The sequence below is a fragment of the Symphalangus syndactylus genome, chromosome 12 (genome assembly GCF_028878055.3).
Source record: "Symphalangus syndactylus isolate Jambi chromosome 12, NHGRI_mSymSyn1-v2.1_pri, whole genome shotgun sequence".
In the NCBI taxonomy this organism is placed as follows: Eukaryota; Metazoa; Chordata; class Mammalia; order Primates; family Hylobatidae; genus Symphalangus; species Symphalangus syndactylus.
In genome coordinates, this window is record NC_072441.2 from 142,372,968 (window position 1) to 142,600,431 (window position 227,464).

At 42.6% G+C, this 227,464-nt stretch overlaps 4 protein-coding genes and 1 long non-coding RNA gene across 26 annotated transcripts; 3 read left to right on the top strand and 2 right to left on the bottom strand.

The window, feature by feature from the left end:
- Positions 1–44,042: 44,042 nt before the first annotated feature.
- ZMYM1 (zinc finger MYM-type containing 1) lies at positions 44,043–84,424 on the bottom strand. Of its 11 annotated transcripts, none has more exons than XM_055254690.2 (11): positions 84,342–84,424; positions 69,731–69,852; positions 69,086–69,255; positions 67,292–67,364; positions 65,613–65,862; positions 58,345–58,519; positions 58,045–58,257; positions 52,149–52,302; positions 50,691–50,828; positions 50,479–50,522; positions 44,043–49,586 (listed from the first exon to the last, which is right to left on the bottom strand). In XM_055254690.2, exons 2-11 carry the CDS (start codon positions 69,807–69,809, stop codon positions 47,304–47,306), a joined length of 3,579 nt encoding a protein of 1,192 aa, XP_055110665.1. In that variant the 5' UTR covers positions 69,810–69,852; positions 84,342–84,424; the 3' UTR covers positions 44,043–47,303. The 11 variants fall into 11 exon arrangements, with proteins under 11 accessions (XP_055110665.1, XP_063483954.1, XP_055110666.1 ...); XM_063627884.1 differs by lacking the exon at positions 69,731–69,852 and having other exon boundaries at positions 44,043–44,454; positions 49,382–49,586; positions 84,342–84,400; XM_055254691.2 differs by having other exon boundaries at positions 50,691–50,792; positions 84,342–84,386.
- A 935-nt stretch (positions 84,425–85,359) lies between these two features.
- On the bottom strand, positions 85,360–130,736 carry LOC134734597 (uncharacterized). The gene is made up of 3 exons (XR_010117732.1): positions 130,687–130,736; positions 91,577–91,672; positions 85,360–85,402 (listed from the first exon to the last, which is right to left on the bottom strand). It is a non-coding gene; the product is annotated as an uncharacterized lncRNA (long non-coding RNA).
- Positions 130,737–131,814: 1,078 nt separating this feature from the next.
- Positions 131,815–190,385, top strand: ZMYM6 (zinc finger MYM-type containing 6). Of its 12 annotated transcripts, none has more exons than XR_010117718.1 (17): positions 131,863–132,020; positions 133,126–133,292; positions 144,681–144,765; positions 145,554–145,803; positions 149,987–150,161; positions 150,263–150,454; positions 152,663–152,813; positions 153,229–153,344; positions 154,198–154,476; positions 154,636–154,786; positions 156,616–156,788; positions 158,443–158,590; positions 160,259–160,399; positions 161,515–161,552; positions 173,249–173,402; positions 186,978–187,207; positions 187,358–189,043. XR_010117718.1 is itself a non-coding variant. In XM_063627875.1 (17 exons), the coding sequence occupies exons 3-17, from the start codon at positions 133,200–133,202 to the stop codon at positions 178,539–178,541; spliced, it is 3,978 nt and encodes a 1,325-aa protein (XP_063483945.1). In that variant the 5' UTR covers positions 132,121–132,204; positions 132,497–132,571; positions 133,126–133,199; the 3' UTR covers positions 178,542–178,663. The 12 variants fall into 12 exon arrangements, 11 of the variants coding, with proteins under 11 accessions (XP_055110638.1, XP_063483947.1, XP_055110645.1 ...); XM_063627875.1 differs by lacking the exons at positions 131,863–132,020; positions 186,978–187,207; positions 187,358–189,043 and adding exons at positions 132,121–132,204; positions 132,497–132,571; positions 176,710–178,663; XM_055254663.2 differs by lacking the exons at positions 186,978–187,207; positions 187,358–189,043 and adding an exon at positions 176,710–178,663 and having other exon boundaries at positions 131,815–132,020.
- On the top strand, positions 179,559–183,621 carry TMEM35B (transmembrane protein 35B). The gene is made up of 3 exons (XM_055254673.2): positions 179,559–180,442; positions 181,677–181,857; positions 183,034–183,621. The coding sequence occupies exons 1-3, from the start codon at positions 180,338–180,340 to the stop codon at positions 183,207–183,209; spliced, it is 462 nt and encodes a 153-aa protein (XP_055110648.1). The 5' UTR covers positions 179,559–180,337; the 3' UTR covers positions 183,210–183,621.
- Positions 187,408–189,043, top strand: LOC129468846 (G-protein coupled receptor 20-like). The gene has a single exon (XM_055254672.2). It carries the CDS (start codon positions 187,408–187,410, stop codon positions 188,236–188,238), a length of 831 nt encoding a protein of 276 aa, XP_055110647.1. The 3' UTR covers positions 188,239–189,043.
- Positions 190,386–227,464: the final 37,079 nt, after the last annotated feature.

Genomic DNA, 227,464 nt, shown 5'->3' on the forward strand with positions numbered 1-227,464 from the left:
TGACACAATACCTGACCCAGGTGTTCTAAAACAATAGTCTTTAAGGGTGGAGAAGCCTAGAACTTAAAACATGGCAAAGTCCACATTTTAACAAAATAGTGGGCACATAATGTTTTGTATCTAAAACAGGTTTAGTTCTAAACAGACTTGAAGAAACAGCACTATTGAAATAACTAAAGGATTCAGAGGAAAAGAAGTTGTGGAAAGAAGACACATAATTGGGGAAATATTCCATAATAACATTGTTAACATGGTAGTACTTCACAAACTAGGCTAGATTCAGCATAATCCTAGCCGATTTCTTGAAATTGATAAACTGATTGTAAAATTCACAGAATTGTAAGAAACCCAGAATAGCCAAAACAATCTTGGAAACAAATCTTGAACAAAGTTGAATTCACACTTCTGATTTCAAAACTTACTACAAAGCAATGGTAATCAAGGCTGTTGTACTAGCACAAGCATAGACATAGAGTAATAGAATTGAGAGTCCAGAAATAAATGCTCACGCATATGGCCAGCTGATTTTCAACAAGGGTACCAAAATCGTCCGATGGAGAAATAATGGTCTTTTCAACAAGTGGTGCTGGGAAACTAGGTAGCCACGTGTAAAAAAAGTTAGACCCCACCTCACACCATATACAAAAATTAAAAAATGGATTGAATCCCTAAATATGAGAACGAAAACTATAAATATTTGCAAATCATGCAGCTGATAAGGGACTTGTATGTAGAACATATAAAGAATACTTAGGACCGGCTGGGCATGGTGGCTGATGCCTATAATCCCAGCTGAGGCAGGAGGATCACTTGAGGCCAGGAATTCAAGACCATCCTGCACAGCATGGCAAGACTCTGACTCTACAAAAAATTTTAAAATAAGGTGGGTGTGGTGGCACCTGCCTGTAGTCCCAGCTATTCAGGAGGCTGAGGTGAGATCACTTGAGCCCAGAAGGCTGAGGCTGCAGTGAGCTGTAATGGCACCACTGCACTCCAGCCTGGGTGACAGAGCAAGACCTTGTCTCAAAAAAATGAAAAAAATAATATTTAATAAACACACTTAAGACATAGGCACTGATGCCTGTAATCCCAGCACTTTGAGAGGCCAAGGCAGGCAGATAACTTGAGGCCAGGTGTTCGAGACCAGCCTGGCTAACATAGTGAAACCCTGACTCTACTAAAAATACAAAAAATTAGCCGGATGTGGTGGCTGGTACCTGTAATCCCAGCTACTCGGGAGGCTGAGGCAGGAGAATCGGTTGAATCCAGGAGGAGGAGGTTGTAGTGCACTCCAGCCTGGGCGACAGAGCAAGACTGTCTCAAAAAGAAAAAGGCAAAGAAGGTGAATAGATATTTCTCAAGGAAGATTAGTAAGTGGCTAATAAGCACATGAAAAGATGCTACACATTATTAGTCATGAGGGAAATCCAATCAAAACCACTTTACACTCACTAGAAAGGCTAGAATCAAGGCCAGGCTTGGTGGCTCACGCGTGTAAAACCAGGACTTTGGGAGGTCAGGGCGGGTGGGTCACTTGAGGTCAGGAGTTCGAGACCAGCCTGGCCAACATGGTGAAACTCCGTCCCTACTGAAAATACAAAATTAGCCAGGTGTGGTGGTGCATGCCTGTAATCCCAGCTACTTGGGAGGCTGGGGCAGGAGAATCATTTGAACCTGGGAGGCGGAGTTTGCAGTGAGCCGAGATCACGCCACTGCCCTCCAGCCTGGGTGACAGAGTGAGACTCCGTCTTGGGCAGGGGAGGTGGGGGGCAGAAACGGGAACCCTCATACGTCACTGGTGGAAATGTAAACTGGTGCAGCCATGTTGGAAAACAGTCTCACAATTCGGCATAGAGTCACCAAGTGACCCAGCAATTCCAATGCCCAAGAGAAACGAAAACATATTTGCTCAATAACTTGTATGCAGATGTTTATACCAGCATTAATAATAGCCAAAAGGGCTAGGTTTGGTGGCTCACGTCGGTAATCCTAGTACTTTGGGAGGCCAAGGCGGGAGAGTCCCCCAAGTATCGGGAACCACAGGCATGCACCACCATGCCTGGCTAATTTTTTTATTTTGTAGACATAGGTCTCACTATGCTGCCCAGGCTGGTCTCGAACTCCTGGGCTCCAGTTATCCTCCTGCCTCAGCCTCCCAAAGTGTTGGGATTACAGGTGGGAGCCACCACACCTGGCCCTTTTACATTTCCTTTTTTTTTCTTTTTTTTGAGACCAAATCTCGCTCTGTTGCCCAGGCTGGAGTGCAGTGGTGTGATCTCGGCTCACTGCAACCTCCACCTCCCAGGTTCAAGCGATTCTCCTGCCTCAGCCTCCCGAGTAGCTGGGACTACAGGCGTGTGTCACCACGCCCGGCTAATTTTTGTAATTTTAGTAGAGACAGGGTTTCACCGTATTGGTCAGGCTGGTCTCAAACTCCTGACCTCAGGTGATCCACCTGCCTTGGCCTCCCAAAGTGCTGGGATCACAGGCGTGAGCCACCGCTGGTGGCCTCCTTTTATATTTCGTAAATGTCTTTAACTTCAGCATTTTTTGTATCTGCCAGCACAGTTTGAATTCAGTGTCTCAGTTTATATAATCCCAATGGACTCTACCAGTATCCCTTATCCCAGTCTTCCTGCCTTTTCTCTCTCTCTGTTGACAAATAAAAATTATATATATTTATAGCACGCAACATGATGTTTTGAAATATGTATACATTGTGGAATGGCAAATTGAGCTAATTAGCATATGCATCACCTCACATATCATTTGTATGAGAACAATTAACATTCATCGTCTTAGCGATCTGCAAGTATGCAACACATTGTTATCAACTGTGGTCACCGTGGTGTACAACAGTAGAACTCTTGAGTGTATTCCTCTTAACTGAAATTTTGTTATCTCCCCAATCTTCCTTCTCACCCTCCATCCCCTGGTAACCACCATGACACTCTCTGCTTCTATGAGTTTGACTTTTTTAGATTCCACATATGAATGAGATCATGAGATATTTGTATTTCTGTGCCTAGCTTATTTCGCCCAGGTAATGTCCTCCAAGTTCATCTGTGTTATCAAAGATGACAGAATTTCCTTCTTTTTTTTTTTTTTTTTTTTGAGACGGAGTCTCACTCTGTCGCCCAGGCTGGAGTGCAGTGGCGCGATCTCGGCTCACTGCAAGCTCCGGCTCCCGGGTTCACGCCATTCTCCTGCCTCAGCCTCCCGAGTAGCTGGGACTACAGGCGCCCGCCAACACACCCGGCTAATTTTTTTGTATTTTTAGTAGAGACGGGGTTTCACCGTGTTAGCCAGGATGGTCTCGATCTCCTGACCTCGTGATCCGCCCGCCTCGGCCTCCCAAAGTGCTGGGATTACAGGCTTGAGCCACCGCGCCCGGCCAGAATTTCCTTCTTTTAAAGGCTGAATAGTACCCCACTGTGTATGTATCTTACATTTTCTTTATCTGTTCATCCATCAATGGACACTTGGATTGATTCCATAGCTGCCTTCACTCCTGCACCTTTTGCTCATGACATAATTTCCTTCCTAAAACACTCACCTGATCATTTCTCTTCGGCTTGGAATCACTTCCTCTTGTACAACAAAGTTCAAACTCCTTATCAGGTCACACAAATCTGGTTCTTTAGTTCGTCTTGCATTATGCCATTAAAACTATGCTCTATGTAGGCTGGGCGCGGTGGCTCACGCTTGTAATCCCAGCATTTTGGGAGGCCGAGGCGGGTGGATCATGAGGTCAGGAGATCGAGACCACGGTGAAACTCCGTCTCTACTAAAAATACAAAAAATTAGCCAGGCGTGGTGGCGGGCGCCTGTAGTCCCAGCTACTTGGGAGGCTGAGGCAGGAGAATGGCGTGAACCCGAGAGGCGGAGCTTGCAGTGAGCCGAGGTCGCGCCACTGCACTCCAGCCTGGGCGACAGAGTGAGACTCCGTCTCAAAAAAAAAAAACTATGCTCTATGTAAACCAAACTCTCTCTTTTTTTTGAAACAGAGTCTCGCTCTGTCACCCAGGCTGGAGTGCAGTGGTGCGATCTTGGCTCACTGCAACCTGCACCTCCCAGATTCAAGAGATTCTTTTGCATCAGCCTCCAGAGTGGCTTGGACTACAGGCGTGCACCACCACATCTGGCTAATTTTTGTATTTTTAGTAGAACGGGGTGTCACCATATTGGCCAGGCTGGTTTCAAACTCCTGACCTGGTGATCCGCCCACCTCAGCCTCCCAAAGTGCTGGGATTACAGGCATGAACCACCGCGCCCGGCCCACACTCTCTCTTTCCCGCAATGTATCTTGGGTTTTCTTCCCCTTTGCCTTTGTACATATTGCTCCAGCTTTACCCTTCATTTGTCAGACTGGCAAAATTTTTCTAGGGTACTTCTGTTATAGCAAATGCCAACTTTTTTCTTCTTTTTTTAAATTGTAAATTGACAACTTATAATTGTATAGACTTATGGGTTCTGTGAAGAGGATGTTGTGTGGGGAAAACATTTATGGGGTACAAAATGCTGTTACAATTTATGAATGCAATGTGAAATAATTACGTCAAGCTAGTTAACATATCCGTCACCTCAAATACTAAACATTTTTTTATGGCAAGAACACTTGAAATTTACTTAGCAATTTTGAAATTTACAGCACTCTATTATTAACTATATTCACCAGGCTGTGCAATAGAACGCATAAAAAGAGAAAATATTCTCCCTATTTGAAATTGTATACCCTTTGGGCCAGGCACGGTGACTCATGCCTGTAATCCCAGCACTTTGGGAAGCTGAGGTGGGTGGATCACTTGAGGTCAGGAGTTCAAGACCAGACTGGCCAACATGGTGAAACCCCATCTGTACTAAAAGTACAAACACACAAAAAAATTAGCTGGATGTGGTGGTGCATGCCTGTACAATGCCTGTAGTCCCAGCTACTCGGGAGGCTGAAGCAGGAGAATCACTTGAACCTGTGAGGTGGAGATTGCAGTGAGCCAAGATCGTGCCACTGCACTCCAGCCTGGATGACAGAGCAAGACTGTCTCTCAAAAAGAAAGAAAGAAACAAACAAAAAACCCAAGAAATTGTATACCCTTTGACCATCACCTCCCCACTTCCCCCATCCTCCAGCTTCTGTCACTACTGTTCTACTCTCTGCTTCTATAAGTTCATTTTTTAAATTCCACATATAAATGAGAACATGTGGTATTTGTCTTTCTGGGCCTGACTTATTTCACTTAGCATAATGTTCTCCAATTCCATCAATGTTATCACAAATGTCAGAATTTCTCTTTTTCTTTTCGTTTGAGATACAGTCTCACTCTGTCGCCCAGGCTGGAGTGCAGTGGCGTGATCTTCGCTCTCTGAAACTTCTGCCTCCTGGGTTCAAGCGATTCTCCTGCCTTAGCCTCTGAATAGCTGGGATTACAGGCGTGCACCACCATGCCTGGCTAATTTTTTTACTTTTATTTTTTTGAGATGGAGTCTCGCTCTGTCACCCAGGCTGGAGTGCAGTGGTGCGTGATCTCGGCTCACTGCAAGTTCTGCCTCCCGAGTTCATGCCATTCTCCTACCTCAGCCTCCCAAGTAGCTGGGACTACAGGCGCCCGCCACCACGCCCAGCTAATTTTTTTGTATTTTTAGTAGACACGGGGTTTCACCGTGTTAGCCAGGATGGTCTCCATCTCCTGACCTCGTGATCTGCCCGCCTCGGCCACCCAAAGTGCTGGGATTACAGGTGTGACCCACTGCGCCTGGCCTAATTTTTGTACTTTTAGTAAAGACAGGGTTTCGCCATGTTGCCCAGGCTGGTCTCAAACTCCTGGCCTTAAGTGATCTGCCCACTTTGGCCTCCCAAAGCGTTGGAATTACAGGCACGAGCCACTGCACCCAGCCAGAATTTCCTTTTTCTTTCTTGGAGACAGAGTCTTGCTCTGTTGTCCAGGCTGGAGTGCAGTGGTGTGATCTTGGTTCACTGCAACCTCCACCTCACAGGTTCAAGCCATTCTCCTGGCTAAGCCTCTCGAGTAGCTGGGACTACAGGCGCACACCACCATGCCAGGCTAATTTTTTGTATTTTAGTAGAAACAGGGTTTCACTGTGTTGCCCAGGCTAGTCTTGAACTCCCGAGCTCAGGCAATCCACCCACCTCGGCTCCCAAAGCACTAGGATTACAGGAGTGAGCCACCGCTCCCGGCCCAGAATTTCCTTTTTTTTTTTGAGATGGAGTCTCACTCTGTTGCCCAGGCTGGAGTGCAGTGGCACAATCTCAGCTCACTGCAACCTCCACCTCCCAGGTTCACACCATTCTCCTGCCTCAGCCTCCCGAGTATCTGGGACTACAGGTGCCCACCACCACGCCTGGCTAATTTTTTGTATTTTCAGTAGAGACAGGGTTTTAACTGTGTTAGCCAGGATGGTCTTGATTTCCTGACCTCGTGATCCACCCACCTCGGCCTCCCAAAGTGCTGGGATTACAGGCATGAGCCACCGCGCCCGGCCCAGAATTTCCCTTTTTTTAAAGGTTGAATAGTATTCCATTATGTATATGCACTACAATTTTTTTAATCCATTCATCTGTTGATGGGCAGAGCTTGAATCCATAACTTGGCTACTGTGAATAGTGCTGCAATGAACACAGGAGTGCAGATATCCCTTTAACAAACTGATTTCAAGTCTTTTGCATTAATACCCAGAAGTGGGATTTCTGGATCATATGATAATTCTATTTTTAGTTTGGATTTTTTTTTCTTTAATCTCTATACTGTTTTCCTTTTTTTTTTTTGAGATGGAATCTCGCTCTGTTGCCAGGCTGGAGTGGAATGGCACGATCTCGGCTCACTGCAACCTCTGACTCCCTGGTTCAAGCGATTTTCCTGCCTCAGCCTCCCAAGTAGCTGGGATTACAGGCACACCCAACTAATTTTTGTGTTTTTAGTAGAGACGGGGTTTCACCATGTTGGCTGGGATGGTCTCGATCTCCTGACCTCTTGATCTGCCCACTGCAGCCTCTGAAAGTGCTAGGATTACAGGCATGAGCACTGTATCAGATCATATCTCATTGTAGTTTTAATTTGCATTTCTCTAATGATTAGCAATGCTAAGCATTTTTTTATTATCTGTTAGCCATTTGCATGTCTTTTTTTTTTTTTTTTTCTTTTTGAGACGGAGTCTTGCTTTGTCGCCCAGGCTGGAGTGCAGTGGCACAATCTCGGCTCACTGCAAGCTCTGCCTCCCGGATTCACACCATTCTCCTGCCTCAGCCTCCCGAGTAGCTGGGACTACAGGCACCCGCCACCACACCCGGCTAATTTTTGTATTTTTAGTTGAGACAGGGTTTCACCATGTTGGTCAGGCTGGTCTCGAACTCCTGACCTCAGGTGATCCACCTGCCTCAGCCTCCCAAAGTGCTGGGATTATAGGCATGAGCCATTGTGCCTGGCCTTATTTTTATTTTTCTTTAAAAAATATATTTATATTTTTAAATCCATTTATTATATGGTTATATTAATATATATTACTATATTATGTTTATAAAACTAAACAATATTGCATTCTTTTTTCTTTTTTGACTTAGAACTTTAACTTTTTAACTTTTTTTTTTGTTGTTTGAGAGGGAGTCTTGCTTTGTTGCCCAGGCTGGAGTGCAGTGGCATGATCTCGGCTCACTGCAACCCCTGTCTCCTGGGTTCAAGTGATTCTCCTGCCTCAGCCTCTGTAGTAGCTAGGATTAGAGGTGCATGCCACCACGGCCGGCTAATTTTTGTATTTTTAGTAGAGACGGGATTTTGCCATGTTGGCCATGCTGGTCTTGAACTCCTGACCTCAAATGATCCTCCCACCTCAGCCTCCCAAAGTACTGGGATTATAGGTGTGAGCCACCATGCCCGACCTTTTTTTTTTTTTTTCCTATTAGCTGATTTTTTTCTACTGCTAGGGTTGACATTTTCCTGCTCCTTGACATGTCTAATAATTTTTGACTAGATGCCGGACATTGTGAATATTATGTTGCGAATGTCTTACTTTTAAGAGTGATTAGTTTTGTTTTGGCAGGCAGTTAGACTAGATAGAGCAAGTCTGGAGTGACTTTTTCTCTAGTACTTCCACTGGATGTCTTGAGTGTGTAACAAGATTCTTCTATTCTGAATAGTCAGAATGTGAATGTCTCCCCAGCCCTTGTAAGCTCTAGGAATTGTTCAACATAAAACTCTCTAGTTGTTGTTCCTTTTTCAATAGTTGTTTTTTCTCTGACCTTGTGGAGTCTTGTTCTATACGTGCACAACTTAGTATTCTGCCAATAACTCCAAATAAATTTTATGCAGATTCTTTTTCTGTATAGCTCCCTTCTTTCTAGTATTTTGTTCCACAAGTTCCAGCTGCTTCAGCCTTATCAAACTCCAATCTCTGGCTGGGCTCAGTGGCTCATGCCTGTAATCCCAGCACTTTGGGAGGCTGAGGTGGGTGGATCACCTGAGGTCAGGAATTTGAAACCAGTCTGACCAACATGGTGAAACTCCATCTCTACTAAAAATACAAAAATTAGCCGAGTGTGCTGGCATGTGCCTGTAATCCAAGCTACTCAGGAGGCTGAGGCAGGAGAATCACTTGAACCTGGAAGGCGTAGGTTGCAGTGAGCTGAGATTGTGTTGCCACTGCAGTCCAGCCTGGGCAACTGGAGACTCTGTCTAAAAAAAAAAAAAAAAAAAAAGAAACTCCAAACTCTGTCTCCTCAATGCAGCAAGAACTCCACGCTCTTATTTGGGTCCTCTTCTCTACACCACGGATCAGATAAAGCTTCCAGGCAGATAGCATGTGACAATCATGAGTTTTACTCTTTCACCCAGGCTGGAGTGCCTATAGGTGCTTGCTTCATTTACTACCCTTTTTTCAGGAATCACAATCCTGTATAGCCTATTTTGCAATGTGTTATGGACTGAATTGTGTCCCCCAAAAATCCAATTGAAGTCTTAACCCCTAGTGTATCTCGGAATGTGACTATATTTGTAGATAGGGCCTTTCAAGAAATAATTAAGGTAAAATGAAGGCATACGGGTGAGGCCTTACTCCATTATGGCTAATATCTTTATGAGAAAAGGAAGAATCACCAGGGATGAGTGGACAACGTGAGGACACACAGCAAGTAGACAGCCCTCTGCAAGCCAAGGAGAAAGACCTCAGCAGAAATTGAACCCGCCAACACTGCCATCTTGATCTTCTACCCTCAAGAACTGTGAGAAAATACATTTCTGGCTTTTTTTTTTTTTTTTTTTTCTGAAATGGAGTTTCACTCTTTTGCCTAGGCTGGAGTGCAATGGCACGATCTCAGCTCACTGCAACGTCTGCCTCCCAGGTTCAAGCGATTCTCCTGCCTCAGACTCCTGAGTAGCTGGGATTACAGGCGCCTGCCACCATGCCCAGCTAATTTTTGTATTTTTAATAGAGACAGGGTTTCACCATGTTGGCCAGGCTGGTCTCGAACTCAAGTGATCTGACTCCTCCTCGGCCTCCCAAAGTGCTGGGATTACAGGCGTGAGCCACTGCGCCCGGCCTATTTCTGTTTTTTTTGTTTTTGTTTTTTTTTTTTGAGATGGAGTCTCACTCTGTTGCCCAGGCTGGAGTGCAGTGGCATGATCTTAGCTCAGTGCAAGCTCCGCCTCCCAGGTTCATGCCACTCTCCTGCCTCAGCCTCCCAAGTAGCTGGGACTACAGGTGCTCACCACCACACCCAGCTAATTTTTTGTATTTTTAGTAGAGACGGGGTTTTACCGTGTTAGCCAGGATGGTCTCGATCTCCTGACCTTGTGATCCACCCGCCTCAGCCTCCCAAAGTGCTGGGATTACAGGCGTGAGCCACCGCTCCTGGCCCCTATTTGTGTTTTTTAAGCCACTAGTCTGGTATTTTGTTATGGCAGCTCTAGCAAACACATATACCATGTATGAACAGCAGTTGTTTCGTATACTTCATGCAGTTTTCTAGTTGTTTACAGCACTAACGGAAATCTGGTACCAGTTTTCTGTCTGAGCTGGAAGCTGAATACAACAGATTTGTTTTAACAGAGACAGAACAAGTTGGAAAAAGTTATAAATAGTCACACGAATTTCCATTTTACACAGGAAAACATAACGAACATTTTAAAAAACAGCTTAAATGAAGTAATTGATATACAATAAACTGCACATATTTGAAGTACAAACTTGATAAAGTTTGACATATGTATACACCAATGAGATCATTACCACTGTCAATCTAAATAAGAAAGAGAGAGAGGCTCTCTAAAAGAAAAAGAGATTTATTCAGGAGTTACGCATTGCAATGGGAATATGTGTGCCACAGTAAACTATGTATAGGTATTGAGTAGGTAAAGAAAGACAAAGGTTTTGGCCGGACCCGGTGGCTCATGCCTGCAATCCCAGCACTTTGGGAGACTGAGGTGGGTGGATTACCTGAGGCCAGGAGTTTGAGACTAGCCTGGTCAACATGGCAAAAACCCGTCTCTACTAAAAATACAAAAATTAGCTGGGGATGGTGGTGCATGTCTGTAATCCCAGCTACTGGGGAGAATCAAATCCAGGAGGCAGAGGTTGCAGTGAGCCAAGATCACACCACTGCACTCCAGCCTGGGTGACAGAGCAAGACTCTGTCTCAAAAAAAAAAGAAAAGAAAAAGAAGAAAGACAGACAGAGGAGAAAGGTTTTCAAAGGAAAAAATGAAGAGGATTACATCATTGTTTTGAAATGATATCCTTGGCTATAAAAATCCTTAACAAGGGTGTTGCCTGGCTGAGGTTGGACAGGCAGTTGCTTGGTAGATGTCTTTGCAGATGAATTTTTTGTGTAAGTTGGTGATGGCTTTTGTGCAAGGTTGTGTTTTTTCAAGTCTTTTGTGATAGCTTTTGTTATCAGACATACAAGCCTTCCCTGGCTCTATTTTTTTTTTACTAGTGACTTCTAGTGTTAAATCTCAATTCTAACAACTTTCACATTACAATCAAGATAAAATGGCTGCCACCCCCAAAACTTTCCTTGTGTCCCTTAGCAATCCTTGACTCCTGTACCTATATACATCATCCCTCCTTTCCCTCTACCAATCTACGGGCAACCACTGATCTGCTTACTCACCACTATAGGTTAGTTTCCATTTTCCAGAATTTTATATGAATAGAATCCTTTGACATGTTGTGTGTGTGTGTGTGTGTGTGTGTGTGTGTGTGTGTGTGTGTGTGTGATGGAGTCTCCCTTTATTGCCCAGGCTGGAATGCAATGGCGCGATCTCAGCTCACTGCAACCTCTGCCTCCCGGGTTCAAGCAATTCTCTGCCTCAGCCCCCTGAGTAGCTGGGATTACAGACACCAGCCACCATGCCCAGCTAATTTTTGTATTTTTAATAGAGATGGGGTTCCACCATCTTAGCCAGGCTGATCTTGAACTCCTGACCTCATGATCCAGCCACCTTGGCCTCCCAAAGTGCTGGGATTACAAGCGTGAGCTGCTGCGCCCAGCCTCTTTTTTTATTTGGTTTCTTTTACTCAGCATTAATTATTTTGAGAGTCATACACATTGTTAGGTGTATCAGTAGTTTGTTGGGTTCTTTTCTGAGACAGAGTCTCGCTCTATTACCCAGGCTGGAGTGCAGTGGCATGATCACAGCTCACTGCAGCCTTGACCTCCCAGGCTCAGGTGATCCTCCCACCTCAGCCTCCCAAGTAGCTGAGACCACAGGTGCTCACTACCATATCTGGCAAATTTAAAAAAAATTTTTGCAGGCCAGGTGCGGTGGTTCACCCCTGTAATCCCAGCCCGTGGGAGGCTGAGGCAGGGCCGATCACAAGGCCAGGAGTTTGAGACCATCCTGGCCAACATAGTAAAACCCTGTCTTTACTAAAAATACAAAAAAAAAAAAAAAAAAAAAAATTAGCTGGGAATGGTGGCGCACGCCTGTAGTCCCAGCTACTTGGGAGGCTGAGGCAGGCGAACTGCTTGAACCCAGGAGGCAGAGGTTGCAGTGAGCTGAAACCGCATCACTGCACTCCAGCCTGCGCAACGGGTGAGTGTCTCAAATTTTTTTTTTTTTTTTTTTTTTTTTTTTAGCAGAGATGAGGTCTTCCCATGTTGCCCAGGCTGGTCTGGAACTCCTGAGCTCAAGCAATGTTCCTGCCTCAGCCTCCCAAAGTTCTAGGATTACAGGTGTGAACCACCATGCCTATCAGTAGTTTGTTTCTTTATTTCTTTTCTCTTTTCCTTGTTTTTTATTTTTTTTTTGAGATGGAGTCTCCCTCTGTTGCCCAGGCTGGAGCGCAGTGGCGCAATCTCAGCTCGCTGCAATCTCTGCCTCCCGGGTTCAAATGATTCTCCTGTCTCAGCCTCCCGAGTAGCTGGGATTACAGGAGCCCACCACACCTGGCTAATTTTTGTTTCTTTAGTAGGGACAGCGTTTCACCATGTTGCCCAGGCTAGTCTCGCACTCTTGGCCTCAAGTGACCCACCCGCCTCAGTCTCCTAAAGTTTTTGTATATATGCAATACAATGTATTATAATAATTTTCCTTTTTTTCTTTGAGACCGAGTCTCACCCTGTCACCCAGGCTGGAGTGCAGTGGGGTGATCTGAGCTCACTGTAACCTCCACCTCCTGGGTTCAAGTGATTCTTGTGCCTCGGCCTCCCAAGTAGCTGGGATTACAGGCGCCTGCCACCACACCAGGCTAATTTTTGGTATTTTTAGTAGAGATGGGCTTTCACCATATTGTTCAGGCTGGTCTCAAACTCCTGACCTCGTGATCCACCCGTCTCAGTCTCCCAAAGTGCAGGGATTATAGACATGAGCCACCACGCCCGGCGGTCTTTTTAAATTTTAAATTTGGTGATGTCCAAAATTTAAACACTGGTTATACTATTCAACATGATATTAAATTTCAATACTGAAAAGCTCTATAAAAGAAAGAATCTATACTTAATAGTCACGTTCTATCTAATGCTTTTTTTTCTCCTAGTGACAATAAAGCTTTTTTAAAGCTCTGACCATAGATCTTGAAGTTTCTGGTTCTGACTGTTGATCTCTGCTCACTGCAACCACAACCTCCCGGGGGCAAGCAATTCTCCTACGTCATCCTCCCAAGTAACTTGGACTACAGAGGTGTGCACCGCCACCTCTGGCTAATTTCTGTATTTTTAGTAGACATGGGGTTTCGCCATGTTGCCCAGGCTGGTCTTGAACTCCTGAACTCAAGTGACCTGCCCTCCTGGGTCTCCCAAAGTACTCATGCTCCCAAAGGCATGAGCCACCGCGCCCGGCCTTGATTGTAAAATTACCTTTCATTAGGCACACTGCTTATTACAGAACTGGACTTTTCAGCTCATCCATACTGTGGATTACCGAGCAAATTTCATCTAGCAGGTCACCACCTTCTACCAAGAAAATTTGCCCAAGCTGCTCAGAATGAAACAGAATTCCAAAGTCTGTGACCTATTTCTTCTTTTCTGTGTATGTAGTTCTTAGAGCATTAGGTGTAATTTTCTACATTTCCATATTCCTGAATTAATGTCACTTTATAGAATAATATGTTACTTCTGCTTTCAAACTTCTTAGATTTCCTCATAAAGACCTTTTAATTGAGTTTATAGATTCTAAAATTCTAGAAGCTTCAATTTTCTTCAAGGCTAAATAATGTGACTAGCTACTTGAAAGAACATCTGAAGGCCAGGTGTGGTGGCTCACGCCTGTAATCCCAGCACTTTGGGAGGCTGAGGTGGGCAGATCACAAGGTCAGGAGTTCGAGACCAGCCTGGCCAATATGGTGAAACCCTGTCTCTAGTCAGGAAATTGAGACCATCCTGGCTAACACGGTGAAACCTCGTCTCTACTGAAAATACAAAAAAAAAAAAAAAAAAATTTAGCCGGGCGTGGTGGCACATGCCTGTAATCCCAGCTACTTGGGGGGCTGAGACCAGATAATAGCTTGAACTTGGGAGATGGAGGTTGCAGTGAGCTGAGATGGTGCCACTTCACTGCAGCCTGAGTGATGGAGGGAGATTCCATCTCAAAAAAAAAAAAAAAAAAATAGTATAGAAGATTCTATTATGCCTCGTTCCTGTAGACAACTACTATTTAAACATCATTCATTATTTAACAAAGACCAGACCAGGTCGTTTTCAAAGCCTCAAGAAAAAGAAAGTTACTTTTTTTTTGAGACAGAGTTTGGCTCTTGTCTCCCAGGCTAGAGTGCAGCCACACGATCTCAGCTCACCGTAGACTCCGCCTCCTGGGTTAAAGCGATTCTCGTGCTTCAACCTCCCAAGTAGCTGGGACTACAATCGTGCACCACCACACCTGGCAAATTAGTTTGTATTTTTAGTAGAGAGGGGATTTCACCCTGTTGGCAGGCTGGTCTTGAACTCCTGACCTCAGGTGATCCACCCGCCTCAGCCTCCCAAAGTGCTGGGATTACAGGCATGAGCCACTGCGCCTGGCCAGAAAGTTAATATTATAATACTATGTGGGAAGTTATTTCTATTTTATTATATTTATTTTAGAGATGGGGTCTCACTCTGTCGCCCAGGCTGGAGTGCAGTGGCATGACCATGGCTCATTGCAGCCTCAACCTCCCAGGCTCAGGTGATCCTCCCATCTCAGCCTCCCGGGTAGCTGGAACCACAGGTGTGTGCTACTATGCCCAGCTAATTTTTAATTTTGTTTTGTAGAGACAGGGTCTTGCCATGTTGGCCAGGCTGGTCTCTAACTCCTGGGCTCAAGCAATCCTCCCACCTTGGCTTCCCGAAGTGCCAGGATGACAGGCCTGAGCCACTGCACCCAGTTGCTGTTTCTTTTGAAAAAAAAAAAAAAAAAAAAAAAAACTGTATGTGTGCCAGATGTGTATATTGATTTTTCCAAAACCCCTGGCCATGATTACCTTAGAGAATTTTATTGCTGTCTCCTGTAGGTAAGGACACTTTGATGTGGTAACGTCTTCACTAGAGTCACACAATGAATTTGTGAAGAGGATCCATGAGCTCTGCTCATGCTAAGATGTTTGAAGATCTGGTGTAGTTTGGGTCTTTAGTATCCTATGGTAGACTCTAGAAATTCTAAGAATAGCATATGTATTCAGGGGTTAATAAATAGGAATAGTTTTTAAATGTTCTTGATCAGAACAAGAAAATAACAGTTTATGTCACCCCTCAATAAACCTATCCAATAATTTTTTTTTCTCTACTTGCTTGGTTGTATAAGGTTTCATATATTTAATATTGGCATTAAATATGGAGTATTTTAGTACAACTAGATATAAAAGTTGTTTCCCCCTATTTTTTTAAAGAAAATTAAATATGGCTTTGTTCTTAAATATGCTGGAAACATATTACTTGCAATAACATTTTGTTTCAGTCTCAAGAAATTGAACAGATAGGAGAAATTTTAAAAAAGATTTTTGATGTTTTTTTTTTTTTTTTGAGATGGAGTCTCGCTCTGTTGCCCAGGCTGTAGTGCAGTGGTGAGATCTTGGCTCACTGCAACCTCCACCTCGCAGGTTCAAACAATTCTCCCTGCCTCAGTCTCCCGAGTAGCTGGGATTACAGGCGCCTGCCACCATGCCTGGGTAATTTTTGTATTTTTTAGTGGAGATGGGGTTTTGCCATGTTGGCCAGGCTGGTCTTGAACTCTCGACATCAGGTGATCTTCCTGCCTTGGCCTCCCAAAGTGCTGGGATTACAGGCATGAGCCACCACGCCTGGCCGTTGTGCTTCTTTTATAGTATTTAAGAATTATGATTAGTCTTAAAAGTACTTAGCTTGCTTTCCTTATCCAGGAACCTACTTTTCTCTCAGACTAGCCACTTTGGTCAGTCTCCTTTTTCTGTTTTGTACCAGTAAAATTTTTGTGCCCTTTGATTTGTTTTTGCCTTCAAAGCCCACGATTAATTCTGTAAGAATATCCTGAGTGATGAGGAAACTTTGCCCTTCGAGGGTAGGTAAAGTTACCTGGAATCTTCTCTGATGAATAAAATACACAGTTGATTGTTACCATGTGACAAATACCGTGCTAAGCACTTGATGCGCATTATCTAAATTTATCTCTGCGGTCGGGCGCAGTGGCTCATGCCTGTAAACCCAGCACTTTGGGAGGCCGAGGCAGGTGGGTCACCTGAGGTCAGGAGTTTGAGACCAGCATGGCCAACATGGCAAAACCCCCTCTCTACTGAAAATACAAAACTTAGCCTGTGTGATGGTGGGTGCCTGTAGTCTGAGCTACTCGGGAGGCTGAGGCACGAGAATCGCTTGAACCCAGGAGGCAGAGGTTGCAGCGAACCGAGATTGTGTCACTGCACTCCAATCTGGTGACAGAGCGAGACTCCATCTCAAAAAAACAAACAAACAAAAAAAGTTGCTCAGGCTCAAAGTACAAAATGATGGAACTGAGATTTGAAGCAGTGTGGAATGACTCCAGAACCTGTGCTTTTAATCACTTTTACAGTCTTGCTCCATCCACTTACGAGGCTCACTTGAGTGCAGCTTTGATCTCTGTGTGGAAATTCTCATGTACTTATCATCATCCCACATCAAACAAAGGCTATAGGGGTATCTCTTTTCCTGCTTCGGGGGTGCTGCTTGCCATTTTGGAGGCACAACCTGTGTGGGGGAATTAATATCCCTGGGGAATTCTCAGTGGGAATTGGGGGGTAAATGCCCCAACCTCCCTGCTCTTCAGCAGGACGGTCCAAAGTACTGTCTACATGGTTCCTTAGGGAGTCCCTGTAAGATCGAGCCCCAGTTGTTCTTTGCATGGTGACCACTTAAGTAACACCCTTTATTGGATTTTTTTCCCCTTTCTTGTTTCAATCGTATTCTCCACTCCTTCACTTCCACTTCCTGGGGTCACTTCCCAAATAAACCACCACAACCATGTCTTTGTCTCAGGCTCTGCCTTTAGCGAAAAAATACCTAAGAAATCTATGAATTCTGCCTCTAAGAAATGAGACTTAAAAAGTAATTGAACATAAATATAAAAACAAGAATATGGAACAAGATGTTCTAATATAGATGTTCTTATATTACTTGTCAGTTGTTCTTGAAATATTATATCTGAGCCTCTACGGAATTCCTAGTGTCTGTGAGTCACTAATTCTACCAACATTTATTGAGGGATATGTGATACACAATAAAATGCATATATTTGAACTGTATAATTTGATACTTTTTATTTTTTTAGAGACAGGGTCTCACTTTATTACCCAGGTTGGAGTGCAGTGGTGCAAAGGTAGCTCACTGCTGCCTTGACTTCCTAGGCCTGAGAGATCCTCCTTGGCTCAGCCTCTTGAGTAGCTGGGACTATAGGCATGTGCCACTACGCAGCTTGTTGCCCAAGCTGGAGTGCAGTGGTGTGATCTTGGTTCACCACAACCTCTGCCTCCCGGGTTCAAGCGATTCTCCTGCTTCAGCCTCCTGAGTAGCTGGGACTACAGGCACACATTACCATGCCTGGCTAATTTTTATATTTATTTATTTTTTGAGATGGAGTCTCGCTCTGTTGCCCAGGCTGGAGTGCAGTGGCACGATCTCGGCTCACTGCACACTCCGCCACCCGGGTTCACTCCATTCTTCTGCCTCAGCCTCCTGAGTAGCTGGGACTACAGGCGCACACCACCACGCCTGGCTAATTTTTTTGTATTTTTAATAGAGACAGGGTTTCACCGTGTCAGCCAGGATGGTCTCGATCTCCTGACCTCGTGATCCACCCGCCTCGGCCTCCCAAAGTGCTGGGATTACAGGCATGAGCCACGGCACCCAGCCCATGCCTGGATAATTTTTATAGTTTTAGTACAGACGGGGTTTCATCATGTTGACCAGGTGGGTCTCAAACTCCTGACCTCAAATGATCTGCCCACCTTAGCCTCCCAAAATGCTGAGATTACAGGCATGAGCCACCGAGCCCGGCTTATATAGCTAATTAAAAAAATTTTTTTTTGTAGAGACGGGGGGGTCTCCCTATGTTGCCCAGGCTGGTCTCAAACTTCTGGCTTCAAGTGATTACCCCGCCTACAGCCTCACAAATCACTGGGATTGCAGACATGAGGCACCGCACCTGGCCATCCGCAGAGTTTTTTTAACTCTTGTCCACATGGAGCCTCCAGGAATTTGTTAATTAAGTTCAAAGTGCCCCTACCACTACTGGCTTCAGCTGCAGGCTTCTCATCCTGGGCTTCCGCCCCCAGTAGGCTGTGTTTTTCTATATCGGCTCATTTGTCTCTCCAGTTTGAGGGGTAGCAATTTGTCCTGTGACCTCAATTTTCTTACGGCTTTAAGAAGAGTTATTGCTTTTCAGTTTTCTCAGCTTTTTCTTGTGGTGAGGAAAGAAATGATGACTTTGTAGGGGAACCAGAGATCACCTCCAGCCCCTCTTTAGCTATTATGTGGGCTCTTTGGCTGGATCTGGAAACCAAATTGATACCAGACAGATTAACAAGATAAAAGCACACAAATTGTATTGGTTTTACCTGTGCATGGCGATCTTCACAGGACAGTGAAGTCTGAACAAGTGGTCAAAGCAAGATGCAACATGCGTTTATACTTTTTTTTTTTTTTTTTTTTAAGACAGAGTCTCTCTCTGTTGCCCCAGCTGGAGGGCAGTGGACCGATCTTGGCTCATTGCAACCTCTGTCTCCCAGTTCATGCAATTCTCCTGCCTTAGCCTCCCAAGTAGCTGGGACTACAGGCGGCCATCACCACACCTGGCTAATTTTTGTACTTTAAGTAGAGATGGGGTTTCACCATGTTGGCCAGGCTAGTCTCAAGCTCCTGACCTCAAGTGATCTTCCTGCCTCGGCCTCCCAAAGTGCTGGGATTACAGGCATGAGCCACCGTGTCTGGCTGCGTTTATACTTTTTAGACAAAGGATGATGAATTTGAGAAGAAATGACAGGACAAAGAAAATCTGGTGAGGGGCAGTAAATTTCTAGGGGAGTCATTAGGCGATGTAGGGGAGGGTGTAAAACTAATAGAAGACAAGAGTTACCTGGTTAAGTATGTTTATTCGGGTCCATGGCAGCCCCCCAGTGTGTCTCTGATAATGAGGGCTATTTTCTCACCCTGGTATGGGGAGGGTACTCCTCCTAGAGGAATCCTTATGGCTTGCTGCCTGCTGGAAGGCACAGGTTAGCTAGTTTTTCCTGAAACTACAATTTTGCCAACATTTTGTTTTGTTTTTGTTTTCAGACAGTCTCCCTCTGTCGCCCAGGCTGAAGTGTAGTGGTTTAATCTTGGCTCACTGCAACCTCCACCTCCCGGGGTTCAAGCAATTCTCGTGCCTCAGCCACCCAAGCAGCTGGGATTATAGGTGTGCGCCACCATGCGCAGCTAAATTTTGTACTTTTTGTAGAGTCAGGGTTTCACCATGTTGGCCAGGCTGGTCTCGAACCCCTGGCTTAGCCCACCTCTGCTTCCCAAAGTGTTGGGATTGCAGACGTGAGTCACTACCTCTGGCCTCGCCAATGTTTTTAGCTAGAAATAATCAATATACCAATCCAGCATCTTTTGGGACCGCACGTCCTTCACTCCTTCAACATCAAGGTCTTTAAATTTGTACCAAACGTCCAGGTATCTGCAGAGGGCCTCCCTCAAATACTCAGCAGAGTGCTGATCAGTGCATATGTATGAGAGAAACTTCCTGAAGTTGAGATAAAACCATTAGAATGGATTGGAGAACAGTGCCTGGCACTCATACACGACTGGGAATAGTGCCTGTTCTCACCAGCTAGACTAGAGAAACTCATAATTCACCAGGCACTGGGAAAATACTCAGGTAGGGCTTGCTTCATCTAATTAGCCCCAGCTCGAGCACTACTTCAGACCTGCTGGACAAATGACAAAAGTAGTAACAAAAATGATCAAACTGTTTCCACGTAAGTTAACTGAATCCCAGAACAAAGAACAAGAAGTTGTGTAAGAATAGAAAATAGGCTGGGCGCGGTGGCTCACGCCTGTAATCCCAGCACTTTGGGAGGCCGAGGCGGGTGGATCACGAGGTCAGGAGATCGAGACCACGGTGAAACCCCGTCTCTACTAAAAATACAAAAAATTAGCCGGGCGCGGTGGTGGGTGCCTGTAGTCCCAGCTACTCCGGAGGCTGAGGCAGGAGAATGGCGTGAACCCAGGAGGCAGAGCTTGCAGTGAGCCAAGATCGCACCACTGCACTCCAGCCTGGGCGACAGAGCGAGACTCCGTCTCAAAAAAAAACAAAAAAAACCTTATAATTGATAATTGAAGGTATTCTCCGTAACACTATAACACTCCAATACCACTTTGTTGTCAGTGTAAACAAGGGCATATCCCGAAAGCACTGAGGCCTTCCTATCAAAAATCCTTAACCCAGCAATCCATGGATGGCCCAGATGCATTCAATCTGTAGCAGCAACTGCTTTGCTAACAACAACAACAAAAATAAAAAAAAAAAAAAAACTTTTAGAGGAAACCTCATTGTGAGCATACCTCACCAGTTCAGAAGTATCCTTGCTGGGCACGGTGGCTCACACCTGTAATCCCAGCACTTTGGGAGGCTGAGGCGGGTGGATCATGAGGTCAGGAGTTTGAGACCAGCCTGGCCAAGATGGTGAAACCCTGTCTCTACTAAAAATACAAAAATTAGCCCAGCGTGGTGGCGCATGCCTGTAGTCCCAGCTACTTGGGAGGCTGAGGCAGGAGAATTGCTCAAACCTGGGAGGCAGAGGTTGCGGTGAGCCGAGATTGTGCCATTGCACTCCAGCCTGGGCAACAAGAGCAAAACTCCATCTAAAAAAAAGTATCCTAAGGAAAAAAAAAAAAGAAAAAAAAGGGGGAGGTGGAATTTATATAAAAAGAGTATTATATGGTAAATTCTTGTCCTGAAATAAGTTGACTGGTTGTTTAAAGAAAGAAATATTTGTAATAAGTCAGAAAGTTGAGGCATGTCAAAGAATTGTCTGTGAAAGTCATGAAAGAGAAAAATGTTATAAAAAAGAATTTATGCAAAAAATGTTGTATAATTTAAAAGTAGGCCTCCTGAATGTAAAACTATTAAAAAAAAAACTGTTTATGTGCAAGGTGTATAAGAAAAGTAAAATATACCTTTGGTAAAAGGATTATAAGGAGGCATAAGAATGTACATTTTTACCTACATTAAAAAAAGAAAATTATTGTTTTGAAGATTTAAGCAAGTTTTAAAACATTAATTGTAAAGAAAACTCTGTGTGTTAACATATTAGCTAAAGTTAAAGAAGTATCATCCAGTTTTTCTGTGAACTGGACATTAAAGTAAAAGCATGACAGGTTTTTCTTAAAGCACCAACCAGCTCTTTAGCAAAAGGAGAACACTACTACTCCTGCTGCCCTCCTCTCCCCACCTTGCCTAGTTCACAGGACAGGAGGAGAGAAAAAGCAAAAAGTTGGAAAAAAACAAAAGTAAGATAAATAGCCAGACAACCTTGGCACCACCACCCAGCCCTACGAGTTAAAAAAGTAATAATAATAACATCAACCCGACCTAAACTACTTGTGTTATCTGTAAATTCCAGACACTGTATGAAAAAAAGCATTGTAAAATTTTTGTTCTGTTAGCTGATGCATGTAGCCCCCAGTCAATTTTCCCACACTTGCTTGATGTATCACCACCCTTTCAAGTGGACCCTTTAAAGTTGTAAGCCTTTAAAAAGGCCAAGAATTTCTTTTTTGGGGAGCTTGGCTCCTAAGACGTGAGTCTGCCGATGCTCCCAGCCGAATAAAAACCTCTTCCATCTTTAATCCAGTGTCTGAGGAGTTTTGTCTGCGGCTCATCCTGTTACATTTCTTGGTTCCCTGACCAGGAAGCGAGGTGATTAAAGGATGGTCGAGGCAGCCCCTTAGTCAGCTTATGCCTGCCCTGTAGAGCATCCCTGCTGGGGACTCTGGCCAGCTTGAGCGATGTGGATCCTCAGAGCGCTCCCAGGTAGGCATTTGCCCAGGTGGAACTCCTCATCAGAGCAGTGCACAGCAGGCTCCCGCGGAGGATCAACGCAGTGGCTGAACACCAGGAAGGAACTGGCACTTTAAGTCCGGACATCTGAAACTTGGTAAGACTGGTCTTTGGAACTTGCCCACTCGAGTAGAAGTGTAGCCTGATCACCCACGGCGTGCCTGTACCGGCACTTTGGTTTTTGTTTTTGACTTGAGTTGAATTGCTTGATACTTTGGTTTTAGTTTTGATTTTGACTTGACCTGAATTGCTTGATAAACAGGCGTGCCTTTATTGGCACTTTGGTTTTGGTTCTGATTTTGACTTGGCTTAAATTGCTTGATGAACAGGTGTGCCTTTAACAACACTTTGGTTTTAGTTTTCATTTTGATTTAGTGTGAGTTAGACGAGTGAGTGACCTTTTACCCTTTCCTTCTTGTAGTGTGAATGTTGTTTTGTCTCAAGAGAAAAATAGGTCAGACACAAAGTAAGCCTACTCCACTAAGAACTGTGTTAAAAATTTTTTTTCAAAAAGAAAAATAAAGTCATCAAATCATCAAAACTTATTCCACTAAAATGCATGTTACAGAACCTTAAGAAGGGTTTTGCAGGAGATTATAGAGTTAAGTTAACCCCTAGAGGTTAAGAACTCTGTGTAAATTAGAATTGCCCTCGTTTGGTGTTGGATGGCCCATGGAAGGAACTATAGACAGGGAACAATTGGCCATGTATTTAAGGTGGTGACAGGGGTCGGAGGACAGCCAGTGTACCTAGATCAAATTACTTTATATTGACTCATGGTTAAATATAATATAGACAAAATTGGCATAAATTTAGCCCTGTTTAACAGCTTATTGCAAAAAAAGACAAATGTAAAAGTAAGAGCAGGTTCGCCAGCAGACATGGAGTTAAAAAGGGAGTCCCAGAAACAGCAAGAGAAGCCAGTTTTGTGGGAGCTGCCAGAGATAATAGAAATTCTTTCTCCATATGTCTCAGCCTATCCCCCTTTACTGAGGCCAACAGCCCCCTCAGAAATGAGATTCAGGAGCTAACACGCCCCAGGTCTCACCTCGAGGGGAGGATCCGAGCCTCGAGAGGCAAAGGAAGAAAGGATAGTCAAGTGGGCCCTCTCAGATCTGGTCTTGCTCGAGCTATGCAAATATCTCTCAGGGAGACGTGAGGACCTGTCTATTACAATGACCAGGCCCACATCCGGGGCAGGGGGGGAAACAGACTTTCATCTATCAGCCCTTTTTTTTTTTTTTTTTTTTTTTTCTTGAGACAGAGTCTCGCTCTGTCCCCCAGGCTGGAGTGCAGTGGCGCATCTCGGCTCACTGCAAGCTCCGCCTCCCGGGTTCACGCCATTCTCCTGCCTCAGCCTCCCCAGTAGCTGGGACTACAGGCACCCACCAACATGCCCGGCTAATTTTTTTTTTTGTATTTTTTAGTAGAGACGGGGTTTCACCGTGTTAGCTAGGATGGTCTCGATCTCCTGACCTCGTGATCCGCCCGCCTCGGCCTCCCAAAGTGTTGGGATTACAGGCTTGAGCCACCGCGCCCGGCCATATCAGCCCTTTTCAACCATTGATCTACTAAACTGGAAATACCCTGAACCCTCCACCTTGCTCCTGGCAGCTAGAGCCCTGTCGAGCATAACTGTGTCGAGGTGTTGGACTCAAGTTTACTCTAGCAGGCCTGACCTCCAGGACCAGCCTTGGGCATCAGTAAACTGGGAGCTATACGTGGACGGGAACAGCTTCATCAACCCACAAGGAGAGAGATGTGCAGAATATGCGGTGGTAACCCTGGACACTGTCGTTAAGCTGAGCTCATTGCTTTAATTCAGGCCTTAGAACTCAGTGAAGGCTGTAAACATTTACACTGACTATCGGTATGCCTGTTTTTTAACCCTCCAAGTGCATGAAAAATTTTATTAAAAAAAGAGCCTGTTACTCTAGGAAAAAGGAGAAAAAAGACCCAGAGAATGCAACTCAGCTTCAGCGTTTGCAGAGGTACTGAGAAGCACTTCTGCAGAGGCTAAGAGTTGGTAGAAAAAAAGCAAGTAATATAAAAAAGATTTCAGAAATGCTTCAAGGAGCTGACAAGAGCCTAAGTCAATTTTATAAGAGACTCTATAACGCATTCTGGCTTTACACCCCATTTAACCCTGAGGCTGCTGAAAATCAGTATAGTGATACTTCCTTTGTAAAGCAAGCCCAGGGTAACATCAGGCAGAAGCTGCAGGCATGAATACCACCTAGTCTATAAAAGTGGCCAACAAATATGTTAACTGTGACCAAGGAACAAAACTGGGAAAGAGCAAAAGAAAAAAAAAACACTAAGAGTAAGTGTGAAAAAGAGAATCAGAAGGAAACAGGAGAGACAGACTGCAGTGCACAGGGGCAGGGCCTGTGCTGTTGCCCGGCCCCACCAGCTGGCCGTAGGTGTATGAGAACTCAGAAAAAAAAAAAAAAAGTAAATTAAAGACTTAAGAAAAAAACCCAATCTGTTAGCAACAGCTCTTATAAAAAGAAAAATTAGCAATGTGAGAGGACGTGGACGTGGATGTAGACGTGAAAGAAGTCAAGTTAGGCAAGGATTCAAGAGCCGGACAAGGCTGGAGAGAGATTAATGTGTGAGATGCAAAAAGAAAGGACACTAAAAGGGTAAATGTTCAAAAGGCAATAAAGGAAATGGCGAAGGCCACAAGACAAAGAGGGCCAAGGGCTGCCGCACCTTGGAGGAACCAAATACTGACCTGATCAGGCTGACAGGAACTAAAGAATGTAAAGACTAGGGCAGACTAGGCACCTTCTCATCAGGCTCCTAGGAGCCCACAGTCACATTAAAAGTTAAAAGCAGCAGATTCTGCTGTATCTGGATTCCAATTTCTCACTGAAGGCTAAGCACTAGATAGAGTTACAAAGCAGAGGGTGGAAGAACCCCTCCTCTAAGAAACTTAAACAGGGAAAGAGCCATACCTTGTGAAAACTTGCTTATACACTCTACAGAACTGCCCCGTGCTGGAGGCTGTCGGTACATGCTAGTTCTTGTTTGCACCTTTTCAGGGTAAGTTAAAGTTTTCCCCACCAGGACAAAAAAAAGTACAGGAAGTAACTAAAGTACTGTTAAAAGACATCCCCAAGTTTAGACTACTTCTAACTTTACAGTCAGACAATAGGCCAGCATTTGTAGCTGAAATAGTACAAGATTTAACAAGACTGTTAAAAATAAAATAGAAGTTAAACACAGCCTATCAGCCACAAAGTTCAAGAAAAGGTGGAATGTGTGAACTGGACACTTAACCAGCTACTGAAAAAAATATTGCCAGGAAATTCATGTAAGATAAAATCAGGTTTTTGCCTATGGTCCTCCTCTGAGTCAGGTGCACCCCCACCAAACAAACTAGGTATTTGCCCTATAAGATTTTGTTTGGTCAGCCACCCTCAAATCATAGGTCAAATTAAAGATGACCTCCAGAGACTAAAGGAATTAACCTTAAAAAAGCAAATGCAGGCTTTAAAAATAGCCATACAAAGTGTTCATAATTAAATAAATAAAAATGCCTATAAGCCTGATACCCCTTTAAATCTAGTGACTGTTTAAAGTAAAAAAGTAAAAATCTAATTTTTCTAGGACCCATATAGGATGGGCCTATACTGTAACCTTGTCTACTCCCACTGCTGTTAAAGTTGCAGGTGTTGCATCTTGGATCCATCACAGTCAGCTAATACTGGCAGCTCAGCACAAGTGGACCAGCCAGCAGGACGCAGATCATCCAACCCGGCTGATCCTGAGACGAGAAGAAGCTGCTGCTGAGGACGACAGCCCTGCTCTGGTCACTCCAGAGGCTGACCAGTCTACGCACGGCTGAAGTTTGAGACGACAACAAGCCCTGCTCTAGTCACACACCAGCAGCTGACTAGTCTACGCATGGCCGAAGCTTGAGGACTCATCAAGCAAGTAAATGTAGTTAAAAATCTTAAGACTAATAGTTTTCCTGTAATACTGTTTTCCTATTGTTCGGTCATTGTATTCAACCTTTTTCCCAGGTAAGGACCTCTTTTGTCCTTGCTGGAGACGAATATGCTGTACATTGTTCTGTTGTTGTTACCTCCCATAACCAGGCTAGAAGAAACACCTATATAAGGTGTCCCCACTGCGCACATAGTACTTAGGAAACCCAGACCTGTTCAGCCCAGTAACAATTCCGAGTCTTTCAGTCATTCTTTTTTTTTTTTTTTTTTTGAGACGGAGTCTTTCTCTGTCGCCCAGGCTGGAGTGCAATGGCGTGATCTTGGCTCACCGCAACCTCCACCTCCTGGGTTCACGCCATTCTCCTGCCTCAGCCTCCCAAGTAGCTGGGACCACAGACGCCCACCAACACGCCCGGCTAATTTTTTGTATTTTTTAGTAGAGACGGGGTTTCACCGTGTTAGCCAGGATGGTCTCGATCTCCTGACCTTGTGATCCGCCTACCTCGGCCTCCCAAAGTGCTGGGATTACAGGCTTGAGCCACCGCCCCCGGCCTCAGTCATTCTTTAAACATATAAACCAGAAGTTACCAGAACCTCCTCCTTTAGCAAAAACAGAAAAAAACTATTTGCTCAGTTGGCTGAAAACACTGCTAGCTGCCTAGATGTTTCTTCATGTTATGTTTATAAAAAGGCTAACATAAGAGACCAATGGCCTTGAGAAGCAAAAGAGTTAATGCCTCAAGATAACTTTAACTCTTTCCCCAAACAGACGCCACAAGTTCAAGAATCTGGCTCTCAAAACTTCTATTATTAAAAAATACTGTGTTACTCACTAGGAAAAAGCTATAAGACCCAGTAAAGCCGGGTGCGGTGGCTCACGCTTGTAATCCCAGCACTTTGGGAGGCCGAGGCGGGCGGATCATGAGGTCAGGAGATCGAGACCACGGTGAAACCCCGTCTCTACTAAAAATACAAAAAATTAGCCGGGCGTGGTGGTGGGCGCCTGTAGTCCCAGCTACTGGGAGAGGCTGAGGCAGGAGAATGGCGTGAACCCGGGAGGCGGAGCTTGCAGTGAGCCGAGACTGCACCACTGCACTCCAGCCTGGGCGACAGAGCGAGACTCCATCTCCAAAAAAAAAAAAAAAAAAAAAAAAAAAGACCCAGTAAAAAAAACTAACCTGCTTAAGACATGACAAAGTTGGTATATGTGCATATGCAGGTTTAACACAGGTTTGATCCTAGGTCTTCATTTAGAACATAGTTTCCAGCTGTAAGAAAATTTGAAACCCTCATTGTAAGTGTATTACTAGTAATAGGAACTTGCTTGCCACTCCCCTGTATATTATACTTGCTCCTTCAAATGATAAAAGGTTTTGTAGCTACCATCGTTCATCAGAAAACTTCAACACAAGTGTATTACATAAAACACTATCACTCTGTCTCACAAAAAGACTCAAAAAGTAAAAATAAAAGTGAGAACTCCCACTGACTAGTGAAAATTCTCAAAGGGGGAGATAAGGAAGGAGAACACTACTACTCCTGCTGCCCTCCTCTCCCCACCTTGCCTAGTTCACAAGACAGGAGGAGAGAAAAAGCAAAAAGTTGGAAAAAAAACAAAAGTAAGATAAATAGCCAGACAACCTTGGCACAACCACCCGGCCCTAGGAGTTAAAAAAAGTACCAGCACTTTGGGAGGCCGAGGCGGGCGGATCACGAGGTCAGGAGATCGAGACCACGGTGAAACCCCGTCTCTACTAAAAATACAAAAAATTAGCCGGGCGAGCCGGGCGCGGTGGCTCACGCTTGTAATCCCAGCACTTTGGGAGGCCGAGGCGGGCGGATCACGAGGTCAGGATATCGAGACCACGGTGAAACCCCGTCTCTACTAAAAAAATACAAAAAATTAGCCGGGCGCGGTGGCGGGCGCCTGTAGTCCCAGCTACTCGGAGGCTGAGGCAGGAGAATGGCGTGAACCCAGGAGGCGGAGCTTGCAGTGAGCCGAGATTGCGCCACTGCACTCCAGCCCGGGCGACAGAGCAAGACTCTGTCTCAAAAAAAAAAAAAAAAAAAAAAAAAAAAAATTAGCCGGGCGCGGTGGCGGGCGCCTGTAGTCCCAGCTACTCGGAGAGGCTGAGGCAGGAGAATGGCGTGAACCCGGGAGGCGGAGCTTGCAGTGAGCCGAGATCGCGCCACTGCACTCTAGCTTGGGCGACAGAGCGAGACTCCGTCTCAAAAAAAAAAAAAGTAATAACAACAACATCAACCCCTGACCTAAACTACTTGTGTTATCTGTAAATTCCAGACACTGTATGAAAAAAAGCATTGTAAAACTTTTTGTTCTGTTAGCTGATGCATGTAGCCCCCAGTCACGTTTCCCACGCTTGCTTGATGTATCATGACCCTTTCACCGGACCCCTTAAAGTTGCAAGCCTTTAAAAAGGCCAAGAATTTCTTTTTTGGGGAGCTCAGCTCTTAAGACATGAGTCTGCCAATGCTCCCGGCCGAATAAAAACCTCTTCCTTCTTTAATCCAGTGTCTGAGGAGTTTTGTCTGAGGCTTGTCCTGATACAATAAAAGGTTAAAAAGAGTCTATAAAATCTTACCTTATGGTCAAACATTAAAAATTAGATAAATATTTCTACAAGGTTTTATTAAAATTAAGTTTAACATTAATAACACCCTAATATAAAAATAAAATTTGGCTTATCTGGTATAAAAATCATACGAGAAGCACTGTTAAGTGTAAAATGGTATTTGGCTTTCTTTGGTTTAAAAACTAATAAAAATAGGTGATAAAGGAAATTTCTCAGTAAAAAGGCACCAAGGACTGTAAAGTCCACTGCCAAGGTCCCCACATTTGGTCCTTAAACAAAAGGTCAATTTCTTTTCTTTTTTTTTTTGAGACGTAGTTTCCCTCTTGTTGCCCAGGCTGGAGTGCAATGGTGCGATCTCAGCTTACCGCAACTTCCGCCTCCCGGGTTCAAGCAATTCTCCTGCCTCAGCCTCCTGAATAGCTGAGATTACAGACATGCACCACTACGCCTGGCTAATTTTGTATCTTTAGTAGAGATGGGGTTTCTCCATGTTGAGGCTGGTCTCGAACTCCTGACCTCAGGTGATCCGCCCACCTCAGCCTCCTAAAGTGCTGGGATTACAGGCATGAGCCACCGCACCCAGCCCCAAAAAGGTCAATTTCTTAAAAATTATATACTTGGTTTATCTTCCACTTTCCTTTCTCTCAAAAACTAAAAGTCTTTTAGCACATGTATCACTCCTTGAATTTCTGGTAAACCAGCACCAGCCTGAAGATCACGTTCTCATCAAAGGGTGGAAAGAAGAAAAACTCGAGCCAGCCTGGGAAGGACCCTACCTTGTGCTGCTAACCACTGAGACTGCTGTTCGTACAGCAAAAAAAAAAAAAAAGGATGGACTCATCACACCCAAGTCCCAAGTCAAGAAAGTGCCACCCCTCCAGAGTCATGGGCCATAGTCCCAGGGGAAAACCCTACGAAACTAAGGCTAAGAAAAATTTAACTCTTTTCATCTATTCTATTACTCTTTCTTCTTTCCTCATTCTATTGCTGACCATCTAGTTATTAACATAACCAAGTCAATTTTGCCTCAAACTATTGCATCTAATGCTTGCCTTGTTATAATCTGTGAGGACTTGCCAAGTCAAAGACAGCTTTCTACTTCAGAAAGGTACTTCTGTCCCTCCTGACTCTCCTCAGACTGGGCATTAGTAAACTAGGACCATTTAATCTGGGGAGATTTCTATAAAGACCCCAGTGCCAACCAGGAGTCTTGCCCCCCGATGTAGAGCTTTCATGCCATAGTTGGTCCAATATTCTGTGGACCACTAAAGAGCAAGGATGGACTGCCCCAACTGGTTTTTATAATTTCCTAAAACCATACATTCATTTCATAGAGGATCATAGAAGTTAAAGACTTAAAACAAACTTTAGTAATTAAGACAGGATACCAAGATGCAAATGCCTGGTTAAAATAGATCCAATATTCCATCTGCATATTAAACAAAAGCAATTGTTATGCTTGTCCACATGGCAGGCCAGAGGCCCAGATTGTCCCCTTTCCACTAAGGTGGTCCTCCAGTTAACCAGGTGTGGCCTGCATGGTAGCTCTTTTCCAGGATTCTACAGCCTGGAGTAATAAGTCATGCCAAGCTCTCTCTGCTATATCCCAAAGTCTGGCACCCTGCGGGTCAGCCCCCGAGGGCCATCCAGGCTCCATCTCCCAACACTAAGTTTGCTTCGTGTCTCTCACGACAGGGAGGAAACTTAGCATTCCTTGGAGACCTGAAAGGATGCAGTGAGCTTAAGAATTTTCAAGAACTTATCAGTCAGACCTTGTTCATCCCCGAGCAGATGTGTGGTGGTATTGTGGTGGACCTTTACTGGGCACTCTGCCGAATAACTGGAGTGGCACTTGTAAACTTTAGTCCAATTGGCTATCCCTTTCACCCTGACATTTCATCAACCAGAAGGAAAAAAATAAAACATTGTAAAGCGAGAGAAGCCCCTTATGGGTCTTTTGACTCTCACGTCTATTTAGATACAACTGGAGTCCCATGGGGAATACCAGATCAATTTAAAGCTTGAAATCAAATAGCTGCAAGATTTGAGTCAATATTTTGGTAGGTGACAGTTAATAAAAATGCAGATTAGATAAACTACATCTATTACAACCAACAGCAATGAGCTTTTCATGAGTTTAAAAAAAAACTCATGTCAGCTCCAGCCCTGAGGCTACCTGACCTAACAAAACTCTTTACCCTCTATGTGTCAGAAAAAGAAAAAATGGCAGAGTTTTAACTCAAACTGTGGGGCCCTGGCCAAGGCCAGTGGCCTATCTCTCAAAACAACTAGACAAGGTTTCCAAAGGCTGGCCCCCAGGTCTAAGGGCCCCAGCAGCAATGGCCCTGTTAGCACGAAGCACAAGAAGCAGATAAACTAACCATTAGGCAAAACCTGAATATAAAGACCCCCCATGCTGTGGTAACTTTAATGACTACCAAAGGACATCATTGGTTAACAAATGCTAGATTAACCAAGTACCAAAGCTTGCCATGGGAAAATCCCCACATAATCATTGAAGTTTGCAACACCCTAAGCCCCACCACTTTGCTCCCAGTATCAGAGAGCCCAGTTGAACATAACTGTGTAGAGGTGTTGGACTCAGTTTATTCTAGCAGGCCCAACCTCAGAGATCATCCTTAAACATCAGTAGACTGTGAGCGGTACGTGGACGGGAGCAGCTTCGCCAACCCCTGCAAAGTGACTCTGAAGACAACGACGAGCCCTGCTCCAGTCACACCCGGAAGCTGACTGGTCCACGCACGACCGAAGCATGAGAAAACTCATCGCGGGACTCATTTTCCTGAAAATTTGGACTTTTACAGTAAGGACTTCAACTGACCTTCCTCAGACTGAGGACTGTTCTCAGTGTATACATCAAGTCACTGAGGTAGGACAAAAGGTTGCTACAGTCCTATTATATTATGGTTATTATAAGTGTACTGGAACACTGAAAAGAACCTGTTTGTATAATGTTATTCTGTACAAGGTATGTAGCCCAGGAAATGACCAACCTGATGTATGTTATGACCCATCTGAGCCTCCCATGACCAGAGTTTTTAAAATAAGATTAAAGACTGAGGACTGGCGGGGGCTCATAAATGATACGAGTAAAGTGTTAGGCAAAACAGAAGAAAAAGGGGTGCCCACACAAGTCACCTTAAAGTTTGATGCCTGTGCTTTCATTAATAGTCATAAGTTAGGAATAAGGTGTGGTTCTCTTAATTAGAAAAGAGGCTATATGGCAGAAAATAAGTACATCTGTCATAAATTAGGACTGTGTGGAAATAAATGTAAATACTGGTCTTGTGTCATTTAGGCCACTTAGATTAAAAAAAAAAATGAAAAGGATCCAGTCCACCTTCAGAAAGGAAAAAATGGCCCTTCCTGTACTAAGGGACAGTGTAACTGTCAGGCCTCTGAGCCCAAGCTAAGCCATCATATCCCCTGTGACCTGCACGTACACATCCAGATGGCCGGTTCCTGCCTTAACTGATGACATCCCACCACAAAAGAAATGAAAATGGCCTGTTCCTGCCTTAACTGATGACATTATCTTGTGAAATTCCTTCTCCTGGCTCATCCTGGCTCAAAAGCTCCCCTACTGAGCACCTTGTGACCCCCACTCCTGCCTGCCAGAGAACAACCCCCCTTTGTAATTTTCCTTTACCTACCCAAATCCTATAAAACGGCCCCACCCCTATCTCCCTTCGCTCTCTTTTCGGACTCAGCCCGCCTGCACCCAGGTGATTAAAAGCTTTATTGCTCACACAAAGCCTGTTTGGTGGTCTCTTCACACAGATGCGCATGAAATTTGGTGCCGTGACTCGGATCAGGGGACCTCCCTTGGGAAATTAATCCCCTGTCCTCCTGCTCTTTGCTCTGTGAAAAAGATCCACCTAAGACCTTGGGTCCTCAGACCCACCAGCCCAAGGAACAGCTCACCAATTTTAAATCAGGTAAGCGGCCTCTTCTTACTCTCTTCTCCAACCTCTCTCACTGTCCCTCAACCACTTTCTCCTTTCAATCTTGGCATCAGCCTTCAATCTCTCCCTTCTCTTAATTTCAATTCCTTTCATTTTCTGGTAGAGACAAAGGAGACACGTTTTATCCGTGGACCCAAAACTCTGACACTGGTCACGGACTCGGGAAGGCAGGCTTCCCTTGGTGTTTAATCATTGCAGGGACGCTTCTCTGATTATTCACACACATTTCAGAGGTGTCTGACCATGCGGGGACACCTGCCTTGGTCCTTCACCCTTAGTGGCAAGTACTGCTTTTCTGGGGGGCAAGGACCCCCCAACTCCTTCTCTCCATGTCTCTACCCCTTCTCCACTTTTCTGGGAGGCAAGAACTCCCCAACTCCTTATCTCTGCACCCCAATCCTTATTTCCATGCCCCGACCTCTTATCTCTGTGCCCCAACCCCTTATATCCACGCCTCGACCCCTTATTTCCGCACCCCGACCCCTTTCCCGCTTTTCTGGAGGGTAAGAACCCCCGAACCCCTGCCCTGTGTGTCTCTACTCTCTCTTTTCTCTGGGCTTGCCTCCTTCACTGTGGGCAAACTTCCACCCTCCATTCCTCCCTCTTCTCCCTTAGCCTGTGTTCTCAAGAACTTAAAACCTCTTCAACTCACACCTGACCTAAAACTTAAATGCCTTGTTTTCTTCTACAATGCTGTTTGACCCCAATACAAACTTGACAGTAGTTCCAAATAGCCAGAAAATGGCACTTTTGATTTTTCCATCCTACAAGATCTAGATAATTCTTATCATAAAGTGGGCATACAGTCTGAGGTGCCTGACGTCCAGGCATTCTTTTACACATTGTTCCCTCCCTATTCTCTGTTCCCAATGTGACTTATCCCAAATCCTCCTTCTTTCCCTCCCGCCTGTCCCCTCAGTCCCAACCCCAAGCATCGCTGAGTCTTTCTAATCTTCCTTTTCTACAGACTCATCTGACCTCTCCCCTCCTCACCAGGCCGAGCCAGGTCCCAATTCTCCCTCAGCCTCTGCTCCCCCATCCTATAATCCTTTTATCACCTCCCCTCCTCACACCTGGTCCAGCTTACCGTTTCATTCCTCGACTAGCCTTTTCCCACCTGCCCTGCAATTTCCTCTTTAAAAGGTGGCTGGAGCTAAAGGCATAGTCAAGGTTAATTCTCCTTTTTCTTTATCCAACCTCTCCCCAAATCAGTTAGCGTTTAGGCTCTTTTTCATCAAATATTAAAAACCCAGCCCAGTTCATGGCTCGTTTGGCAGCAACCCTGAGACGCTTTACAGCCCTAGACCCTAAAAGGTCAAAAGGCCATCTTATTCTCAATATACATTTTATTACCCAATCTGCTCCCGACTTTAAATAAAGCTCCAAAAATTAAATTCCGGCCCTCGAACCCCACAACAGGACTTAACCTTGCCTCAAGGTGTACAATAATAGAAAAAAGTTGCAATTCCTTGCCTCCACTGTGAGACAAACCCCAGCCACATCTCCAGCACACAAGAACTTCCAAATGCCTGAACCACAGCAGCCAGGCATTCCTCCAGAACCTCCTCCCCCAGGAGAATGCTACAAGTGCTGGAAATCTGGCCACTGGGCCAGGATTCCTCCTAAGCCGCATCCCATCTGTGTGGGACCCCATTGAAAATCAGACTGTTCAACTCACCTGGCAGCCACTCCCAGAGCCCCTGGAACTCTGGCCCAAGGCTCTCTGACTGACTCCTTCCCAGATCTTGGCTTAGCGGCTGAAGACTGACACTGCTGGATTGCCTCAGAAGCCCCCTAAACAAGCACGGACGCCGAGCTTCAGGTAACTCTCACAGTGGAGGTAAATCCGTCCCCTTCTTAATCAATATGGAAGCTACCCACTCCACATTACCTTCTTTTCAAAGGCCTGTTTCCCTTGCCTCCGTAACTGTTGTGGGTATTGACGGCCAGGCTTCTAAACCTCTTAAAACTCCCCAACTCTAGTGCCAACTTGGACAATACTCTTTTAAGCACTCTTTTTTAGTTATCCCCACCTGCCCAGTTCCCTTATTAGGTCGAGACACTTTAACTAAATTACCTGCTTCCCTGACTATTCCTAGGCTACAGCCACACCTCATTGCCACCTTTTCCCCTAGTTCAAAGCCTCCTTCACATCCTCCCCTTGTATCTCCCCACCTTAACCCACAAGTATAAGACACCTCTACTCCCTCCTTAGCAACTGATCAGGCACCCCTTACCATCCCATTAAAACCTAATCACGCTTACGTTGCTCAATGCCAATATCCCATCCCACAGCACGCTTTAAAAGGATTAAAGCCTGTTATCACTTGCCTGCTATAGCATGGGCTTCTAAAACCTATAAACTCTCCTTACAATTCCCCCGTTTTACCTGTCCAAAAACTGGACAAGTATTACAGATTAGTTCAGGATCTGCACCTTATCAACCAAATTGTTTTGCCTATCCACCCTGTGGTGCCCAACCCGTACACTCTTTTTTTTCCTCAATACCTTCCTCCACAACTCACTATTCCATTCTTGATCTTAAAGACGCTTTTTTCACTATTCCCCTACAACCCTCGTCCCAGCCTGTCTTCGCTTTCACTTGGACTGACCTTGACACCCATCAGGCTCAGCAAATTACATGGGCTGTACTGCCGCAAGTCCTCACAGACAGCCCCCATTACTTCAGTCAAGCCCAAATTTCTTCCTCATCTGTTACCTATCTTGGCATAATTCTCATAAAAACGCACGTGCTCTCCCTGCTGATCGTGTCCAACTGATCTCTCAAACCCCAAGCCCTTCCACAAAACAACAACTCCTTTCCTTCCGGGGCATGGTTGGATACTTTCGCCTTTGGACACCTGGTTTTGCCATCCTAACAAAACCATTATATAAACTCACAAAAGGAAACATAGCTGACCCCATAGATCCTAAATCCTTTCCCCACTCCTCTTTCCATTCCTTGAAGACAGCTTTAGAGACTGCCCCCACCCTAGCTCTCCCTGACTCATCCCAACCCTTTTCATTACACACAGCTGAAGTGCAGGGCTGTGCAGTTGGAATTCTTACACAAGGACCAGGATTGCATCCTGTAGCCTTTTTGTCCAAACAACTTGACCTTACTGTTTTAGGCTGGCCATCATGTCTCCGTGCAGTGGCTCCTGCCGCCCTAATACTTTTAGAGGCCCTTAAAATCACAAACTATGCTCAACTCATTCTCTACAGTTCTCATAACTTCCAAAATCTATTTTATTCCTCACACCTGACACATATACTTTCTGCTCCCCCGGCTCCTTCAGCTGTAGTCACTCTTTGTTGAGCCTCCCACAATTACCATTGTTCCTGGCCCGGACTTCAATCCGGCCTCCCACATTATTCTGGATACCACACCTGACCTTCATGACGGTATCTCTCTGATCCACCTGACATTCACCCCATTTCCCCATATTTCCTTGTTTCCTGTTCCTCACCCTGATCACATTTAGTTTATTGATGGCAGTTCCACCAGGCCTAATCGCCACTCACCAGCAAAGGCAGGCTATGCTGTAGTATCTTCCACATCTATCATTGAGGCTACCGCTCTGCCCCCCTCCACTACCTCTCAGCAAGCCAAACTAGTTGGCTTAACTCAAGCCCACACTCTTGCAAAAGGACTACGTGTCAATATCTATACTGATTCTAAATATGCCTTTCATATTCTGCACCACCATGCGGTCATATGGGCTGAAAGAGGTTTCCTCACTACGCAAGGGTCCTCCATCATTAATGCCTCTTTAATAAAAACTCTGCTCAAGGCGCTTTACTTCCAAAGGAAGCTGGAGTCATTCACTGCAAGGGCCATCAAAAAGCATCAGATCCCACTGCTCTAGACAACGCTTATGCTGATAAGGTGGCTAGACAAGCAGCTAGCTCTCCAACTTCTGTCCCTCACGTCCAGTTTTTCTCCTTCACATCGGTCACTCCCACCTACTCCCTGGCTGAAACTTCCACAAATCAATCTCTTCCCACACAAGGCAAATGGTTCTTAGACCAAGGAAAGTATCTCCTTCCAGCCTCACAGGCCCATTCTATTCTGTCGCCATTTCATAACCGCTTCCATGTAGGTTACGAGCCACTAGCCCGTCTCTTAGAACCTCTCATTTCCTTTCCATCCTGGAAATCTATCCTCAAGGAAATCACTTCTCAGTGTTCCATTTGCTATTCTACTACCCCTCAGGGATTGTTCAGGCCTCCTCCCTTTCCTACACATCAAGCTTGGGGATTTGCCCCTGCCCAGGACTGGCAAATTGTCTTTACTCACATGCCCCAAGTCAGAAAACTAAAATACATCTTAGTCTGGGTAGACACTTTCACTGGATGGGTAGAGGCCTTTCCTACAGGGTCTAAGAAGGCCACCGCAGTCATTTCTTCCCTTCTGTCAGACATAATTCCTCGGTTTGGCCTTCCCACCTCTACACAGTCTGATAGCAGACCGGCCTTTATTAGTCAAATCAGCCAAGCATTTTTTCAGGCTCTTAGTATTCAGTGAAACGTTTATATCCCTTACCGTCTTCAGTCTTCAGGAAAGGTAGAACGGACTAATGGTCTTTTAAAAACACACCTCACCAAGCTCAGCCACCAACTTAAAAAGGACTGGACAATACTTTTACCACTTTCCCTTGTCAGAATTCAGGCCTGTCCTTGGAATGCTACAGGGTACAGCCCATTTGAGCTCCTGTATAGACGCTCCTTTTTATTAAGCCCCAGTCTCATTCCAGACACCAGACCAACTTAGACTGTGCCCCCAAAAACTTGTCATCCCTGCTATCTTCTGTCTAGTCATACTCCTATTCACTGTTCTCAACTACTCATACATGCCCTGCTCTTGTTCACACTGCCAGTTTACACTGTTTCTCCAAGCCATCACAGCTGATATCTCCTGGTGCTATCCCCAAACTGCCACTCTTAACTCTTGAAGTAAATAAATAATCTTTGCTGGCAGGACTATGCTGAATTTCTTAGGCACTCTAATTAGATGTCCTGGGTTCTCCCAATTCTTAGACCTTTAATACCTGTTTTTCTCCTTCTCTTATTCCGCTTAGTTTTTCAATTAATACAAAACTGTATCCAGGCCATCACCAATAATTCTAAATGACAAATGTTTCTTCTAACAGTCCCACAATATCACCCCTTACCACAAAATCTTCCTTCAGCTTAATCTCTCCCACTCTAGGTTCCCACACTGCCCCTAATCCTGCTCGAAGCAGCCCTGAGAAACATCGCCCATTATCTCTCCATACCATCCCCCAAAATTTTCGCCGTCCCAACACTTTACCACTATCATATTACAGGGGATATGATGGCTTAGCTTGGGCTCAGAGGCCTGACAGTTACAAGTTGTCTTAAAAATAATCACTAATAAAACCAGCAGAGCCTTGACTATTCTGGCCCGGCAAGAAACCCAGAAGAGAAATGCTATCTATCAAAATAGATTAGCTCTCGACTACTTGCTAGCAGCTGAAGGAGAGGTCTGTAGGAAATTTAACCTTACTAATTGCTGCCTACACATAGATAATCAAAGGCAAGTAGTTGAAGACATAGAGATATGACCAAAAAAAACTATTAACCTCTAATTCTATACCCAGCAAAAATATCTTTCAAAACAAAATGCAGGCCATTTGCAGTGGCTCATGCCTGTAATCCTAGCACTTTGGGAGGCCAAGGCGGGCAGATAACCTGAGGTCAGGAGTTCAAGACCAGCCTGGTCAATATGGCAAAACTCTGTCTCTACTAAAAATACAAAAAGTAGCTGAGCGTGGTAGCTCATGATTGTAATCCTAGTTACTCAGGAGGCTGAGGCAGGAGGATTGCTTGAACCTGGGAGGCGGAGGTTGCAGTGAGCTGAGATCACGCCACTGCACTGCAGCCTGGTGACAGAGTGGGACTCTGTCTCAAAAAAAAAAAAAATTAGCCCAGCATGGTGGCACATGCCTATAGTCCCAGCTACTTGGGAGGCTGAGGCAGGAGGATCACTTGAGCCCAGGAAATGGAGGTTGCAGTGAGCTGAGATTGAGCCACTGCACTCCAGCCTGGGCAGCAGAGTGAGACTGTCTCAATTAAAAAAAAAAAAAGTAACTATGAGGGTTAACATAAAAGACTATTTAAAAAAAATATTTACATGTCTTTAAAACATAATTGCTTAAAGCAAAAAAAATGAGTTATGGGAGTTATAACATATGTAGAAGTATTGTATGATGAGCTCAAAAGTTGGGACGGCAGAAGTAGAAGTATATTGGTACAGGATTCTCATCCTATACGTGAAGTAGTGTAATATCAATTGAAGGTGAATATGTATATTACATACCTGAAAGCAACCACTTATAAAACAAACAAACAAAATGAAGTGTTATACTAATGATAAGTCAAGAAAGGAGATAAATATATTTATTTATTTATTTATTTATTTATTTTTGGAGATAGAGTCTTGCTCTGTCGCTAGGCTGGAGTGCAGTGCTACAATCTCAGCTCACTGCAACCTCCATCTCCCGGGTTCAAGTGATTCTCCTGCCTCAGCCTCCCGAGTAGCTGGGACTAAAGGCACATGCCACCACGCCCAGCTAATTTTTTGTATTTTTAGTAGAGATGGGGTTTCACCACGTTGGCCAGGATGGTCTTGATCTCTTGACCTCGTGATCCATCTGCCTCAGCCTCTGAAAGTGCTGGGATTACAGGCTTGAGCCATCATGCCCGGCCAGAAAGGAGATAAATATATTTTTAAATAATTATTCCAAAGAAGCAAAAAAAAAAAAAAAAAAAAAAAAGAGACAAGGGAACAAAGACAGATCGGTCAAATAGAAAACAAATAGTAAAATGGTAGATTTGAGCCAGGTGCGGTGGCTCATGCCTGTAATCTTAGCACTTTGGGAGGCTGAGGCGGGCAGATCACCTGAGGTCAGGAGTTCAAGACCCGACTGGCCAACATGGTGAAACTCCATCTCTACTAAACAACCACAAAATTAGCTGGGAGTTGTGGTGCATGCCTGTAATCCCAGCTACTCAGGAGGCTGAGGCAGAAGTTGCAGTGAGCCGAGACCACACCATTGCACTCCAGCTTGGGCGATAAGAGTGAAACTCTGTCTCAAAAAAAAAAAAAGATGGTAGATTTGAACCTGATCATATTAATAACCACATTTTTTTTTGGGACAGCGTCTTGCTCTGTCACCCAGGCTGGAGTGCAGTGACACAATCTTGGCTCACTGTAGCCTTGACCTCCCAAGCTCAAGCAACCCTCCCACCTCAGCCTCCCAAGTAGGTGGGACTACAGTGCATGCCACCACACCCAGATAATTTTTTGCTTATTTTTTTGCAGAGACGAGATCTCACTATGTTGCCTAGGACAGTCTTGAACTCCTGAGCTCAAGGGATCTGCCCACCTTGGCCTCCTGAAGTCCTGGGATTACATGCATGAGCCACCACGCCTGGCCACATTAGATGTAAATGGTCTAAATGCTCCAATGAAAAACCAAAGATTGTCAGATCATACTGAATAAAAAAAGGACCCAATCATATGCCACCTACATGAAGGCCACCTTAAATATAAAAGTAGACATAAATTAAAATAGGCTTATATTTTGATAATATAATAATTAGGTGTGTACCCTTATGATAGGGTACAGTGACTCATACCTATAATCCCAGCGTTTTCGGAGGCCAAGGTGAGAGGATTACTTGAGGCCAGGATTTTGAGGCGAGCCTACGCAACACAGTGAGACCCTGTCTGTACAAAAATTTAAAAATTAGCCAGGCATGGTGGCACATGCCTATAGACCTAGATAGGAGGCTGAGAAGGGAGGATCACTTGAGTCCAGAAGGTTGAGGCTGCAGTGAGCCATGATCATGCCTCAGCCTGGGTGACAGAGCAAGACCCTATCTCCAAATAATAATAATGTTGGCTGGGCGCAGTGGCTCACGCCTGTTATCCCAGCATTTGGGAGGCTGAGGCGGGTGGGTGGATCACCTGAGGTCAGGAGTTCGAGACCAACCTAGCCAACACGGTGAAACCCCATCTCTACTAAAAATACAAAATTTAGCTGGGTGTGATGGCGGGTGCCTGTAATCCCAGCTACTCGGGAGGCTGAGGCAGGAGAATCGCTTGAACCAGGGAGGTGGAGGTTGCAGGGAGCCAAGATTGTGCCACTGCACTCCAGCGTGGGCGACAGAATGAGACTCCGTCTCAAAAAACAAACAAACAAAAAGACATACCTGTTCTAAACACTGCACACTTAATAAAGATTCAAAATACACAAAGCCAAAACTGCTAGAACTGCAGGAAAAATAGAGAAGTTCATAATTAAGGTTGGAGATTTCAGTATCCCTTCATAATCAATATACATTTAAATAACTCATAAAGGAGGAATCAAAAGGGAAATTAGAATTTTTTAATTTTTTGAGATGGAGAAATGGCCAATTTAAAAAAAATTAATTTTTTATGGTTAAATATTACTTTTATGTTTTAATTAATGAATTAATTTTTTAAAAATTGAGATAGAGTCTTGCTCTGTCACCCAGGCTGGAGTGCAGTGGCGTGATCTTGGCTCACTGCCAAACTCTGCTGCTGGGTTCAAGCGATTTTCGTGCCTCAGCCTCCGGAGTATCTGGGATTACAGGTGCACGCCACCAGGCCTGGCTAATTTTTTTTATTTTTAGTAGACAAGGGTTTCGCCCTGTTGGCCAGGCTGGTCTCAAACTCCTGACCTTGGGTGATCCGCCCGCCTCGGCCTCCCAAAGTGCTGGGATTACAGGCATGAGCCATCATGCCTAGATACTTTTATTTTTCTACCTATTTTGGTTTAGGACAGATGCCTCTGACTTGAACAGACCATCAGAGATGTGTAACATTTATAGAAAACCACTCAGAGAGCTCCCTTAGGAAACAACACAAGTTTCTGCTTTCCCACCACCCATGCTTCTGGGCCTGTGCTCGCAGAGAAGTCCTCTGTTATCAGGCTGGCTTCGTTAAGTCAGTCCCAGCATCTTTGAAGGCATATTGATGCTGAAATGGAAATGGTTTCAGTGCAATCTCTTCCAGTTTCATAGATGAAGCCCTAGGACAGAAGTAAACTTTCCTATTTACAGTAGGTCCTTGAATAATGTTTTGTTCAATGTCATTTGATTATAACATTGATGAGAAAAAAATCTGACTCCTGGCCGGGCCACTGTCCGTTTGCATGTTCTCCCCATGTTGGCGTGGGTTTTCTCCAGGTACTCCCACATCACAAAGTTGTGCATGTTTGGTTAGTTCGCATGTGCAAATGGTCCCAGTCTGAGTGTGAGCGTGTGTATGAGTAAGCCCTGCGATGGGATGGCTTCCTGTCCAGCGTTGGTTCCTGCTTTGCACTCTACGCTGCCAGGATAAGCTCTGGCCACTCATGACCCGACCCTGCACTGCTTATTCATTTCTGTGATGTTTATCCAGACTTTGTTCAAACTCGTCTCTCCAGATTCAATCTTCTCAAGTTGTTTTTGCTTGCTGAATAGTTCTTCATTAAGTTTGGGGATTTCCTGGAATGAGCTTTTCTGATTAGATTCCATTGTTCGAAATTTTTTCTTGAGGGCATCCAGATCCTCCTTGAGAGCAACCTGCATCCGCACCAAGCCAACACAGGCCACAACACAGGCAGCGAGGATGACAAAACCACAGAGCGGATAGCAGATCTTGCAGCATTGTCAATAGCCTCCCTTGGCAAAGCGAGAGCGATTTCCAACCACACCGAATTCCTCTTCCTCCTTGGAAATGGACTCAGAGTCTGAGTCAGGAGGCTCAGGGCGAAGCAGGCGGTGCTTGGGCTTCTTTCTCCGGCTGTCCCCAGCCAAACCAATCAATACATTGAACTCTTTGGGCATTTTCATCTTCTTGTGTGGGGTGAGTGGAGCCCCGACTCCTGAGCTGCCAGGTGCGCACCCGACGCCCAATTCTCTTCTTGCCTTGGAGCTGCCTTCCAGTGTTGGGGATCCTGGGCCAGAGCCCCTTGGTCACTCTGCCAGGGACTGGAGATTGGAGCCCAGAGGAAGCTGGAACTCAGATGGGAGGGGGAAGTCACATAGAAATGGCCAAGGAGCTGATGACCCCAAGGATAAGGCCTAGCGCACAGAGCATTAGTAAAGAGGGTGGAAAGGGACCTTTATCTCCCAAAGGGCGAAAAAAGCCAAGTCAAAAATGAAGGATTCTCAGCCCTGATGAGTAGGCAATACTTCCAAGGGTGCTGCTCCAGGAGCTGGGGAAGGGCACACAAAATAGATGTTTTGGACCTCCGGGGCAGAATTCTCAATGAAGAGGGAAGAGAAACTTATTCTTTTTTTTTTGAGACGGAGTCTCTCTCTGTCGCCCAGGCTGGAGTGCAGTGGCACGATCTCGGCTCACTGCAAACTCCACCTCCCAGGTTCACACCATTCTACTGCCTCAGCCTCCTTAGTAGCTGCGACTACAGGCGCCTGCCACCACGCCCGGCTAATGTTTTTGTATTTTTAGTAAAGACGGGGTTTCACTGTGTTAGCCAGGATGGTCTCGATCTCCTGACCTCGTGATCCGCCCGTCTCAGCCTCCCAAAGTGCTGGGATTACAGGCCTGAGCTACCACACCTGGTTCCAATTTTTAAAATTTTATTTTTGGCCTACCATGCTTTCCAGTGAAAACATGTTGACTTGGGGGCTCTCCTATTCTTAATGCCATCAGATGTCCCATTGCCTTTCCTCCACAGCTTTCCACACAGATGTCCCAAGCAGATCTTATAGCTGCTTTTGAGTTTGTCACAATCTGATCATATTTTGGGATTGCGGAGATACCTTGTCACAAAGATTAGCAGTAGATGCTGTGCATGGATTTCTGCTTTAACTCTCCTAGTTGCTGTTTTCATGAAGAGATTTGGGGAGATTAACAAAAACGACACAACTATTTCTGACATCTACTTTTTTTTTTTTTCTGTGACAGAGTCTCACTCTGTCACCTAGGCTGGAGTGCAGTAGCACGATCTTGGCTCACTGCAACCTCTGCCTCTCAGGTTCAAGCGATTCCCGTCTCAGCCTCCCAAGTAGCTGGGAATACAGGTGTGCACCACCATGCCTGGCTCATTTTTTTGTATTTTTAGTAGGGATGGGGGGGTCTCACCATATTGGTCAGACTGGTCTTGAACTCGTGGCCTCAGGTGATCCACCTGCCTCAGCCTCCCAAAGTATTGGGATTACAGGTGTGAGCCACCACGCCTGGCCATCTATTTTTTAATGGACTTCTGGTAATCTTTTACTTAGGAATATTTATAAGTGATAATGGTTGTCTAAGAGGTAGTAGAGCATGGTGATTGATAGCATGGGCTTTGGAGTCAGACTACCTGGGTGCAAATCCAGTTTCACCCGTATTAGTTCTGTAATCTATAATGTCTGTTTTTTTAGTTTCCTCTGTAAAATAATAGGTTGTTGTGAGAACTAAATGAAATAATATATGTAAAACACTGAGGGAAGTACTAGGTTACTTAATAGGCTAATAGGCATTCAACAAAGATAGCTGTTATACTCAATGTAAGTTTATTTTTTACATTATTGGCTGTATAATAGACTACAAAGAATAGAAAACACTTCAAAATGAAAACAAGAACACCAACCTCTTGATTTTTTTTTGAGACAGAGTCTCGCTCTGTGGCCCAGGCTGGAGTGCGGTGGTGCGATCTTGGCTCACTGCAAGCTCCGCCTCCCGGGTTCACGCCATTCTCCTGCCTCAGCCTCCTGAGTAGCTGGGACTACAGGTGCCTGCCACTGCACCTGGCTAATTTTTTGTATTTTTAGTAGAGTCGGGGTTTCACCATGGTCTTGATCTCCTGACCTCGTGATCCGCCCACCTCGGCCTCCCAAAGTGCTGGGATTACAGGCGTGAGCCACCGCACCTGGCCCAACTTCTTGATTTTATGACAAGATAAAAACAGCTAGAAAATGATGAAAATGAAAAAAACACATGGTTGACCAAGCTGACTTTAGAGGAAAGTTCATAGCCTTAAGCATTTCCGTTAAAAGAATGAAAATATATGCAACAAACATTCAATACTAGAGTTAACTGTCTTCTATTTTCTTTTTTTTTTTTTTTTTTTGAGATGGAGTTTCACTCTTGTTGCCCAGGCTGGAGTGCAATGGCACGATCTTGGCTCATGGCAACCTCTGCCTCTTGGGTTCAAGTGATTCTCCTGCCTTAGCCTCCTGAGTAGCTGGAATTACAGGCACCCACCACCATGCCTGGCTCATTTTTATTTTTAGTAGAGATGGGGTTTCACCATGTTGGCCAGGCTGGTCTTGAACTCTTGACCTTGTGATCCGCCTGCCTTGGCTTCCCAAAGTGTTGGGATTATAGGCATGAGCCACCGTCCCCAGCCTATTTTCTCTCTTTTTTGAAATGGAGTTTCGTTCTTGTTGCCCAGACTAGAGTGCAATGGCGTGATCTCGGCTCACCGCAACCACAGCCTTTGGGGTTCAAGCTATTCTCCTGTCTCAGCCTCCCAAGTAGCTGGTATTACAGGCATGTGCCACCATGCCCAGCTAATTTTATATTTTTAGTAGAGATGGGGTTTATCCATGTTAGTCAGGCTGGTCTTGAACTCCTGACCTCAAGTGATCTGCCCGCCTCGGCCTCCCAAAGTGCTGTGATTACAGGTGTGAGCCACTGCGCCAGGCCTGTTTTCTCTTTTTTAAGGTGGAAATCAATTAATTAGGGCCGGGCATGGTGGCTTACGCCTGTAATCCCAGCACCTTGGGAGGCCAAGGTGGGTGGATCACCTCAGGTCAGGAGTTCGAGACCAGCCTGGCCAACATGGTGAAACCCCATCTCTACTAAAAATACAAAAAAATGAGCCAGGCGTGGTGGTGGGTGCCTGTAATCCCATATACTTGGGAAGCTGAGGCAGGAGAATCACTTGAACCCGGGAGGTGGAGGTTGCAGTGAGCCTATATCACATCACCGTACACTCCAGCCTGGGCAACAGAGCGAGACTCCATCTTAAAAAATGAAAGAAAGAAAGAAAGTAAAACAGGTATATAGAAGATACTGAGAATATTTTCTACAACTCTAGGCAAATACATTTGAAAGAAAGCCTCAATGACATGGATGTTCTCCTAGAAAAAGTACAAGTTATCAAAATTGATGAGAGGGAAAGGAGAAACAGCTGGAAAAAAGTGCCAGAGAAATAGTCTTTAAAAAAAAAAAAAAATTCCAGGCCTAGATATATACACCACTTAATTCTTTCAAATCTTTGAATATCACATTTTCTTTGTTATTTAAACTTTTCTGGCTGGGCATGGTGGCTCATGCCATAATCCCAGCACTTTGGGAGGCCCAGATGGGCAGATTACCTGAGGTCAGGAGTTCAAGACCAGCCTGGCCAACATGGTGAAACCCCATCTCTACTAAAAATACAAAAATTAGCCAGGTGTGGTGGCGTGTGCCTGTCATCCCAGCTACTTGGGAGGCTGAGGCAGGACAATCACTTGAACCTGGGAGGCGGAGGTTGCAGTGAGCCGAGATCATACCATTGCACTCCAGCCTGGGCAACAACAGCGAAACTCTGTCTCAAAACAAAAACAAAAAAAAACTTTTTTGAAGTATAAAGAAATAGTCTTTTCTTTGGAGGTTACTTAAATATAGTTATATTTTCATAATGTGGCTTAATAATTTATTGTGCCATCCAGCTGAGATGTATAAACCTAAAACACAGCAGTGATTTTAACGTTTAAACAGGACAGTTTACAAAAAAGGAAATACAAATGGCTCAAACAAATAAACAGATACCTAACTTTATTCTTGTTTGTTTGAAAGAGATAAGGTCTCACTCCATTGCCTAGACTCTGGAGCATAGTGGTGCAATCATGGCTCACTGCAGCCTCAAATTTCTGGGCTTAAGCAAACCTCCTGCCTCAGCCTCCCAAGTAGCTGGGACTTCAGGTATGCACCACCACACTTCGCTAATTAAAAAAAAAAAACTGTAGTGATGAGGTCTTACTATGCTGCCAACCTGATCTTGAACTCGTGGCCTCAAGTGATCTTCCTTCCTGCACAGGCCCTCAAAGTGCTGAGATTATAGGTTTGAACCACCATGGCCAGTCCCCAACCTTATTCTTAAGTGAATATACAAAATTCTACTGAGATTAAAATGCCATTTTTAAAGTAAGAGCTTGGGAAAGATCAAAACATTTGATAAAACTTACAAAGATTTAATAGGCACTCTCATGCACTGTGGGTGGGACTGTAAATTGGCACAATCCTTATAGATGGCAACTTGCCAATATCTATCAAAAGTAAAAATGCACATATCTTAACCTAGTAATTCTAACTTTAGATTTCCAGCTTACAGTAACTCACTCATGTGCAATGTGACCTATATAAAAGGTTATAAAATGAATCATTATTTATAATAGCAAAAGGTTAGAAAAAAATGTCAGCAGGGATTGCTCAAATATATTATGGTACATTCATACAATAACATCTGCAGTTATAGACCAAGAATCAAGGAACTCTTCATGTAACGACATGGGACAATCTCAAAAATATGTTACACAGATAAGACAATCTGAAGAACAGTATACACCGTACAATAACACTTAGGAAAAATATCTCTAGAGGGATATTTAAGGAAAAGATAACACTTTTTGGGAAGAGAAAATGAGTTCTAAAGGAGGGAAGGAGACTTCACTGTATATCATTCTGTGTCTTTTGAATTTTGAACAATTTTGAAATAAAAACATCCCAATGGAAATACAAGTCATTCAGGTAAGTTCAAATGAGCAAGTATTATATTTCTTTCATCTGACTGATAAACTTTTCCACAATTTCATTGAGTCTTTCAGGCTCCATTAGTTTATTTACCAATTCCTGCTCAACAGCCATTAGGGCTGGGCCAGCAAGCTTCTCTTGTCCCATGGTATTACATAAATATGTCTTAAGACGAGGCAGGGTAGAAAATGAGTTCTCAGTACTTGCTGAAGTAATTGGCCAAGACAAAGCAATATATAATAGCTTTGAGAGACAAGGAATATTACTGTGAAGACCATGCTGAATAAACAAACAGCCGAGACTGACGAAGTTTATGCAATTATCATCTATGACAAAGTTAAGCTTTGCATAATGTCGATAAAATCTAAGTTCTGGGATAATGTCCTCATCAAGTTTATAAAATTCCTGAACATGTTTTGCTGTTGTTTCATTTAATGGTTCATTCCATTTAAATAACAGTTCTGAAATTTGCTTTATTTTGCAATAATCAAACTCTGAAAAACATAACTTTAAATTTTGTAATATAGTATCTAATCCTTGGTAATAGATATTAATTTTATATTGTTCTTCTGTTGAAGTAGGAAAAAACATATTATCTGAATTGCCAAGATCTACTGATTTCTGAATTTTTCTTCTTTTCTGAAGAGAAGGTTTTTCAACTTTAAAACCTTTACAGGTTATTTTTTGACATATTTCCTCTGTTCCATCCCAGATTGTTTTAAAGTATATGTCATTTCTTTCAGATGATAAACATTCCAAAATTGCTTCTATTTTTGAAGACAAAGAAAAAATGTCTATGGTTTTATTTTGAAGCTCTTTGGAAAGAATTCCTGTAACACTCAGCACTCGATACAGGAATTTCAAACAAAAGACAAATTCAAATTTGGAAACCAATGTCAGCAAATGACTCAATTCATCAGCAAAACTTGTATTTGAAGAATGGCTTGCTATAACTTCCAATGTTTCAATAATCTCTGGAAGACTGTCAATCACAGACAGTAATGTACGATCATGGACTGTCCAACATGATTGTGATATATGTTTCTTGCATGTTTTGTTTTGACTTAGCCTACAAATGTTTCGAAAATTTGCCAACATTTCCCCAGACATACAAATAGTGTTGAACAAAGAACTGAGCGTTTTTAGAGCACTTCGGAGTTCCTTTACTTCTTTACAAAACCTAATTATTGATAAATCCAAAAAGTGTGCATAACAATGTATGTATAAAGCTCTTGGTTCTTCTTTCTTGAATTCTGCTGCTATTTTATTAAATTTTATCCTCAAATTAGTGGTGCTATCATAGGCCTGGCCATGTATTTTATCCATATCAACTCCAATTTGCTGCAGATAAGTTTTGATAGTCCTATGTAAGTAGGTCCCAGTCATCTCCTCAGTATCAACAAAACCCAAGAATCTTTCCTTAATTAAGATAGTCTTTGATGATTTTTGTGGGTATCTTACACAAATTGAAAGCTGTTCTTTCATGGCACTATTGGTTGTCTCATCACATATGATTGAAAACGCTGAGGAGTCATTGATCTCATTCACAATATCCTGCAACATTTCAGTCTTTATTATTTCAATAATATCACTTTGAATTTGTGTACTATTATAGAAGTCAACTTGTGAATTCATAAGTCGAAATGTTTCTTCTCCTTTATCTTTTGCTCTCATTTCTAACAATTCTAAAAAATTGCCTTTATTTACAGATGAAACCGACTGGTCGTTTCCTCTTAAGGGTAAACACTGCTTTCCAAGAAATAAAATATTTTCAATTATAAGCTTTAGGTACTTTTTATTTCCCTCAATCTGTTTCGAATGAATAGATAAATCGTCACTGACAGCTCCATCACAAAATTGGTATTCTCTCCAAAATTCCAATGACTTCAAATGCATTTCACTTTTTTCATGCTTTCTGAATTTTTCCAGGGTTTTTTTCCAATTAGAAGTTCCATGGGTTGCAAATGACTCTCTTCCACAGCTAAAATATTTTTGGCAGAACAACTGGCATGAATAACAGAATGCCACATCTTTTTTACTGTTTTCCAAACACTCAAAATCTGCACAACAAGATTTTTTAATACTTCGTGATTTACCTTTAACTTTTTGTACTTTGGATGTACATTTTGGGTGACATAGTTCATCACTTATTTTCATAGATTTCATATTGTCTTTTTGTACTTCTATACTGGAACCAATTGCATGCTGACTGAATACTGATGAAGATGGTGAAACGCTTGGCTGTTCCATACTACTACTAGCAACAGCACTACTGGGTTCACTAGGTGAACTCTTAGAAAGCTTTGGGAGAAAATGAGAAAAGAACATTTAACAGTTTTCAAAAATTAATTAAAATATCAAATATATCTACTCTAATAACATAGTAAAATAAATGGCTGAGTTACAGTATGAGCTCCACTAGGGGGAAACATTAACAATTACGTATAACTTATTTACTTGTAATCTAGATTCAGCATTAAATGTTTGAAGGACCCTTTGGTATGTAATTGTCATAAAAATAATTTTTATTGCTCAGATGACTCAAATTGTGTATTTTTTTAAAAGAAGAACCCAGAGGAAAAAAATACTTCTGTTTAAACAATCTACAAACACACACACACACAATATATATGAATATATTATATATATTAAATATATAAATATATATAACAAATGATATATAATATATTTATATTACATTATATATTATAATTTATATTTTTATAGTATATATATTTATATAGTATATATATTTTATATATTATATATATAGTATATATATATAATATATATATTATATATATACATATTATATATATATATATAATATATATATATATAAAATCTGGGCCAGGTGCGGTGGCTCATGCCTGTAATGCCAGCACTTTGGGAGGCCGAGGTGGGTGAATCACCCCAGCAGTTCGAGACCAGCTTGGCCAACATGGTGAAACCCCTTCTCTACTAAAAATACAAAAATTAACTGGGCATGGGAGCAGGTGCCAGTAATCCCAGCTACTCAGGAGGCTGAGGCAGGAGAATCGCTTGAACCCAGGAGGCAAAGGTTGCAGTGAGCTGAGATCATGCCACTGCACTTCAGCTTGGGTGGCAGAGCAAGACTCTGTCTCAAAAAAAAAAAAAAAAAAAACTGCTTATTAAAAAAAGTGGTAAAAAAAAAAGTTAAAATAAAACTTACATCCATAATGACATCTGCTGTTGCTGTTACTGAGGAAACTGTATCTGTTAAAATAGAGCATAAATTCAAGATCTTATATACTATAACCTATAAAATAGCATCATAAACTAATTGATTATTTCATATAAGAAACAGAAAATTTAGCATATAGACAGATTTATCAAGTATGACAAAACAATATTTACGTCAAATATCTTAACATCAACTTTTACCTTGTAAGACATCAGTGTTCATGATGGGCAAGGCAACATCGGTGTCTGCCAATGACACTATATTGCTTATAACTGGAGTCGTATCTTTCTTTGGAGAAAGCTCTGTTGAAGTATCATGCACCACAGAAACAACATTTACTGACAAAAATAAAAAGATTTCTTATAAACTAGGCAAAATCAATCATCAGAAAGTACTGTTTAGTAATACTGTTTCAAGAAATAATGCAAGCATCTAATAGCTTAAGGAATTGGTAGGTACTGAAGTAATTTTTATTAGGGCTTAGGAATAGCCAGGTTTTTTATTATCGTATTTATAATTACAACACTACACTGAAAATTTACACTTCTCCAACATTTTATGTCTTTTACCTTTGTACACAATTTCCCAGTCCTTTTAAAGAATTTGTTTAAAATTATGGGCAAATTTTTCTGTGAAATTACTCAGGAAGAAAAGAGATTCTGATACAATCTCCTAATGGGCATCTATTTCAAACTCTTCCAGGATTCATAAACCTTAACATCAATGGAGCGCTAGGTTGGTGTCCAAGCTATTATTGCAGAAATTTCTGTAACAAGCCAGTTTGTGTGACTTACAAATCCCAGAGGCATTAGTCACTCTACGGTCTATGTAAATAGCACCACTGGTCCTACATGAGGCTTTTTGATAGAATACTTAGTTGGCTCAGATTATTTGTGCTTTTTTATTATTGAGTCTTAAAGCATTTACAATCACCTCTATTTCATGTGAAAAATGTAATGAAAACTCTTGTTTTTACAAAGCAGGGCTAAGTAAAACATTCTATATTCTAATAAAAGCAGTCTTGTAAATGTATTAAACTCTATATTGATCAATTGCCTCCTATGTACCATGTTTTGCAGTAGGTGCTCAATATATATTGATGTAAACATACATATGTTCATTTACTATATAATCTAAAAAAAGACATGTATCTTTCAATTTTTATTATTATTATTTTTGAGATGGAGTCTCACTCTGTTGCCCAGACTGGAGTGCAATGGTGTGATCTCAGCTCACTGCAACCTCCACCACCCAGGTTCAAATGATTCTCCTGTCTCAGCCTCCTGAGTAGCTGGGACTACAGGGACCCATCAACACGCCCAGCTAATTTTTTTGTATTTTTAGTAGAGACGGGGTTTCGCCATGTTGGCCAGGCTGGTCTCAAACTCCTGACCTCAGGCGATCTGCCCACTTTGGCCTCCCAAAGTGCTGGGAATACAGGCATGAGCCACCGTGCTTGGCCTACAAATATTAAATCTCTGGTGGTAAAGTAGCCTTCCTTTTATACAAAAATACTGAAAAATAGTTCTTTGCAACAAGTTTAGATTGTTTTGACTTTTAAAAGTCAGTTTAATTTGAAAATGAATCAAGGTTATAAAGTCAAATAATATTATTTATTAATAATTACTGAACCCCTACAATTGCTAAACAAACATTACCTGAAGAAGATTCCATCTTAGCTTTGCTGTATGCAGAGAAACAATTAATAGAGCAGAAAAGCTCTGTCTTCCCCAAATCACTGGTAGTCTCAATCATTTCATCTGAGGGCTTCAATGGTTTGCAAGGAACAGATATAAGTGGTTTGGTAGGTTTCTGTTTAGAGATTAAAATAATATTCATATTCCTAGTATATGATATATTATTAATGAAGAAGAACCTATCTATTACCACTGCTTTTAGTTGGAATATTAAAAAGAATAACAACTAAGATAGTTTCTACATTTTCTTAAAAAAAAAGACACTACAGATTGCAATAACTAAAATAAAGAATATTGGCAAATTTGAAAATGATTTTTGTTATTTATCAGATATATTTAACAGCAATAATAATAATACATATGAAAGCAATAAGGCTGGTGCAGTGGCTCATGCCTGTAATCCCAGCACTTTGGGAGGCCGAAGCAGGCAGATCACCTGAGGTCAGGAGTTCGAGACCAGCCTGGCCAACATAGTGAAATCCCGTCTCTACTAAAAATACAAAAAATTAGCTAGGTGTGGTGGTTAGCGCCTGTAATCACAGTTACTCAGGAAACTGAGGCAGGAGAATCACTTGAACCTGGGTGGCAGAGGTTGCAGTGAGCTGAGATTGTGCCACTGCACTCCAGCCTGGGCAACAAGAGCAAAACTCCATTTCAAAGGAAAAAAAAAAAAGAAAGCAATGAAGAAAGTGGTCACAGAAGTTCATTTCAGGCAGTCAAAGCCTACTGGATAAACAAAGGCCTTATATAGTTATAGATCTGTCCTCAGTGGCAGCTTGGGAATTAACTTGGGAAGATGTCTACCGATGCTGAGGAGGAGCCAGGAAGGAGCGCTTAACATACCTTACAAGATACTGTGGGAATCACTGTTTTTCTAGGCTAACTTCATGCTAAAAATTACAAGCATATTGTAAGAAAGCACCATACAAGCAATAGAAAGTATAGAGTATTTTAAGTTCAGTAAGTAGTAACTGTGCAAAAGAAAGGATATAAACTTTGAAAGGCAGGCATTACTATAAAGATTATGCTCACCACCTATTCTTTCTAGTCAAACAGGAACCAATATTCCTGGATTTCAGAATATGTCAGAGCCTAGGCACAGTGGCTTACGCCTGTAATCTCAACTTTCAGAGGTTGAGGCGGGAGGATCACTTGAACCCAGGAGTTTGAGACCAGACTGGTAAAACAGTGATAACTCATCTCTAATAAATAAATAAATAAAAACAAAAAATTAGCCTAGTGTGGTGGCGTGCACCTGTAGTCCCATTTACTTGTAAGGCTGAGGTGGGAAGGATCACTTGAGCCCAGGAAGACAGAGGTTGTAGTGAGCCGAGATCATGCCATTGCACTCCAGCCTGGGTGACAGAGTAAGACTCTGTCTCAAAAAAAGAAAGAAAAAATAATACATCAGGCTGGGTGTGGTGGCTCTTGCCTGTAATCCCAGCACTTTGGGAGGCTGAGGCAGGAGGATTGCTTGAACACCTGAGGTTGGGCCTCCAGTGAGCTTTGCTCACACCACTGCACTCCAGCCTCCATCCTGGGTGGAAAAGCAAGACTCAGTCTAAAAAAAAAAAAAAAAAAATCACCGATGGAATAAAACTGCTTTTGGAGATGCAAAGTACACAGACAGGCTGGGCGCTGTGGCTCACACCTGTAATCCCAGCACTTTGGGAGGCTGAGGCGGGCAGATCATCTGAGGTCAGGAGTTCAAGACCAGCTTGGCCAACATGGTGGAACCCCGTCTCTACAAAAATACAAAAATTAGCTGGATATGGTGGTGTGCGCCTGTAACCCCAGCTACTTGGGAGGCTGAGATGGAAGAATTGCTTGAACCTGGGAGACGGAGGTTGTAGTGAGCTGAGATAGTGCCATTGCACACCAGCCTGGGCAACAGAGCAAGACTCCGTCTCAAAAAAACAAAAACAAAACAAAACCCACCAAAGTACAAAGACAAAAAAATACATATACGTTTTATTTTTCTGTGAGAGAACAGGATATTGGCAAAGGCACAACAAAACAAAAAGGATAATTTTGAAAATTTCTATTTTTATCCTTAGTATGAAAAACTTTTATATTTTGAGAAATCTTAACAATTCACTAATCTTTAACATTAAGCAACAATAGTGGCATAATTTATTTTTATTTATTTATTTATTTTTGAGACAGTCTTGCTCTGTTGTCCAGGCTGGAGTGCAATGGTATGATCTCGGCTCACTACAGCCTTTACCTTCCCCAGGTTCAAGCAATTCTCCTGCCTCAGCCTCCCGGGTAGCTGGGATTATAGGTGTGTGCCACCACCCAGCTAATTTCTGTATTTTTAGTAGAGATGGAGTTTCACCATGTTGGTCAGGTTGGTCTTGAACTCTTGACCTCAACTGATCCTCCCGTTCGACCTCCCAAAGTGCTGGGATTACAGGCGTGAGCCACCGTGCCTGGCCCAATAGTGGTATAATTTATAATTAAGTTAGTTTAATATTCATAAGGGAAGGCTAACTTAATATATTCTATTAACATATGGCCAAAATAATTACAATTACATCTAATAATCCACTTTTTTAAAATAAAAAGCTATCCCATTTTTAGATTCACATATTTGGACATTTTTCTAATTCTGGATTATAGTTCACTAACATTGTAGATTTACTCCATTATCACTGTCACATGATGTCTTACATTCAGATGCAAGGGGAAAGTGTTAGGTTGTGCTTGTTAACTAACTCGTTTACCCAAATCAGTCTTGCCCCATCACATAAGCTGAAAAACTGGGTACTCAATACAGGTTTTTTTTTTTTTTTTTTTTTTTGAGACGGAGTCTTACTCTGTCGCTCAGGCTGGAGTGCCGTGGCGCGATCTCGACTCACTGCAAGCTCCGCCTCCCGGGTTCACACCATTCTCCTGCCTTAGCCTCCTGAGTAGCTGGGACTACAGGCGCCCGCCACCACACCCCGCTAATTTTTTTTTTTTTTTTTTTGTATTTTTAGTAGAGACGGGGTTTCACCATGTTAGCCAGGATGGTCTCAATCTCCTGACCTTGTGATCCACCCGCCTCAGCCTCCCAAAGTGCTGGGATTACAGGCGTGAGCCACCGTGCCCGGCATACAGGCTTTTAAAAACAGAACAAGGCCGGCCGGGCGCGGTGGCTCACGCCTGTAATCCCAGCACTTTGGGATGCTGAGGCGGGTGGATCACGAGGTCAGGAGATCGAGACCATCCTGGCTAACATGGTGAAACCCCGTCTCTACTAAAAATACAAAAAATTAGCCAGATGTGGTGGCAGGTGCCTGTAGTCCCAGCTACTCCTGAGGCTGAGACAAGAGAATGGCGTGAACCCATGAGGCGGAGCTTGCAGTGAGCCGAGATTGCACCACTGCACTCCAGCCTGGGCGACAGAGCGAGACTCCGTCTCAAAAAACAAAACAAAACAAAAACAAAAACAAATAAAACAACCCAGAACAAGGCCTATTTATTGAGTGTCAAAAAGAAAGAAAGAAAAAAAAAGGAATATTATTTCCTGCCTTTGGGAGAAGTCTTCTGTGCTTTCCATTCTGGTCCCAAGGCAGGATACTCTCAAGATGGGGGCCATAGAAAAGATGTGAGTCATAAATGATCTATTTGAATTATGGCTTGTTTTGACTCCCATCTTCAACTGCCTTTTTTTTTTTTTTTTTTGAGACGGAGTCTCACTCTGTCGCCTAGTCTGGAATGCAATGGTGCCATCTCGGCTCACTGCAACCTCCGCCTCCCAGCTTCAAGAGATTTTCCTGCCTCAGCCTCCCAAGTAGTTGGGATTACAGGCGCCTGCCACCATGCTCAGCTAATTCTGGTATTCTTAGTAGAGGCGGGTTTTCGCCATGTTGGCCAGGCTGGTCTCCAACTCCTGACCTCAGGTGATCCGCCAGCCTCAGCCTCCCAAAGTGCTGGGATTATAGGCATGAGCCACCGCACCCGGACAACTGCTTGTTTTTAAGGAAGTCTGTATAGGGATAGAGTTGGTTCTCAAAACATGATATGAACAAGCAACATAACTAGGAAGTCCCACCTCATCTCATTTGCTCTTTCTCTGCTCTCAGAAGCACCCACCCAGAGCTTGCCTATCAGAAATAGGGACAAATAATACTAATCTCACTGGATTATTTCCTCCTATGACTGATTCAGAAAAAGCATGTGATATTTTTTGTTTGTTTTTTTAAAGACAGGTTCTTGCTGTGTTGCTCAGGCTGGTCCTGAACTCCTGGCTCAACTGAACCTCCCACCTTGGTCTCCCAAAGTGCTGAGATAACAGGTGTAAGCCACCATGCCTGGCCACGTGTGACATTCTTGATTCATCTTTGCATTGTTTGGTGTAAGAGTTAAACACGTGGAATTAAAAACAAAAACATGGGCCGGGCGCGGTGGCTCACGCTTGTAATCCCAGCACTTTGGGAGGCCGAGGCGGGCGGATCACGAGGTCAGGAAATCGAGACCACGGTGAAACCCCGTCTCTACTAAAAATACAAAAAATTAGCCGGGCGTGGTGGCGGGCGCCTGTGGTCCCAGCTACTCGGAGAGGCTGAGGCAGGAGAATGGCGTGAACCCGGGAGGCGGAGCTTGCAGTGAGCCGAGATCGCGCCACCGCACTCCAGCCTGGGTGACAGAGCGAGACTCCGTCTCAAAAACAAAACAAAACAAAAAAAAAACAAACAAAAACATGGCTAGGCTCACATCTGTAATCCCAGCACCTTAGGAGACCAAGGCAGGAGGATCAGCTGAGTTCAGGAGTTTTAAGACAAGCTTGGGCAACATAGTAAGAGCTTGTCTCTACGAAAAAATTAAAAATTAGCCAGGTGTGGTGGCATGTGCCTGTAGTTCCAGCTACTGAGGACGCTGAGGTGGGAGGATCACTTGAGCTAAGGAGGTCAAGGCTACAGTGAACCATGATTGCCACTGCACTCCAAGCTGGCTGACAAAGACCTTGTCTCAAAAAAATCAAAATAAACAAACAAAAAAAATAGCTGGGCATGGTGGCTCACGCCTGTAATCCCAGCTCCTTGGGAGGCTGAGGCAGGAGAATTGCTTGAACCTGGGAGGCAGAGGATGCAGTGAGCCAAGATTGTGCCACTGCACTCCAGCCTGGGCAAGACAGCGAGACTCCGTCTCACAAAAAATAAATAAGGCCGGGTGTGGTGGTTCATGCCTGTAATCCCAGCACTTTGGGAGGCCAAGGCGGGCAGATCACGAGGTCAGGAGATCAAGACCATCCTGGCTAACACAGTGAAACCCCGTCTCTACTTAAAATACAAAAAATTAGCCAGGCGTGGTGGTGGCGGGTGCCTGTAGTCCCAGCTACTCGGGAGGCCGAGGCAGGAGAATGGCGTGAACCTGGGAGGCAGAACTTGCAGTAAGCCGAGATTGCGCCACTGCAATCCAGCCTGGGTGACAGAGGAAGACTCCGTCTCACCAAAAAAAAAAAAAAAAAAAAAAAAAAAAAAAAAAAAAAAAAAAAAAAAAAAGAAATAAAATAAAATAAAATAAAATAAATAAATAAAAATAAAAACAAAAATACTTTTGTGTTTGGGTTTTATTGACCAGCAGACTATTGTTATTTTTGCTATACTTATATCTAGTTTATAAACCCGCTCCAGCCTGCTTGCCTTTTCTTTAAGGTGAGATAATCAATCTGAGATTATTTAGGAAAATCTCCATATAGCATTTATCATGAATTCTTATGCAAGAAGAAACTGTAAAAAGCCTTCTATTTCATCTTCATCAACTTACCAACATTATACCAAAGGGTACCAAAAACTAATTCCCACATTTTCCTAGAGTGAAACCATTCATAGGCCAGTTAATAGAAGAAACAATAGGTCTTTATTCATACCTGCTTATATGCTGTAATACTCTTTGAACTATTAAAGTAATGAGACTGTCCTTCCATCTGAAGTATGTGAGACAGACTAGAGCTGGTGTAACAGTAAGTGCCACAGTTCTCACAGCAGTTCATGATGAAGTTGTTAGCAGAGTGAAACTTTGAAAGGCAGGCATTACTGCAAAGATTATGTTTCACATTCTGGTATTTTACTTCGTACTGAATCTAAGATTTAATAAAAAGATTCAGTAAAAACTCTGATATTTAAGCAGAATCATCAGAATCCCTGTAAAGGTTATAATTGGAACTTACAATAGCAGTCTTCTGGCACATGCTGCACTTGGTCAAAATGCTATTAGTACATATGGTAACAAATGGTTTTCTTTTTTCTTCATATGATGAAAGACAAGATAGGCTGCAAAAAGTTTTGCAAGAGGTAGTGTCTTCCAGCTGGACACTGATCACATCCTTTGGATTTAAAACGTCTCTAAGAATAAATAACAAGGACACCATTAAACACTTTAAACACAATTATAACTTTTCTCTTTATAAATGAAATGACCTCTCAAAATAGAGTAAGAACATTAGCCTTGAAATGAGAAAACCTGAATTTGGTATCCAGTTCTGTCACATTTATACTCCCTAAATTTTAATTTTCTCATCTATACATTACAGAATATAAAGCACATCTAATAGTGCAGTTTTGTTTTTTTTAAGAGATAGGGTCTTGCTGTGTTGCTCAAGCTGGCCTCAAATTCCTGGGCTCAAGAGATTCTCCCACCTCAATCTCCCACGTAGCTAGGATTACAGGCACATAATCCTACCATGCCTGACTTTGAAGGTGTAGTTTTGGAGACTAGCCAGCCTGTATTATTAGGTGGTGCTAGTGAAAACCGAGGGATGATGAGAGATCACATATTCACACGAGCAACTCTAGAATCTACAGGACAGAGAATCTTAAAATATGGTCTTCAAATCCCTGGGGGAGTCCCCAAGATCAAAACTATTTTCATAATAAGATGTTATTTGCTTTTTCACTGTGTTGATGTTGCAAAGCTAATGGTAGGACCCTGCAATCCCACTCCTTGGTAAACACCAAAAAAACTGAAAACAGGTACTCAAACAAGCATACGTACATGCATATTCGTAACAGCACTATTCACAATGGTCAAAAGATGAGAACAGCCCAAATGTTCATCAGTAAGTGAATGAATGAATAAGCACATTGTGTTACATACATACAGTGGAATATTATTTGCCTATTAGCAAAAAGAAGAAAGTACTGATACATGTTACAACATGGGCAAACCTTGAAAATATCATGCTAAGGGAAAGAACCAGACACAAAAAGTCACTGCACTCTAGCCTGAAAAACAGAGTAATAATACCCTGTCACAAAAAAGTCATATATGGTTCCACTTACATGAGATATTCAGGATAGATAAAATCTACAGATATAATGCATACTGGTGGTTAACAGGTGCTGAGGGGAGAGGGAAATTGGGAGAAATTGCTTAGTGTTTAAGGTGTTTTACTTTGAAGTGATGGAAATGTTTTGGAACAAGATAGAGGTGATAGCCGGGCGCGGTGGCTCAAGCCTGTAATCCCAGCACTTTGGGAGGCTGAGGTGGGCGGATCCCGAGGTCAGGACCATCCTGGCTAACACGGTGAAACCCCGTCTCTACTAAAAATACAAAAAATTAGCCGGGCGTGTTGGTGGGCGCCTGTAGTCCCAGCTACTCGGGAGGCTGAGGCAGGAGAATGGCGTGAACCCGGGAGGCGGAGCTTGCAGTGAGCTGAGATCGCACCACTGCACTCCAGCCTGGGCGACAGAGCGAGACTCCGTCTCACAAAAAAAAAAAAAAAAAAAAAAGATAGAAGTGATAGTCACAGAACATTATGAATATACTAAATGTCAAGGAAATGGTTAAGTTCTTCGTATACAAATTTCACTTCAATGAATTTGGAAAAGAAAAAAAGCAATGGTGGGTAAAACCGTCAGAGCCTTAGCAGAAATCAAGGCAGTGGCACCAAAATGTACTAATATTCATGTTATTCCCTGCTATACGTTCACTGCCAAAAAAAATTCTTTTTAAAGTATCAGTTTCACTTCAGGAAGTACTCAATGAAACAGCGAAATATTTTAAATTATTTAAACTTCATCCTTAAGTACATTTAAAAAATATTCTGTCTTGGCCAAGTGGTAGGGTGAGAAAAAAAAATTCCGTGTGACAACATAGGACATAAGCATAAAGTACTTCTGCACACCAAAGGATGATGGTTGTCTCAAGGAAAAGCCCATATGGAAATGTTGAGTTATAAATGAATTAGCCACTTTTTTCAAGGAAAACATTTTTACTTGAAAGTACTGTAAACAGTTTACTGTAAATAAAGACAAACTATTATCCAGAAGTGGGTATCTGCAGATATTTTCTTGAAAATGAAAAAAATGAGACTATCACTTCAAGTAAAATGACTGACAGTACTTATCGCCAACAATAAAACTTTGGCTTTCAAGTGATAATTGGAATTTTGAAAAACTTGTATCTTCCAACTTCAACTTGATCGATACCCAAAACTTAAAAACTTTTCTGAGATTAGTGGTGATTTTTAAAATACTGCATAATAAAATATGAGAACATTTAGAAGATCTGCAGAACTCGGTGAACCAATATTTTCCAAATTACAATAGCATATTACAAAAATCATTCACGGGTAAAAGATCCATTCGAAGTACAAGATAGATTAATGAATTTTAACATAACAGAGTGCAAAAAGTTCACTGATCCACATGGTACAAAAAGTTTGATCCCACATTGCAACTAGCCTTTAAGAAACTACCACTTGATTTTCGGTTGTAGTATCAAAGAACGCCCACAACGATCTGAAAGGCTACTAAAACACTCCCCCCTTTTCCAATCACCTATTTGTGAGGCCAGATTTTCTTCAGACTTCAACCAAAACAACATTTTGCAATAAAGTGAAGGCAGAAACAGATACAAAAATCCAGCTAGATGTAAAGTGATTTGCAAAACTGATAAAACAATGATACTTATCAATTTTTAAAAATATGGGTATTTTTCATTCAAAATGTCATTTAATTTTTGATACAGTTAATATTCATAATCTACAAAACTAAAGCTCTTTGGGTGTTCAATAATTTTTAAGGGTACAAGAAGTCCTGAGACCAGAAAGTTTGAGAACTGCCACTACAGAAAATATCAATATACCTAATAGCGGGCACGGTGGCTCACACCTTTAATCTTGGGAGGCCAAGGTGGGCAGATCACTTGAGGTCAGGAGTTCGAGACCAGCCTGGCCAACATGGTGAAACCCCGTCTCTACTAAAAATATTTAAAAACATTAGTATTTTGTGATCAATGTTTTGGGAGTTATGAACACAACACTGTAAAATCACAGACCACAGAAGAATTAATTTGGGGGGCGGGTGGTTGTAAGAGGAGAGTGAGGAATGGTGTGGGAATAGACAAAAGGTAAAGATATTGGAGGCATACCTTTCAGACAGAATAAAGACACCAGCCAGATGGGAAGGGAGGAAGAAGAAACTACATCAGCAACGCATGGAAGTCTGAAAATGCTTCCTAGTTTTTATTGCTATCAGCATACTAGATTGCTGGCTTATAAGAATCCACTAAAGCTTTATAAAAAATTGAAAAATGAATGTTGGCCGGGCACGGTGGCTCACATGTGTAAGCCTAGCACTTTGGGAGGCTGAGGCAGGCAGATACCTGAGGTCAGGAGTTGGAGACCAGCCTGGCCAACATGGTGAAACCCCATCTCTACTAAAAATACAAAAATTAACCAGGCATGGTGATGGGCACCTGTAATCCCAGTTACTAGGGAGGCTGAGGCAGAAGAACCGCTTGAACCTGGGAGGCGGAGGTTGCAGTGAGCTGAGATCACGCTATTGAACTCCAGCCTGGGCAAAAGAGTGAGACTCCACCTCAAAAAAAAAAAAAAAAAAAAAAAAAAAAGAATGTTGGCTGGGTACCATGGCTCACGCCCATAATGCCAGCACTTTGGGAGGGCAAGCCAGGAGGATCACTTGAGCCCAGGAGTTCAAGACCAGCCTGGACAACATGGTGAAACCATCTCTACAAAAAAATACAAAAACTGGACAGGCAGAGTGGCATGTGCCTGCAATCCCAGCTACTCGGGAGGGTAAAGGTGGGAGTATTGCTTAAGCCCAGGTGGTCAAGGCTGCAGTAAGCCAAGACGGTGCCACTGCACTCCAACCTGGGTGACAGACAGGGACCTTGTCTCAAAAAAAAAAAAAAAAAAAAAAAAAAAGAAACGCCAACAAATTAGGAACAACTTTCCGATAAATAAACCTCAGTGCAGGGGCCTATTTTGGACTTTATTGATTGCATTCAGGATTCATGGTTGGTTCCAACTGAGACACTAAAGTGAAGAAATGACACTTCTTAAATACAAAGTTCCCAAGAACAAGTCACATCTTTTTTTTTTTGAGACAGGGTTTCACTCTGTTGCCCAGGCTGGAGTGCAGTCACACAATCTCAGCTCACTGCAACCTCCATCTCCTGGGTTCAAGCAATTCTCCTGCCTCAGTCACTGGTGTAGCTGGGTTTACAGGCACACACCACCAAGCCTGGCTAATTTTTATATTTTTAGTAGAGACAAGGATTTGCGGTGTTGGCTAGATTGGTCTTGAACTCATGACCTCCAGTGATTCTCCTGCCTTGGCCTCCCAAATTGCTGGGATTACAGGTGTGAACCACCTTGCTTGGCCCACAAATCGCATCTTTCTAATAAGATTTAAAATGTCATCTTCAAAGTGATCTTCCATTTGGTCCATGAAATAGAACAAAAAGTGCATTGACTCAAAACAGATATTAAATCATTCCTACAAAAGAAATCTTAAAAAGTAACTAAAAATCAGGCAGGGTGTGGTGGCTCATACCTATAATCCCAGCACTTTGGGAGGCCGAGGAAAGCAGATCACCTGAGGTCAGGAGTTCGAGACCAGCCTGGCCAACATGGCGAAACTGCATCTCTACTAAAAATAAAAAAACTAGCTGGGCGCAGTGGCACACGCCTGTAATCCCAGCTACTTCGGAGGCTGAGGCAGGAGAATTGCTTGAACCCAGGAGGTGGAGGTTGCAGTAAGCCGAGATTGCACCATTGCACTCTGGCCTGGATGACAGAGCGAGATGAGACTCCGTCTCAAACAAAAAACAAAACAAAACAAAACAAAACAAAACAAACAAAACTGAAAATCAGCATGGTGGCTCACACCTGTAATCTTGGCACTTTGGGAGACCAAGGCAGGAGGATCACTTGAACTCAGGAGTTTAAGATCGGCCTGGGAAACATAGTGAGACTCTGTCTCTGCAAAAATAAATAAATAACTGAAAATTATTTTCCGTTCAAGATAGTTTCACTGGAAGATAAAAAACCCCAGAAGACTAGCTAAAATTTATATAAAAGGCTAATTAATGTGGAATTTTTAAGTTTTGAAAAAAGCAGTCTACTCTGAATCACAGATGGCCTTTCCCAGCCTAAAATTTACTACCATCTTTCTACCCACTATAATATTTTTTTATAAAAAAATTTTATTCTAGAGGAAGTAAAACTTATCTCAGATTTTTACTCATATTGGATTTCCATGCCTAGGAGAACTTACACACTAAATCTTTCCTGCTTCAGCCTTTTTCAATCTGTCTGGGACATCTGCTGAAGATGTGTAGTGAGTCTCTAAGGTCCCTTCCAGTTTTATGATTCTGCAGGGAGAGAAAGCAGGCTGAAGAGAGTACTATATGGCCCATAGCAAAAAAGTAAAAAGACAAAAGACTAGTATAGTACTGAAGGGTTGAAAAGCAAAAGAGAATGGTAAGTAACGTTCCATGGAATAAGACCTGACGCAACAGATAATAACTGAGGCAGCAGCCAGAGGAGCTGAAGCAAACCCATCAAAAGGGTTTGTGAGTTTGTTAAGAGAATAATAATAGTTCACATTTATTGAGTTCTTATTACATGCTATTGTTCTGACCACTTAAATATACTATTTAATGCTCATAATTCTTTTTACCAAAAACAGATACGAATATTAAGTAACATACTAAGTAACAAAGAAGTTCTCAATACTGCTCCAACTTTGGCATGTATAGGAATCACATGGGGATAAATGCAGTTCTGAATCAGCAGGTCTGGGTAAGACCCCATTTCTTTTTTTTTCTTTTTGAGATGGAGTCTCACTCTGTCGCCCGGACTAGAGTGCAGTGGCCCGATCTCAGCTCACTGCAACTTTAGCTTCCCAGGTTCAAGCAATTCTCCTACTTCAGCCTCCCAAGTAGCTAGGATTACAGGTGCATGCCACAGTGCTCAGCTAATTTTTTTGTATTTTAGTAGAGACAGGGTTTCACTGTGTTGCCCAGGCTGGTCTCGAACTCCTGAGCTCAGGCAATCTGCCCACCTCGGCCTCCCTAAGTGCTAGGATAACAGGCGTGAGCCACCACACCCGGCCTGAGAAGGTGCATTTCTAACAAACTCTTGGGTGATGCTGATCTAGCAACTCAGGGATGAAACTTTGAGTAGTAAAATATAACTAAACAGAAGAAGCAAAATTCAAATTATGGCAACCTGAGTCCAAAACAAGTATTATTTGAAAGAAATTTGTTATATTTAGAAGCACTGTGGTTGCCTATGAATTTTCTTGTTCTGAACAAGAACATTTAAAAATTAGCATATCCTAAGTGCTAACAACCATAATTATACTGCCTTAGGACTCTCAAAGCCAAAATGACACTGATTCTTCACACATTCTCACACAAATTTTTAAAAGATTACATAGAGACATGTAGGTTTATCTATGGCCATCAATTTTTCAAAAGAATCACTTCATTTACCATTATAAAAGAAATATTATTCCACATCTTGGAAAATCCAAACTAACTGTCATAGGATTAATTTTTTAGTAGGTTGCTCCCTATACAGTTAAATAGAACAGAATGGATAAACAATAATCCCATTTACAGAGAATTTCAAATGAAAAGAGTAGGAAAAAAAGTTTTGGAAGTCTCTTAAAGGTGAAGAGAAACAGTACTTTTCACGTTAATTTCTGCAAAAAAAAATATTTCTAGAGAATCCATCAGAGGAACTAAAAGTAGAAAAAACTTCTTTTTACTAAACCAAGACGACATGTCTTCAAAAGAAATGAAAATGGCCAGGCGCAGTGACTCACACCTGTAATCCCAGCACTTTGGGAGGCCAAGGCGGGCGGATCACCTGAGGTCAAGAGTTCAAGACCAGCCTGGCCAACATGGTGAAACCCCATCTCTACTAAAAAATACAAAATTAGCCAGGCGTGGTGGTGCATGGCTATAATCCCAGCTACTTGGGAGGCTGAGGCAGGAGAATCGGTTGAACCCAGGAGGCAGAAGTTGCAGTGAGCCGAGATCGCACCACTGCACTCCAGCCTGGGCAACAAGAGTGAAACTCAGTCTCAAAAAGTAAAAAAGGAAAATGTAGAAATTACAACTAAGACTATGATCAAGAACAAGGTAGGGAAATAAAAGGGGGCATAATTTAGAATTATATACTTTGAGCAGTTTGAACAAGTTCTCTTAGAAGGAACTGGTGAACTGGCAGATGAAATGTATTCAGTGATGCATGGTATGGAGCAGAAAAGTTGAGCAGATCCTTTCCTCTGATAAGCAGTTTGCCCCTTCTGGAGAATTTTTTTACAACCAGCACAGGAAACCTGAATAGCTGTGGTTGAAACTGAAGGAAGCATTTTACTCATGCCAGATGATGCCAGAGAAAGCTGAATGCCTGCAGTCAACTGTGAAGCTATAAAAACACAAGAGGGAGAAAAAAAAATTGGTATTTACACAAAATTAAGTAGGCATTCTTTTATTTTCTTTTTTTCTTTTTTTAGAGACAGGGTCTTGCTCTGTTGCCCTCTTTTGCACTCTAGGCAGTGTAGTGATATGATCATGGCTCACTACAGCCTTGACATCCTGTACTCAAGTGACCCTCTCACCACCTGGTGTGGTGGCTCACGCCTGTAATCCCAGCACTTTGGGAGGCCGAGGCAGGTGGATCACCCGAGGTCAGGAGTTCAAGACCAGCTTGGCCAACATGGTGAAACCCCATCTCAATTAAAAATACAAAATTAGCCAGGTGTGGTGGCTAACGCCTGTAATCCCAGCATTTTGGGAGGCCAAGGTGGGTGGATCACGAGTTCAAGAGATTGAGGCCATCCTGGGCAACATGGTGAAACCCCGTCTCTACTAAAAATATAAAAATTAGCTGGGCATGGTGGCACACGCCTGTAGTCCCAGCTACTCGGGAGGCTGAGGCAGGAGAATCGCTTGAACCCGAGAGGTGGAGGCTGCAGTGAGGCAAGATCATGCACTGCCCTCCAGCCTGGCAACAGAGTGAGACTCTGTCTCAAAACAAACAAAATTATCTGGGTGTGGTGGTGCGTGCCTGTGATCCTAGTTACTTGGGAGGCTGAGGCAGGAGCACTGCTTGAACCTGGGCGGCAGAGGTTGCAGTGAGCCAAGATTGTGCCATTGCACTACAGCCTGGCCAACAAGAGTGGAAATTCCATCTCAAAAAAAAAAAAAAAAAAACCACCCGCCCCAGCCTCCCAAGTAGCTGGCACTATAGGCACGCACCACCACACCTGGTTTTTAAATTTTCTGTAGAGACGGGATCTCACTATGTTGCCCAGGCTGGTCTCAAACTCCTGCCCTCAAGCTGATCCTTCCACCTTGGCCTCCCAAAATGTTGGTATTACAGGTATGAGGCACCATGCCCAGCCTCTTTCATTTTCTTCTTTTTTTTTTTTTTTTAGATGGAGTCTCGCTCTGTTGCCCAGGCTGGAGTGCAGTGGTGCAATCTTGGCTCACCACAACCTCTGTCTCCCAGGTTCAAGCGAATCTTCTGCCTTAGCCTCCTGAGTAGCTGGGATTACAGGCAGGAGCCACCACGCCTGGCTAATTTTATATTTGTAGTAGAGACGGGGTTACACTATGTTGGCCAAACTGGTCTCGAACTCCTGACCTCAAGATCCGCCTGCCTTGGCCTCCCAAAGTGCTGGGATTACAGGTGTGAGCCACCGTGCAGGGCCTCTCTTCCATTTTCTTACAGGTTACTTCTCCTGGACTTAAAACCCAACACAAACAGAGCAATACTCAAAGGCATTAAAAAAGAATGAATCAGCTATCATATTGGTCTGAATAAACATAATTAACTTAAATAATTCTATTACCACTCTCTGAAAACACAGCGTTTATTTTCAGTTCATTCTCCTGAGTTCTGGACTGTTGCCTATGACAATACTCCTAAAAAGAAAAAAAAAAATTAAAAATAATGAATACAATGAATTTAAGACAACCAGTCATTCAACAGAAAATGATAAATTGTGGTCAGGTCTGGTCAATGAATTGTATAACTGAATTGAACCAAAATACACAGGTATGCACTACCCTTATGGTGCTCTTTGGCTGACAACACCAATCACCCAATACATTATTTTCTATGGTATCCAGGTGTGACATCAGAATCTTTGTCAACAAAATCCCTCCATTCACTATCAATAGGGAGCAGACATATTGAATTACAACTATTTTCCCTACTTGTTTTTTCTTTTTCTTTTTTTTTTTTGAGACAAGATCTCACTCTGTCACCCAGGCTGGAGTACAGTGACATGATCTCGTCTCACTATAACCTACTTCTGGGTTCAAGTGATTCTTGTGCCTCAGCCTCCCAAGTAGCTGGGACTACAGGCACATGCCTCCATGCCTGGCTAATTTTTTAATATTTAGTGGAGATGTTGCCCATGGTTTTGAACTCCTGGCCTCAAGTGATCTGCCTGTCTCACCCTCCCAAAATGCTGGGATTACAGGCATGAGCCACCACACCCAGCCTTCCCTGCTTGTTCTAATCATTAACAGCTAATTGTCTTCATAAAGACCTTAACCCCAGAAATTGTTAATTGGGCAGAATGATTCTTACAAAGGACAACTTTTTCAGAGCAGGAGGCAATTTCATAGCCACCATATCTAAACTTGATCTATGCCTGAATGTCCATGGCATGAAGAAGCAATAGATAGTTCCTAGATGAGTAACATTCCCCAGTGTTAACAACTCAATGGTAAGCATACCCTTATTTAATATTAATCTACTTTAGGCTATTTCTAAATAGAATACTGCAAATTTTTTTCTTTCATTAGAACTTTCAGCTGGTTCACAGTTCATATACAAACATTCCTTTTTTTTTTTTTTTTTTTTTTAAGAGATAGGGTCTCGCTTCGTTACCCAGGCTAGAGTGCAATGGCACAATCATAGCTCACTGCTTCCTTGAATTCCTGGGCTCAAGCGATCCTCCTGCTGTAACCTCTCAAGTAGCTGAGACTATAGGCATGCACCACTATGCCTGGCTAATTTTTGTATTTTTTATAGAGACAAGGTCTTGTCACCTGGTTGGTCTCAAACTCTTGGGCTCAAGTGATCCTCCCACCTTGGCCTCCCAAAGTTCTGGGATTACAGGTGTGAGCCACTGTGCCTGGCCACATATACAAACATTCTAAGGAATGTTTTCCCTACTTAAACAATACTCACAGCTCAAGTCAGTTCATCTTTTATAGGTTCTTTAGTGATATGTCTAAAAAAATTTTTTTTAATTTACATAAAAAATTAATTTAGATTAAAAAATGTAATTTGTATTGTTTCAAGTTAAGAAAAACAAAATGTGTTAATCTTCTCTGGAAGTAGAATCTGGCAAAAAAAAAAAAAGTGTTAACCTTAGCTAGGCCCACAACACCCCAAACAATCCTTTTACCTACGCAAAAACCCAATTCCAAACAGTCTAATCTTTCCTCAAATCATTTTCTTACATATACTTGTAATGGCACTTAACAACATATACCTTGTATTATTTAATTAACTGCTTTGGAGGAGATAAGGATTTGAGTTTTTCAATGAGTAATTTCAGCACCTTCGTAAGTAAAATGTATAGTTAAACGCTGCTCTAGAAATAATGGAAATAAGGGAAAATATTTACTTGAGCATTGTCGGGTTCTGTCTTAATTTCATCTAGCAGCCCCAGCTGTGATGCCACTGCCTTGTCACACTCACCACCTAACAGTGGTTCTTTCATTTTAGTATCTGATGCAAAGGAATTCTCCAGTTCCAAACTAATGGGTTTCTTCCTGAAGAACAGTTTCCAGATTCCTAAAATAAAATATTGATAAAGAGTTTGATTTTAAAATTAGTCCTTTTAAATATGGTAATTTTCTAGAACCACAAAAGGGTCTTTAGACAGCTTGGCATCAAGGTTCCTTCACTGTAAGAACACTGGCTTCTTTCCTTTCATCCATTATTCTTCAATATAGTTTTGCTCTATATTTCTCTGGTAGCTACTACCAACTCTGTGCCTTCTTCTGGAAATAGTCTCCTTTTTTGTTCCCCCAAGACTGAATGCAGCATAAAACCACCAAAACTAACAAGTGTATTTTTAACTTCTCAATAGTAGAAAATGTAAAGCTTTCGGCCAGGGTCGGTGGCTCACACCTGTAAACCCAGCACTTTGGGAGGCCGAGGTGGGCGGATCACTTGAGGTCAGGAGTTTGAGACCAGCCTGGCCAACATAGTGAAACCCCATCTCTACTAAAGATACAAAAATTAGCCGGGTTGTGGTGGCACATACCTGTAATCCCAGCTACTTGGGAGGCTGAGGCACGAGAATCGCTTGAACCTGGGAGGTGGAGGTCGCAGTGAATGGACATTGAGCCACTGCACTCCAGCCTGGGCGACAGAGTGAGATTGTGTCTCAACAAACAAACAAACAAACAAACAAACAAACAAAAAAGAAATGTAAAGCTTTCTATCTGAGGTTAACCCAATCTGTACTCACTACCCCTCTCTGCCCTCCAGTTATCCTTCTCATTTGCTTCTTCAGTTCCTCTTCCCCTCCTATTGATTACAGGATATAAGCACTTAAATACATTCTAGAATCTAAAGCTATCTGCCCTCTCTCTGACCACTCCTTTCCCCATTCTTGAAATTCCTTTCATTTTTCTTACTCCGAGGTCTCCTATTTCTCATTTTATCTCTTTGCCAGTATTTTTCACAAATACTTATTTTACCTGCTTCTAAAATGTTTGTGTTCCTCAAAAACACAATTCCCCAGTACTCTCCTTGCCTGCTCTATGATCTTGAACTGCTGGCTTTAAAAAACTAACAAAGTTGGCTGGGCACAGTGGCTCACGCCTGTAATCCCAACACTCTGGGAGGCTGAGGTGGGTGGAGCACGTGAGATCAGGAGTTTGAGACCAGTCTGGTCAACATGCTGAAATCCCATCTCTACTGAAAATACAAAAAATTAGGCTTGGTGCCGTGCACCAGTAATCCTAGCTACTCGGTAGGCTGAGGCAGAAGAATAGCTTGAACCTGGGAGGCAGAGGTTGCAGTGGGCCAAGATCGCGCCATTGCACTCCAGCCTGGGTGACAGAGCGAGACTCTGTCAAGAAAGAAAAGAAAAGAAAAGGAAAAGAAAGGAAAGAAAGAAAGAAAGAGAAAGAAAGAAAGAAAGAAAGAAAGGTAGGAAAGAAAGAAAAGAAAGAAAAAAGAAAAGAAAAGACAAGACCTGTTGGCCAGGCGCAGTGGTTCACGCCTGTAATCCCAGCACTTTGGGAGGCCAAGGCGGGTGGATCACCTGAGGTCAGGAGTTTGAGACTAGCCTGGTGAACAAGGCGAAATCCCGTCTCTACTAAAAATATATAAAAAAAATCAACCGGGTGTGGTTGTGTGTGCCTGTGATCTCAGCTACTCAGGAGGCTGAGGCAGCAGAATCACTTCAACCCAGGAGGCAGAGGCTGCAGTGAACTGAGATCACACCACTGCACTCCACCCGGGGCAACAGAGCGAGATTCTGTCTCAAACAAACAAAAAAACCAAGTCTTTGGCCAGGCGCAGTGGCTCATGCCTGTAATCCCAGCACTTTGGGAGGCTGAGGCAGGTGGATCACCTGAGGTGAGGAGTTCGAGACCAGCCTGGCCAACATGGCAAAACCCCGTCTCTACTAAAAATACAAAAATTAGCTGAGCATGGTGGCAGGCGCCTGTAATCCCAGCTACTCCGGAGGCTGAGGCAGGAGAATAACTTGAAAACGGCAGGCAGAGGTTGCAGTGAGCCAAGATTGTGCCATTGCACTCTAGCCTGGGAGACAGAGCGAGACTCCATCTCAAAAAACAAAACAAAACAAAACAAACAAAAACCAAGTCTTTTTCTCTTTTTTTTTTTGAGACAAGGTCTCATTCTGTCACTCAGGCAGTGGCACTATCTCAGTTCACTGCAGCCTCACCCTCCTGGGATCAAGCAATTCTCCCACCTTAGTCTCCCACGTAGCTGGGACCACAGGCATGTGCCACCATGCCCAGCTAATTTTTTTTTTTTTTTTTTTTTTTTGTAGAGAAGGTGTCTCACTATGTTGCCCAGACTGATCTCGAACTCCTGGGCTCAAGTGATCCTCTCACCTCAGCCTCCCAAAGTGCTCGAATGACAGGTGTCCATCTGCACCTGGCCTATGATCACAACCTCAGATTCAACTATCACCTATGGGCTGTTTTTCCCCAACATTCCTGAGCTGTGGCCCACATACCTAATTACCTATTAAATAGCTCCACTTGGCCGGGGCAGTGGCTCACGCCTGTAATCCCAGCACTTTGGGAGGCCAAGGCGGGTGGATCATGAGGTCAGGAGATCAAGATCATCTTGGCTAACACAGTGAAACCCCATCTCTACTAAAAATGCAAAAAAAATTATCCGGGCGTGGTGGCAGGCACCTGTAGTCCCAGCTACTGGGAGGCTGAGGCAGGAGAATGGCGTGAACCCGGGAGACGGAGCTTGCAGTGAGCCGAGATTGCGCCACTGCACTCCAGGCTGGGAGATTCCGTCTCAAAATAAATAAATAAATAAATAAATAAATATCTCCACTTGAATGTTCCACAGTTCCCTCAAACTCAAGGGATTTGAACTCTGGTCTCAAGCAATCCTCTTGCCTCAGTAAAACTACATTCTTTTATTACCCCAACAAACCTGCTTTATAGCTATTCCCTTTTTTGGTAAATAGCAGTATCATATACCTAATTTCCCATGCCAGAAATCTAGGATTAACCTGGAATTATTATTCTTCTCCCTAAATCTAATTATGAAATTAGATCAATCTACCTTTTAAGTCTTTTTTTTTTTTTTTTTTTGAGACAAGAGTTTTGCTCTCGTTGCCCAGGATGGAGTGCAATGGCGCGATCTCAGCTCACTGCAACCACAGCCTCCCGGGTTCAAGTGATTCTCCTGCCTCAGCCTCCCAAGTAGCTGGGATTACAGGCACGTGCCACCACGCCCGGCTAATTTTGTATTTTTAGTAGAGACAGGGTTTCTCCATGTCGGTCAGGCTGGTCTCGAACTCCTGACCTCAGGTGATCCGCCCGCCTCGGCATCCCAAAGTGCTGGAATTATAGGCGTGAGCCACCACACCCAGTCAAATAAATCTTAAGTCTATTTTCCCATCACACATGCCTGCCGGCTTCTCCTCACTATCCAAATCAATAGATTCCTTTTTGGTCAATCTTACAACTTTTGAGGAACCACGAAAGCAAGGTCTCTTTTTCTTTTTTCATTAAAGTTCTGGGGTGTATGTGCAGAATGTGCAGTTTTGTTCTATAGGTATACACATGCCATAATGGTTTGCTGCATCCATCAACCTGTCACCTATATTAGGTATAGCTTCTAATGCTATCCCTCCCAGCAAGGTCTCTTTTTCAAAGACAGATTGATTCCTTGTTTTCTCCTTTTTCCTTGACTGAGGCCTACTTTCCACTTATCTGGTAGCTGTTACCTCTGATTCTAAATCCTTTGGAACTCTTTCCCTTCCTGCCACCCTAGCTTAGCTTCAGAGTGCAAGTCTTCCTGTCTCCTAGATCCTTGAAAAAGAGACTTATAGGCCGGGCTCAGTGGCTCACGCCTGTAATCCTAGCACTTTGGGAGGCCGAGGCGGGCGGATCACGAGGTCCGGAGATCAAGACCATCCTGGCTAACATGGTGAAACCCCGTCTACTAAAAATACAAAAAAATTAGCCGGGCATGGTGGTGGGTGTCTGTAGTCCCAGATACTCTGGGAGGCTGAGGCAGGAGAATGGCATGAGCCCAGGAGGCGGAGCTTGCAGTAAGCCGAGGGGAAAAAAAAAAAAAGAGCCTTATATCGGGCACCTGTAGTCCCAGCTACTCGGGAGGCTGAGGCAGGAGAATGGTGTGAATCTATCTGGGAGGCAGAGCTTGCAGTGAGCCAAGATCACGCCACTGCACTCCAGCCTGGGTGACAGAACAAGGCTCCATCTCAAAAAAAAAAAAAAAAAAAAAAAAAGCCTTACAACTAATCATTATGGAGGGCAGAAGATAACTAACACAAATGTGGAGAAGTTGAAGTTGTTACAGGATCACTTAGAATAATGGGCTCCAAAAAAGAAAAAAAAACAAAAAAACCTCTTACAGGAGTAATTCCAGGACTATGGTTTTATTCTGGGTTAGTACATGAAAGACCCAAGTAATTCTGCCATTATTTTTTATTTCTGTGATTGGGGCTCAACCACCTTCCCTCATTTCCATCTTTAGCTCAGTTTTTGTTGAAAGTTCCTATCCCAATGCAGAAAGTTAAATAAGGCCTGCGTGTCAAGTGCAATAAATAGCTCATACAGCCTCTGTCCAGCCCATTTGAGCATTATACACAAGCAGTAAAGCAAAACTCACTAAAAATTAACTATTTGTCATTAGGTAGATTCCCTTCACCTGAAAGTACATATGCCATGCAAGTCTAAACACCAATTAAAAACAATGCACCGAGTTTTGTGCAGTGGCGGTATCACAGCCCATGAGGTTTATGTGAGGTACAATTATTGTTATTTGTAAGACAAAACAAAACAAAACAAAGTACCTATGAGCTTTGGCATCTTGCAACTCCTTCAAACGTGTCATCATACAAACATAAAAATAGTGGAGGCTGGGCGCAGTGGCTCATGCCTGAAATCCCAGCGCTCTGGGAGGCTGAGGTGCGTGGATCAGGAGGTCAGGAGTTTGAGACCAGCCTGGCCAACATAGTGAAACCCCATCTCCACTAAAAAATATAAAAAATTAGCCGGGCGTGGTGGTGGGTGCCTGTAATCCCAGCTACTCGGGAGGCTGAGACAGTAGAATCGCTTGAATCTGGGAGGCAAAAGTGTGAGACTCTGTCTCAAAAAAAAAAAAAAAAAAAAAAAAGCATCCTGAAAATTTCTGAGGCAAGGGAAAATGCTATGCAACATTTGTTTGGGTAACAAGAAGAGCAAAACATGTATTAGTGACAGATCCATTACTTTCTCATTACTTCCTTTTCCAACAAGATGCACATTAGAGTAAAATAAGTCCTACAGACTTCCTTTTAATATAGCCCTACTCATCTTTCCAAAGTAGGGCTAAATCATAGTATGAAAGAGTACAGGTATTAATAGTCAAAGGATGAATGTTGCACATCTTCCTGCTGGGCAATACTACTTGGCAGTAATATAAAATATATATACATATATATACATACACACATTTTGAGATAGAATCTCACTCTGTTGCCCAGGCTGGAGTGCAGCGGTACGATCATGGCTCACTGCAACCTCCACCTCCTGGGTTCAAGCGATTCTCCTGCCTCAGCATCCTGAGTAGCTGGGATTACAGGCACGCGCCACCACGCTCAGCTAATTTTTGTATTTTTAGTGGAGATGGGTTTTCACCATGTTGGCCAAGATGGTCTCAATCACCTGACCTTGTCATCCGCCCGCCTCGGCCACCCAAAATGTTGGGATTACAGACGTGAGCCACCGCGCCTGGCCATAAAATATTTTAATTTAAACCAAAGAGAGAAATATGATAAGAGCAGACAACAAAATTCACATTCATTTTTTTTTCTTGAGATGGAATCTCTCTCTGTTGCCCAGGCTGGAGTGCAGTGGCACAATCTCAGTTCACTGCAACCTCTGTCTCCCAGGTTCAACCAATTAACTGCCTCAGCCTCCTGAGTAGCTGGGATTATAGGCGCCAGCCAGCATGCCTGGCTAAGTTTTGTATTTTTAGTAGAGACCGGGTTTCACCATCTTGGCCAGGCTGGTCTTGAACTCCTGACCTCATGATCCACCGGCCTCAGCCTCCCAAAGTGCTGGGATTACAGGCATGAGCCACTGCACCCGGCCCATATTCATTCTTAAAGTAAAACACGAGATCACAAAGAAACTGCAGGTTTTGAGCTCAGGCGCGGTGGCTCATGCCTGTAATCCCAGTACTTTGGGAGGCCAGCGCGGGCTGATCACCTGAGGTTGGGAGTTCGAGACCAGCCTGACCAACATGGAGAAACCCCGTCTCTACTAAAAATACAAAAAATTAGCCGAGCATGGTGGTGCATGCCTGTAATCCCAGCTATTTGGGAGGCTGAGGCAAGAGAATCACTTGCACCCAGGAGGTAGAGGTTGAGCGAACTGAGATTGCGCCACTGCACTCTAGCCTGGGCAAGAACAGCGAAACTCCATCTCAAAAAAAAAAAAGAAAATGCAAGTTTCAAGAGTTATTTCCAGATACACATATAGACCTCCAGGGGATATCATCCAGATTCCTCCTGGAAAATTAGTACAATAGTATTTATATAACCCTGATGGTTTAAACTACTGTTAAAAAATGAATTTTTGGGCGGGCACAGTGGCTCACCTCTGTAATCTCAGCACTTTGGGAGCCTGAGGTGGGCAGATTACCTGAGTTCAGGAGTTTGAGACTAGCCTGGCCAACATGGTGAAACCCCTACTAAAAATACAAAAAATTAGTCAGCCGCGGTGGCACGCACCTGTAGTTCCAGCTCTTGGGAGGCTGAGACAGGAGAATCTCTTGACCTGGGAGGTGGAGGCTGCTGTGAGCGGAGATCGTGCCACTGCACTCCAGCCTGGGTGCGACAGAGCAAGACTCCATCTCAAAAAAAAAAAAAAAAAAAAAAGGCCGGGTGCGGTGGCTCACGCCTGTAATCCCAGCATTTTGGGAGGCTGAGGTGGGTGGATCACAGAGTCAGGAGTTCAAGATCAGCCTGGCCAAGATGGTGAAACCCCGTTTCTACTAAAAATACAAAAAAAATTAGCCGAATGTGGTGGTGAGCACCTGTAATCCTCTGCTGAGGCAGAGAATTGCTTAAACCCAGGAGGCGGAGGATGTGGTGAGCCAAGATCGGGCCACTGCACTCAAGCCTGGGTGACAGTGCGAAACTGCATCTCAAAAGAAGAAAAAATAATTTTGTAACTGAAAAAAAATTGCATGAGATTTCAATGAAATACGAGGCAGTTACAATAATGAAAGGAAACTGCATGACGATGAATAAGATTCACAGACATATAATCTCAAAACTAATTTATATAGAGACTTTTTTTTACTGCTACAGATTAAGTTATAATCTTGATTGGAGACAGAGTTGAACAAATTTAGCAACAGTCATTTTCTGCTTTTTATAAATAGCCCAGACTGTAGTCCCAGCTACTCAGGAGGCTGAGGTGGGAGGATCACCTGAACCTGGGAGGCAGAGGTTGCAGTGAGATACGATTGCACCGCCGCACTCCAGCCTGTGTGACAGAGTAAGATTCCATCTCAGAATAAATAAATAAAATAAACTAATAACCCAATATTGAAAATTTTGGGAAAAAACCTTAAAATTCTGTATACATTGAAAATTTTGGGAAAAAACCTTAAAATTCTGTATGAATATAAATATGACTTGAAGAAATGATTTTAAAAAGCCACATTATGAATGACAGTGATTTATATAATGAAATTCAAATGTTCTATATTTTCTGTGATAAAAATTTACCATGAGTAACCCAAATATAATGTTTAAACATAATACATAAAATTGAATTCTGTCATCATTGATAATTTGCTTACTTCCAGTCCTGAAAACCACAGCTTTACATGTATTTTTCTATTTGGTCATTACAAAGGTGTATTTGTCACAGCAGGAGGATGGAACTCATTTTATTCCACAATGTGTTAGCTTAATTTATAACTTTTAAATATTTAGACACAGAGTATGTGGGCTTCCATTCATACTCTTAGCAAGGACCCCACAAATGCTAGGGGCCAGTGTGAACCTAGCACTCCAACCATAAGTACATTTAAAAATTAGGCTGGGAATGAGGGGTACAGAATACTGATTTAACAAAAATAATTCCCTATTAGAGCTAGGTGGCTGGCATGTGCCACACCAAAGGCAGGAAAGGGCAGGCCCAGGAGAGCCCTAGGAATGACTGTTCAAGGAAGGAGGCTATATTGTCCCTGAAGCTGGAATGTAGTCAAGGAGGTGGTTTCAGGGTCAGCAAAGGACAGCTGCAGCCAAAGGGCGATCTACAACAACCACAGGAGAAAACACTACCCTCCTCTTTGGGCCAGAGGGAAAGGGAGACAGATGTCAAGGCAAAGAATCAGCTGCACCTTAACCTCCTCACTTTACTTGTCCTCATACTGCTTTCCTTCCTGCAAAAGTCATTTCTGCCTAATCAAATCCTATGCAGTTTGTAAACCAACTGAGCTCCAGATTTTAACAGACTAGCAAGAATTAAAAATAATATGGGGGCCAGGCGCAGTGGCTCACGCCTGTAATCCCAGCACTTTAGGAGGCCGAGGCAGGTGGATCACGAGGTGAGGAGATCGAGACCATCCTGGCTAACATGGTGAAACCCTGTCTCTATTAAAAATACAAAAAATTAGCCAGGTGTGGTGGTGGGCGCCTGTAGTCCCAGCTACTCGGGAGGCTGAGGCAGGAGAAAGGCGTGAACCCGGGAGGTGGAGCTTGCAGTGAGCTGAGACGGTGCCACTGCACTCCAGCCTGGGCGACAGAGCGAGACTCTGTCTTAAAAAAAAAAAAAAAAAAAATGGGGCCGGGCATGGTGGTTCACACCTGTAATGTAATCCCAGAACTTTGGGAGGCCAAGGCGGGTAAATCACCTGAGGTCAGGAGTTTGAGACCAGCCTGGCCAATATGGTGAAACCCTGTCTCTACTAAAAATACAAAAAAAATTAGCCAGGGCCAGGCACAGTGGCTCACACCTGTAATCCCAGCACTTTGGGAGGCCAAGGTGGGAGGATCACTTGAGGTCAGGAGTTCAAGACCAGCCTGGCCAACATGGTGAAACCCCATATTTACTATAAATACAAAAATTAGCAGGGCATGGTAGCACATGCCTGTATTCTCAGCTACTAGGGAGGCTGAGGCAGGAGAACTGCTTGAATCCAGGAGGCGGAGGTTGCAGTGAGCTGAGATCACGTCACTGCACGCCAGCCTGGGCGACAGAGCTAGACTCTGTCTCCAAAAGAAACCAAAACAAAACAAAACAAAAACAGATAAATCCAGGCATAACAGAGTAGCCTTTAGCATACTAAATCCTTTCACTGGAATTAATTACAAAATTTAACAGACTTTACTGGTAAGGGGCTTTCCATGACAAAATAGTGGAAACCCAAGCAGAAAACAGCAGGAGACAGAAGTACTGGATTCTAAAGTAGCTGGAACTCAAGAGGCACAATATGGGAGAGGAGGGAACCAGAGAAAAATAATATGCATACAAATCTCCCCTCCTCCAAGTCACTGGCGGACTCCTAAACTGCACATTTACAGAGTGAGACTTCAAAAACTTAACAGAACACAGCAGTTCAATGTCAAAGAGCTAATAAGATTATAGCAGCTATGCTGAGTTGAGAGTTGAAATTTAAGACCAGCAAGATAGAGGGGTTTTGGTAAAGACCTGGATTTCCGGTTGAGACTCAAGGAGGGCCTTGCCCTAGGAGTAATGGCCATGCCCCAGGAGGAAAAGAGACCACTTCCAAGAAGAAAGGACAAACTGAAATAGACCAGCCTTAACAAGGCCTATAATCAACCCTCAACAGGATCAATGTCATCTGCTACTACTATCCACGTGCCTAAGGGCAACCTTAGTCTGCTTTGAAGGAAGTACATCCGGATGCTAATAATGTTCATCCAAAATTTCCGGAATCCAGTAATAATTTATGGACTAAGAGGAATTTTTAAAATCCCAAAACTGACTGGAAAAAAAATGGTAATAGAAACAAACCCATAGGTGACTCAGATATTGTTCTTGTCAGGCAAGGACTTGGTTATGTTTGAGAAAACAGAGGAAAGATGGAGAAGTTCTGTAGTGACCTGGAATCCATCCAAAAAAAAAAAAAAAAAAAGAGTTAAATGGAAAATCTAGAATTGGAAAACACAGTGAGGAAATTAAGAATTCAATAGATGAATATCAAATTAGTGAAGAAGACAAGCTAGAAGGTAGACTGATGCACAGAGATAAAAGGATGGAACATTGAAATAATGTGCCATGTGGGATCTCTTATTCAGTTCTAGAATAAGAGAAAACAGACAATGCAAAAGAAGCAGTATTTGAAAGAAAATACCAGGCACGGTGGCTCACGCCTGTAATCCCAGAACTTTGGGAGGCCAAGGCAGGAGTTTGAGCCGAGGATTTCGAGACCAGCATAGGTGACATAGTGAGACCCTCATCTCTACAAAGAAATTAGAAAAATTAGCTGGGCATGGTGGTGGATGCCTGTAGCACAGGCTACATGGGAGGCTGAGGCTGGAGGATCACCTGAGCCCAGGAAAGAGTTCCAGGTTACAGTGAGCTATGATTGCACCACTGCACACCAGCCTGGGTGAAAGACTGAGAGTCTCGAAAAAAAAAAAAAAATAACAAAAAATACCCACAATTTTTTGGGACAATTTCCCAAAACTGAAGAAAAACATCAAACCACATGAATTCAAGCTCTGTGAATCACAAATAAGATATAAAGAAAAACGTTGAGTAGGCATGTCATAGTTACACTGGTGAAAACCAAAAAGAGAATCTTAAAAGCAGTAAGGTTGGGTGTGGTGATTCACACTTGTAATTTGAACATGTCGGGACGTAGAGGACAGAGGACTGCTTAGCCCAGGAGTTCGATGCCACCCCCTGGCAGCATAGTGAGACCCCCATCTCTAAAAACAATTAAAAGATTAGCTGGGTATGATGGTGTGCATCTGGAGTCCCAGCTACTCGGGAGGCCGAGGTGGTAAGACTGCTTAAGCCGGGAGGGTGAGGCTACAGTGAGCTGTGATCAAGCCACTGCACACCAGCCTGGGGGACAGAGTGAGACCCTGTCTCAAAAAAAAAAAAAAAAAAAAGAAAAGAAACAATGAAACCCTAGAAGCCAATGTAGTATCTTTAAAGTGCTGGGGAAAAAATCTACCTAAAATTTTATATTCAGTAAAAATATCCTTCAAGATTAAGAGCAAAATAAAGACATTTTCAGATAAATGAAAACACTGTAGAAATGCTACAGGAAATTCTTTTTTTTTGGAGATAGAGTTTTACTCTTGTTGCCCAGGCTGGAGTGCAATGGCACAATATTGGGTCACTGCAATCTCCACCTCCCGGGTTCAAGCAATTCTCCTGCCTCAGCCTCCTGAGAGTAGCTAGGATTACAGGCATGCGCTACCACTCCTGGCTAATTTTTTGTATCATTAGTAGAGACGGGGTTTCACCATGTTGGCCAGGCTGGTCTGGAACTCCTGACCCCAGGTGATCCACCCGCCTCGGCCTTCCAAAGTGCTGGGATTATGGGGGCGAGCCACCATGCCCGGCCACTGAAGGAAATTCTTTAAGCTAAAGTAAAATAGTAGATGGGAATTTAGCATAAAAGTTGGAAAGGAGGCCAGGCGTGGTGGCTCATGCCTGTAATCCCAACACTTTGGGAGGCTGAGGCAGGCGGATCACTTGAGGTCAGGAGTTCGTGACCAGCCTGGCCAACGTGGTGAAACCCCATCTCTACTAAAAATACAAAAATTAGCTGGGTATGGTGGTGCACACACCTGTAATCCCAGCTACTCGGGAGGCTGAGGCAGGAGAACTGCATGAACCCAGGAGGTGGAGGTTGCAGAGAGCCCAGATCGTGCCACTGTACTCCAGCCTGGGTGACAGCGCAAGACTCCATTTCAAAAAAAAAAAAAAAAAGTTGGAAAGGAAGAAAACTGTTTTTATTTGTAGACATGACTGCATATAGAAAACTCTAAGGAACCTCCCCCAACTCACCCCCCACAAAAGAAACTATTAGAATAAGTGAATTCAGCAGAATCATAGGATAATACAAGATCCGCATTTTAGAATTTTTCTTATCGCTTATCTTCAACATTGTAGTAGAAGTTCTAGTCAGATCAATAAAGCAAGAAAAAATAAAAGACAAACTTTGAAAAGGCAGTAAAATTGTTATTATTCATGGATGACACGATTCTATACAAAGAAAATTCAAAAGAATCTCCAAATTATTAAGCTTAGCAAGACATTCGAAAATAAATTTTGGCCAGGTGCAGTGGCTCACGCCTGTCATCCTAGCAATTTGGGAGGCAGAGGCGGGTGGATTACCTGAGGTCAGGAGTTCAAGACCAGCCTAACATGGTGAAACCCGTATCTACTAAAAATAAAAAAGAATTAGCTGGGCGTGGTGGTGGGCGCCTGTAATACCAGCTACTCAGGAGGCTGAAACAGGAGAATCACTTGAACCTGGGTGTCAGAGGCTGCAGTGAGCTGAGATTGTGCCACTGCATTCCAGCTTGGGTGACACAGTGCGACCCCGTCTCAAACAAAAAAAAAATCAATTTTATTTCTTTATACTAGAACAGAAAAATATAAAAATAACCATTTTCTGCAGCAACATAAATATCAAATATAGGAATAAATCTAATGAATGCTATTAAAGAACTCTACAGTGAAAACAAAACATTGCTGAGAGAAATTAAGGAAGATCTAAATAAATGCTCATTGATGGAGTCAATATTAAGTTAATTTTTCTCCTAATTAAGCTGTAGATGAAAATCCCAGCAGGGGTTTTTGTGGAATTTGCAAGGTAATTCTAATGTATATAGAATGTGCATAGAGCCTAGAATAACCAAGACAATCTCAAAAAAAAAAAAAAAGTTGGAAGGGCTTATTTTTTTTTTTATTATTATTATTTTTTTTTGAGACAGAGACTCACTCTATCACCCAGGCTGAAGTGCAGTGGCGTGATCTTAGCTCACTGCCACCTCTGCCGTCTGGGTTCAAGCGATTCTTCTGCCTCAGCCTCCCGAGTAGCTGGGATTACAGGCGCCTGCTACAGCGCCTGGCTAATTTTTGTATTTTTAGTAGAGACGGGGTTTCACCATCTTGGTCAGGCTGGTCTTGAACTCCTGACCTCGTGATCCACCCGCCTCGGCCTCCCAAAGTGCTGGGATTACAGGTGTGAGCCACCACGCCCGGCTTGGAAGGGCTTATAAAGCTACAGTAAATTAAGATAGTATGGTATGGACACAAGCAAAAACAAAACAGTCTGGAAGCAGATATACTCCTATCCCTTATTTCTTTGCATTATACCACTTCTTTATACGTTACACTTTGCTAAGATTTATTTTATTCGGCCGGGCACGGTGGCTCCTGTCTGCAATCCCAGCACTTTGAGAGGGTGGATCACCTGAGGTCGGAGTTCTAGACCAGCCTGGCCAACATGGTGAAACCCTTCTCTACTAAACAAAAATTAGCCAGGTGTGCTGTAATCCCAGCTACTTGGGAGGCCGAGGCAGGAGAATCACTTGAACTCGGGAGGTGGAGGTTGCAGTGAGCTGAGATCGTGCTACTGCACTCCAGTCTGGGCGACAAGAGTGAGATGCTGTCTCAAAAAAAAAAAAAAATTTTTATTCAACTGAGTTCTGCAAGGTCTTTTACTAGCCTGATGGGGTGGCTGGAGGCAGAAGGCTACATGCTTTTCAAACCAAACTAAAATGTCCATGGTTAATTCTGCAGGCAATGAGGAGCCTTCATTTCCGAAGTGCCTTGGTACGGGGTTACACTGATGAGTAGGATGTCCCAGCCAGTAAGTATATACAAGGTACTGAGAAGAAATGAAAAAAGAAGATGGTCAGTCTTCTGGGAGGTGAAATTTGAGCTGGGTTTTAAAGTGTCTACCAACCAATGATGGCGGATATTCCTGGTATAGAGACAGCATGTACAAAACCACAAATAGCCGGGCACAGTGGCTCAAGCCTGTAATCCCAGCACTTTGAGAGGCTGAAGCGGGTGGATTGCTTCAATTCAAGAGTTCGAGACCAGCCTAGGCAACATGGAGATAACCTGTCTCTACAAAAAATATAAAAATTAGCTGGGCATAGTGGGAAGCACCTGTTGTTCCAGCTACTCTGGAGCCTGAGGTGGGAGGATCGCTTAAGCTCGTAAGGATGAGACTGCTTGTGAGCCGTGATCGTGTCACTGCACTCAGCCTGGGCCAAAGAGCGAGACCCTGTCTCAAAAAAAAAAAAAAAAAAAAAGAAGCACAAATATATGGGAACTAGAAGGAGTGGGACTATCGTTGCAGATAAAGTACAAGTGCAAGAGTGCTAGTAGAAGGAACTAGAAAGCTGAAAAAGTAGACATGGGTCATGTCAGGAAGGTCCCTGATACCAAATACCTTAAAATTAATCTTGTAAATCAGCAGGGTTCAAACTGTGTTTTTTGGGTTCAGCAAACTTTTTTTTTTTTTGAGACGGGGTCTCGCTCTGGAGTGCAGTGGCACGATCTCGACTAAATGCAACCTCTGCCTCCCGGTTCAAGCGATTCTTCTGCCTCAGCCTCCTAAATAGCTGGGATTACAGGCGCCTGCCACCAAACCCAGCTAATTCTTGTACTTTTAGTAGAGACGAGGTTTTGCCATGTTGGCCAGGCTGGTCTCGAACTTCTGACCTCAAGTGATCCGCCCGCCTGGGCCTCCCAAAGTGTCGGGATTACAGGCGTGAGGCACCGCGCCCGGCCAGGAGTCAAACTTTTGAAAAATCACTGCTCGATGAAGGAGAACTACAGGTGTGATGGGGCCTCCGAAACGGAGGCTGCAGAGGGAGACCGAAGTCTGAAGGCCCAGTTACGACACAGGAGCAGGAGGCGGCGAGAATCGCTGGAAGCGGGGAGCAGTAACCCCCTGAATCTATGAGGACAAGGTTAAAGGAGGCGACAAACACAATCCAGGTCAGGGCCTGGCCCGGAGTTCCCGACCCCCATCTGGCGGAATCCGCACTCAAAGCTCCGTCTCTAAAACCCCGACCCGGCGCGTCATCCTCCCTCCGACCGACAGCAGAAACCCTGCCCCTTTCGAGTAAGGCGCAGGAGTAAAGACAGAAACCAGAGCCGCATGAGGAGGCTTACTAATTTCTCTCAGAGACGCCCGCCGCCCAAAGATCTCAAACAATCTTCGAAGCGAAACGGCCCCGCCGGCCCCGCCCCTCTCCCGTCGTGCTCTGCGGCTGAGCATGCGCAGGGCCGCTGGCCCAGGGTGGTCTCAACTCCTTGAGTTGGGAAGGGCGACTTTGGGATAGAAAAGGTGGGAGAAGGGGGAGGGGAAGAGTCCTTACGGCCCGCATAGGATTTTACCCTTGAAGTCGTCGCTGGCTGGCAGCCAAAGTACGACCCTTGACTCAGAGCTCAGGCAGGGCAGTTAGATTTCCTGGATTTGAGAGATGACTTTACTACTTTGTTTTTTTTTTTTTTTTTTGAGATGGAGTCTTGCTTTTTCACCCAGGCTGGAGTGCAGTAGCGCGATCTCGGCTCACTGCAAGCTCCGCCTCCTGGGTTCACGCCATTCTCCTGCCTCAGCCTCTCCCAGTAGCTGGGACTACAGGCGCCCGCCACCACGCCCGGCTAATTTTTTGTGTTTTTAGTAGAGACGGGGTTTCACCGTGGTCTCGATCTCCTGACCTCGTGATCCTCCCGCCTCGGCCTCCCAAAGTGCTGGGATTACAAGCGTGAGCCACCGCGCCCGGCCGACTTTACTACTTAATAGCTGTGTGCTAGTAAGCGATTTGACAACTTCTATAAATCTCAATTTCTTCGTCCTTGAAATGGGGATAATTGTAGTGGCTGCATCGTAGGTTTCTTTTTTTTTTTTTTTTTTTTGAGACGGAGTCTCGCTCTGTCGCCCAGGCTGGAGTGCAGTGGCGCGATCTCCGCTCACTGCAAGCTCCGCCTCCCGGGTTCACGCCATTCTCCTGCCTCAGCCTCTCCCAGTAGCTGGGACTACAGGCGTCCGCCACCACGCCCGGCTAATTTTTTTTGTATTTTTAGTAGAGACAGGGTTTCACCATGGTCTCGATCTCCTGACCTCGTGATCCACCCGCCTCGGCCTCCCAAAGTGCTGGGATTACAAGCGTGAGCCACCGCGCCCGGCCTGCATCGTAGGTTTCTAAAGATTAGGCAGGCTTCTGCAGAAGCTGGACTCAAAAAAAAAAAAAAAAAAGATAAGACAGGCAATGTTAGTAAAGTGCCAGTTGCAGAGTAAATTCCTAGTAAAAGGAAATTATCCTCAGAGGTAGGGAGGGAGTTCAGACTTCTTCCATTAGTACATTAAAATTAAAATGACCCCGGGCTGGGCGTGGTGGGTCACACCTATAATTCCAGCACTTTGGAAGGCCGAGGCGGGTGGACTGCTTGAGTTCAGGAGTTCAAGACCATCCTGACCAACATGGTGAAACCCCGTCTGTATTAAAAATACAGAAATTAGCCGGGCATGGAGGCGGGCGCCTGTAATCCCAGCTACTTGGGAGTCTGAGGCAGTAGTAATCGCTTGAAGCCAGGAGGCAGAGGTTGCAGTGAGCTGAGATTGTACCACTGCACTTCAGCCTGAGCGACAGAGAGAGACTGTGTCTCAGAAAGAAAAAAAAAAAAAATTAAAATAACCCCAAACTGCATGTCAAAAATAATTTTAAGTGTTTTTTAACAATACTTTCAACACCTAAAAAAGTATAGGACGAACTAACTGTGCTATTCCTAAGGGCATAAGAGGATTCTAAAATATATATATAAGGTTGAAGGATGAACTTATTATAATCATATTTGACAATTACTTTTTTTTTTTGTAGTGCTCTATTTATTTTCCCAAAATAAAATTTATAGCTTAACCCACATGCATATTTTAAAAATAAACATTTTTTTGTAACATCAATTGTAACATCAAGAAGAAATAAAAAGATAGTCATTTGCAATAAAATACTATACATTTTAATGTGTAAAAGTCTAGGCTAACTCTAAGATATAATGAACTATTCAGTTGCTTTTATATAGAGAGTGGCCATGAATGTAACTGCTACTAATGCAAATTTTTTTTTTTTTTTGAGATAGAGTCTGGCTCTGTCACCCAGGCTGGAGTGCAGTGACACAATCTCGGCTCACTGCAACCTCCACCTCCCGGGTTCAAGCAATTCTTCTGCCTCAGCCTCCCGAGTAGCTGGGACTACAGGCGCCCACCACCACGCCCAGCTAATTTTTTGTATTTTATTAGAGACGGGGTTTCACTGTGTTGTCCAGGCTGTTCTCAAACTCCTGAACTCAGACGATCCGCCCGCCTCGGTCTCTCAAAGTGCTAGGATTACAGGCATGAGCCACCGCGCCGGGCCTACAAATGCATTGATTTAGACGTCTTATATTTGACAATTACTTTTAAAGGAGATATTCTTTTTTTTTTTTTTTTTTTTTTTTTTTGAGACGGAGTCTCGCTCTTTCACCCAGGCTGGAGTACAGTGGCGCGATCTCGGCTCACTGCAGGCTCCGCCCCCCGGGGTTCACGCCATTCTCCTGCGTCAGCCTCTCGCGTAGCTGGGACTACAGGCGCCCGCGACCACGCCCGGCTAATTTTTTGTATTTTTAGTGGAGACGGGGTTTCACCGTGTTAGCCAGGATGGTCTCGATCTCCTGACCTCGTGATCCGCCCGCCTCGGCCTCCCAAAGTGCTGGGATTACAGGCGTGAGCCACCGCGCCCGGCCTTAAAGGAGATATTCTCAAAAATCTAAATTTGAGGACCTTGTGAAGGTGAGGTCCGGACCAAAAGGGCCTCCTGATCCTTGCTGCTATGGTCCTTAAATATCCTTTGGAATTAGCCTCAATTCTAATATAAACCCTTTGGTAATTTGAAATATTATATGAGTAACTGAAGTTAATTTCTCCAACATTTATTATTACCTTCTAATATTCATAATAATCTATTTAGACTGTTAGGATTAGAAAGGACCTTACTGAATGATCTCTCCTTTAATGCTCCCTTCCTACCAAAGGAAAAGCTGAGGGCAAGAGGATAAAGGTAATTTGCCCCAAGTTACACAGCAACTCAGTGACTGGGATTAGATTGGAACCCAGAAATGAGTCCTGGTTCAGTGGGCATCCAAAGGCAAGTGATGTCATTGTAACTGCCCTGTGGGTTCACCTTGCCGGCTACCTAAACAGAGTCCATTTATCAAGACAGGGAATTGCAATAGAGAAAGAGTAATTCACGCAGAGCCAGCTGTGCGGGAGACTGAAATTTTATTATTATTTAAATCAGTCTCCTGGAGCATTTGGGAATCAGAGTTTTTAAGGACAACTGGTGGGTGGGGGGAAGCCAGTGAGCCAGGAGTGCTGATTGGTTAGGTAGGAGATGAAATAATGGGAAGTTGAAGCTGTCTGTCCTCTTGCACTGAGTTAGTTCCCTGGTGGGGGCCACAATCAGATGAGCCTGTTTAGCGATCTGGGTAGTACCAGCTGATCCATCAAATGCAGGGTCTGCAAAATATCTCAAGCACTGATCTTAGGAGCTGTTTAGGGAGGGTCAGAATCTTGGCCTCCAGCTGCATGACTCCTAAACCATAATTTCTAATCTTGTGGCTAATTTGTTAATCTTATAAAGGCAGTCTAGTCCTCAGGCAAGGAGGAGGTTTGTTTTGGGAAGGGGCTGTTATTGTCTTTGTTTTAAACTATAAACTGAATTCCTCCCAAAGTTAGTTCAGCCTATGCCCAGGAAGGAACAAGGACAGTTTAAAGGTTAGAACCAAGATGGAGTCCATTAGGTTAGATCTCTTTCACGGTCTCAGTCACAATCTGGCAAAGGTGATTTCATCAGCATTACTAACTTCCTTGGGAGTTGAGTTGAAAAAATGGTAGGATTCATGATATCATAAAAAATTGTAAGGATGTGTGATAATTTTGAGATGTGATATTCCAACCACCCCCAGTGATAGATCTGAAAATTTGGCCCAATATTTCAAGCAGTAGATGTAGGTCACAAGTTGCATGCGTCTTTCTTGCCCTGAAGTCTCAATAGTTTATACTGGCTGAAAGATTAAGTCTTAAGGACTAAGAGGAGAGCTCTGGGAGATAGGAAGCTTGATTCATTCTTTTTCTTTTCTTTTTCTTTCTTTCTTTTTTTTTTTTTTTTGAGACAGAGTTTTGCTCTTGTCAACCCTGGCTGGAGTGCAATGGCGTGATCTTGGTGGCTCACTGCAACCTCTGCCTCCTAGGTTCAAGCGATTCTCCTGCTGCAGCCTCTCAAGTAGCTGGGACTACTGGCGTGCCCCACCGTGCCCAGCTAATTTTATATTTTTAGTAGAGATGGGGTTTCACCATGTTGGCCAGTCTGGTCTTGAACTCCTGACCTCAAGTGATCTGTCCACCTCAGCCTCCCCGTGTGCTGTGATTACAGGCGTGAGTCAACGTGCCTGGCTGATTCATTTGTTTTACTTTTTTTTTTCGAGATGGAGTTTCGCTCTTGTTGCCAGGCTGGAGTGCAATGGCGCAATCTTGGCTCACTGCAAACTTCACCTCCTTGGTTCAAGCGATTATCCTGCCTCAGCCTCCTGAGTAGTTGGGATTACAGGCATGCGCCACCATGCCCGACTAATTTTGTATTTTTAGTAGAGATGGGGTTTCTCCATGTTGATCAGGCTGGCCTCAAACTCCTGACCTCAGGTGATCCGCTCACCTCAGCCTCCCAAAGTACTGGGATTACAGGTGTGAGCCACCACATCCGGCCAGAAATCGAACCTTTTTTTACTGGGGGCACATGGGTAAAATCAATTTGCCAGTCCTGTCCTGGAAGGTGTCCCCTGACTTGATGGGTTGGGAAAGAAGGGGGTCTAGTGTTGCAGTGGGGTGAAGCTTTCTGGCAAATAGAGCGTTGATGGGGAATGGCTTTTAACTGTTCTTTTATATCTGCGGTTATGTGTATATGGGAACTTAAGAAATGTAGAGGGCAATGGCTAGTGTGGAAGAGGTTGTGAATGTCCCGTGAAAGAGTTGCTTTTTCAGGGTCAGGTAGGACTAATTTATTTTGTATGAACCAGTATGGGGGTTTGAATTGTGCCCCTGTCATGATTAGTTGTTGTATTTGGTGTTCTGGATAAAAGGAGGAGATATGTTGTATGAGGGGAAATAGGTATTGGGGAATTGGGTGATTGGTTGAGCACAATAGTCAGCCTCATAGTTCCCTAAGGAAATGTAGCTTTGGCCGGGCGCAGTGGCTCACGCTTGTAATCCCAGCACTTTGGGAGGCCGAGGCGGACGGATCACGAGGTCAGGAGATCGAGACCACGGTGAAACCCCGTCTCTACTAAAAATACAAAAAAAAAAAAAAAATTAGCCGGGCGTGGTGGCGGGCGCCTGTAGTCCCAGCTACTCGGAGAGGCTGAGGCAGGAGAATGGCGTGAACACGGGAGGCGGAGCTTGCAGTGAGCCGAGATTGCGCCACTGCACTCCAGCCTGGGCGACAGAGTGAGACTCCGTCTCAAAAAAAAAAAAAAAAAAAAAAAAAAAAAAAAAAAAAAAAGAAATGTAGCTTTTATCTGATTGATGTCTTTGCAATGGATAACTGCAACCTTTCCTGGAAGTAAAGCTGCCTTTAGTAGATGATGGATTGGTTTTCCATTAATGATAGTTGTTCCCTTAGCCGTGAGATAGCCCTGCTCGCTCCACATTTGGGCATTGGAGTGGATGATGTTATAGGCATATTTAGAATTGGTGTGTATATTAACTTGTGTGGTTTTTGCTAGGGTTAATGCTCTTATTAGGGCAACTAATTTCTGCGTTTTGGTAGGATGTGCTCAAAGGCAAGGGGGCAGCCTCTACAACTCTTCTAGGTGGGAGAGAGTGGGTGTCATCATGATATCCCTCAGTAATGGCATAGCCTCTTGGAGGGGAGGGTTTTTTGATGGCTGCCATCTATAAACCAATCCAGGGCTTCCTTTATGTGAGTGGAAGTAAGGCAGGAGAATCACTTGAACCCAGCAGGCAGAGGTTGCAATGAGCTGAGGTTGTGCCATTGCACTCCAGCCTGGGCAATAAGAGTGAAACTCTGACTCAAAAAAAACAAGAAACAACAAAAAACAAGACCCAACATATTGCTGCCTATAAGAGACTCACCTCACCATTAAAGACAAACATAAGCAAAGTGAAAGGATGGAAAAAGATTTTCTATGCAAACAGAAACCAAAAGTAAGCAGGAGTAGCCACACTTATATCAGATAAAATAGAACTTAAGTCAAAAAGTGTAAAAAGAGACAAGGTCATTATGTATGACAAGGGGGTCAATTTAACAAGAGGATATAACAATTATAAATATATATGTGCTACCATCCTGGCTAACACAGTGAAACCCCATCTCTACTAAAAATACAAAAAATTAGCTGGGCACGGTGGCGGATGCCCGTAGTCCCAGCTACTCAGGAGGTTGAGGCAGGAGAATGGCATGAACCCGGAGCTTGCAGTGAGCCGAGATCACGCCTCTGCACTCCAGCCTGGGCAACAGAGCGAGACGCTGTCTCAAAAAAATTAAAAAAAACAAAAATAAATAAATAGATATGTGCCCAACACCAGAGCACCCAAATATATAAAACAAATATTACTAGAGCTGTAGAGATAGACTGCATACAATAATAGTAGGGGACTTCAACACCCCACCCTCAAAAATGGATAGATCATTTAGCTAGAAAATCAACAAAGAGGGCCAGGCGCGGTGGCTCATGTCTGTAATCCCAGCACTTTGGGAGGCCGAGGCAGGAGGATCACAAGGTCAGGAGTTCAAGACCAGCCTGGCCAATATGGTGAAACCCCACCTCTACTAAAAATACAAAAATTAGCCGGGCATGGTGGCGCATGCCTGTAATCCCAGCTACTTGGGAGGCTGAGGCAGGAGAATCGCTTGAACCCAGGAGGTGGAGGTTGCAGTGAGCCAAGACCACACCACTGCACTCCAGCCTGGTGACAGAGTGAGACTCTGTCTCAAAAAAAAAAAAATCAACAAAGAAACATCAGACTTTAGCTACACCATGGACCAAATGACTTAACAGATATTTACAGAACATTCCATCCAACAGCTGCAGAATACACATTCTTCTCAACTGAACATTATCCATGATAGACCATATATTAGGCCACAAAACAAATCTCAGCAAATTTAAGAAGATAGAGATCATAGCAAGTATCTTTTTGGACCACATGGTATAAAACCAACAATAAGAAAAACTTCAGAAATCTTACACATATGTGGAAAGTAAACAAGATGATCCTGAATGACCAATTGGTCAATGAAGAAATTAAAGTGGAAACTAAAAAATTCCTTGAGGGCAGCCATGGTGGTTCATACCTGTAATTCCAGCAGTTTGAGAGGCTGAGGTAGGTGGATCACTTGAGGTCAGGAGTTTGAGACCAGGCTGGCCAATATGGTGAAAGCTCATCTCTACTAAAAATACAGAAAAAGATTAGCCGGGCATGATAGCGCACACTTGTAATCCCAGCTGAGGCAGGAGAATCGCTTGAACCTGGGAGGCGGAAGTTGCAGTGAGCCAAGATTGCACCACTGCACTCCAGGCTGGGGGACAGAGCGACAAACAACATGGAAACACATCATCACAAAATCATAGGGACACAGGAAAAGCAGTTTTAAGAGGGAAGTTCCTACCAAAAAATGGATCAAAAAAGAAGAATGATTTTCCTTCTTTCCTTCCTTCCTCCCTTCCTTCCTTCCTTTCTTCTTTCTTCCTTTCCTTTCCTTTTTTCTTTTCTTTATTTCTTTTCTTTCTTCTTTCCTTTCCTTTCCCTTTTTTTCTTTTTCTTTTTTTTTTTTTTTTGAGACGGAGTCTTGCTCTGTCGCCCAGGCTGGAGTGCAGTGGCGCAATCTCGGCTCACTGCAAACTCTGCCTCCCGGGTTCACGCCATTCTCCTGCCTCAGCCTCTCCGAGTAGCTGGGACTACAGGCGCCCGCCACCACGCCCGGCTAATTTTTTGTATTTTTAGTAGAGACGGGGTTTCACCGTGGTCTCGATCTCCTGACCTCGTGATCCGCCCACCTCGGCCTCCCAAAGTGCTGGGATTACAAGCGTGAGCCACCGCGCCCGGCCAACCTTTCCTTTTTTTTCTTTCCTTTCTTTCTTGTTTCACTCTATCACCTAGGCTGGAGTGAAGTGGTGTGATCATAGCTCACTGCAGCCTGGAACTCCTTTGCTCGAGCAATCTGCTTGCCTCAGCCTCCTGAGTAGCTGGGACTACAGGCCTGTGTTACCATACCTGGCTAAAAAAGAAGAAATGTTTCTCTTCTTCTCTTTTCTTTCTTTTCTTCTCTTCTCTTTTCCTTCCTTCCTTCCTTCCTTCCTTCCTTCCTTCCTTCCTTCCTTCCTTCCTTCCTCCTTTCCTTTCCTTTCCTTCTTTCTTTCTTTCCTTTTTTTTTTTTTTTTTGACAGAGATTCTGTCAAAAATTTTTTTTTTTGACAGGACACAGAAGATTCTCTTCTCTGTCCCTGTGTCTCTGTTACTGACCAGACTTATCTTGCTGGCTTATTTTTTTCCCCTGTTAGGGAAGCGGGAGCCTAGGGGAGTCAGAGTAATGCCATTTTAAGTTCAGCTCCATCTTGAAACTAACAAGGCACATTCCTTGCTGGTCACTACCCACAGTCATAAGATATTTGCAATTGAGGAAACAGCCTAAAGCTACCTACAAGGACACACTCCTACAACAATGGAAAGTCCAGATGTCCCTATATTCATTACAGTATATGTTTTCAAGATAATTATAGTTATGCTTTGATGTATTCACATACACTAAAATGTCAAGGATAGTTTTATTTAAATCAATAGAATAATAAACTTTGTCATGCTGTCAGCCCACCCACATGTAGGCACAGCTTCCTTTAGTCTTCACATAGATAAGACCCCTGTATAAGAAAAACTTAAAGACGATGCTTTCTTCTGCTTGCTTTCTGAGAACACTTTACTCTGTAATGGAGTAGCTTTCAATAAACTCTCTTTTCACTGCACTCTGCAACTTACCTTCAATTCCCTCCTGTTGGAGATCCAAGACCCTCCTCTCGGGGTCTAGATCAGATTCCTTTTTCCATAACACCTTCACATCAGTTTTCTCCCAGAAGTCCCTCAACAAACAGATTTCTTGGCCGTCCTACCAGTTAGTTAGGCCTTGGGGACATGTCTAGATCCTAGCCATGGGGACATGGTTAATCTGGTTTCTCTTCATTGTGAAAAATGCTTGTCATTGGAACTGATGTGAGGTTTCCTTGATATTTGGTTATAAAAATCTAGTCAATTACATAGTATTTTATAATGTACTATGTATTGTTAGAAACAAATGCTTGGTGCTGCAAAGAAGAATCAGCACTCCGGCAAAAAGCCTCCTCAGCAAAGCAATTTACTTCTGCAGAAGGGTGCCACTAGTGCTGGGCGTGGTTGCAAGGGCACACTGAGCGGGGTGGGGCAGGGGTTTTTATCCCTAACGCAGCAGCTCCTGTAGCTGTGTCCTTTCCTCGCTGGCTGAAGTTGGACGGCACAATCTAAGCTGACCTGATTGGCTACTGTTTAAAATTGAATAGGGCTAACTAGGCGGGAATGGAGAGGCTGTCTGTTACAGTTTTAGGGTGCAGTAAAGGTGGGAAGGATAGTTTCAGTGGGAACCAAGGAAGTAGATGTGAGTTATAGATTAGGACTGCCGGGAAAGCTGTTTACTGTAACTAGGGACAAGGAGGCACAAAGAACGAGGAAGTTAGGCTTGGAAAATCGAGACCAAAGAACAAGGAAGGTGAACAAGCTGACTCGTTGAAGAGGAACCCATAAAAGGTACATAGAAAAGGTTATTTCTTTCTTTTCCTAACCATCCCAGGCTGGGTTAACTCCTCTTCCCTCTGTGCTTCCAGAGCATCCCTTCTATAATATTCACCACACCATAGACTAATCATCTGTTTGGCTGTCTTCTCAGAAATTATACGTGCCACAGTATCCCAAATTCTTTCAATCAACCCCTCATTCCAGTTCCCTTAAGTGGTAAGACTCATCACTTCCCCTTCTTCCTAAGGAGTGGTAAAAGCAAAATGATCTACTTGGTGCCTTGTGACTCAGTATTTTTGATGGACTTTTTTTTTTTTTTTTTTTTTTTGAGACGGAGTCTCGCTCTGTCACCCAGGCTGGAGTGCAGTGGCGCAATCTCGGCTCACTGCAAGCTCCGCCTCCCGGGTTCACGCCATTCTCCTGCCTCAGCCTCTCCGAGTAGCTGGGACTACAGGCGCCTGCCACCACGCCCGGCTAATTTTTTTGTATTTTTAGTAGAGACGGGGTTTCACCGTGGTCTCGATCTCCTGACCTCGTGATCCGCCCGCCTCGGCCTCCCAAAGTGCTGGGATTACAAGCGTGAGCCACCGCGCCCGGCAATGGACTTTTTTTTTTTTTCATGTCCAAGGGGCTTTTGTGCATGGACAGGAATACTAACAGCTATTTTATCGTTTAATGCCCAATTTAGTAAAGTTATATTTCTAATACACAAAACATTGAAATCCTTTTTTTCTTGGCCATTAAACATGTAATAAATTTAATTTAATTATCTTAAACAATTTAAACTGCAGTTACAAAATTATTAGGTCTGATACATTTGAATACTTCAAATGCCTTAAACATTAGTAAAGCATGCACAAACGCAAAGATTACAAAATGACTATACATATTTAAGTCAATGCCATAGGTTAAATAGGCCTGCATTATTTTTGCATTTTTTATACCTATATTTACTTTGATATCATCTTAAAGTTTCAGTAATATTATTTTGGTTATTTTCTGGGATTTTTGGAAATCTTACCAAATCTAATAGAAAAATAAATACAATATTATACCACTTGAGATTACAGAACCTGTGGTAACAACTAATTCTTTCTTGGTGGGCTATAAGACATAGTTTTGCTGTTCAAGGTAATTTAGACAGGGCTGGGTGCAGTGGCTCACCCCTGTAATCCAAGGCAGGAAGATCTGTTGGGGTCAGGAGTTTGAGAACAGCCTGGGGAACATAGTAAGACCCCTGTCTCTCTAACAACTACAACAACAACAAAATAGCTTAGCTGGGCATAGTGGCATTCACCTGTTCTCCTAGCTAGCTGGGAGGCAGAGGTGGGAGGAACGCTTGAGCCCTGGAGTTACAGTGAGCTATGATGGTGCCACTGCCCTTCAGCCTGGATGACAGAGGGAGACCCTATCTCTTAAAAAAAAGATAATTTAAAAAAATATATATTTTTGAGACAGAGTCTTGCTCTGTTGCCGAGGCTGGAGTGCAGTGGCATGATCTTGGCTCACTGCAGCCTCCGCCTCCCAGGTTCAAGCAATTCTCCTGCCTCAGTCTCCCGAGTAGCTGGGACCACAGGCGTGTGCCACCACACCCGGCTAATTTTTGTATTTTTATTATTTATTTACTTATTATTATTGTTTTTTGAGACGGAGTCTTGCTCTGTCGCCCAGGCTGGAGTGCAGTGGCGCGATCTCACTCACTGCAAGCTCCGCCTCCCAGGTTCACGCCATTCGCCTGTCTCTGCCTCCTGAGTAGCTGGGACTACAGGCGCCCGCCACCATGCCTGGCTAATGTTTTCTGTATTTTTAGTAGAGACGGGGTTTCACTGTGTTAGCCAGGATGGTCTCATCTCCCGACCACGTGATCCACCCGCCTTGGCCTCCCAAAGTGCCGGGATTACAGGCGTGAGCCACCGTGCCCGGCCTTTGTATTTTCAGTAGAGACAAGGTTTCACCATTTTGGCCAGGCTGATCTCGAACTCCTGGCCTCAAGTGATCCACCTGCCTCAGCCTCCCAAAGTGCTGGGATTACAAGCATGAGCCACTGTGCTTGGCCTAAAAAGATAATTTAAAAAATTAAAGGTAATTTTTTTTTTTTTGAGACAGAGTCTCACTGCCATCACCCAGGCTGCAGTGCAGTGGCACAATTATGGCTCACTACAGGCTCGACCTCCCAGACTCAAGTGATCCTCCCACCTCAGCCTCCTGAGTAGCTGGGACTACAGGTGTGCAGTACCATGCCCAGCAAATTTTTTGTATTTTTTGTAGAGACAGAGTTTCACCATGTTGCCCAGGCTGGTCTCAAATTCCTAGGCTCCCAAAGTATTGGGATTACAGGCTTGAGTCAAAAAAATAAGAATAATTTACGTGGTTAATTTACAACTCTTTTTCATAATAAATTTTTATTATATTACAGAACTTGTAAGTCCCTATCTTTCTTAGGATTTAAATTTTTTTTTTTCTTTTAGAGATGGGGTCTTGCTTTGTTGCCCAAGCTGCAGTGCAGTGGCTATTCGTAGGCATGATCATAGTGCACTACACCCTGGAACTCCTGGGCTCAAGTGATCCTCCCACCTCAGCCTCCCAAGTAGCTGGGACTACAGGAACGTGCCACTGTGCCTGGCACATAGTTTTTAATTTCAAAAACTCAGTATCTATCCCAGATATTATGTAAGCTCTTAGATTTCCATCACCAGCAGTTTTTAATGAATTATCCTACCATTACATAACATTGACCAACTTAAAAGTTATAGATGTCTTATAATTTTATTATAACGAGTAGGGCCATTAAACTGTTTTATCTCTTGAGAGATAAAGAATTGATTCACCCATCTCATCCTTAGAATTGTCTGTCAAACTCTAGTTTTGCTTGTTTATTATTAATCTGGTGAGTGCTGACCAGCTTATACATTCCCCTTCTACCTGGTCATGATGATTTTATGAAACCATCAGTGCTGACAGGGCCTTCCTATGATTAGTACTTTTGAAAGGATAGTTTGGCTTATTACGTATTTTTTTTCATTTTTGCCTGCTTGCTCAGCCAAATACATAATATATACAGAAGTATAAGTAAATTATGTTTATATATATTTAAATCAATGTACCCTTTAACAAAGGAAAAATACTGAAAAAATAGGTGTACTTGTGCACATGCAAATAACTTATTATTAAACGTATCATATTGTATTCAGCCTTCTATTGTATTAAAACTAGTTTATTTCCTTTTCTCTTTTGAGTATTAGTATGAATGCGTAGTCTTTGTAGATTTGACTTACTTCAATTAACTCTAATTATGATGTTTTAAAATATAATTGTTATAACTTGCCAGTGGGTGCATCTTTAAGCTTTGTCCTTTTAGCTCTGTCCCTGACACCCTTGAAGCATCCTTTCTTTCTGCATACAACAGAATGTTCCAAAGCCATACTGCTTTATTTCCTGCCCCATGGAATCAGCTACTCTGTAAAGAGTTCCAGATTCTTTTGGTGGATAAAACTACTAAAGACCAAATTTAGGTTTTAGGGGTGTGCGTGAGTAAATGTTGGGCAAAAATGTTAGACCTGCCATTGGGTCTGTTTTAGTAGTGACAAACCTGGAAGAAAAAATCGTAAGGTTCTGACCTTGCAGTCCTGTTTCCATTAACGTTTGGTTACTGAATCACACTTTTCTTATAGTATGTGATTTTATTGGCCATTAATGCTTTCCCATACATTGACAAATATCATCCTTTTCTTTTAATTATTTGCTCTTCTGAAAGTGTAGGAGACCCTCAGGACTCAGGGAGGGCCGTTGCCCCTCAATAGAACTCTCTGGACACCTATATTTTTAAAAATTCTTGCATCTGAATAATAAACTACTACAGTTGAAAAAACCCTCAGAAACTTTCTCTTTTTTTGTTGAGACACAGTTTCACTCTGTCGCCCAGGCTGGAGTGCAGAGACGCCATCTGGGCTCACTGCAACCTCTGCCTCCTGGGTTCAAGTGAGTCTCGTGACTCAGCCTCCCAAGTAACGGGGACTACAGGTGCACGCCACCATGCCCAACTAATTTTTGTATTTTTAGTAGAGACAGGGTTTCATCATGTTGGCCAGGCTGGTCTTGAACTCCTGACCTCAGTGATCTGCATGCCTTGGCCTCCCAAAGTGTTGGGATTACAGACGTGAGCCACTGTACTGGGCCAGAAACTTTCTTTTCTTTTCTTATTTTTTATTTTATTTTATTTTATTTTTTTTTTTTGAGACGGAGTCTCGCTCTGTCACCCAGGCTGGAGTGCAGTGGCACAATCTCGGCTCACTGCAAGCTCTGCCTCCCGGGTTCACGCCATTCTCCTGCCTCAGCCTCTCCGAGTAGCTGGGACTACAGGCGCCCGCCACCACGCCCGGCTAATTTTTTGTATTTTTAGTAGAGACGGGGTTTCACCGTGGTCTCGATCTCCTGACCTCGTGATCCGCCCGCCTCGGCCTCCCAAAGTGCTGGGATTACAAGCGTGAGCCACCGCGCCTGGCTTCTTTTCTTTTTTCTTTTTTTTTTGGGACGAAATCTCACTCTGTCGCCCAGGCTGGAGTGCAATGGTGCGATCTTGGCTCACTGCAACCTCCACCTCCCGGGTTCAAGCAATTCTCCTGCCTCAGCCTCCTGAGTAGCTGGGATTACAGATGTGCACAAGCACACCTGGCTGATTTTTATATTTTTAGTAGAGACGGGTTTTCACCATGTTGGTCAGGCTGGTCTCGAACTCCTGACCTCGTGATCCACCCGCCTCGGCCTCCCAAAGTGCTGGGATTATAGGCGTGAGCCACCGTGCCTGGCTGAAACTTTCTTTTTTTAAATCCATGCAGATTACAGAGGTACTAGATATCTGTCATTTTGGGCTATCTAGCATCCATCTCTCCACCTATCTGTAAACACCTTCATCTCCCTTTTAGGGAAATTCTCCATTATGAGTGAGGGCAATTCTTCTGCTTTCCCTCTTAGTGCCACCTCTCACAGTGGAAGTAAAGAGGGACAGATCCTTCCTATATTTCTTTCCTGATACAACTAGTAGGTTAGCATGTGACCTAAACTTGTCCAATCAGGTGATCCTTCTCAGAACTTTGAACCTCGTTCACGTAATATTGTGATAGAGACCGTCAAATGTTCAGCAAACCCTATTTTCTTATCTTTTTGGGCATACAGATGGACTACATTTCTTTCTTTTTTTTCTTAGCTGTGGCCTTATGTCTTGAGTTCTAGACAATAGAATTTAAATAGAAGCTAGGTTCACTGGCTTGTGCCTGTAATCCCAGTTACTCAGGAGGCTGTGGTGGAAGGACTGCTTGAGGCCAGGAGTTCTAGACCAGCCTGGGCAACATGGTGAGACCCCATCTCTAAAAAAACATTTAAAAATTAGCCATTGGTTTGTGCTCGTGGTCCCAGATACTCGGGAGGCTAAAGTGGGAGAATTGCTTGAACCCGGGAGTCTGAGGCTGTGGTGAGCCAGGATCATGCCACTGCACTCTAGCCTGGGTGACAGAGCAAGACCCTGTCTCTTAAAACAAAACAAAAGAAAACACAACAAAACTTAGCTGAATGTGGTGGCACGTTCCTGTAGTCCCAGCTACTCTAGAGGCTGAGGCTGAAGAACCACTGGAGCCCAGGAATCTGAGGCTGCAGTGAGCTATGATGGCACCACTGCACTCCAACCTGGGTGATAAAATGAGGCCCTGTCTCTTAAAAAAAAAAAAAAAAAAAAAAGGCCTGACCTATTAAAACCGCCCACATTTGATCTTTGCCCTCTCTTTTCCTCTCCAAGAGAAGATGGAAGGAGTCTGGGTCCCTGAGTCACTGCCTGGAGGAGAGCTGCCAAGAAAGCTGCTAGACCAGAAGCACCCATGCTAGACTGTTGTGTGAGACAGAAATAAACTTCCGTTGTGTAAAACTGCTGTGATTTGGAAGGTTATTTTAGCATTTATTCTTACCCAGATTAAAAGACAGGATGTTTGGCATAAGGTTTATTTTAGCATTAGCAGTAATGCGGATCAAGCTGTTCTTACTGACAGATCTTGGGAGGTCCCTGGTTCTGTCTATTGTCTAAACCTTTTATCTTAGCTTCTCATCGTTCTGCAAGCCATCAGTATCCTTATTACACATTGCCCCTTTTTGGCTTAAAGTAACTGGACCCGGTTTCAGTTGCTACAACCAATAATTTAGATGTATTTATTAGATAAGAATTTAAGGCCTTAAATGGCAAGTGATTTGCCCAAGGGCACAACTGGTTAAGTGGCAGATTTAGGATTACAAACCTGTGCCTGGTATCTCCTGCTTCAGTGTACTTTCTACTGTACTACTGGGAGTTCAAAGGGAGCCCAATAATTTTTTTTTTTTTTTTTTTTTATTTGAGACGGAGTCTCGCTCTGTCGCCCAGGCTGGAGTGCAGTGGCGCAATCTCGGCTCACTGCAAGCTCCGCCTCCCAGGTTCACGCCATTCTCCTGCCTCAGCCTCTCTGAGTAGCTGGGACTACAGGCGCCCGCCACCGCGCCCGGCTAATTTTTTGTATTTTTTAGTAGAGACGGGGTTTCACCGTGGTCTCGATCTCCTGACCTCGTGATCCGCCCGCCTCGGCCTCCCAAAGTTCTGGGATTACAAGCGTGAGCCACCGCGCTCAGCCGGGGAGCCCAATAATTAACACTCCTCTTCCCCACTCACTTCTAAACCAATTGAGAAATAAGAGACAATAGAAATGGCAAATAAAAGATAGTATCACCTTCATTACTGGAAAAAGCTAGTTTGGAGGGTAGAACCTCCTCACATGACAGGTCTGCTCCTGTGAGATTTAAGGCAGAAAAGAGCAAAGAATAACTGGTGTTCTCTGTCAACAACTTGGTTCTAAGTAGGAAGAAAAGAAGAAGAGGCTGGACTGCACACAATGAGTTTCTCCTTTCAAAGTTTCCATTTAGAGAAGTCACTACCTCAACTGGGTAAGAATGAGAGGGTGGACAGGAGTCAGGACTAGAATGCGAATAATTACCCTTTACATTAAAAAAAATGGGAAATAAGGCTGGGCGCAGTGGCTCACGCCTGTAATCTCAGCACTTTGGGAGGCCGAGACGGGCAGATCACGAGGTCAAGAGTTCGAGGCCAGCCTGGCCAACATGGTGAAACCCCATCTCTACTAAAAATGCAAAAAAATTAGCCAGGAATGGTGACGTGTGCTTGTAGTCCCAGCTACTCGGGAGGCTAAGGCAGGAGGATCACTTGAACCTGGGAGGTGGAGGTTGCAGTGAGCTGAGATTGTGCCACTGCACTCCAGCCTGGGTGACAGAGTGAGACTCCATCTCAAAAAATAAATAAATAAATAAAAATAAAAGGGAAATAAGATGTCTATATTTCTTTTTTTTTTTTTTTGAGACGGAGTCTCACTCTGTCACCCAGGCTGGAGTGCAATGTCTCAATCCTGGCTCACTGCAACCTCTGCCTCCCAGGTTCACGCCATTCTCCTGCCTCAGCCTCCCAAGTGGCTGGGACTACAGGCGCCCACCACCACGCCTGGCTAATTTTTTGTATTTTTACTAGAGACAGAGTTTTACCGTGTTAGCCAGGATAGTCTCGATCTCCTGACCTCGTGAGCCACCCACCTTGACCTCCCAAAGTGCTGGGATTACAGGCATGAGCCACCGCGCCTGGCCAAGATGTCCATATTTCTATCTATCTATGTATCTATCTATCTGTATCTATCTCTCTTGATTGACAGATAATGTTTTGGCTGCTAGAAATACTTTATTTCTGATGATACATTGTTGGGTTAAACATTGAAACAAAGTCCCCTAATATTCTCCCCATCACATTTAAACGTTATTAACAGTTTAGGAGTACGTGTCCTTCTTTATGAACATGCCGAAGTTGAGTTATGGTGAGGATTAAAAGATTAATCTGTGTGAAGCACCCAGCGCGGTGCCTCGTACAGGAGAAACTCACTTGCTTCCTTTCTTCCTTTCTAGTGTCCCAGAGCCTTCTGTAGTCTAAGAATCCATGACCAGTGTTAGACTAGGCTGATGTGACCATAGAATCCAAGGTGTGCCCTGGCTTTTGGGGGTGCTGACAGACTTAGGCCTGGCAGGACTGCCAGAGAACAGTAGTTAGGGGCTCAAGGCCGTGGCAGGTGTCCATTGTTCAGGAGCTGTTCAGCCTAACCAGGCCCATGGCCTTTCCTACCCTCTGTTCCAGGTGGGCCCAGAGCTTGGGACTGCCTCCTAGGTTAGCACACTGTCCCGTAAGCTATCTGTGTGAGCTAGAACAGGAGTTTCAAGCTCCAGGGCCAGTCTCCTCCTTCTGGGCCTCTCTCATAGGACAGTCAGGCATAGGGCTGGGCCCTATGAGGTCCCACAAAGGCTGGCTGGTTGGCTGACTGCTGGGTTCACGTGGTGCCACCTCAGCTCTGCCTGAAACTCTGCCTGATCTTGCTCCAGCCTCAGGCATGTCCAAGCTCCTGCCCTCCTTTGTAGATTTCTGGACTTAGCAGGAGAAAAGAGATGTGGGAGCTGAGGACACAGCAGGAGAGGAGGGGCAAAGGAGGCAGCACAGACTGAGAGCTACCTCTGCCTGCCTTTGCCCTCTGACTTAGTTCAGAGGTCTTCCTTCCTCCAGGAATTTCTCCTGAAAGCCACCTCTCTTTCCCCTAGGCCAAGTTAATCAATCCCTCCTCTATTCTTGTTAATAATTTTTTTCTGGCTGGGCACGGTTGCTCACACCTGTAATCCCAGCACTTTGGGAGGCCGAGGCGGGTGGATCACCAGAGGTTGGGAGTTCGAGACCAGCCTGACCAACATGGAGAAACCCCGTCTCTACTAAAAATAGAAGATTAGCCAGGCATGGTTGTACATGCCTGTAATCCCAGCTACTCGGGAGGCTGAGGCGGGAGAACTGGGGAGACACAGGTCGCAGTGAGCCGAGATCGTGCTATTGCATTCCAGCCTGGGCAACAAGAGGGCAACTCTGTCTCAAAAAAAATAAATAAAAATAATAATAACAAATAGTTTTTCCCCCATGTTTGTCTCTCTACTAGGGTGTAAACTTTAAAGGCCAACATTTATTTCATCCATCTATATGTATCTAGTGCTCAGCACTGGCTCTGGCTCAATGATACTCAAGGACTTGAGACTCAGTGATCTAGAAAAGGAAAGGTGGCACCCGACAGCTGAATTGTATAAGTAAGGGTAAGGGTAAGAGAGAGAAAGGAAATACCTTTTTGTGGCTGGACCAGGTTTTGTAATCAGAACCTCTCTGACAGCCAAGTTGTTCACTGTGGAAGGAGCTGCAAGGAAGAAGTCAACTTCCTGTCTTGAAAATGGCAAAGAGAGGCTGGAGACTCCTATAAGAATGCTGCTGTGGGGATTCAAGTACGACACAAACCTGAGATCATGTAACCACCAAGGTGCATTGCAACTCTGAAATCTAAGAGTTTGGAAGAATACAAGACTAGTCCCAGAGATGCAAAGACTCAGAAGATTACATATCTGTCTTGTCGAGGTTAAGGTTGCCGGGAGGACACTCAGGATAATGTCACAGGCTAATCAGCTTCTACTCCTTCTATCCCTTGCATGCAAATACATATTCACAACAATTTAAATAACAAAAAACTGGCTGGGTATAGTGGCTCATGCCTGTAATTCCGGTACTTTGGGAGGCCAAGGTGTGAGGATTGCTTGAGGCCAGGAGTTCAAGACCAGCCTGGGCAACATAGTAGGACTCTAAATTCTCTAAAGTCTTTAAGTCTCTTAAAAAAAAAAAAAAGTCACATAAAACTTACATAATCACCTGCCTGTATATACATGTTGCAATAAATTTTTTTGGGCTGTCAAATTATCTTTTATTGAACATCTTTTTTGTACATTTTAACTAGTGGAACATTCTGCTGCACCATTGTTGATGTCATCAGGGCAGGTGACAATCAACATTGCAGCCCACAGACTGGGCAATCCCCAAGCTCTCTTTAATGGTTCTGGCCAAAGACTGATGCCACACCTGTTGGGCAATGTTGATTATCTCATCAAAAGTGACATTTCCACTGTGTTTCATATTTTTGTTTCTATCTCTTGGAGGTTCCTTGAGGGCTTAGAGGATCAGTGTTACTGGTGGCAGGTATCCGAATTATGCCGGCAGCAAATCCGTACAGGTCTGCAGCAACTTCAGTCCTTGCCTCCTCAGAAGAAAGAATTCAACTGAGGGGCAGAAGGCAGAAGGAGAGACCGAGACAAGGTTTCAGAGCAGGAGTGAAACTTTCTTAAAAAGTTTTGGAACAGCAAGGAAAAGAAGAAAAGTGTTATAAAGTTTTGGTGCCACAAAAGAAATAGCACTCGAATATAAAAATTTCTTTTTAATTCTCAGCAAGTCAAGTTACTTGTATATAGAAGGGTGCGCCCTTACAGATGGAACAATGGTGAGCGCACACCTGGACAAGGGAGCGGAAGGAGTTCTCATCCCTGACACACGTGGCCCCTGCTGCTGTGTCGTTCCCCTATTGGCTAGGGTTAGACTGCACAGGCTAAACTAATTTCGATTGGCTAATTTAAAGAGAATGATGGGGTGAATGCTTTGGCAGGAATCAGGGCAGAGCAGGTAGCAGGTAATGAGTGCGGGTGGAGCAGGTGATTGGAATGCACAGTGGAGCAGGTGATTGGAATGAGTCAGGGTGGAGTAGGTAATCGAAAAAGTTGCTTTACAAGGAAGTTAAGTTTAAAAGTAGAAGGCAGGGGGATGGTGCCAAGATGGCCGAATAGGAACAGCTCCAGTATGTGGCTCCCAGCGTGAACGACGCAGAAGACGGGTGATTTCTGCATTTCTAACTGAGGTACCGGGTTCATCTCAGTGGGGCTTGCCAGACAAGTGGGTGCAGCCCACGAAGCAGGGCAGGGCATCGGCTCACCCGAGAAGTGCAAGGGGTCGGGGAATTCCCTTTCCTAGCAAAGGGAAGCCGTGACAGACCTCACCTGGAAAATCGGGACACTCCCACCCTAATACTGTGCTTTTCCATTGGCCTTAGCAAATGGCACACCAGGAGATTATATCCTGCGCCTGGCTCGGAAGGTCACATTTAAAGCAGTGTGTAGAGGGAAATTTATAGCACTAAATGCCCACAAGAGAAAGCAGGAGAGATCTAAAATTGACACCCTAACATCACAATTAAAAGAACTAGAGAAGCAAGAGCAAACACATTCAAAAGCTAGCAGAAGGCAAGAAATAACTAAGATCAGAGCAGAACTGAAGGAGACAGACACACAAAAAACCGTTCAAAAAATCAATGAATCCAGGGGCTGGTTTTTTGGAAAGATAACTATCCTAAATATATATGCACCCAATACAGGAGCACCCAGATTCATAAAGCAAGTCCTGAGAAACCTAAAAAGAGACTTTAGACTCCCACACAATAATAATGGGAGACTTTAACACCCTACTGTCAACATTAGACAGATCAATGAGACAGAAAGATAACAAGGATATCCAGGAATTGAACTCAGCTCTGCACCAAGCGGACCTAATAGGCATCTACAGAACTCTCCACCCCAAATCAACAGAATATACATTCTTCTCAGCACCACATCGCACTTATTCCAAAATTGACCACAAGGTTGGAAGTAAAGCACTCCTCAGCAAATGTAAAAGAACAGAAATTGTAACAAACTGTCTCTCAGACCACAGGGCAATCAAACTAGAACTCAGGATTAAGAAACTCACTCAAAACTGCTCAACTACATGGAAACTGAACAACGTGCTCCTGAATGACTACTGGGTACATAACAAAATGAAGGCAGAAATAAAGATGTTCTTTGAAACCAATGAGAACAAAGATACAACATACCAGAATCTCTGGCACACATTTAAAGCAGTGTGTAGAGGGAAATTTATAGCACTAAATGCCCACAAAAGAAAGCAGGAAAGATCTAAAATTGACACCCTAACATCACAATTAAAAGAACTAGAGAAGCAAGAGCAAACACATTCAAAAGTTAGCAGAAGGCCAGAAATAACTAAAATCAGAGCAGAAATGAAGGCGATAGAGACACAAAAAACCCTTCAAAAAATCAATCCAGGAGCTGGTTTTTTGAAAAGATCAACAAATTGATAGACTGCTAGCAAGACTAATAAAGAAGAAAAGAGAGAAGAATCAAATAGATGCAATAAAAAATGATAAAGGGGATATCACCACCAATCCCACAGAAATACAAACTACCATCAGAGAATACTATAAACACCTCTACGCAAATAAACTAGAAAATCTAGAAGAAATGGATAAATTCCTGGACACAAACACCCTCCCAAGACTAAACCAGGAAGAAGTTGAATCCCTGAATAGACCAATAACAGGCTCTGAAATTGAGGCAATAATTAATAGACTACCAACCAAAAAAAGCCTAAGACCAGATTGATTCATAGCCAAATTCTACCAGAGGTAAAAAGAGGAGCTGGTTCCATTCCTTCTGAAACTATTCCAATCAATAGAAAAAGAGGGAATCCTCCCTAATTCATTTTATGAGGCCAACATCATCCTGATACCAAAGCCTTGCAGAGACACAACAAAAAAAGAGAATTTTAGACCAATATCCCTGATGAACATTGATGTAAAAATCCTCAATAAAATACTGGCAAACTGAGTCCAGCAGCGCATCGGAAAGCTTATCCACCACAATCAAGTTGACTTCATCCCTGGGATGCAAGGCTGGTTCAACATATGCAAATCAATAAACGCAATCCATCATATAAACAGAACCAAAGACAAAAACCACATGATTATCTCAATAGATGCAGAAAAGGCCTTTGACAAAATTCAACAGCCCTTCATGCTAAAAACTCTCAATAAACTAGGTATTGATGGGACGTATTTCAAAATAATAAGAGCTATTTATGACAAACCCACAGCCAATATCATACTGAATGGGCAAAAACTGGAAGCATTCCCTTTGAAAACTGGCACAAGACAGGGATGTCCTCTCTCACCACTCCTATTCAACATAGCATTGGAAGTTCTGGCCAGGGCAATCAGGCAGGAGAAAGAAATAAAGGGTATTCAATTAGGAAAAGAAGTCAAATGGTCCCTGTTTGCAGATGACATGATTGTATATTTAGAAAACCCCATCATCTCAGCCCAAAATCTCCTTAAGCTGATAAGCAACTTCAGCAAAGTCTCAGGATACAAAATCAAAGTGCAAAAATCACAAGTATTCCTATACACCAATAACAGACAAACAGAGAGCCAAATCTTGAATGAACTCCCATTCACAATTGCTTCAAAGAGAATAAAATACCTAGGAATCCAACTTACAACGGATGTGAAGGACCTTTTTAAGGAGAACTACAAACCACTGCTCAGCGAAATAAAAGAGGACACAAACAAATGGAAGAACATTCCATGCTCATGGATAGGAAGAATCAATATTGTGAAAATGGCCATACTGCTCAAGGTAATTTATAGATTCAATGCCATCCCCATCAAGCTACCAATGACTTTCTTCACAGAATTGGAAAAAACTACTTTAAAGTTCATATGGAACCAAAAAAGAGCCTGCATGGCCAAGTCAATCCTAACCCAAAAGAACAAAGCTGGAGACATCACGCTACCTCACTTCAAACAATACTACAAGGCTACAGTAACCAAAACAGCATGGTACTGGTACCAAAACAGAGATATAGACAAATGGAACAGAATAGAGCCCTTAGAAATAATACCACACATCTACAACTGCCTGATCTTTGACAAACCTGACAAAAACAAGAAATGGGGAAAGGATTCCCTATTTAATAAATGGTGCTGGGAACACTGGCTAGCCATATGTACAAAGCTGAAACTGGATCCCTTCCTTACACCTTATACAAAAATCAATTCAAGATGGATTTAAGACTTAAATGTTAGACCTAAAACCATAAAAACCCTAGAAGAAAACCTAGGCAATACCATTCAGGACATAGGCATGGGCAAGGACTTCATGGCTAAAACACCAAAAGCAACGGCAACAAAAGCCAAAATAGACAAATGGGATCTAATTAAACTAAAGAGCTTCTGCACAGCAAAAGAAACTACCATCAGAATGAACAGGCAACCTACAAAATGGGAGAAAATTTTTACAATCTACCCATCTGACAAAGGGCTAATCTCCAGAATCTACAAAGAACTTAAACAAATTTACAAGAAAAAAATCAACCCCATCAATCTTTTTTTGGTTGGTAGTCTATTAATTATTGCCTCAATTTCAGAGCCTGTTATTGGTCTATTCAGGGATTCAACTTCTTCCTGGTTTAGTCTTGGGAGGGTGTTTGTGTCCAGGAATTTATCCATTTCTTCTAGATTTTCTAGTTTATTTGCGTAGAGGTGTTTATAGTATTCTCTGATGGTAGTTTGTATTTCTGTGGGATTGGTGGTGATTGGTGGGAAGGATATGAACAGACACTTCTCAAAAGAAGACCTTTATGCAGCCAACAGACACATGAAAAAATGCTCATCATCGCTGGCCATCAGAGAAATGCAAATCAAAACCACAATGAGATACCATCTCACACCAGTTAGAATGGCAATCATTAAAAAGTCAGGAAACAACAGGTGCTGGAGAGGATGTGGAGAAATAGGAATGCTTTTACACTGTTGGTGGGACTGTAAACTAGTTCAACCATTGTGGAAGACAGTGTGGCGATTCCTCAAGGATCTAGAACTAGAAATACCATTTGACTCAGCCATCCCATTACTGGGCATATACCCAAAGGATTATAAATCATGCTGCTATAAAGACACATGCACACGTATGTTTATTGTGGCACTATTCACAATAGCAGACTTGGAACCAACCCAAATGTCCATCAATAATAGACTGGATTAAGAAAATGTGTCACATATACACCATGGAATACTACGCAGCCATAAAAAAGGATGAGTTCATGTCCTTTATAAGGACATGGATGAAGCTGGAAACCATCATTCTGAGCAAACTATCGCAAGGACAGAAAACCAAACACTGCATGTTCTCATAGGTGGGAATTGAACAATAAGAACACATGGACACAGGGTGGGGAACATCACACACTGGGGCCTGCTGGGGTGTCGGGGGAGGGGAGAGGGATAGCATTAGGAGATATACCTAATGTAAATGACAAGTTAACGGGTGCAGCACACCAACATGGCACATGTATACATATGTAACAAACCTGCACGTTGGGCACAGGTACCCTAGAACTTAAAGTTAAATAAATAAATAAAAAGAAAAAAAATAAAAGTAGAAGGCAAAGAATTGAACATACTGACATATTAATTCTTTGAAAAGAAATTTAGAACTCATATCTAACAAAAGGAAAGAAAAGAAGGAAAGTACAACTTGGAATAGGGCAAACGGGTGACTTGAGAATCAAATGTGCAGCTTGACTTCTTGACTTGGGGTTTTATATATTGGCATACTTCTGGGATCGTGCCTTACTTCTCCCCACCCCTGAGATCTTATTGGGAAGCTGATGATCAATTTTCAGGCGTTTTCTATCTATTAGGAGACTGCCTTTCCCTGGCGCTGGCTGTGACCAATTATGTAGAGAAACAGTTAACAACTGCCTGACCATCACCTGATGGTTGCTCGGCACTCCTGGTGTGTGTGTGAGCCCTTTCTTGCTCTGCTCATACCAGACTAGCTACCTACTGTAACATCAGGACAGAGGCAAAAGGTCCCACTTCAACCTGAGTCTGTCTATTCTGAATGGTCAATGTCACTGTAATCATGAAACCCTTCTAGTCACCCATTAACTTGGTGATGTCTTTGCCAACCATTTTTAGAGATGGACCCAGGGGCTTGATCTTAGGGGCCGGGGCAGAAATGGCACTGACTTCCCCATCGGTGCACCTCAGGTTTGCAACATTAATCTTGTTGGGGTTGAACTTAGGTAGTACGGTGGAGGTGGCTGGTGTCAGATGTACCCAGATGTGAGATAACAGAAGAAAGTGGCACTTTAGGCCAGGCATGGTGGCTCATGCTTGTAATCACAGCACTTTGGGAGGCTGAGGTGGATCAGAAGGTCAGGAGTTCAAGACCAGTCTGACTAACGTGGTGAAACCCTGTTGAAACCCTGTCTCTACTAAAAATACAAAAAATTAGCCAGGCGTGGTGGCACACGCCTGTAAGCCCAGCTACTCAGGAGGTAGAGGGAGGAGAATCGCTTGAACTCAGGAAGTGGAGGTTGCAGTGAGCCAAGATTGTGCCACTGCACTCCAGCCTGGGCAATAGAGTGAGACTCTGTCTCAAAAAAAAAAAAAAAGCAAGTTGCACCTTGGCCTCCTCTGAGCAGAAAACCAAAAGGCTTGAATGTCTTCACAGGCAAACGTGTTAAAACCTATACTCAACACTAAACAAACACTCACGTGTCTACATTGATACACACCCCCTCACCCTAACTAAAACTTCATCCCTTGTTTCTAGACCTAGAGAGCCATGGAGTTTCTTCCTCTTGGAATTGGCTAGGTAGCCCTGAGAGAGGAAAAAGAGGAGAAGGCATGGCCTGCCTGTGATGGGTAGGATTAATCTTCTAGGATGAAGAAACAAAATAATTAAATTCTTAATCACCCCTAAGCCAGCACGGCTGATATAGCTGAGGGATGGAGGGGGCTCTGAGGCCCAGACCAATATCCTAGAAACGGAGAGGGACTTAGGAAGAGAGGCACAGACAGAACCTCTTAGGCCAGAAGGAAAACCAGTAGGCAGGTAGGCAGGAAGGCAGATACACCTCGCTAGTGCCACAGAATCTTTCTTTCCAAGAGGAAATGGAGAAGGCTTGGAAAGAAAGCCTCCCATCATCCACTAAAACAGGGTGTCAGGAGGGTCTGGGCCCTCTTCAGCTCTCCCCAGAGCCCTTCCTGCCCCTCCATAGGAGGCATCCTGGGAGTGTATAGGAATAGTAGAAATAGTACACAGGACTCACAAATTGCCTGGAACCTTGAGTTCCATCAGGCATAGGGTCAACATTCCTCCTGGGATCCCCAGCTCTCAGTAGTGACAGGCCTATTTTCTGGTTTGGCAGAAGGGCAGGAGGTGATGTCTTCTACACAGATTCCTTGGCTCCCTTCAGAAAGTAAAATAGGCCGGGTGTGATGGTTCACACCTGTAATCCCAGCACTTTAGGCAACTGAAGCAGGAGGACTGTTTGAGCCCAGGAGTTCAAGACCAGCCTGGGTAGCACAGTGAGACCCTACAAAAAATAAAAATTAGCTGGATATGGTGGCACACGCCTGTGGTCCCAGATATTTGGGAGGCTGAGGTGGGAGGATCATTTGAGCCAGGAATGTTGAGGATGCAGTGAGCTGTGATAGCACCACTGCACTCCAGCTTGAGTGACAGAGTGGGACTTTGTCTCAAAACAAAAAAACAAACAAAAAACAAAAGAAAAACAAAAAGTAAAATAAAAAATAGTGATAAGTATTTGACAGTAGAATTGACAAGAACTAAATTCTGGTTTAAAATGTCTTCCTGGCTGGGCGCGGTGGCTCACGTCTGTAATCCCAGCACTTTGGGAGGCCAAGGAGGGTGGATCACCTGAGGTCAGGAGTTCCAGACCAGCCTGGCCAACATGATGAAACCCCGTCTCTACTAAAAATAGAAAAAGTAGCCAGGCGTGGTGGCGTGCATTTGTAGTCCCAGCTACCAGGGAGGCTGAGGCAAAAGAATCACTTGAACTCAGGAAATGGAGGCTGCAGTGAGCCGAGATTATGCCACTCCAGCCTGGACGACAGAGCGAGACTCCATCTAAGAAAAAAACAAAACAAAAACAAAATATCTTCCTCCTGAAACCTGAGTAAAATGACATTAAAGGAATTTTTTTTTAAAGATACAGAAGGGCAAGAAGAATGGGAAAGGAGATACCAAAGAATGAAAGAGTTCAACACATTTTTGAAGACTGAAAACTTGCAGAAGGTGAACACTACTATGTACCTGCAGAGGTAGGGTATCCTTAGAAGGAAGTCAATCCATTCCACAGAACTCCAGAAAGGCTCAAGGTGCAGAGGCATTTGGCATCTCAGAGGGTGAGTGGTGACATCGGTATGAAAACATGGGAATTGGTAGAAACTCTAAATGTGGATCAGCTAGATCCCCCAGTAATCTCTCCAGCATCCACTACAGCCAGACAACAACCCAGACCAGACTCCTTCATTCTGGAGAAACAACCAGAGAGTCTTCATGTTTGGGGATATCTGGCACGATGGAGAGTAGAGACAGTGAGTAGGGATGAAAATGGGAGGAATAGGGAATGAAAAGAGTGGATGTCTACAGAGTGATAGGGCTCGCAGCCCTCTTCCTCCATGTTGTTCTCAGATCCGTGGCCATAAGGCAAGAACTTGAAGGATTTTTCTCTGGAGAAACTGAATGACTCTAGAGTAAAAATCTTTAGATGGGCCATTTGGTGATCCCTCAATGAAAAAGCCAGTGGAGCCCACTTCTCCATGTGCTTTACTAAAAAATGAATAAAGCAGCAGGGATCATAGACATTTGAGGAAACTTTAAAGGTGAAAGAGAGACTACAATTATTAATAAGAAGCAGGAAAAAGAAACCTGGAGTGAGGACAATACAAGAAACAGAAAATTATTTAAGAAAATTACTTAAAAAGCTCACCAACATTAGTTAATATACCTGAAGAGTTACTATACTTTTCATATGGATAAAACAAGAAGCAATGCTATGAAAAAAAAAACAGAATAAGGGAGTAAGAAAGAGCTCTTGGAAATTAAAAAGTAGTTGACATTAGAAATTTAATAGAACAGGCTGGTTGCAGTGGCTCACACTTGTAATCCTAGCACTTTGGAAGGCGGAGGTCAGGGGATTGCCCAGCCAACTTCTGTGCTTTAATAAAGGACACCATTAAGAAAGTGAAAAGGCAACCCAAAGAATGGGATAAAAGTTTTGAAAATTCTATATCTGATACGGGACTTGTATACAGAATATACAAAGAACTCTTACATCTCCGCTGGGTGCGGTGGCTCTTGCCTGTAATCTCTGCACTTTGGGAGGCCAAGGTGGGAGGATCACTTGAGGTCAGGAGTTTGTGACCAGCCTGGTCAACATGATGAAACCCGTCTCCACGAAATATACAAAAATTAGCCAGGCATGGTGGCATGTCCCTGTAATTCTAGCTACCTGGGAGGCTGAGGCACGAGAATGGCTTGAACCCAGGAGGCGGAGGTTGCAGTGAGCCGAGATGGCATTATTGCACTCCAGCCTGGGTGACAGAGTGAGACTCCATCTCAAAAAAAATAAAAAAAAAAGAAGTCTTACATCTCAATAATAAAAGGACAAATAAACCAATAAAAATGGACAAAGAATCTAAATAGACATTTCCTCAAAGAACATACACAGTTGGCCAATGAGCACATGAAAAGATTCCCAACATCAGCCAGGCGCGGTGGCTCACGCCTGTAATCTCAGCACTTTGGGAGGCCAAGGCGGGCAGATCAAGAGGTCAGGAGATCACGACCTTCCTGGGTAACACGGTGAAACTCCGTCTCTACTAAAAATACAAAAAAATTAGCCGGGCGTGATGGCGGGTGCCTGTAGTACCAGCTACTCGGGAGGCTGAGGCAGGAGAATGGCGTGAACCCAGGAAGCGGAGCTTGCAGTGAGCCGAGATTGTGCCACTGCACTTCAGCCTGGGTGACAAAGCAAGACTCTGCCTCAAAAAAAAAAAAAAGAAAAGATGCTCAATGTCATTAGTTACAAAGAAATGCAAATCAAAACCACAGAGAGAGAGATACCTCTTTGTGACAAGACAGCTATAATAAAAAATAGAGATAACAACAAATGTTTTTGAGGGCGAGGAGAAAATGGAACTCTCATGCACTGCTAGAGGGAATGTCAAATAGGTGCATCCAGTTTGGAAGACAGTATGGCAGTTTCTCAAATGGTTAAACATAGAGTTACCATATAACCCAGCAATGCCACTCGTGGGTATATAGCTAAGATAAATGAAAACATGTCCACACAAAAGCTTGTACATGACTGTTCATAGCAGCATTTTTCATAATAGCCAGAAGGTAGACACAACCCAAATACCCATCAATTGGTGAATGGATAAATAAAATGTGGTATATCCATACAAGGGATAAATAAAATATGGTAATCCATCCATATTATTTGGCAACAAAAAGAGGCTTGGCATGGTGGCTCACGCCTGTAATCCCAGCACTTTGGGAGGCTGAGGCGGGTGGATCACTGGAGGTCAGGAGTTCTAGACCAGCCTGGCCACCATCGCGAAACTGCATCTCTACTAAAAATACAAAAATTAGTTGGGCACGGTGGCATGCTCCTGTAATCTCAGCTACTCTGGAGGCTGAGGCAGGAGAAGCGCTTGAACCTGGGAGGCAGAGGTTGCAGTGAGCCAAGTGGGTGACAGAGCGAGACTCCGTCTCAAAAAAAAAAAAAGGAAAGAAAAGGAATAGTAGTATTTGTTACAACATGGATGAACCTTGAAAGCATTATACTAAGTGAAAAAAGCTAGTCGCAAAGAACCACATGTTGTATGATTCCACTCATACAAAATGTTCAGAACAAACAATTCCATTGAGACAGAAAGTGGATTGATAGTTGCCTAGGGGGGTGGGAAATGGGGAGTGACTGCTAATGGGCAGGGTTTTTTTGTTTCTGTTTTTTTTTGAGATGGAGTCTTGCTCTGTTGCCAGGCTGGAGCGCAGTGGCGAGATCTCGGCTCACTGCAACCTCCACCTCCTGGGTTCAAGTGATTCTCCTGCCTCGGCCTCCCAAGTAGCTGGGACTACAGGCGCATGCCACCATGCCCAGCTAATTTTTTTTTTTTTTTTTTTTTTGAGACGGAGTCTTGCTCTTTCACCCAGGCTGGAGTGCAGTGGCGCGATCTCGGCTCACTGCAGGCTCCGCCCCCCAGGGTTCACGCCATTCTCCTGCCTCAGCCTCCCACGTAGCTGGGACTACAGGCGCCTGCCACCTCGCCCGGCTAATTTTTTGTATTTTTAGTAGAGATGGGGTTTCACCGTGTTAGCCAGGATGGTCTCGATCTCCTGACCTCGTGATCCGCCCGCCTCGGCCTCCCAAAGTGCTGGGATTACAGGCGTGAGCCACCGCGCCCGGCCATAATTTTTGTATTTTTAGTAGAGACAGGGTTTCACCATGTTGGCCAGGATGGTCTCGATCTCTTGACCTCGTGATCCACCCACCTCGGCCTCCCAAAGTGCTGGGATTACAGGTATGAGCCACCATGCCTGGCCTTTTTTTTTTAAGCAATGAAAATGTTGTAATATCAATTGTGGTAATGGTTGCACAATTCTGTGAATAAACAAAAATCCATTGAATTGTACCCTTTAAATGGGTGAATTGTATGGTATGTGAAATGTATCTCAAAAAAGCTGTTATAAACTTATTTTTCAAAGAAGAAAACCATTCCATGAGAGCCATTTACAGGACATGCTCAATTTAGAGGCAGGTAAAGCACCAGAGTACCAGAAGGGGAAGTCCCAGAGAGAAACTCCTGAGACCCTTTCTGGCCAGCAGAGTTACAAAAAAGAAGTTCCATTCCTAGAGGTCAGATAACAGAGGCAATCTGGTGGTTTCTGAGTCACATAAGGACAATTTAATCCCACAGAGGAATTCTGGGACCCATGGGGGAAATCGTCTTCCTCCTCCTATAACCAGAGAAAAAGGAAATGCCAAATGCAGAGAAGCACAGCAGACAGAGTGTGTCAAGCCTTGATGTGAAGGAAGAAAAATGAAAGAGACCTCACTTCTGAGGCCTGTGGAGCAACAGCTAGAGGTGAGGGTGAGAATCGAGGCCACAGTGGGTGGAGTCAGAGGATGCAGGGCCAGTATGTGCAGGTGTGTGCAGAGCTGAGGAGCTGGGCCAGCTCTGGCCATGAGTGGGAGACCTATGATCAAGGCTGAGGGAGAGTGAGAGAGTGAGAATATCTCTATGGTCTCTGGGAAGCAGCAGTTTCTGGATTAGACCCTGAACCAGTTCTGGCCCCACAGAATTAGGACATAACCAGAGTGTTTGTGGGTGGGGGCAGTGATTGGGTGATTGGGTATTGTTCTCTCTGCTGGAGAGAGGGGGAGCCCAAGGCAGTCAGATGGTAGCTATTGAGAAGGTGTAGCAGGCAAGTTTTTCTCAGTTCTGGGACCAGCATGTGGTCAAGGCCAAACCAGGACTTCAGTCCACGTAATTCCATGGATGCATCTGTCCTCATTCTGGGTTGAGGAAGGGACTTTGCATCAAATCTCTGAAGGTTGAAATAAACCTAGAGTGGAGGCATGCTGAGAATATTGGCTGAACACTGTCCTGTGTGGGCTCATGTTCCTGGGATAGTTCATATTCACTGTCTGACTCTTCTCCAGATGCCTCTGGGTACAGCCCTTGCATTGACATGTTTTTCTGCCCTGAACCCAGAAGCTTGGTGTTGGAGTTGGTTTTGCCACGATGCAAAGCTGGGCCCTTTTACCTCTATTTCCAGGTTCTTGTTCGGTCTTGCTATGGGTCATGTGACTTCGTGTTGGCACCATTGTTCCCCCAATTTTCCCCTAAGTCCACCCCCTCATCTGGTTGCCAGAAGACTATCTATCCTCCCAATTTAAAATTTATCATTACCAGCCTGGAAAAGATTGTGAGTCCCTATCTCTATAAAAATTTTTTAAAAAAATTAGCTGGTCATGGTAGGGTGTCCCTATAGTTCCAGCTGCTCAGGAGGCTGGGGTGGGAGGATTGCTTGAGCCCAGGAGCTCAAGGCTTCAGTGAGCTATGACTGCACCACTGCACTCCAGCCTGGGTGACAGAGCAAGACTTTGTCTCAAATAAAATAAAATAAAATAAAATAAAATAAAATAAATAAGGCACTCACAGAAGGATTCCAAAGTTCATTTCCTCAGAAGTAGGCCTTCTGGAGGGCTAGTAATGTCCTATATCTTCGTCTGGTTAATGGTTAAAATACTATATTTGCTTTGTAATAATTCATGGAGCTGGCCAGGTATGGTGGCTCACACCTGTAATCCCAGCAATTTGGGAGACTGAGGCAGATGGATCGCTTGAGCTCAGGAGTTCAAGACCAGCCTGAGCAACATAGTGAGACCCTGTCTCTACAAAAATACAAAAATTAGCTAGGCATGGTGGTGCATGCTTGTAGTCCCAGCTACTCAGGAGGCGGAGGCAGAAGGATCACTTGAGCCCGGGAGGCAGAGGTTGCAGTGAGCTGAGGTTGTGCCACTGCATTCCAGCCTGGGTGACAGAGCCAGACTTTGTCTCAATAATAACAATAACAATAATAATAATAATAATAATAATAAAATTCATGGAGTTTTACACTTATAATTTGTACTTTTTTATGTTTATGGATCTGCCATACCAACAACCTGTGAACTTCTATGTATGTACGAGAGAAATAAATTTCCTTCTTGTTTAAGCCACATATGCAGACCAAGGTAGTGCTCCCAAATCGCCAGAAAAGGAGTGATGTAAAGTGCATATTAACAAAAACCCCATGCCTGTAATGCCAGCACTTTGGGAGGCCAAGGCAGGTGGATCACCTGAGGTTGGGAGTTCAAGACCAGCCTGACCAACACGGAGAAACCCCGTCTCTACTAAAAATACAAAATCAGCCGGGCGTGGTAGCTCATGCCTGTAATCCCAGCTACTTGGGAGGCTGAGGCAGGATAATCACTTGAACCTGGGTGGCAGAGGTTGCAGTGAGCTGAGATTGCGCCATTGCACTCCAGCCTGGGCAACAAGAATGAAATTCCATCTCAAAAAACAAAAACAAAAACAAAACAAAACCTTTTCCTTGATTCTTACCATCATAAACAGAAACTTAATGAGAAAATAGGAGAAGTTTAAACTTAAATTTACAGGTCCACAGTCTCTTCACAATCTTGAAATTTGAAAGGCTCTAAAAATGAAAGTTTTTTATAATTCAGTTGGTGGCATAATATGACTAGACCTGAACTCTTTTAGCAGCAAAGCCTGACCAGAACTGATGTGAGGCTATGTTTAGTTTTATTTACTCTATTTAGGAGAAATAATCACTAAGTTTTGCTGAAAAAATAATATATTGGGTTATGAAGTGCTTTTAAAAAGTTGCTGGAGGCCAAGTGCCGTGGCTCATGCCTGTAATCCCAGCACTTTGGGAAGCCAAGGCAGGCGGATCATTTGAGGTCAGGAGTTCAAGACCAGCCTGACCAATATGGTGAAACCCCATCTCTGCTAAAAATACAAAACTTAGCCGAGCGTGGTGGCATGTGCCTGTAGTCCCAGCTACTTGGGAGGCTGAGGCAGGAGAATCGCTTGAACCCGGGAGGCGGAGGTTGCAGTGAGCCAAGATCTTGCCACTGAACTTCAGCCTGGGCGACACAGCGAGACTCCGTCTCAAAAAAAAAAAAAAAAAAAGAGTTGCTGGAAAGTGATAGGCAGCTCTCCAGTTCCTGAGCATAGTGCAGGGTGGGTGAGTAGTAAGTGGGGAAAATCCTAACTGAAACAAGGATAAAGAAAAAAGGCTTATATGATTCCAGGCATTAAAAAGAACATTTTACTTATAAAGGAAAGCGAATTAGACTAGCTTTGCATTTCTCTTCTACAGTACTATGATAGAAACTAAAATCCAAGAATCTTATGCATAGCTATCATTCTTGGGCAAATTGATGACAGTTTTGGAAATACCGTACAAGATGTTAGGGAGATTGCTAGCCTTCCAGTAAAATTCAATCTTCTCCTTTCCTGTGGGATTATAATTGTAGCCTCAAACATGACATTCTATTTCCCAGCCCCCACTGTAGTTAGACATGGCTACGTGTACTAAGCTGTCTCTAATAGAATGTGATCAGAAGTGTCATGTGCCATTTCTGAGCCCACTGACTTAAGACCAGTGTGTGGCCTCTTCACACCCTCAGGAAGATGTGCCTGTGACTCAGTTTCAATGATAAAGAAACAAGATGGGGGAATACTATGTCCATAAATGATTGTGTAGCAGCATAACTGCGAATGCCCTAAAACAATGCTCTGAAATGCAACATGAGAGAAAAATAAACTTCAATTTTGCTTGAGCTATTGCATTTTGGGGTTTCTTTGTTATAGAAATTTAGTCGTTAACTAATAATCAGGGATTCAGGCAGGATATATCCATAACTTTATCTGAGAAAAGTAACAGAAAGAGTACTCTAGTTTTCAAGGTAGGAGAAAATAAAAAGAAAGAGTAATAATAAATCTGTAATCTATACAGTGAAATCTAAATAGAACATAACATTGCAACTGGGAATTTTTCATAGAAGGACAAAGAAAACATTCTTGAAACTGAACACGCATACTGAGAGGAAATTGTTAATAACATCAGATTAAAAGCTGCAAACTATTTTAGTGTGTCAGTTATCTATTGTTATATAGCAAAGTACCCCAAAACTTTGTGACTTAAGATGATAATTTGTAATTTCTCACGATTCTGTGATTGGCTGGGCTCAACGTGGGAGTTCTGTTCCACTTCATGTTGACTGGGGTTATTTCTGTGGCTACATTCTTCTAGGAGCTTGGCTGGAATATCCAGAATGGCTTCACTCATGAGCCTGGGACTTTGGCAGGGAGGTTCTGGGACTTTTTTTTCCCTCTCTCTTCATGTGGTCTCTCCAGCAGGTTGGCCAGACCTATTTATGTGGTGGCAGAAGTTGCCAATCCTCTTAAAACCTACACCCGTAACTGTCACAGGGTCACTTCCCTTGCAATTGATTGGTCAAGGTAAGTCACAGTCCAGCCCAGATTCAAGTGGTGGGGAACTAATTCCACTTTTTTTTTTTTTTTTTTTTTTGAGACAGGGTCTCACTCTGTTGCCCAGGATGGAGTGTAGCAGTGTGATCTCGGTTCACTGCAACCTCCACCTCCTGGGGCTCAAGCGATCCTCCCACCTCAGCCTCCCAGCCTCCTGAGTAGCTGGGACCACAGGCATGTACTACCAGGCCCGGCTAATTTTTGAGCTATCTTGCCCAGGCTGGTCTTGAACTCCTGGGCTCAGGCAATCCACCTGCCTCGGCCTCCCAAAGTGCTAGGATTACAGGTGTGAGCCGCCATGCCTGGCCTTCCCACCTCTTTTAAAAATTATTTTTATTTTTAATTTTTGTGGGTACATAGCAAGTATATACACTTATGAGATACATGAGATGTTTTGAGACAGGCATGCAATGTGTAGTAATCATATCATGGAAAATGGAGTATCTATTGCCTCAAGCATTCATCCTTTGCGTTACAAACAATCCAATTATACTCTTTTAGTTATTGTAAAATGTACACTTATTATTTATAGTCACCCTGTTGTGTTACCAAATGTTAGGTCTTATTCATTCTTTCCAACTATTTTTTGGTACCCATTAACCATCCCTACCTTCCCACCCAACTATCCTTCCCATCCTCTGTTAACCATTACTCTCTATTTCCAAGAATTCAATTGTTTTGATTTTTAGATCTCACAAATAAGTGAGAACATCTGATCTTTGTCTTTCAGTGCCTGGCTTATTTCATTTAACATAATAACCTCCATTTCATCCATGTTGTTGCAAATAACAGGAATTAACTTTTTTTATGACTGAATAGTACTCCATTGTGTATAAATGTCACATTTTCTTTATCCATTCATCTGCTGATGGGTGCTTAGATTGCTTCCAAATCTCGGCTGTTGTGAACAGTGCTGCAACAAACATGGGAGTGCAGATATCTCTTCGATATACTGATTTCGTTTCTTTTGGGTATAAACCCAGCAGTGGGATTGCTAGATCATATGGTGACTCTAGTTGCAGTTTTTTGATGGACCTCCAAACTGTTCTCCACCGTGGTTGTACTAATTTACATTCCCACCTACAGTGTATGAGGGATCCCTTTTCTCCACATTTTCGCCAGCATTTGTTATTGCCTGTCTTTTGGATACAAGCCATTTTAACTGGGGTGAGATGGTATCTCATTGTAGTTTTTATTTGCATTTCTCTGATGATCAGTGATGTTAATCTTTTCGCCTTTTCATGTCCACCTTTTCATGTGACTGCCATTTGTATGCCTTCTTTTGAGAAATGTCTATTCAAATCTTTTGACTTCTTTTTTGTTGTTTTTGAGATAAAGTATGGTTCTGTTGCCCAAGCTGGAGGGCACTGGCATGACCTTAGCTCACTGCAACCTCTGACTCCTGGGCTCAAGCCATCCTCTCACCTCAGCCTCCCAAGTAGCTGGGACCACAGGTGAGCACCACCACACCCGGCTAATTTTTGTATTTTTTGCTATGTTGCCCATGCTGGTCTTGAACTCCTGGGCTCAAGTGATCTTCCTGCCCTGGCCTCTTAAAGTGCTGGGATTATGACTTGATTTCTATACATGGCGAGAGAAGGGGGTCAAGTTTCAAGTTTCATTCTTCGGGGTTTGGATGTCCAGTTTTCCCTGAACCATTTATTGAAGTGACTGTCTTTTCCCTAGTGTATGTTATCGGCCCCTTTGTGGAAAATGAGATCACTGTAGGTGTGTGGATTTGTTTCTGGTTTCTCTATTCTGTTGTATTGATTTATGTGTTTGTTTTTATGCCAATATCATGCTGTTTTGGTTACTATAGCTCTGTAGTATAATTTGAAGTCAGATAATGTGATTCCTCCAGTTTTGTTCTTTTTGCTTAAGATAGCTTTGGCTATTCTGGGTCTTTTGTAGTTCTACGTAAAAAAAAATTTGTTTTTTTTGAGGCTTGGAGTGCATTGTCTTACTGCAACCTCTGCCTCTTGGGTTCAAGTGGTTCTTGTGCCTCAGCCTCCAAGTAGCTGGGACTACAGGCAGGTACCACCACACCCAGCTAATTTTTTCTGTGTTTTTAGTAGAGACGAGGTTTCACCATGTTGGCCAGGCTGGTCTCGAATTCCTGACCTCAAGCAATCCTCCCATCTCTGCCTCCCAAAGTGCTGGAATTACAGGTGTGAGCCATTGTGCCTGGCCGGTTCTGTATAAATTTTAGGATTGCTTTTTCTATTTCTATGAAGAATATCTTGGTATTTTGAGAGAAATTGCATTGAATCTGTAGATTGCCTTGGGTAGTACGAACATTTTAACAATATTGAGTTTTCCAATCCATGAACGTGGAATAGCTTACCATTTTTTGATGTTCTCTTCAATTTCTTTCATCTGTATTTTATAGTTTTCATTACAGAGATCTTTCACTTCTTTGATTAATTTCTAGGTATTTAATTTTATTTGTTGTTACTGTAAGTGGGATTTTTTTTTAAATTTCTTTTTCAGATTATTCACTGCTGGCATATAGAAATCTTGCTGATTTTTGTATGTTGATTTTGTATTCTACAACTTTACTGAATTTATCAGTTTTTTTTTTTTTTGAGATGGGGGCTCACTCTGTCACCCAGGGTGGAATGCAGTGGCATGATCTTGGCTCACTGCAAGCTCCACTTCCCAGGCCCAAGCAATCCTCCTACTGCAGCCTCCCAAGTAGCTGGGACCACAGGTGCACACCACCACACCTGGCTAATTTTTTGTCTTTTTGGTAGAGATGGGGTTTCACCCTGTTGCCCAGGCCGGTCTTGAACTCCTGAGCTCAAGCAATCTGCCCACCTTGGCTTCCCAAAGTGCTGGGACTACAGGTGAGTCACCGTAGCTGGCAATTTATCACTTTTTTTTTTTTTTTTTGAGACAATCTTGCTTTGTTGCCCAGGCTAGAGTGCAGTGGTGCGATCTTGGCTTACTGCAACCTCTGCCTCCTATGTTCAAGTGATTCTCCTGCCTCAGCTTCCCGAGTAGCTGGGATTACAGGTGCATGCCACAATGCCTAGCTAATTTTTGTATTTTTAGTAGAGATGGAGTTTCGCCATGTTGGCCAGGCTGGTGTCAAACTCCTGATCTCAGGTGATCCATCCGCCTTGGCCTCCCAAAGTGCTGGGATTATAGGTGTGAGCCACTGCGCCCAGAGGAATTTATCACTTCTAATAATTTTTTGGTGGACTCTTTAGGTTTTTTCAAACATAAGATCCTATCATCTGCAAGCAAGGATAATTGGACTTCTTCCTTTCCAATTTGGATACCTTTTCAATTTTATTTATTTATTTTTGAGACGGCGTCTCACTGTGTCACCCAGGCTGGAGTGCAGTGGCATGATCGTGGTTCACTGCAACCTCCACTTCCTGGGTTCAAGCAATTCTCCTGCCTCAGCCTCCTGAATAGCTGGGACTACTGGCATGTGCTACCATGCCCAGCTAATTTTTGTATTTTTAGTAGAGACAGGGTTTCACCATGTTGGCCAGGCTAGCCTCGAACTCCTGACTGCAGGTGATCCACCCACCTCGGCCTCCCAAAGTGCTGGGATTACAGGTATGAGCCACTGTGCCCAGTGATACCTTTTATTTTTCTCTCTTGTCTGACTGCCCTAGCTAGGACTTCCATTACTATGGTGAATAACAGTGGTGAAAATGGGCATCCTTGTCATGTTCCAGATCTTAGAGGAAAGTCTTTCAGTTTTTCCCCATTCAATATGATACTAGCTGTGGGTTTGTTGGATACGGCTTTCATTATACTCAGGTATGTTCCTTCTATACTGTTTTTTAAGGGTTTTCATCTTGAAGGATGTTGAATTTTATCAAATGTTTTTTCAGCGTCAATTGAAATGATTATGTGGTTTTTGTCCTTTATTCTGTTGATATATCACAATGATTGATTTGCACATGTTGAACCATCCTTGGATCCCAGAGATAAATCCCACTTGGTCATAGTGAACGTTCTTTTTAATGTATCGTTGGATTCTTTTTGCTAGTATTTTATTGAGGACTTTTGCATCAATATTCATCAGAGATATTGGCCTGTAGTTAATTCCACCTCTTGATGGGAGAAGCATCATGCACATCAAAGATGGGATTATTGACAGCATCTTTGGAAATAATCAATCTTTTCTTTCTTTCTCTTTCTTTCTTTCTTTCTCTCTTTCTTTCTCTTTCTTTCCTTCCTTCTTTCTTTTTCTTTCTTTTTCTTTCTTTCTGTCCCTTTCTTTCTCTCTTTCTTTCTTTCTTTCTTTCTTTCTTTCTTTCTTTCTTTCTTTCTTTCTCTCCTTCCTTCCTTCCTTTCCTTCCTTCCTTCCTTCTTTTTTTCTTTCTTTCTGTCCCTTTCTCTCTTTCTCTCTGTCTCTCTTTCTCCCTTCCTTTCTTTCTTTGTCTCACTCTGTCACCTAGGCTGGAGTGCAATGGCACAATCATAGCTCACTGCAGCCTCGACTCACTGCAGCCTCAAAGGACCCCTGGGCCCAAAGGATCCTCCTGCCTCCATTTGCTGAGTAGCTGGGACCACAGGCACATGCCACCATGCCCGGTTAAATTTTGTATTTTTGGTAGAGATGGGGTCTTCCTATGTTGCCCCAGCTGGTCTGAAACTCCTGAGCTCAAGTGATCCTCCTGCCTTGGCCTCCCAAAGTGCTGGGATTATAGGTGTAAGCCACCACACCCAGCCCAGAAACAATCTTTCATAGTTCACCTTCTGGCCATAACAATCCATATCCTTTCCCAATCAAAACACACTCATCCACTCCACCAAAAGTCTCAAACCATTATGGCCTTGGATCAAAGTCCAGCATTTCACTATCTAAATAAGGCCCATGAAGAAGAAGTTCCTGTGGTATAGTTTATTGGGTGTACAGGTACAACTTCTTCAACCCAGAGACCTGTGAACTAAATAGATGACTTATCTGCTCCCCTTATTCCTCACTCCCCACACCCACACACCAACACACTTGATAATATAGAGACATAATGACTCCACTGAATACTCCTATTCAAAAACGGGAAGAATAGAAGGCACATTAATAGTTATCGATTCATAATAATTCTGAAATTTAGCTGGGCACCTATTGTCAGGTTCTCCTACTCTGAGGACAGGAATTGTTCTTTGATTGCTTTATTGAATGGCTTTTTTTTTTCTGAGACTGAGTTTCACTTTGTTGCCCAGGCTGGAGTGCAGTGGCATGATCTTGGCCACTGGACTCAGGTGATCCTCCCACCTCAGTCTCCTGAGCAGCTGGGACTGTAGGCACATGCCACCACGCCCAGCTAATTTTTGTATTTTTTTTGAGAGACAGGGTCTCACCATGTTTCCCAGGCTGGTCTTGAACTCCTGGACTCATGTGATCTGCCCACCTCAGCCTCTCAAACTGCCAGGATTACTGGTGTGAGCCACTGCCCCTGGCAGGAATGGTTTCATAATCCATTTTATTTTCAGAAGCTTTTAATTCTGCCTTTTGCCCTCTGGGATCTTGGCTTCACACTCTGAGAAAGCATTTTCCATAAGAAATGGTCCATATTTGTAGTTGAGTAGCTTTTTCAGTTTCTTTCCACCCATAGAAAGTTGAGGGCCCAGGGATCCTTTTCGTTTCAAACTGTCTTTGCCCCTTATAATCTATAGTTTCACTTTTGCCAATATACTTCTCTTTAAAACTTTGTGGGTATTTTATGAATATTACTTGGATTCACACCATACCCCCCAAATCACATCCACACTTCTTTCTGAGACAGAAGTCTCTCTACTTTGGATGTGTCTGATTGCCGTAGTGCAATGCCCTTATGTTTCTCAGAAGCCCTTCTGTCTAGGTGAGATGGTCTACAAGGCACTGCCTAATTCCTTGTGATGTCTTACAGCTGCACTCTTGATTTGATCTGAGGCCACATTTAACTTGCAATTTCCTAGATTTGATCTTTGCTCTGAAGCCATTTCTTACTTTGGTGATCTTCTGCTAAGTCCTTAGTCCTTTACTCACTAAGTCCTTTACATTTTGTCTCGTTTCTGCTTGCAAATTGAATAATTTCTTCTTTGGCTTATTTCTCTTTTGCAATACAACGTCCTATGTGGTTAAAAGAAATCAGCAAACACTCTTAACATTCTGCACGGGAATCTCCTAAGGCAGATCCAGAAGGTCATTAAGTATGTCTCCTAGCTTCTAAGTTGTTACCACAGATGACAGTGCTGCCAAACATTTTGCCAATGCATCACACTGGTTGTTCTCCCTCCGGGCTTTAATAAGTTTCCTCACTGCTCTTCTAACCTCCACTCAAAGCCTCCTTGCTGTCTTTCCAGGCTCTGCCTGCTGCCTGGTTCCAACATCAATGCCACATGTTTTATGTTTTAGTTATGGCAGTATCCCATTTCTTTTTTTTTTTTTTTTTTTTTTTTTTTTGAGACGGAGTCTCGCTCTGTCGCCCAGGCTGGAGTGCAGTGGTGCAATCTCGGCTCACTGCAGGCTCCGCCCCCCGGGTTCACACCATTCTCCTGCCTCAGCCTCTACGGCTAGCTGGGACTACAGGCGCCCGCCACCACGCTCGGCTAATTTTTTTTTGTATTTTTAGTAGAGACGGGGTTTCACCGTGGTCTCGATCTCCTGACCTCGTGATTCGCTCGCCTCGGCCTCCCAAAGTGCTGAGATTACAAGTGTGAGCCACCACGCCTGGCCGGCAGTATCCCATTTCTAGATATCAGTTCTCTAACAGTTATCTACAAAGGGGTGTTTGATTATGTAACAACAGATGCAGTAATCATCTAGTAATCTGGAGGATATAAGATGGCTTCACTCATACGTATGGGGCCTCGGTGCTGGCCGTGGGGTCACTCTCCGTATGTGATTTCTCATCAGTCAGCAGTTATCCCATTTAACTTTGACATGGTGGTGGGAGTGTTCTATGACAGTGTAAGCAGAAGCTCCAAGGACAATAGAGGCCTATGCTTAGGAACTCATATGGTATCACTTCTATAACATTTTGTCAGTCAAAATAATTCACAAGCCCAGTCAAGAAATAACAGGTAGGAAAAAAGACTATGTATTAGTCAGGGTTTTCCAGAGAAACAGAACTAATAGGATACGAAGATTTATTATTATGAAGAATTGGCTCACATGATATGGAGGCGAAGAAGTCCCACAATCTGCTGTCTGCAAGCTGGAGACCCGGGGAAACCAGTGGTGTAATTCAATTTGAGTCTAAAGGTCTGAGAAGCAGGGGAGCTGACAGTATAAATCCTAGTAAGAGGGCAGGAGAAGATGAGAGGGGATGTTTCAGCTCAGACAGTGAGGCAGGAAAAAAAAGAAGAGTGAAAGAGAGGGCAAATTCCTCCTTCCTCCATCTTTTGTTCTATTCTGGCCTTCAATGGATTAGATAATGCCTTTCTATATTGGGAGGACATTCTATTTTACTGAGCCTACAGATTGAAGTTGACACATGAAATTAACTATCACAGACTCACTCTCTCTCTCTCTCTCTCTTTTAAATCCGCCATCTGCACACTAAAAACTCCTCTTGATGGGAAAAGTTGTAACAACGTTATGGCCATATTTAACTTCCCACAGGTAACTACAAACATCTTAAAGTAAATATAATATTAAGTAATTTTATGTTGAAAGCAACATAACAGGAACAAGATATAGATGCCCAATATCACCATTTCCATTCAACACACTACTACAGGTTTTAGCCACTGCAATAGGCAAGAAGAAGAAATAAAAGTTATATAATTGGAAAGAAATAAAATGGGCATTATTCCCTATATAGCTGGAAACAGAAAATGAGAAAATGGCTAAACTATTAGAATTAATTAGTTTAATTAATAATTCAGCAAGGGTACTAGCTTCAAGACCAACATAAAAAAATAATTGTATTTCTATATTTACACTGAAAACAATTAGAAAATAAAAATTTACATTTAAAATGACATGAAATATTAAATGCCTAGAATAAATCTAACAAAGAGGTGTGCAATCTCTACACTTAAAAACTACAAAGCATCAAGATAAATTACAGACACCAAAATAAATGGAGAAATATATCATTTTTATGGATTGAAAGATTCAACCCCACAGAATTCTGTTATTAGTCTCCTAAGGCTGCTTTAATAAAGTACCATAAACTAGGTTTAAAAAAACAAACAAACAGAATTTATCTCACCGTTCTTGGGGCTAGAAATCTAAAATTAAAGATCGGTAGGGTCATGCTTTCTCTGAAACCTATATGGGAGACTCTTTCCTTGCCTCTCTTAGCTTTTGGTGTTATCAACAATCCTTGGCATTCCTTGGCTTGCAACTACAGTACTTCAATCTCTGCTTCCATCATCACATGGGGTTCTCCTCCCATGTGTACGTCTTCATATCTTCTCCTCTCTTAAGGACACCAGTCATAATGGATGAGGCGCCCACCTTCCTTCAGTATGGCCTCATCTTAACTAATTACAGCTGCAACAATCCCATATGACTAAATAAGGTCCCATTCTAAGGGTTAGGACTTCAACATATCTTTTTAGGTGACACAATTCAACACAATGAATAATAAATACCAATTCTCCAAAACAGGCATACCACTTCAGTATAATACTAAACAAAATGCCAATGGATTCTAAAATTTATAGGAAAGTTTTGTCACAACTGACAAGCTGATTCAAAAATTTACATGAAGATGCAAAGGACCAAGGAAAGCCAAGATAATCTTGAAGGACATAATAGGAGGGAGAACTTTTTCTATCATATACTAAGATTTATTATAAAGCTATCACAGAAATTAAGACAGTATGGTATTTCCACAAGGAGAAACAAAAGGAACAGCCTTCATAGTCCTGAAACAAACCCACATATGTATAGACGACTGATACATGACAAAGGTGTCAATGCAGAACAGTGGGGAAAAGGACAGTCTTTTTTAAAAATAGTGCTTAATCCATGCAAAATTCACATGGAAAGGTTGAAATCTGACTTACCTTACACTATACACACAACCCAACCTCAGATGGATTATAAAACCAAAACTAAATGTGAAAGACCAATAACACTTCTAGAAATTTTCATTTGGTAGGAAAATATTTCTTAAGAGAATACAATAAGCACTAAGCACAAAGGGTTTTTTTTTGTTGTTGTTTGTTTGTGTTTTGGATGGAGTCTTGCTCTGTCGCCCAGGCTGGAGTGCAGTGGCATGACCTTGGCTCATTGCAACCTTCTCTTCCCGGTTCAACTGATTCTCCTGCTTCAGCCTCCCGAGCAGCTGGGACTACAGGTGCACACCACCATACCCGGCTAATTTTTTTTTTTTTTTTCCTGAGGCAGAGTCTTGCTCTGCCACCCAGACTGCAGTGCAGTGCTGCGATCTTGGCTCACTGCAACCCCTGCCTCCGGGGTTCAGGTGATTCTTCTGCCTCAGCCTCCCTAGTAGCTGGGATTACAGGTGCCCACCATGCCCAGCTAATTTTTGTATTTTTAGTAGAGACAGGGTTTCACCATGTTGGCCAGGCTGGTCTCAAACTCCTGGCCTCAAGAGTTCTGCCCGCCTCAGCCTCCCAAAGTGCTGCTATTATAGGCATGAGCCACTGTACCCGGCCACAAAGGTCCTTTAAGTTCATCAAAAGACACCAATAACAGAGTGAAAAGGCAAGCTACTGAGTGGGAGAAGATATCTGCAATATATACAGTAGTCCTCCCTTACCCATGCGGATATGTTCGAAGATGTTCCACAGATGCCTGAAACCTCCAGTAGTATCAAACCCTATATATGCTATGTTTTTTCCTATACATACATACCTATGATAAAGTTTAATTTATAAATCAGGCACAGAAAGAGACTAACAACTAACAATAGAACAATTATAACAGTAGACTTTAATGAAAGTTGTTTAAAACTTATGAATTATTTGTTACTGGAATTTTCCATTTACTATTTTCAGACCGTGGTTGTGTGTGGGTAACTAAGACTTCAGAAAGCAAAACTGTGGATGAGGGGGGGCTGGTGTATATTCAAAAGAAACTTATCTTAGTGTATTCCTGATTTCCAAAAGAAAATGCCACAGACTGTGTAATTTATAAATGGTAGAAATTTATTTCTCACAGTTCTGGAGGTTGGCAAGTCCAAGATCAAGGCACTGGCAGATTTGTTGTCTTGGAATTACTCTCTAATTCCAAGATGAAACTTTGTCATTGTCCTCTTGCTGGGAGGAACATTGTAATCATACAGTGAGGGGTTAAAAGGGCAAAAGGAATTAACCTTTGTGAAGGGCATGAATGCCGTCTTTTGTAACGGCATGAATCCCATTCATGAAGATGGAGTCCTCATAGCCTAATCCCTCCCAAAGGCTCCACTTCTTATACCATCGCCTTAATGTTTAAGTTCCAATATATGAATTTTGAAAGGACATATACATTCAAACCATAGCAGGATTCATATCTAAAATATGTGCCCATAAGAAAATGTCAATCCAATACAAAAATGAGCAAGAGACTTGAATAGGCACTTATGGGGGATATCCAGATACCCAAGAAACAAGAAAATGGGCTCAGCCTCATTAATAATCTGGGAAATGCAAATTAAAACCACAGTGAGATACCACTATACCCCCATCAGAATGGTTATAATTAAAAAGATATGCAGTAGTAATTATTGGCAAGGATGTTGGGAAACTGAAACACTCACACATGGCTGAAGGGAGTATAAACTGAAACCACCATTTTCTAAAATTGCCTGAGATTATCTACCTAAATTTTACATATACATAACAAGCAATTTCACCTTTAGGTATGAACCCAACAGAAATGTGTGCATATGTATCACTGTTAAATACAAATTGTAGACCATTGTTTCGGGCTAAGCTCCTGCAGTAGGTCTCAATGAACCAGACTAAAAATCAAAATGGAGTTACTCACACTGAGGTTCCATGTCATCAGATGGAAACTACGTTGTTATTTGAAGTTCTGAAAAGTCAGGAAAAAGAGATAATAAGAGTCTAATTTCCCCTGAGTGCCAGTTTCAATTAGCATAATAATGAAATTTCTTCTGCTTTAATCCTTACCAAAAAAAGGTAAACTGAAGTTACTTGATGTTAACCAATCAGTTATTTCTCTATTGTTTTGTTTCTTGGTTCTGCTTTACAAGGAAAGTAACTTATTTATTTATTTTTTGGAAAGTTACTTTGAAAAGGACCAATCTGTTTTTTGTTCTTTATTTCTGCTTTCTCCAGCACTTCTCTGTCTATAAAACCTACCTCTTCTGCTCAGCTCATTGGAACACTTGTTCTATTTATGGAATGAAGTGTTGCCAGATTCTAGAATCACAAATAAAGCTAATTGAGATATTTAAATTAAATTTGTTGTAATTTTGTCTTTTAACACCACCAATGACAAGAATGTTCACAGAAGCATTATTCCTAATAGCCACAAATTGGAAACAACTCAAATGTCCATCAATAGTAGATGATTAAAATTGTATCATATTCATAAAATAGAATACTATACAGCAGTCAAAATGAATGAACAGTCACAAATCATAGATGTATCTGTGAAACAATGTTGAATTAAAAAAACCAATTCTCAATTTTGAGCAAGTTAATTTTTTCATTTATATCTCAAGAGATTAAAAAATTATACCTCTTAGGGTTAAATGGTGAGGATTAAGTGGGATGGTGCATGTGAAGTGTTCAGCAAGCCAAGTATTATTTATTATCATGCTCTCTCAGTAGGCCACCTTTCAAGAAATGAGCACTAAAGGATGCTACAGATTAGCTAGGTGTGGTGGCACGTGCCTGTAAACCCAGCTACTCAGGAGGTTGAGGCAGGAGAATCGCTTGAACCCAGGGGGCAGAGGTTGCAGTTAGCCGAGATTGCACCACTGCACCCCAGCCTGGGCAACAACAGAGTGAGACTCTGTCTCCAAAAAAAAAAAAAGAATGCTATAGAGCACTTATAGCGCCTTCTAACGCCATCTCCACTTTTTCACAATTGAGCCTTGGTCTCTTTAAGAAGTGAACCATAACTGAGGAAAGAGGAATGCTGGGAAGTTCTACTCAGCTCAGGTCCGGAGCCTGACGGGAAAAGAGGGCGGAGACCAAGGCTGCGCACGCGTGGTTGGCCGGCTGTTGCGTTGGGATGGATCAGGCGGAATTCCAGAAGAGAAAATAATCCTTGTCTAGACGCAGAGGACTTGGTTCCTATTCGCAAATTCCCCGTCCGGTGCTCCTCCGGTAGCAGTCAGGCAACAGAAGGTGGGTGCGGCCGCAGTGGTAGTGGGCGGGACGGCGGGGCGGGGGCCACGCCACGTGACGAGGCGTTGCGGTGGGGGCGGTGCCAGGTGGGCTACGCGGCTGGGGCGGCTGCGGATTTCGCCTTTGGGACGTGTTGACACTCACTGACTAGTCCACCGCTCTCAGTCGGAGACCACATTGCCTCGTTAGTCCTCAATGATGGGAGTGGGAATTCTTAGCGGGAAGGAGAGTTTCGGAACGCGTACGGTTATCAGAGGAGGGATGAGCGCCCATAGATGTTTGTGGCGAGTGCGCAAAAGTTCCCATCTCTTCTTTGGAACAGGCTTTTCAACCAGTTGTCCGTTTCCATCCCTGACTATTCGGATAAAGGCAACTTTGAAGAGCTTTTTGTTTTAGGTTTAATGTGTCCCGTTTAGTTCTTTGACTTTTAGGGGAAGGGAATTTACTGAATGGCCAATTGAGTTTCTTTTCTACAGGAAGGCGATTGTGAAGCGGGGCTCGGAGGGGCTTGATGCCCCCCACCCCTCACACGGAGACCTTGAAAGAGGCAGGTGACTCACTTTCAGTAAGGGCGTTCCTGTTGTTCGCCTGCGATGGATGGCATCTTGAGCTCACGTCTAGCGTTAGGCCAAGAAATGGGGCCCTTAGGGAGGCTTCCAGTGAAGGTTGAGTTATAGGTCAGGGCAGGGAGGTGGTTGTGCCCCTCTTTGAGAAATAAAAGCCGACGTGGGCCTCTAAGTACTGATTCTTATGGGGTCAGAAACTATTTCTTGAGTCCATTCTTCTCAGAGTTTGGTAACTTCCTCCCACGTCTTGGTCTGCTGGTCTAATTCCTTTCAATAACCTTCAACATAGGAAAGACCAGAGTGTGTTGTGTGTCTTTAAAGATATTAGAGAAGTGGGAACTGTTGCCCCAAAACTGTTTTCTTATGTAGCTACTGAAGGAACAGAAAGCAGGAAGAAAGAAGAAAGTTAGTTGTGGCCCCAGAAGAGTTGTTTTTCAGATGCTGAGCCGTGAAGCCTCATGCACTCAACACAGAGTTTTTCTTTCATATAGATAAGCCTGAAGAAAAAAAGAAAGAATAAGCCTGAGTATGTATTTTAGGTGTCCAGCTATCCATTACCAAGAAGAAATCTATTCGTTTGAGCCTGAGGAACTCTTTGAGGTAAAAAATTAGAATGAAAGAACCTTTGGATGGTGAATGTGGCAAAGCAGTGGTACCACAGCAGGAGCTTCTGGACAAAATTAAAGAAGAACCAGACAATGCTCAAGTAAGCATTTCATCTTGATTTAAAAATTAAAAAAAAATCCTTCTTTTCCATCTGGTCAACTGAAAAATTTTAGTTAAACAGTTTCTGGTTTGTAAGTTTAAAATAACCCAAACTGGGACAGGCTGTCGCTGTCGCTGAGGGTGTAGTGCAGTGATGCGATCTCCTTAGCTCACTGCAGCCTCCACCTCCCAGGCTCAAGTGATCTTCCACCTCAGCCTCCTGTGTAGCTGGGACCACAGGGCACACACCAACATGCTCAACTATTTTTTTGTATTTTTGGTAGAGACGGGGTTTGGCCACGTTTCCCAGGCTGGTCTCAATCTCCTGAGCTCAAGCAATCCACTCGCCTTGGCCTCCCAAAGTTCTGGGATTACAGGCATGAGCCACCATGCCTGGCTGGTTTTTTGCTCTTTGAATGAAAGCTATAACTACGTGATTTTTTTGTGTGTGGAAGGAAAGTAACATATTTACCATTTTTCCATACTTGTCACTTAAAAAAAATTCTCTTGTATCTGGTAGTACTTCCCTTTATTCTGTTAAGAATTTGTGGTCTGTGCTAGTCTCTGGGGATCCAGGATTGAGCAAAGTCAGCTTAGTCCCTTCCTTTGTAGAGCTTATATGTTAGTAGAGGAGGCAGATATTACAAAAGTATTGGTCAAGTAATATATATAATTACAAACTATGACAAGTACTCTGGAAGAAAAGCCTAAAATGGGGAATCTGACCTAGTTTTGGTTGTGGTCTGAGGCCTGGGAATGGCTAGGGAAGGCCTCTCTAAGGGAAGGATGTGTAAGCTGAATTATGAAGAATGAATTGATTAGGCAAAGGGCATGGAGAAGAGTATTACAGACAGAGGGAACTGTGAATAGGAAAGCCCTGATTTGGAAAGATGCGTGGTTCTTTTTAAGACCTGCGGGAACAGTGAGCCTGGAACAGAAAAGGTATGAAAATGGTGATGATGATAATGACTAAAACAACAACAATAAAAATAGACGGCATTAGTATATCGGTATGTAGTATATATGATATCATAATCATATGTGACATTATTAACTTGATACTTATATATGCTTAAGAGTGTGTCAGGCACCATTCTTACCACCATATTATTATCCCCATTTTACAGATGAGGAGACCAAAGCTCAACAAAGCCAAATAGTTTACCACAGATCACAGTTAGTAGTAAATGACAAAGACTGGATTCAAAGCCAGGTGGTCAGACTCCAGAACCTGTGCTATTCTGCTTCTCTATGATAAGGCTGTATATATAGTTTAAGGCTGGATCTAATGTAGGACCTAGCGGACCTTGTTGTAAATTTTGGTTTTTATCCTAAGAGCAGGCGATAGCCATTATAGGGTTTGTTTGTTTGTTTGTTTTTTGTTTTTTTTTTTGAGATGGAGTTTTGCTGCCATGTTGTGATCTTGGTGGCTCACTGCAACCTCCACATCCCGGGTTCAAGTGATTCTCCTGCCTCAGCCCCCCCAGTAGCTGGGATTACAGGTGCCTGCCACCACGCCTGGCTAATGTTTTGTATTTTTAGTAGAGACGGGGTTTCACCAGGTTGGCCAGGCTGGTTTCAAACTCCTGACCTCAGGTGATCCACCCACCTCAGCCTCCCAAAGTGCTAGGATTACAGGCGTGAGCCACCACACCCGGCCAATTGTAGGGTTTTAAGTGAGAAAGTAAGATGAAACAGATTTGTGTTTGGAAAGATCATTCTGGCTACCCCATAGGGACCCAGAATGGAGAGCACAGAAATCAATGTGGAGGCTGGGCACGGTGGCTCACGCCTGTAATCCCAGCATTTTGGGAGGCTGAGGCAGGCAGATCACGAGGTCAAGAGATCGAGACCATCCTGGCTAACATGGTGAAACCCCGTGTCTACAAAAAAATACAAAAAATTAGCCGGGCTTTGTGGCAGGCGCCTGTAGTCCCAGCTGCTCAGGAGGCTGAGGCAGGAGAATGGCGTGAACCCGGGAGGCGGAGCTTGCAGTGAGCCGAGATTGCGCCACTGCACTCCAGCCTGGGCGACAGAGCGAGACTCCGTCTCAAAAAAAAAAAAAAAAAAAAGAAATAAGCTAGGTAGGCTGGCAAAATTTTGTCCTCTTTTAAGATGAAGTTTGTTTGTCACTCACAAGTAGAATGAACTGTTCTTTCTTTTTTATTGTATAGTGCAATCACTTTTATTATGGTATCTACAGGTCAATGAATTTTGTCTTCATACTGATTATACTAATCTTGCCATCTCCTCCTCATCCTTCATTGACACACTAGACTGCAGTCTCTGTGAGGTCAGAAATTGGTCTTATTGACCTGAATCTCCAATTCCTAGCACAGGATTTGGCACAAAGTACGTGTTCAATAACTGGAATAAAAGAGCCTCTTTCACATATAAGGAAACTGAACCTGAAGGAATAAGTGACTTCACCAATGTCTCATGGTAAAACTGGGATACAAACCAGTTTGTTGTTACTCCAGATACAATATTTCTTTCATTATACCTTGCCTATACACTTAACAAATAATGTGCTTTAAGTTAATTAAATGTTCTTTCTGAATATAAAAATTGTGATAATGGAAGGCTCCCTAGCAGCTTAGATTGTAAATTTAAGAGGATAGGAACTGCTCAGTTGTCTTTGGTTTATATTAATGTTTTCAGGTGAATAGGCTATATTTTTCCATGATTGAGAGTATAGACTATGATTGAAAAGCCAGTTGAACAAATTGTGTATTATTTTCTATGTTGCATTGATGAATCTCCTTTGAATATTGGAAAATAAGAGATAAATAAAAATGTTTTTTATTTTCTGGTTTTCTAAGAGTTTGTTCTGGATATTAAAATTATAGTTGAAGGCCAGGCACGGTGGCTTGTGCCTATAACCGCAGCACTTTGGGAGGCTGAGGTAGGCGGATCACTTGAGGTCAGGAGTTCAAGACCAGCCTGGCCAACCTGGTGAAAACCTGTCTCTACTAAAAATACAATTAGCTGGGCATGGTGGTGGGCGCCTGTCATCCCAGCTACTCGGGAGGCTGAGGCATGAGAATCACTTGAACCTGGGAGGTGGAGGTTGCAGTGAACTGAGATTGTGCCACTGCGCTCCAATCTGGACGACAAAGGGAGACTCTATCTAAAAAAAAAAAGGTACAGCTTAGTCCTCATATTCATACATGTTGAGCATTCATATGAATTCAGTGAGTTTTTATTCCTGCCTACTATAATCCATAATACTTGAACATTGTTGTGAGCAGCTTACATACCTTAATCCATTCGATGCTGACAACCCTGAGTTAAGTACTGTTTCTCTTCCCACTTTACCCATGAGGAAGCTAGTAACCTGTTAAAAGTCACATAATTAATAAATGGTTGAGTCAGGATTTGGACTCCAGCAGTCTGATTCAAGAGCCCAAACCCTTAACCAGGATGGTAAACTGTATTAGTTACTTTGTTTTCAGAAAGGCTACAGAGATGAAAAGATAGGACTTCTGCTCTCAAGGTAATTGATAGTGTAATGGAGAGAAAAGTTACGAGAATGAGAGAAGAAATATTTGTTGAGTGACTGTGCCTTATGAGAAGCTATGCTAAGCATATCTTATGCATTCTCATTTAAACCTAATTGTCTTCAAACTTGTATGCTTTCTGTTGCTTTGTGCCACCTTTTTTTTTTTTCTTTTTTTTTGGTGGGGGGATAGAGTCTTGCTTTGTAGTCCAGGCTGAAGTGCAGTGGCACCATCTCGGCTCACTGCAACCTCTACCTCCTGGGTTCATGCAGTTCTCCTGCCTCAGCCTGCTGAGTAGCTGGGATTACAGGCGCCCACCACCACACCTGGCTAATTTTTGTATTTTTAATAGAGACGGGGTTTCACCATGTTGGCCAGCTGGTCTTGAACTCTACCTGCCTCGGCCTCCCAAAGTGCTGGGATTGCAGGCGTGAGCCACTGCGCCTGGCCTGTGCCACCTTTTGTGCAAATACAAAATCAAGGCCAGGAGTGGTGGCTCTTACCTGTAATCCCAGCACTTTGGGAGGTAGGTGGCTCACTCGAGGTCAGGAGTTCAAGACCAGCCTGGCCAACATGGTGAAACCACATCTCTACTAAAAATACAAAAAAATTAGCCAGGCTTCATGGCGCATGCCTGTGATCTCAGCTACTGGGAAGGCTGAGGCAGGAGAATCACTTGAACCCAGGAGGCGGAGGCTGCAGTGAACAGAGATTGCTTCACTGCACTCCAGCCTGGGCAACAGAGCAATATTCCATCTGAAAAAAAAAAAAAAAACAATCACAGTCTTATGTAAGTGCTTTAAAATTGTGTGAGGTGCATTGGGAGCATAGGGGAAGGAGCCCTAAATCTATATGGGAAGGAGAGGAAGGTTTCACATAGCAGGTAGCAATTGAATTATAACAATTGACTAAGAGTTTCAGAGAAAATGTAGCAGAGAAAATAGCCACGTCATGGAGGGGTGAGAGAATGTGATGTGTTTAATAGTTGAGTATCAATAACCAAGTGGGAAAAGATAATAGATTTAAAAATGGTTAGGCAGGATTGATCAAATTTAGAGATTGTTTATGAGGTGTGAAGGTCAAAGAGGAGTCCAAGGATACTTACAGGTTTTGGGGTTTATGGTGATACCATTTACTGAGGGGTTAGAACAGGATTTTGGAGGAAGTACTTAGTGCAGTTTGGGGTCTGTTGTGTTTAAAGGGCTTGTGGGACATTCAAGTGGTAAATTGCACAAGGAGGCATTTGCACATAAAAATCTGGGATTTGGAGATTGGAAAGTTATCTACTTGGAGATGTAGGGCTTCCAGATAAAATACAGGATGCCAGGTTAAACTTGACTATCAAATAAACAATGGTAATTTTTACTATAAGTGTATTGCATGCAATACTTGGAACACAATTATTCTAAAATAGCATTATTTCAGCTATAGCTAAAAAGAAGGTTTCCGCCTGCCTGCCTGCCCTCCCTCCTTCCCTCCTTCCCTCCCTCCCTCCCTCCCTCCTTCCCTCCTTCCCTCCTTCCCTCCTTCCCTCCTTCCCTCCTTCCCTCCTTCCCTCCTTCCTTCCTTCCTTCCTTCCTTCCTTCCTTCCTTCCTTCCTTCCTTCCTTCCTTCCTTCCTTTCTCTCTTTTCTTCCCTCTGTTGTCCAGGCTGGAGTCTCGTTGGCTCGCTGCGCACTCCCTCCCTCCGGCTGCCGTGATTCTCCAGCCTCCGCCTGCGGGCTGCCAGGGATTGCGGCCGCGCGCCACCACCCCTGCCTGGTTTTGGTCCTTTGGCCGGAGGCGGGGTTTCGCCATGTTGGCCAGGCTGCTCTCCGGCTCCTGACCTCGAATGCTCTGCCCGCCTCGGCCTCCCGAGGTGCTGGGACTGCAGACGGAGTCTCGCTCACTCGGTGCTCGGTGTTGCCCAGGCTGGAGTGCGGTGGCGTGGTCATGGCTCGCTGCAGCCTCCGCCTCCCAGCCGCCTGCCTTGGCCTCCCAGGGTGCTGGGATTGCAGCCTCTGCCCGGCCGCCGACCCGTCTAGGAGGTGGGGAGCGTCTCTGCCTGGCCGCCCATCCTCTGGGATGTGAGAAGCGCCTCTGCCTGGCCGCCCCATCTGGGAGGTGAGGAGCGCCTCTGCCCGGCCGCTGCCCCATCTAGGAAGTGAGGAGCGTCTCTGCCTGGCCGCCCATCGTCTGGGATGTGAGGAGCACCTCTGCCCGGCCGCCCCGTCTGGGAGGTGAGGAGCGCCTCTGCCCGGCTGCCGCCCCGTCTAGGAAGTGAGGAGCGTCTCTGCCTGGCCGCCCATCGTCTGGGATGTGAGGAGCGCCTCTGCCTGGCCGCCCCGTCTGGGATCTGAGGAGCGCCTCTGCCCGGCCGCTCCGTCTGGGAAGTGAGGAGCGCCTCTGCCCGGCCGCCCCGTCTGGGATGTGAGGAGCACCTCTGCCCGGCCGCTGCCCCGTCTGGGAAGTGAGGAGCACCTCTGCCCGGCCGCCCATCGTCTAGGATGTGAGGAGCGCCTCTGCGCGGCCGCCGCCCCGTCTGGGAAGTGAGGAGCGCCTCTGCCCGGCCGCCCCGTCTGGGAAGTGAGGAGCGCCTCTGCCCGGCCGCCCCGTCTGGGATGTGAGGAGCACCTCTGCCCGGCCGCCGCCCCGTCTGGGAAGTGAGGAGCACCTCTGCCCGGCCGCCCATCGTCTGGGATGTGAGGAGCGCCTCTGCGCGGCCGCCGCCCCGTCTGGGAAGTGAGGAGCGCCTCTGCCCGGCCGCCCCGTCTGGGAAGTGAGGAGCGCCTCTGCCTGGCCGCCCCGTCTGGGATGTGAGGAGCACCTCTGCCCGGCCGCCGCCCCGTCTGGGAAGTGAGGAGCACCTCTGCCCGGCCGCCCATCGTCTAGGATGTGAGGAGCGCCTCTGCGTGGCCGCCGCCCCGTCTGGGAAGTGAGGAGCGCCTCTGCCCGGCCGCCCCGTCTGGGACGTGAGGAGCGCCTCTGCCCGGCTGCCCATTGTCTGGGATGTGAGGAGCGCCTCTGCCCGGCCGCCCCGTCTGGGAAGAAGTGAGGAGCGCCTCTGCCCGGCCGCCCCGTCTGGGAAGAAGTGAGGAGCGCCTCTGCCCGGCCGCCCCGTCTGGGAAGAAGTGAGGAGCGCCTCTGCCCGGCTGCCCTGTCTGGGAAGAAGTGAGGAGCGCCTCTGCCCGGCTGCCCCGTCTGGGAAGTGAGGAGCGCCTCTGCCTGGCCGCCCCATCTGAGAAGTGAGGAGTGCCTCTGCCCGGCCGCCCCGTCTGGGAATTGAGGAGCGCCTCTGCCCGGCCGCCCCGTCTGGGAAGTGAGGAGCGCCTCTGCCCGGCCGCCCATCGTCTGGTAAGTGAGGAGCGCCTCTGCCCGGCCACCCATCGTCTGGGAAGTGAGAAGCGCCTCTGCCCGGCCACCCCGTCTGGGAAATGAGGGGCGCCTCTGCCCGGCCGCCCCGTCTGGGAAGTGAGGGGCGCCTCTGCCCGGCTGCCCCGTCTGGGAAGTGAGGAGCACCTCTGCCCGGCTGCCCTGTCTGGGATGTGGGGAGCGCCTCTGCCCGGCCACCCTGTCTGGGAGGTCTACCACGGAGGCCAGACGCAATGTGGGGGCTGGACGTGGTGGCTCACGCCTGTAGTCCCAGCTCTCTGGGAGGCCGAGGCGGGTTGACCACTTGAGGCTAGGAGTTCGAGACCAGCCTGGCCAACATGGCGAAACATAAGAAAAATACAACAGACCAACCAACCAACCCAGCAACAACAAAACAGGTCTACCCTGGAGTCATACTCTAATTTTTTCTATTTTCCTCCCTTTCTGATCCTTTATCCCACTTTCTTTTTCTTCCTCTTCCTTCTCCTTCTTCTTTGTCAAATAGAGGATTGAGTTATTATCATTGATCCATACAAAGTCCCTCTCTCATTTATTTTCTTTAATTCCCAACCCCCATTTCTATTCCCCATCTTCCCATGTGCAACCTTCCTAATGTGTTTGATATGCATCTTTTTTTTTGTATGTATTTTTAGAAAATGTTTGTTTTGTGTGCAAAAAAAATTAATAAAAAACAAACCACAAAAAGAACTAATGATAATCCACCACCCTTTGCTGACTCTCTTTTCGGACTCAGCCCCCCTGCACCCAGGTGATTAAAAGCTTTATTGCTCACAAAAAAAAAAAAAAAAAAAAGAAGGTTTCCTTTTCCTGTAAGATAGCAGGACAGTTTGCTGAGCAATTTGTAGGGAAGGTGGAGGGGGTTGAGGGATGTTGAGGGAGTTCTTAGTTACTTGTTTTTACCTGGTGAAATTGAAACATCGATGAGCCAGAAAGATGTGGAATTGGGACTTGTGAGCTGTGAAGGTTTAGAAAAATTACTTTGTGAGGTAAAAGAAACTGGTCAGGGAAATATAACAGAAATATTAGAAAAATTTTAGAAATTGAGTTGATAAGGCAAAGTAATTTTTATTGAATCTGGCCGGGCGCGGTGGCTCACGCCTGTAATCCCAGCACTTTGGGAGGCCGAGATGGGCGGATCACGAGGTCAGGAGATCGAGACCATTCTGGCTAACATGGTGAAACCCTGTCTCTACTAAAAATACAAAAAAATTAGCCGGGCGTGTTGGTGGGCGCCTGTAGTCCCAGCTACTCCAGAGGCTGAGGCAGGAGAATGGCATCAACCTGGGAGGCGGAGCTTGTAGTGAGCCGAGATTGCGCCACTGCATTCCAGCGTGGGTGACAGAGCGAGACTCGTCTCCAAAAAGAAAAAATTTTATTGAGTCTTAAACACTCATTTTGGTAATTTGAAGATGTATATAATACTTTTAACGTCCTTTTCATTTTGCAAGTGTCAATAAATACTGTTATTTAAGTATAATGTTTAAGAACATGCACTTTGGATTGAATAGACTTAGATTCCTTCATTTAGCAAGTATTTATTAAATGCCACAGTTATGAAACTAATAAATAAGTATGAGAACTAGCATTTTGGCCAGGTGCAGTGGCTCACGCCTGTACTCCCAGCACTCTGGGAGGCCAAGGCGGGCAGATCACCTGAGGTCAGGAGTTCGAGACCAGCCTGACCAACATGGAGAAACCCCGTCTCTACTAAAACTACAAAATTAGCTGGGCGTGGTGGCGCATGCCTGTAATCCCAGCTACTTGGGAGACCGAGGGAGGAGAATCGCTTGAACTCTGGTGGCGGAGGTTGTGGTGAGCTGAGATCTGCCATTGCACTCCAGCCTGGGCAACAAGAGCGAAACTCCGTCTCAAAAGAAAAAAAAAAAAAGAACTAGCATTTTGTGTACATATTGTGCTTACTTTTGACTAACTGTAAGATGTCATTCTGTATACTTATTTATATTAAGTCATTTGCCCCCTCCCTCCCCATTGGCCCTATGGGTTAGGTAATATTATCTTTATTTTACAGATAAAGAAATTGAAACTAAGAAAGATTAAATAGCTTGTTTAGGAGTCAAGATCATATCTGTTTCTGTCTGCTGTTAGAACCCATAGTCATTACTGTTATGTTGACTGGTGGGCAGTTGGGTATACAGGGGTGAAAAAAACAGATATTGTCCATAATGGATGTGATCTTTTTAGTCTAATGTATGTGTAGGGGGAAGGATGAATGTTAGGCATTAATCAAATTATCTAAATAAGCAATGAAATGATTTATTATGATAACTGCTGTGAGAGAAAGGAGATGGGAGAGACTGCTACAACAGGGGGAACTTAATTTCAATTAGACCAGAGTTTGAATTCATTGTAGCAATTACTTTATATTTTCACATCTATGACAGTGCTATCTTGGGTTTTAGAACAGAGAGACTGGGTGGGTGCAATGGCTCAGGCCTGTAATCTCAGCACTTTGGGAGGTGGAGGTGGGTTGGTCACCTGAGGTCAGGAGTTCAAGACCAGCCTGACCAACATGGTGAAACTCTGTCTCTACTAAAAATACAAAAATTAGCTGGGCATGGTGGTGAGTGCCTGTAATCCCAGCTACTCAGGAGGCTGAGGATCGCTTGAACCCGGGAGGCAGAGGTTGCAGTGAGCCGAGATGGCACCATTGCACTCCAGCCTGGGCAACAGAGCGAGACTCCGTCTCAAAAAAAAAAAAACAAAAAACAAAAAACAGAGAGACTGGGTTTGATTCCCATCTGTGCACATAGTCTCTTTGTGACCTTGGGCAAGTTGCTGAACATCTCTTAGTTTCACTTTCCTCGTCTATAAAGAAGGTATATCTTATAGAGAGCACCTCTTTGGGTGCTCATAGTACATATCATGGGAAGTGGTGAATTAATGCAATGGTTCCTGGTTTTTGGCATTTAATAGTCTAAAGAAATTTCTAAAGTAACTTTGGAACTAACATAGCTACTCATTTATTTTGCTACGTGTGGGGAGATTAAAAATACAACTGCCATTTATTACCATCATTGATTCACAAAAGTAAGACTTTTTAAAAAACTTCCTGTTTTGAAATATGTAAGGGTATTTTAACATTAAAAAAAAGGATGGTTGTAATTTCAGAATAAAGATAGGCATTTACATTTTAAAAATGTTTCATGATTACATTTTGTTTTAAAACGTTTTAAAGAATGTGGTAAGAATAAATAGGATTTTGTCTGTGATGATTTTATGTATAATGAGCAGATTGCATTGACACTCTTGTATCTTTTCTGCCATTAACAGAAAAGGCAGCTTGTAAGTCTAAAACGATTGAAATCCAAACTCTAAATCATTCAGATTTAACTTTTCATTTTTTCTTTTGTCTTTTCTTTTTTTTTTTTGAGACAGAGGCTTGCTCTGTTGCCCACGCTGGAGTGCAGTGGCACAATCTCGGCTTACTGCAGCCTCCTCTTCCCGGGTTCAAGTGATTTTCCTGCCTCAGCCTCCTAGGTAGCTGGGACTATAGGTGTGAGCCACCACGCCCAGCCAGATTTAATTTCATTTATTGCTCCTTTTTGCCGGGTGCAGTGGCTCACACCTGTAGTCCCAGCACTTTGGGAGGCCAAAGTGGGCGGATCACCTGAGGTCAGGAGTTCGAGACCAGCCTGGCTAACATGGCAAAACCCCATCTCTACTGGAGAAAAACACAAAAATTCACCTGGTGTGGTAGCACAAGCGTGTAGTCCCAGCTGCTTGGGAGGCTGAGACAGGAGAATCGCTTGAACCCAGGTGTTGGAGGTTGCAGTAAGCCAAGATCACGCCATTGCACTCCAGCCTAGGTGACAAAATGAGACTCCATGTCAAAAAAGAAAAAAAATTTTTTTTTTTCATTTATTACCCCCTTTTAAATGCACTACCTAAAAAATAGGTAGTGCTCAGCATTTGGAATAGCTATGTATTACTCCCATATATCAAAATTCCATTTGAAAAGTAGATAAAAGTATTTTAAAAGATTCTCTAATTCTGAAAGATTGTCTTTGTAAAGATTAGTCTAATAACTTATAAATTTTGACTTTTGAGGTGGTTGTGAAGGTATTTATGATTAGACTGTTTAAGAGATGAATAGGGCCGGGTGTGGTGGCTCACGCCGGTAATCCCAGCACTTTGGGAGGCTGAGGTGGGTGGATCATGAGGTCAGGAGTTCAAGACCAGCCTGGCCAATATGGTGAAAACCTGTCTCTACTAAAAATACAAAAAATAGTTGGGTGTGGTGGCACATACCTGTAGTCCCAGCTACTCGGGTGGCTGAGGCAGAAGAATCACTTGAACCCGGGAGGCAGAGGTTGCAGTGAGCCGAGATCACGCCACTGCACTTCAGCCTGGGTGCCCGAGTGAGACTCCATCTCAAAAAAAAAAAAAAAAAAAAAAAGAGATGAATAGGATAGAATAATTTTTTTTGCTTGAATTTCTAGTTTACTTACATACACTGTATTTATTGCTCTTTTTTCTTTTCTTTTCTTTTTTTTAAAGGAGTATGGATGTGCCCAACAGCCAAAAACTCAAGAAAGTAAATTGAAAATTGGTGGTGTGTCTTCAGTTAATGAGAGACCTATTGGTAAGAAATGGAACTGTCTAAGTTAATTACAATTAGTATTTGCTTATTCTGACTTGTAAAATTGAGGGAAAGCATCTTTTCATATATGTCTTTCTCTTTAGAGCTGTGTTTTTTCAAACTGTGAGTAGCTGGTTTTCAGCAGCGTTTTAAAAAATAGAATAAGATTATATCAGAATATGATATGTGTAGTAAGGAAACATATTGTTTAATAAAACTTCTGTTTCAGTGATTAAATTGTACATACATCCCCACATTTACAAACATGTATGTGAGAACTGGGTTATAATATTAAATGTATTTCCTACGTTGAGTAATGGTTAAAAAAAAATGGAAACCTCTGTTTTGGAGTGCTTATTGCGTCGTTAACTCGTTAACTGGATTTCAAGATTGGGAATTTGTCCTAAAAAAGAGAGACTGGGCCAGGTTTAGTGGCTAACACCTGTAATCTCAGCAACTTGGGAGGCTGAGGCAGGAGGATCGCTTGAGCTCAGGAGTTTGTGACCAGTCTGGGCAACATACCTCATCTTTGCTAAAAATTAAAAAAAAATTAGCTGGGTGTGGTGGCATGTGCCTGTAGTCCTAGCTACTCAAGAGGCTGAGGCAGGAGGGTTGGTTAATCCTGGGAGTTTGAGGCTTCAGTGAGCCTTGATTGCACCACTGCACTCCAGCCTGGGTGACAGTGAGACCCTGTCTCAGAAAAAGAAAAGAGAGAGAGAGAGAGAGAGAGAGACTGAGACTATATATGCATTAGTATTGATACTAAAACTTTTTTTATTTTGTTTTGATAGCCCAGCAGTTGAACCCAGGCTTTCAGCTTTCTTTTGCATCATCTGGCCCAAGTGTATTGCTTCCTTCAGTTCCAGCTGTTGCTATTAAGGTTTTTTGTTCTGGTTGTAAAAAAATGCTTTATAAGGGCCAAACTGCATATCATAAGACAGGATCTACTCAGCTCTTCTGCTCCACACGATGCATCACCAGACATTCTTCACCTGCCTGCCTGCCACCTCCTCCCAAGAAAACCTGCACAAACTGCTCGAAGTATAAAATTCTTAACATCCCTTTTTACTTTACCTTTTTTTTAGTGTGTATATAGTTGAGTTCAAACTTGCTGTTGATGCTTTAAATCTCTTTAGCATGTATCTGTAGAAATAACTTTTTAGTTAATGGAAGAATTTGCCAATTTTAAAGTTTTGCAACATTAAATAAGTGACTTGGTGTTAGAATATTGCCTAAACCAGTTTCCTATCACTTTAAATTTTAATATGGAAAGAAATAACAAATGACATGTGGGAATTGCAGGACTATCCTGTAATTGTAGACACCCACCATTTAAATTTATTTAACAGTTATCTTGAAAGTTATTTGGTATAGCATAAAATAATATCACTCTTTTAATAGTATACGAAAGCTATTCTTTAAAAAGTAAAAGCTCTACATGGTCACGAAAATGTGTTTATTTCTAATGTCCTTTTGGGGTCATTGTTGCTTTACAATAATGCTTAGATGCAGAGAGAGGAAAAAACAGCAACAAAGTCACATAAATCTTTCCCTGCCTTAGTACATTTGAAGGATTTGGCATATTTTGCCTATTTCTGTGGTAGTGTAATTCGAGGAATACAGTGTGTTGTTAATAGTCACTACGGGTAAAAAACAGTAAGAGCTTGCTTTTAAATTGTGGCTCTGTCATTTACCTCTGTGACTTCGGGCTAGATTTTAATTTTGTAAGCCTCTGTTTCTCATCAGTAAATAATAGTTGCTTCCTAGGATTTTAATGAGGCAGTGTTAGCAAATGGCCTAGCACATAGCAAGTACTTAATAAATGGAATCCTATTATTATTAATAATAAAATTGTATCATGTGTTACTATTTATAACATTATAAATATATTAAATATAAATATATGTGTATATAATACATATTACTATGTATACTTAACATATCACTTGTAGGCCCCTATTTTGTCTTTGGCCATGTTTATCTGCTTTGTGTCTTGACCTAAACTATCTAAAAGTAGATCCTGCTGTATGGAAATTTCCAACTAAAGAGGAGAGAGGATTTTTTTTTTCTTTGTTGCCCACGCTGGAGTGCGGTGGCATGATCACAGCTCAGTGCAGCCTTGAACTCCCCAGGCTCAGATGATCCTCCCACCTTAGCCTTTCAAATAGCTGGGACCACAGGCGCACACCAGCATGCCTGGCTAGTTTTTGTATTTTTTGTAGAGATGGTTTTGCTATGTTGCCCAGGCTGGTCTCAAACTCCTGGGCTCAAGCATTTAGCTTGCCTCAGCCTCCCAAAGTGCTGGGACTATTGGCGTGAGCCATCACACGTGGCCAGGAGAGAGGAATTTTAAAATATTTATATACTCTAAATTAGTTTGTTGCAAAATACCCTTCTAATTAACGCTTTTATGTCATTCTCATGAAACTAATCTGAAAGAGTAAACTTAGTTTTCTATTTTTAGATATTGTTTCAACATACCAAATACCAAAATAAAATTAAATAATTTTAAAGAACATAACACAACTTATACATCTAAATGCCTATTGTTTTCTTAAAAGTAGTCACCCCGTCAGTGACTTTTTAGCATAAGGTTAGGGGACAGATTCTTATCTTTTCAGCATGCGTATGATTTTTACAAATTTTCAAAGGCTGCTTGATACCTTAATCAGGCCAATATATTAGCTAATTAAATTAAGTCATACTGTTAAAACATGATATTTATAAAATTAAAAGTTAAAAAATAGTCTAAGGGTTTATCTTAAGTTTTATCTTAAAAAAATTAGAAAAATGTTTTGAGCTATGTTATTTTTGGAAGGTGTGGTTTTTCTAAGGTAAATGTTGTGGTATAACACTCATTTCCATGTGTAAGGTTCAGAGTACATTTATAATTTATGTGCACAGATTTTCATTATAAAGTCATTCTCTTTGATTTACATATTTTTACTTGCTATTTTTTTACTTATTATGCCACTGGCAGATTCACCTTATTAAGTGAAACTCTTTATTGCTCTGTTTTCAGTAGAAAAATCACTTTTCAAAATTAATACTTCACCTGTGTATAAGCATGTTCTTTTGGTTTCCAAGATTTGCTGTCATATTTTTACAGTTGGGTTTTAAAGACTTAAAATAATTTTTGTTGTTGTTATTTTCTCATGGTTTACCATTGAATACACCTGTATAATAAAGGTGCAGGATGGGAGGCAGCATAGTGGAATAATTAATTCCATAGACTAGAATCAGACTGCTTGGATTAGTATTTCAGCTTTACTGCCTACTAGCAATATGACTTTGACAAGCTATTTAACCTCTCATTCAGTTTCCTCATCTGTAAAGTGGCAGTTACAGTAATACTTAACCTCATAGTGGTTTGGGGTTTTTTTTTTTTTTTTTTTGAGACAGGGTCTCACTCTGTCACCCAGGCTGGAGTGCAGTGGCGTGATCCTAGCTCACTGCAGCCTCTAACTCCTGGGCTGAAGCAATCCTCCCACCTCAGCATCCCAAGTAACTGAGACTGTGGGCATGAGCCTGCTAATTAAAAAAAATTTTTTTGTAGAGATTGGGTCTTGCTCTGTTGCCCAGGCTGGAGTGCAGTGGCATGATCATGGCTCATTGGAGCCTTGAACTCCCTGGGCTCAAGCAGTCGTTCTGCTTTGGCCTCCCAAAGTGCTAGGATTATGGGGGTGAGCCACTGCACTCCATCATTTTTGTGGTATTTAAGTTGGGTAATTTGAGTAAAGAGAATAATGCTTGGCACATAGTAATTACTCAACACACTTATTGTGGTATATATTATTGCCATTATTATTTACTTTGTGGCCTGCACTAGTGTTTATAATTAGTGACTATTTCCTTTAGTTTTTATACTTGTCAGAAGAATGGCAATACTTAGCCTCTGTTTTACCAGGGTATTGCTATTTGTGCTTATTGCAATAATTAGCTCCTACAAATTGGCTCTAGGAATCTCACAGAACCACCCAATTATTTTTGTTCTTCCTATCTCATTCTTGTTTCCATCTGTCCTCTGATACAAAGCCTTAACAGCCCTTTCGTCATATATCATGCTTATTTTTTGTCTTCTGTTAGCTCATTTGTTACTTAAAATCTTGTACTTTTAATTTTTAAACATTTCATTTATTGTCTTGGCTGGATGTGGTGGCTTATGCCTGTAATCCCAACACTTTGGGAGGCTGATGCAGGCAGATCGTGAGGTCAGGAGTTTGAGACCAGCCTGGCCAATACGGTGAAACCCCGTCTCTACTAAAGATATAAAAATTAGCCTGGTATGGTGGCACGTGCCTGTGTCCCAGCTACTCGGGCGGGAGGCTGAGACAGGAGGATCGCTTGAACCCAGGAGGTGGAGGTTGCAGTGAGCCGAGATCATGCCACTGCACTCCAGCCTGGGCAACAGAGCGAGACTCCGTCTCCCAAAAAAAAAAAAAAAATTCATTTATTGTCTCATTTTATTTCTACTTTGGGCAGCCTCTGGCTAGTAAAAGAACCAGTGTCTTGTGGTCTGGAGTTGTGGGATGGACACTGACTGGTCCCATTGGCTACAGCAGATGAAACTTGGTTGGGGCTGGAAGCCTTCCTATTTTTGTCTTCAGCATCTGGCTGGCTATATATATATATATATTTTTTTTTTTTTTTGAGACGGAGTCTAGCTCTGTTGTCAAGGCTGGGGTGCAGTGGCACAATCTCGGCTCACTGCAACCTCCACCTCCTGGGTTCAAGTGATTCTCCTGCCTTGGCCTCCCGAGTAGCTGGGATTACAGGCACCCACCACCACGCCCAGCTAGTTTTTGTATTTTTAGTAGAGATGAGCTTTCACTGTGTTGGCCAGGCTGGTCTCGAACTCCTGACCTCATGATCCTCCCACCTCATGATCCGCCCACCTCGGCCTCCCAAAGTGCTGGGATTACAAGCATGAGCCACCGCGCCTGGCCCTGGCTGGCTATATTTTAAATACACTCTTGACAAATTTATGAATTAGGTATTATAAACCCCATTTTATACATGAAGAAATTGAGATAGTAATTACATCATTCATTGTCACTCACCTGATAAATAGCAGAACTCATCATCAAACCCAGGTTTGCAGATGCCTTATCCTTTTTTCTACCATACAGTACCTGCCCTTAGTAAGTGTTATTTCAGCTCACAGAGGAGGAAGTTACAGTTGTGAAGAATACATTTCATTTTTACCTTTGTTATTTATTTTTAGAGACATTTTAAATCCTAAGGATGTGATCACAACTCGCTTTGAGAATTCCTATCCTAGCAAAGATTTCTGCAGCCAATCATGCTTGTCATCTTATGAGCTAAAGAAAAAACCTGTTGTTACCATATATACCAAAAGCATTTCAACTAAGTGCAGTATGTGTCAGAAGAATGCTGATGTAAGTTACATTTTACTTTTATGGGGATTCTGCCTCAAAGAGATTTTTTTTTTAACTGGCTCTGCTTATTTTGTGTATGTATGTGTGTGTTTATTTTCTAGACTCGATTTGAAGTTAAATATCAAAATGTGGTACATGGTCTTTGTAGTGATGCCTGTTTTTCAAAATTTCACTCTACAAACAACCTCACCATGAACTGTTGTGAGAACTGTGGGAGCTATTGCTACAGTAGCTCTGGTCCTTGCCAATCCCAGAAGGTTTTTAGTTCCACAAGTGTCACGGCATACAAGCAGGTATGAATATCTATTTGTTGCATGTAGTTAGGCCCACTCCTTCTGATTTGGCTGCACAGGGATGAACTACAAAATGAGAGTGAGCTCCTCCCGTTAGTCCATCCTGATATGTGATTTCCCTTCCAGAAAATGGGATAGATGCTGATGGTGTGAGGGCTGATTGTGGTGGTAAGTTGATACAGGCAAAATAGGTCCCTGTTTTAAGGCTCCCTTCATAGCTAAGAATTTACAAATGTGATTTCTTTTTTTTTAAATCAAGATGGGGTTTTGCCATGTTGCTCAGGCTGGTCTTGAACTCCTGAGCTCAAGCCATCCACTCCCCTCAGCCTCCCAAAGTGCCAGGATTGCAGGCGTGAGCAACCAACGCCTTGGCCTCATAAATGTAATTTCATGATTTTCTGTGAGCATGAAATATTTTGTGATGTATTGATAGCAAGAAAACCATATTATAAATAAACCATAAGCAAGAGTTAAGATGATAAAATCAGTGAATCTAAGCAAAGCTTGTCTTTTTCATTTCAAAATGTGTTTGGGAATGAATTGTAATTATTTGGTCAACACTGTCTCATGAGAATACTTCAAGTAATTTTATTTATTGTAATGAATAATGGATTAAGCTGGTTACTAAATATATCACCTTGTGTCAATTTAATTATTACTGATTTGTGGTTTTAAAAAGTTTTTCTTAAAGATGTATCTTGTAAGGCCGGTGTGGTGGCTCACGCCTGTAATCCTAGCACTTTGGGAGGCCGAGGCGGGTGGATCACGAGGTCAGGGGTTCAAGACCAGCCTGACCAACATGGTGAAACCCCGTCTCTACTAAAAATACAAAAATTAGCTGGGCGTGGTGGCGGGCGCCTGTAATCCCAGCTACTCAGGAGGCTGAGGCAGGAGAATTGCTTGAACCCAGGAGGCAGAGGTTGCAGTGAGCTGAGATCGTGCCACTGCACTCCAGCCTGGGCAACAGAGCAAGACTCTGTCTCAAAAACAAAAAAACAAAACAAAAAAACAAAAAAAACCAAAGATGTATCTTGTAAATGATAATTAAACGTTTTTTTCAGTTAGCAAGTTTGATTTGTTACTTCCTCTGAGCAGTTGGTAATGGACATATGGACATTCATCACCGAAAAGAATCTCTTTTTTTAAGAATTGCCATTTTTGGCAGTCTGGTTCTACTTTCACAGGAAAAGAATCCGTGTTGTTTTATATATGATCCCAAAATCAGTTCCATTTCTAATTTTGTTACTAGTATTGTACTGTCTTTTTACTAGGAAGCTTGTGTAGTGAACCTCACAATTTGTATTTTCCTACGATTTCTTTTCATATTGAGAGACCTTATAATGTATCACTGACAGCATAGTGTAGTGGTTAGGAGCCTGAACTTTGGAGCCTGATGAAATGAGTTTAATTTCCTACTTCTTCTGCTCATCTGTTAATTTAATTAAAGTTAATTTAATTAAAGTTAATTTAAACTTTTTGTTAATGTAATTTTTGAGACCGCCTCACTCTGTCGTTGAAAGGATTCTGTGATACACTATATATAAATTGCTTAGCCTGGGGCCTGGCTCATGGTAAGCATTCAGTAAGTTATAATATTGGTTATGTAAATGGTAGCTATTTTTATTATTTCTTAAAACATGAATAAACTTATGAGCAGATTTTATTATGAAACTCAGCTTGAAAAATAGGTAGTTGTGTAGGATCTCTATTAATATACATTAAGTATCATTTCTATCTCCTGCTGAAGATAAAATGCAATACAAATTAAGTAACCTTAATTTAGTAAGATAAAATTTAGTAAGATAAAATACAATACAAATTAAGTAACCTTAAAGGTGGTAGACTCTTCTGGATTGATGTACAAGACTATACCAAGAATGGCCCTTTGGTTCATGGGTTAGCTGGTCTTCTCTGGTTATTGGTGATTAAAAAGTATGTAATGACTACCTAGTTCATTACTTGTGTTTGAATTAATGTGTTTTGTTTGCTAAGATCTCTGTCTGAGTAGTTACTAATTTTCTTCAGTTTCTATTTTATTATTGTCTGGAAGAACTTATTTTCCCACCTCCCAATAGTGTGGTTTCATCATCATGCTCAAATATTTCAGCCAAGGGCCGTGGTTGTAGGTAGCTTTTCTTTTTACTTTTTTGAACAATATGTAAATATGTATGCTTGTACTAGGTATCTAATGTTATTTTATTTTAATAGAATTCTGCCCAAATTCCTCCTTATGCCCTGGGGAAGTCATTGAGGCCCTCAGCTGAAATGATTGAGACTACAAATGATTCAGGAAAAACAGAGCTTTTCTGCTCTATTAATTGCTTATCTGCTTACAGAGTTAAGACTGTTACTTCTTCAGGTAATGTTTAAATTTGATAAATTTATAGATTTAATAACTATTAAAGAAAAATGTAACTGCTTTTCTTTGATTTTGTTACAAGCTAAATTTATCTATTTAGTTAAATAAAAACCCAGGATTGACTTTTAAATATGTGAAAATAGTTTTTCACTGATTTTCTTGGTTGCAATATATACAGTATTTTGTAATTTCATATGTGAGAAGAAAGAAAAAACACTTAAAATTTCCAAGTTAGTTTTTGTATAAGTGGGACTTAATAGAGGTTAGTTGTAGTTAGATTTCAGATTTTTGTAAAGTTCCTTGATTTTTTTTGTATATTATTGATTATTTAATTTTTTCATTCTCCCAATACATTTTTGTATTGTTTGTTCATTGGTATAATTTAATTATCGTTTTTAATTTTTTTGTCACCAAGGTGTCCAGGTTTCATGTCATAGTTGTAAAACCTCAGCAATCCCTCAGTATCACCTAGCCATGTCAAATGGAACTATATACAGCTTCTGCAGCTCCAGTTGTGTGGTCGCTTTCCAGGTATGATCTAAGGTAGCACATCATGCATGTGGTTCTCTTAGGCATTGATCTGTGGCACAGTGTTAACTGCTGAAGGCCTGTTCTTATGAAAGTTTAAATTTGAATTTAAAAGAAAAACATTTGTTTCATCCAGGGTCCCAACCAGGTCGTTTCTACAAAATATCTGAACCCAGATATTGGGTCTCAGCAGTTTCTTCTTTATTTAGGATCCTTGCCTAAACTGTCATTCCCTCCCACTTTCTCCCTTGGGTCTCTCCCCTTCAAAAAGATGGAAGCTAGGATTATGGTTTGGGTAGGTGGTATGGTGAGGAACAGTAGCCTGATGGGATTCACATACCCCTTCCTCTCATCCTGTGTCAGAAACCTAGTGACTCCTGGCATGGAATTGTAAGCATCCACTTGTCCCATTTTCTCCTCCCTCTCTGCAGTACACACACAAAGAGTAGAGTTTAGTAATCTCCGGGGTAGGAACATGCCTGATGCAGTATCCCTGGCATTAGGGAGAAAGAGACTGCTGGTGGCTATTGTGTCTTAATAGCCATCAGAAGCTGGTTGATGATGGGAGTGCAGGGAGGGGGAAGTTTTAGGGGGAAGGAGAGGCCTGCTCTAATTTATTAGAGGCATATACTGGAGGTCTTTGTCAGGAAAGCCTGAATTCCAGTCCTTGACCTTTTAATGTTGTATTTCTCAGTCCTTTTATTCTGGAAGTATGCCATTTAAACTCTTTCTGTGAGATAGAAAATTTCGAAAAATGTTTGTGGGGGACTTGATTTATTAAAATGAGGAAATGAAAAGTACCAAGTTATCTTATTTCTCAGTTGATAAAATCTTTACCTTATTTGTTTTCATTCAGAATGTATTTAGCAAGCCAAAAGGAACAAACTCTTCAGCGGTGCCCCTGTCTCAGGGCCAAGTAGTTGTAAGCCCGCCCTCCTCCAGGTCAGCAGTGTCAACAGGAGGAGGTAACACCTCTGCCGTTTCCCCCAGCTCCATCCGTGGCTCTGCTGCAGCCAGCCTGCAACCTCTTGCTGAACAATCCCAGCAAGTTGCTTTAACCCATACAGTTGTTAAACTCAAGTGTCAGCACTGTAACCATCTGTTTGCCACAAAACCAGAACTTCTTTTCTACAAGGTAAAGAGAGATCATGAAAGGGATTGTATATAAACTCATCCAGTAGAAACACTTTTGTGTTTTCAATTTTGATCACTCAATTTGCTTTGACATGAAAAGGACTTCTTAAAGATAAAGCAACTGTTTAGTTAGCTCTTAATGACTGTTGTTTCTCTGCAGGGTAAAATGTTTCTGTTTTGTGGCAAGAATTGCTCTGATGAATACAAGAAGAAAAATAAAGTTGTGGCAATGTGTGACTACTGTAAACTGCAGAAAATTATAAAGGAGACTGTGCGATTCTCAGGGGTTGATAAGCCATTCTGTAGTGAAGGTATAGACAAAGTTGTTTTATCCACAGAGCATGGGTTGTTATAATTCATGACGACTTGGGCAATTAAACCATTATTAGTTTTCACATTCTTTTTGTCTTATGAGGTGTAATTAGAAGTATTTTGGAGGCTGGGCATGGTGGCTCACGCCTGTAATCCCAGCATTCTGGGAGGCTGAGGTGGGTGTATCACTTGAGGTTGGGAGTTCAAGACCAGCCTGACCAACATGGTGAAACCCCATCTCTGTTAAAAAACACCGTCTCTACAAAATTAGCCAGGCATGGTGGTGCACGCCTGTAATCCCAGCTACTTGGGAGCCTGAGGCAAGAGAATTGCATGAACCTTGGAGGCAGAGGTTGCAGTGAGCTGAGATCACGCCATTGCACTCCAACCTGGGCGACAAGAGCGAAACTCTGTCTCAAAAAAAAAAAAAAAAAAAAAAAAGAAGCTTTTTTGAATTGTGTTTATGGTTAACTCACTTTAAAGTCAATCTTTTTATTTATTATTTTTGTTTATTTATTTTTTTGAAACAAGGTCTTGCCCTGTCACTCAGGCTAGAGTGTGGTGGCATGATCTTGGCTTATTGCAGTCTCTGCCTCCTGGTTTAAGGGATCCTCCCACTTCAGCCTCCCAAGTAGCTGAAGCTACAGGAGCATGCCACCATGCCTGGCTAATTTTTTTTATTTTTTGTAGAGATGGGGGGTTTCACCATGTTTCCCAGGCTGGTCTTGAACTCCTGAGCTCAGGTGATACTCCGGCCTCGGCCTCCCAAAGTGCTGGGATTATAGGCGTGAGTGACTGTGCCTGGCTGAAATTCAGTCTTTTTAAATGTTGCAGTAATTGCAATAAAAAAGTGTAAAAATGATTACATCAGTGGTATTAAAGAAAATCTCTTCATAAGTTTAGCTATGACATCAGAGATCTTTTTGTTCTTGCACTCATTTGTAAAGAGGAACTTAAACAGTTGCTGCTTCTTGGCTTAAAAAACTTTTATACCTCGGGGCCGGGCGCGGTGGCTCACGCTTGTAATCCCAGCACTTTGGGAGGCCGAGGCGGGCGGATCACGAGGTCAGGAGATCGACACCACGGTGAAACCCCGTCTCTACTACAAATACAAAAAATTAGCCGGGCGTGGTGGCGGGTGCCTGTAGTCCCAGCTACTCGGAGAGGCTGAGGCAGGAGAATGGCGTGAACCCGGGAGGCGGAGCTTGCAGTGAGCCGAGATCGCGCCACTGCACTCCAGCCTGGGCGACAGAGCGAGACTCCGTCTCAAAAAAAAAAAAAAAAAACTTTTATACCTCAAATGTTTCTGAATATAAATAGCCTAATATTTAGAGTATATTTAAAAGGTGGTGGCAGGGCACAGTGGCTCACGCCTGTAATTCCGGCACTTTGGGAGGCCAAGGCGAGCCAGATCACCTGAGGTCAGGAGTTTGAGACCAGCCTGGCCAACATGGCGAAATGCCGTCTCTAAAAATACAAAAATTAGCTGGGTGTGGTGACAGGTGCCTATAATCCCAGCTACTCTACTCGGGAGGCTAAGGCAGGAGAATTGCTTGAATCTGGGAGGCGGAGGTTGCAGTGAGCTGAGATCGTGTCATTGCACTCCAGCCTGGGCAAAACGAGTGAGACTCTGTCTTAAAAAACAAAATAAAATAAAAGGTGGTATAAGTTTGGTTTGTGAATATAGAGACTGTCCTGTAATCTAGAGGCAAATAATTGTGTATTAGAAATTAGCTTAAAGTTTTATATCTAAGACCACAGAAACTTATTATACCTCCTCAGTTAACGTAAATTTGATTTTTCTTCCTTTCATCCCTCTGATCGTCAGTTTGCAAATTCCTCTCTGCCCGTGACTTTGGAGAACGATGGGGAAACTACTGTAAGATGTGCAGCTATTGTTCACAGACATCCCCGAATTTGGTAGAAAATCGATTGGAGGGCAAGTTAGAAGAGTTTTGTTGTGAAGATTGTATGTCCAAATTTACAGTTCTGTTTTATCAGGTAAATGTGATAATATACTTTTTTGGCTTTCTGAAATCAGTGCAAATTTTTTTTATTTAAAATGTATTCAAATTATGTGAAGAAAAATTTGGTGTTTAGCACTGGATAAAATAAGTTATGGGCTATAATAGAAAAATTCAATTGAATGTAAACATGAAATCTTTGGGATAAAAAGAGTATAGGATTTCTGCAGACTTTGTTGTTGGTTGGATATGTTCCTTTTATTTTTGCCTTCTTATAAGGCACATTGCCCTTATTTGACTTCTTTCAGGTTAGAACTTCACATAATGTTGCCTGAAGTGCCTCTCTCATTCAGGTTACTCTGAGGAATTTGAAGTTAGACCTTGTCTCACTTCATAGGTCAAAGGACAATAGCTGGCAACCATTCCTACCTCATTTTAAAAAAGATTAACTTTTTGAAAGGCTAACAATGGTAGCTACAGTTAATTGAACCACTAATACATGTCTGGTTCTCTGTGTCATTTCATTTAATCCTTACCATAGTCGCAAGAGGTAAGTATATTATTGCCATTTTATAAATAAGGAAAAGGAGAGAGGTCCAGGGAAGTTAAGTAATATGCTCTTGAGGAAGCTTGTAGGTGACAGCAAGACGGCATCTATAACACTCTGGTGAAATCGCTGTTTGCTTTTCTACCTTACCCCCAAAATAGAATTTTATTGTTGGGGGAGGGTAATATATTTTTCATGATTATATAATTAGGGCCAATCACAGTGCTTAAGACAAAGGATGTCTAATTAAATATTTGCTGAATGAATCAAAATCTTTATGACTCCAAAGCCCATATTATATCAACTGCTGTAAGCTGCTTCTTAATTTTTTAAAAGTTGAACTTATCTTTATTTTTTTTTTTACTTATTTTTTTCATTGTGTATCTTTTCTTCCACCATCCCACCTGCCCACCCCCAATCCCCCCGCCAGACAGAATCTTGTTCTGTTGCTCAGGCTGGTGTGCGGTGGCGTGATCGGTGGGCGATGTTGGCTCCCTGTAGCCTCCGCCTCCTGGGTTCAAGTGATTCTCCTGCCTCAGCCTCCCGAGTAACCAGGAGAGGTGTGCACCACCATGCCCAGTTATGAACCTGTCTTTAGATAGATTCCCTTATTGGTAATTTTGAAAACAGAAGAGCATTTTTTTTGTTGTTGTTGAGACAGAGTCTTACTCTATTGCCCAGGCTGGAGTGCAGTGACGTGATCTCAGCTCACTGCAACCTCTGCCTCCCGGGTTCAAGCGATTCTCCTACCTCAGCCTTCTGAGTAGCTGGGATTACAGGCGTGCGCCACCACACCTGGCTAATTTTTGTATTTTTAGTAGATACGGGGTTTCACCACGTTGGTCAGGCTGGTCTTGAACTCCTGACCTCATGATCCGCCCACCTCGGCCTCCTAAAATGCTGGGATTACAGGCGTGATCCCACAATTACCGTGCCCGGCCACAACTTTTATATTATCTTGATTTAGGGCATCTATATAAAACAAATAATTAAATAAAATCAGTATTTTAAGGTAAGAACCTTACATTTTGTAGTCTCAACTGACTCATATATCCTGTTTTTGTAGTGCCTCTTTTTATGATTAATGTTATCTTTTCATTATTTTATAGTTTTAAGCCTATCTTGTCTAATGTTTCTTTCTTAGATGGCCAAGTGTGATGGTTGTAAACGACAGGGTAAACTAAGCGAGTCCATAAAGTGGCGAGGCAACATTAAACATTTCTGTAACCTATTTTGTGTCTTGGAGTTTTGTCATCAGCAAATTATGAATGACTCTCTTCCACAAAATAAAGGTAAAATTAAACTTAGCTAATGGGATTTTTATGTCAGTGCTAGGACACTATCAGCACATACAGTTACAAATAATAAAAACAAAATTTCACTGGATTCAAATAGGCTGAATTTCCTTAAATTTTTCTTTAAGAAGTCTAAGATTTCCCCTTGAGGGAAAAGTAATTCTAATACTTTTTGCTTTGATAGTCAAGCACACCAAAAGGCCAATAATGTATATGCACTAATTTTTATAGGAAACTTAGATTTGATTGCTTTTGATTGAATGTATCTGTACATAAATAACTTAAACTAGGGATATATACTATTTAGTTAATAAACCAGAAATAAAAACAGAAAATCAGGGCAAACAAAGGGAGAGTATAGTTAATCTAGTTGCTGTGAGTAGTGTAAAATTTGATTCAGAGCTTGCTTATAGGCAAGGAGAAAAGAACAACACATTAATTATCTCAGAAAATATAAAATAGACCAGTTCCTCATGGGTAGCAAAGTTTATCCTGGCTAAGAATAAAATAATTTTGCAAGTAGGACAGCTAATGTGGTCAGAATATCCAGGTGAGTAGATAGATCCATGATATATTCATAAAGTAGCTCTCTTAAGTATTTCTTTCTCAGTATTAGATTAAAAACATTTGGTAGCCGGGTGCGGTAGCTCACACCTGTAATCCCAGCACTTTGGAAGGCTGAGACGGGCAAATTACTTGAGGCCAGGAGTTCGAGACCAGACTGGTAAACGTGGTGAAGCCCCGTCTCTACTAAAAATACAAAAATTAGCCAGGCGTGGTGGTGTGTGCCTGTAAGCTCAGCTACTCAGGAGGCTGAGGCACGAGAATTACTGCAACCTGAGAGACGGAGGTTACAGTGAGCCGAGATCATGCCATGGCACTCCAGCCTGGGCAACAGAACGATATTCTCTCTCTCAGAAAAAAGAGCCACTTGGTATTATGTTCTCTGATGAAAGCCGGGAGTGCTACCTAATTGACAGAGCTTTGGCTCTTTGCAGTCTGGCCATTGCCTACCTTTGCAGTCTTATTAATGATTACCTTAATCATAAATGCCTTGTGCTAATCTTTCTTGTTAGCCCTCCATTCCCCAGAACCAGTCAGGTTGGTAGTAGAATATTCATTTTATAATATGGGTTAAGAAAACCAGTGTTATGGGGTTGGACAGCTCCCTCATTAACTTATTTATAAAAATTGTCATGTTAAGTTTTTATTTGATGCACACTTAGGTCTAGGAGTTTTAATAGTCACTAATAGAACAGTCCAGTGAATCCTGAAGCTAATACCTGTCTTTTTTTTTTTTCGAGACTAGGTTTTGCTATGTTGCCCAGGTTGGTCTTGAACTCCTGGGCTCAAGTGGTCCCCCTATTTCAGCCTCCCAAGTAGCTGGGATTACAGGCTGGTGCCACTATATCCAACACCTGTATTTTTACCTGTTAAATGTCATTTGAGGTTTATAACTTTATAGAATTGGACTCTCTTTAAGTCCTAATGAACACTAATCTGACCAGAGTCACCCAACCTAACATGATACAGAATCAAATATTTATACTGCTTCTTGAAAACCTAGTTTACTAAACAGGGTTTTGTGTGCGAGTGTGAGTGTGAGTGTGTATGAGAGAGAGACCCTTTTGCTTATTCCAGGTCTTAACTTTTTATTTTAATCAGTAAATATTTCTAAAGCAAAAACTGCTGTGATGGAGCTCTCTTCTGCAAGGACAGATACAACACCAGTTATAACCAGTGTGATGTCATTGGCAAAAATTCCTGCTGCCTTATCTACAGGGAACACTAACAGTGTTTTAAAAGGTATGACTTGATATAATGGCATTTGGCCAAGCCATAGAAGTGAGTGTTGTCTAGCCTAAGTAGTTCTCTTTCAGAGTTTCACTCTTGTTGCCCAGGCTGGAGTACAATAGTGCGATCTCAACTCACTGCAACCACCGCCTCCTGGGTTCAAGCAATTCTCCTGCCTCAGCCTCCTGAGTAGCTGGGATTACAGGCACCTGCTACCACGCCCAGCTAATTTTGGTATTTTTAGTAGAGGTGGGATTTTACCACGTTGGCTAGGCTGATCTCAAACTCCTGACCTCAGGTGATCCACCTGCCTCGGCCTCCCAAAGTGCTGGGATTACAGGTGTGAGCCACCATGCCTGGCCAGTAGTTCTTACTGGTAAGATCTTTCTTTATGTGATGTAGGGGAACATGCACCCCCTCCCGCCGCCTCCCCACCCCCACCTCAGGGGAGTGGGTAGCAAGCAAGGTGGTGTGGATGGGAAAGGAAGTGTTTTTATTTTTGTTTTTTCAATTTTTAATTTTTTTTTTTTTTGAGACGGAGTCTCACTCTTACCCAGGCTGGAGTGCAGTGGCACAGTCTGGGCTCACTACAACCTCTGCCTCCCGAGTTCAAGTGATTCTTCTGTCTCAGCCTCTTGAATAGCTGGGTTTACAAGTGCCTGCCACCACACCCAGCTAATTTTATATTTTTGATAGAGATGGGGTTTCACCATGTTGGCCAGGCTAGTCTAGAACTCCTGGCCTCCTGCCATGGCCACCCAAAGTGCTGGGATTACAGGCCACCACACTGGGCTAATTTTTTTTTTCTTTAATCAGGCAGGCTCGAGCCATAGACGGCTCAGAGATACTCTCTGGGAAGTGATATTTTTTTAGGAGCCCAAGTGATTTTAATATACCTACTGCTTTACTACCAGAGATTCTAATACTGTTGGATGGGGTTGGGGCCCAGGAATCCTTACCGTTATTAAGCACCCTGAGTGATACTGATGCAGTTTCCTTGTATCATTTTTCTGAGAAACTTTGGTTTAGACTGTAGCCCAGCTTAATGGGAGGAAAGTAACTTCTTGATTTCAGTGTTTACTTCTGTATATTCTAAGGATAATAATGTTTGTTTTAATTTACAACAGGTGCAGTTACTAAAGAGGCAGCAAAGATCATTCAAGATGTGAGTTTGATTGTTAATACTTTTCTTGATAATGCCACTTGGGCTTATGTTCACTTTGGATATAGCATTCTAATATATCTGAATACTTTTCTTTTTGCTGGAAGAGGGTCCTAGTCATTAATCTAAGTCTTGGGCACAACTAACAGTAAAGGGACTGGCATAGGCTTTTGACCATATTTCAGCAGCAATTTCTATTTTGAAGATTATGTAAATGTGGATTGCTGTTCATAGTGGCAAGCTTAGTCTTTAAAAAAGTGGAGTAATATATTGTGCGCTTTTGTTTTGAATCTTACAGTTTAATCTTAGATCATTAGTAAGAATGCATTCTTGATTTATTTTATTATTTGTATTCAGGTTCTTTAATTTATTTAAATTCTTGTTAATTCCACCTGGTTGGAAATAACAAAACTACATTATTTTTCTCTTTTACTATATTCAAGTATTTTCTTTTAAGTTTTGAAAGTTCAGTGTAGTCCTGTTTTATGCAACTTTGAATTATGTGAGACTGAAAATAGTGCAAAGTAAAAATATATTTAAACTTTCACTTTATGTCTCAAATCTGAAATATTGTGAGACTTCTCAAAATTAAAAGAAATATTCAAGAAATGCATACTTTCAAGTCTGGCAGGCTGATTGCAAACGATGGCATTGTTGCCCTGTATCTGCATCACTTTAGCAGGAAAACAAAATTCCCATCATCCTTTATTAGTATCACATGATACTGTATCAGGTCTTGGGTTAATGTTTTTGATGACCATTATACTTTTTTTTTTTTCTCTTTAGACAGGGTCTTGTTCTGTTGCCCAGGTTGGAGTGCGGTGGCATGATCATAGCTCACTGCAACCTCGAAATCCTGGGCTCAAGCAATCCCCTACCTCAGCCTCCTGAGGAGCTAGGACCACAGGTGTTTTCCATCACATGCAGCTTATTTTGTTTTTTTCTTTTGTTGAGATAGGGTCTCAGTCTTGCTACGTTGCCCAGGCTAGTCTCAAACTTCTGGCCTCAAGTGATCCTCCCGCCTCAACCTCCCAAGCTGTTGTGATTACAGGCATGAGCCGATGGCGCCCAGCTTGTGCTGCTGTCCTAACGTTTGCTCTTGATATAATTAAAACTCTTTTTCATATCATAGAACAATGCCATTTAAGTGTTATATTAAGTGGTGGTGCTAGTGCTAAAAAATGTGCCCCAAATTTAATAACTTTAGAACAAAAGTTAGATGTGATAAAAAATCTATGAAGATGACCAAACCACTGCTGTGATATCTCATGCTATTAATTTAGGAGAGTGTACCCAGCAGAATATTAGCGGTAGTGCTCAAAAAACTGAAAGCAGTATTAACGCATGTATGCCTCTTAGTTCACAAAAATTATAACCAGGCAACGATAATGGAATAAATGGAAAAAAATTCTGGTAACACAAGTTGCAAGATCAATGCTGCCATAATGCATCCCTGAGGGCAATCTGTCATCTATGCTAAGGCATCAATATTTTGATTTTGATTTGAAAAGAGGTGACAATGAGACCAAAGGTTTGCTACAAGTCATGGCTAATTCTCCAATTTTAAAGCCCACCAAGGTTTTAGGAATATAAAAATGAGCCCGCAAGCTGTATCTGCTAACTCCAAAGCTATCAAAACATTCCAGCTTTACCATAATTTAAAGAGGCTTTAACTTGGAAGACAACATAACACCTGCTAATAAGGAATCTGTGAAAGTAGAACAGAAGGTAGATTTGCACAGAGTTCCTGAAGAGGATATTGAATATTTGCTTGGGTTGTCCCCCATGGATTAGTAAAGGAAGTCTTGCTAGAATTAGAAAAACAAAAGCAGCTGGAAGAGGGTCCTAGCAGTCAATCCAGGCCTTGGGCACAGCTAACAGTAAAGTGACTTCCATAGGCTTTTGACCATATTTTAGCAGCAATTACTATTTTTGAAGGTGATCTAAATGTGGATTGCTGTTCGTGGTGGCAAGTCTAAAGATGAAAAATGTGTCTGCATACCAGGAAATCCTCAGTGATAAAAAAAAGAAAGAAAAAACTCTCAAACCACATTAGAGTCATTCTTTAGCAAAAGTCTTCCAAGGAATCAGACCAGCCTTCACAGTAATGTGGAGAGATAGCTTGTCCTAATTTAGTGTCTCGTAACTCTCTCATTATTTGTGTTACTGGAAGATGATAGTAATTTCTCCTTAATTATTTTCAAGCAGTATACCACATTAGATAATTAACTGTCATTAAGTTAACTTGGTATTTATTTGAATATTATGTATTGTGCATTAAATTATATTTTTAAATTACATAATAAATCACTGTGTTGTACATTAATTATTAAACACAATTGTATAATCAAGGTATTAATGTATTATATATTAGTGTTAACATGATTCATAAAAACATTGTATATTAGTTATAGATTTATGTACTCTGAGAAGGCTGCTTTCCTCTGTATATATGAGATAATTAGTCTTGAATTATGTTAGTTTTGAATTATTTAGTTTTTTAGGAACATATACATCATATTTCATGTAGCTGCCCTATATATGTTTTCCCTATGTGGAGCATTTCTATAATTCACCAGTCATTTAAACTATGTTACAGAATAGTTTTGATTAATATTTTTACTTTAGTCTATAAAAAGTATAATAATAAATAACGTAGTGCTCTTACAATATGAAAAAAAACAAACCCGACAGTTTTAGAATCTTTTTTTGGTTTCTTTGAGAAGTTTGTTGTGAATCTCCCTCAAGTTACTTAAATGGTTTTAAATTTTTGGGAAAGGTGAAAAATACAGAAAATTACAAAGAGGAAAATCTGTAAAACTCAGCAAACTTTCTCTATAAAAGTCTAGATAGTAAGTATTTTAGACTTTGCAGGCTCTATGGTTGCAACTGTAGACTCTGTCACCTCTGCCATTGTAGCGAAAAGCTGCCATAAATAATACATGAAAGAGTGAGCATGGCTGTGTTCCAGTAAAATTTTATTTACAAAGACAGATGGTGGGCTGGACGTGGTGCACAGGCCGTAGTTTGGCAGCTCCTGCTCTATGATATTCCCAACATCCAGAATTAACCATTGTTAGATTTGGTTTATTTGCTCAGTTTCTTTCCCCTACCTTTTTCTTCTTTTTTAAAAAATTAATCACTACTACCAGTTAGTCTCCCTTTTACATCCCTGGAAGCAACTACTATTATGAGTTTAGCATGTGTTCTTTTAGACAATCTTTAATATTTAATATTAAATGGAAAATATTTAATATTGTTTAAAAAAATATCTATCCATGTTGATACTGAGTAGGTTTGGTACATTCCTGTTGATTATAGTAATGTTTTGCCTGTAGGTACCACATTTTATTTATCCGTTGTCCTATTGATGAACATTAGATCGTTTGCACGTTTTTGCTATTAAAAATCTTTGCAGCTAGGCGCGGTGGCTCACGTCTGTAATCCCAGCACTTAGGGAGGCCAAGGTAGGCAGATCTCTTGAGCTCAGGAGTTTGAGACCAGCCTAGACAACATGGCAAAACTCTATCTCTACTGAAAATACAAAAAATTAGCTAGGTGGTGGCAAGTGCCTCTAGTTCCAGCTACTTGGGAGGCTGAGATGGGAGAATCACCTAAATCCAGGAGTTCAAGGCTGTAGTGAGCCTTGATTGCACCACTGCACTCCAGCTTGGGTGACAGAGACACTGTCTCAAAAAAAAAAAAAAAGAAAGAAAAAAAGAATCTCTGGGGCCAAGTGTGGTGGCTCATGCCTGTAATCCCAACACTTTGGGAGGCCAAGGATCACTTGAGTCCAGGAGTCTGAGACCAGCCTGGGCAACATGATGAAACCTCATCTCTATAAAAAATACCAAAAAATTAGCTGGGTATGGTGGTGCACGCCTATAGTCCCAGCTACTCAGGAGGCTGAGGTGGGAGGGTTGCTTGAGCCCAGAAGGTAGGTCAAAGCTGCAGTGAGCTGAGATCACACCATTGCGCTCCAACCTGGGTAACAGAGTGAGACCCTGTCTCTAAATAAATAAATAAAAATATCTGCTACAGTGAATATCCTTGTATATGTCTCCTTCTGTGTGTGTAGATGTGTAGAAATGGAAGAGTAGAATTGTTAGGTAAAAGAGCATTTTCATTTTTAGGGCTGTTCCAACTTTTATCCCTACCAACAGTTATGACTGTACCCATGTATTACAGCCTCACCATCATTTAATGTTGTCAAATTTAAACTTTTTTTGCCAATCTGTTTGGTGGCATCTTATTGTTGTCTTATTTTATGTATCACTGATTACCAGTAGGTTTGCTTATATTTCTGTTTTTTGGTCATTTGAATTTTCTTTGAATTTCCTGTTTTTAATTTTTCCCCATTTTTGTGTTGAATTATCTTTTTCTTAATGATTTTTAGTTGGTCTCTCTATAATCTGGATTTTCCCCCTTTTCAACTCATTATTTTCATCAACACAAAAATACGCAGTCCTACATCTTATCTGAGAATAATCCTTTTTTAACACCATGGCCCTCCAGCAACTATCCCTTTTCTCTGCTCTCTTTATGGAAAAACTCCTCGAAAGGTAGCCTGTTCTTGCCGCCTCTGCCTGCTGATCTGTAATCTCTCGTTAGGTCATTCCAGTCAGGCTTTTGTCTGCACCACTGCACTGAGACTGTTCTGTCAATATTGCTATCAGTCTTTATATTGCCAAATCTGGTAGTCAATTTACTGTATTTAACACAGTCACTCTTTCCTCCTTTCTTGAAATACTTTCTTCATTCAACTTCCGGGACATCATACTTGGCCCTTTTCTCAGTCTACATTACTTTTAGTGAACTCATGCAGTCCTGTGGTTTATTTATTTACTGATTGATTGAGACAGGGTCTTGAGTGCAGTGGCATGATCTCAGCTCACTGCAACCTCCACCTTCTGGGATTGAGAGGCCCTCCCACCTCAGCCTTCTGGTAGTTGGGACCACAGCGGCATGCCACTATGCCTGGCTAACTTTGTACATTTTTAGTAGAGATGAGGTCTCGCTATGTTGCCCAGGCTGGTCTCAAACTTCTGGACTCAAGCCATCCTCCTGCCTCAGCCTCCCAAAATGCTCGGATACAGGTGTGAGCCATTTCTTTTGGCCCAGTGTTGTGGTTTTAAATACCACCTAGATGGTGATTGATTCCTTCTAGATTTATTTAGGTATATTTCTCTTACCCCGACCTTTAAGCTCCAGATTCCTGTATCCAGCTGCCAACTTGACATTTACACTTAGATGATTAACAGCCATCTCAAATAATATATCTAAAACAGAACCGTTTTATCCCTCCAGACTTCTCTTCAGTGATCCCTACTTCTTACCACCTTCATTACCACCTCCTTAGTCTGAGCATCATCATTCTTTTGGATTATTGCAGTGACCTATCTGTCTTCCTGCTTCCATTTTTGTCCTTTGCAGTTTTTTCTCTACACTGTTACCAGAATGATCTTTTAAAAACCCAAATCAGATCATGTCATTCCTCTGCTCAAAAACCTTCAATGACATTCTGAAAAGAATAAAGGAGGCAAAGAGCTAGTTTCCACATATTGAAATTATAGGAAAACTACAGATATAAAGCTGTGTAGTTAAAACAATTGGTACTGGTGCATGAAGAGACAGACAACCCAGTAGAAAAGAAATCCAGAAATAGGTCCAAACTTTTTTTTTTTTTTTTTTTTTTGAGATGGAGTCTCGCCCAGACTGGAGCGCAGTGGTGCAATCTCGGCTCATTTCAACCTCCGCCTCCCGAGTTCAAGCAGTTCTCTGCCTCAGCCTCCTGAGTAGCTGGGATTACAGGCGTGTGCCACCATGCCCGGCTAATTTTTGTATTTTTAGTAGAGACAGGGTTTCACCATCCTGGCCAGGTTGGTCTTGAACTCCTGACCTTGTGATCCACCTACCTCGGCCTCCCAAAGTGCTGGGATTACAGGTCTGAGCCACAGCACCTGGCCCAAACATATATTTAATATATGGGAATTTAGTAATGATAGAGGTGGCATTTCAGATCAGTAGGCAAAATATGGATTATTTAATAAATAATGCTGTGACAACTGAGTAGACACATGGAAGAAAATATAGATTTGCACCTCACAATTTAGACCAAAATAAAGTTCAGATGGAGAAAGACTTAAGAAATTGTTGTACTCAGAAAAATATAGGAAAACATTTTAACCATGTAGAAGTCTTTCTAAATATGTCACAAAACCCAGAAGCCATCAAAGAATCAGTGGGGAAATTCAACCATATTTTAAAATCAAAAGACAAATGACAAAATGAAAAGGTTACATACAACTCATGTTACAAAAATCTAGTGTTTTTTAATATGTAAAGAGCTTCTATGGGCCAGGTGCAGTGGCTCATGCCTGTAATTCCAACACTTTGGGAGGCCGAGGTGGGTAAATGTCTTAAGGACAGGAGTTCAAGACCAGCCTGGCCAACATGGCGAAACCCTATCTCTACTAAAAATACAAAAATTAGCCAGGTGTGTTGGCACATGCCTGTAATCCCAGCTACTCAGGTGGCTAAGGCACGAGTAATTGCTTGATCCCGGGAGGCGCAGGTTGCAGTGAGCCGAGATCATGCCACTGCACTCCAGTGTGGGTGACAGAGCGAGACTGTCTAAAAAAACAAAAAGAAAAACAAAAAATCCCCAAGGAACTTCTGTGAATCATTTTAAATGCCAGTAGGAAAATGGGCAAAAGTAACATATGCAAAGATATTTAACTTCAAAATGAGAGAAATACTGGTTAGAACTATGGCTTAATCAGATTGGCAAAGAAAAACAATGGATAACACTGCTAAGGTATTCTCATTGCCAATAGGAGTGTAAATTGATAAAAGTGCTGCAGAGGGCAATTTAGTAGAACCTGTTAAAATTTTAACTTCCATTTACCCAGGAACTCCATTTTTAGGAATTTATCTTTCAGATACATTTTGTGCATTTATGAAATGAAGCATGTACAAGGATTTTAATCATAGCATTGTTTATAGTAGCAGAAGCTTGAAAACAACCTAATTTAAATTTCACCAGTGGTCAGGGCCATGGTGTATTCACTCTGAGTTATTGTGTGAATTAGAAAAAAATAGCTCTACATGGGCAGGGTCTGAAATGTACCCTTTTTGAATTTCACACCTATTTATATGGCCTGGCAAGTAGAGTTGCTGTGCAGGCATACACAGTGGCCTTGTTCAGGCTGTAGTTAAAACTGAGCAAGGTATATATCCATAACAATGGAATATGGTGCAGTTGTTAAAAAAGAATGTGGCAGCTCAGTATATACAGACATAGAGCAGTCTCAAATATCATGAGTGAAAAAAGACACAAAATTGTGTAACATGGTGCCATTTGTGCTACACACACACACACACACACACGTATATATGTATAGACTATCCCTGGAAGACAACTAATAAATGGGTAATAGTGGTTGCCTCTAAGGATAATTGAATGACTAGGGGAGAATTTTAAAAGGAAAAATTATTTTTTCATTGTGTATTATGTGAATCTTTGAATTTTTTGGCATATCTGTTAAAGAAATATGCATATAATTTTTTTTCAAAAGATGAAGGAAAGTGGTAATGAATATGAATAGAGAGTTCACAGAAGAGGGACTACCAATAATGCTTACATGTGAAAAATAGCTAACTACACTAAAGTAAAATAATTTTTCACTCATTGAGAAATAAGAAAATGTTTGGTAATACTCTATTGACTAGGATACTGGGCAAGGCCCACATCTATTGATAATGGCTACATAATTTGATACAACGTCTGTGGAGAGCAATTTTGGCAGTACCATCAGAACTAACATTATGTATTTGGGACCCACCAACAACACTTCTAAGACTATTCCGTAGATAAACTAGCACATGTGGAATTAATTTATGTCTAAAGATACTCATGGTAGCATTGTTTATAATAGTAAAATATGTATAACATCCTAGATATGTTCATCAGGGATTCTTCAGATTACTTATGGTACATTTAATAATGGAATACTATGCAAGCTGTTATTGGGCAGCTTTATACAATGTTATGTAAATGGACCTCCAAGATAGTTTGCTAAGTGACAAGAGCAAGGTTCTGAATCTTGGTAATAATAGGCTACACTTTGTAGTCAGAAGCAACTTTGTTTAATTACATACACCATCTCTAGAAGGATATATAGTAGTACCGCTTATCTGTGGCTTGAAAATATTAAATGGAAAATTCCAGAAATGAATAATTCATAAGTTTTAAATTGTGTGCCATTCTGTGTAGCATGATGAAATCTCATGCCATTCTGCCTGGGATGTAAATCGTCTCTTTGTCTAGCATATCCACACTGTGTATACTACCCATCACTAGTCAGTAGCCATCTCAGTTATCAGGTCACAAGAGGAAGGATGAGTACAGCACATTAAGATATTTTGAGAGTACCTTCACATAACTTTTATTACAGTATATTGTTATAATTGTTCTATTTAATTAGTAGTTACAGTTAACCTCTTACTATGTCTAATTTATAAATAAAACTTTATCATAGGTATATATGTATAGAAAAAAACATAGTGTGTGTGTATATATGTAGAACCCTATATACATATAGGCAACATATATACATATGTGTATATAGACATATAGGCAACATATATGCATAGATGTGTATATAGACATATAGGCAACATATGCATAGATGTGTATATAGACATATAGGCTACATATATGCATAGATGTGTATATAGACATAGGCAACATATGCATAGATGTGTATATAGACATAGGCAACATATATGCATAGATGTGTATATAGACATGTAGGCAACATATGCATAGATGTGTATATAGACATAGGCAACATATATGCATAGATGTGTATATAGGCACATACAACATATATGCATAGATGTGTATAGGCACATACAACATATATGCATAGATGTGTACATAGACACAACATATATGCATAGATGTGTATATAGACACATACAACATATATACATATATTGTGTATGTGTATATAGACATATGCAACATATATACATATATTGTGTATGTGTATACAATCCTGTATACATATTTCAGGCAACATAGTGGTTGCCTGAAACCATGAATCATACACAACTCTATATACATATATACATATGTATATATATATAGAGAGACAGCACTTAGCACTTATCACTACTTGGAATTATATATATATATGTATATATGTATACATATATACGTATATACATATGGATGTGTATCCATATTATGGATATATTATGGATATATGTATACATATGTATACACACACATATACATATGTATACATATGTATACACACATATACATATGTATACACACATATACATATGTATACATATGTATATACACATATACATATGCATATATACACACATATACATATATACATATACACATATATACATATATACATATACACATATATACATGTATATATAGGGTTCGGTATGATCCATGGTTTCAGGCAACCACTGGGGGTCTTGGAACATATTCCCGGCAGATAAGGGGGAACAACTGTATAAGAAACTGGGAACAGTGATTGTGTTCAAGGTTGAGTCTGGGTGGACGGCAGTCATTCATGTATATATTACTTTAATTGCAAAAACCATAATTATTTTTGTACCAATGCAATACTTCTATACATTTTGAATTTTGCACTGAGTTCATGTATTACTTTTGTTTAAATTAAATTTAAATATAACCTCCAGTGGCTTCCCATCACATTTAAAATACAATCCTAATTTTGTTTTTAACTGAGACCTTCCAGATCCTATACAATTTAGTTTCTGCCTACCTCTCCAAATGTATCATTCTCCCCTTGCTTACTGTCTTTCAGCCTTGTTCTTGTTGATGTTCCTAAAGCATGCCAAGTTTTCTCCTACTTCAGGGTTTTTGCACCTATAGTCTGCCTGCCTGGACTGTTCTGACCTTAGGCCTCTGCATGGTTTACTCTTTTGAATAATTCAAAAGATCTCTGCTCAGATGTTTACTTCAGAATTGCCCCTCCTCCATACCGTCACTCTCCATTCCTGCACGCTACTTTATTTTCTTCATCGCACTTATCACTACCTAGAATTATATATTATTTGTTTTACTTGTTTATTTTTTGTGTCTTCCTCTGGAATGTAACGCTCATACAAGCAGAACTTTGTCTTGTTTTCTGCTGTGTCTCCAGGGCTTAGAACAGTGCCTGGCTTGTAGTAAACATTCAAGAAATAAATATTGAGTGAATACACATGTTTTAAGTACATCCCTCCACTCTGTTGTTTGTCCTATAACTTTGTTTTATAAAGACCTTTGTTTACAGAAGTTTTTTTTTTGGATTCAAAAATTTTACTTTTTGTCCGGGCGCGGTGGCTCACACCTGTAATCCCAGCACTTTGGGAGGCTGAGGCGGGCAGATCACGAGGTCAGGAGATCGAGACCATCCTGGCTAACACGGTGAAACCCCATCTCTACTAAAAATACAAAAAAATTAGCTGGGTGTGGTGGCAGGTGCCTGTAGTCCCAGCTACTCGGGAGGCTGAGGCAGGAGAATGGCGTGAACCCAGTAGGCAGAGGTTGCAGTGAGCCGAGATCACGCCACTGCACTCCAGCCTGGGTGACACAGCGAGACTCCGTCTCAAAAAAAAAAAAAAAAAAAATTTACTTTTTAAGAGCTTTATTACGATAGGCAGAATAGTAGCCCCCCAAAGATGTCCATGTCCTTGTCCACAGAATCTGTGAATATGTTACATTACATAGCAAAGGTGAGTTAGGGTTCCTAATAAGCTAACCTTAAAATAGGGAGATTATCCTGGATCATCTGAGCAGTTTTAAATTTTGAGGTAGTCAAATGTATCAGTCTTTTCTACTTTGATTTACTCTTTTGTGTTTTATTTAAGAATACTTTGTGATCCCAGTCGGGAGTGGTGGCTCATGCCTGTAATCCCAGCACTTTGGGAGGCCGAGGTGGGCAGATCACGAGGTCAGGAGTTTGAGACCAGCCTGGCCAACATGGTGAAACACCGTCTCTTCTAAAAATATAAAAAATTAGCCAGGCATGGTGGCACACACCTGTGGTCCTAGCTACTCAGGAGGCTGAGGCACAAGAATTGCTTGAACCTGGGAGGCGAAGGTTGCAGTGAGCCGAGATTGTGCCACTGTACTCCAGCCTAGGTGACAGAGTGAGACTTCATCTCAAAAAAAAGGAAAAGAAAAGAATATTTTGTAATCTGGTTATTTGAAAGTTCTCTGGTGACTTTAGTTTTTTTTTTTTCCTGAGATCTTTAATTGATGTGGAATATATTTTTGTGTATGGTCTGAGGTTGGATCTAATTTTTCTGAATAGCCAATTGTCCTAATCAACAAGATTAATAATTGTTTTCATTGTTTTATCATACTTACTTTAAAAATATATATTATATTTATAATTTTTATATTTATAGTTTATAAATATATGTTTATATTTATATTTATAAATGTTTTTAAAAATCAGCAAATTGAACTAATACTGATTGGGAGAAGTAGGAATCTGTGTGTATTTTCCAAGGTGACTTTTTTATTGCAACCACTCTTTCAGAGGAATTATATTTCTCTTGATGTATATCAACTTTCAATTGATAGCAATTATAGTCAGTGATAAGGTACTAAAAAAAATCTTTCTTTGGTTTCTGAATTTGCTTTTAACTAGGAAAGTACACAGGCAGATGCTATGAAATTTCCATGTTCCCAATCTTCCCAGCCTTCCAGGCTTTTAAAGAACAAAGGCATATCATGCAAACCCGTCACACAGACCAAGGCCACTTCTTGCAAACCACATACACAGCACAAAGAATGTCAGACAGGTATGTATCCTTGTGCGTTCCCATGTACAAAGCTTGTTTTCTGGCTTGTTTGTTTTTGTTTTTTAAGAAAGGAAAAGAAAATAATTGACAGATTCTTAAATGTGAAAACATTCCTTTTCTTGGATCACATACTTTGAATACTTAATTTATTGCTTTCATAATTATTAACACTAATAACCAGCTATTATAACAAACTATTATAATTACTAACATACAGTTTTAGTTAAAAGCATAAATGATTTAACCTTTTTTTTTTTTATATACTGCGAATTCAGTTGTCAGTTGCTAACAGTACAATTAACTTATCTGAGGTATTGGTGACCATGAAAATTGTTTGAGCTTTACTTGAAAAAGTTGTAAAGTATTACTTTCAATTCCACTACCCTTAGATTTTCAATTGCTTTAATAGTCTACTGTGCCTCAAGCATTGATTTTTTTTTTTTTTTGAGATGGAGTTTCACTCTTATTGCCCAGGCTGGAGTGCAATAGTGCGATCTTGGCTCCGTATAACCTCTGCCTCCTGGGTTCAAGCGATTCTCCTGTCTCAGCCTCCTGAGCAGCTGGGATTAGAGGTGCTTGCCACCATGCCCGGCTAATTTTTGTATTTTTAGTAGAGACGGGGTTTCATCACTTTGACCAGGCTGGTTTTGAACTCCTGACCTCAGTTGATCTGCCTGCCTCGGCCTCCCAAAGTGCTGGGATTACAGGCATGAGCCACCGCCCCAGCCTGATTTTTGTTTTTAATAATAATTTTACTTCATAGAATATGCTATATTTAAAAGCTTAGTCTGTCAACAAATAGTAAGTTTTTATGTAGGGTACCTTTATTTTGGTAGAAGTCAAGCAGAATCCTGTTTTCCTTCCTCAGGAAATTTATTTTATATTCCTATTAAAACAATATATTCTTTGTACCTGAATTTATATTGTATACACATTCACACATGGAGAGTACTAAAGGATCTGTGGGCATCTATATGTGTGTATGTGTGTGTGTATGTTTGTGTGTGTGCGCGCGCTTATGTTTTGAGTTCTAGATTAAATATTGAATTGTTGGTTGGACGCGGTGGCTCATGCCTATAATCCCAGCACTTTGGGAAGCCAACATGGGCAGATCACCTGAGGTCAGGAGTTTGAGACCAGCCTGACCAACATAGTGAAACCCCATCTCTCCTAAAAATACAAAATTAGCTGGGCATGGTGGCACATGACTGTAATCCCAGCTACTCAGGAGGCTGAGGAAGGAGAATCGCTTGAACCTGGGAGGTAGAGGTTGCGGTGAGCCGAGATCGCGCCATTGTGCGCCAAGCTGTGCAACAAGAGTGAAACTCCGTCTCTTTTAAAAGAATAAATCTCGAATTGTTTTCTAGCAATCGAAATTACTTTTTCATTTGACATTGCATTGGAAACATCATTCCACAACAATATAAATTTAAATATACATTGAGATTCTTTTTTTCCAATTTTTATTTTGTTTATTTTATTTTATTTTATTTTATTTTATTTTATTTTATTTTATTCAGGGAGTACATGTGCAGATTTGTTACCTGAGTATGAGATTCTTAACGTAGATTTCAGTGTATATAATATAACCAACTCCGTAAGATTGGAAATTTAGATATTTGTATTATAAGCAATGTTGGGTTAAGCTATGTTAACGGATCTTTGTCCACTTGCCTAATTATGCCCTTAGGATATATCCTCATCAGTGGAATTATTGATTCAAAGACTGTCATCTTTTTTTTTTTTTTTTTTTTTGAGACAGAGTCTATCTCTGTCGCCCAGGCTGGAGTGCAGTGGCGTGATCTTGGCTCACTGCAGCCTCCACCTACCAGGTTCAAGCAATTCTCCTGCCTCAGCCTCCCGAGTAGCTAGGATTACAGGCACCTGCCACCATGCCCAGCTAATTTTTTTTTGCATTTTTAGTAGAGACAGGGTTTCAGTGTTGGCCACACTGGTCTCGAACTCCTGACCTCATGATCCGCCCGCCTCAGCTTCCCAAAGTGCTGGGATTACAAGCGTGAGCCACTGTGCCTGGCCTATCATCTATTCTTAAGGCTTTTGATACCTGTTGCCTAAATTGCCCTCCTGAAAAGTTACATCAATGTATGTTCCAACCAGCAGTGTTCAGGAGGATCCATTTCTCTACAACCTCACTGACACTGAGTGTCAAAATTCAGAAAGGTTGAATATACAGTACAGTCAGCACTAGTATACTCTTCATCCAGATTAATGAAATGTTAACTTTTTTACAATATTTGTTTTCTTTCTTTTTTCTGGATTGTTTGAAAGTAAAACATTATTTTTCTTTCTCTTTTTCTTCCTTTTCTTTCTTTTTTTTTTGAGTTGGAGTTTCGCTCTTGTCTCCCAGGCTGGAGTGCAATGACATGATCTTGGCACATTGCAACCTCCACCTCCTGGGTTCAAGGGATTCTCCTGCCTCAGCCTCTCAAGTAGCTGGGATTATAGGCATATACCACCATGCCTGGCTAATTTTGTGTTTTTAGTAGAGATGGGGTTTCACCATGTTGGCCTGGCTGGTCTCGAACTCCTGACCTCAGGTGATCTGCCTGCCTCGGCCCCCCAAAGTGCTGGGATTACAGGTGTGAGCCCCATGCCTGGCCTTTTTTTTCTTTTTCTTTAAAAAATTTTTTTGACACCAGTGTCACTCACCAATAAAAAATTTATTCTTTTTTTTTTTTTTTTTTTGAGACACAGTCTCAAGAGTGCAGTGGTGTGATCATGGCTCTCTGCAGCCTCAACCTCCTGGGCTCAGGCAATCCTCTTGCTTTAGCTACCCAAGTAGCTGGGACTATAGGTGTGTGCCATTGCATCCAGCCAATTTTTTTTCTTTTTTTCTTTTTTTTTAATGTAGAGATGGAGTTTTGCCATGTTGCCCAGGCTGGTCTCTAACTCCAGGGCTCAAGTGACCCACCCACCTTGGCGTCCCAAAGCGCTGGGATTATAGGTGTGAGCCACCCTGCTCAGCCAAAAAGTTTATTGTTAATTTGATGTGTACCATGGTCTTCAGCCCTAATTTCAATAACCTATTGGGTGCTTGGGATTACTTCTACATGTACCACATCCTACAGTTTTATTAGACCTAGTGATCAAGCTTTGGGCAAAGGAGAAATGCAGTTTTCAGTAGCATCATTGGAAGTATTATGATTTGTGCTTAAACTTTTACCAGTGCATTCTTTTGATAAATAGAAATAGTAACAAAATATGAATTTTAAATATGTAGGGAGATACATAAAGAACATTGCTTATTTGTTCTTGAAAATAACAGTGATTCAAATATTTCATTCAGATTTACCTATGCCTAATGAAAAAAATGATGCAGAACTTGATTCTCCACCTTCAAAGAAAAAAAGATTAGGTTTTTTCCAGACGTACGATACAGAATATTTAAAAGTTGGTTTTATTATCTGTCCTGGATCAAAAGAAAGTTCACCAAGGCCACAGTGTGTCATTTGTGGAGAGATCTTACCCAGTGAAAACATGAAGCCAGCAAATCTTTCTCATCATTTGAAGACAAAACATTCAGAATTAGAAAACAAACCAGTAGATTTTTTTGAACAAAAATCTCTAGAAATGGAATGTCAAAATAGTTCTTTAAAAAAGTGTTTACTAGTTGAAAAGTCACTTGTGAAAGCTTCTTATTTAATTGCTTTCCAAACTGCTGCAAGCAAGAAGCCATTCTCCATTGCTGAAGAATTAATTAAACCATATTTAGTAGAAATGTGTTCAGAAGTTTTGGGTTCAAGTGCTGGAGACAAAATGAAAACTATTCCACTTTCTAATGTTACAATTCAACACAGGATTGATGAACTATCTGCAGACATTGAAGACCAGCTGATTCAAAAGGTCAGAGAGTCAAAGTGGTTTGCCCTTCAGATAGATGAGTCATCAGAAATCTCAAATATCACACTTCTTTTGTGCTATATTCGTTTCATTGATTATGATTGTCGTGATGTAAAAGAAGAATTATTATTTTGCATTGAAATGCCTACTCAAATAACTGGTTTTGAAATATTTGAACTAATAAATAGATATATTGATAGTAAATCTCTGAATTGGAAACATTGTGTTGGTCTCTGTACCGATGGGGCTGCAAGCATGACTGGCAGGTATTCTGGTTTAAAAGCAAAAATTCAAGAAGTTGCCATGAATACAGCGGCATTTACACATTGTTTTATTCACCGTGAACGTTTAGTGACAGAAAAGTTGTCTCCATGTTTACATAAAATTCTTTTGCAGTCAGCACAAATTTTAAGTTTTATAAAGAGCAATGCATTAAATTCACGTATGTTAACAATTTTGTGTGAAGAGGTGGGATCTGAGCATGTGAGTTTACCACTTCATGCTGAAGTACGTTGGATATCAAGAGGGAGAATGTTAAAAAGATTATTTGAATTACGACATGAGATTGAAATATTTTTAAGTCAAAAGCATTCAGATTTGGCCAAGTATTTTCATGATGAGGAATGGGTTGCAAAGCTGGCCTACTTATCAGATATATTTTCACTTATAAATGAATTAAATTTAAGTCTCCAAGGAACTTTGACTACTTTCTTCAATTTGTGTAATAAAATTGATGTATTTAAGAGAAAGTTAAAAATGTGGTTGAAGCGCACACAAGAGAATGATTATGACATGTTCCCTTCATTTTCTGAATTCTCAAATTCATCAGGCTTAAATATGACAGAGATCACAAGGATTATTTTTGAGCACCTGGAAGGACTTTCTCAAGTGTTCAGTGACTGTTTTCCACCAGAACAAGACTTGCGTTCAGGAAATTTGTGGATAATTCACCCTTTTATGAATCACCAAAATAATAATCTCACCGACTTCGAAGAAGAAAAGCTAACACAGCTATCTTCAGATTTAGGATTACAATCACTATTTAAATCAGTGTCTGTAACTCAGTTTTGGATAAATGCAAAGACAAGTTACCCAGAACTCCATGAAAGGGCAATGAAATTTTTATTACCCTTTTCAACCGTTTATTTATGTGATGCTACCTTTTCAGCTTTGACTGAGTCAAAACAAAAAAATCTGTTGGTTTCTGGCCCTGCCCTAAGACTTGCAGTCACATCTTTAATTCCAAGGATAGAAAAATTAGTGAAGGAGAAAGAGTAGCAATATGCACATTGCTTAACAGTGAAGTCAATAATCTTGTGTTAAGTTTTGTGTAAGTATCCTAAAAGATAATTTCCTAATGTGGATTTGTGTTTTCAGTGATTAAATGTTTTAATAATTTTTCCCTTTTTGTTGAGGAATTTAATAATTATGATTTTATAAATAATTATGTATAATTATAATCCAGGGTAGAAAATTTAGTTATTTCATTAAATTTGGATTAGTGACAAAGACTCAGGTAATGAGAAGCCCAGTTTGTAATGTAACAGCACAACCTGGATGTTGAAACAGCTTGGCCTTTAGAAGCAAGTGGAACATTTCAGTCTTCCAGCCAACCAGCTACTTACCCCTGCAAGGTTGTGAGTAGGTGGAAAAGATAGATTTTTTTTTTGAGATGGAGTTTTGCTCTTGTTGCCCAGGCTGGAGTGCAATGGCATGATCTCGGCTCACTGGAACCTCTGCCTCCTGGGTTCAAACAATTCTCCTGTCTCAGCCTTCTAAGTAGCTGGGGTTACAGGCATGTGCCACCATGCCTATTATATTTTTTTAGTAGAGACGGGGTTTCACCATGTTGGTCAGGCTGTCTCAAACTCCTGACCTCAAGTGATCCACCTGCCTCGGCCTCCCAAAGTGCTGAGATTACAAGTGTGAGCCACCGTGCCCAGCTGGAAAAAGATAGGTCTAAGCAGCTTGGGTAACTATAAATGGAAGCAGCAGGGGGGTTTGAGACCCCTGCTTGGGGCCTTTCTGGCCCAATATACCAGGCTTAGCAAACTTTTAAAATAAAGAGCCAGATAGTAAATATTTTCAGCTTTGCAGGCCATACTGTCACAACTACTCAATTCTGCAGTTGCAATGCAAAAGCAGCCATAGACAGTATGCAGATGAGTGTGGCTGTGTTTAAATAAAACTTATTCGTGAACACTGAAATATGAATTTCATATAATTTTCCTATGTCACACGAGCTTCTTTAAAAAATGTTTTTATCATAAAAAATGTAAACAAACATTATTAGCTTGGGGGAAGGGGAGAAGCATGGAAAAAAATCATACATCTGGCCAAATTTGGCCCATGGTTTGCCTATCCCAGCTTTAGACAGATTTCCAGGTAAGAGCAACTGGGCCAGGAGTGGACTGTAGGGCCTGGTTCAGTGAAAGCCTCTCTATCCATGGCTGCAAGTATCTGAATTTTCAAACACATTTCACATTTCATTGTCAGCCGAGATAAATTAGAGGGAAAAGATATCTCAGGCAAAGATAGACTTATTTAATAATTATGGTTATTGATTTATTACAAATTTATAAATTAATTTACTAATTTACAAATAACCTTCTGAGCTCTTACATGTGCAGGCACTGTGCTAGGCCTGTTACAAACTCTGGAGAACTGAGTTATCCCCATACACAGATGCAGATACTGAGGCCCTTTGGGGTTGGGTGGCAGCTCAGATCCCACAGCTAGTGTGGCACAGGCAGGAAGAAAGCCCAGGGTCTTTTGATGGTAGCTGAGCCGCACCCAGACACCCACCCGTGTCTGCCAGCACTCCGTATTGGCTGGGAAACACTCCCTGAATCCAAAGGTGCCAGTTTAAGTCAGTTACGAGCCAGTGGCCCTTAAGTGTCCCCACCTGTAAGATGGGGGCGCACTGCCCCAGTGCTGCAGCCTCGCGACCCCCTGGAGGGCGGGGGACGGCACCTCAGGCGAGAGTCTTCCGGCTGCCCCGGGGAGGGAGGAAATGAGCCGGCGGCGGGGGCGGGTTTTCGGCGGGGCCAACCCACGGTGGGGGCAGCGCGGCCATGGCGCTCCTGCTGTCGGTGCTGCGTGTACTGCTGGGCGGCTTCTTCGCGCTGGCGGGGTTGGCCAAGCTCTCGGAGATCTCGGCTCCAGTTTCGGAGCGGATGGTGAGCGGCGCGGGCGGGCGGGCGGGCGGCCGGGGATCGGGCCCGCGGCGGCGTGTGCTCCGCCCTGCCGCTCCTCGCCCCCGGCCCGGCAGGCCGCCTTCGGGCTTCCGAGGCTCAGCTGGAGCTGGGGAAAGCGCCTGGCTTTCGACTGAGGCGCAGGTCCTGCCTGGGGAGTTCCTCGAGTTCTCTGGATCTTCCCTAGACGGAACCTCCCCTTACTGCTGAGCATTGGTGGCCCCAGGCAAATCTAGAGCCTTAGGAGGTCCCCCCCACTCCCCCGGACCCTAGGGGAGGATGATGCGGTGGGAAAATGAGCTCACTCCCCGCTCTCTTCCCTCTTTTCGCCGTTTGCTTCAGTTTTTGGGAGGTTCGTGGGGTTGGGGTGTAGTAATCCTGGCTTTGCAGGGAAGGAAGCCTGCCCTGAAGGGCAAGTATATCTGCTAAAGGTTGCACATCTAGTCAGGAAGCAGGACACAAACTAGACACTCCTAATTCGGAGCCCAGGGAGGGAAGCCTCTCTCGGAAGCCTGAGAGGGAAGCCCTGAAGTCGTCTTTCAGCCTTCTGTCTAGTTCCAGACTCATGGGAAAGCTTTCATGTCCTGTTCATCCACCTCCCTAGTCCCTCAAAGGAGCCAGACTTGTAGACCCCTGCTGGCATCTCTCTCCAACGCCTGGATACATCCCCAGAGACAGACAGCTTATAGCTGCTTCTCGGCAGAGCTGAGGAGGGGAGATAGAGCTGAGGAGTGGGAACAGGAAAAAGTAACCCCGAAAGTAAGGATGAAGTTGTCATTTGGCTCAGGGGAAGACCTGCCTTGACAAGAAGAGTCACTTTGAGCCCACCTAACTGCCCCACCTCCAAATATTCCCTGTACAGCAGCCTTAAGAGAAACCAGGCCAGGCACAAAGAAGGAAACTGTGGAATTCCCCAGGCCTTGGCACTAGGGAGCCAAGCCCAGCCCCCTCCTCCTGGGATTTGGGGCTGGGTTGTCATCTCTTGAGAGGTCTAGTGAGAAAATCAATCTCTGTACCACTTGGAGCATGGAGCCTGGTTCCTGATCCAAAGCTCAGCGCCACAGGGCAGCCCTCTCCTCTCCAGGCTGACCTCAGGCCTGGACCTGACTAGTTCTTTTCTCTGGGGAGTTGAGGGCACAGGCATAGACATGCCATAGAGCATCTGGGGAGCTCATCCTTGGTGAGCATGAGGCTGACGGGCACTCCTTGCCACCCCCAGAACACCCTGTTCGTGCAGTTTGCTGAGGTGTTCCCGCTGAAGGTATTTGGCTACCAGCCAGATCCCCTGAACTACCAAATAGCTGTGGGCTTTCTGGAACTGCTGGCTGGGTTGCTGCTGGTCATGGGCCCACCGCTGCTGCAAGAGATCAGTAACTTATTCTTGATTCTGCTCATGATGGGTAAGGGGGCCAACTGACCTGAGAAAATGGGGTCTTCTGGGGGAGGATGATAGAAAGACCGGGCTGTTCCCCCTTACTGTTGCCACCCTTCTTTTTTCTCTGGGATCAAGAGCACTTCCTGCTCTACCAGTTTCCATGGTCTTCAAACTAGCACAGGCACTTTTTTTTTTTTTTGAGATGGAGTCTCGCTCTTTCGTCCAGGCCAGACTGCAGTGGCGCTGTCTCTGCTCACTGCAACCTCTGCCTCCCGGGTTCACACCATTCTCCTGCCTCAGCCTCCCGAGTAGCTGGGACCACAGGCGCCTACCACGGCGCCCGACTAATTTTTTTGTATTTTTAGTAGAGACAGGGTTTCACCATGTTAGCCAGGATGGTCTCGATCTCCTGACCTCGTGATCTGCCTGCCTCGGCCTCCCAAAGTGCTGGGATTACAGGTGTGAGCCACCGCGCCCGGCCTAGCACAGGTACTTTTTAAACTTAATATGCTAGAACATTATCACATGTTAAGTGTACCTTCTACCTCCTCAATTCTAATGGCTGCATAGTATTCCCTTGTGAAGATGTATTGCAAGCTCAGCGCCTCTGCTCCTTCCTCCACACATCCACTTCTGGGATGAGGGGATGGAGGAGCAGCTGCCATTTGATGCATGTGCCTGGCAGGTTGGTGTAGAGAGCAGGGAAGCTGGAGAACCTTGAACAGGAAGGCAGAGAATTTCCCTAGGGAGTCTCCCTCAAGTAGCTCTGCCCACAGGAACTGCTGGTGTACAAAGACAGCCATTGCACTCCAGCCTGGGTGACAGAGCAAGACACTGCCTCAAAAAAAAAAAAAAAAAAAAAAGGGCGGGGGGAAGGATCAGGGAGATTTTTTTTCTAAAATCTATCCACTCTAGCCACTGCCCTATTTGGCTGGGTCATTTCTGTTTCTTTCTTGTCCTCTGAGAGGGGCAACTGTTGCCACTGCTACTGTTGTTCAAGAGGCTTCTAATTTCCTGGTCCTGCTTTCTCCAGGAGGCTAGAGATGAATGCCGCTAGTTTTGGGAATGTGCGTTGGGAGTGGTGGGGGTGTTTAATGGGAGGGCTTGGGCTGGAGTGGGTCAGCCTAAACAGGAGAGTCCTGAGCTCCTGGATCTCCTGGGTTCTCCCAAGGACCCTCAGGGACCTCACTTTCCATTCCAGGGGCTATCTTCACCTTGGCAGCTCTAAAAGAGTCACTAAGCACCTGTATCCCGGCCATCATCTGCCTGGGGTTCCTGCTGCTGCTGAATGTCGGCCAGCTCTTAGCCCAGACTAAGAAGGTGGTCAGACCCGCTAGGAAGAAGACTCTAAGTACATTCAAGGAATCCTGGAAGTAGAACATCTCTGCCTCTTTATGCCATGCAGCTGTCACAGCAGGAACATGGTAGAACACAGAGTCTTATCATCTTGTTATCAGTATAATATCCAGGGTCAGCCAGTGTTGAAAGAGACATTTTGTCTACCTGGCCCTGCTTTCTCTTTTTAGCTTTACTACTCTTTTGTGAGGAGTACATGTTATGCATATTAACATTCCTCATATCTTATGAAAATACAAAATAAGCAGAAAAGAAATTTAAATCAACCAAAATTCTGATGCCCCAAATAACCACTTTTAATGCCTTGGTGTAAGTATACCTCTGAACCTTTTTCTGTGCCTTTAAACAGATACATATTTTTTTAAATGAAAAATCATATATCCTATTTTATTCCTTCCTTTTAAAACCTTATAAACTATAACACTGTTTCATGTCTCTTTTGCCTCATTGCTGTTAATGGCTGCATAGTATTCCATTGTAAGGATGTAGTATAATGTATTTAATCCCCCATGAGGAACATTTGGGTTATTCTCAATTTTTTGCTATCGTAAGCCTCACAGTAAATCACTTTTACATACTTATTTTCTTCCCCTAGAAGTGAGGGTGCTGGTTCGAAACACACGCATGTTTTTCAGGTTTTTAATACATATTTGAAACGTACAGGTTCTGTATGCAGAGCTTAAGTACTTGCTTCTGCCTATGCCCTTTGAGACACATTAGAGATTCCCTCCCACTCCTTTTTTTCTCTGACATATTAGATGTGCAGAGCTAACAGGTAGGCAGTGAGTCATTTGACAGGACCTGAAATCAAGCTCCGGTGGTGATCTGTGGCACCCAGTCCAGTGCTCCTTGACACCTACGTGGAGGTGAGGGACAGCCAACTCCATGAAATGCTGAATGGTACATCGGGGCCCAAAGCCTGAGAGGAATCCCAGAGGTCCTTGGGGGTAGGAAGGGTGCATATGTGTGACAGTTCTCAGGGGAAAAGTGGACAACACATTATGGCACCTGCTATTATGTCACCGCCATCTGTATCTTAGGTTGGCAGGGCTGTGGGCTTTTGGGAAGTGATGTACCTCCCATGAGGGACTATAGTGAGAAACAGTTCACTGATTTATGCAAATATTCTAGCTATCAGCCTACAGATTGCTTTGAGGGTGGAAAAGAAGTCTCTATTACTCCATTTCATGTTCACTACAAAATGCTAATTCCCATTCTGACTAGTGTGAACCTCAGGCAAGGTGACACTCTGAGTTGGATTTTTTCTTCTTGAGTCTGAAAGCGTAGTGGTGTAGTCTGCCTATAGTAAGGATAGATAGATTACACTAAATAAATGGTAGTGTCAAAACAATAAGGAAACCTTTTCTCTCATGTAAGAGGTCCGGAGATAACCACTTCAGTTTCAATGTTGGTCAGGTTGCCTAAAGATGGCATCAAGAATCAACATTCTTTAAACTTTCTGCTCTGCTGCTTTCAGTGTATTGGCTGTTGCCCTCAGAGTTGCTAAATAGCTGCAGCAGCTCCAGACAGTGCATTTGCTATAATACTGAAGGTGAAAAGAGAGGAAGGGTGCCTTAGAAGACCCTAGATTTTCCCACAGAGCTCACTGGGCAGAGCTATGTCCCATTTCCATTCCTAATCACTGGCAGGAGAATGGAATTCCCATGATGGACTTAGACTAAGATTTACCCACACTGGTCAGCAAGGAAGAAGAGGGGTGGACAATGGTTTCTGTCACTTACTAGCTTATTTGAAAACTATAGATAATGACAGTAACTATTTCATAGCCTGGCACATAGTAAATGTTCAGTAAATGCTAGCCATTATTAAATATTGATTTGTTTTACAGATGAGAAAATGCATTTGGAAAGCTTAAGTGCCTATATATCAGACCTGGAACTAGAACTAAGGCCTAATTGATTCCAGAACCCAAACTTTTCACTGCACCAGCTGCCAAAGCTGAAAATGGACAGGGATGGCTCTGCTTTCTCAGCATTTCCCCTGTGATTGGAATTTTTTTTTCTTTTTTGAGATGGGGTTCCACCATGTTGGCCAGGCTGGTCTCGAACTCCTGACCTCAGGTGATCCGCCTGCCTCGGCCTCCCAAAGTGCTGGGGTTACAGGCATTAGCCACTGTGCCCATCTTGCTTGGAAATTTTGAAGCCCATGAAAGTAGAGCCTGGAGCCCCGAGGATCCTGGCCTTATACTTTCTCCACCCCTACCAGGATGCCACCCCAGCCCGTCTCCTGCCAGGATGGACTTTGAGTAAAACCTCTCGCAGCTAGCATTAGATTGAGGGCTCCTGTTTACCAAGTCTGGGTCTGTAGGCTGATAAGCAACTACTGGGCCCCCCAAGCTTGGCTGTAGGACTGCCCAGCAGCTGCAGGCAAGTCAGGGTGCTAGAGGAGTAGGCTGGGCAGCTGGTGTGTACAAGCAGTTGGGATTGACAGCAGCAGGAGGATCTTGAGCCCAAGCAGTGCCTCCTTAGCAGCCCAAGGAGAAGCCAGGCCTCAGGAAATGTGCCCCCCAAACTACAGCCTAAATCTAGGTCAGCTCAGCACGATGACGTTCAGCTGTCTGCCCTTCCTAATACATTTTTATCTCCCTCCCTGTGCTGAAGGCTTTCTTGTCCTCCAATGACACTCCCTTCCCTTGGGGCCCTACTGCAGCCCCAAAAACCCAGCTCATAGCTGCCACAGGTGAGCTGCAGCCCTTCCAGCTGTCAGACCCATTCTTCATGTCGTTTCTTGGGATTAGCTGGCCGATGGGAGGGTCTGAGATGTGTGGGTGGGAGGGGATTCTCCCTTGTCTCAGATGCTTAAAGTCAGGACCCCAGAAAGAACTCCAGCAGCCATTATAGCAAGAGGTAAGAAAGGAACAATCTGGTAGGATGTCAGGGGATGGGTCAGGGTGGGGCTACAGGCATGGAGAACAGAATAGAGGAAGGTGGGAAAGGAAATACAGTTACCCGGGCTCTCAGAAAGGATTGGAGTCGGAGATGCTCAAAGGCAAAAATCCAGATTTTGGAAGAACTGAGTTTTAGGACAGCCCGGGAGTGTGAAAGTGTGTCACAAATAGTAACAGGACATTGGTTTGTGCACTTACTCCCTTGGGAAGAGGGTAGGAGTATGCCCAGATGTTTTTGTGTTGTTTTGTGTGCCTGAGGTGTCTGTGTCTCCGACACACTGTGTGTGCCTGTGTGAGTGTACACATTTATCTATGTGCTGCCTAGAAGGGAAGGGAACTAACAGTAATGAAGTATCTCCCCAGTGTCAGCCACAGGGCTCAGTTTTACTTATGTTTTCTCATAATCCTCCCAACAACCTTGTGAGGTAGGTATTTTAATCTCCATTTTACTGCAGCAAAGACAGGCTCAGTGAAGCTGAGTAATTTGCCCAAGGTCACATGGCAAATAGATGTGTGTTATCTAGAATCTGCCTGATTGCTGGGTCTGTGCACTTTTTGCTTTTCTGTCCAGAGGTTTGAGTCTGACCCAGGACCTCTTTGTGGTCAAAAAGTGAGGGGGGAGGAAACAGGATGGAAGGCTTGAGAGTGGCAAAAGCTTTTCAGCCCAGCCAAGGGTGCTCCAGGCAAGCGCTGGGGCACCTCTCTGGGAGAGGACCTTCACCAAGGCAAGTCCGAGGTCAGTGTGCATAGGCCTGTCCTGAGTATCACCGCTCCACAAGCCCATTCCTCCATCCATGCTTCTCATCTGGGTGGCACAGGGATGGGGGCGGGTGGGGGGGGATTGGGGCTTTTTCTGGAAAGGCCTCTTCTTTATATTTCAGCCTGTTTCTCCAGAACCCCCTGTTGGCTCAGCCCTATGTGGGTTTGTTGCACAGGTCTACGCCCCAACATGTATGAACCATACTCCATCTGTGAGGGGCACCTCTACCTTCTCAGTCACTAAGGTTGGAAATTTCCAAGTTATCTAGGACTCCTGCCGCTTCCTCGCTTCCCACAGCTTGTCACCAAAAACTCTGGAGTCCATCCCCTCCTCTCAGCAGCTGCTGGCCAGGTTCGGTCTTCGTTCCCTCTCACATGGACTCTGCCTCTAGTGTCCCCTCCCAGCAAGGGCTGAAGAAGAGGAGACTGGGGTGGGAGAAGGTGGAATGGGGGCTGCTTTTGTGGCTAGCCTCCGCAGTAACCTTTCTTCTGCCACTTCAAGGTCAGAGATGAACAGCAGTGTTGGGGGTGTTGGCGGCTGCAGCCTCTGGGATGACCCTGCTCGCTTCGTCGTGGTGCCCGCGGCCTATGCCTTGGCGCTGGGCCTGGGGCTGCCAGCCAACGGGGCGGCCCTGGCAATGTTCATCCGCAGCGGCGGGCGCCTGGGCCAGGCCCTGCTTCTCTACCTGTTCAGCCTGGCCCTGGTCGATGAGCTCTTCACGCTCACGCTGCAGCTGTGGCTCACCTACTACCTGGGCCTGGCCCGGAGGCCGCCTGCCACGCGGTCGGGGCCACCTACTACCTGTCCACCTATGCGGCGGTGGTCTTCGCCGCGCTCATCAGCGTGTGCCGCTGGGGCTTCGTACGCGGCCCAGGCCCAGGGCGGCTGCCCGCCTGGCCCTGTGCCACCGGCGCCCGGCACGCGCTGCCTGCGCCTTCGCCTGGCTGGCGGGCCTGGCCCCTCCCTGCCTGGAGCACCGCTGGGCAAGCTCGGGGCTGGCCTCCGCCACGGTGGCCTTCTTCGCGGCCGCCTTCCTGCTGGTGCTCGCGGCCTACGTGAGCCTGGTGCGGGCGCTCAAGGCGCCCTCGGGCCCGGGCCCTGCTACCGCGGGCGCGCACCGGCGCGCGGCCAAGACCATGGTCCTGGGGTTCCTGCTGGTCTTCGCCCTCAGTCTGGCGCCCTACCACCTGCTGCTGGCGCCCTGGGTGGCCAGGCGGGACGATGACGGAGACCGGTGTCGCGCCGCCTCCACGCTCGACATCCTGCACACCCTCAGCCTGGCGCTGCTGAGCCTCAACAGCTGCCTGGACCCACTCATCTGCTGCTGCTTCGTGCGCCGCTTCCACCAGGACTGCTGCTGGGCACTGGGCTGCCCCCGGTGAAGGGGGCGCCCAGGGTGCATGGGGCCTCCTTGGCCTCCTCCTGGAGAGTCTCCTGGCCTCCCCTCCTGTCTCACCCCCCTGTCACCCTCCCAGTGGCATCCAGGGTGGAGAAAGCTCTTTGGAAAGACCTAGATTCTAATCCTGACGTAACCACATACTGCCCCTGTAGCTGTGAACCTCCGGGCTCATCTGTACCAAGGACATAGAACATTCTTTGTAACCCGAATGTTCCCTGGATGTTGCCAGCTTTTAGATACAAATAATATGCCACTGTGTTTTTTTAAACCTCTTGGGATAAAACCCAAAGTCCTTATCATGGCCTACAAGGCCCTGTCTGATTTGGCTCCCCCTTCTCTCCAGACCTTATCCCATCACCCTTGCGTCTCCCTGCAGGCAGTCACCTTCTTCTCAGGCCCGGGAAAATGCCAGTCTCCTACCCTTCACGGCCTTTGCACCTGACTTGGCCAGGAATGATCTCTGTTCCTCTCTTTCACTAAGTTAGTTCTTTTTCACCCTCACTTCCTCTAAAGTGACTCCTTATAGGGAAGCCTTTCTTGGCTGGCAACACACACACACATACACACATGACTGAATCAGATCGGATTGCTCTTTGATAACTCTTTTCAAAATTGTAATCAAGCAATTAATTGGGTAATGCGTTGTTGTTGTTTTCTTCCGCTCTTGCCAGAATGCATTCATGTTGACCCATAAGAAATTATCATTTGTATAAGTCCCCAAAAGTTGAATATTGGAAATTTTATTTCCACCCAATTCAACTTAATAAATTCCGTGTTTACCTTGCTCACTGCTGTATCTCCTGTGGTTGGTACTGTGCCTTGCATATAATAAGAGCTCAGTGTATCAGATGAGTGAGTGAAAACTGAATATCATTAATTTAAATTGCTTAAGTACTCACTCAGACATTCCAGTCTCTGATAGCTTTTCCTCAAGTGTTTCTGAGATTCTCCAAGCTTGTCTTACCCACCCCCCACCATGCATTCCTAGGCCAGTCCTGATGACTGCCTCCTCCTGCTGTTGCTGGATACTTGCAGTTCTGCCATCACCTCCACTGTACCAAGACTTGGTGGTAAGTAAGCTGGAGATCCAGGCTGCTGGAGATCCAATGCCTGCTGCCTCCAGACTCTTTCACGAGCGCCAATCTCTACCAGGGGCTCTGGCTACCAGTGCTTCCCCTTCTGTGCTTTGACAATTCTGCAGTCTGCTTCTAATGGGAAAGGGCACCACTCTCCTCAGCCACATTACTGGGGCCCCACAGCAAGACTGCTTGGGTCTCAAGGAAATCGAGCTTAATGAGTGAGAGAAACCCTCTTCATTTGGCCACATCAGCTGGTCAGGAAGGGTCCATCAATCAGCCACCATGTCTTACCTGCCTTTAGGTCCTATTGCTGAGTTTGACTTCTAAGGATACATTTGGTAAATTCCTTTTTTTCTTGATGAATTACCTCTTACTGGTCCCTAATTCCTTCTTTAACTTTTTTCTTTTCCATTTTAAAAGTAATATAGGTTCATAAAAGTAAATTCAAAGCAGTAGAGTAAAATGTAAGATAGGAAGTACTAGCCTGGGCAATATGGCGAAACCCTGTCTCTACAAAAAATACAAAAATTAGCCAGGTGTGGTCCTAGCTACTCGGGAGACTGAAGTGGAAGGCTTGCTTGAGCCCAGGAGGTCAAGGCTGCAGTGAGCCGTGATGGCACCACTGCACTTCAGCCTTGGAGACGGGGGAGACCCTATCTCAAAAAACAAATAAATATAAAGAAAGTAAAAGTCCCCTAGTGATAGCCACTATTCACAGCTTCTCATTTGTGTATCTTTCCAGATATTTTCGATACCACTGTAAGTCCACATGTCAGCAGTTTTCTTTAAAAACCTACAAATGGGATGGTATTGCAAGGTTCTTCTGCAATTTACTTTTCTCATTGTTTCTTATATATTGTTCCATATTAGCACATATAGATCCATCTCGTTTTTTCAATAGATGCAGAGTATTTATTTTACTCAATTGGTCCCCTACTGATGGGCATTTGTTGCCGTTATTTTACTGTTATAAACAATGCTTCAGTGAATCCTCTTGTTCACAAATGTTTGCATACTTGTAAATCTGTAGAATAAATTCCTGGCAGTGAAACTGGTGTCAAAGAGTATCTGTGTGCAAACGTTTAATGACAGCAAATTGCCTTCAAGAACGCTGCACCAGGCCGGGCGCAGTGGCTCACACCTGTAATCCCAGCACTTTGGGAGGCCGAGGTGGGTAGATTACGAGGTCAGGAGTTCAAGACCAGCCTGGCCAAGATGATGAAACCCCATCTCTACTAAAAATACAAAAAATTACCCGGGCACGGTGGCAGGCACCTGTAATCCCAGCTACTCAGGAGGCTGGGGTCGCTTGAACCCAGGAGGCAGAGGTTGCAGTGAGCCGAGATCATGCCACTGCCCTTTAGCCCGGGTGACAGAGCAAGACTCTGTCTCAAAACAAACAAACAACAACAACAACAACAACAGAAACAACACTGCACCAAATTATACACCGATCAAAAGCATGTAATGGTCCCTCACCAGCACTGGACATTATCACCTGCCCCTTCTTGAGTCTGGACTTCTGTTGCTGCCCTAGTTCCTCGAGATGTATCTGAATATATCTGCATTCTCATTGTGAGCACGGTCAATTTGTTTCTTTTTCCTGGAAGACTTCTCAGTCTCCTCCATAGCTATTTGAAACCTGACTGGGTCAAACTAAGATCTCATACCAGCCAAATCTTAGCTGTCTTGCTTGTTGAAGGGATTAGATGAAAACCCAAATGCAAACTGGTAGGTCCTTAATAATTAATTCCCTTCCCTTCATTGGGAATTAGGCTGGCTCATGCCATGCAGCACTGACCAGCATCTCAGCCCAAGGCCAGGAGGCAGCCTGGGCCCACATCATGAATTCATTTGCTGTGGTGGAATGAGTCGCTCAGCCCCAGGGGCCATGCAAGGTTGGGTCTTTGAGAAATAACCTGGCATCCACACTAGAGCCAGCTGAATCTCCTGAGGCGGAATTTGGTTCTACCCAAATAAAAAAATAATTCCTTATGGCCACATCCGTCTCTGCAGTCTTGTACTATCATGCTTTTGATGTGACTTTTCCCCTAGTAGTCAGTTTCCTTTGGGAAATGTCTAACTTAGTCTTTTGTGTCTGACCTAGGGAAAAAGAGCCTGAGAGTCAATTGTTTCTGGCAGGTCAGACACGATGGAAAGAAGCCTCTGTCTCGAGTGACAGTGTGTGGGGATTCTCTGACAGTGTGTGGGGATTCTCTTCTCCCTCTGTGTTGACTCAGGGAAGGAGGAACCTTGGGTGAGGACCTAAAGGTGAAGAACCCGATGAATGAGAGAGAACAGACTGCCTTGCACTGGCCGTCCTTTTGGACTATCAGTCTTTATTCTTATTTCAAACCATCACAGATTTGACCTAAGATCCTTCCTCAATCTAGAAAGGAAGAGAATGGAGTCCAGGTTGTTCAGGTTGGTTGGAGAAGGGAGCTCCCTTCCTCTACGAAAGAAAAGAAAGGAGCTTTACTAGATAGATGCTGGACACCCACTTTCTCCAAGGATTCAGGGAAAACTCATCTGCAGCTGTTCTCAGTAGCTACCAATTAGTCTGCCCCAGACTCCCCCACAGTCTTTCAGGGCCAGAAATACCCTATCCCTGCTCCTACCCACCCAGGCCACACCTTGTGGCTGTGAAGTGCAGACATGGTCCAGGGAAGCTGCTCCTGGCACACAAAGAACAAAATTCCCTTTCTCTACTGGACTCTACTCTTTCCCTCAGCTCAATCACAGTCCAGGTCTCTGAACCCAGCCCAACCCAGTTCTTAGCCTTGGCCAGGACTGACCCAGGTCCTTGGCTGTGCACACACCCACCTGGGCCCTTCCACCAGCCATGCTTCCTCTGTGACCCTGCCTGCTCCTGCTGGGACCTTCACTTCCAGCCCCTGTGCCACCTGCTCCCCAGGCCTCTGTAGCGAAGCCTGTCAGGGTCAAGCTTGATCTCTGTCTTGAGGTCTTGAGGCATTCTCTGCAGCTGATTCTTTGCCTTGACCTCTGTCTCCCTCTCCGCTGGCCATAGGAGGAGGATAGCGTTTGCCCCTCTGGGTCCTGCAGATCTCCCTTGGGCTGCAGCTGTCCTTTGCTGACCTTGAAACCACCTCCTTGAACTATATTCCAGCTTCAGGGACAGCAGCCTCCTCTCTTGATCAGCCATTCCTTGGCCTCTCTTGGGCCTGCCCTTTCTTGCCTTTGGTGTGGCACATGCCAATCACCTAGCCCTGACAGGGAACTATTGTCATTAAATCAGACTTCCTCACCCCTTATTCTCAGTGCTCACCAGGCTAGTTCTGAAATGTATTTGTGGTTGGGATGCTGGGCTCATGTTGGCCCCTAGCATCCATGGCAAAAGTATAATGGTGGCCCACATACTCTATGTCTATATATTTAAAAATTATAAATCAAGCTAACACATTGCTGAATAAAATGCATTTCATCCTTCTGCATTGACAAATCTACCTTTGTAATGACAAAATCGAAAAATATGTGGGAAGCTGTGGTTTTCAGGACTGAAAGTAAGCAAATTCTCAAAGATGATTGCCTTCAATTTTACGTATTGTGTTTAAACATTGTGTTTGGGTCATGTATGATACATGATTATCAAAGAAAATATAAAATATTTGAATTTCATCATATAAATTACTATCATCCATAATGTGATTTTTTTACTATTTCTTCAAGCCATATTTATATTCATACAGTATTTATTTTTTTTCAAAATCTTCAATGACGGTCTATTAATTTAAAAAACAGAAATTCACTATTGTATAAGGACAGTTTGTTGTTAAATTTGTTCAGATTTCTCTTCAATCAATTAATACCTCAATCTGTAACAGTCAAAAAATAGTCTCTGTAGAAATTACTTTTGAGATTATTTGACTGTGAACTTAGTCACTGTCATGCAAACATTTTCCTTTCATTGTCCTAATTGCCTTATATTTCATTGAAATTTCACTTTGATTGTATATTTCATATGCAGTTTTCTTCCAAACTAGAAAAACCATGTTCTAATACCTACAGAAATATTTTTTAATTTTAAAAGTAAAGTAGTTAAACTTAGTTGTTTAAGTCTGTTTGTATTGCTATAAAGGAATATCTGAGACTGAGTGATTTATAAAGAAAAAAGACTTATTTGGGTTATGATTCTGCTGCCTAGAAGGTTCAAGATAGGTCATCTGGTGAAAGCCTCAGGCTGCTTCCACTCATGGCGGCAGGTGAAGGGGAGCTGGCTGTGCAGATATCCCGTGGTGAGAGGAGAAGCAAGAGAGGGAAGCAGGGAGGTGCCAGGCTCATTGAAACGAGCAGTTGCAGGAGATAACAGAGTGAGAACTCACTCGTAATTGCAAGGTCAGCACCAAGCCTTTCATGAGGGATTTGCTCCCGTGATCCAGATACCTCCCATTAGGCCCCACCTCCAACACTGGGGCTCAAATTTCAACAGGAGGCTTAGGGGACAAACATCCAAACGACAGCATTAGTCAATTGTTTACCTAAGCTTTTACTAACATTTTAAATAGCAAACAATAGTGCAAATCAACTAACAATAATACATCTCTAAAATTAGTATGTTTTTCCACCAAAGACCATAATTTGTTATTTGAGAATGTTGGTTGTCTCATTTAACTTTTTCAGTACGTCTCATATCTTAAATAGATTCAATTTAGTTTATTTAGCAGCATTTAGTTGGGATTGCCATAATGTGTCTGAGAGTAGTTCCGAGGTCAGATTTGATGTGTTTCATCAATATGTTCCATTTTTGGGTATATCCAGAAAATATTGTGTATAATCGGAATTACACCCAAAAATGTCATTGGTATCAGCACAGTTGAAACTATGTCTTCATGGCCAAAGAATACTTCTAGAATTTTGGCCGGAATTTTGCCCTGTATACCTTTCATTGTTCGTCATATTAGCATCATGACTGTAGGCTTGTCATTGGCAATCCTTTAAATCATTGCTGACAACTGAAAGCTGGGTTTTTTTTTTCCAGTTCCTCATTCAAATCAAACTTGTACTTTGAGATACTGATTTGTATAGGAGGTAGCACCCTAACACTGCACTGTTGTTCGCAATAACGAGAAAAAGCCAAATAAATGACAAAAATCATATGTTTAAGATACTGGAGAGTTCTGGAAGCATCAGTGACTAGAACTGGAATTCAGACAGGGAGTATCCCTTCTGAGTTGAGCTGATGGTCATGGGATGTTTTCTTCCTGGGAACATTTGCTTGTTCTGTGTATGAACTGAGTATTGGGCTTAATTCGTACAGAGGGCTTCTACAATTGCAAGATTTTTGGTAGTTAAGTGGGGCTGCTGTGAAAAGTTGGGGTCTCAAAAAACACAGCTTGCTGGGCATGGTGGTTCATGCCTGTAATTCCAGCACTTTGAGAGGCCGAGGCAGGCAGATCAATTGATGTCAGGAGTTCAAGACCAGCCTGGCCAACATGGCAAAACCCCATCTCTACTAAAATACAAAAATTAGCCAGACGTGGTGGCACATGCCTGTAATCCTAGCTACTTGGAGGCCGAGGCAGGAGAATTGCTTGAACCTGGGAGGCGGAGGTTGCAGTGAGCCGAGATCGCGCCATTGTACTCCAGCCTGGGAGACAAGAGTGAAACAAACAACAACCACAACAACAACAACACAGCTGGTTGTAGCTGTATGACATTTTCCAGGTCCTGAGATTGAGTGTGGAAGGCTGGGAAGCTAGGTTGAGGGCTTCTAAAGCCAGGGTGAAATCCCCCCTAATCTTGAAATGCTTAGAACACAAAGTCCCATTAGAGGAATGAGGCCTGATACAAAAACATGATGGTATCCCCCTCAAAAAATTAGCCAGTTTATAGCTCCGAGGGTGAAGAGGAGCTTGGGAAAAAGGCTAAAAGTGCTAAGCTCAGAACTTTCCAAGGGAATCTCCTGTGTCTAACAGGGCTGAGGAGACAGAGAGCCACAAGACTTTCAATCAAAAGCCTAGGAAGCCCTCACATGAAAACAGGAATGCATTGCAGGCGGACTGCATCTATTATCTATCTATCTATCATCTATCTATCTATCTATCTATCATCTATCTATCTATCTATCATCTATCTATATATTTTTGAGACAAAGTCTCGTTCTGTTGCCCAAGCTGGAATGCAGTGGGGTGATCTTGACTCTGCAACCTCTGTCTTCCGCGTTCAAGCAATTCAAGCAATTCTCCTGCCTCAGCCTCTCGAGTTGGGACTGCAGGCGTGCGCCACCACGCCTGGCTAATTTTTGTATTTTTTGTAGAGACAGGGCTTCACCATGTTGGCCAGGCTGGTCTCGAACTCCTGGCTTCAAGATATCCTCCCACCTTGGCCTCCCAAAGTGCTGGGATTACAGGCGTGAGCCACCGTTCCCAGCCATGGACTGCATCATATTAAAACTGCAGCCCAGCTCTGTCTCAGTTAACTCCTGATTGGATTGAGGTGATCCGTCCCTCATCCTACCTGCCAAACAGAGGAAAGGTGGAACTTGATGGGAGATACCATGCAGAACCTCTACAGGTCTTTCATATACAGGTTTCTGCAGTTCTTTTTAAATAAAAAGCCACTAGATATCCAAAGAAGCAGGAAAATGTGGCTGATAATCAAGAGAATAGAGAGACAATAGAAACAGACCCATAAATGATCCAGATGTTGAAGTAATAAAACAAGGACTTTAAGTAACTGTAATTAAATAATTATAGGCTGGGCATGGTGGCTCACACCTATAATCCCAGCACTTTAGGAGGCCAAGGTGGGAGGATCGCTTGAACCCAGAAGTTTGAGACCAGCCTGGGCTTTATGGTGAGATCCCTGTCTCTAAGAAAAACATCTAAAAATTAGCTGGGTGTGGTCGTGGTGCACGCCTGTGGTCCCAGCCACTCAGGAAGCTGAGGTGGGAGGATCACTGGAGCTGTGGTTGCACCACGGCACTCCAGCCTGGGTAACAGAGAGAGACAGTCTCCAAAAAAAAAAAAAAAAACCCAAACTATTAAAAAAAAAACCCAAACTATAATTAAATAATTATAATAATGTAATGATATAATGATAATTAAAGTGATTTTAAAGTAGAGGAAAATATTAACAAATGAGTGAAAAATGGATATTTTTTAACAATTGGAATTCATAAAAAGGAATAAAATTATTGATTTGACAACTATAGATAACATTAGCAGGATGTGGGATTCTTTTACAATAGAATAACAGCTAATAAGCAGAATTCGATATTGTATAATTTCTCTCAGTCTAAACCCTATAAAGTACAACAAATTAATCGACCTCTTGCCAGAAGCAAATCTATCAATAAACATTAGTAATTTATGTTACATGGTAAAATTTCACCAGAGATATCTGGGAAGAAGGAATCACTAACATTTCAACCTGACGGAAACAAAGTAAGAAAAGTCTGCTATCAAATATTTTATTGGCTTCAGCCATTCAGGAGGATGAGTGATCCAGGACCTCTCGACATCCGTAAGCTGCCAGGACTTTTATCCCGGGGCATTAGAAGAAATTAGAGGTGGGGTAGGTTACCCTTGAACACTCTAAGTACAGCAGCAGTTTTCAGAGACAAGGGGGAACCATAGGAGAAAACTGTCTTTGTAAAAATGTCAGCTGAGAAAAAATTAGATGTCATTTTGGTTTGAAAGAAAATGCAAAGTCTAATATTCCAATTAATTAAAATCATTTTGCTTAGATTGTCAAATTCTGCTTGGAAATTAAGGCATGATGAAAGCCTGGAATACAGATGGGAAAGAGCATGGGATCTGGAGTTAGAGAGACCTCGGATAAAATCTCAGCTCCATCATGCTTCAACTATAGACTCTTAGCAAAATGTTGCCCTTCCACATGCCCAGTTTTTCCCAGGTGTAAAGGAGGAGGCAGCATCCATAAGACATTTCATATAGTGCTTGGATATATCAGGGGTCAATCTGTAGTGGTGATAATTCTTACAAATGGGATGCAACTGATATTTGGAGATAAAATGCTCATTATTTTGAAGTTTTTTTTTTAACCTCCAGTTCCATGCTGAAATTTTTTTTTTTTTTTTTTTTTTTTTTTTGTCTCGCTCTGTTGCCCAGGCCAGTGCGCAGTGGTGTGTGTGATCATGGCTCATTGCAGCCTCGACCTCCTGGGCTCAAGCAATCCTCCCACCTCAGCCTCCCAAGTAAGATTTTGTTTTTAATTGGGCTTTGTTTGAGCAGATTTGCTTCTATGGTGCTGTATAAATAAAATACAATATGATTGAATATGAAATGTGGCATCTAAACACTTGTCACATGCTCAGGACAGACACTGAAACTATACATCTACTTCTGAATATTGAAATGGAAATTTGAATATTTTCCATTGTGAAAATATATTTACATTTATGTATTTTTTTCCAAAGTAAAACAGAGAAGATGGAGTGTAACAATGAGCAGAAACTAATTAGCAGCACAAATGTCAGAAGCGGAGGCGTTTGAGATTCTGTGCTATAATTTATCTTCTGCATTGTGAATTTTAACTAAAACAAGAGGCTGTGCTGAAAAAATAGATTCCTCTGGCTAATTCAGAGGAATGACCATTCTGAAAAGCCTGCTGTTATCACAAGGTGGGACAAACTTGAGCAAATGGGAACAGCAGCTTATACCCCCTGCTAAAAGAAATGCTTACAGATTTCCATTGCAAATGGAACAGAGAATGGTGTTTGCCAGAAGTGTCCCCTTCTAACACTACTTAGCAAAGACTGTGATTGGCAATGACTGATCAGAGTTGGGCTTCCAAACTGAGCCTATAGCCCAACTTTGATTAAACTCCCCAGGTATCACCATTTGCCAAGAAAACAAAAAATAAGACTGAGTTTCTCCTTTTTCCAAAAAAAAAAAAAAAAAAAAAGGACCAATGGACATTTCAAACTAAAAAATACAGTATCTGAAATTAGGAATTCCTTGAATGGACTTAAGAGAGGACTGAATGTAGATAATAATAAAATTAGCCAACTTGAAGACAGGTCATTAGAAAATATCCAAACAAAATGTAAAGAGAATTAAGAATATATTTATTTGTTTATTTTATATTTATTGATTTAATTTATTGAGACAGGGTCTCACTCTGGTCCCCTAGCTGGAGTGCAGTGGTGCGATCACAGCTCACTGCAGCTTTGGCCTCCTGGCTCAGGTGATCCTCCCACTTCAGCCTCCTGAGCAGCTGGGACTACAGGTGTGAGCTACCATGCCCAGCTAATTTCTTTTTTTAACTTTTATTTTAGGTTTGGGGGTACGTGTCAAGGTTTGTTATATAGGTAAACTCATGTCACGGGAGTTTGTTGTACAGATTATTTCATCGTTCAGGTATTAAGCCTAGTACCCAATATGGGCTAATTGTATAGACGAGTTTGGCCATGTGGTTCAGGCTGGTCTCCAACTCCTGGCCTCAAGTGATCTGCCTGCTTTGGCCTCCCAAAGTGCTGGGATTACAGGCGTGAGCCACCGTGCCAAGCCAAGCATTATTATTATTATTATTTTTTAAAAGAATAGGTCATAAAATACATGAGGGATCAATCAAAATGCCATTATGCTTGTAGATATAGTGCCAGAAGAGAGGAGAGATGGGGCAGAGGGCATATTTAAAGAAATGAAAGCCAAAAACTTTTCAAAACTGATAAAAGGCATTGCTATGGTTTAATATGATTTGTCTCCCAAAATGTATGTATTGAAGGCCTAGTTCCCAGTGTAACAGTGTTGAGAAGCGGTGGGATGTTTAAGAGGTGTTTGGGTCCTGGGGACTCTGCAATCAGCAGCTCTCTCAGAACTGGAGCCGTTACCATGAGAGTGGCTTGTTTGTTGTTTTTGTTTTGAGATGGAGTCTCTGTCACCCAGGCTGGACTGCAACGGTGCGATCTCAGCTCACTGCAACCTCTGCCTCCCTGGTTCAAGCAATTCTCCTGCCTCCACCTCCCGAGTAGCGGGGATTACGTGTGAGCCACCATGCCTGACTAATTTTTGTATTTTTAGTAGAGACTGGGGTTTCACCATGTTGGCCAGGCTGGTCTCGATCCCCTGACCTCAAGTGATCCACTTGCCTCAGCCTCCTGAAATGTTGGGATTACAGGCATGAGCCACTGCACCTGGCCGAGAGTGGCTGGTTACAGAGTGAGGCTGCCCCTCATGTTTGGTCTCTTGTGCATATGTTCGCTTCCCATTCTGATTTTCTGCCATGTTAAGAAAAAGCAGTATGAAAGCCCTTGCCGGAAGCAATATACTTTATAATGTAAATCCTTTCCATGGTTTATTTTCAATCTTTCTGCCTCATTTTATGTAAAGGGAATCTCATAAAAACCAAATAGTTGGTTTTCTTTTTTTATCTAATTAGATCAACATTATCTCTTAATTTGATTGTTCAGTTCATTTACACTTAGTGTAATTACTAATATGCTTTGGTTTAAATCTACCATCTTGCTATTTGTTTTCTCTTCGTCTCACCTTTTTGTTGTTCTTTTACATATTTTTCTTGCCTTCTTTTGAATTAATCAGATATTCTTAAATTTGTTTCACTTCTATTAACTGTTTTGTTATACATTCTTTTATAATTCCTTCCGTGTTTACCCTAGATATTACAATATTGACTTATTATGGTCTATCTTAGTTTTTATTGTATTACAGATCTATTAATGAAGACTATTCTTAGCTCCGAAATTTTTTTTTTGAGATAGAGGCTCGCTCTGTAACCCAGGCTGGAGTGCAGTGGCATGATCTCGGCTCACTACAACTTCCGTCTCCCAGGTTCAAGCAATTCTTCTGCCTCAGCCTCCCAAGTAGCTGGGACTACAGGTGTGCGCTACCACGCCCAGCTAATTTTTGTATCTTTAGTAGAGACGGGGTTTCACCATACTGGCCAGGCTGGTCTCAAATTCCTGACCTTGTGATCTGCCTGCCTTAGCCTCCCAAAGTGCTGGGATTACAGGCGTGAGCCACAGCACCCAGCCTAGCTGTGAAAAATTTTTTATTTCACCTTAATTATTTATTTAGAGACAGAGTCTCACTTACTGTGTTACCCTGGCTGGAGTGCAGTGGTGTGATCGTTGCCCAATCCCACCCAAACTCCTGGGCAGGAGCAATCCTCCTGCCTCAGCCTCCTGAGCAGCTGGGACTACAGGTATGTGTTATCCCCCTGGCTAATTTTTAAATTTTCTATAGAGATGAGGTCTCGTTATGTTTCCCAGATTGATCTTGAACTCCTGGCCTCAAGCAGTCCTCCTGCCTCAGCCTCCCAGAGTGTTGGGATTACAAGCATGAACCATCTTACCTGACCTTTTTACCTTTATTTTGGAAGAATTTTTTCTAGGTTTCCAGTTTTTTCCCCCCTCAACACTTTAAAGATGTCATTATATTGTCTTCTAGCTTGCATATTTTCTTTGGAAAAATATTTATCAATCTTATTTCTCCTTTGACTGAAATGTGTCTTCTGTATGATTTTAAGACTTCCTACTGTCTTTGGATTTCGGCTGTTTGACTATAATGTTCCTATGAGGGTTTAGTTTCGTTGCTTGGTGCAATAAAGAAAGAAAAAGAAATAAATATTAAAAAGATGGGAAAGGAAGAAATAAAACTATCAATGCTCATAAATGATTGTGTACAAATCCAAAGAATTGACTATTAGAATTTAAAAATGAATTTACCAAGGACACTGGATGTAAGATCCATGTGCAAAAACAATGGTATTGAAGCATAAAATTAGGAAATAAAATAAAATAGTATCAGTCACTATAGTGTATTCACTCATACACACAAACACACACACACACACAAATCCTATGAACAAAGCCAGTGAAAGATGTTCTTGACCCATAAACTGCAAACTACAAAATGTTTAAGAAATCCTTAAAGAAGATTGGTATAAATGAAGGGATATACCATGCTCATGAATTGGAAGTCTCAATGTTTTTAAAATGCCAGTGCCCCTCAAATTGATCCATAGATTTAATACAATCCAGTGACGATCCAAACAGGGTTATTTTTGTGGAAATTGACAAGCCGATTCTAAAATTCATATTAGAAATATAAAAGACCTAGAATAGCCAGGGCAGTCTTGACAGAAGAACTAATTTGGAATACTTACACTTCAGGTATCAAGACATATTTTTAAATTTCATGCTTGATTCAGTTTGCTAATATTTGTTGTAGACTTTTTGTATTTATATTCATGAGGTATATTGACCAATAGCTTTCTGTTCTTGAGAGGTTTTTGTATGACCTTGGTAATACAGCAATGCTGATCTTATAAACAAGTGGGGAAGTGTTTTTATCTATTTTCTGAAAACGTTTTGTGTAGAAGGTATTATTTTTTATTTGATGTTTCTAGGGTCCCTCAGTTCTTCCCATTTTTCCTCTTGTTCAGACAGAGAAACACAGAGTGTCTTGACTGCTCTGTGCCCTGGCCAGCTGCATGTTTTATCATATGCAGGCTTGAACTCAAACCTGGGCCTTGAATATTCCTAGACACTGATAAACTTGTTTAGGTTGTTGCCTGAAATACACATTGCTAAACATGTAGGAGAAACTAGCTCTTACTCTGAGCCAAATTCCTTAAACCCTCATATCAACTCCATAACCTGATCCCCCTCCTTGCAGACATACTTAGGCAAACCTCTCTTTCTCTCTGTTCAATGCAATGATCACTGCATCAGGCTACAAATTGCCCTAATATATGTTTTGGACTGATCACCCTGGTGTTTAGTGCCTCTTTCTTTGGAATTCGAACAAGCCCCATATCCAGAAGGTCTGGAGTAGGCCCTTGAAGGAATTCCCCTGCCATTGCTTTTGGGGAAACTCCAGCTATGGGTTCAGCTGGATGGAACAATGATAGAATTCACCAGAATTCATCTGGGTTGAGAGGTTTCTTTGTGGGAATGTTTTTAATTAGAAAATCAATTTTTTTTTAAATGGGATCTCATTTTGTTGCCCAAGCTGGAGTGCAGTGTTGCGATCGTGGCTCACTGCAGCCTCGACCCCCCAGGCTCAAGTGATGCTCCCACCTCAGCCTCCTGAGTAGCTGGGACCACAGGCGTGTGTCACCACACCTGGCTAGTTTTTTTAGTTTTATTTTTTGTAGCGATGAGGTCTCCCTGTGTTGCCCAGGCTGGTCTCAAACTCAAGTGATTCTCCCGCCTCAGCCTCCCAAAGTGCTGGGATTACAGGTGTGAGCCACCGTGCCTGGCCCAATGTCTTCAAGAATATAGAGCTATTGAAGTTTTCCGTTTTTTCTCCAGTCAGTATTAGCTATTTGTTTCTTCCGTGGAATTTGTCAATTATGTCCAAATTGTTGAATTTATTAGACAAAATCGCCATAAGATTATCTTGTTATCATTTTAATCCCTGTAGGATCATGATGTTTCCCCTTTCATATCTGACATCAATAAATCGTGTCTTTTTGTAATTTAAAGGTTTATAAATTTTATTGACCTTTTAAAGAACAGCTTTAAGTTTCATTGATTTTTTCTTTTTCCTTTTTTTGAGACAGAGTCTTGCTCTGTCACCCAGGCTGGAGTGGCTGGCCTCGGCTCACTGCAACCTCCGCCTCCCGAGTTCAAGTAATTCTCCTGCCTCAGCTTCCTGAGTAGCCGGGATTACAGGCACATGCCACCGCGCCCGGCGATTTTTTCTTTTATTTGTTTTCTACTTTTTTTATTTTGCTCTTATCTTCATTACTTCTTTCTTTCTACTAATAAGTAGAAGGAAACTCTCTTTGAGTTTAACATATGCTTCTTTTTTTTCTGAAGGTGGAGTTTTAGATTATTGATTTTTGAACTTTATTCTTTTCTAATGTAAGCGTTTAGAAGTATACCTTGGCCAGGCTCGGTAGCTCACGCCTGTAATCCCAGCACTTTGGGAGGCCGAGGCGGGTGGATCGCCTGAGGTTGGGAGTTCGATAGCAGCCTGGCCAGCATGGTGAAACCCTGTCTGTACTAAAAATACAAAAATTAGCCAGGATGGTGGCAGGCGCCTGTAATCCCAGGCACTGAAGCAGGAGAATCGCTTGAACCCAGGAGGTGGAGGTTGCAGTGAGCTGAGATCATGCCATTGCACTCCAGCCTGGGCAACAGAGCAAGACTCTTTCTCAAAAAAAAAAAAAAAAAAAAGTACACGTTCTTTGCTAAGCACTACTTTAGCCATACCCTTACACATTTTGATATGTTGTGCTTTCATTTTTATTCAGTTTTAAATATTTTCTAATTTCTCTTGTGATATTTTCTTTGACCACGAATTATTTAAAACTATGTTAATTCCTAGACATGAGTTAGTTTCATATATGGCTGTTTTTTACTTTTAATGTAACTTTGTTGTGGCCAGAGAACACATTCTGTATGACTGAAATCCTTTTGAATTTATTGAGATTTATTTTGTGGCTCAGTGTATGGTCTTTTTTTGGTGTACGTTCCCTGTGCACTTGAGAAAAATATTTATTCTTCTGTGTTGGTAGAGTGTTCTATTAATGTCAATTAGGTCCGGTTGGTTGATAATTTTCAAGTCTTCTACGTATTTACTAATTTTTGTCTCCTTGTTCTATCAATTACTGAGAGAGGAGTATTGAAATTTCTAACTACAATTGCAGATATGTCTATTGTTTTTCTCTTCTCTCAGTTTTTGCTTTATGCTGCTTAAAGCTCTTTTATTAGATGAATGTAAATTTAGAGTTATTATGCCCTCTTGTTTAACTGACTCCTTACTGTTATGAAATGTAGCTCTTTATCGCTGGTAATAGTCCTTGTTTTGAAATCTACTTTGTTAGATACTAATATAGTCACTTCACTTTATTTTGTTGCATGCTGTATCTTTTCAATCCTTTTACTTGTAGCCTGTCTTTTTTTTTTTTTGAGACAGAATCTCACTTTCTGGAGTACAGTGGCGGGATCTCGGCTCACTGCAACCTCCGCCTCCCAGGTTCAAGCGATTCTTATGCCTCAGCCTCCCAAGTAGCTGAGACTACAGGTGCCACCACCATGTCTGGCTAATTTTTGTATTTTTAGCAGAGATGGGGTTTTGCCATGTTGGCCAGGCTGGTCCCAAACTTCTAGCCTTAAGTGATCTGCCCACCTGGGCCTCCCAGTGTTGGAATTAACAGGCATGAGCCACTGCACCAGGCATGGACAATTGGCTGGGCTCAGTGACTCCCATCTGTAATCCCCACACTTTGGGAAGCCGAGGTGGGAGGATCACTTGAGGCCAGGGGTTCAAGACCAGGCTCAGCAATATGGCAAAACTCATCTCTACAAAAAATACAAAAATTAGCTAGGTGTTGTGGCGTGTGCCTGTAGTCCCAGCTACTCAGGAGGCTGAGGTGGGAGGATCACTTGAGCCTCGGGAAGTTGAGGCTGCAGTGAGCCATGATTGTTCCACTGCACTCCAGCTTGGATGACAAAGCTCCAATAAATAAATAAATATGGCTCACGCCTGTAATCCTAGCACTTTGGGAGGCCAAGGCGGGCAGATTGCCTGAGTTCAGGAGTTCAAGACCACCCTGGGTAAAGTGGCAAAACCCCATCTCTACTAAAAATACAATAAATAAATAAATAGATAAATAAATAAATAAATAATAAATAAATTAAATAGCAGAGAGTTGTGGTGCCTGCCTGTAGTCCCAGCTACTCAAGAGGCTGAGACACAAGAATCACATGAATCCAGGAGATGGAGGTTGCAGTGAACTGAGATCACACCACTGCACTCCAGCCTGGGTGACAGAGCAAGAGTCTCTCTCCAAAAATAAATAAATAAAGAATAAATAAAATAAAAATAAAGTGGACAATCTCTGCCACTTTACTGGAGTGTTTTGACTATTTATAATTAATGTAATTATTGACATGGTTGATTTTAAATTTATCATATTGCTTTTTTTTTTTTCTATTTCTCCCATCTCTTCTTTGTTTCCTTTATCTTCTTCTCCCATTTTCTTTTGGAGTTAGTATTTTAAAATTCTTAGTTAATCTCCATGCACTACTGGCTTATTAGCTACATTCTTTGTTTTGTTTGTTTAGTGGGGTTCTAGGATTTACTATATATATATATATAAACTTATTTCTATTAACTTCCAACTAATATTATTCTACTTCACATTTCACCTATTATATGAGAACTTCACAAGAGTATACTTCTGTGCCCTCCCTCCCGTCCTTTGTACTAGCGTTGCCATGCATTTTATTTCTACATATGTTATAAACTCCAATAACAGATTATTACTATTTTTTCTTTAAATGTCAGTTTTTTTTAATCGTGGCAGAAAAAAACCACGTAGCATACAATTCACCCTCCTAACAATTTCCAAGTATAAACTACAATATTATCAACTACATGCACTTTGTTGTGCAACAAATCCCCAGAACCTCCCTATACTGCGTGACTGAAACTCTACATCCGCTGAATAACTCCCCACGTCCCCTCTGTTAATTATGGTTTACAGACTTTAAAAAATAATAAAAATGTTTTCATAGGCACTGTTTCCAGCACTTTTTATTCCTTTGTGTAGATCCATGTTTTCATCTAGGATCATTTTTCTTCTACCTTAAGAATTTCCTTTAATATCTCTGCAAGTGCAGGCCTGGTGACTATGAATTATCTCAGTTTATTTTGGTCTGAAACAAACTTCAGCTTCTCTTGATTTTCAAAACAGCATTATTGAAGTGTAATTTACATACCATCAATTCGCTCATTTTCTTCATTTTAGAAGAATATCTTCTCTGCATATAGAGTTCTAGGTTGATGGAGTTTTTTTGCTTTTGTTTTCTGTTCAGTACTTTCAAGATGTTATTCCTCGTCTTCTGGAACTTGCTGTGTTTCTGATAAGAAATTTGCTTCCATCCTTATTTGTGTTTCTCTTATTCGTATTTTGTGTTTTGTCCTGATTGCTGTTAATATTTTCCCTTTATCACCACTTTTTAGGAATTTAAGTATGATGTGCCTTTATGTGCTTTTTTTGGTGTTTATGCTGCTCTGGGTTCTTTGGGCTTTGTGGATCAACAACTTTAGAGGTTTTACCATATTTGGACAAGTTTTGGATTGTTTGTTAAGATAGTATTTTGTCTTCCTCCTCCTGTTTTTCTGTGACTCCAATTACAAATATCTTCAACCACTTGAAATTGTTCCATTGAGTCTCTGTTTATTTTTCCCACCCTTTTTTCCTCTCTCTGTTCTTCATTTTGAGTAGTTTTTATTGTGTCACCGATATTTTTCTCCAGTTTCTAATTTGCTAATAATTCCATCCAGTGATTTTTTTCATGTTGTATTTTTCATACCTAGAAGTTCCATTTATTTATTTATTTATTTATTTATTTATTTATTTATTTTGAAACGAGTCTCATTCTGTTGCCCAGGCTGGAGTACAGTGGCATGATCCTAGCTCACTGCAACCTCCACTTCCCAAGTTCAAGTAATTCTTCTGTCTCAGCCTCCCAAGTAGCTGGGATTACAGGTGCCCACCACCACACTCGGCTAATTTTTGTATTTTTAGTAGAGACGGGGTTTCAACATGTTGGCCAGTCTGGTCTTGAACTCCTGACTTCAGGTGATCCACCTGCCTTGGCCTCCCAAAGTGCTGGGATTACAGGTGTGAGCTACCATGCCTGGCTTAGTTATTTTTAAATCTTCCATTTCTCTTTTCATTATATTCATATTTTTCTTCAAGTTCCTGAATATATTAAACATATCTATGATAGCTATTTTGTTTTCTAATTCCATAATCTTTCTCATTTCTGATGTTTGTTTTTATTGACTATTTTTTCTTTTGTTTATGGATCACATTTTGCTGTTTCTTGGTGTATCTGTTATTTTTGGATTGGATGTTAGGCATTGTGAAATGTATGTTACAGAATTTTAGTGTCTTTCTCTAAAGAAATTTGGCCTTTGTCTCATGAGGCAGCTAAGTTACTTTAAGATCATATTGATCCTCTGATATTGAGGATTGAGCCTTGTTTTTAAGTTCTATGAGAGCTGGTCTGGAATAGTCTCTACTCTACAGATTTTTGTTTGTTCATTTGTTTTGAGGCAGAATCTCCCTCTGTTGCCCAGACAGGCTGGAGCACAGTGGCGGCATCTTGGCTCACTGCAACCGCCACCTCCCAGGTTCATGTGTAACAGTGGATCTGTACACTCAAGATTTGTGCACTTTGTTGCCTATAAATTACATCCCAATTTTAAAAAATCTTGTACTTCTTACAGCAAGCATAAAAGTAATGATGTGCTAATTATTTTTGACTTCCATATTTTCTTCTGGTAGTTCACATTGTATATATTAAAGTTAGTTGTTCAACATGACTCTGGTTCCTGCACAATCTAGTTGAATGGAGTAATAGTTAACATTTTGAAATTTTATGTATGCAATGGTTCCTTGGTATCCATGGGAGGCTGGTTCCAGAACCCTCTTGGATACCAAAATCTGCAAATGAGAAAGCCCCTGATACTAAATGGCATAGTATTTGCATATAACCTATGCACATCCTCCTGTGTACTTTAAATCATCTCCAGATTACTTATAATATCTAATGCAAGGTAAATGTTATATAAATAATTGTTATATTGTATTGTTTAGGTAATAATGGCAGGGAAAAAAGTCTGCGTATGTTCAGTGCAGACACAACCATTCATTTTTTTCCTGCATATTTTCGATCCCTGGTTGGTTCAATCCTTGGACGCAGAACTGTGGATACAGAGGGCCGACTGTTATTTATTCTCTCACTATGTTGCCCGTTAAACTATTAACTTCATTTTGAACTCGCCATCTCAGACAGCGATTGTTTATCATTACTTTTTTTATCCATTTGACATGTTTGTCCATTCTATCATCAAATTTCAAAATCTTCTCTACTAACCCTAGAAAATAGATATTTTTCTTTCCTGGAAATAATGTGCTTTTGTTGGCTAAATATCAAAACATAACATTATTCTTTTAAGAATATCATGCCAAAGTTTTATATCAAAGTTTATATTCATTTAATACTCTCGATTGTTGCTATTTTTAAGCCTTTTTTTAGATATAATTATTAGATACAATTTCAACAGCTCTGGATTCAGAGAGACAGATATCGATGTGTTCTTTGATAAATTGTGGTGTGTGTGTATGTGTGTGTGATGTAAGGCCCTCTAAAGCACCAGGACCAGAGATTGACTCCTTTTGCCTGAATTCAAAGAGGCTACTGGCTGGGTTCATCTGCTTTTTTTCCCTAACACCTGTTTGTAGTAAGCAGTTGTAAATATCCCAATATTGAGAACACTTCTCATTTCAAATATTTAGTTCTGTTGTCCCCATAGGAAAGAGTGGCTAACATTTACTGAGTGTTTCCTATGTGCCAGACACTGTTCTAAGCATTTTACATTCATTTACTCATTAAATACTCAGTATTTACTCATAAGAATTCTGTAAGTCCGGACGCAGTGACTCACACCTGTAATCTCAGCACTTTGGGAGGCCGAGGTGGGTGGATCACCTGAGGTCAGAAGTTCGGGACCAGCCTGACCAACATGGCAAAACCCCATCACTAATAAAAATACAAAAATTAGCCAGGCGTGGTGGCTCACACCTGTTACCCCAGCACTTTAGGAGGCTGAGGCGGGTGGATCACTTAAGGTCAGGAGTTTGAGACCAGCCTGGCCAACATGGTAAAACCCCGTCTCTACTAAAAATACAAAAATTAGCTGGGTGTGATGGTGCATGCCTGTAATCCCAGCTACTTGGGAGGCTGAGGCAGGAGAACTGCTTGAACTCAGGAGGCGGAGGTTGCAGTGAGCTGAGATCGTGCCATTGCACTCCAGCCTGGGCGACAAGAGCGAAACCCTGTCTCAAAAAAAAAAAAAAAAAAAAAAGAATTCTATAAAGTAGGTAGGTACCATGATTATCCCAATTTTACAGATGAGGAGACTGGATAGAGAGGTTAAGCAAATTTCCTAAAGCATTGAAACATCCCAAGAATGTCAATACTTTGGTATTAAAAATTTCTCTCAAGTCTGGGAGAAGCACAAAAACGTGTTTGTCATCAAATCTACTTATCCAGCCCCAACATTCCCCTGGAGTTCTAATCCCATAATTCCAACTGAGCACTAGAAATATTATTTTGCGTGCTCCATAGGCATCTTCAACTCATGTTCAAAATCAAACTTCTAATTTTCTCCTCCATACCTCCTTTCCCTCCTGTGTTTCTTATTTTAGTGAATGGCACCACAATCCGCTCGGTCATCCAAGCCAAACTTCGGGATGATCTTGGGCTCTTCTTTCTCCTACCACTGAGTCCTTCTTGAACATATACATGCATACTGATAATGTTCTGTTTCTTGATCAGGGTTGGTGACAGGCATATGTTTACTTTGTGACGTAGTTATCAAATTGTACACTTCTAATTTATGCACTGTATGCAGATATATATACACATCTATATACATACATAATGCAATTACAATTTAATAAAACTATTTAAATTTTAAAAATTTAATTCATTAAAAATGAAAAATGTACTCTAAAAATGTACCTCTGAAACTGCTTTAAATTATATAAATGTAACAGAATGCCATGATTAGTTACGAATTAGGGCTCAGGTCTTTCAGAGAAAAGTTAGGCAAATCTCTTCCCTTTGTATCCATTTGTATTTACGATATACAGAAGGCCTGAGTAATCTCTGAAAAGAAGTCCTGACCTATTTCAGACATATGCAAATATGACTATGGACTGCGGGTGACCCCAACAGAAGCCGGAGGGCAGGGAAGGAGATCAGAAGTCAGTGAGGGAGACTCACTATGAATAGGAGTTGGGCGCATGAACCAACTCTAGCAATAGATCCTAAGTAATGGAACGGAGTGCTGGCTCCAGGTACAAGACAGGGGGTGATACTGGAGATAATTTAAATTTGGTCACTCCGGTGGTAGATGTGCACCCTAGGAGACATGGGTTATGAGTTTGAGTTGAAAGAACGAAACCACTGATCTCTAAAACGTAATGAGGTTCAGTCAACCTTACTATGATCCCCTCCTCCTTCCACTGAGTACTCCTCAAAGGGAGCATCTCTTTCTTACTTCCAAGGAGCAAAAACACAAACCTTCTCCCTTGAATGCAATGCAGCCTCCAAGTTCCGTGGCCTTCAGGCTACGGCTGAATTACTGCTCCACCTGCATATGGCATGACTGCGTTCCTGCTTCATTGGTTCCTAGTGGCGGTGGTGGTGATAACGTCAGCAGGGATGGAGTTGCAGCAGGAGTCTGACTCTTGTGAAATCATTAGGGCCTGAGGTTCTGGAGTCACTGCCTGGATGTCCATGGCAATGAGAAAAAGAGCCATATAACTAACAGCTCAGGCAATTTCACTGCAGGACTTCTCCAACTGAGCATAACACAGAAAAATCATTCTCTCCATTTCACAAGAGATAACTTTAATCTCAGGCATCAAGCCAAAGCAGCAGCATTTCAATTCCACTAACAATGGCACATGGCAATGACTTGAGTCAACTGCCACTGTGGAGAGGCCCTTCCCTGAATGGTTGGGTTCTGAGTATGCAGATTTATGGCTTGGCTAGCCATGGCCTAAAGCCTCCACATTTTGCTTGCTTGCAAAAATTCTAGGTTACAGGCATGGTGGCTCATGCCTGTAATCCCAGCACTTTGGGAGACTGAGGTGGGGATATCACTTGAGCTCAAGAGTTTCAGACCAGCCTGGGCAACGTGGTGAAACCATGTCTCTACAAAAAATACAAAAATTAGCTGGCCATGGTGGTGTGTGCCTGTTGTCTCAGCTACTTGGGAGGTTGAGGCAGAATTGCTTGAGCCTGGGAGGAGGAGGTTGCAGTAAGCCAAGACTGTGCCATTGCACTTCAGCCTGGGTGACAGAGCAAGAACTTGTATCAAAAAAAAAAAAAAAAGAAGAAGAAGAAAAGAAAAATCTCAGAACGTTTGAGATTTCTGCTTACCTTTATGAAATTTTTATTTTTTATATTTTTAGATGGGGTCTCACTATGTTGTCCAGTCTGGAGTTCAGCGGCTATTGACAGTCATGATCATATCACACTGAAGGCTCAAACTCCTGGGCTCAAGCTGTCCTCCTGCTTCAACCTTCTGAGTAGCTGGGACTACTCAGAAGTAGCCCCTGGGCCGGGCGTGGTGGCTCACGCCTGTAATCCTAGCACTTTGGGAGGCCGAGGTGGGTGGATCACGAGGTCAGGAGATCGAGACCACGGTGAAACCCCGTCTCCACTAAAAAAAAATACAAAAAATTAGCCGGGCGCGGTGGCGGGCGCCTGTAGTCCCAGCTACTCCGGAGGCTGAGACAGGAGAATGGCGTGAACCCGGGAGGCGGAGCTTGCAGTGAGCCAAGATCGCACCACTGCACTCCAGCCTGGGCGACAGAGTGACACTCCGTCTCAAAAAAAAAAAAAAAAAAAAAAAAAAAAAGTAGCCCCTGCACCCAAACCTTTGTGAGATTTTATAATACCTCAGAAAGAAAGTCTAGGATGCAAGAAATAATAAAAAAGCAAATGGTAAATATGTGGATTAATAGGGCCGGGCATGGTGGGTCACACCTATAATCTCAGCATTTTAGGAGGCCAAGGCAGGAGGATTGCTTGAGTCCAGGAGTTTGACACCAACTTGGGCAGCATAGTGAGACCTCATCTCTGCAAAAAATAAACAAAAATTAGCTGGGCATGGTGGTGTGTGCCTGTAGTTCCAGCCACCTGGGAGGCTGAGGTGGGGATCGCTTGAGCCTGGGTGAAAGAGGCTGCAATGAACTGAGATTGTGTCACTGCACTCCAGCCTAGGTAACAGGCTGTCTCAAAAAAAAAAAAAAAAAAAAAGATAAATATAAGTAGGTCTTGAGTGTATAAAACTGTAATAATAAGATCTAGTGGGTTTTTCAAAGATAGAATTAAAACATGACAATTGCGTGTGTGTGTGTGTAGGTATACATATATATAGAGAGAGAGGAAAAAGTGGAGTTACAGTGTGTCTAAGTTTCTTGTATTTTGGAGTCTGATTAACTTCAGACTTTGACAAGTTAAGTATATATGCTAAAACTTCTAGAGCAATCATTAAAAGAACAGAAAGAATGTATAAATTCCAAAATAGTTGTAGGAAATTTGAAATAAGAGACATTCAAGGGAAGTGGAAATCCAAGTATCATTTCAGAATGATTAAACTGTGTGGGGATAGTGGTAAGAGATGAGGTTAATGATACAGGAATCGACCTCATAGGTTGTGATATATATATACATATATAAAATATATAATATATATATAATCTAAGCTTTATGTATGTGTGTGTGTGTGTGTGTGTGTGTGTATGAAACCCATCAGAACTTATTGTGTGTGTGTGTGTGTTTTTTTTTTCCAGACATGATCTCACTCTGTCACCCAGGCTGGAGTACAGTGGTGCAATCATGGCTCATTGCAGCCTCGGCCTTAACCTCCCAGGCTCAACCAATCCTCCCACTTCAGCCTCCATTAGCTGGGACTGCAGGTGCATGCCACCATTCCCGGTTAATTTTTTTTTGTATTTATGTGAAGATGAGGTCTTGCTTTCTTGCCTGGGCTGGTCTCAAACTCCTGGGCTCAAGTGTTCTGCCCACCTTGGCCTCCCAGAGTGCTGGGATGACAGGTGTGAGCCACTATGCCTGGTCTGGATTTCCTTTTAATTATTCTACTTGAAATTTGTTGGGCGTCCATAGCTTGATATCTTCATCAGTTCTGGAAAATCATCAGCCTTTGTCTCTCCATGTATTGCTCCTGCCCCATTCTCTCCCTCTTTTTTGGGCTTCCGATTAGATATACCTTGGGCTGTTTAATGTTCCCTTCTTAACTTGTCTCTCACAGTCTCTCTCTAGGATGCTTTTTGTATGTATTTTTCAGCTCTCTCGTTCATTGATTCTATTAGCACCTACTTCCAGTTGGCTGTAAAACCAATTTATTGAGTTCTATGTTTCAGTTATATTTTTCACTTCTAGGTGTTCCATTTAGGTCCTTTCCTTATTTGCTTGGTCATTCTTTAAAATTTTCTGTTTTCTGCTCATATTTTGTCTTTTATTTTTTAGTGGACTTAAGATTCATAGAATTTGATAAATCATAATTCTTGGTTTATGGTTCACTGTCATCAGTGCACATGGACCTCTTATTTGTGTATGAGTATATATCTGTAGATATTTGTAAAAGAATGTAATAAATGCCTAGAATCCCACCACCCAACCCAACAGCTACAAGAGTACTCTCCCTGACTCTCCGTTATCCTACAACTCTACCTCCTCCTTTCCAAATTTGTGATTTATACTCTGGTTTCTCTTCAAATTGTATAAATCTTTTGCCTTTTACCAAATTTGTGATTTACATTCCCTTTGTTTTTATAGTTTTATCAAATGTATATGTGGCCTAAATATTATTCAGTTTTAGTCACTTTATGGTATATATAATCTTCTGGGACTTTTCAAAAAAAACCTCAATGTTATATTCACTTAGATTTATTCATATTTTTTCATGCTGTGTATAATATTTTATTGTGTGACTATTCTGTGATTATTTTATCCATTCTTTTGTTAGTGGGCATTTGGTTGTTTTCTAGTTTTCTTTCCCCTACCACGAACAATCTTGCTATGAATATTCTTGTATCTGTCTTTTGATTAAATATGAGCAGAAGTTCCATTGGGTACATATTAATAACTAGGGGTGAAATGCTAAGTTTTAAGTGTATGTAAGATTAGTAGTCGGCCAGTACACATCAGCAGAACTATTGGCTAGCATCTGGTTTGGCTGGGTTTGTTCTGCTCGGTCAGTCCCGTGTAGTACTGGTTGTTAAAACTTTGTGTGTCATCCTTGAGGGACTATGAATGGCAAACTTTGCAAGCCAAATTATTTTAAAATGCTTATTCTAATCTATACACCACCAAAAGTGTGTAAGAAATCCTGTTGATTCACATTCTGTCCGACAGTTGAGATTGTCAGATTTCTTAACTTTTGCCAATCTGATGAGAGCAAATTGGGTTCTCATTCTGTTCTTCGTTTGCATTTCCCTTGTTACTAATAAATTTGAACATGTCCTCAAGTGTGGATCTGCTATATGTGTTTTCTCTGAGAAGTGCCTGCTTATGTATCTTGCTCATCTATCTTATGTATCATGTATTTTTGTATTTGATTGCCTTTTTCTTATTGATTTGAAGGAGTTCATATTAAAAAAAATCTAGATCCTGATTCTTGGTCAGTTATGTATGTTACAAGTATCTCCTCCCCATTTATAGTTTGTCTTTTCACTTTCTTTAAGATGATTTATGAATAGAAGTTCTTAACTTTAATATAGTTGAAGGTATCCAGCTTTTCATTCCTAGATAGTGCTTTTTTTTTTTTCAACTTGTTTAAGAAAATCTTCTTAATTCAAGGTCAGAAAGACATTTACCTATACTTCTGTGATGGTTAATTTTATGTGTTAACTTGAGTGGGTCATGGAGTGCCCAGATACTTGGTTAAACATTATTTCTGTGTGTGTTTGTGAGAGTGTTTCTGAATGAGATTAACATTTAAATTGCAGACTGAGAAAGCAGATCACCCTCCCCAATGTGGATGGACCTCATCCAGTTCATTGAAGCCCTGAGTAGAATAAAAAAGCTGAGTAAGAAAGAACTCTTTTTCTCCGCTTGACTGTCCTCAAGCTGGGACACCAGTTCTTCTTCCATCTTTGGACTTGAACTGGAACTTTACTATTAGCTTTCCTGGGTCTCCAGCTTGCCTTACTGCAGATCTTGAGACTTCTCAGCTTCCGTAATTGTGTGAGCCAATTCATTATACTTACCTATCTACCTGTCTGTCTATCTATGCATCTATCTATCTATCTATCATCTATCTATCATCTATCTATCCATCCATCCACACACACACGCACACACACCTTTGTTGGCTCTGTTTGTCAAAAGAACCCAGACAAATGCAACTTCTTTTTATTTATTTTTTGTTTTGAGACAGAGTCTCCCTCTGTCGCCCAGGCTGGAGTGCAGTGGCACAGTCTTGGCTCACTGCAACGTCCACCTCCTGCCTTCAAGTGATTCTCGTGCCTCAGCCTGCCGAGTAGCTGGGACTATAGGTGCGCACCACCACACCCAGGTAATTTTTGCATTTTTAGTAGAGACGGGGTTTCGCCATGTTGGCCAGGCTGGTCTCAAACTCCTGGCCTCAAGTAATCCACCCATCTCGGCCTCCCAAAGTGGTGAGATTACAGGCATGAGCCACTGTGCCTGCCCGCAACTTCTGTTAAGAGTTTTGCATTTGACATTTAAATCATTAACCCAATCCAACTGGAGATGAATTGTGTATTGTGTGAAGTAGGAATTCAATTAACTACTTTTCCAAACGGGTAATCCTTTTCCCTCCTTTTCCCACTTATCTGCCATGCTGCCTCTGTTACATATCTAAGTTCCACATATAAATATGTTTTTGAGCTCTCTAGTCTATTGTACTGATCATGTTGTCTCTCTGAGCCAGCACCACGTGGTATTGATGCTATATCTTTTTAATAAGTCCTGATCCTGATAAGGCAAATAACACCTCTTTATTCTTCTTCTTCAGAAGTGTTTAGGTTAATTAATGAGATCTCCTAGTACCCAGTTTGGAGCTTTTAATACCATTTTGAATTAAAAGCATTCTCAATCCTTGGAAAAAATGGCTATTTTGTACAGAAAATGCACAAAATTAATTGAATTGCTTTCTTGTCTTAAAAAGCAAGGAAATTACCAAATATGGGCTTGTGAAGGACGCAGCAGCCAACTTAAAGAAGCTACCTTTGGTCAAATTTGGGAAAAATAGAGCATAATAGAAGAGTACCTTCAATGGATTAAAATATATCAAACATGTTTAAATGCATGAGTTCATTATCTTACCAAAGGCCGGGCACAGTGGCTCATGCCTGTAATCTCAGCACTTTGGGAGGCTGAGGTGGGTGGATTACTTGAGACCAGGAGTTCAAGACCAGCCTGGGCAACATGGCAAAACCCTGCCTCTACAAAAAATACAAAAATTAGCTGGGGGTGTTGGCATGTGCCTGTGATCCTAGCTATTCTGGAGACTCAGGCAGGAGGAGCATCTGAGCCTGGGAGGTTGAGACCTCAGTGAGCCATAATTGTGCTACTGTACTCCAGCCTGGGTGACAGAGTAAGACCCTGTTTCAAAAAAAAAAGTTATAATTTTAGCAAAGAAAACCCCACAAAATCCTTATTAGTCACCTTTGCAATATGCAAGGGAACCAAATTTTTACTTTTATTTCATTTTTATTGAGTTAAAAAAACATACTAAAGTCCATCTTAAAAGTATAGATCTTAATATATACAACCTAATGTACAATCTTAAATGTATTGATCGATGAAAATTTACATGTATGTATATCTATGTAACCATTACTCAAAAGATATATATATCCACTAATGGAAATATACAACACTACTAATGAAATCTTGCCCAAAAATTGAACCTGTATCTGATCAAACCACTAAAACCTATTACAAATTTCCAGGAAATATAAGGGATAGAGAAATATGATAAAACTTCAGAGGCAAAATCCAAACTGGGAAATTCTCAAGATAAACAATTTGGTTTCTTCAACAAATACAGTTGCTGGAATAAAAAAGAAGGAGGGAATCTACAGATTAAAAAAGACTTAAGAGGGCCAGGAGCCATGGCTCACACCTGTAATCCCAACACTTTGGGAGGCCAAGGTGGGTGATCATTCGAGGTCAGGAGTTCGAGACCAGACTGGCCAACATGGTGAAATCCATCTCTAGTAAAAATACAAAAATTAGCAGGGTGTGGTGATGCGTGCCCGTAATCCCAGTTACGCGGGAGGCTGAAGTGGGAGAATTGCTTGAACCCAGGAGGTGGAGGTTTCAGTGAGCCAAGATCATACCACTGCACTTCAGCCTGGGCAACAGAGTGAGACTCCATCTCAGAAAAAAAGACTTAGATGACATCAATTGATTATAATGTATAAGAGGAATCAGAGAAATTTGATTGGATATTTAACTAGATATTTAATGATTATTATGATATTAAGAAATTATTAAAATTTTTAGACGTCATGGTATTGTGATTATGTTTAACAAAAATTTTTTTATTATAGAGATAGCTACTAAAATATTTATTGATAAAGTACAATGTTTAGCAATTGCTTCAAAATAGTACAAAGAGAGGAAGAGTAGAAAGTATAGATTACGGCTGGGCATGGTGGCTCATGTCTGTAATCCCAGCACTTTAGGAGGCCAAGGCAGGTGGATCACCTGAGGTCAGGAGTTTGAGACCAGCCTGGCCAACATGGTGAAACCCCGTCTCTACTAAAAATACAAAAATTAGCTGGGCATGGTGGTGCCCACCTGTGGTCCTAGTTACTCAGGAGGCTGAGGCAGGCGAATCGCTTGAACCCAGGAGGCAGAGGTTGCAGTGAGCCGAGATAGCGCCACTGCACTCCAGCCTGGAAAACAGAGCAAGACTCCACCTCAAAAACTATATATATATATATATATATATATATACATTAGACAAAATTGGCTAAGAGTTTATAATAATTGAATCTGGGTAACAAATACATGGGGAGATATTTTTCTATTTTATTTAAAAATATGTTTGAAATCTGTCATGATAAAAAGTTAAAAAATTGTAACAGTTCTTGATTCTTAACTTTTTCATACTAATTTCAGAATCAGGTTATCAAATGACATGTATTTTGATTGAAATTGCATTGAATCTAGGGATTAATATTGGAAGAACTGACATCATTGCAAATTATAATTTTTAATCCATGAATGTGAAATATTTCTCCATTTATTAAGTCTTTTAAAATGACTATCAGCAAATATTCATAATTTTATTAATCTTTTACTATATTTATTATTAATATATAACTTTTTGTAATGATTGTAAATGATATACTTTTAAAAATTATGTTTTATTATTGTACAAATATAAACATGCAAATGACTTTTGTATATTGATATTTTATCCAGACTCCTTGCTAAATACAAGTACTCTAACAATTTGTAGAGATTCTTTTTTATTTTCTAGTTAATTATTATGTCATCTGAAAATAATGATAGTTTTATTTTTGCCTTTTCAATCCCAATATGCATGCACCTAATAAAGTAGAATTAAAATATATAAAGAAAATTTGATAGGGCTACATTAGACATGAGGTAGACAATCCTCCACCATGGTAGGAGATTTCAACACATTTTAAAAGTTGTTGATAGGTCAAACAGATAGAAATTTAGTAAATATGTTGAAGATATGAACAATGAAATTGAAAAACAGAGGCTTAACATATACATAATTCTGCTTCTTACGGTTGGAGACTACAAAATCTTCTTCAGAATTGTCTTAGTTGTCCAATTGCTGCAGAAACTTGGTAGTGTAAAACAACTACAAGTATTTATTATTTCTCAGATTCTGTGGGTTGGAATTTAGGAGTGGCTTAGTTGGGTGATTTTGGCTTAAGATTTCTCATGAAATTTGTAAAGATGTTGTCAGGAGCTGCTGTCATCTGATGGCTTGACTGGAGCTGAAGGATCTGCGTCAAACTGACTCACATAATCACGAGGTTGGTGCTAATGGCTGGAAGTGATGCAGGACCGATGAGCCCCCAAATTGGGGCTTAGCCCGGGAGGGTCCTTGGCTTCACCCAGGAAGGAATTCAAGGGCTAGCGGTGGTGTTAGACAGCAACTTGTAACTTCTATTGAAGTGGCCATGCACAGTAGCAGCAGAGCTGCTGCTCCTTGTAGAGCAGGGCTACCCTATAGGCAGTGTGCCCACAGTAGCGGCTCAGAGGCAGTTCTGCATTCATATTTATACCTACTTTTAATTATATGCAAATTAGGGGGCAGTTTATGCAGAAATTTCTAGGAAAAGGGTGTTAACTTCTGGATTCATTGCCAGGTCAGGTCATTGCTGTGGAAAGGGGCAGTAACATCTGGATATTGCCATGGCAATGGTAAACTGACATGGCACACTGTGGGGGGCATGTCTTACAGAAAGCTGCTTCTGCCGTAGCCCTGTTTTAGCTAGTTGTCTATTTGGTCCCGTGTCCCCACCTCTGCAGTTGAGTCCCACCTCCTACCTCAGAAGGAGGGCTCAGTTCCTCCCCATGTAGGTCAGCTTGAATGTCTTCATGGCACACTGCGGGGGGCATGTCTTACAGAAAGCTGCTTCTGCCGTAGCCCTGTTTTAGCTAGTTGTCTATTTGGTCCCGTGTCCCCACCTCTGCAGTTGAGTCCCACCTCCTACCTCAGAAGGAGGGCTCAGTTCCTCCCCATGTAGGTCAGCTTGAATGTCTTCATGACATGGCAGCTGGCTTCCCAGAGTTAGCTATTGAGCTACCTCAGACAGCAAGGTGAAAGCTGCAATGTATTTTATGATCTAGCCTCAGGAGGCATACACTGTCATTTCTGCAAATTCTATTGCTTGTACATATTATCCCTATTATCCAGCATGGGAGGAGGCTACCCAAGGCCAGACATACAATGAGATGAGAGTAAATGAAGCCACCTTGGAGACTGAGAGCTGCGCACACACACAGAACATTTACAAACTTTGATCATATACTAGTCACAGAGCAAGTTTCAACAAACTTCAAAGAATAAGTACCATACAGGCAAGATTCTTTGATCACAATTCAATTAAGTTAGAAGTTAATAACAAAAATATAAACTAAATATTACTATCTAGAAATGAAAAATACACTTCCAAATAACTCATAGGTCAAAAAAATCATAATATGAATTTAAAAATACTTAGAACTAAATGATAATGAAAACATATGAGATGCAGTGAAAACAGTTCTTTAAAGATAGTTTATAGCCTTACATATTTATATTAAAAAAGAAGAAAAGCTGAAAATTAAGGAATTAAAACAGTTCTTTAAAGATAGATTATAGCCTTACATATTTATACCAAAAAAGAAGAAAAGCTGAATATTAAGGAATTAAAACAGTTCTTTAAAGATAGATTATAGCCTTACATATTTATACCAAAAAAGAAGAAAAGCTGAATATTAAGGAATTAAAACAGTTCTTTAAAGATAGTTTATAGCCTTACATATTTATATTAAAAAAGAAGAAAGGCTGAAGATTAAGGAATTACATTTTCAACTTAAGCAGTTACTTAAAGAATGAGTAAACCCAAAGAATGTAGAAGGAAGTAGGAATAGATAATAAAAACGAGAGCAGAATCAGCAAATTAGAAAAGATACAACAGAGAAGATCAACAAAGTTAAGAAGTTAAGCATTTGATTCTTTTTCTTTTTCTTTTTGAATAGAGACAGGGTCTCACTATGTTGCCCAGGCTGGTCTTGAACTCCTGAGCTCGAGCAGTCCTCACACCTTAGCCTCCCAAAGTGCTAGGATTACAGGCGTGAGCCACCACACTTGGCCTAATTCTTTTTTTCTTGAGAAGTAGTCTCGCTCTGTCACCTAGGCTGGAGTGCAGTGGTGTGACCTCAGCTCACTGCAACCTCTGTCCCCTGGGTTCAAGCGATTCTCCTGCCTCAGCCTCCCGAGTAGCTGGGACTACAGGCGCTCGTCACCACACCCTGCTAATTTTTGTGTTTTTAGTAGAGGTGGGGGCTTCACCATGGTGGCCAGGCTGGTCTTGAACTCCTGACATCAAATGATCCACCCACCTTGGCCTCCCAAAGTGCTAAGATTACAGGCGTGAGTTACCACACCTGGCCTAATTCTTTAAAATGATTAAAATATGGATCTCTGGCAATGTGAATCAAGAAAAAGAAAGCAGATACAAATACATATTATAAAGGAGGACATAATTATAGGTAAAGCAGAGATTTAAATGATAAAATAATTTTATAATAACTTTATGGCAATACATTTGAAAACTTAGACAAAATAGACATATCCTTTAAAAATATAACCTATTAGAAGTGGTTAAAAAAATAGAAAGCCTGAACTAGCACTTTAGATAGTCCTGTGATATGGTTTGACTCCGTGTCCCCACCCGAATCTCAAGTTGAATTATAATCCGCAGTGTTAGGGGAGGGGCCTGGTAGGAGGTGACTGGATGATGGGAGTGGATTTCCCCCTTGCCATTGTCATGACAGTGAGTTCTCACAAGATCTGGTTGTTTAAAAGTGTATAGCACTTCCCCCTTTGCTCTCTCTCTCCTGCTTCTACATGTGAAGACGTGCTCAAGTCCCCTTTGCCTTCTACTGTGATTGTAAGTTTCCTGCGGGCTTCCAGTCGTGCTTTCTGTACAGCCTGCAGAACTGTGAGTCAATTAAGCCTTTTTTCTTCATAAATTACCCAGTCTCGGGTGAGAACTGGGTAATTTACAGCAGTGTGAGAACAGACTAATACATCCTGTTAAGGAAATAGAAGCAATAGGAAAAAAAATATATAAACACCAGTTCTACAGATGAAACACATGTCTTACACAAATCTCACAAAAACTTACAAATATCAGATAATTCCAGTCTTATACAAACTTTTTCAAAGAAAAAGAAAAGAGGTGGTTGGGCGCGGCTACAGATTAGCTGGGCGTGGTGGTGCGCCTGTAATCCCAGCTACTTGGGAGGCTGAGGCAGGAGAATCACTTGAACCCTGGAGGCGGAGGTTGCGGTGAGCCGAGATCGCACCATTGCCCTCCAGCCTGAGCTACTTTGAAACTCTGTCTCAAAAAAAAAAATAAAAAGGAAAAGAAAAGAAAAGAGGTAATACTTCCCTAACTCGTTCTACAAGGCTAGACTAACCTAGATGCCAAATCATAGAAAACAAAGACAGGAAAATTCAGGCTTATTTTTGTTTATTAATATAGATGCAAAAATCCAAAACAAAATATTTGCTGATTGAATCTGATGATATTATCTATGTAAAATAAATCATAACACTCTATGAGTGAGTTGGGTTTATCCCAGGAAAGTAAAATTTAGTATTAGGAAAATCTCTAAATATAATTGAACACATTATATGATCAAGTGAAAAGATCCAGGCTTTGATTAATTTCAACATACATTTGATAAAAACTCTCAGTAAATTAGAAATAAAGTAGAACTTCATTCACCTGATCAAGAGGGGTCTCCAAAAACCCTATAATAAATGTCATCCTAAAGAAGAACTGTCAGAAACATTACAGTTATGAACATGACAAATACACCCACCATCACCACTTCTATCTGACATTGTACTCTAGGACCCAGCCAGCACAATAAGACAAGAAAAATAAGCCATAGGAGCAAGATTATTTTATTTCTCTAAATATACTCAACGTAGTTATTTTATATTCTGTGTCTCATAATACTATTAGTTGTTATTTGCAGGGATTTTTCTACTATGTATTGTTTTTGCTGGTTGTATCAGTTAGGGTTCTGCGGGGAAACAGAGCCAGTGGTCTATATGTAGACATATGGAAGGGGATTTATCAGGGGAATTACACAATTATGAAGGCCAAGAAGTCCCACAATATACTGACTGAAAGCTGGAAAACCAGGAAAGCCAGTGGTATAATTCAGCCTGAGCCCAAAGACCTGAGAATCAAGGCAGACAATGGTATAACTCTCAGTTTGAGGCTGAAGGCTTGAGAACCAGGAGCTTTAACATCTGAGGGCTGAAGAAGACGGATGTCCCAGCTCAAGAAGAAAGCAACTTTGCCTTGCTCTGCCTTTTTTGCTCTATTTGGGACCTCAATGGATTGGATGATGCCTGCTTACACTGATGAGGTCGGATCTGTACTCAGTTTACTGATTCAAATGCTAATATCTTCTGGTAACACCCTCACAGACATACCGAGAAATAATGTTTTACCAGCTATCTGAGTATCCCTTAACCCAGTCAAGTTGACACATAAAAATGAACAATCACATTGTTTCTTGTTTACAGTGCCATGTTTCCTTGTGTGTTCAGTGATAGACATTTAACTGTGAGTTATTCATTTTCTTTGGAATTTTATCTGTGGAAATTATTTGAGGCCTGAGACAAAGAGTTACATTTGCTTCTGCCGGGCGCCTGAGGCATTACCAATCTGGTACATTTTATACCAAATTCTTGGCTTGAGTTTTTCCAGATCCTGTAGGTAGAGTGGATCCGACTGCATGTGATGTGAAATTTAACTTGTAGTAATGGATACTCAAGAGGTGATTCTTCCTTCCTACACTCACTACTACTGCCAAGGTTTAAAGCATGCAATTTTCTTACAGTTTCCTAGGTTTGGGGATGAGGTTTTTTTCTAGCTCTCCTGTACATTGAGAGTACAGCCCTTTGGGGTTCTAAGCTTATGCAGGGGAGTATGTGACCATCTTGGGCAGACACGGGTTTTATCTTTTATCTCTGGTGCCCTGAGAGATCATGAAAACTGAAGTTAAATTTCATCTGCCAGCAAATGACCCTGTATTGGTTTTTAAATGCCATAATATTGTGGCATAATACCATACCATATCAAAGCTCAGTAGCTTAAATTAATAAGCATTCATTATTGCTCAAGAGCCTTCAAATTGGCTTGACGGTTCTTCTCATTCAGCTGGTCTCACGAATGTGTCTGCAGTCAGCTGTGGACAGGTAGATATCTCTGCTGCTCCTGCCTGGGCACTCTCACATGTTTGGAGATCTGCTGGCTATAGGCTGGTCCATGATGATCTTGGCTGGGATGGTTGGGATGGTGTAGCTCTCTTCCACCTTGTCACTCATCCTCCAGCTGTCTCAGGCTTGAGGCTTGTTCTTATAGTGAAGGCAGGAGACCAAGAGAAAGAGTAGAAGTATTCATGTCTCTGAAGGCCTAAGCTCGGAACTGGCACACCATGACTTCTTCCAGATTCCATTGGCAAAAGCAAGTTACAAGTCCGCTCAGATTTAAGGGGTGGGAAAGTAGGGTCTGCCTTTTTTTTTTTTTTTTTTTTTTTTTCTCCTCAGAGATCCTTGTTCCAAAGAGTCCACCTCTTGATGCAGGGAGTTGCAAAGTCACAGGGCAAAGGAGATGGATTCGGGTGGAGGTAGAGAATTGGTGCCCTTTTTGCAACACATCTTTCACAGCCTCCAAGGCTGAAGTTGGCTTCAGCGCTCTGCTTAGTTCTCTGGTTCTGCCTTTACCTAGATTTTGGCTGGAGTGATTCTTATTTTCTTGTCAGCACATTGATACATTTAAGGATATTAAAAATATACATAATTATACATGTATATTCTCTTCTTTATTGTGTTTTAATAAAAATATTTTATCTTTTTGTGTTTTTTTTGCTATTTATCATGCTTTCAGTGGGAAGATCAACTAAGGCACCTGTCATACTGATTGACACTGAGTGAGTCTCTGTCTTTGCACATGTGACTCTCTACCTGAAAGTCTCTCTCCCAATCTTTGAGACTCCATTCAAATGCTGCTTCTTTTGTGCTTCTTTTTTTGTTTTTTTTTTGAGACAGAGTCTCGCTCTGCCGTCCAGGCTGGAGTGCAGTGGCGTGATCTCTGCTCACTGCAAGCTCCACCTCCCGGGTTCACGCCATTATCCTGCCTCAGCCTCCCGAGTAGCTGGGACTACAGGCACCCGCCACCATGCCCAGCTAATTTCGTTTTTGTATTTTTAGTAGAGATGAGGTTTCACCATGTTAGCCAGGATGGTCTCGATCTCCTGACCTCGTGATCTGCCTGCCTTGGCCTCCCAAAGTGCTGGGATTACAGGCGTGAGCCACCGCGCCCAGCTTTTTGTGCTTCTTTGACTGTCCTCTTCACCTAGGCAGAGCTAGGCCCAGGGTGAGCCCCTTGTTCAAAAATTATTAACAATTTTAAGACAGTGACAGCAGAATATTCTACCAAGAGTGATGCCCTTCTACATGTGGGGTTCTGTACGACTACACAGGTCACACTCCCATGAAGCTGGCCCTGATAGTAATTATTGGTTTACATCTCCATCTCCCTTGTTAATCACTTATTAATCACTGGATGGCTATGGGAGAACACTGCCTAAGGTAAGCCTGTCTGATTAATCTGTATGCCCCCAAGAGGCTAGCAAGGTGCCAGGTATAATCAGTAAAGGGTTGTTGAATGAACAAATGAAAATAACATTATGTTCTCAATTCTAAAATGCACCAACTCTAATAGCTTTAACAGAAAGGTAGAAGAGCCATATTAAATGTCCCCGTTTATTGTAAGATGCTTTCCAGTTTCAGAACAGTTTACAAAATACAGGTCTTAGAACTGCAAAAACACCGTGCTGCTTTTTAGCATCCTCTGTCATGGCTGTTCTTTTTTTTTTTTTTTTGAGACAGAGTTCCAGGCTGGAGTGCAATGGTGCAATCTCGGCTCACTGCAACCTCTGCTTCCTGGATTCAAGCGATTCGCCTGCCTCAGCCTCTGAGTAGTTGGGATTACAGGCGCCCACCACCACACCGGGCTAATTTTTGTATTTTGGGTAGAGACAGGGTTTCACCATGTTGGCCAGGCTGATCTCGAACTCCTGACCTCAGGTGATCCGCCTGCCTCAGCCTCCCAAAGTGCTGGGATTACAGGCGTGAGCCACTAATCTGTTGCTTTTTTTTTTTTTTTTTCTTTAAGACTGAATCTGGCTCCGTTGCCCAGGCTGCAGTGTGGCACAATCTCAGCTCACTGCAACCTGTGCCTCCCGGGTTCAAACAATTCTCCTGCCTCAGCCTCCTGAGTAGCTGGGATTACAGGCACGCGCCACTGCACTCGGCTAATTTTTTGTATTTTTAGTAGAGACGGGATTTTACCATCTTGGCCAGGCTGGTCTTGAACTCCTGACCTCAGGTAATCCGCCCGCCTTGGCCTCCCAAAGTGCTAGGATTATAAGCATGAGCCACCTCGCTCGGCCCGACGGCTGTTCTTATGCTCCACGGAAAGTGAGATGTTTCCTTCAGTTCTAAAGTGGGTTCCTGGGAACAACTTTCTTATTTTCGTGACATCTGCTCTTGACTGAACCCTGGGCTGGAAATGGTCTGCAACCTCAGTTCATGATTGAAGAGACAATGAACTGTTCTTGTGAGCAGCAGGGTAGGTGACTAATCTACTAGCCTCTTACCAGACTTCTAGGTATCCCTTGGGAGGAGGCCTCTCCAAGCCCCTTATGTTATTTAATGTAATGTGGCATCTTAAAACATCATCTCCCCGGGGAAAAGAGGTCTTGGCTCCCAGTTCTAGCTCTTCTGGGCCTTTGGCTTCTCCTTTCCGTGCCTCACTTTCCCCCTTTATACAGGGAGGAGAGCCGGTGGCCCCACAAGGAAACAGAGAGCAGGGAGTTGTTGGGGTGCGGGGTGGGGGCCGTTGAATCAGAACAACTCCAAGGTATGTTCCTAGAGAGGTGGACAGTCTCTCAAGCCTCGCAAGCCCACACCTCACCACCCCAAGCTTTCAAGACCGGAAAAGGTAGAGGAGGGAAGAGGGCTTTAAGGCTGCCCACTGAACCTTCACCCCCCAACTTTCAGCGCCGGAGGCCGTGTTCCCTCACACCCACCCTGGAAAGCCGGAATCCGGAGCCACTCCTTCCCCCACATCTTCAGCCCCTTCCTCTGCGGCTTCCCCACCGCGGCCCCCTCCCCCCCATTACAGCATCGCTCTGGGCGCCAAGACGGATTCAAGCCAGGGGACTGCTGCAGTCAGTTCTCCGCCTCTTGGCTCCCGCAGCCTGTGTCCGGGCTCCGCAGCCTCCAGCTGTGCTTCGGACAGTCCCTTTCCCCCAACCCCGACCCCGCCATGGCACAATCCCAGGCTCAGGGCCCAGAGGCGGGCGGGCACTGTGGGCAGGGGCGGGGGCCCGGCACAGGCGGCAGGTACAGCGGGGCTCTCCCTCCACACTGGGGATGCCTCGGCTGTGCGGACTGTGGGTGGGGGACGCCTGCCAGCGGCTCCGAGGCCGGGCACAGCGCCCCATCCTGGCAGGGGCTGGGGCAGAAGAGGGGGGGCTCCCTGACCCCAGGCCAGAGCTGAGGTCAGGCGGCCGACCGGGAAAGCCCGAAGGAGAGTCTCCTAAGCGGACGGGACTGGGGGCTGTGTGTGACATTCAGGGCGTGACTGAGCCTCGGCGGGGGGCGAGACCCGGTCTGTGAGGCTGAGCTGGTCCCCGACCGCCCGCCCGCCCGCCCGCCGCCGGGCTTGGGTCCCTGTGTCCAGGTCGGCCGTGCGTGGCCGTGACACTTCGGGTGCCTGTTCCTGGGTCCCCGG

Coding starts and splice junctions, on each gene's coding strand:
- ZMYM1 (XM_055254690.2), bottom strand. CDS start 69,809: ATGTCCATTCACTGCGACCTCCACCTCCCAGGTTCAAGCGATTCTCGT. Junction 58,520..65,612: donor ACTTGTTCAAACTGCTCAAA/GTATATAATTCT, acceptor ATTTATTCTTAG/AGACGTTTTAAATCCAAAGG. Junction 52,303..58,044: donor GTATTACAGCATATAAGCAG/GTATGAATAAAG, acceptor ATCTCTAAACAG/AAACCTACCAAACCACTTAT.
- ZMYM6 (XM_055254663.2), top strand. CDS start 133,200: ATGAAAGAACCTTTGGATGGTGAATGTGGCAAAGCAGTGGTACCACAG. Junction 144,766..145,553: donor AGTTAATGAGAGACCTATTG/GTAAGAAATGGA, acceptor TTGTTTTGATAG/CCCAGCAGTTGAACCCAGGC. Junction 153,345..154,197: donor GTTGTGTGGTCGCTTTCCAG/GTATGATCTAAG, acceptor GTTTTCATTCAG/AATGTATTTAGCAAGCCAAA.
- TMEM35B (XM_055254673.2), top strand. CDS start 180,338: ATGGCGCTCCTGCTGTCGGTGCTGCGTGTACTGCTGGGCGGCTTCTTC. Junction 180,443..181,676: donor CTCCAGTTTCGGAGCGGATG/GTGAGCGGCGCG, acceptor TGCCACCCCCAG/AACACCCTGTTCGTGCAGTT. Junction 181,858..183,033: donor CTTGATTCTGCTCATGATGG/GTAAGGGGGCCA, acceptor TTTCCATTCCAG/GGGCTATCTTCACCTTGGCA.
- LOC129468846 (XM_055254672.2), top strand. CDS start 187,408: ATGACCCTGCTCGCTTCGTCGTGGTGCCCGCGGCCTATGCCTTGGCGC.